Genomic DNA, 288,358 nt, shown 5'->3' on the forward strand with positions numbered 1-288,358 from the left:
GGTATCAGAAGAATATAATGTGCGAGGAGATCGAAGGTTAAAATAAAATTTTAGTGAGGTTTGTTAGCGTGCTAGTTAGGTTAGCTCCGAAATCTGGTATCAGGAGAATATAATGTGCGAGGAGATCGAAGGTTAAAATAAAATTTAAGTGAGGTTAGGTTAGCGTGCTAGTTAGGTTAGCTCAGAAATCTGGTATCAGGAGAATATAATGTGCGAGGAGATCGAAGGTTAAAATAAAATTTAAGTGAGGTTAGGTTAGCGTGCTAGTTAGGTTAGCTCAGAAATCTGGTATCAGGAGAATATAATGTGCGAGGAGATCGAAGGTTAAAATAAAATTTAAGTGAGGTTAGGTTAGCGTGCTAGTTAGGTTTAGCTCAGCTCTCGAAATATGGTATCAGGAGAATATAATGTGCGAGGAGATCGAAGGTTAAAATAAAATTTAAGTGAGGTTAGGTTAGGGTGCTAGTTAGGTTAGCTCAGAAATATGGTATCAGGAGAATATAATGTGCGAGGAGATCGAAGGTTAAAATAAAATTTAAGTGAGGTTAGGTTAGCGTGCTAGTTAGGTTAGGTCAAAAATCTGGTATCAGGATAATATAATGTGCGAGGAGATCGAAGGTTAAAATAAAATTGTAGTGAGGTTAGGTTAGCGTGCTAGTTAGGTTAGGTCAAAAATCTGGTGTCAGGAGAATATAATGTGCGAGGAGATCGAAGGTTAAAATAAAATTGTAGTGAGGTTAGGTTAGCGTGCTAATTGTGTTAGCTCAGAAATCTGGTATCAGGAGAATATAATGTGCGAGGAGATCGAACGTTAAAATAAAATTTAAGTGAGGTTAGGTTAGCGTCTATAGTTAGCTCAGAAATCTGCGTACCAGGAGAAGTATAATGTGCGAGAGATCGAAAGTTAAAAAAAATTTAAGGGAGGTTATAGTAGCGTGCTAGTTAGGTAGGTCAAAAATCTGGTATCAGGAGAATATAATGTGCGAGGAGATCGAAGGTTAAAATAAAATTTTAGTGAGGTTAGGTTAGCGTGCTAGTTAGGTTAGCTCAGAAATCTGGTACCAGGAGAATATAATGTGCGAGGAGATCGAAAGTTAAAATAAAATTTAAGTGAGGTTAGGTTAGAGTGCTAGTTAGGTTAGGTCAAAAATCTTGTATCATGATAATGTTCAAGGAGTTGATTGAAGGTTAGGTTAGAGTGGTAGTTAGGTTAGGTCAGATTAGTTTGGGCGTTTTAAATTTTTACAAATCGTGTATCTAACCTAACTCACATGAAACTTAACTCTCAAGTCTTTAAAATGATCATCGATTTAAAATTCTTATTTATTGCGGCGTACTCTTATGGCGATTTAACTTGTGTATGGCGCACAGATACTTTATTAAAATCGTCAAAAATCTATGTATAGGTATACCAAAGAGGTATACGGACGGCTGTCCGTTTACCCGCCCTGTCCTTTGGCATTCCAAAAACGATATGACGCAAAGGAATAGGCTATACAGGAGCGAAATAATTTTCGAGGTTCGTGGTTTACTCCTTTGACAGCGAAAGGCACAAATCCCAAAATGTTTATAGCCTTGCCTGAGTTTTTGGTTAATATTAAAATAATCAAAGCAGAATACATTGTGCTGACATCTGTCTTTATTATTGGGGACTAACATTTTATCGATAAATGCAGGACACTTTATTACCGCCATTATTTTAGTTGGAACGTACACCTCAAAGATGTCGCCACACTAAATTTGTAATGTACTTTATGTAATTAACGTTAGATGTCAGAGCGAAGTTTTAAAAACCATAGATATATGAAATTTTAACCTCAAATGCATAATAAATGATTGTTTATTTTATAGTCAAAAATTAAACTTTGTTATCATTCGTTTCTCGCTTACAGGTTTAAATTAGGGAACTGGCTACTGGGAGTGACAGGAAAGCGGCAGACTCAACCTTTGCGGAATATGATACTGTTCGCTCTGGGTTGTGCAATCGAAGACATGTAGTTCTCGATGGATGAGAAACGTTAGCATTGAATTCAGACAACACAAATTGAAAAGGGAAATGCTTTGTAACCAAAACAGGAGGACACCATGGAGAGCTCGCAGAAAACCCATTCTAATGCAATTCCAACTTCTCAAGGTTAAAATCGGAACGATTACATGATTGCAGCAGCTGGCTATGGTGCGAAGCTATTCTTTAAAGAATTGAGCCTAGAGTTTATTTGATAGAACTACGGTTATAGAAACGGTAGTGAAATTGGCAGCGAAATAAGGCAAAAGTGTTAAGTAGGCAGTTTGCAATCACGAAAAAATGTGTTGTTTGTGCGATCTTCGTGTGAAAGTTGTTGTAAAACGGTTCAGTTTAATGTACCTGTTATTGAAATTGTTCTTCCAAGGGCTTTAAATAAACTCCTATGCATAAGAAGTTACGAATTGCAAAAATAATGTTTTCTGTTCATTGAGCATGATGTGTTGCCTACAAACCAGGCTACACAAATATCGAGTGCCCATATTCAAATTAGGGATTTGCTTGAATCTCCCCAATCTGCCGTTTTTATTGAGGGTAAGGAAGGCCTCCACAAAGGAATGGCCCAGGGCCCCGGAAAACTTAAAAATGGCACTGCATGTAAGGAATAATAAGTGCAACGTTGCTATTAATCGCATAAATTCAAATACAATTTTTAAAGAAGGTGCGTACGTGGCGACATCTCAACTAGACTTCTAAAACTATAATTGATAGAAAGTGTATCGATTGCCATGAAGATGGCGCACTAGTACTTATTGTATTTAATCTATCTATTCAAAAACCGGGCCTTTAAACTACAATTGCTCTACAGATCTTGCAAGATTCCGTTCATTTTGAACTGCCATTTAAGGAATAATAAGTGCAACGTTGCTATTAATCGCATAAATTCAAATGAAATTTTAAAAGAAGTTGCGTACGTGGCGACATCTCAACTAGACTTCTAAAACTATAATTGATAGAAAGTGTATCGATTGCCATGGAGATGGCGCACTAGTACTTATTGTATTTAATCTATATATTCAAAAACCGGGCCTTTAAACTACAATTGCTCCACAGATCTTGCAAGACTCCGTACATTTTGAACTGCCATTTATTCAGACTTCTCAATCAAAAGTTATAGACTAGAAACCAATTTCGAAAGGAAATTCAAAGGGCTGTAACTTTTGAACTAGTAGCCCAATCTTGGAACTGTTTGAAATTATGGATTCTACAGGCCACATTCTATAAGTAAATTTGTTTCCGGATCGATCTGAGAATTTTTTCTTCGGGGCTCAAAAAAAGGCAGTGTATTACCTTTCTTTTTTACCAAAAATCGACTACACCAAAAATTCTCAGGAAAACATTTTTTCTTATTAATTTTGGTGCGTAGAATCCAAATCAATTTGTACTTTTTCGATCAGACTTCTCAATCAAAAGTTATAGGCTAGAAACCAATTTCGAAACACAAAGTTCTTTCATGTCCCCAATAGGCGCAGAAAAAAACACATTTCAATAACTAGTCGATTCGGCATCAAACTTTTTCAAATAGCAACGCCAAAGTTAAAAAACTAAAATTTTGTCAGTGTACATTAGGCATAAAGGATGCAAAAAAACGTTTTTTTTAAAATATCTTTTTTCATTCTAAAATATCTGCCGCATTACCGACCGTCTACTGTGTTGGGACCACAACTCACATACTTTGAACTATCAAAATCAATATATAGCAGTAAAATTTAAAGAAATATTGAAGTCTTGTTAGAAGAGACACATTTTAAATAAATATATACAATAAAAGGTTCTAAGTACTTTAATATAATAAATATTATATATAATTTACAGACATAAAACACAATTCTTCTATTAAAATATACCAAGATCAAAATTCTTTAATATAGGCAACTTTTTTTCCATTTTGGCGCGCAAGAACTATTTATACAAAGCCAGCACTCGATCAGTCTCATTTAAGATACTTAACAAGCCATTTAATAATTTGGACAAGAAATGGATACTAGCTCTTTTTTTACTTCTTTGGAATGTTCATATTTACCTACGTCCTAGACTTTAGTAATACGTATGAACGAGAATCTAAACTAGCTTACACTAACAGACACATTTCCACCAAGCAGTTTTTATGGTAAAAAAGAAGAATGCACCAGTTTTTAACAGGATTTACTGAAAATGAAACTAAATAATCTGAATTGAAAAGGGAAAATAGTTTCAGCTGTAGTTGGTCTTGCACAGAATTAGTGCATCAAGCTTTCTAGTCCAAATAATGTCACTCAACCTTGGACCGCTTTTCTAATCAGTCAGAAATATGAAGATGCAGGACTTGGTGGATTTTGACTGTTCACAAATAAAACTAAAAACATCACAAATACTTCACTTTAAAGTTTAAATCAAATCTAAGAAAGTAGAAGGAACGAAATCACTTTGTTAAGCTACGAGTTACCAAACAAGTAAAGCTACATTTTATAATGCTCCAATAACATTGCATTCAGAATGCAAGGAGTGAAATTTGTTATTTTTAAATAGAAAATAAATACACTTTCTGATAGGTGAAATTATTTATTCCCCTTCAAAAGTGGCAACAGTGAAATTGCAATTTTTATTCTGATTTTTCCAGCGTTGCAGTTGTTTTTTTTTGTTGTTGAATTATTTACTACCTTTTGAACAATACAAAGCGAGGATGGATTTATCAACAATTAAAACTGCAATAATTTCTATTTAAAAGCTATTTTAGCACATTTTTTGATTTTAAAATCAGCAAAAGCACAAACTACAAAATAATTTATAAGGAATTACAATGGAAGGAGTCACTTTTAAAGGGATCAATATTAAAACACAAGAGAAACAAAAAGCTTTAAAATCTCAGATTTCTAAGAAGTATTGACAACTTTTCAAAATACTGTGTCACTTAGACCGTCTTCCTTTATCTACACAGTAATCTTGGACTAGGTATATACATTACAACTACTTAGGTTTGTGATGCAAGAGCAATTAGTTTACCACAATTCATTATAATAAGTTATTAACAATTACAGACTGTTATTGTAGTAATTATTGTTCATTTTAGTAATAGTTATAATAGTACGTATAATACTACCTCTCAGAAAATGTGACAATTTCTATAAGTTCAATAAATATGACTATCTACATATTTACGTAAGTGTGAGTATTCAACTATAATCAACATTTATTAACAAATTCTTGTTAGGCTTAGGCGTGTCCTCCTTTCCGTTAAAACGATTTAACTACTCGTTTGTAAAGGTGGCAAATTGTCTAGATCGAGGATTTCCTTTATCCTTTGAATACATAGTTTAGATCCTTGCTCTGCTTCTTTGGATACCTAAAAAAATACATTCTCTAACTGTACAGAACCAACCACCAAACTGTACAGGCTAAAGCACTAGTCAAGTGCGCGTTGAGCGGCAAATTCAAATATACCCAATGGTAGCGTTATTGGTAACATTTCTAGCCAATAGTGATTGAAAAACATGTAGACGACGATGCTGCGCGCTAGTGCTTTAGCCTGTATTTATAATTTGGTGGAAACAAACACATTATTATTATTATTATTATACTGGAACGCGCACTGGCGGTCTCCTGCCATAGAAACGTAAATATGGCAGTCTCTCCCTGATCGGATTGGGGGACGGAGCGCGCGTTCCAGTTCAGTCTAACTATCTACTCACCATAGAAAAATTTAGAAAGCCGTGTGGCAAACCTGGTAATACATCAAGGGTAACATCTTTGTTTAATTTCTTTAACTTATTTGCAAATATTACATTATCATCAAGAAATGGATCTAAATGAGTAGTCTGAAAAATATGTTTGTACCATTTGAAGATTGTGGTAGTTTTCTTACCACCAATTTGACTAACGGAAACCTACTAAGCATATCATTCGTTGCATGATACGGGCTTGCAAAAGCGTCAGTATTAAATTTATGACTACATTCTTCTAATATATCGTACGGTTTGCTAGTGTCGAGAAATATTTCTTCGCCATTTTGTTTTGTAGATACCCAACTGCCGAAGCGATGCCTCAAGTTTGAAACAACAGAGGCGAGTCTTTGGTGCATTGAGTGTTCATACTGTTGCGTTGTAGTTTCCTGTTTTAAAACTGCTATTCTGTTACCATCGGTGTCTGTGTCAGAATCTAAAAACAAAAAGTGTTTCTTCCGTCTTTCAGCTCAGATGCTGAAGATTTACCTAACACGTATCTCTCAAGAAAATCGGATGGGTTAACGGTCTGGGTGGTACTTTCGGAAACAAAGTCAATTTCGCTAATGTCAACTGGTTTAATGGTGTCTTTGGTTTCTGCTGTCGGTGAACTAAGGGAACCACAGGTAATCGATTCGGAGGCATCTGAAACAGGCGACTTATGCGCTTGGAGCTCCACAAGATCTGACTGTGAAATTTCCTCAAAACTCTCGGTATCTGAATCACTTTTTGGCGGATCTTTGCTGATGGCAGGCACGAGATAAGCTAAAACAATCCGTTGTTTGCTAAGGGTACGAGAAAAACACCTTACCTTTTATTAGACGTGTGGCAAAACCGATAGGTATGAGCGGATCCATTAGCAGCATAAACCGTGAGGGTGAAAGGCCAAACGAGGAAAGCCACGTAGGCGCATAGATTGGCACAATTCCTTGGGGTAACGGCAGATTTAATGCCAAACATTTAAGGGTTAGTCCGAGAAGGAGATTGCCGCCAGCGGAATCACCAACAAAAACAACTCGTTCGGCTGTCAAAATCATTAGAGACATCGCCAATTTGATCAGAAAGTTCATATCCGTACCTGTTGTTCCCAATAAGTGCGCGTTCTGGAGAGCCCAAGTGTAAGCGAAAACGACTTCTTCAAGTGCGCGAGGATAGGGGGCTTCAGGTGCCAGACTATAATCCACACTTAAGATAGGAATGTTTAACTGCTTCGCCCATTCTCGCAAGTAGCATTCGTGAGATTGCGAAGATTGCGCCGCAAACCCGCCACCGTGACAATGTATCATTAACCCTAAAATGGACAATTACTCTCATTTATTGCACATAATGGTTTAATTAATTAATAGACTACATGACGCTCAAGCTTGCGGCATGTTCAAATCGTCAGTCTTTTGCATGGGAGCTTCTTTGGAGTTCACTTCCAAAATTCCAAAATTTGCTTCAAAACTGTGCTGATGAAATATTATTCGTATAAAAATGGTACGAAAACTCAAAAATTTCATAATCATTATTGTGTTTTAATGTCAGATAATAAACCTTCTTATAAAAAAAATTAAAAGCTCTATACGGAACAACTCATACCTTACGTTCTGAATTCCATAATCTCGAATTGGGTAACACAAGATAGTTGATCCGCAACGAAGATGAGCATATACACTGTGTCCAAGATAAGGATGTCTATCATGGGGATTTCCGAAACCATAGAAGGTATGACGATAGTCTAATTGAGGAAAAGAACCACCGTACTTTAAAGAAAACCAAAAAATTCCGATGTCAGAAAAACAGAAATTTCCCGATTTCGTTTTTATTTTTTTCTGGTGGCATTTGAATAGATACAAAAAAATAACAAACACTTTCTCATTTCCACCTTTTGTGCCCTATAAAGAGACCGTTGAGAGATTTTCAAGACGTCTCGTTTGGGAGAAATAATCATCAACTTTATTTTTTAAGTGACCCGTAAAAAAGTACACACTGTATTGAGTAGCATTGTTGAGAATATATTTTTTAGCCCCCCCCACGAATTATTTCCGGAGATGCTGTTTTTAAAAGTAAAACGTGCATAACTTTTACATACGACAATCAATTGGTCTCAGATTTTGTTGTTGTGCACAATTTATACTTGTTTGTATCTGTTCAAATAACATAAAAAAAAATGAAAACGAAATCTGGAAATTTGGGTTTGTCCGGCATATCTTCGGAACCGGAAGTAATAGGAATTTTCTGGTTTTCTTTAGAGCATGATAAATACCTACCTGGTTAATTGTGCAACTTTTCCTCAAATTGACTATCGGCATACCTTCCTTTTTACCGCGCCATAATTCGGAAACAAAAGCGAATTTTTGAATTCTGTTTTCGGAAACAGTTAGCTAAGGGCTACAGTTTGTCGACATTAAACAGACAAATCGGTTAGCTCATATCAAAGCCAGCGCGTACGCTCAGGCTACACGTACGATACTTATATGGAGGTTTATTACCACCCGCACGTTAGTGAGGGAGGTATTGCATTGGGATAAAAAAACTACCTCTACTTTTTTGACGGAAATACACCAGCAATCCCAATAAAAAAAAATCTCAATGATGTCGGTCTGTATTCCCATTTCCGACTAAGCGGCTGAACTGATTGGAACCAATTTTTGTACACATATTCTTATAGACCTAAAAGAAACGACTAAACAGCTTTTGGCCATAACGCGCATGCGGAGGTGTGCGGGTGGTGCCTGTGCTAGCCACAGAAAATTTCATCTAAAACACTATTAATAAAGTGGCTTTTAAAACATAGTAGGTATCTGTTTTTACAAGTTGCTATACAATTTTTATGACTGTTTAGGAAATACTCGAAACTCTAAACATGGTCACCAATATTTTGTTCTTGAAATACTAAAAAGCATCTTTCTTTTTTTGTTCTTAGGTATCACAAAATCTCATTACAGAACGGTTTGTAATGATTAAGGAACTCCGGTTCCGGTTGGAACTTCAACATTTCACCAGAAAAATGTCTCTATTTTGAGTTCCAAAAGTAACTTTTATTGTTACTAATAAAAGTACCTCATACACCCTCAACGGTAAGATGAAAAACCGGCGTTTAATCTTTTAATTGTAAGGTTCAGAGCCAATTAATTTATTAGACAGATAAGTAGCCAAGCTATTGTATCAACATCATGGAATGTATCCAGAATAGACACGTGATTGGGGCGTAAAAAGACTTGAAATTTGAATTACGCAAAATAAAGTTGTAAAACAAAAAAAATTAACAAGGTAATTCAGATACAAAAGAATCTTCTACAGCTTTCTTATTATAACGTGTCAACTAAATCGCTACTAGTTTTCCTGTTATAAATTGCCTATCAAAACAATTTTAGGCATTTACATTTAAGTGCAGTTTACGTTATGTGATTTTGCTTAGGATTTCTCTTGCGAGTTGTAATGTTTTCGGGTCCCATTATACATATTCGTAATTGTTGGTAGCAAATCCGATAATGTAAACAGAAAACCACCAAAACAACCACTAACAAAACTCGAAAGAATAATCGTAAGCAAAATCACATAAAGTAAACTGCACTTTAGATTTGATATTTTCAAAGTTATTAAAGGAGTATCCCAAACTCTAAACAGAACTACAAAATTTCTCTAAAAAATAGGCCCAAAAACCTACTTCCTGTGGTCGCTCTTGGAAGTTGGAGTTGACAACTATTTTTTCTTGTAAAGATTGAGATCTTTGCCTGTTTTGGAGAACGCCACAATCGTTCTAAAACTGTTCGTATCAAGATTTGTCTTTTCCTTTGCTCAGTGGCAGAGTGTTGGGCTTATACAGTCGGAGGTCGGGTGTATGAATTTCCTTAGATCAGTTTAGAGTATTCTGCCGGCTACTCCGAATTAGGTTTTCCTGCAGTTTTGCGAATTCATAAGGTCGGGAACATATATAATAAGAAAACTATGAAAAATTTTTGCTTTTGAAACTGAGGAATGGGTACGAAAAAAATCCTTATGTAGAGACGTATAGTTCACGTAGAATTTAAGTTCTGTGTAAAATGTGGGGTGTCCCTTCAATGGCACTAAAGTTTTTTGTGATAAAGATTTGCAACTATCTTTAAAATAGGGAAATGGCTATTTTAAGAACTTTTTCGGTAGTTTTGTTCTGAGCAGAGTGCAGGATCGCAGGCAATTCAATAGTAATTTCTTCATTTCTGATTATTGACTTCCTTAATTCTTTTAGAGATAAAGTCTATTTAGATTTTTTGTAGAGAAAAAAATTACGAATCCATGCATACTATGGCTTTTTTGAACTTTAAAACCAAAAAATTGGATAACTAAAAACTGGCGCTTTTAAGCAAATCAGTGGTGCCATGGTAGTTTGCGATCAAACAAAGCCCACTAATGGGAAATGCAAACGCTTTTGTTTGATTTCATAATTTCATGGCATTACAGACTTTATAAACGCGTCAGTTTTTAATTTTTAAGTTTTTACTGTTTTTGAATTGCATATTTGGAAATTCCCTTTGTATTAATTTTTGAGGGAGCTAATTTAATGATTAATAAGACTGTAGGATTAGTGATGATATTCAGAAGAAGTTCACCTTTGGCACAATGAGAACCGCCCTGGAACCACCTAAAGAAGACCCTCCTCAAAAAACTCGTTCTAAGGTTTTTTTTAGAACTTTGTGGGACGCATCCATAACTCGAAATAAAATTGTAAAGTTCAGATGAGCCTACAGCTATTAAATTGTTCGCACATTGTAAATTAAATAACACAGGAATGAATTTTTTTTGCGTGCGTTCATCACGTCTTCAGAAAAATTCTGTATTATTGTTTCACTAATAATGAGTAGGTACCTAAATTACATTCCGCATTCTGCGAATTTCCAACAACGTGACTACCTAGACCCTCGCCTAGACCTAGTACATATCATAAATCTAGATGATTATGCCACGTGTAGAACTATAAATTATTTATTGCTTACTTCTAAACGTTCGTATATTCGGGGGAAAAATATAAATACATGCGCGCAAAAATACGAATTTGGTGCCAGTGAACTTTTAAACGTAGTTTTACTATAAGTATTTAAGTAGGTACCTAACATTTGAAATATTAAGGAGGTTATCTAAACGAGGTCTGTAGAATGTGATGACGCAGTTGACATACTCGAGAATGTAATAACAAAGGAGCATTATTGTCGGGATGTTTGCATGGATTAATTTGCCTCTTTATTTTTCTTACGCATTAAAATGAGGTAAAAGTAGGTTAATATTCCCTCTGTAAATTCGCTTTGCAAAACGCGCCATCTATTCTCGTGTAGCGCCAAAGTGGCAATTTATTGTTAAGAGTTTGTAACCTCGGTTACTTTTAAAATCCACGACTTCTGCGCCCCCCTTTCAGACTGTCGCGTCCAGAACTAAAAAATCTCGATGTCCAAATTGGTTACCTTTTTTTTCCGTAAGGTTGTTTCACTATTCTATTCTTACACTATGGTTTGCCTGAGGCTTCTGAAACCGACCCGCCAAACCACTTGTAACTTGTCAAAATCGTGGTATCCTTGAAACGAGGAGCACAATAGACCAAAAGGTTGCAGTGCAAGAACCGACTAAGACCACCTCTGGTACAATAATAATAATAATAAATTCCCTTCAGAAACGGTAATCTAAAATTACTTATCTCCCAAATCTCAATAAATTATTGACTTGAAAGGCTTAAATTATTGTATAATTTGATAGCTTATCAAGTTATCATGTGATAAATGATTATGTTATCACAATAGAATGGTAATTTATGATTACCCATTTTCTGCAAAAAAAAGGAATAAAACTATAAACATATGGTGTTTCTTGCACATCCGAAAAAAGCAACAAGATAAAAGCTGAAAATAAAACATAATTAATTCAAAATGATCAATTAAAAATAACACATAACATTTTAACAATTAATAAATCAATGCTCAAAGGTGAAATTATTATGAAAATATTATCTACTTATACACGTAATAGTGGACAGTAGTGATATAACCTCTTGACTTTTCATCAAAAATTAAAAATCATAGTCCAAATTTTACATGCTCATTTCAAAATTGAAAACCACCTTGACATAAGTACGAGTATAGGTATATATAAAACCTAGATCCGCAAACACTTCATTACCGATATACAGGGTTCACTTACACTTTACAATGGGCTTAACCCGTAATTAATAAACATATGCAAACACAAAATTTCAAATGCGCAACAAATACATACCTCTACTAGCAGGGTGCAACTTGTTCTTGGTACCAACTTCTCCAATCATACCTTCTCTTGCTTCAAATGAAATTAATCGAACCTGCACTGGCCGTTTACCTGAAAACGTCTAACACTAAAAAATGTGTGTTGAGCAAAACGAAACACTACCTATATACGAGTAAGGAACTGGCACAGAGATGTCTCCATCGCCTGTATTTAACACTAGAGGCTGAGGCGGTATCTGTATTAACTTCGACACCGCAACAGAGTGCCCGATAACCAACGGCATTTGCTTCATTAATTCGCTTTCCGACAAAAACCAAAATGATTTGCAAAAATCCACCGGGGCGTACTGAAAGATCTTGATGACTCGCTTCGATCGTTCTTCCGGATCTAATATGTATTTGGCCGTCGTCGTTACAGAATTTTTTGCTTTCGAGAACATCGATCCTAAAAATTTCGTAATAATAAGACCTATTAAAGGAAATTGAAAGATTACCGTGACTGTAGAAGGCTTCTGAAAAGATGGCCATTGACAGCATGACAAATCTCAGCATAGGTCGTACGGATTCACAAAACTAAGGGAGATTGGATCCCAATTAATTTTAAAATAATTAATTACCGCCTATAATTTGGAGCTGTGGGGGGTTCAAAAAAACAAAACAGCCTTGAAAGTCAAAATATCAAAATTTGCAGTTGTAATTCATAGTTCTCTAAAATCAGATTTAAAAAAAAATAGTGATACCTAATCCCAATTAAACACTAATATTATACAATACTTGTAATCAGGAAATATGGGAATAGTCGAAACTACTAATAAAAATATACAGGGTGTCGCAGTAAAGATATTGAAAACGTATTTTGTTGGACACTCCCTGTATATTGAATTCAATCAGTTACTGCATTTTCAGACGGTACAGTTGAAACTTTTTTGTGTTCCCAAAATGAATAAAAACAAGTAAGTAGGGGTCAAAATTTACTGAGACACCCTTTATTCTTTAAAAATCGGTTAAGATGACCTAAAACGTCGACATTTGATGAAACTTTGACATGTCCAAAAAACGGTGATGGCAATAACTACCTAAGTACCTAGGAAACAAAAAGGCGAAAATAAATTTATATGGGAAACTATGTATAGGACTTATTTTGGTCTGCATTTAGTAACCTTTATTCTCGTCTTCAGTAATACAACTGTTTGGAATAAGAATAATGGCCAAAAAATAAGTACTTTCCTTTTCTTATCAACCCATATCTTGATAGCAATCAGCACAAATATATGTATCTTTACGTATATCTGTACTATCAGTACGACAATAATTTATCAACATTATCCTTGACATTATATAGATAGATCAATGAATTATATTGAAGCGTAAAAAGGTTACCTTTAGTAGAAGTACTTAGGAAAGTGGCCTATGTACAGGATAGCAGTTAAACTGCAAACTTCAATTGTAATTCAAGTTCACTTTGTAAATTCATAATGATTACTATTTTTTAAAGTAGAGAAATGACCAAATTACAGGGGTTGTGTAATTTTTCGCCAATCTCTTTTGTAAAATAATTTTATAATGGTACACCCTGTGTACCTACTTTATTAAAATTGTCTAGTGAAGTAAATATGTAATGGCATAGAATTACAATGTCAAGGCTAAAAACGTTAGTACCACAGAAAAATAGTATTTAAATAAAATGAATCTTATTTTAATGACCTCATAGGACATGATAACATCCTTGAAATGTTGGAGTACTTTGTATAATCATGTTGTAATCAAACTATAAAGCTATGTATTACAAAAAGAACTAGCAATTTACATGATTTTATATAAGAATAATTCATGAGTAAATTAGTACTTGAAGAATTGAAGGTCATGTTTTACAAAAAAAAATCATTAATTATTAGTTTTTAGTGGAAAAATTTCTCTTACATTGGCCGTTTTTCCTCCCAAAGCAAATTTACATACCTGAAACCCGAGATTTCTCCCATAGAAAGTGTGCTGATCGATCTCTTTACTTTTGGCAATCAGATCTTCGGGTAAATTGTCGAGAATTAAACAACCGTCTTTCTCGGCTAGTCTCAGTAGCTTTAGACCCTCTCCAAAAGTAACTAAATTTTTTAATAAACTTACGTACGACTCCATCTCTCTAAGAACAAGCAATTAGCGAAAATCTATGAAATATAGTACTCACTTTGCGTACGAAGATTTCCGAAATAAAATATTATGACGCTTTAAACACACTTTCCTATGAAATTGTACTAGATGGGAAATGGTGCCCTCCACCATTAATATGTAACTATAATAGCCGTTCGCCGGATAATTTTCCTCAAAGTTGTACTTTAGTGAAATGTTATATAGGTCGATAATTATAGGCCGAACGTTCTCAACTGCTTCTTTGATAGCCACGAATGACTGATGTAGTCGTTGTCCATTAGGGGTGTTGTCGTTGACGAAATAGTTGATATTATTTTCGCAAAGATCTTGCAGTGTTTGGTACTGCACGTCAGACGGTTCCCCGTTCTGTGTTTCTTGAATCTCGTCGCTTTCCTGTGCGATTTTTTCATTTTCGAGCATCATCGTTGCGACACAGTTATATCACCGAAATTCAATAAAGGAGTGAGACCGTTATCACATCAAATTTATCATAGTTATCTTATTTTATTGTTTTAGAACAAAGGATAAGGCTGCACTACTGTCAGTGAAACCTTGGACGTTGTCAAAGATATAATAACCTAACATAACATTTTTAAGATAGGAAAGGTTTCTTTGACTGAATAATGGACTACTAAAATTTAACAAATTCCATGTAGGTCACCGCAATTTATGAAAACATCGGTATCTGCAGTGATGTTTGGTTTATTTTGATGGGCCACGTGAATATGACATAAAAAGAGTTTGATTTGACAGTTCAGTTGAAATGCGGCTGTGTATACCATGACATCACTCGGCAGCCTTGGCTGAAACCCCGCCCACTCAAAAATAAAGTCTTACGTAGGAAACGTTATTGGTTAGGCAACACCCTTAACACAAAACACTTGGATCTATTTATGTATAATACTGTTACACAGGGACATTTTTTGATTTCATTGCAAATTGTGAGCATTTTGAGTGCCTTTGTATAGACAACATAACTAATTATGATCGCCTTCCACCTTTTATAAATAAGATTTTATCAAAATGTATGACATTGTGTGACAATGTGATGTATGACAAATGATACTGTATAAAAAAAGATTTGTTTACATTTTGGCCATAATAATTTTATTATAACCTCACAATCCTCAGATTATTTCCACCACCTCTAAACAGAAAAAGCTAATAATGACCACATTACGCCCTTTTACCTGTAATGATATGTACAAATTTAATAACGTGTAAGTATAAAAGGACATTACGTAGTGAATAACTGACATCCATTTATCCACTAGTAATCTGGATCCTCTGACCGAGACCTACGGTTTATCCTTTTACATGCAATATTTGGCCCATTGGCCAGAGTATTTTCAAGTTGCGGAATCTCCAAGTGGAGAGATAATGGGCTACAGTGAGTACGGGTAACCTGAAACTTATAATTTTGTAAATTCACATTGCAGTTATGGGTAAAGCTGAAGGGCACGGTGAGAATTGGCATGGCCACGTAACTGCCTTAACTGTATCACCGGAATATCGACGGTTGGGTGTAGCCGCTACGTTGATGAACTTTCTCGAAGATGTATCTGAAAAGTAACCATCATCCCATGATTTAAGTAAATTAAAAGTTGCTTGCAGGAAAAGAGCGTACTTTGTTGATTTGTTTGTGAGAGTGAGCAACAAAGTTGCTATTAATATGTACACCAATTTGGGATATATTGTATACCGTACGGTTTTAGAATATTACTCGGGTGATCCAGATGAGGATGCTTATGGTAACCGTGTTCCTACAATGATTTCAATTATAAAGTTTGATTATAGATATGCGAAAAGCTTGCTCAAGGGATGTTAAGCAAAAATCGGTCATTCCTTTAAAAAATCCAGTTAGACCAGAGGATGTTGAGTAGACAAAATCATATCTAGATAGAATTTTAATCTAGTGACAAGTAATGATTGTGTCTTTGTAACTAACAATGTAATTTAAGAATCAACATCTTGAAAAACAAAATATGGCGTTATTTTTCTTTGTTGTGTAATAGAGGAATGACATTAAAATAATAGAGCTGGGATTGACTGCAATGTAATACCCATATTACACATCTGTAGGTACTTATAGAAAGTGATGATTGTCATCAAGCTCATTCTCCTACTCCATTTTGAACTGTAGATATATCTCTAAATTTATTTAGCTAATGTAGGTTCACTCAAGACCCAATAATGCAATTTAATAAAACAAACGGAGGGATCCTACTTTCCTTAGCAAATTTTTAAACGGACTTTAGATTGTTCATAAAAGCCATTGGAATACTTTTGAAAGCATAAAGAGTTTTATTTATTTATTTATTGAAGCGGTGCGACACTATCCTATCTAATAGATAGAATTTCAAATACAAATGGTCGTATACCATTTATATATACATGGAAATAAGGATTAATCAATCAGCATGATGATTGTTTCAAATTCTAATCAATCAAATGATTGTTAGTGATTAAAAGCCAGGTAAATTTTTATCAGCGATTAAAAGCAAGGTAGCTTATTATAATCAGCGATAAAAATGCGTGGAGGAGTGCGTGAAAAGTGTTTGTGAAAGTTTTCTCTAGTGCATCTAGCAAAATAGCACTAGACAACGCCCATTAAATGTTCTTTAGGCCCGTTTTACAACTTCACATGTCTAGAAAATGTAACGTTCATTTCAGTAATTTTTTCTAAAACTCTTAATAACCTTCTGTGCACTCCCTCGAACCATTTAAGCCTTGAAAGCTTCGGAGAGACTCTCGACAGAAGATATAGAATGCCCTATAGGAAAGTCTTCTAGAGGGATTGCCAATGTCGTTATCATAGTTTCAGACTACCAGTTTGTTTTCTCATATAGATAGGTACCTACTTATGTCATGTTTTTTGTTGAGTAGGATTTAGGTAGATTATTTTGTTATTTGTTTGCTTTAATTTGTTCCTACGTGTAGGGTTTTGTTTGTCTCAGGTCCACCTTTTAAAGGTTTTAGAAATCCCTTAAAAGATTATAAGTAGAAAGCCTCAAAATGACTCTATAATAGTGTTTTCCATCAGGGCCTTATAGTTCATGAAATCTCCAGGAAATATCAACTTTTAGCGTTTTCCACTGTTTTTTTTATATTATTTACGGGCTCTCTGTGGTTACTTAAATTGGCCATTGAGAGTCCTAGAAAGCGCCTAAAGGGAATTTATTCGCCTCTGTGCAGAAGTGTAAAAGAGACATACAAGTTTTGTTTAAGTTTCAGATCTAATCTATACCCAGAAAAATGTGTAGATTACAGTTATACATCTATAAATTAATTTAAAAAAACGGAGTATGGCTCTTTTTGACTTCCAGCTGTCGAACTGAAGAAGGAATGCCTCAAATTAAAAAACACATAGGTATCTATTTTAAGTAACAATCGAAGGTCGAAAATAGTCTATCGCATTAAAACTTTCAGTATGTATTTGATTTCCTCAAAAAGGGTAAGATAGGTACTCATCATTTCTAATCAACTGAAGGGATTAAGACCTTGGAATGTTAGGGAACTCTAAAATTAGACGCACAAATCTAAGTGGAAGATCTTATCAAAGGTAGTGTTGGCTAATAAAGTGTGTCTTATCTATTGATAAAAGATTTCATTTACGAGTAAGTGCTAGTAATACTGTTTTGTTCATGTTCCATAAATTATAGAAGCAATAGCGCCGTTTTAAAAATTTGAATATTTCAGTTGGGGAAATTTGTTTATTTCTTTTTTGTTTTGGTAGGTTGGTATTTCAATATTTAATCAATGGAGGCAAAAATTGTGGACGGGAGTTGGCGTCGATCGGCTGATAACGACTTCAAAATTAATTGAGTTCGCGATGCCCAAATCCCCAAATTACCATCGCGAGTTTAACGTGCCGAATTATCATTTGGTGCCGTTTCAGTTTTGGAATTAGAAGAAAAGCCCTGGTGTATTTAAATGTAGTGTGTCAGGACTTTCTTTACCAGATTTCTAATAACAGGTAATTAAGTTACCGATCAACAAGTACTAGTTTTGCCAATAACCTTAAAATTTGATTTAATTAAAATCTAACTTTTAGAATACAGAAATGGCAGAAGCCAGTGACGATGTGGGCTTTTTGTCCCTACCACATATCGAAACAAGCGAGGACCATAACAGGGGCATCCAAAAAGTTATTCTAAACCCCAACGAAGATTTGGGTCTCCCCAACCCCAATGAGCTAATGGAGATACACAACATGGATGATCCCATTGAAGAAGATAAAGTAGTCGAAGAGAAGCAGGAGGACGACACGGCCGATGTCGAAAGTCCGACAACCGGCGATTCATTCATCTTTAAGTGTAGTTTCTGTGATCGCATATTAACGGCATCCGATGATCCAAAACTTTTAGAATGTCTGCACAACGCGTGCGGAAGTTGTGTAAATAATAAAATTTACGAGCAATCCGTCACTAATCCAAATTGTAAAGGTGAGAAGTGTGTTGATTCGGTACCTTGTTAGATTCTTACTGGTGCTTTTAGCTCATATTGAATGTGCGGCTTGCGGTTTAATGTGCGATCCTGATAAGCTGATCGACAATCAATTTCTTCTCGAGCTCGCTTCGAGCGAAGATTCCCATTCCACGAAGGCAACTGAAATAAAATGCAGTAGCTGCAGTGATGATGCGATTGCAGTTAGCTTTTGTATCGATTGCTCTGAGTACATATGTGACAGTTGCGTTCAAGCGCATCAAAGGTAAGGTTAATTTTAAGTTGGCATTGAGCTTAATTGACTAATAAATGAAATAGTTCTTGTTTAATTTTTTAATAAATTTGTGTTTTACAATGTTCGCAATCTGATGCTGATTTGCAATAGGGGTTGAAATTTAAAAAATGGAAGAATTTTTGATTTAAATAGGAAAAAAGGACCATGCAAACTTGGTTCTCATTATGCTCTTTAAAACTCTAGTAATAGTGAAGGTACACCCCAAAAACTGAAAGATGTCATTTTCGAGAATGTGCTGACCGAGGGGTATTTCACTGGGCAAACTTTTGTACATGTACTGCCGAAATTAGCAGCACTTGGTGTACTCCCCCTGTCCTGCCAGTAATTCTGTGTACTGCCGGGTACTACTAGATCCTGTTTCCATACTGCCATGACCCACTGAGATCTCACGAAGACTAAGAACCATTTTATCGACATTTTTTTAAATTAATGCCATAAAAAATGTTGCAATGATCAGTACTTTATTTACAACACTAAAAGGTATTATATGATTAAAGGAACATTTAATTGTTTTATATATTTGTTATTTACTTATACAGGGTCCTGCAATAGTGCGTCGGGTTTTCCTAGCTCTTATGTCGCGAAAAAAATATTAAACAAGTATAAATTGTGCACAACTCTTGTGCAGATAATGCGCATTTTTTTAAACCGAAATAGCTTACTAATTGATTGTGTTATAAGGTAGTAGCATGCTATCGATGTTTACTTTCTTGGTAGATGATTAATAATAATAATAATAATAATTTTTATTCGTCCCTTGAACTAAAGCGTTGTGGGATATGTCATTACAACTCAAAATACAACAAGTAAAAACAATTAACAAAGAATTTAACATACATATGCGAATTTCTTTATAATACGTCCTCTAAATATTCCTTTAGGGAATAATAACTTTTCGCAATTAGTAACTTTCTCACTGCATTTTTAAAGTGAGAGGCAGATAAAATGCTTTTAATAACACTGGGCAATTTGTTGTATACTCTTATAGGCATAATATAACAGTTTTTTGCTGACAAGGTATATTTATGGGCCGGTAGCGGTATATGGTCATTCCCTCTTAGTTCATATTTGTCCTGCTTCTTGTTGGAGAGGTGAATTTTATGTTTACGAACATAGATGGCGCACTGTAAAATATAAACGGAGGGCGCTGTAAGCACATGCAAGTCTTTGAACAACTGCCTACATGAATAGCTGTAAGATTTGTAACACATTGTTCGTAGCATTCGCTTCTGTATGATAAGGATGCTGTTGAGCTTAGAGTTATTTCCCCAAAGTACCACACCATAGGAAACTAGAGAGTGTACGTGGGCATAATAATAATTAAGTAATATTTTCAGACTGACAGAGGCGCCAAAGCACGTAACATTTTTTGGACAAAACATTACACAAATACTCGATATGTGAGTGCCACGAGAAATTAGAGTCAATAAATATACCCAGAAACTTCAGGGTTTGATGTTGGGGGGTACATTTGTTTTCGAGTCTGACTAAAAGACTGTAATTAGGCATTTGAGTGGAAAAGGTCATTAAGTTAGTTTTTGTACTGTTTAATATTAGTCCATTTCAGTTACAGTAGTCCTTCATGTTTAACGCGCACTTATTTGCATCTTCACTTGACGCTCGTACCGTATCAGCAGTAATTAATGCTGAAGTGTCGTCCGCAAATAAAGTCAAATGTTCAGTCTTGTTATTAAAAGCGTCTATCAAAGTATTTAAGAAAATTACAAAAAGTAAGGGACCTAAAGTACTTCCTTGAGGAACACCAATGCACACTTCCTTCTGTGACGAATTGTACTGTTTGCCGTCAGCCATTATAGAAACAAGCTGTGATCGTCCGGTTAAATAAGATACTATCCATTCGTAGGCAATACCTCGGATTCCGTAGTGTTGTAGTTTGTATAGAAGGAGATCATGATCTACCACATCAAATGCTTTGGAATAATAAAAAAAAAGTCCAGTGACTTTTTTCCCTAATTCTAGATTTCTGAAGATACAACTTACAGATGAGAGGACTGCATCTTCGGTGGATAATCCTCTTCGGAAACCAAATTGGTGCGGATCCAGGATCTTGTGGTGTAGTAGGAAGTTCATTAATCTTTCATAAATATATAATAATAAAAATAAAATAAAAAAAAATAAATAATAATAATAAAAATAAACAATGGGGAGGAGGCTCTTTAAACATAAACATTTAAAGGCCGCTTGGCATACATTCAAAATCTTCAGACACTCCATTCTGCAGATATTTTCACTGAAAGCTTTGACATTCCACTTGCCTTTTATGAGTACCCTCATCCGACCTTTCGTTGTCAAAGTATTTCCTTCGACTTCACCAATAGATATGTGTCGTCCAGTCGATTCATTGTGCCTTTGACTGTACTTTCCTCCGACAAACCGTTTTCGAGATAATCGCTCTTAAAGTTTTGACATCACCAAATATATTCCTTCCAGACGTCCCAATCGCTCAATCTATATGATATGTGTTGCCTTTCGGAGTAAGGATCAAGTATGGAATACAAATAAAACAAGTATGTGCTTTAAAAACGGAAATTTAATCCAAATAATTCGCATTGCAAGATTAAATTTAGAAAATGGTAGTTCACCGAGTACAAATATAACAATAGGTTGGGGAAAAAAAAACTGACCAAGAAAAAACCAGCCAACAAATTAATATTGAACTTTATAGCAAAATTAGTTGTCTGTATTGACATGAATGCATATTATGATGATTGTCAAGTAAATTAATATAATGTCGAATCACAGACTCCACTGGGATTCCTAAAGAGTAAAGAAATAACATTTGACACACATAACAAAAAAAAGTCATTGAAACATTACAATAAATTGACATAATAAGTTTGGATATTGGATGGCCAGTCCAAATCCCACACCGAGTAGTCTTTAGTTGCTCTGGTCATGACATGCAGCATTGTATGAAAACATTAGGAGTTGGCCTCTCAGAAGAGCATTTCACACGAAAAGGATACCCCAATGGATATAAAAAAACGAAGGGCACAATGAGAACACGCCGCCCGCTTTTAGCAGAGCTGCCATTTTAAAAATGGCTGCCAGAAAAAACTGGCTTATAACATTTTTTCAAATAGTGGTTTGTGATTGCCTTTGTGATAGGGAACCGATGACTTGAAAACCAGGAAAATAAAAAATGTTCAGCAACTCTGCCTGGGCGATTTGAAATTGATTGGCCCCATGATAAACAATTTCATTTATTAAAAAGATTTCATAAAATTTTTTAATATGTTCCTTTTTTCAGGTTAAAAATCACAAAGGATCACACAATTAAATCAAAAGAGGAAGGTTATACAGACAATCAGAATGGTGCGAGTAATGCAAATTCAACTCTTCATTGCACAGTCCATCCTCACGAAAAGTTATCCCTTTTCTGTGAAAATTGTGATAAACTAACATGTCGAGATTGTCAGCTTATCGAACACCGTGATCACAAGTACAAATTCACGCATGAAATAGCCTCGGATACCCGTAAATATGTGGCATCGATGCTTAAAGACGTGAGGTATGGTCTTAACCGAGGTTTGGTAATTTCTGTTCTTTAATATTGTAATTCTAGTTACAAGCGTGTACTGTTAAATAGTGCTATGAAAGTGATTGATGATCGCCAAGCGCTTATTTCCGATAAAAAGCAGGCGCTGGTTAAAGAAATAACTCAATTGGTAGTAAAGTAAGTGTAAAATTGCACTTTTGTTCTTTACTCAGGTTTAACCGTTTTAGACTTACGAATACAATTAACGTGAGAGGGAAGCAATTAATTGGAAGATTGACCGAGGTATGCGAACAAAAACAAAAAACCTTGCAAGAGAAAAAAGTTGCTTTGGATCAACTTTCGAAAATGACTGATCATTGTATAGACTTCACTCAGCACGCCCTTGACAATGGAAGCGATATGGCCTTACTTTATAGTAAGCGTCAAGTAACGATGCATTTACAAAGGGTTAAGTGTAAAAGAGCCGACATTCCTAATCCCGAAATACCTGTTCGTATTCATTTGGCGTTGGATAAAGTTCCTGATCTCATTAAAGGTTTGTTGAAGTTCATAAATTGTTAACAAAGGTAGTTACATAATTGCACTTTTTTATCGCTTTCTTAGGACTTTCGTCAGGTAATTATTAATTGATAGTCCAGGCTAAATAGCTCTAAAATGATTTATTTTCAAAAAAAAATTGGTTACCGGGCGAAACCGGGTTTTTCAGGCAGGTGAAATGAATAGAAATTGGGAAAAAATAATTAAAACAGCTGAATTTTTCCGCCGGTGAAATCATGAGGGTTGAAAGGGGTGGAAAGTGGTCTTTTACAAATTGAGGCAAAACTATTGATTTTAGACGAAAATGTTAAATGTAAAAGGTATAGAGATTTAAAAAATGAGCAACTTTTGTATCTGCACTATTTTCACATAACCTCCAATTTTCCTAGAAAAACCGGAAAAACTGTTTTTTTCGTTTTTTATTCTTATTTTTGCGAAAAAATGTCGCAGGGGTTTGAAATTTGGAGGTAACATAACCTGTTTTATGATAAAACCTCGGATAAAACAGAAGATAATTGTTTGGTCCCATAAAGTTGAACCGTTTCCAAGATCTCACGATTTCTGTAAAAAATCACCTCTTTTTCAAGGGGATGAAAAATCTATTTTTTCATCGTACAGAGGTGCGCAGGGTAGCAAAATTTTCGTAACGACTTACATTTGAATAATCAAAAATAAAAAATATTATTCCAATAGAAAAATTTCAAGAAAGCGGCAAAAACGGGGGGAACCGTTTTTGACAGTAGGTAAATAGCGAGGTAAATAGGTTTTTTTGCAAATAAATTAACGCGCTAATAAAAAGTTTTGGAAATCTGTCTTCTCTCTCATCTTTAATGTTGCTAAAATATTTTCTTTTGTTTCCCAGTGCCCAACTGCCTTAATTAAAACATCTTTATTATTACGCATTTTTACTGCAATAAAAGCAATTCGAAGTAAAATCGAATTCTTTTGCTTCCTGAACAATATGTTTTTGTTCACTTTCTCTCTTCCTGCCTGTTTTACATCTGATGGGATTAAGCTTGGCCTGTTGATCGTTAATTTACAGGAATTATGAATAAAATCCTCATAAAGTTTATTCCTGCAGGTTTGACACCTCAAATCATTTGCTTTTGGCCGGTAAAACCAACGTTCTTATTGCAGATTTTGCAAGTTTATCAACAGGCCCAACGCAATTGCATCAGCTATAAAACAAGCAGGAAGAAGAATCAGTGAACAAAAATAAATTGTTCAAGAATCAGGAAGCAAGATACATAATTCGATTTTATTTCGAATTGCTTTTATTGCGGTAAAAATGCAGAAAAAAGAAATAATAAAGATGTTTTAACTAAAACAGTTGAGCATAAGATAACAAAAGAGAATATTTAGGCAAACATTAAAGAGAAGGAAGAAGACAGATTTCGAAAAAATCTTTATTAATATCCAACATGATTTATCATGTCAAAAACCGTGTATATCTATCTGTTTTTACGGTTTTTGGCGATTTTCTCGAATTTTTGCTATAGGAATAATATTTTTTTATTTTTGTTTATTAAAATATGTCTTCCCGAAAATCGCACCTCTGTACGATGAAAAAAATAGATTTTTCATCCCCTTGAAAAAGAGGTGGTTTTTTTTCAGAAATCGTGAGATCTTGGAAACGGTTCAACTTTATGGGCCCAAACAATATCTTCTGTTTTATCATAAAACAGGCTATGTTACCTCCGAATTTCAAACCCCTACGACATTTTTTGCAAAAATAAGAATAAAAAACGAAAAAATCAGTTTTTCCGATTTTTCTAGGAAAATTGGAGGTTATGTGAAAATAGTGCAGATACAAAAGTTGCTCATTTTTTTAATCTCTATAACTTTTACATTACCACAATTTGCAAAATACCACTTTCCACCCCTTTCAACCCCCGTGATTTCACCCGCGGAAAAATTCAGCTGTTTTAATTATTTTTTCCCAAATTCTATTCATTCCACCTGCCTGAAAAACCCGGTTTCGCCCGTTAACTAATTTTTTTCATACAAAAATATATAGCCTGGACTATGAACACAATTAGTAGCATTAAGTTACTAAACGGTCTTTTTTCGGCAGTTATTCAAACAATTGGGCAAATTGTTGTCGATGGACGTGTATATCCGACATCATCAACATCCCCAGCAGCAATGCTATCACCGCATGGTTCACCTAGTCCGGGTCATTCAAGACCGCCACAGCAACAATCGCCGTTAAATCAGCAAGTTCCACAGTTAAACCAGCAGCAGCAGCAACCACAATCAATTCACCATTCCCCGCAGCAACAGCAGCAGCAAGCACATCATCAATCAAACCAACAGCAACTTCAACCACATCAGCAACCGCCTCAATCCGGTTTTCAGCAACCGAGGATGCCCCCACCATATTCTCAATTTACTCAAAGCGTACCAAACCTTAATATGCAATCGAACCCCAACATTCAACAAAGTCCTAACATGCAAATCATGGGTAAGATGTACTTATCGCGTCTAATAAATTTATCATATTTTATTAGGACAAAGACCATCACAGATTGCTCCAAATGTAGCGCTATTACCTTCAGTTCCTATCTCACTTGCACAACATCTGCAGCAGAATATTCAAAAATTACCTTTACCACAAAGGCCTTCTATGAGTCGCGCTTTAATGCCAATGAATCGTATGCCAAATACCGGACTTAATCACCACCAGCAGCAACAAGTAAGTATTTAACGCTCGTGTAAATGTTATGTACTCATTCCACACTTCCAAATAGCAAGTGTCATCCTCTACACATCCTCAAGGCTTAATGCACGAACGTGGAAACTTACGCGGTTTATTGCAACCGAATGCCAGTACGGTTTATGTTCAAACCGGTCCAAGTCAATATCAGGCAGTACAACCGGCCCAATTCGCCCAACAGTTTCAAAACAGATTTGGCTCATCCCAACAGTTACAGCAATTTCGACAGCAACAACCGAACAACGTAGGCAACGTAATGCCCCCAAGTCCGACCTACAGAATGCCAACGCAAAGACTTAACACGAATGTGGCTGCACCACCGGTGCCAGTCCCCAGCGCCAAATGGCACATACCCCAGCATAACATCGCGTCGGAAAACATCGGAAGTCACCTAAACAACATGACAGTTAACCGTGTTCAAATCCTGCCGGGTTTGAACGATAACTTTAAGATCACCCTAAAATCTCACAATCAGGCCGATTTGAAACCGGCGGCCGTCTCATCGACCATTCCGAAAACGCCCAGTCCGAATCACATTCAAGGGAAGTCGGACACGGAGAGAAATTTGGACAAATACTGCCAGGATTCCGTCAATGATCTGATGGCTACGATTGCAAAGCTGGATTCGAACGGCGTTCAGGTGCTGGCCGAGGGTAGATCGAAGACCGGCGGATCACCGCACGTCGATAGTTCGACCGACGACGGACAAACGAAGACTGATTCCCACGAGACGGGGAAGGACGATCCCAATGAAGATTGGTGCGCCGTTTGTATGGATGGTGGGGAGTTGGTGTGCTGCGACAAATGTCCGAAAGTGTTTCATCAATTTTGTCATATACCCAACTTAAGTGTGGAGTACGTATTAGTTTATTTACCTGGTGTGATCCTGTCTTTATTGTTACATTCTCTATGTACCCTCAGTTACTATACCAGATTTTTGAAATTGGTATTATAGATTGCTTTATTCCAAAGGCTCGAAGCCCTTGCAAAAGGAATTACGGATGGCACGCTAAAAATCATCTAATAGAGAACTGACATGTTTTCTGCTACTTTACTTACATAAGTCACAAAAAAAGACAATAGTCATTATTCCCATCATCGCTGTATTTTTGCTGGTTTTTATTTTTAGCGTAGGTACTCATATTTCAATAATCGGAGCACAGTAAAGTCCCTATGGTGTCCATGTTGCATGTTTGATCCTACACATTAAAGAATACATTGCAAATCTGGTTATGATAGTAAAACCAGGGCGTAAAACGGTCTTTGTATAAGAGCATTACAGTGGTTGTGTACACAAGCATACTGTGGTCGGTCAACTGAAAGTGGGAACAGGTCCGCCACCGAATCTGTCATAACTGCCAAGATAATTAAATGAATTTACTAAGGCTTAAAATTGTTATACAAATATTATATTATCTATAAACGAAAGTTATGATAACCAGTCACCAAAATGTGGAGGCAGAGTTGGTCAGTCGGCTGCTGTGTCCTATATTGGTTAAGACTGCAGTGTATCTCTGCTCTTTTTAAAGTTAGAGACTTGCGGTTTTCGCGACCTTTTGCTACTTTTTTGTGATCCTTTTAATACCACAAACAGAATAAATCTAACTACGTTCGTTTCTGAGATACAAGGTGAAAACGAAAAGTTTGACCTTTGGGGATGTTAAAAATGTAAAATAGGTTTTTGCCTTAATGCAAGTAACTGTAGCGTACTTTCCATTAATTGATCAGTACTTCCCAAAAGGTCATGTAATGGTAATGTAAGAAGTTGACATTGCTCAGTTTCACATCTCATTTTTACAATATGTGATACGCTTGTCTTTACTAGAAATCTATAATTAAATAAGTTGACATCTGCGCACATTGTCAAGATTTCTTAGTTGAGGTGCTAGAGCTATGACCTACTGAATGCAAAAAAAACCAACTAAATATTGAAAACTGTAGTAGTTAAGGCCTCGGACAGACGGAGAACGTGGCCATAATAGTGCCTTCCAACATGAGGTGGAAAATGCGTTAAAAAAGTAAAACTGCCTATTTTAGATACTTTTACGTAGAAGTGGCGTAGTAAAAAAATTTTTTTTAAATTATATTTTCGCGTCCAGGCCAAATATCATTTTGTAACACTCTGTAGATGTTGAAACAATAGACATAAAACAGTTTTGTTGAATGATCCTCAAGAGTGTAGTATCAAAAAGTATAAAAAGCAAGCATAAATTCTTATCAGCATCACTCCAAAGGGGGGCACCAATCCAACTCAAGTACAACTAGTGTAAACCGGTCTTAATTCTGATACTATGCGATCAAAAATGAGTTACTGCGAGTCAGTTTTTACGGCAGAGTCTAGTAACTTGAAATTGCTGTACTTTATCAACGAAATGGTTTGGATTCTTTAACTTATTGCCAAAGCTAGCAAAGTAACCAGTTTTTGAGATAATTGATTTAGATTGTCATCAGGGGTACTTGAGCACCTGTTGGGATCCCATGTAGCTAGGCCTTTGTGGTCTAATTCTAGAGATCCTATTCAAAAAACGTTTTGAGGTTAGGATCCATATCTACATATTTCCTGTAGTTTAGTATAAAGAGGATTTTACTACTTTACTTTCCTATAGAGAAAAATTTTGTCCCTCACAGAATTCCCACTAAAGTTTTAGTGTTGTATTATATTGTTTAACTGAGGAATCAGCTGAAGAACTGGAGAATTGTTCGGTATTCGGAAAGCCTCCCTCGATACTTCCAGGATAAGGTTTGCTGATAATGTGTGGTGGTGTCCGTTGAATGGACTGAACAAAAGTTTACACCTAGGTCTTAAAAAGAGAAGTTCGCCTACAGTCAATTTCACAAGGAGTGGGTACCAGGGCTGAGCCAGGCATTAAAGCGTATAATTATTAGTGTCGTAGGAGTAATTTGTCTTTTTCATACTGAACTCAACAACATATTGCAAAACTAATAAATAAACACGACTTAAGGAAACCAAGACATTACAGTAACATGTCATTAAATGAGGTGACATAAGTAAATAATTTGAAAGTTTGCCACAAAATGGCTGCCGCATACCACATGATTCAACAACCAATCAAAAATAAGACATCTATTGTCGCCACTGTCTTGTATAGAGCCACTGTAATTTCCAGAGTTTTAATTTAGTATTTAGCATGTTCGAATATCTTCGTGTATAACCACCTGTATTTTACGTCTGGGCAGACTGAGACAAGAATGCCAATGAACAGAAATTTTACGTACAGTCTGAGTTGTGTGCTTTTGAAGAGAGTCAATCCAAGAGGCGATTGTTTCCCGCTTTTCCGTTGGCAATTCTACTGACATTCTTATAGAATGAAACAAAGTTCAAGATACTTACAAAATGTGTTAGGCGCAAGAACGCTCTTTTCGAGGTTGATAAAAAAACCTAAGGATTCTAACAACTGTATTGTCATTAGTGTATTCTGGGAACACTCCTCCCTAGGTCTACCCAATAGTAGAAAATGGTCCAGGTATCTTACTCTTCGTATACCATTGTTACGTAAGTTTTGTATGATTAGCTTCGTAAAAGTATTTGGAGCGGAAGCTAGGCCAAATGGTACTGTCTATGATCCCTGTGCACCGGAAGTAGAAAAAATGCCTCTTTCAGGTCTAGAGTAGCCAAATAATAGCCGTCTTGAATTAATCTTCTTCCAGTTTGAGCATTCTCCATTTTGAAATAGGGAGCAGGGATAAATAAATTAATTTTTTGAGATTGAGAATGAAGCTTTTTTTACCATTGCGTTTATCCACTAAGAATATTTTGGAAATAATTGGTCCGGGAAAGAGTCACATCTCTCCATCGCACCTAAATCCAATAGGTGAGCATTTTTTTTTCCTAAAAATGCTTATTTGTCGTCCTTGAAGAACAGAAAAAGGGTGGTTGTGATTGAACAGGATAAATTGTGAGCACACTCGCAACTAATCTAAAAGAATTGCATTCCTTGTTAGATCTGGCCACTTCTCGTAAAATTGACCGAGACGTCCAGCGAACTGCTTTCTCAGCGATATTAATCCCTCCTATGTGATGACGTACTCCCTTGGAAGGCTGTCCCTTGTGTGGTCTTGTCTCGCCCCATTGACGGGACCAGGCCTTGCGAGTTATAATTCTGGCTGGCAGGTAAATTAGTGCGTCTAACCATGTTCAGGTCTTTACTGACGCTTCCTAAACTCGTAGCCAATTTTATTGTTTTCCTAAGATCATCTCCACAGAGAAAAAAACGATGGTGGACAATTTTCCACTAGCTTGTTCTTCGAGCTTCTTTGTGAAGTTGGGGTAAATCAGATTTCTGCTTGTCACAAACTCGCTGTGAAATAAACTTGTCAATATCAGGGTTCGCAAATGGTCTCTTTTTTCAATGCTGGTCTCTAAAAGTCTCTGTTTTTCATAGTTGGTCTCTAAAGTCTCTAAATTTTGCATGTTAAAAAAGTATAATTCATAATTGATAAACCGCAGAAATTTTACTGTACATTTTTAGCGCATTTTTTAAGAATTAAAAAAAATGTGCTATTGTTTGCGTGTTGTCCGTCCGTCCGCCCGGACCCACTCCTGCTGTTTCGAACTACTTCTAGGGGAATGGTCCTACAGTCCTGGAATTTTTTGCAGTAGGTAGCCTATACCTTCTAAATTGCTGCGGCCAAGGCCGTAGCTAGAAAAAAAATTTGGGGGGGTTAAAGAATATTTTATTATAATACTAAATTTATCCGCTTATCGGCTTATCTACTCGACTCTCGACTACGGACAACATCGATATTTCGGGTGGGGTTTGATCCCCTGTGATCCTCCCCCTGGCTACGGCCTTGGCTGCGGCAATAAGTATTTTAAGAATGTATCCATTTTATGCTGTTTTGTTGTTTAAATTGTTATTAAAATTGCAACGTTTATGCAGTTACGTTGTAATGGTTACTCTTTTTTTTTAGAGATATTGCCGTTTATGTAAATTACAAATTAAATATTTTCTGCTTAATTTCGAATGGAAATTGGTTCTCCAAGGTCTCTAAATGGTCTCTATTTTTAAACATGTAAATAGAGACCAAGTCTCTATTTTTTTTGCTAAAATCAGTTGCGAACCCTGCAATATGTACCCTACGGCTACTAAATAATAATAATAATAATAATTGTACTTTATTGACTGAATATATGTAGAATACAAAAAAAAAGACGTATATATAGTGTGTAACTAAACAATCTCAGCCAAAAAGATCAATTCGCCTAAATGCAGAAAGGTCTGCATCAAGCGTTCTATCATTGACCTTGACAAACGAAAAAAAAACAACAAAAACTCGATACACTCGAAAGTAAAGGAAAGATAAAGAAACAAGAAAAAAAAAAGAAACTGTTGACAGTAATTAATCTGTAATCTGCGCGAACTTGATGTGAGAGAGATCACCGATCACGCTCGCTGAGTTGACATTCCTAGTATTTCACTGGCGTGTGGCGTATTATTTCCTTAGAACATAAAGGGGTTTAGGTTGCTGTCGTTCATGAAATTATTGCTGGTCCTGTCCAAATGTGTTTTAAAATTTGATTTGTACTTGGTGAAAAAATCACACGGGTCACATTTTAAATCTATGCAGGGTCCATGTTTTAGACAAATTTATAGGTTAAGCTGTTCTTTAAGGCTGGATTTATGCTTGGTGACAAAAGCGCACAGGGCACACTAAATCCCCGATCTAGTAGGTTAATAAATGTGTTTTGTATTGTTTGAATATTAGGAAACTATTCTAATTCAGGGAAGATAGAATAGGTAGGTACCGTAATTAAATGATTTATTTCATATAAAAAGAAATATTGCTAAAATTGTCTTCTTTCCCGTCCTCATACAGGTGAGAGAAAATGTTTCTCCGTGTATAAGATAACAAAATTTTTGTTTCGGCAAAACCGTTATTTTGATTTTTTTAAATTTTGGTAGTGCACATTTGGCATAATTTAGGATGTAAAACTGTCATACAACTGTTTTTTTAAATAGTAATCTCCATTTTTATTCATAAATGAATTATTAGTAATAAACACAAACAAAAGTAAAAAAAAGCGCGTGGACTCGCAATAGCGTGGAACCCGGGGTATTTATGAGAGAACGTAGCATAAAAAAATTATTGACTGTCGGGTTCTAATTAGAATTATTAATTTAATAAAGGGTACACTTCATCTTTGGCTGAGTATAACAATGGAATTTGGAACAGATGGAAAATAAATAGCAGGTTATAAAATATATCAGTTTCAAGGGACGATTTATTGGGGTTTAGCTGCACCTTCATAAGCGAGACGAATTGATGTGTAGCGGTCATTTCTTTTGTGAGTTGCAGTAAAGTTTGTAAACTTTTGTAATTTTAATTTGAACGTCACTTAACTCATTTAAATACAGTATGTCCCATTTGTCTTGAGACAGTTGATTATTCCGGAACCTAGCGCGGATATCAAAAAATGATTTATGTAACATTGTAGAGCAACTAATTTTTTTCGGAAAGTAATGAACTATCACCCTACACTTGCCATTTTTCTTCTCTTCTTTTACTTCTGCAAGATTTTTGGCTTCAGTTACAAAGCTGTTCTGTCAAGAATTTGGCACATTGGGATCTTTATAAATATTAATTGGTTCACATAGTTTTTAAGAATCCTCACATTACACATAATTTGCATAAGATAAGCATGGTTGCATAATATATTTACGTAATTCTTTTCCATGTTTGAATTATTATGAGTGAAATATAACCAATAAAAGTTAAGTAATTTTGAAAGTAGTTTAAAGAATAATTAACCACAGTGAACATGCATATTAGGGAAGAGTGGTATATCCTCTTTTTGTATTACCCATGGAGTTGATACATTCCCTAAAATATTACTGTGCTCCACTAAAACAGGATATTGTGTTCTATTTTGTTATTCTCTATAAATTATAAGCACACTGTTGTCTTGTTTTTATAGTAAAGTATTACAACTGTCCACTTTATTTTAGAGAAAGCGATACATGGCAGTGTTTGCTCTGTATAAACTTCGCCGATATTCCAGAAGTACCAGCAAATCAAAGGAAAGAAGGCGAATTAACGCCTCGTGAACGTAAGATAGCCGAACGTCTTGTACTTGAACTATACTGTCAATACGAGCAGAGCTTACCATTTAGAGAAATTATAGGATTAGATGTATGTAAGACTGTCGTCGCCCACAGTAATAACTAATCATCTCTGTCTTAGAATACAGAATACCACAATATTATTAAAAAGCCCATTGCTCTGGATTCCATTAGACACAAACTGGATTGGACATCGGTGGGTTGTTACACGCACATTGAAGAGCTAATCCAAGATGTACGCCTTATGTTTAGAAACGCCTACAACTACAACGAGGTAACCCTTCTCTTCGTACTGCGAGTTTTGTGATCACTGATTATTTTAGGAAGACACGCAAGTGTACCTTGACGCGAAGACATTAGAGAAATTTTTTGACGAACAATTGGAAAAATTTTTGCCACAGTTTGCATATGAAAACTTCGAAAGTGACGACGCGCAACCACCCGCAAAGAAATACAAACGGATCATAAGTGACTGACGTCCATACGACTACGGAGTGCCCGTAAAAGTAGAAGAAGAACTCACACTCACCGAGCTATTAAAATAACTAACTAATTATTATTTTGTTAATTGTGCAAAAATCTCGCGTCATAATGAGTGATGTAAATTCAGGGTTACTACTTACACACACTTTGAAATAGACAAAATTGCTTATTATGTGCTAATTGGGCATTCAACATTGTTGTAAACAAATGTGAGAAGTGACACATTTCAATTTGCGTGTATATTTTATTGAAGTTGGTTATTTCATAATACAGAAATTTAAATCATTCTTGTTGGTCAATTTTTTGATAATCTTAAGCAGCTAATTGTAGTTGAATTATTACCTTCATCTGACAAAATGAGGTAATAGGTGACACCAATTAATTTCTCACCAATCTCTCTAAAGTAGGTAGTAATATTTGTATTGGAAGAATATTTATTTCATTTTTATGTACTCGTATGTTGGTAGTTTTAGGAAAGTGTATTGGCACAGCCCGTTCAGATTTGAATATCATTTCATGAGGATGTATATTATTCCAAGCATTATGTAGAGTATTAATTAATCTTATAGGAAACCATACGAATATAGTATGTATGTAATGTTTAGTTTTGAATTTTGTTAGAAATTTGGGCATAGTTGTACTTGTAGCTTATTAGAAGCTTTCATTTAAACTGTGCAGCATGCGTTATGGGTTAAACAATCAAAAACTGAGATTATTTGATGCTATACAACATTAGGCTTCATCTCTGTTATTTAATTCATATTCATCTGAAATGTTTTGTTAATGGAGTTAGATTCTCGTTGTTATGTCTTTGTACGATTAAAAAAATACTTGCGTTACCAATATTTGGTTCTAATTACACTTTTATAGTGCATATCACAAAAGTATACAATGTTTAGATGGAAAAATTACGTTTTGGTGTGTAGGAATATTCCCGAAATACCTGATACAGGATTTTACCTTTTTTTTAAATAAAAGCACTCGCTCTATCACAAACTTTAATATTTAATGTTGAACAAATAACGTACTGAATATATAATACCTATTTTTAGAATGCATAGATTATGGATGCACTCTTTGTTAGCTCTATTTGTGTTAGTGTGAATGGTGTAGAATGAATAGTATATAATAAATATTTTACGTAAATAATAAAAAATTTATTGATTGGCTCGACTTTTTGTTAGTGCTCAAATTTGGATTAAAAGTTGTATTGAGTGGTACCCTCTGCCTGTGACGAATCCTATTCATCTCCTTCCACTGGTTTAGGGCCGCTCTTATGTGGCTTTTGTGCAGTCCAGAGAAGGGCATGGCCTTTTTGGTATTAGAGAGAGGCACCACCCTCCTTCTATTTGGGACACATTGTACAGTGGCGTATTTACGGGGGGATGAAGGGGATATATCCCCCCCCCCCCAGAAGAATTGAGTTATCATCATAGCTATTAGGTATTTAGGTAATACTCCGCTATCCGCTCCGCCCACTTTAAAATAAAGGCAATAATATATAGGTATATATAGAGAGCAATTTTGGTTTTGGTTAAAGTCTAAAGTCACTAAAATCTAAATATTCTGTAGTATTCAGTATTCACTATTCAGTGAGTGATCAGTGTTGGCAGTCAACGATTTGGCTATTCGGTATCGATCGGCAATTCGCTACATTGATGCCCAAAATAACAAATAGGTATCAGGTACTTAGTACTGCTACTGAGGTGAGGTACCTGCGTCCTGCCTTTCACGAAATGACGAAAATAAGAATTTTAAATTTTAAAAACAGGAATTTTTTTGCCCATAACTTTTGATGGAGACGTCTAATCGAAAAAGTACGAATCGTTTTGGATTCTACGCACCCAAATTAATAAGAAAAAGTTTTTTCCCGAGAAATTTTGGTGCAGTCGATTTTTGGTAAAAAAGGAAGGTAATAACTGCCTTTTTTTTTGCCCAGAAAAAAAATTGTCTCAGATCGACCGGAAACAAATATTTTCTTATAGAATGTGGCCTGTAGAATCCATAATTCCAAACAGTTCCAGATCGGACTACTAGATCAAAAGTTACAGCCCTTTGAATTTTTTGTCGAAATTGGTTTTTTGCCCATAAATAAATACTATTATTCAAAGTTTTCGTTGACTAATTAAAGCAAAAGCAATAAAGGGGCCTGTCAGCAGTAAGAAATAAAATACCGTCCTAATCTAATCTTTTTCGCCTATGCAAACCAATTTCTATTTCTTCCCCCCCAACCCCCCGCCCTTCTAGTACGCACTTGGTGGCTGTATGTGCCACGAACTTGTTTAATCCCCCCCAGAATAAATTTCTACGTACGCCACTGACATTGTATAGTTCAATGCATAACCACAGTGGCATAACCTCTGACTGAAAAGTGACAGTGACATACATAACCTTAAAAATTTATAAAAAGAAGAGAACAGAATGCCGAAAAAGAAAACAGGGCAACGGAAAAAAGCGGAAAAGCAAAAATTAAGGCAGAAGGAGATCCGTACCTCGAGGGATAACATAGGCTTAGCCCAACACCCTTGTAATGCCGTTATGGAATGCGAAAAGTGCAACAGGTTTTTACCACATTATCAACATATTTGATACTATTTCAGCTTTAATTCCAGAAAGCAGAAAAATCGTGCCTTTTGCTATTTTTGCCAAAACCTACAGAGACTTCCAATGTGCGCACAATGCGGCAAGACCAAGTGCATGGCGAAAGCGGGAGATTGCGTTATACGTCATCCCGGAATATTTACAACTGGCTTAAATATGATTGTACGTCGTTTATTAAAGATCATGTGTATCGATTGTGTTGTAGGGAGCGATTTGTGATTTTTGTGAGGCATGGGTTTGTCATGGACGACGCTGTTTACAGTCGCATGCTTGCACGTGTCCTTTGCAAGACTCTGTATGTGTTGAATGCGAACGAGGGGTTTGGGATCACGGCGGTCGCATTTTCAAATGCTCATTTTGTGAAAATTTGCTTTGCGAGGACGATCAATTTGAACATCAGGCCTCTTGTCAGGTTTTAGAGTCTGAGAATTACAAGTGTAAGTTAACGATAATTTGTCTTTTTTGATTTTGACTATCCCTTGTAGGCCAATCTTGTAACAAATTGGGTCAGTACTCGTGTTTGAGATGCAAAACGTGCTATTGTGAAGATCACGTACGCAGGAAAGGGTTCAAGTATGAAAAAAATAAAGCACTGCCATGCCCAAAGTGTGGGTACGATACATCGCAAACAAAAGATCTCAGCATGTCAAGTAAATATTACACTTATATCTTGCGTTTATAATGTTGCGACTAATTCTAGCGCGAAGCCATAAGTTTGGGCGACAAGGGCAGGCTACTTTGGAAGACTACGGCGGTAGCAGTGGAGATTATGATTATCAACCTGATGATAGTTACGATACTGGGGACAACGAAGAGTATGATGATTATGAAGATGATGAGGATGATGAAGAGGAAGAAAGTAGTAACGAATCGTCAGAGGAGCAATGAATTTGTAGACATGCTAATTCTATAAGTAGTAGCATCTGAAATTTTTTAATTTTGCAATTGTTTCTGTATGTTGTTTATTAAAATTAATAATTATTGATTGATTTACCCTTCAAGACATATCATTAAGCGATTGTTTTTTAGAAGAGTGCTTTTATCCACATTTTGTCCTGGTGCTTTTAATGCCCGGTTTGACAAACGATCATTAATGTTAATTAATGATTAAACATATTAGAATGTTAGCCACCTTTGATTATACGCTCATTTGTTTCCCATTCTAATATTTTTAATCACTGATTAACCTTAATCATTTGTGAAACGGCATAACTCTTTTAAATAATGTAAGACACTGGTTTTATGCTTTTTATTGTAAAATAGCGTTGTTTTATAGACAGCCAATTAGAAAAGATTTTAGATATGCATGTTGGTTTGGTTGCAATATTTTTGACCACCATCAATTCTGTTGGTGTTAATTGTTTAGACAAATTTTGTAGGTAATAATTTAAAAGCCTGGGATATGTTTTTAACTCGATAAAGATTTGTTGGGAAATGAGATCTTTTAAGGTACAGTTCTACATTGAGAATTTTGTTGATGAAGCACTTAAAGTAACTGGTATCTACAAGACCTGCATTCTCTAGCTGATTCTTGTTCCAAATGATCGTGAAAAAGGAAAAGAACAGTACAGTTCTCCTTAAAAAAAATCTCTCGTCTCTCTCTCTCTCTTTCTTTCTCTACCTTCTCCTTTTAATTCATTGAATATTCCATCTTTATTATTAACATTCTCTTTCAGTTAGAATTAGACATCTTTGCACTTTTTGTAAAAGAATTTAGAATGCCGGATTACTGAAAGTTCATAAATAAAAACACTTAAAATGCACAAACAGGTTTTTTTATTGTACCAAAACAACTAATAAGAGGTATCATTGAATTTGATAGTTATAAATTCAATGTAGGTATTATAGGTCGAAAAATGAAAAACAAAAATAGCTTCAATAATCTGCCTCAACTTGAATCCCCACCAATGCCTACAACGGTTTTTCGCAGATATCTCCAAAACTACACTTTTTTAAAAACAAAGGAAGAGCAAAATCAGAGTATCAAATTTCCTACAAAAAAAGTAGTTAGCATATTATATAAAGGCGATTTTCCGAAATCTGATGTGTATTAGTAGGGTTCCCCAAAACTGTTTAGCCATTTGTGAGTACCCTCCTCTGACAATCTGTTCTTGATATTTAAGGATTATACCCGACCACGATAAGGGGTAATTAAGACAATTTGATGGCCGTCTGGCAAACCTTCAAGGTATAGGGCTACCTATTAAATAAATTCCAGGACTCTAGGACCATTCTCCTGAAAGTAGTTCAACACGGCAGAAGTGGATCCAGATGGACTAAACGCAGAGCAAATTTTTTGTTATAAAAAAAAATCGCTAAAAAGCTGCAAACCAATAATTAATTCGAAATAATCTTTAGTTTTAGTTTCTTTTTCTACATATGATTTGAATAATTTTTTTGTAGTTTTTCTAAATGTTGTTATGTTGCGTTACAGCTGTTATGGGGGTGAATGCCCACTTAAAATTAAATATGAGAAGGAATCTTAGTTTAATTTAATTGAGGGAGTAATTTTCCATAAGTTGTTGGTTGTATGTACAGGGTGTCCCATTAATAATGGTCACAGGCCATATGGAACCGTTAATTGCACAGCTTCGGGAAAAAAATGTTGTTAACAAAAGGGGCCAAGAGAAATCGCTGGAAATTATTTTCAAGTTTCTAGCTTCGCCGCCAGAGGGCGTACGATTCGTGGTTAAGTAGAAAAATTACTTTTTTCTAAAATATTCCCAACAAACATGCATAGCAATCTTGTATCAATTTTGCATAATTTTGATGCAGCACATATTGCTCTACCTCATAAAATATGAGGGTTAGGGGAAGGAGAACATCTATTAAAGGAATCGAATATAGCTTCGGTTTAGGTTAACCGATTTTCACATAATAGGCCTTGTTGGAAAGAACTGTCTTCGTGGAATCAGATTTTACATTAATAGTCTTTTTAGTAAATGTGATGAGTGGTAGAGGGCGCCATGTGACATTAACATACACTTTCTAGGGTATTTTGCAAATTTCAAATGGAACGATATAATTATTATACTTATGATATTATCAAATAAGATGAAAAAGTGAAAATATCAGGGAAAACCGCATTTTGATATCTGTTTCCTAAGCATCAGAGATATTGCGAAAATACGAACATTCACAAATGTTAATTGCAATATTTATGCTAATCCAACTTGGCTTTGAAACAAAAGAAACACTATACCACGTAAAAAACTGTCAAAGTTTATCACAACCTGTGGTGTCTGGTTCGGCATAGTCAAAGGGGAAATTATTGGTCCCATTATATTTAATGAAACCCTTAATCATGAGATGTGTGTGAATTTTCTGAGGGATGAATTACCGACTCTCCTTGAAGAGGTAACATTGAAAACCAGGCGAACTATGTATTTTCAACACAGTGGGTGCCCGGCACATTTCTCGGTAAATGTGCGAGAGTACTTGAATTTGCATTATCCTGGCAAATGGATAGGAAGAGGAAGTATTTTTCCATGGTCAGCTAGGGCACCCGACGTAACTTCCTTAGACTTCTATTTGTGGGGAAGGATAAAAGACCTAGTCTTTCAAACAAGGCCAACTACAAGAGATGACATGGTGGAGAAAAATAGACATGCAATTCATAGCATATCTATGGCTGAAATTGAAGCGGCTGTTTTCTCTACTCAGCAGAAACTTCGTCTTTATAGCAAAAATGATGGCAGACAGTTTGGACATCTACGTTAATTATAATTACTATTTCTTTTATTATTTAATTCGTATTTGACATAATTAATTATGTGTTGCTATGTGTTCATTTGTTTCAAAACCAACTTGGATGAATATAAATATTGCGATTCAAATTTGTGAATGTTCGTATTTTCGCCATATCTCTGTTTAGGAAACAGATATCAAAATGCGGTTTTCACTGATATTTTCAATTTTTCATCTTACTTGATAATATCATATAATTATATCGTTCCATTTGAAATTTGCAAAATACCCTGCAAAGTGTATGTTAATGTCACATGGCGCCCTCTACCACTCATCACATTTACTAAAAAAACTATTAATGTAAAATCTGATTCCACGAAGACAGTTCTTTCCAACAAGACCTATTATGTGAAAATCGGTTAACCTAAACCGAAGTTACATTCGATTCCTTAAATAGATGTTCTCCTTCCTCTACCCCTCATATTTTATGAGCTAGAGCAATATGTGCTGCATCAAAATTATGCAAAATTGATACAAGATTGCTATGCATGTATTTATTATGCATGTTTGTTGGGAATATTTTAGAAAAAAGTAATTTTTCTACTTAACCATGAATCGTACGCCGTCTGGCGGCGAAGCTAGAAACTTGAAAATAATTTCCAGCGATTTCTCTTGGCCCCTTTTGTTAACAAAATTTTTTTCCTGAAGCTGTGCACATAACAGTTCCAGAGATATCGCCTGTGCCCATTATTAATGGGACACCCTGTACAAGTGTAAACACAAAATCTACAAGTGAAAAATAAAAGGATAGAACTTTGCATTAAAAGGGCACGAGACGTAAATGGATAAAAAAGAAATTATGAGAGTGGGGGGAAACGCGTCGTCATTGGCAGTGGCGTAATAAACAAAACGGGCATCGGCTTCTGTTTTATGGCAGGTCAAGTCGACAGAACTGACCAGCGCAAAGGAAGTAATATGATGGCCGCTTCCGTCGCGTTCTATGCTATTTCCCACCACCGTTAGATTCTCTCCTTATTTTTGAGTCGTAGAAAAAAATCTCCTACATAATTACATTACCGCTCCCAACTACTGTAAGGCCAAATAAAATTTCTTTACCTTTCCCTTCAGATAAGAAAAGAAACACAAACTCAAAGGAGGAGAAACCCCTCAATTGTAAGTAAAGATTAATTTATTATTATTTTTGATAAACTACAATAACAAACTGATGTAATACATTGCTATGTTATTTAATATGAACAAGTAGTCTATGAAACTTTTGCTTAACATTGTCTCAATTTAGATCTTACAAAAATTTTAAAAACGGAATTGATAAGTACACTAAACGTAAGATTAAGACGTACAAAATACAAACTTTCAATAAATTAATACAAAAATTACATATCAAACAATAAATACTAATCGTAAGCGGCGAGGAGTTTTCGTTGAAAAATAGCTGGACATGATTTATGAACATAAAAGACAAAAAATATTAATTTTGCCTACCAGAAATTCTTACAAAAATAACTTTAGTCGAGGGTCATTATTCGTTTGTTTTCTACCTACTATAAACAGTACATTTTTAAACAATTTATTCAGTTGAGGTACCCTTTTCCGTTGGTTCCTCCCACAGTTTATTCCACATTTGTAATTTATCTTTCCAATAATCTGGGCCTCGACTGTCGTCAGTGGCTACATTTACCGCATCACCGCCAGACAATGATGACGCGCTTTTCTCAAAAACTGCAATCAGTTTAATTAGAACCGAGAGCCATTGCAGGATAGTGATACACTACCGTCATTACTTAGACTTCGCGAGTTTTCGATCGATTTCAGTCCGTTACTAATGTAATCTTGAAAAACGTGGCTGGATTTATGGAGAAACTGATCTAAATCTGCGTCGGGGTTCTGATGAAGAAAATCATAGAGGAGATTGAATCCCTCTTTGGCTTCTTCTTTCTTGCCGATCTTTTGAAATATCTCAGTCATGCGAGTGTGAAAATGACGCGATAACGTTTTCTTTGGTTCAGTCTTTTCAGTTTTAAGTGGCACCTGCTTAATCTCTTCCAGTTTCATGGACTATAAATAAAATGAGTACATCTTGATTTTTTTCCTCTCTCTGAACTTACCTTCAGCAATCGAAGAATGTAAGTTTCTAGTTCGGAATCATTTGTATTAGGGATTTTGCCCAAATGAAGCATGAGTTGTCCGCCTTTCACTTTAACCATAGAATGTAAAATAGTTTTAACAGTCCGCAAGGGAGTATCCATTGGTTTACTCTTCCACCAAATGCTAGGAAAATCTTTTAAGAACATATGAACTTCGTATAGGACACTGTCGTAGTCTATTTCATCTCCCCAACTTGGCATCAGCTTAATTACTCGCCATAAACATTTCATGATTAAATCGACTAATCTGGGTGGCGCTTCTGTTTCTACCGAATCGTGAAGTAACTTGACCAGCGCACTAAACAGGTCAAAGTCAAAATATACATTTCTGAAAATATCACCTTACCATATGGTGTTCGTATGATCGGATCTCTCGATAATTTTTACACACTGCAAGTTAACTACTCTAACGTACATATCACCATTTACGCAGGCCTCCAATTTAGCATCGACCAATAACATTATCAACTGGTTTAGGACATTCTGTAATACGTCCATACTAACCTTTCGCCCTAATAACTTATTTACATAAAACTACAACGAAAATATCGTTTAAACGAGCTTAATTACGTGACAGGTATACATACAGTATCAATAACGGTTAAAATTGACCTATAGATCCTTAAAATTTCCTCATTTGTTTTGGGATCTTCCGTTTGCAGAATTGACAGCTGCGAAATTATTGCCGACATAAACTGGTTTTCATAATCTATCATTGAGCTGCCTTTATTGGATTGAAGAATTTCTTGCATTTGTTCAATCGACTAAAATGATAATCAATGAGAAATACAAAAGGGATGACAGACAAAGATTATTATTGTGATGTACAGGGTGGTCCAAACTGGACACTTTCTTTACTTAATGCTCCATAACTTGCTTATTATTAAAGATAATTGATTTTGTCAAAATTTTTCTTAGAGCACTATTTTATGTAGGACCCACTGCCATACACAGTTTTTATACAGGGTGTCTGGTTTTTCTTAGACGACCCTAAACTATATTTTTTCATATGGACCACCCTATATATTTGGAGTTTTTGAAAAGAGCGTAAAATTTTAATGTATTATATTTATATTAAATATTATTTGCAATATTGCATTTTATACTTTAAAATGTTTTTATTGCAGGCATCTAGGCTTCCATGGTGAACAAAAGATGGAATTGTTTAAAACTTCAATTGGTTACCTGTATTATTTATTTATATATTATATGACTTATTTGTTTTATTCACATGTGTTTTTACGTTCTTAGTTTTTTTTGTGTGTTATTTGAAATTAAAAATATTTGGACACTAATAAACATTTCCAAATAACCAAGAAATTGTCTTTTTACACAATCCAGCCATCTTTGGTTCGCCATGGAAACCTAGATGTGTGCAATAAAAATATTTTGATGTATAAAATGCAATACTGCATAGGCCTACTCCTCCCTGGCTAACCGATCAATCCCGTTTCCTATCCATAAAGAATCACTACAAGTTTCAACTCTGTCTTATGTAATAGCCCATTACCAGGGGCGGACTGGGTACTTACGGGCCAGGTGGAATTGCATAGGTTACGGGCCATTAAAGTATTAGTGTAGTAATGAAGGTGGCGGGGGGGGGGGGGCCTGGTTACACTGTCTTTTTTTGAGCCCCAAAAAAAAATTCTCAGATCGACCCGGAAAAAAATTTTCTTATAGAATGTGGCCTGTAGAATCCATAATTTCAAACAGTTCCAAGATACTAGTTCAAAAGTTACAGCCCTTTGAATTTTTTTTCGAAATTGGTTTCTAGTCTATAACTTTTAATTGAGAAGTCTGATCGAAAAAGTACGAATTGATTTGGATTCTACGCACCCAAATTAATAAGAAAAAGTGTTTTCCCGAGAAATTTTGGTCTAGTCGATTTTTGGTAAAAAAGGAAGGTTATACACTGCCTTTTTTTGAGCCTCGAAGAAAAATTGTCTCAGATCGACCAGGAAAAAAAAATTCTTATAGAATGTAGCCTGTAGAATCCATAATTTCAAACAGTTCCAAGATTGGGCTACAAAATTTTTTAACAACCTAACATCAACCCCAATTAGAGAAACGTGTTAATAATTTATTAATAGTGCAAGAAACTAAATACAGCACATACTTATAAATTTCCAACTGGCCATTATGATCTACAGGCCAGGTGGCAATCGCCACCCGCCCCCTCGGGCCAGTCCGCCCCTGCACATTACAGTTTTTAGTTTTGACGCAGTCTTACCTTAAAAGCTAAATTATGATCAGATGATCCCATGTTATCAATGGTTTTTTCTAACAGTGCATCTTTGACAGGTCGAGGACTAAACTGCAGATGACCTATGGACGATCTCGAAAATGTTTCATTGGGAAGTATGGGCTTAGGCGGTGATACAGGCATTGCCCTAAAATATTTCCAAATTAATTCTTCACTAAGGTACTAAGGAGTTTACTTCGCTCTCGCGTCTGATAATGATGGCACACTGAGTTCCTCCTTAAGAAAGTCTAAATCAAATTCTTGTAACTGAACTTGAGTAATGGGAGCTTTGCAGCTATCTAACTCTCTCATAATTTCTGGGTCTAACTGGAACGGACCCGTACACTCGGGCATGTCTTGTTGAACCTTTTTTTCCATTGTACTACAATTTAGCATGTCACACACTATCATAGTTTAACTTAACTTACGGTATAACAGGGATATCATCTTCGTCATCTTCCTCCAAAGTGCCGTTTTCTTCCACATCTTTGACAGGAGATTCCATACTTGCACGCTGCGGAGACTTATTAACATATTCCATTTGGGGCTCAGTTCGATCGGCTTTAGGCGAAGGTCTTTTTGCACGTTTAATACGTTCTTCTAACAATGACATATCCTTATCTGAAATCTAAATGCCCCTACAATGAGGTGCAAATTATAGGAGGCGTTACTAACCTGACCCACCATTTTCAAGACTTTTTCGCCAACAATAAAGTAGGCCTGAACAATGCAGTTTAAAGCCGCATTCCGAACGGCATTATCTCTATCTGAAATTTGCTTTGCAACTTCTTTAAGACACACTGCGGGTGACGGCAGACACACTCCAAGCCCTACACATGATATGTATTAATTATGAAGTATGCGACCGATGGTTACCGTAATTTTCAATGAGTGACCCCATTATATCTAAACACTCAGTACGTTGACGCGCATTTTTTGATTTTATTCCTTCCATCACATAAAAGAACAGCCGACTAACTGTAAATATTAATGCCAATTGCCTAAAAATTCCTTTAACGTTATTTCTAACTGTATCCTTAGGATCGCCAGCCTTCAAATCTCGCAATGAATGGTTTGCATAATGGTACACAATACTCACTTTTAAAACCAAGTAGGGAATAAAGGCAGAACCTTCATTTTCTAACATGTGATATTTGCTTTCAATCAAAAATTTGAATACAATAAACAAATACTCCAACCCTTTTAATATCACTGCCGGATTTGTATCAAAAAATCTTAACGTTAACCATTTAAGAATCAAATCCAAATTCGATATTAGAGCCGGTCCATTTCCTGGGAGATCTTCTATCAAAGATTCTAGAGCTTTTATGTGAAACCTAAAAGTAATGTGAGCATTCAAAGCATTTCTTTTATTCGAGTATTACCTAAAATCGATATGAAACATGTTCGAGATCAGGGTCCTATTTATATTGGCGGCAAGCATCTGTTCTTTCAGGAGTTCAACAAATTCTTCTCTCGGGGTCGTAAAATTCCACTTTAAAACCTTAAGCTTGTTCTCGTCAATTGTACGCTGATGCTTCAAATTGTTTATTGTCATCAGAGGGGACGTATCGATATCGTCGTCCTTTTTACGAGCCGATGACGGTTTTATTACAGTCGCCACGCCCTGAGGTAAGTTGCAATGTTATTACTAATAATAGCTTCATTCGCATACTTTTGGTTTTACCGCATTTTTGGAGTTTGCCACCGGTTTGGTACCTCTAACCGCTTTGTCTTCGGGAGAGGATTGTTTTGGTTTCGGCAACGGTTTCGCCGGTAGGTTCGGGCGCGCTTTGTCCAAAGCTGCTACAACCACAGTTTTTGAGCCCGGCTGAAGAAAAAATGTTAAATTTAGTGGTTGATGCTTTCACTATCAAAGAAAAAGTGTTGCTCCCTCATTTTAATATGGCACGCATTATACACTTATTACTGTCAATATAAATACAGGTTAATACAAAGCATCAGGTGGCATCTATATTTGTTATTTGTTAATAACAACCACTATTTTTTATTACATATGCTTAAAACGCATGTAGAAACGTAAAAAATTTAGAATATCATTATTTGTATTACATGTTTCTTTCTTTAACAACTCAATTAAATACAGATGCACGTCATTGTTCATAGTTTTTAAGTTTGTTGCAAATTTTTAATAATTTTTGCTTTTGCTTTGACAAAACTAACAAAAGACTAACGATTTTTTGACGCAAACTAGTAAAGTTGGGCAACAAGCAACTGGACAGTCCAGAGCTTTCTTAACAGGGCCCCTTGGTAAGCTCTTTTATTTTCTAAAACTGAATAGAAGCGAGATTAGGAAGATCACTAGTGTTCTCATGGGGCACTGGACCTGACCAACATTGGGATTGTAGGAGAGTCCACATGTAGATTCTATGGTGAGGCAGATGAAACTATCGAGCACGGCAGAGGGAGAAATAGACATCAGCTCCTTGGCTAGAGTTATCTGGAACCGAGGAGGTTGAAGCAACTTAGACTAAACAGGGTCCTATCTTTATTGAGAGAAGAGAGCTCTGAACCTAGTGGTAAAAGAAGAGGGGCAGGTACAATGGGTCTTTTATGTGCCTAAGTGTAGCCTGGTCTAGCTCCCGTTATGAATAGGTTCCCAATAAAATCCCGTTCACGGTAAGTTCCATTTTTTCTCATTCCCGTTAGATTTTCAGGAAGTTTTACAATATCAGAATCCTTTGCATCTAACCACTCCCCAAAATTTCATCGGAATCGGAACGGTTCAGCAAACAACATACATTCATATTTATTTATTAATCTACGATGGTGTCCTTATTAGAGATTCATCATGGCCAATTGGATGTTATTACAGCTTTTACAAAAGTACTAGTGTTCTTATGAACATTTAGGTATTTCAAAAAGCACATAAAATGTATTTGGACTATTGCAGATTAAATTTTGAATGATACACATGAATCACATCATTAATGAAAGTTGTGTAACTAAAACCACTCGGCTATGCCTCATGATTTTAATGTTACATGCATTTCATTGTTCATATCGAACTTGTATCATAATAACTGACGCCATCTATTAGTTATATTGAGATTTAAAGTGATGGAAAAGAGAAAAATTGTTCCGTACAATTTTTTGTAAATTATTTATTATAGTATTTGTCCCTTTAAACCCGCTGCAGTGTAATAATTTATAAAAAGCCTTATAATATCAGGTTCCCTTCCACGAATTACAGGAAAATAGATCGGTAACTAACATGTCCTTGTGGACACAGGTATCGTTTTTGTCTACTAAGGAAAACAATGGATCAAATCATGGGTGATTCACGAGATGATTTTTAAATATTTATTCGAGTTGTGAAAAACACAATTATCCGAGGTAATTACATGTTCAACCTAGGTCATTCAAACCACCGGTTAAATCATCATTCGGTGAAGAAAGCACTTACAAAGTTTAAAAGCGTGTAAAAGCATGTTACTGCAGAAGGACCGCCTATAAGTTGTCGATGTAACACAAACATTATGACTGTAATAAAAAGTGGCGCCATCTATACTTCACTGTAATTTTTTAGAGACATATCCCAGTACAAGCGTTAACTTTAAACAGAAACGTATAAGAAATCATGGCAAAGCGGCTCTATTTTATAAGAAGGGTTGAAAATGACTCCATTTACTAATTCACAATGATTGTTAATAAAAAATGTTTAACATTGAGTCAACCATCAAAATAAGTAATAATATACAGGGTGTTCCAATTAAAAAAATACAACTATCATTCTCTACAAGTGTGTGAGCGACCTTATACATTATTTCAATTTATCACAGATATGTAAATTTTTAACAGTCCTATAACTTTTATATAAGACATTTTTTTTCCTAACCCTGTATGTATATTTTGTAAATAAATCATTGTTAAGGTGACCCAATAAATGAAAAAAAAAATAAGAACACCAGCGCAACACCAAAAGACAGCTATTTTCCTTCATTTGAGATTTTCTCTTAAATTTGATTACATCCTAAGTGTTTTGAGCGCTATATTCAAAAAAGTGTCCTTTAATCGTACCAACATGGTACCAACTTAGGTCGCAGAATTCATAATTCTACAAGTCAAGCATTGCGGGTGGTGCACGGTAAGTAGGAACATAGTAATTTAACATGGGAAATTAGTTTTATGCAATATCCTGCCCTCCTGTACATTTTACAGAAAAAACTGTAGAGTTTCAGTTGTTCAGAATTAAAAGGTGCATACAAAACTGTTTTTATTTTATTAAGCTTTTGGTATACCCGCAAATTTAAAGATAAATTTCAACATTTTTGTTATTAGTAGCAATAGCCATGACTTTTGTTGTTTTATGAATAGTTATTAATAACAGAGATGTTGAAATTCATTTTTAAATTTGCGGGTATACCAAAAGCTTAATAAAACATGTAAAAACAGTTTATATACTGAAATTGACGCCATTGGTACCGCCACCAGAGCCACTAAATCCCTTGGTTACCGGAAATGAGCCAGATTCTATATTTTTTTTACTCATATTCAGAAATACAATAATTGCATTCAAATGACGGCATTTGGCGCAACAAAAAAAAGGTACATTGCTAGCTCTGAATCGACAAAAGCAACTAGAAGTGAGTGCGTTTATTTTTTATTATTTTGGGGAGAGATTGGGGAGATTTTGGGGCAAGTGTGTAAAAATCTCTTTTCCGGCTAAATGGTTGAACCGATTTAAACCAAATTTGCTACACATATTCTTAGACATAAAAAGGCAAAATCGCCCATGCACAGGTGGGGCGGGTGGTACCTGTGCTAGCCACAGCAAATTTTTTGAAATAATTTTTTGTTATTGTTTATTCCAGTCCGAATTGAATAGGTATTCATAGCTAAGAAAGAGGAACACGTCCGTCGGGTCAGCTAGTATGTAATGAAAACGATAGTAGTTGCCATTAAAAAAATATGTTTGCCATCCACCATGCAGAAGTGCGCCACTAACAACAAATTAGATTGTTGCAAACTTTTTATAACCGTGGATACCATAAAAATTTCTTTGCAAAAATTGTAGTTTTGAAGATATTCCGTGTTCCAGACAAAATTTCCACACTGTATACAAAGGCTACTTTAAACAAAAAAAAAACATGCAATGAATTTGTTGAATTACAAATTATGATTTAAAATTCTATTTTTGATAATAGAGCATAGTATTAGCACTTCACTTCACTAAGCGTGCATTATCTGCTGCTCAATAGAGGGCGCTTTTAAGTATACCTAAATGCGTTTCCCATAAAATGCATAAGGTTAGCAATCTGTTGTATGTGTAGATCTGTGGTATTAGCTAACGTAGAATAAATTCTCACAGACGCCTACATACATTTTTTGCTTTGACTATTAAATGTAATTTGATCTACGAAAATAAGTAAAGGGATGTTCACCAGGTCATGGAAGAGATCATATAATTTAAATTATACTATACAGAAACCAACTGAATAATCGCATAGTACCACAATTCGACACGATGTGGGGGCACTTATCAGGTAGAACCCCTATAATGAATAAACAATGGTAGTAGTTTCTTTAAAGTAAAACAAAACATGAAGTCTTTACAAGCAGAGAAGGGAAAAGTTCAGAACTATGGTGGAGCATGAACATAAGCTTCAATTGTGGCACTTTGATTCGTCATGTGTTTGCAAATGAAACCTATCATCATTTAATTAAAGGAGGAAAGGGACACTGATTGGCTAATGATTATCTTCCTATCTTCTGTTAAATAACCTCGATAATAAAATCTCATGGTAGTGGTAGAGACAACAACAAATTTGATAGTTTCATGAATGAAAAATTATTTACAAAAGACATTCTAATAAATGAGGGGCTTTTAAAATGAAGTAAGTAATAAAAATGCAGTATAAGAGACTAAACATATTTAAAATGAGGGATTAAGTTGTTTTCAAGACAGCAGGGTTTACCTTTAACTTTTCAGTTTGTTTATTCATACTCTCATAGCTCAGATGAATCATCAAGCCCAATACCGCGTCCTGAGCATTCTTACGAACATCTGCGTTTCGATCTTCTAAATTGGAATACAAATGCGGAATACACGCTACGAGTTCTTCTTTGGGAACAGTTTTAACTAAAATATCCGTAAGACCCTCCACTTTTATCGACAGATCACTTACTTTGAGGCAACTTCTCGGCCAACCACGTCCAAAGTTCACTTCTGAGAGTAGGCGACCCGGCTTTCAATGCGTCTGCAATCATTTCCCCATCGAAAAATTCCTTATAAGCGCACAAATCGCCCCACGAGTTTAAACAAGCGACGGAAGCCGTACGGATCCACACTTTACTATCGCCGAGACATTGCAGAAAGCCGGGGAGCAAAACCCGTACGTATTGTCTACAGGGGGCGCCCATCGCAGTGGCAATATTTTCGCAAATGTTGAGCGCAGTTTGTGAAATTTTACCGTTACTATCGACAAGGCGTAATGCTAAGGCTTGCGGCAGGTCGCCGATGTTAGGCTTAATAAATTTCGCCTCGGAGATAATCGTGGTGACTTTGGTTAGTGCCTCATTTCGTACTTTCCAATTTTTATCGGCCATTTGTTCAATTAGCGGCTCACTAATTTGTGAACTAATGTCGGTTCTCGGTAACAAATCCTGAATATTAACCTCTTCCGCTTGTACCGGTTCCTCCTCTTGGTCGGAAACATCTGTTTTCTCTCTTTTCAGACCTCGAACGGGTAACGGTGGTTTTTCATTTGTGTACTTATCAAATTCTGCATTTATTTGTTCTCTCAAAGCCGGCTTTTCGTTTTCAAAGAACACGTGCAATGTAGGGCCCATGTACAGGTAGAGAGTGCCAACTAAGGAAATTGCGGCAGTCCGAACGGCCGGGTTGGACGATGCCAACGCTTTCTTCGCGTTTTCTATAAGCGACTTGGCATTCATATTCCTAAAGATTACGCAATAGTAGGCATTTTTAAAAAATTGTAACGTACGAAAATCCAAACTCTTTCATTGCATTCGACAGCCAGAAGAGAGACTCTTGTAAAACCTTCGGGCTTTTCTGAACTAAAGCAAAATCCATTACCAGACTGGCTACAAAATCAAATTTCGTAGCCTCTGCAATGGAGAGCAGTACGTCTCCTGCTAAGGAACCATTTTTCGCATCTCCCAATTTTTCCGTAATATCATTGACGCATATTTCGGCTGAGGTTCTAAAAGTAATAATAGAATTTTTTGTTTTAGCATAAACAAAAGACTTACGTGGAAAAAGAGCAATTTTCGGCAATGTGCTTCAGGGTGTCTAGGCGTGCTTTCAACACCTGAAAATTTGTATCTTTCAATCCTGGTTTCTTATTGAGCACTTTCACTAGAGCTTGAGTTGGCGCACTACTGGCGTCAATTGCTTGAACTTGTTGCAAGAAGTCCTCCACCGCCGCTAATCTAAGACCTCCTTCAGTAACGGTACACAATTCAATCGATGTTTTACCTGTTTTTCCAGTTACTATCAGCAAGACCGCTCAACGTTTCCGGTTTAAGTATATCAGCTACCAATTCAACAGCTTCTTCTTCACCCAACTCTCTCTCCCTTGTTTTTTCAATTATGGCCTTATTAGACTTACACTTAACAATCGTGGCGGACCCTGATGATATTGGGGCAGCTGGTTTCTTCCTTTGTGCGCCAGTAGCTGTTGAAACATTTATTTTAAAATGAATGACTTTCAAATGTAATAAAAAACTTAAACACTGACACTAGCATAAATTATTTCCTCACGTATGTAAAGTGTGATAAAAACCAGGTGCCAGAACAGCTTCCTAGCTCAAACCAGATATTAAAATAGGAGGGGAGCTCAGTAGGGGATTTTGACTATTTTGAGATTTACTTGAGCGCGTCAGATAAAAGTAAGGTGGGTTACCTACATGTTGAAAAGTCTGCATTTCAATCAAAGCTCACGATTTGATCGTGACCCAGGTGACAAACTTCCATAAAAAACAAACGATACCTTAATATTCTCGAACGCGTTGGATTTTCAAGAAAACAATTCAAGAATAACTGAAAAAATACAAGCTGTCGATTTCCAAAAATTGTCAATAAAGTTTAAGCAGGTGAAGGTCAGCTGACTGAAATCATGTAGACGAGGTGTTCGTGTCATAAATTATACATACAACACACTTAAATAAATCCAGTTTTCCACCCTTCCCCAACAGATTAAGATACCTCCAATGCCAGAGACACGTGGGAATATATACCATCAATATCTGACGCACTCGAATATTTTCATGTGACTACATTACTAAAAACCTGCAATAGACACCCCCCCCCTCACCCTGGTGAAGGGATGTACTTACTTTTTTTCTTTCTACCATCTAATCTACAAAGTTCAATTGGTCCCTACGAACCTGAAGTAAATTTACATTTAGCATCATGGGCTCCCCTACTTTAAAGCACGCGCAACGACGGAGTGCCTTTATGCATTGAAAGTGCTTTAACGACCAATTATCCATGTGTTTCCTATAGTATTTTCTGCAAAATAATTTAAATAAGGGAAATAAAAATCATAACGGGCTGTCAATTCGTAATCCCATTATCATGGAAATGTCACTTGACGTTTGCGTATAAAAATCACAGTCTTTGTAAATAAAATGACTTCGGTTGAAAAAGATAATGTAATTCAATGGATTGTTGCAAAAGCAAAAGAGTTGGTAGATGCCTATTATAGAGAATCTGCAAATGTTTTCGCGGACGAATAGGAAGCTTATGAACAAAGTCTTAAATGCATCGTTAATGGTAGCATTGGAGGAAATGTCAAAGGTACTTAAATCTTCTATTGATTGGTGCATTAATTCAAAACTTCAAAAGTTACCGCGATTAAGAAACGGAACAGGTTTGGCAGAATACCCTAAATTTACATTTACATAAAGCGACGCAAGATTTTTTATTTCAGCCCCAGGTGACAGTTTCATAATAATAGTTTTGGGGGAAAATTTTTTTTAGTTTTTTAACTTGGAAATTTTTTTCTCCGTTTTTTTTTTGTAATAAAACCTGGCACAATTTTTGCAGGTTGTACACATAATTTCATACAAACTTTGAGTTTTTTGAAAAAAAAAAGGTTCAATGTCGTGCCGGCACTCCAAAATGATTTTTTTTCCAAAAACCGACCCATTATTTTTCGATTTTCGTTTCAGTGTGCCTAATATATCCCAAAGTCGAACAAAATCCGTCGAGTTGTTATCTCGGACATATGTATGTACGGAAGGATCGCCACAGGAATCTTCATAAATTTGCGAGATACAGGTTAAATGGGGACAAAGTTGTCCCTTTTTGAGACTAAAGAAACGCATTTGAAAATCTTTCCATTTTCCCTAATTTAAACGGTCGGAAATGAACAGTTTCATTGGCACCTTCTATGGTCACTTTTTTTTCAATGAATCTGAATCTGTTAACAGCATTTACATAACACGCTAAACGTAGAAGCTACAGGGTGCTACTTTCCAAATTTGTATGGGCGCCATATTGAATTTTTAGAGAATGAGCACTTTGTAGGACAAAAAAAGAAAAATAATGACTCATTTCTCAACAAAACATATATACATGGGCAACTAGATTTTGCTGAATCAACATAGCTATGATGGCGATGCATTCAAGTGAATTTTTTCATTCCGTAAAAATTCAATATGGCGGCTATAAGAAATAAGGAATAGCCTGTAGGTCTTACATCTAGTGTGTTATGGAAATTCTGTTACCGAATTCAGATTCAATTAAAAAAAGTGCCTACCCCGTTCATTTCCGAAAATAAAAATTAAAACGAAATTTGACATTTTTAGTTTTTTTGTGATATATTAGCCATTTTCGAAGATTTTTAAAAAAAATTTTAGTCACAAAAAAGGGACAACTTTGGCTCCATTTGACCTACCCCAAATCTCTCACCGTTAGGTCCGTGTGGTACAGTTCAGTTCAAACTGGACTGTGGTGCTAACGGTCCCCGGTTCGAATCCGGGTTCGGGTATGGATATAATAATAATAATGGTCATTTATTGAAGGATAACACTGTACATACTAATAAACAGAATTCATGACTATTAAATAGGAAATAAAAAACTAACGTCAGAGTCACCTTCAATAGGGCGAAGTTCAGATTTATGAATAGGAAGTTTCATAATGTGATTTAACCCTAATACTTAACAATAATTTTTATTGAAAGAAAGAATACGTCCCGAGTACAAAATTGAAATTATATTAATTAATTTAATATGAATTAGTTGGTTGTTTAACTGATTAGTGGCGTGCCATTTGCAATAAAGGGCAATAATAATTTATAGATAAAGAAGAGAGGAAGTTGATTAATAAAAAAAGAGAAAAATATCAAGATAAATAAAAAAACAAAAAAAGAAATTTTAAGTACTATTTGTAAATGTATAGTGGGTTGGGTTGGTAGAGCAGCCTTGGCTGAAACCCCGCCCACTCAAAAATAAAGGCAAATAAATATTCCCACTGGTACGTTCAAATAACAAACAAGACCATCTTGAACCTTGAGCAATCCTATTGTTTAAATAAAAAGGAGATGTGCAGTACCATGTAGTATACTAATTCCTTAACAAAATTTAGTTGAATGGAAAAACCAAAAGAACAACTCCTTCTTAGGACCTTGTGACCATAAAATCAAAACCACAAGACAGACGGGTCTGACTGTCCATTAAGCTCAGTAAAACTAAAAGAAACCGAAAAACCATCGTATAAAATAATATATGGTGTATAGACTTTTCAGACTCTCTTTAGCACAAAATGAATTCAGTCTATGATCAATGCAATGCAAGAAAGAGAGAAAATTTCAGCTCATATCACACTTTCACTAGTGGAGTCTTATGGAGTTTGCTGACAAAAACCTTGTAATGCGTAGTCACTTGGCCGTTTTCAAAAATTTGGTTCTGAATTTGTATTTTGGTCAACACAGGGAAACTTCCACACGTACCGCTTCATAGCGAACGTGAACGAAAGTATGTCAGGCGATAACAAGAAACGGTTTCCACGATCTCTTCAAACCTAAAAGTTTCTTTCCTCTCTGTTTAAAGCCGAGCACGTGGAAAAAATACAGGTTTACTATTAATTGAAAAGAAAAATGGAATTCGAATAAAACCAGAGCATTAGATCTTCAATTTCAGATTTTAAGAGGAGATAGGATCAAACTTCCACAGGGTAAGGGCTATGAGAACATTTTTTATTACAGAGCTACCCGTGAGTTTATAAATTGTCATATTAAATGCCAGTGCCATAGAAGTTTAATTTTATTTCATGCAAGAAAGGTTTTCAGCCCATTTATTTTTTCCACACGAAAACGCAATGGCTTGCCTACCGTAAACCATTTATTGTTTATAACTAGTTACGAAATGTACTGTTTTTTCTGGACCTTCTATACTGCATAACGTTCTCATGTAGTCTCCAAAACTGAAAAGAATATTTTGAACAGGGGCGGCTACTACTAAGGGCCGCATGGCCGCGCGCCCCTCCTGAAAAAATCACAGAAAACAGAAAAAAGAATTTGTTTTTTGTTTATCATTGTCTTAACTTCGCAAGAATTAATTCAATGTCCTATACTTAATTATAATCATAATGTAATAATAATCGTAGACTTATTGCGGATCGTAACAAATTCTACGAAAACTAAAATAAACTGGATTGAAGATTTCTTATTTGTTATTTGAATGCACACAATGACCAGCGACAGCCACACGCCCTCGCTGTCATTCAAGGGCACACGGCGCGCGTGCTCGGCCGCGAAGGCGTTGCCATGACAACAGACAGTAGCATGCGCACTGCACTACTTTCAGTCTGTTCATTTAGATTAGCCTTTGGCCGCACATCTTTAGCGGCTGGAACTCGGCAGTGTCCGGTGTTACGTTGATTTGTATCGAGTTTTCACACGAACGAGATTGAGATTGCCGTTATATGGAAAAAATTCGTATTATGAACGTCTATATTTTTGTATAAAATAATTTTTAATTGAAATTCAGAAGTGCCAGGAAAACGCGTGACCTTGAAAATTTTTAAAAATTTTCCCTGCGGCGCAAAGTGGTCTCAACCCCCTCCTTTTGCCATCGCCGCATTTGATAATGTATACAAATACATCTTCGCCCCCCCCCCCCCATACTCAAAGTCCACGGGCCGCCACTGATTTTGAAATACCAAAATCTACCAGAAAAGCCATTGAATACTAGAGAATTGTGAGAATATCACCCATGTGCATAAAAGAATAGCACAGTACCAACCCCCAGACTGTAAAACAGATAACAAATGTAGATCAACATTTAAAGACCTAAACACCAATTAATTTCCTTACCACACTGATTTCTCGCAGATGTGTTAAATAATTATTTATTAACAAATTTTAACAAAGAGGAAACAGCTTTTAGTAGGCCTTTTGTGATGGATGCCTACCTGTACCTGGCCGTTTAGGCTTGGCAGCATTTGTGGTTTTTTCCGGAATGGGTTCCTTGGCTTTCGGTTGAGGTGGCGCACTCTTCTCAGACGCTGCCTTCTTACCGGATGCCACTTTAACACTAATGACGGCTTTTTCACAACACTCCTTAATTTTGGTCATTTTAAGGTTATCTTTTTCGATCTCTGTAATAAACGGTCCGATCGCCTTTTCTCCTACCAGCTTCATTAAGGTACCAAGTGCCTCCGAAGAACAATCTCGTACTGTCGGATCTTAAAAATGGAACAAGAGTAACGAGTAATAAAAAAAATGGAATCTACCTGGCTCGTTAATATTCTTAATCAGTGCTGCCGAATACGTTTTGAGTAATTTTTTGTTTAAGGATGTAGGTGAAGTTTTTGCAAAAGCTCGTGATAAGAATGACGCTGTTTCGGCTTTAACTGAAGGATTTTTACTATTTAAAGCTTCTACCACATCCTCCAATATCACCTCGACAGTTATCTAATACAAAAACCAAGAAATGTAATTGGGAACATTCAGTGGTCGAAGTGGCAAATATTTTTTACCGGTATGGCTGAACTGATAAAATTTTAGTATTGTATGTATGCGTATATTATCATGAAAAAACTTTATCCATTATGCCTATGTGGATAAATTTATTACCGGTATGTTTCACAAAAACCAAAAATCTATCGGTATGCCATACCGATTGCCTCTCGTATAGCTAGTACAACATTCTGCTTTTTTTCTTTGAACTTTTCTAAGAGCGTCGGGACACAAAAAGCGGCGTACTGTTGAAAACGCTTCTTTAAACCGTTGGCTAAACAGGCCAGGTTTTTCGCAGCTAACGCTATTACTACCACATTTGTGTCCTTTTGGATTATCTGTATATAGAATTTAATGGGATTAGTAATTTTACTATGACATGTTGGGTTCTTGGGGCCGGACTTTCATCTTTCAGTTAAATTTATCTGATAGATAATATCTATATTGATAAGTTGCCATGGAAATTAACTCAAAAGTGCTACCAGGAAACATCGCAACAAGAATATTGTAAACATCAACACATCTACCAGTTAATTTTGATTAATTCTTGTGAAATTGATTTATTTTTAAAATGGCAGAAATAAAATAAATTTGGTTTTGAGTTTGTATTTTGTTAAACAGGAAAACCTACACATCTACCGCTTCATAATGAAGGTGAACAAAAGTATGTCCGGCCAAAACAAGGTAAGTATTGGAGAAAGCAAGCGAGGTTTGCCACAACCACGAGGTTTCTGTTGGTTGTTAAGCCACACCCCTTGAGTTCAAATTCAAGATTTGTATTAATCAGCTATTCTTTTCTATTTAAACAACCTACTTTTTTTAAAGCTCGAATCAAGTCACCATAGTCTCCATTTTCTAACTTGGGTGTTTTTATTAACTTCTCCAATAACTCCAAAGCCTCCTTCCTTTCCTGCCACTTCTTGGCTTCCAATTGCTCATAAAAATTTTTCGGCAGCTTCGAGAGAATATCGACGGGATCTGCAATATCATAAGGATCCAATGTTGGAGTGCTATAACCCTCCTCTTCCACATCTTCGTCACCTGCGCGAACAAAATACAAAAACTGTCTCCACATTAACGATTTACCTTCAGCTTCTTCGGTTTCTGCGGCTAACTTTGCCTGCTTCTCTTGCTGTGACCGAATGTAGCGAGTTGGCGTTACCTTTTGGCCTTCCACCTTTGCAAATTCTGCTTCCAGCTCCGTTACTTGAACAGGTTGCAGGTTATTCAGTTGAGATCTACAAAAACAAAAATTACTCCACCAAAAAAAAAAGTTCAGTCCACCTTAAAGCGGGTCCAATCCACTTAAACATTTCGACCACCATTAAACGAGCTTCATCCCTTACACTCTTGTCTCTGTCCGCAAATAGTGTCTGTATTTTCTTAATTAACGGCTTGGGATTAACAATTTTTGACCCAAACTCCTTTAAAGCAGCCGTTACGGCGGTAATACAAGCTGCTACAATTTTGGGATTCTTCTGATCCATTCCCTTGATAAGTTCCTCTTGGACGGCCTCGTATTTTTCTATTTCGACATACATTAAAGTGATCTGCATTGCCAATTCACGCGTTTTTGTCTTCGGTGCCGCAATACATTTAGTTACTATTCCCGACATGACATCGTTAACTGTTTTGCCGGCGTGTGCGTAATTTTCTACATATGCGAGTGCCGCCTCGAGCCCCTTCTCTTGACCCACCGCGTTACTGTCGCTTACGAATTTCTTAATTAAACCTAAGTATCTGGAAAATTCTGGAGATTTCTCGTCATCGATTTGTTTAAAAAGTTTCGCCGCATCTTCGTATCCGCTTACTCTGGCCTTCCATTGTTTGTGAACGCAACGATCTTCTGTTGATAATTTCTTCCATTCCTCGTCTTCTGTGGCCATTTTTATTCTGCAAACAAAGTGGTGCTTACTGAAAGCGGGTTACAGTTTTACATACATGCAAGTGCAAGGTCAATTCTTCCACAGATGAGTTCACAAAACTGGAACAACCTACAAGATGAATCACACCTGTCTGGGAAACAATTAATAAAACTCCCCAATTATTTCAAAGAAAGAACAACAAATAATAGCGTACTCACCAAACAATTAATAAACAAGTCTTGTACAACAAATTTTTCTACTATTCAAATACGACAAAGCAATGACAGTTTTTTCTTTGAATTCTAATCAAAATGTCCGATTCAAAATGTAACCCCACTACTCCAATATAAAACAACAACAAAAATTTGAGACGTTTGTTAACAATAAATAAAATTATCAATCTAAATGCGTTAAACGGTACAATAAATTATTCAAGCATTGTTAAATTGTTACATTTTCAACAATTAACGTTCATTTTACTTAAACTAGCTGTCAAAACTGAGGATCGATTTAAAACTAATCACCAATAGAAACACAAGGATAGCGAACACTGATTTTGATTGGTTGCTCTTCGATTAAGCAAAATATTACCAGTGGCGTTTCGTGTATCACTGAATAGATGAATTCATACCCGAAAATATTTTTAATTAAGTTTATGGGGCAGGGGTAGTATGGAAAACCACCCAGCGCAGGGGCGGACTGGCCCGAGGGGGTGGGTGGCGATTGCCACCTGGCCTGTAGATCATAATGGCCAGTTGGAAATTTATAAGTATGTGCTGTATTTAGTTTCTTGCACTATTAATAAATTATTAACACGTTTCTCTAATTGGGGTTGATGTTAGGTTGTTAAAAAATTTTGTAGCCCAATCTTGGAACTGTTTGAAATTATGGATTCTACAGGCTACAATTCTATAAGAAAAATTTTTTTCCGGGTCGATCTGAGACAATTTTTTTTTCGAGGCTCAAAAAAAGGCAGTGTATAACCTTCCTTTTTTACCAAAGTTCGACTAGACCAAAATTTCTCGGGAAAACACTGTTTCTTATTAATTTGGGTGCGTAGAATGCAAATCAATTCGTACTTTTTCGATCAGACTTCTCAATCAAAAGTTATAGACTAGGTAGAAACCAATTTCGAAAAAAAATTCAAAGGGCTGTAACTTTTGAACTAGTAGACCAATCTTGGAACTGTTCGAGATTATGGATTCTACAGGCCACATTCTATAAGAAAATTTTTTTCCCCGGTCGATGTGAGGCAAGTTTTTTTCAGGGCTCAAAAAAAGGCAATGTATAACCTTCCTTTTCTACCAAAAATCGACTACACCAAAATTTCTCGGGAAAACACTTTTTTTTATTAATTTGGGTGCGTAGAATCCAAATCAATTCGTACTTTTTCGATCAGACTGCTCAATCAAAAGTTATAGACTAGAAACCAATTTCGAAAAATAATTCAAAGGGCTGTAACTTTTGAACTAGTAGCCCAGTCTTGGAACTGTTTGAAATTATGGATTCTAGAGGCCACATTCTATAAGAAAATTTTTGTCCGGGTCGATCTGGGACAATTTTTTTTTCGGGGCTCAAAAAAAGGCAGTGTATATCGACTACACCAAAATTTCTGGGGAAAATACTTTTTCTTATTAATTTGGGTGCGTAGAATCCAAATCAATTTGTACTTTTTCGATCAGACATCTCAAGCAAAAGTTATAGACTAGAAACCAATTTCGAAAAAAAATTCAAAGGGCTGTAACTTTTGAACTAGTAGCCCAATCTTGGAATTGTTTGAAATTATGGATTCTACAGGCCACATTCTATAAGAAAATTTTTTTCCGGGTCGATCTGAGACAATTTTTTTTTCGGGGCTCACCTGGCCTGTAGATCGTAATGGCCGGTTGGAAATTTATAAGTATGTGCTGTATTTAGTTTCTTGCACTATTAATAAATTATTAACACGTTTCTCTAATTGGGGTTGATGTTAGGTTGTTAAAAAATTCTGTTTTAATTGAAGTGTTTTACAATGAATTTATCATTTTTTGTCGTAGCATGAAGTGCTGAAATACAATGATAGGCGGCGCACCTCGGATTGTATATTTTGTTACTTTTAATTATCAGCTGCAATTTAAAAAAAAACTGTATGGTAATTGATTTTCGAGAAAGGAGTACTTTAAAATGTTTTTGTGGTGCACCTCAGAGCCCCCCCCCCCCCCGCCTGTAGCCTATGCAATTCCACCTGGCCCGTAAGTACCCAGTCCGCCCCTGACCCAGCGCAAAACGAGTCGATTACCTTTTCCAGAAAACTACCATTTCAGTTGCTTTTGGGAAACTCTTTCGTGATCCCATACCATGACCCAAAATGTTTAAATCAATTGGCATAGCTCATAACACTTTTCCTTATGGGTGACATATTCTACGCACGCGAGTTCTAAACTCTGAATGTGTCAGGGGAGGGGAGAATGTGGCGCCGAAGGGTATCCATACTCCCCGGACCACCAAGTTTCAGGAGGAATCGATTTCCTTTCCTTGGAATGCTCCCACTGGCCCTTTTTTGAACTTTATTTGAACTGCACAGTACTAGGCAAGCCTATGCATGTATATACTGGAATGGTTCTATAATTCTACCTAGAAAATAACTGTATGGTTTTAGCTTTTAGACAGGGGTCTGAGACGCTTATTACAGAAGGTTTAGAAAAGTCAATCAATGACCCAGAATACCTTGTAAACGAGTTAAAGTGCTCTGGGAGCCAGATAGATTGCTCTATCAAGCACATATAAAGCTCCGGAAATTACTTTAGGTGTTTTAAAAAAGTGAAAGAAATTTCTCTAACGCTTTGCAAAAGTCCAAGGGGGTCCTTTGCATATCGCAGGCGTTTCTACGTGATTGGAACGCGTACGCCACTGGAATTTTTGTAGTGTGGAGGCGCTGCAATCGCTCGGCCACGTAGGATTGACAGTGACAAGCTGACAACCAAGAAAATGCCCTTGTCGCAAATTAAATATAAAATGTGTACTTTTTGATGACTGTTGAAAATTCTATTAAAACATATTTGTGATAATACATTTAGGTATGGTGAAATTTTCGTATTTTACATACAACCCCTTTTAAACTAGAACTTTACAAAAGAGTAACCATTAATTTGCTTCTTACATTAATTGAGATCAAAGGTTGGTAAAATTAACGCAATTTTCCCTGAATTGTTCAGTAGAACTTGCTTTAATTGTATATTTCTTTTAGGTAAAATGATGAACACGCAAGCTAATATTCCCGAACAATCTTTACCGAATGGTTTGCCCCCACAGTTTGGAAGATCGAACACAATTCCCACCGTACTGCCATTCAATGGAGTTGATTCTTCTCATTCTTCAAGAACAAGCTCGCCAGCTGATCGTTTGCAACAGATTCCTGCATCACAATTGCCACCATCGAGATCAGCTATTCCTATGTCTCAATTGCCGCCAAGCGTTGCGAAATCTGGAAGTAATATCGGCCAAATTACACAAAATTATGCTAATTTGAATATTTCACATATGACGCCCAATACAAGTCCGAAAATTCAACCCTCTGGCACATCTACACCTCTGGTAAATGCGAGTAAACCTGAAATTTCTTCTGAAGGAATATCCCCGATTCGTGTTCAGAACACTTTTATGCATTCTAGACCAAATAATTTTGAAAATGCACATGCACATGCAAGAAATGCTAGTTATACAAATGGCCAACCTCCACCTATTGTGAATCAATCTCAAACTGCACCGTTGAAACCAAATGAAAGCAATAATTTATATACTCAAAAACCGGTAGCAAATGGCCCACCTGAAATTCCACCATTTAACAATCCATCAGTTTTGAGACCGCAGCCGGCTCCAGTAATGTATCAGTCTGTTGCATTACCCGCTCCACAATTGAATAGTGTTCGTCCAAACAACAGGGTGACGGCAGTACGACCCAGTTATCCACCAATGGGGCCCCAAGTTTCCCAGCCACCGCAAATTCCTCTGCAACCATCAATCCCACCACAACAACAAACTTCAGTTCCTCCAAAAACAAACCGATATCCCCAACCAGCTCCTCAATTTCAAACCAATCTACCAACACAATATCAAAATTTTGGTGGTACAATGCAGCAAAACTTCCAGAATCAAAGGATGCCGCCGCCAGCAAATATTGTCCAATCCGGATTTAACAAAATGTGGGGACAGGAGAATTTCGACTTGCTGCAATGTCCGAACATTTTACCGCCGAACAAGGTGGAAGCGCCACGCATACATTTGGGCCAAGACTATTTAGACGCCGCCAATTGCAGTTCGGACATTTTTCGTTGTACCATGACGAAAATACCCGAAACGAGTTCGCTACTACAAAAATCCCGCCTTCCTTTGGGAATTTTGATACATCCTTTCAAAGATCTGGATCACCTACCCGTCATTCAATGCTCTACGATAGTGAGATGTCGGGCGTGCCGCACGTATATCAATCCGTTTGTGTTTTTCGTCGATATGAAACGTTGGAAGTGTAATTTGTGCTATCGAGTGAACGAGCTACCCGAGGAGTTTCAGTTTGATCCGGTTACAAAAACTTACGGTGATCCGTCGAGGAGGCCGGAGATTAAGTCGAGTACCATCGAGTATATCGCACCGTCGGAGTACATGCTGAGACCGCCGCAGCCCGCGGTGTATTTGTTTCTTCTGGATGTGTCCCATGCAGCTATCGAAAGCGGTTATTTACATACGTTTTGCAATGTGTTGACAACGTGCCTGTCGGATATGCCGGGCGATGCGAGGACGCAGGTCGGATTTATCGCGTATAATTCTGCTTTACACTTTTATTGTCTTGCCGAAGGTCTGAGTCAACCGCATGAGATGATAGTTTTAGACGTAGACGATGTGTTTTTGCCTTGTCCGGACAATTTAGTTGTTAATTTGTCGGAACGTAAGGAATTGGTTACGGATCTGCTAGCTCAGTTGCCTACAAGATTTCTGAGCAGTCACGATACCGGTTCAGCGTTAGGTGCCGCGTTGCAGGCCGCACACAAGCTGATCAGTTGCACCGGGGGTCGGATCACCGTGTTTCAAGCTACACTACCGACGATTGGACCCGGTGCTTTGACTGTTAGAGAAGATCCCAATCAACGTGCCGGGATTGAAGTGCACAACTTAAATCCGGCCAATGATTTTTATAAGAGATTGGCTTTGGAATGCAGCGGGCAACAAATTGCCGTAGATCTGTTTATTTTGAACTCTCAGTACGTGGATTTGGCCACAATATCCGGCATAAGTCGATTTAGCGGGGGCTGTATGTATCATTTTCCTCTTTTCAAGGCATCGCGTACTCTTCAAGCGGAACACTTAGAAAGAAGCTTGAAACGATACTTAACCAGAAAAATTGGCTTCGAAGCCGTGATGAGAATTCGATGCACCAGAGGATTATCGATTCATACGTTCCACGGCAACTTTTTTGTTAGATCTACCGACTTATTATCATTGCCCAATGTTAATCCGGAAGCCGGCTTTGGTATGCAGGTGTCGATAGACGAAAGCTTGTCGGATTTACACACGGTCTGTTTCCAAGTCGCACTTCTGTACACGTCAAGCAAGGGAGAACGACGAATCAGAGTGCACACATTATGTATTCCTGTCGCATCCACACTATCCGATATACTTGCATCGGCAGATCAACAATGTATAGTTGGACTTCTAGCAAAAATGGCCGTGGACCGATCAATGCAATCTAGTCTAGCAGACGCCCGAGAGGCTTTTCTCAATGTTGCCATAGACATCCTCTCCAGTTACAAATTGTCATTAAATATGGGAACCGGCGAAGGCAGCGGTTTACAGGTGTCGAACAGTCTCCGACTTTTACCGTTGTATATATCCGCCCTATTGAAATTTGTCGCTTTCCGAACGGGAACCTCGACACGCCTGGATGACCGGGTTAAGGCAATGTGCGACATGAAAACCTTACCCCTATATCTACTGATACAGCAAATCTATCCGGACTTATACCCCATTCACAATTTACCAGAACAAAACACAATCTCCAAAGACGGCGAATTAATTCCCCAACCGCCTCAACTACAACTGTCTGCGAGATCTCTAGATTCAAAAGGGGCATTTCTTATGGACGCGGGCGAGCACATGATTATCTTGGTCGGACCGTCCGTTTCGGATATTTTCCTTAACGAGGCGTTGGGTGTCCCGAATTACAACGCGATTACCGATCAAATGTACGACTTGCCAATTTTAGACACGCTTCATAATCAGAGACTGAACAGTTTTATTAATTCTTTAAATGAGGAGAAGCCGTTCGTCGCCACTCTTCAAATTATTAAGGAAAATAGTCCGAATAGAAGCTTATTTATCGAACGTCTAATTGAGGATCGAATAGAAACTGCATTATCTTACCACGAATTTTTACAACATTTAAAAACACAAGTGAAGTAACAATATATTCAGTTTGTACGCCCTTTATTGTGTTACATTAACAATAAGTTTATCGCAAACTTTTTTTTTTACTCTTGCAATCGTTTTCACATTCCGCCATGACTCCGGATTAATTTTGCCTTCATTGCAAGTCCCTCCTTACATGATTATTCTGTTGATCGCCGCACAGATCAATGGTGAGTTATCTCAATTATTGTAATTGGTTTTAAACTTGGTGATTTAAGTGTATTTCTAGTTATCAATTTTGTTGTCTTAGAAGATAAAGGCTATAACATATTGTTATTTGGAAATTATTCACATTGTAACGTTTTATTTATTGTTTTAATATACATATGTACATATTCTTCAATGAAAGTTGTCATTCCAGAACTCCTCTTCATACAGTGACTTGAATAAACTATTGTTCACCGAAATAGAACTAGAGGGACAATAAATAAATAAATAATAAAACAATGTAACAATAGCTCATCAGTTTCTATCAACTACTGAGATCACTCATGTAACAATCATGGCCTCGATACTATTATTTTTTCAAGTGACCATAATGGAATGTGATGTATAGTCAAACGGTCTTTAAAATTTGAAACAAATATTGGAATATCTTAACTTCCAAACCCTGAAACGCCAACATGTCACAATTGCAGATTTCACTGTAATATGAAAAAAGAGGACTTTTGTGTCCTTGAATCGTCGTACTTCACCCCTAGGTTGTACCCTAACTTCACACTACAAGAACAGGGAAATAAAGTCACCTCGTTTAAAAATGGCCCCCTCCAAAACTAAACAGATCCCAAGGTTATTTTATTTCAAAGGTTACCTGGTAACTGTGTGGACGAAAGCGGGAGGGACGGAATGTATACGTCATCGAGAATTCAGACATTGACGTTCAACGTTGTTTGTAGTCGCGCGGGTGCTTATTTTTCTTGAGTTATAGTTTATTTGTTTAAAATTTGTTGATTTTTGAAGTGCATAAGGACATGTTAGCTGTAGATACCTGTTTGGTGCAATATAAAGACATTTAGTTTGTAAATTTTTTGGGTTTTCATAGCCGTGATTGAAAGGTTAGTTCATCAATGTACTTTTGTACCTTTATAATTAAGTATTTTTTTAGATGAGTGGCGGTAACACTAAAATTCCTCATCCTGGTGTAAATAAAATCTCGGTTTTTACGTTTCCCAAAGACCCTACCGTTCTTAAAGAATGGGTAAGAAAATGTTTCACATCCTGCAGCAAACTAAAATGTGCTGCGCCCTCATTGGTCAAAACGGCCAACCAATGAAAGCGTAGCTAGCGTCCCTGGCCGCAAACGTTTAAAAGCAGAGGCACGAACTCTGCAAAGTGCAACGCAATTTCTGCTTTGACTGCACTTCATGAAACAAAAAGCTCTCCACCTGCAGAACCAGGTCGCCTTGCCAGCTCAACCTCGCGCCACACTCCATCAGTCAGAAGACCTGTATCTGGGCTCACCCCAACGACAGAGCTCGCCGTGTGCACCTCGGTTGCCATTTTGTACATACTATAAATAGACATATTCCATAAAACGCAACAGCATTTTATTTGGCGTCATCCGCTAAAGAATGTTTAGAGTTTTAATTCCCAAAGCCTAGGTATTAATACATAGGGGTGGTTCTTATTTTGTAGATCGCGGAATTTTATCCATTTCCACCTCTAAAATTAATTTGATTACATTTTCACAAGTGCTCGTGTAATGTAAAACAGCTTACACACCACACTCATTTTTTCAATACTTTATTTGATTGCTTTCAAAGGTGGACATCGATAAACTTCCAAGATTTCCAATATAAGATCCACCCTTATATACATATACCCATATAAATAAAAAATATACAGCAAAAACTATATTTTTTACCCCTTTTATATTAGCATTGTAACATATGAGCAATTTTAAATGTGTATTCTGGATGACGTTTTCCCGCCTTCAAAATGCAAGCATTCTATTGGTTTAGAGTTACCAGACAACCTTTCTAATAAAACAACCTTGAACAGATCCCGCTTAAATTTGAAATCGAAAAGTGGCACGTGATCAGACATCTAAAGCAGGGCCCCCTGATGTTAGTTGTAAACAACGCTATGACCTGAAGTACAGTAGGGAAGGAACGTAAAATAAAATACTGAAATTGTGAAGAGTTTGTTTAATAATTATTATTATGAAGATTGTGAAAATTCGGAAATTGTGTCGAAATAAATTACATTGCGAATGAATCTTGGAAATGGTATTTTGCAGTGCATTGTAGAATTTCTTAGATCTTCTTTTATGAATCATTAACTCAGCTTGTGCTGCTCGTTTTTCAGCCTCTCCTAGGCTAGGGCTTTTTAATTTTAAATTTAGTTTTTAACATTCAATGCAAGTATCTACTTGCGGGCGTCCAAAATGCAATGTATATTGTTCACAAAATAAAAATACGCTGGGGAAAAAAAAGAACTTCTAAGAAAAAAAAACAGTAGACAAATTATTATTAAATTGTGTAGCAAAATTAATTGTTACTAATAATGTAAAATGCATAACATAAAATTATAACGACACTATTAACAAAATATATAGCATATACCCAGTGGTGTAGTGCCAAATTTAGTAGTGCCGGAGTCCTTAAAATGCAGGCAACCAAGGGTATCGAATACACCCCCCCCCCCAAGCAAAATTGGGGTCCAGGAATTTAAAAATTTGCAGTAAAATAAATGGGTTTGCAAACAGTTTCAGTTCATAGATTTTTGAATAAATTATTGCTCTAAAGGTGTAAAAAATAATAAAAATTCAAGTTTGTTTTTACGGTTGGCTTTTTATTTGTTTATTAAACGTTATGAACAAACACCATATTACAGACTTTAGTTTACGTTGTTAACCAAAGTCACTATAATTCTATCTAAGTCGCAAATATCATTAGTTATCATCACTTATCTTATCTCCGTCTCCTATCCTGTGCCAGAGCGCCGCTCCCCTCTCACAAGCAGTGCCGGAGAAGCGCTCCGGCTCCACTATAGACAGGGAGACATTTCTGCGAAAAAGGCTCTCTAAATCATGTTTAACGGCGTTTTGTGCAACAAACTGGCAACAGGCGGTTCTAGACTAATTTGCCCCCGCTGAAAACGATGCGCCCTGTTGCCAGACCCGATTTTGGCATTTAAGCCCTTAAATTCAAGATGGCGGCCAAAATGGCCGTTTTTCGGTTATTTCGAGCCCACAAAGGCACGCCACTGAACGTTTTTGGTAGTTTAAGGGTAGAATAACATCTAGTACACACGACGACACCGTTTAGGTACACTTTCGTATTCATATTAGGGGCCTAAATGCCAGAACTCCGCTTAGAAACGTCAAAAAAGCAAAAATTCGTAATTTTTTTTTCTGATCGGTTCTCGGCGTCCAATATGTATTCATATTTTAATATATTTCCCCTCAAATTATGCCGCTAAACCAACTTCTGCCTCTTGGTTCCATAGTTAAAGTTTATAGGAGACGAGTCCCCACTTCCGCAGTTAAGCCCTTCAGTTGTGTAACATCCAGAATGATATTCGCAATTCGCATATTATTGCTAGAGGCCATCGAAATGGGGAATGTGTGGCCAGTGTAGTAAAAATACTGGAAAAAGAACGACTTTTTCACTGTTTTTGGACTTTCCAGGCCCCATCTTGATATTTAGGCCCCAGGCATATGGCGCTGCAGGAGGTCCCCACATACTTAAATGTTAACTTGACCATATGAATACATATTGGACCCCGAAAACCGGCCAGAAAAAAAAGACGAATGTTTGCATTTTTGACATTTTTAAGCGGAGTTTTGGCATTTAGGCCCCTATTATGAATACGAAAGTGTGCCTAAACGGTGTCGTCGTGCGTACTAGATGTTATTCTACCCTTAAACTACCCAAAACTTTCAGTGGCGTGCCTTGGTGAGGCTCAACATAACCGAAAAACGGCCGCCATCGTGGATTTAAGGGCTTAAATGCCAAAATCGGGTCTGGCAACAGGGTGCATCGTTTTCAGCGGGGGCAAATTAGCCGCCTGTTGCCAGTTTGTAGCACAAAACGCCGTTAGACATGCACTTTTCAGAAATGTCTCCCTGACTACTACACCACTACGTATACCTATAGGTTTCGAGAGGTGATATATACTTGCACCAACTTAACAAAAGGTTGCCACAAAACCAATACCTACCAACCAAGGGTTAAGTAAAAAAATCGATTAGCAATAGGGTATCACCAAGGTGGCACTTTTATGGGACACATAAAAACAAATCCACACACAAATATACGTCAGGTGGCTTATTTGGACTTTTACCCTCGATGCACAAGTTGAGATTTCAATATCACATATTCGAAATAACTCGCCCTGCTTAGTATTAAAATTCATTATTATCCAATTCAAATAGTCCAAGGAGCATGACGTTAATTACACTTTACAGCAAAACAAAATATTAGTGCAAAGTGAAATTGATACAATGTCAAGTGCAATTATTCAACAATCTTGTGATTACGTTGAGAAATAAATTAATTAAAAAAACAAACTAGGATTTTTATTATGGTTTCTATGGGCGATCATAACAAACAAACTATTATCATTGTCTATTATGGAGAACTTAATACTACGAATCAACAATCTTGATCTTTGATTAATATACTTACATCCAAATTATTGTTTGCAGTCAGAATTAATAAAAGTTGTACAGGATGTAACTGATGATCTTTGGTCTGATGGTTCTATTAAGAGCAAAACGGAAAATTACATGGCTTTGTATGGCAAATTCAATGTTAGGTACAACAAAATATTGGAAATCAGTGATTTGCAACTATTCGGGATAGGGAATAACTGTTTGCAAAGCCATATTTAGAAAACTTATGAAATCTAGAGCATGCCATTCCCATGACAAATTTAATCCTACCAAATCCTATTATTAACTTTTTTTGAGATGCAAAATTAAGTGCAGGAGTTTTTTTATCAGATCAGCTCACTTCATTTGACTAAACAAAAAACCCAAACCATACCCAAATTGCTTGCCTTTTCCAAGACTTTCTCTTAGTTTGTTGTTCTGGAATTCTTGCCACAATTATCATAACAAAATTAGTAACCAAGTTGCCTGCCATAAAAGATCAGAAACGCATTGTTTTTATTATTATCATATCTTCTATAACATTGTTCTTATTCTAAGTGAAGATGATCTTCGTAGCTTCGTTACTATTCCTGCCTATCAGCTAACAATTGTGTCGCGCCTAATCTAGAAGGGTCTTGACTAGGATAATGCACAGTTGGTTTTCCGCTAACGTCCCCGTTACTTGCGGTACTACTACTAGCCGTACTAAGACTACTTGACACTGGTGGAACGAATGGAGATGCTTGTGTTGGCGTAAAAAAGAAAGGAGGCATCGGTGGCGGTGCAAACATGGGAGGTACCATTAATGATGACGGTGGCGGCATGTTAGGTAGCGGTATGTGTCCGGGTTCTAAATTGAAAAAGTTGTTGCTCAACTCTGGAAGAGTTCCTGGAAGGCCGGGTACTGGTTCAAATAGTTCTGCTGTGGGATTGCCAATTGTGGGTCCCTGTCTACCTTGCGAACGACCCCACTTAATTGTTAGTCTTCTACCGCCCAGGATTAATTTATTAAATGTTTTTTCTGCCGCATTTTCTGCTGCTGATCTTGTAGTGTATTGTACGAACGCGCACTGCTGTTTTGGTACCAGACTGATTGAACGTATTTCACCATATTGATAGAAATGATCCCTGAACAAAACATTAAAATACAGCGATAAATGCACGTCATAACACGTACCTTATGTCTTGCTCATTTAACGTTCCCAAATTACCAATATACAATGTGGTAATAGTTTTATCTTCCGGAGGCGGTAAAGCGGGCATGGCAGCTGCCCGTTTGAGAAGTTTATCCGCTACAGGATCATTGATGCCATAATAACGATCTTTAATGTTCTGATCTGCCAATGGGTCATCCGGATCGGTAGGCTTCTCGTGGCGATAGGGGCATTCTTCTCCTCGTCGACATTCACCTTTAACCCAAAAGGAACAGACGTGCGGCCTATTTCTTTTATAATAAGGCGCAGTTCTCGCCAATCGCATCAATAAATCGTTGGGCTCCCCAGTACGTGTACCGATAACAGCACCAGATTCCGCCCTGGCCAACTAAAGAATAATGTAGCGAGACACTTCGACATGTAATAACTTACTTCTCGTTCCATATTTTGGATATAGTATTCCTTATTGACATCACTTTTAGGTAAATCGTCACGCATCTTCAAAGCAGAATCCCGCACTTGAATTGGCAGACCATACTCCAAGTCTAATAAGCAAGTTTGACACACGTTCTTCAACTTGCTACACGTTTGACATATTTCAGTTTTCTTAAATCTCATTCTCGCACCGGGACACCAACGAAACACTGTAAACGGTCTCGCACAAATTTTACATTCCTTGCCGTATTTTTCTTTTGTCTACAAATCAACTTAATTACAAAGGAAAAGGGGCGCAAAAAGGCGTACAAACCATTCTAATATACGGATTGTCTCCTAAACATGTTTGGCAAAGTATGGGGAAGTCCTAAAAAGTGAGGTTAGTTAATTTAAGTATTTATTACCCATTCTACTTACGGCATCCTCCCAATTTTGTCTGTTGTACGTATTTGTTGTCTTTGACATTGCCATTTTGATATGGATTGTAAATCACCTAAAAATTACAAATAATTCAACAGAAGGGTAAATAAATAGACGTCAAATAAGGCAAATGATTGAGGCCTGCCAACATAATAACTTTAAAATAGGGCAATGAAAATCGGAATGCCAACATCAATTTAACTGTAAACTGACTGTATACACCAGAGGTGGCACCACTTGTTTCATCTAATCTTTAATATAGCGATTTCGCGATAAGTATTTCATATTTTTTCACATATCCAGAGAAATAAGCATGTCTAAACGGCATATTATTGAGCACTTGAAATTTAGAGACTTATACTTCGAGGTTGGAACCTCTTCCTTTTACAAACTACATTGCTATAGGTCTTTTGGACTAGACCAGTGGTTCCCAACCTTTTACTAACAACGAACCCCCTCTTTAGATTTTTTTTCTGGCGAACCCCCAACTTATTCTTGTTCATAATTTAACATTGTCATACTTCCTCTTCTTTGTTTTCATCTCACTATACGCGCATTTCTTTTTACTAGATTGGGGAAGTGCTACCGCTACGTCACTACTATCCTTTTGTGTTACTTCATGATCCGTAACTGATGATGACGCAGAAACGTCATTCGGTACTTTATTTATCTCCTTACTTTGTCTATGGATCCTAATAATACTCCCTGCCTTCAGACACTGTTCTATAGTTTGCCTTTGAAGTGGTTTTCCTAATCACGCATGAAGTCAAGTGAATCTAGCACTGTTGCAGAGTTGAGAAGTGAAAGAAATATATTGTAGCATTTGTAGCGCGTTTTTCATTCGTTTATACTCCCATTGAATGCTGCAATCATGCGCAAACGATTTTAATGGATTTACTCATTAGGGCTATACATGATTGAAATATCGAAATTTAGCTTAAGTAAATTAATTCCGCCGTTTTTTGTTCTGCGAACCCCTTGAAAGCGCGGGCGAACCCCCGGGGGTTCGCGAACCACCGGTTGGGAAACGCTGGACTAGACCCATTGAGGGGGATCTGTTTCTATGCAGCAAGTTCTTCCCTTATGTGAAACATAAAAGTACATTTTTAAATTATCTGAAAAGTGGAGGACACTTCTGCATTTTTGGTTAAAGTTCCTCTCCAAATTGTAATCTAAAAAAAATTAAAAATTCCAAACCCAGTCATATAGTAGTTCGATCTGTGTCTAATCTTAATTTTTTCCTTAAAAATTACACAGGATAATGATCTATGAAGATTTGGTGGAATGTCTAAAAGCTTATAATATAATATAATAATAATAATTGGGCACGTTTGCTTAATAAAATGAGTCTGTGGACTCACCTCAGCTTCCTTGCTTGTGGTATACGCGAACAGGGTCTCTCTTATTCGTTTGATTTTACCTTCAATTGGGAAAAGAATAAATAAAATGATATTCCTCTTAAACCCTTTGATGTTGGGTACTTCTAAAAGTAGGTACCTATCCCACAATTCAATAAATAATTTATTAAAGTTGACTGCAATCTACGTATAAAGATTTTGTACCTTTTTACGATTATCTGAAACACTACGTATGATGTATTATATTTCCAAATCTAAGATAAGCCAAATATACACACAAGCAGGAATAGGTACCTATTTCATACATCTTCAACACCCTCATCATTGCGCTACCACAAAGAATCATGTTGTAAATGATACAGTGTGTAAAGCGATGGGGTATACAAGAGATTTCTATAAATAAATTTTAGATTATCGAAACGTTATTGGTACTTTCAAAGCAAGCAAAAAATATCATGAAGAATAAATTTTTTTCATAAATCAATATTTAAAACAAATTCCTTCTTGTATACCCTATCGCTTTACACACAGTATGATGTTATTTATTTATAATTAAATTAATAAACCTCTTGGTAATTAGGCTATGCTTAGAAAAATCGGCGCATAACTCAAAACACACAAAATTGGCGACGGTACCCAGCAGCTGATAATATTTGCCGCAAGTTCAATGTAATGTAATTATTACTATGCATTGTTTAAATGTAACAAAATAAAGATAAGAACAGGCAATTTTTGCATAAGGCGCTCAAAATTTCAAAAATAAAATCGTAATTGACATCTAACGGTAATTTGTGTCACCATTACATGTAGAAAGCTAATTAGTTGTGTAATACTTTCACAGAGGACGCCACTACATTTATATTCAGCACTCAATTCACTTTATTTACGACAGATGTCCCAACGATGCTTTTTATGATTATATTATAATTTTGAATTAAAAAAAATGGCGGGGGTAAATACACAATGCTTGATTTTATCATTTTTACATGAAAGTTTTGTTGCAACGGAAAAAAAAACTAGGGATCAAAAGCGTGATAAAATCCCGACAGCTTCAGCTGGAGCGATTTTTTTTATCATTGAATAAATTTTTATGCAATGATCTTATGCTTTTGATCGAGAGTTCTTTTCCAGGAGGCAACAAAATTTGAGTGAACTAAAAATAAAGTCATCCTGATTTAAAACCAAGATCGAGTGTATTTTAGGGAGATTAATAAATACAGTAGATTTTACAACCACAAAACAATTCGTACTTTTTCGATTAGACTTCTCAATCAAAAGTTATGGACTAGAAACCAATTTCGAAAGAAAATTCAAAGGGCTGTAACTTTTGAACTAGTAGCCCAATCTTGAAACTGTTTGAAATTATGGATTCTACAGGCCACATTGTATAAGAACATTTTTTTTCCAGGTCGATCTGAGACAATTTTTTTTTCGAGTCGCAAAAAAAGGCAGTGTATAAACCTTCCTTTTTTACCAAAAATCGACTGCACCAAAATTTCTCGGGAAAACACTTTTTCTTATTAATTTTCTGCGTAGAATCCAAAACAATTCGTACTTTTTCGATCAGACTTCTCAATCAAAAGTTATAGACTAGAAACCAATTTCGAAAGAAAATTCAAAGGGCTGTAACTTTTGAACTAGTAGCCCAATCTTGGAACTGTTTGAAATTATGGATTCTACAGGCCACATTCTATAAGAAAATTTTTTTCCGGGTCGATCTGAGACAATTTTTTTTTCGGGGCTCAAAAAAAGGCAGTGTATAACCTTCCTTTTTTACCAAAAATCGACTACACCAAAATTTCTCGGAGAAACACTTTTTCTTATTAATTTGGGTGCGTAGAATCCAAATCAATTCGTACTTTTTCGATCAGACTTCTCAATCAAAAGTTATAGACTAGAAACCAATTTCGAAAAAAATTCAAAGGGCTGTAACTTTTGAACTAGTAGCCCAATCTTGGAACTGTTTGAAATTATGGATTCTACAGGCCACATTCTATAAGAAAATTTTTTTTCCGGGTCGATCTGAGACAATTTTTTTTCGGGGCTCAAAAAAAGGCAGTGTATAACCTTCCTTTTTTACCAAAAATCGACTGCACCAAAATTTCTCGGGAAAACACTTTTTCTTATTAATTTTGGTGCGTAGAATCCAAAACAATTCGTACTTTTTCGATCAGACTTCTCAATCAAAAGTTATAGACTAGAAACCAATTTCGAAAGAAAATTCAAAGGGCTGTAACTTTTGAACTAGTACCGCAATCTTGGAACTGTTTGAAATTATGGATTCTACAGGCCCCATTCTATAAGAAATATTTTTTTCCGGGTCGATCTGAGACAATTTTTTTTCCGAGTCTCAAAAACAGGCAGTGTATAACCTTCCTTTTTTGTCAAGAATCGACTGCACCAAAATTTCTTTTCGGGACTTTTAACTACATTCAGTACTTACCTTGTAACAAAAGCTCTTATGCTTTCTTGTTTTAAATATCTTTCGAGATGATGTCCTCATTCATCAGTCATCATAAATGGAATAATCAACTGATTTGATATGATCTTTTATATCTCTGTTTCTCTGGGATACATACTTACCCATCCATACCTTACGTCTTCCACACACAGAGGAACTAGGTATTGTATTATTAACGATGATGACAACTGATACAGATAAAATGTGGATTAACGTTTATTACAGGTATTTGAAGAGAGGTTGCCTTATTCCACGTGTATCCTCTGCAATTGTCAACACAGAGCAACATTCTTGGGTATGACAATGAAACCCTGTCAGCACTTTTACTGGATAATCATATTGTTGCAGATATTCACCAGCACCACTTCGAATTCGGCGTTGTCATCGTCATCATTCCGGTCCAGCCGTCCCTAAGGCAGCTACTAGTCAACCAAAGTAAATGCTTGAAGGCGTTTAACTAGTAATTTAAATCCTACCAATTTAAACGGGTGTAAAAAAACAAAATTGGGAGCAAAATATACGAACGTTATTTATTTTTCAATTTACCACTGTCAAAGAAGATACAAAAAAGAAACATCTTTGGAATAATATTGTACACTGCACTTTGATGGCACTCAGTTCATCGTATCTGCAGATGATCTGCAGCAAAAAAACAACTGAGAATTGTGAAAGTAAAATGGGTTTTACGTTGACCCATCTTGCAAACCACATTTCTTGCTACCCAGATACATGTACGTGTGCTGTACTCAAAGCGCGAGACGGGGTCTTGTACTTTCCAGTTTTGTTTAATTTCGCTGTTCGTAAGACAGGAGGACGCTAGAACAATAAAAATATGCTACATTATTAATTGCGTGTAAAGATGTATTTTTGTGAATAAATGTACTCACCACCAGAACTGAATTTATTCGATGCATAGCGGTGTTTCTAAAGTAGTTTGTCCATCTCCATTTTAAATTAGGAAAAATCCAGAAAGTGATACGTCTGGGTTCTCCAACAAATCATTGGCAATGGAAGTGAATTACTTTAAAAAATGCGTTAGAATCAATAAAAGTGTAAGTATTTAATAATAATAATAATAATAGTATTTTATTCCATAGACAAACTAGTTTGTGTGGAAATTGTCAACAAATATTTAAATTACGAGTAGGTACATTAAGTATTATATAGGTAAAAAACAAATTAGACATTAAATAGCGACAAACAAGTTACATTAAACAGTAAAATATTCACTTATATCATAGTGACATTTGTCAACTAGAAACAAATATAATTTTTCTTTAAAGATTGATAATTGCCTACAGTTGCGTATTATGTGAGGTAAATGGTTATAGATCTTAATTCCCAGATTGGAGGGTGAATTGATTCCAATTTTTGTCTTAGTGAAATGTGGTCGAAGATTATCATTACCTCGGATATTGTATTGATGTATATCCGGGCTCAGACGACTCGTGTACTTGGCGAATACACAATTATTTGCGTACTTGGGAAGTATACGAGCTTGGCGAGTTGCGATGGCAAGCAGGACACTCACACGACGTGTACATTGTACAAGTACGCGAGGGCGAATATTTGGGGCGAACATTTGTAACACTTGTATCCTTTTCCAGGCATCATTAACTGCATTTCGATTTTTATGGTCTTTGTGTTTAGCCATCCAAATGACCGGCTCATTTTCATAAAAAACAAGAAATTCCAACACAATCTCATTTGTCCACTCCATTTCAATAAAAAAAGAAAAAAAAACAAAAAAAAAACGTCTGTACGCTTCCGTCTTTAACTGAAAACTAAATTAATAATCGCACTAAAGGCAAATTATTTGTGCATTCCGTTTGAGCGCCTCTACAAGTATAGATAAGTATGTACTTGGCAAGTGTGCGAATAATCGTGATCCCTTTGACTCGGACCAATTTTACCGACAAGAAATGGAAAACTAACGAGTGACAATTAATTGTACAAGTAACCCACTCACACGACATGCCAAGTATACGAAAGTAACGATTATTCGCCAAGTACACGAGTCGTCTGAGCCCGGCTTTACTTTTAACCATCTTGTTAGAGTTGACATAAATATATTGACAGATTTCAAATATATACAATCCTGTTAGAGTGAGAATTTTATGTTTTTTGAAGAATCCTCGACAAGAATCAAATTTGCGAATATTTGCAAGTGTTCGGATAATTCTCTTTTGAGAGAGAAAGACGCAACGAGAATAAGGGGATGGTCCCCATAAACAAATTCCGTAACGAATGATAGAAGCTACTGATGCGTGGTAGATCGGAATTAATTGTGGTAGTGTAAATATAGTACATAAGTTTCTAAATAAATAATTAGTTCTATTTAACTTATTGACTATATTAGTACAATGTACTTGCCAATTCAAATGTGCATCTATATGTAAACCTAGAAATTTTGTGCTGGTCGCTTCCTGTAATTTAAATTGATTAAAAGTTAAAGTTATGTTTTGTACATTAGATTGGAGGTGACGGAACCTGATAAAATTACTCTTCTTCTCACTTAGAGTGAGCGAATTAGATGAAAACCAATCATATAGCTGAGATAAATTTTTGTTACATATGTTTTCTAAAGATTTATCCCATTCGTCAGAAATTAATAAGGATGTGTCATCTGCGTACAGAATGCAATGTGCCTCTTCGTCCAGGTGAAGGTGGATATCGTTCATATAGAAAAGGAATAGAACTGGCCCTAGCACGGATCCTTGCGGTACACCTATATCAACAACTGCCTCTTGTGATGAATACGATTCACGAACTCCGTTGTTACAATAATCTATTACCACTTTCTGTTTACGATTTTTGAGAAATGATTCAAGCCACTTGTGTGCTTAACCCACCCGTGTATTCTGTTCCAAAGTGATATTGGCTAACTCCATTTTAAATTAGGAACCCCCAATGAAAACGTAGTAATTTTTTCTAAAGTAGTATATACTGGTATATGAACTGCAATGTTGATAAACAGAAATAGATTCCTGCCGCTTGTCCACATGCCTAGATAATTGTTTTTACCAGATTGCGCATCACTCAATACAAATGCAAGTACCTACCTAATTTAAAATTTTTACCTCTTTGCAATCGCAGTAGTCGCCGACCTCAGGCGGATGAAGCTTTTGTTGCTTCGATTCGAATTTTCACCGTTCTGCTCTCTGGTAGGCTGCACGTAGTAGTTTTTTTACCTTGGGATGTCTATACTGCTTTCCCTCAATTTTGCTGAATATCTTCAGTGGGTCCTTAATCCGGCTGGTTAGCAAAATCCTATTTTGATTGGGCTTTTCCCAATGTAAGACTTAAAATAATGCCACCAATTACCCGCTATACAACATGCGGGTCAATGTGCCCCAAAAAACCATAGGTCACTGAGTTAATACAAACGAATTAAGGGGGTGATTTTGCGGATATCCCGCCCATTGGGGACTTGGGGACCTTTATTACGTTATGAGTGACAAAAAGCGCTTCAAAGTTCCACAGAATTCAGCCTTATGTGATTTATTTTTAACTGCTCTGGCCATTCCTGTAAATTTGCAACAAATTTGAAAATGCTCGTCTTTCCTGTAAAAAGTAAAGGGGTGTGCTCATAGAAAATTAATTCATGTTAATTACACGTTTTTATAAATTAAAAAATGATAAAACTATAACAAATAAATTTACAAATTGAAGTAAAACTAGGAGAATAACAAAATACTTATTTTTGGCTCTTTTTCGTGGCGTTCTAGAAAGAGCCGGTAAAACTAAATCTTGGTATGAAAATGACTACAAAATTACACTAACTAAAAAGTCATTATAACACTCACACATTTTTTTCTCAGTTTCGTATCACTGGGCGGTACCTCCACAACATTCATTCCACATCTTTGTACCGCTCACTATTTCATTTATTAAGTTTCGAGTTGGGCAGGTAATAAGAACAAAAACTATGGCAAACATCACTGCTGTATTTCGCAAACGAAGAACGTTTCGAAAGAGCAAGGCGAATCGTTCCACTTCAGTCCTTTGCCGTCTCTGTTCCAAAGCTCCAAGCAGTTTTCCTCCTCGCCGTTTTCGTAGACGAAATTGTTAGGCTCGCCGGCGTTCCAGTTCGTAAACGTCAGCGGTCTGCCGTTCGACATCCAGAAGAATTTACCTTCGTCGGCCAGGTCGGTGCCCGATGTCCAGAAGTGCTCGTTTCCCAAACCTACAAGAAAACATCCAGAATTAGATACTTTGCGCCTCACTACCGTCTCAAAGCTGCTCTTGTTGTTGCAGAACCGATATTTTAGAATCTACCCGTTTTCGAGGAGGTTTGCTAACAACATTTCACCACGACGAAAGCTGCAAATATTTTTTTGGGGTGGTTTTTGGAAAATTACTTTTCTACTTAAAACATGTCATACAGATTGTTGCTGGTTCATATGTTGGTTAAAATTTGGGTCACTTTCTTAGGAGCTGGGAAACATTTTGCGTTCCCCACCGTATTCTAGTTAAAAATTTTTTTCTTTTTTTTCAATACAACATCTTTGCCATCTTACTTTATTTAAATATTTAAATGAATCGTCTGGACGAGACATATTTATTGGTGAGGTTAAAACAAATATCTCGAGAAGGATGTAAAAACTTTAAGTGCAAATATATCCAGAGCGCAACGAGGAGGGTACTCTCAAAGGGCATTGATGATGTGACAACTTAAATATCTCGAAAATGGAGTGTCGGAAGAAGGGAGCAACATTTCTCTAAGAGCTTTTTGTTCTTGCTTTATATAGCATAACTTATTTGTGTCAGTCATCCTTTAAACGTTTATTGATATACCGAGACCCTAAAGCCTTTATAACCTGACACATTAAAAAGCTACTTACGAAAATGCGTGCTGGTGAGAAAACAATTAAATGGGGCGTGATTGGAGTGCATTTCTTCAGAGTAATCTTGTTGTAGGGTTAATCTTATGGATTCCAAAATGAAAAATGTGTTCGAACGACCATTAATCTGAATGATAATAAAACAGGTATGGCTATAGCTTGGCATTGCGTATTATTTGGCTAAAGCTATGGTAATTTTGAATTTACTGCAATTCGGTTCATAACTAACGGAGATATCAAAAAGGCCGGGCTACATTTCCATTTCGCGAAGTCCGATCTACAAATTTGGTAAAGAATCCACCTGCAAAATTTCATCGTAATCGATCTATTCGTTTTTGAAATATCGTGCTAATGGACAGACGGACAGACACCGCTGAATCAAAATGATGCAACATTCATACAAGATTGCGATTCATGTATTTTTTATGCACTTTTGTTGGGTATATTTTATGAAAAAATCTGTTTTCTACTTAACCGTGAATCGTACGCCCTCTAGCAGCAAACCTAGAAACTTAAAAATAATTTCCAGCGAATCTCTTACCTCTTTTGTTAACAAAACCTTTTTCCCCAAACTGTGCAATTAACGGTTTTATAGATATGGCCTGTGACCTTTATTAATAGGACATCCTGTAATAATGGACGTACGTAGGGTCGTAATGTTAACGTTTAAGGGTTGAAAGTAGTATTAATTACGTTAAAATATTAACATTAATTATCATAAACTTTATTCGAACTTTATTTTCATCCCTGATAAGCTTTAATTTATATTTTTATAAGTTTTGGCGATAATGAGTAGTTTTCACCATTAAAATTAATAAGTACTGAAGTGATCCACTTGTTAATTAATAATTAAGCAGTAAGAATCTTTAACTTTAGCTGGAACTGGATATTTAACTTGCAAAGAAAGCGCTCGGGGGTTAGTGCACCCGTTTATAGGGGAAAGATGTAAAAATGTGCATTCGTTAAGAAGATTTTGTGTGGATTGTAAATGAAAAATAGTTTATTTCCAAAATGTTACTTAAGGAATATACCTAATTATCTCTTATCATGTCTTCAATTTACCTTGTCTCTGTGCTACATAAAATAAAAGAACGTGCAGACGACCACCTCTGAAATTGTAACTTAACATACCACACAACGTAAAATATAGGGTCCTAACCGAGGTCCTAACACTGCTAACACTATCATCTAGGACAGGGGTCGGCAATCTATTGAAACAGAAGAGCCAAAAATTACAACTTATAAAATTTCCCAGTTTTGAAAGAGCCACAAAAAAAATTTTGATTTAATATTATAGTATTTGGCTATATACAGGGTCCTGCAACAATGCGTCGGTTTTTCCTACATAGCTGATACCTAATAAAAAATATTGGTGGTTGCGGATCTACATAAATTATTTTTGCATGTACAGGGTGTCCCATTTTTACGATGTCAATAAATAACTGATCTTTTTAAATAGAACATCCTGCATATTTTTACTTGTTTCAATGCCATTTGTTCAAACTGCTATAACTATTCTTTTTCAAATGGAACTACTACTGTTTTATTTCGCTATTCGATTGCCTTTTGCGTTCTCTTCAATGTTTATAAGGGGTGCCCTGTGCTTAAACCCCGCAGTTTTTATGTTATTCAATATTTTTCACAAAAGTACCTACTCATTAATTAATTACGTGTTTATACATCGGAGTAGGCTGCTATAATAAAAAAAAACAAAAGAATACAAGAAAGTAAAGGTAAACAGGTGTCACAAATTAGATAATTATTTGCTGCAAGTGTACTTTTGATTTGGTAAACAAATAAGATTAATTAAAAAGGCGAATTTCGAACAAATGAAGTAATTTCTTTAGATAAATACGGAGAGCCGCAACTTTATATCAAAAGAGCCGCATGCGGCTCGCGAGCCGCAGATTGCCGACCCCTGATCTAGGAGGTCTGGATCTGGGAGAAGGTGAGTGGTATAATAAGCAAGTGTAATTATCCCTGTCTCACTGCAGTACCGATTCAGCCTTGTGTGTATTACTAACGTTAAACTTAACGTGTAGGTTAACGTTATTTTGCCCATACGCAAAATATCGTTTTTTGGCAGATAACCTGCACGTTAAGTTTGAGGTTTCTAATACATCACAGGGTTCATTGGCAAATGGCTCATTTTATTCTGAAGTAATTGCACTCAATTTTAAATTTTTTTAATCTGTCTACTCAACAAATTGGGAGATTTATTACATTTTTTACCATAATATCCTGCACTGCTTGACACATTACTACGTAAAAATCAACCCCTTGTCAGCCACCCCCTAACGACAACAACTCCCATTAATTTCAAATGGGAATAATAGTCGAGTGACATCTTATTTGACAGGTCTTTCAATTCTGTATCCAAACTGATTTTAACTTACAACGACAAGCAACGTAAAAACTTCAGTTTGAAACTGGGAGGCCCACCCCTTGAAATGTTTGACATTTGGGGAGGGATTGGTTGGTAAGGGTTAGTCTTAGTAATATTTTGGTAAAAACAACTCTTGGGGCGCTATGGAAATGGGTGGAAAAGGGTAACGTGAGAGTATACTGCAAACCTGATGCATCGCCTTTATAGATGCTATTAAAGTGAAGAGACGCGGAAAACTGATGCGAGGTGTCTTGCTCCACGACAATGCACCAGGGCACAAGTCCAGATTTTCAAAAGTTGGCTTTGAAGAAATTAAACATCCGCCTTATATATAGTCCAGATCTAGCATGCATTTTTTAAATCCGGAATCTTAAAAAAAACACCAAGGGAGAGAAAATTTAGGGAGAGTGACGAACTTATAGCAGCTGTTGAGGGCCATTTTGCGGAAAAGCCGAATGGATATTTTTATTCAAAAGCACGGCAATAAAAGTTTGTTGTTGATCTATTCTTTTGTTTTCATGCCTAATCCGCCAATATAAAAACTATCCCTCGTGGATGGATAATTTCGCTACTACAAAGAACCATTGTTGAAACTGCTGTGCAAACGTTTATTGGCGTGAACTCTCCGAAAGGCCTGAACTCATTCAATTCGCCGTTGTAAAAACATATGAATTTCCGCATCAGAACAAACCAATAAGAAATCCTAAAGTGCAAATTATTACTTAGTGAAGATTTAAAGTGTGTCCAATAGTTGGTCAAAAAAATTCACCTAAAAGAGTTGTATTAGGTAATTGAAATGGTGGTTTGCTTGCAACTTATAAAATACAAGGATATACCAGAAAACACAATTACGTGCGATTACCTTTGCCCTTATTCGCTTATCCTCAAAAGTAAAAGTTTATCTGACTGGAGGTGAAAGACCGCCTGAACACCTATTTTGAGAAGTTCTAGAAAAAACACTGTGATCGCGGGATTGAAAATACACTGAGGTTGGAGGGACTACGTCGAAAAATAAGATATATTTTGACTCGATATCATTGCTATTTATTTCACTTATCCGATGACCCTCGTATATTTTTTTGTTACTACTTCGATTGAGCAACCAAGCTGTCTGGATAAATGCTTTACTAATGCGCAAGAAGGAAATTTAGTAAAAATGCGGTGATTTAGAAAATGAATACGTAAGTATACAGGGTGTAGCATCTAAGGCCTCTTGGATCATAATTCGTTTACCATAAAAGATAACCGAAGAAATCCAAACTACCGTCGTCATGTTTCATTTTTGATCACTAGAGGCGTACTGTATTTCAGTGGCGTATCAAACTTGAGTTTTTTAAAATGGAACACCCCATTTTTTATTGCAGATTTGGAAAGTACTTGAAAAGTACTTATTTTTTATGTAACACGTTACGCCCTTATCTTTTAAGATTTCGCATAACCTTTTTTTCTCAAAATTTTACACTTTTTCGATTTATTAACGCACATATTTAAACTTCATTGTCTTAAGGCTACACCTCAAAAATATCTTCAACGAAATTGCAGTTGCATTTTGTTAAAACAGAACCCCCTGTATATTATTGCGTATTTTGATTCCTTGGTAAATTTTAGTGAGACTTTATCTATCTAAAATGAGTCGTTTATCCCCAATTCGTCATTTTTTCGAAAGTTGATGTCCATGAAAAATCAAAAAAACTTAAAAAACCGTGACTCTGTCTCTTACTAATCATGAAATGTACTAAATTACTCCCAGCAATGACAGTTAAACTTTTTTTATTGTGTTAAAAAAAATCACTCGACCAATTTTCAGAATTTCAATCAAAGGTAACTTGATTTTTTTGAATGGAACTACAAGTTTTTTTGTAGCCTTAAGAGCTCTTTAACATGGTCCGACAATGAATTTTTAATCCATCTTCCACCCACTCACTAATGGCCCACCCTGTATAATAGGGACTGGGTGAGAATCTCCACTTGGTATATTCAATTTGATTTGTAAACGGAAAACGGAAAAGTTTCTACTGATTTTCCGGGGAAATTGAAATTTTAATTAAACGTTCTTCTGCACTTTGGGAAAGGGAAATTCCGCCACAAAAAAATTGAATAGCTACTACCCCAACATCCTTGAACTGACACGGTTCTTTGTCAAGAACGCATGGTACAATCTCGTTTTAAATACCAACACTTGCCTTTGTTTAAATGTTGTAAAGAAGTGTAGGTACTCACCAAAGTCCTTAATATATTTCTCTAGCTTATCGTTTTCTTCCTGCGACGATATACTCGCCAAGTGCATCCCGTGAAATCTGCAAAACTGCGTCGCCCGAAAATAGTTGGCCTGCAACAAGAAAGAAGTTTCCTTTTAAAAACGGCGCATCAAGGTCCTAGATAAATAAACAATTTATACTCAAGGATAGCGAGGAGTTCATTCCACTGTCAAATTTGGACAAAATACGCGTACAGAAAATACACACCGGTTTCAAATTTGGCAAGCGGGGTAATTTAATAGAACTAAACTGGGCAAGGTTAAGAGATTTGTAATTTAAAACGTATAAATAATTGAGTAAAAGGTCACCGCTTGTGAGGTATTTTGTGTCTCGGATTACCTAAATGTAGGCATGTAAATGGCGGAAGGTGTCGGCATCCGGAAAAAGAACAGTATCATTTTCCGTTTGGCCATATCCCTGGAGCCCAAGACGCCCTTTTACTTATTATTTGCCAGAAATTTCTTTGAATAGTTAGAATTGCTATATTAGGGTATAAAGAATAACAATAAAGGGGTTCATCTTCATATACCGTTTATTTATTACAACTTTTGTGGGGAGTTTGGTGTTATTTGTCCGAAGTTTCGTTAAGCACCCCATTTGGAGCTATGGATCGTCACAATTTTAACGTATGCCATATTTTATGGATTTAGAGTCAATGGTAAGGGGTAATCAATCAATAAGGGATTTTTTTATATTATTTTTTAGTTTGACAGTTTTATTACCCAATCAGGTGAACCATTGGTCAAATATCACCTTGTTATTGGATAAGAAAAAACAACAACAATGTTTCACCAATTGTCTTTTTATTTTATTGTCTGTTTTTGCTATCGATTTCGGCAACTTTTCGATTTTTATTTGGAGTACAGGCAACGTACGTAACGAGCCCCTTTTTTACCTTAGCTATAAGTAGTTAAAAATGAGGTTTTGAAATTGAAAAATTATGAAAAATTCAGTAAATGTGCTTATATTTTTTATTTATTTTATTTATTTTATTGCCTATATTCGTCTATGTCAAGCGGAACTACCTACCCTTTTTTGATAAATTGTATGTTTTCACTAACTAAACCCTCACATGAATCGAAAGTGTCTAGTTCTATTAGCTCTAAAGTTGTGGAAGAGTTTTAGTGGTTTTGTTTATTATTTGTCTTACTTGTAACGAAGCATCCATTGTGAGATCTATCGGCTTTGATGACCACCCGGTACATGAACGCACGGTGTCAAAATGTGATATACATTTGGGCTACTTCGTTACGAGATATTGTAGTTCCGGACCTACGATTTTTTATAGGAGTTGGCAAATGTAATGACTTTAATTTGTAGCGCCGTTTTAGACGCCGATAAGGAAATACAGATACTGTAACTAACTTGGAGCTGTTCCCGTAGATATATTTCCCTTCATTTATTAATAACAGATTTTAGTTTCTCAATGTTAAGCGAAAACGAGCATTAAAAGTGCAAGGTTGTGCAGTTTATTTTATTATCGCGGGACTTTTATGATTGACCCGAAATTCCATGCGCTTTACTGGGGACTATCGAATTTTGGAATTTGCACCAAACCTCGTCTGATTAGATTGTGTCTAGGGTCAAATGAAGCGGGCTTAATTAACATGATATTCAAGATTGGTCCCCGATTTTTAGGAAGTCGAGTCCGATAATGATATTGAAATAGATATTTTGGCATATTTTGAAGCAAATAGTGTAGGAAGAGTACAGTTTTCAAAAGGAATAAATACAGAGCGTTTAAACTAAAAAAAATCCAAAACTTTCAGCTTAGAGTTTTGTTATTTGTTGTTAAACGATGGACTTTAATTTATTATATGGACAGATGAATCAAATTTTTCAAATAATGGAACGTTTAATGCAAGATTTTAAGAAAATTTAGTGCCATTTTCTGTGCCATTTTGACCGATAAAATATTTTTTCATATTATGAAGGTACTCTCACAGGTTAGAATACATTGACCAAAATATAATGGTTGGCATAAGCTGTCCGTCCTACTTGGCACTGAAAAGGTTGACTGCAGATCGGGAAGGATGGAGAACTGCCACAGGCCAATTCTAAGGGTTCTTCCCAAAATTTCGAATATGTAATTTCATTCAAAAACCTGTCGATTTTGGTTTTGACTCCAAATTGTCTGTAGATTTGAAGAATGAATAGAAATATGGCATCGGATTTAAAATAACGGTGTGTAACCGGAATCACAATTTTCCCAGGTATCACAACTATAAATTACAAACATTGCATGAAGATATGGATCTATTCATAACAACAAAAATCGCATTAGTTTGTTAAACCCTTTATCTGTGATAAATTCCATTCGAGGCCAAATAAGTAGACAAGTAAAATTAATGGATGGATTACAGTCGATGAAGATTGTCCATCGTTAAATGTTATCATAATAAGTTAATTTTCAACATTTATATGGTGGATTGACGATGGTTAATTTCATAGGGAATTGTAAGCTTATACGGGGTGTTACATATGTGTTGTGCCAAAAGTATCGGTTGATAGAGGGCAAAAAATGATTCTTGCTTTCTTTTTAATTTTTCCTCTAAAACCATAAGAAGCACGAAGAAAACTGGCAGGTCTTGCAGCGAACCCCGAGAAGGAAAAGGGAATTGCGCCATTCGCGTGAAGATGCTTAGATAATTAATTTAAACAAGTTTAGCGTGATGACTCTGGAATTTCCAATATATCAAAATATTTCCCAAAAATTAGAACTTGTCATTTCAACGACAAAAGCAAAAGTGATATTTTTCTCAATACCAATGGTCCCAAATACTCCAATTTTTTTAAATTACTGATCTACTCCCTCCTGATCCTGGTTGTCAGAGGTTAAAGATCTTTGACGTGCCAAGCACCATTGTTATTATCTCGCAACTCATAAACTAAATTAGAAATGATCTTAGTAACGATACAGGGAATGTATTTTGGAGCTAAATTAAATAAGCTCTTCGAGACACGACAGCTTTAGAAACGACAGGAGTTGGACTAGGTTTAGAGACGGCATTTTTTTAAAGACACTAGAGATAGTTTGTTCGATGCGCGATGTGAATTCTTTAATTCCTTTACACAAGCTACTCAACTGTTCGATAGAAGATGCATAGCTTTGATAAAATAAGGTTGCAAGTCAAAAAGCACATTCTCGAGACGAGTGTTTTCATCAGGATAAATGAAGTCTCCCAAATATCTGCATACCTGCTATACAGGGTATTTTAAATTGAGTAGGATAACATGGCTCTCTTTGTTATTATTAACGAGCTCCTAGCGATATAATTTTGCGGTGTCTGTCCGCCCGTCCGTCCGTTAGCACGATAAATCATAAACGAATTTCGAATTTGGTTTTGTGTGGGATGTGCAGTGCCAACTTTCTTATTTATGGAAGCAATTAAATGAAATTTCATACATATACACTTTAAATAAAAGCAAAACTAACATCCGGTTTAAAATTTGGTTTTGCACATGCTATAGCCATACCCAGGAGCTCGTTTGCAATATTTGTTTAATTTATTATACTTACAGATTCGGTTAAATTGCCGAAGTTGTGTAGTTTGTGATGGTGATGGATATTCCGTGCGATATTTTGAAAAAAGAAATCGTTTCGTAGAAAATTGGAAAAAAGGAAAATCGCCATTTTTATAGAGTTTAAACATTTTAGTAACAAAGAGAGCTACCGAAAACGGTTGCAAGATTCGATGGGATAAATTCAATGGGTGTAGAAAAACATTTTTCAAAATGGTGGTTTTCGAAGTAACTGTTGACATCAATTTCCCTAATTTTAATTGAACGCCATCTTGGATTTTTACTCAGTTTGATACAGTTTTTTTTCTCTTTCCAATCATGTACATCAAATTATCATTCAATTAATAAACATGGGTTAAATTACAATTTTCATTTTTTCGTCATAGTTGGTCATGGAAACAAAACCAGCATAGAGGCCTAATTATCATTTTACAATGTTACATTTGTTTCATAGGAATGCATTGGGAAAGGTAAAACTGCTGTAGTAGCTAAACTGGTGGCTAATGTGCTTAGTGGAATGCGTTTTGAACATTTGCTATAACTTCAAAATTCCTTTATTCCGGCCAGATAATTGTAACATTGCAAAATGTCAATTGTTTGCTGTTTCCATGGCCAACTATGAAGAAATAATGAAAATTGTCATTTTACCCATGTTTATTATTTGAATGAATACATGTACATCAAACTGAGTAAAAATCCAATATGGCGCGTCTATTTAAAATAAGGAAGGTGATGTCAATATCTCGAACACCGCCATTTTGAAAATGTTCTTTCTGCATCCATTGAATTTATCCCATCGAATCTTGCAACTTTTATTTGAAACTTTCCACTTGTACACAGGAATACAACGCGAAGTAGAAGGTAAGGAAGGTGCCATCTCTAGAGACAACGGGGGGACGATGTATACATAGAAGTACCACCTTCTTTATGAATGCGTTCAATAAAGTCAACCTCTAGTAATAAGGCATCTACGATTATGTGATTCTTGATTCAGAAGTGCTGTGACAATTTTACGTTTTTGATTAACATCACCTTCAGGAGTAAGACCTCCGATTCCAATTTCATAATCTAACTCAAAACCTTTTAAATGATTTGGGTCCATTATCTCTTCAATGCCAAGACAAGGAAATTCGAGACCTCACGTTTATACAGTCAAATTTATGAAGCAAATCTCGAGAAGGAAAAGGGAATTGGCCACGTCCCGTTCGCGTAGATATATAAGATAGTTAATTTAAACAATTTTAGCGTGAAGACTCTGGAATTTCTCAATATATCAATCTCGTTCGTAAAAGTGAGAACTTGGCATTTCAACGACAAAAGCAAAAGTGATATTTTTCTCAATACCAATGGTACCAACCACTCCTAACACACTAAGAGCGCATTCAGTCAATCACTCAAACCAACGGCACGTTAAAGTCTTTGAGGTTAAGAAATTTTGTTTGATTTTGAAGAAAGTTAACATGGACCTGCAACTAATTTTTAAAAGATTCTGTTCAAAGACGTTCCATTTTGTTTGATTTCGGTCGCACAGGATCTTTAGCACACCCCTAATTATTACATTATTTTAAAAAGGTGCATACAAAAGAATTGCTAAACCCTCCTGAATTGCTACATACCTCAGAATCTTTGCATAAAAAAATCTATGGTTGGATTTTCACTATTCTGAAAAACGTCATTTATTATTGTAGTGGTTGTCTCTGTCCATTTTTTGTGTACCTACTTTTAGACGATACTTTCACCCCTTAATTGCCTATTACACTTCCAATTCAATTACAATACCATTTCCAAATAGAATATTATGCTCCAATGTCTTTTGTCAATTGCTCAAAGCCCAGGACCCGTTTAGTGCCCCAAAATGTCGCTGGAACTATTCACACAGTAGTTTAAATCAAAACAAGTGCACGAAATTTACGTAGTAAACAACTTTCATTGCTCCATTACAAATCAAAACAGGTTGCTTACGTATTTTGTTCACCTTCAAAATCTATACACTTAATTAATAAACCCCATATCTTTCATCGTTAAGCTAAATTCCCAGACTACATTTTTACAATTACCTACCTCGCTGTTTACTCATTTTTGACCTTTTTGGAATAATTGCAACAAAAATCTGATTTAGTGCAGTCCTACTTTTTCGCATACCTGCTTTATGTTAATGTGGAAATTACTAATTGTATGCCTGAAAAGTATAATTAATCACAGACGAGATTTATTAATAGTTGCATCTTTTGTAATAACTTTATTACGTTGTGCATTTTTCTTTGTTATTTGCTCGCCAGCGAGTGTGTGGTTAATCAATTAAGTTGAAGAAATATGACAGCACTTTAGATCCTCCCAGTATGTGATGCTTTCTAAATTTTTACCTTTGATTCGACACAAAAGTGTGTCCACTTTATTGATAAAATGTAAAAGTTAGGCTTTTCGGGTTACAATTTCATTTTTCAAAAAAACACAGCTTGAAAAATGAAATGGGCCATTCTGTTAAACCCAGGGCTAAACCTTAATGTTGCAAATTTGCAACTTGTGATAGGCACAGGCTCATAGCCAGAATGAAGTAGCAGGGGTGGCTGGTATTTTTCTAGGATGGGCTTAAGAAGCTTTTGATAAAGACTTCTGTAATTTTTGTAAAGGAACCATCAACCGTAACTCCCAGTGGGGGCAAACCACGTTCTAGATCGGGCTCGGCCACCTCCTAGCCACGGGCCTGGATTTTTAAAAATTATATGATCAAATCCACAAAAGAGATTGCACCCGCAAATTCACCGGCTTTATGGCTCAGTGGTAGAGCATTGGGTTATAAATCCGGAGGTCGGGTGTTCGAACCTGGGTTGAGGTGAATTTTTCATCTGTGGCGGAGATGGAAATTACCTTAGACCAGTTCCGAGCATTCTACCGGCTACTCCGAATTAGGTTTTCATGCAGTTTTCCTAATTCGTAAGGTAAATACCGGAGTAGTATAGACCAACTTAAAACCTTCTGCAGAGGCACCTCTAAATAGCATTATGCGGGTCACTCTGTAATTGAGCGATGCCTGTTGAGGGCCCAAAACAAGAGAGAGATAATAAATAAATAAATAAATAAATAAATTCATGAAAGGGCGACCACAACGATGTGCCCACTGTCCTGGGGGTTAACATTTTAGTGGTGAGGTCACATCGACAAGGGATAAAGAAACGAAAGAAAGTCGTTACGATTTTAATACTATGTTTTCTAATAATAACCATGCTAGTCGTAGAGACATTACTTTTTTTGGGACAGTGAGTAATTGAATTTTTTGAATACCTTTGAATACTGTCAGAAATGTGAGTCAAATTTCAATTGTAGGTCAGTGTTAAAAATCTCAAAAAGACACAGGGTACTCACAATTAATTAATAATTAGAACCCACTGCGGACACGGACACGGCGTGTAACATTCCCCTTTCACGATGATATATGAAGTGTCCTAATGCGAACGTACCACTGTCTTATATACATTCACTTTCACTCTTAAACACCGAAAAACCGTACGCCGCAGATTGCATGTAAACGTACGATAAGGTTCATTATGTAACCGTCGCGGTAAATTAATAATCTTCCGAATAATTGACATTTCTTGTTTTTTTTTCTTCTAATTATCAGTTTAGAATTAAACGTACATGAAACAAATGGTTTTTTAAATTGTTGTTTCATATTGAAAGAATGCATTAAAGTTCTCTAAACTAAAAAAGCTAAAAGCTACTACTACCAATCTACGTACTTTAAATTTGTGGCCAGTGGCGTACTTCTGCATGGTCAAGGGGGGTATATTTTCTAATGGCAACTACTAGTTTTTATTACATATTATTAAAGAGTATACTTTTTTGAAAAGGTGCATAAAATTATTACAATACATAACCAAATTGAAGAAAAAAACTCAATTTAATTTTCTAATTTTGGGAGTTTGGGCATGTTTTTGGTGTTTTCATATTAAAAAAGGTTCATTTTGTAATAAGACCTCATGAAAAATAGTGCTTGCTATTAATAAGGTTACCCTCTTAGTTCTGTAGACGCACGCCACTGTAAATCATTTTTAAGCATATAGATTTACCTTTACATTTTTGATGGTTTGCGATACAATAACTAACAAAAGAATAATGCTTTGTTTCAACGCAAACTAGTGAAATAAAATCAATTAACACAACTGTTTTCCTTAATTTGATTTTTTTTCTTAAATTGCATTATGTAATATAATAAGTTTTTTATATTGCTATATCCAAAAAAGTGTACTCTTTAAGAATATGTAACGAAAACTAGTACTTGCCCTCTTCACCATGCGGAAGTACGCCACTGACCCCAAATTTAAAGTACGTAGATTGGTAGCAAAATTTTTATAATTTTGGATACCATAAAAAGTTTCTTAAAACAATCTTGTTTTAAAGATATACCCAGTGTTTCAGATAAAATGGTCACCCTGTATAGTGAACATACTGTGTGTTTTTATTTATGAGGTCTTTTGCATTAATTTTTCAAAAAACTATTTTTTCTCCAACCACCTGAATAAGACGCTATTTTGTGACAGTATTCGGTACGTAAAACTGACGTTTTGCGGATTAATCGCTTTCACCATGGCAACTGTACAAAAAGTGGATACTTTTGGTCCTAGTACCAAAAAGAAATTGACCTTGAAAGTTGGCCAATTCAAAAATTACAATCACGGAGATATGTCACATTGACATCGTTTTACATTGCAGGTTGTAAGATATTTCTATACATACAAATCAAATATTTTTGCATATTCAATGGAAATAATTATGGTACCTATACGTATGTACATGTATTGAAAATGGTTTACGCTCGCTATTTTTATTTAAACCATGTGTAACGTAATTTACATATTCGATGAGCGTAATTTTAATACGTATACAACCCGCCGTCGCGCGTAACGCCATCTACTTCAGACCCATTGCACTATTATCTGTCATTTTGAATTCAAAATTTGAAAAAGTTAATTGCAATTAATTTTAATTAAAAAACTGTATGGTAAGTTTTTTATTTCAATACAAATATAACAATATTAATTGTGTATGCATTAGAAATGACTGAAACTGATAGCGACATGGATTGCACTCCGCCAGAGATTATAGAAACGGCAGAACATGCTACCTCAAGATTTGCTCCCTACAAAGTCGCGAGAGGTGAGAAGTAAGAAGTAAGAACGAAAGGTTATAAGTTAACTTAAAAACTAGAGTGGCATGACACGTGAGGACAAGAAAGCAGAAGTTCTTATACTAGTAGTGAAACTGTGACTGAATCTAAATTCGAATATAATTTGAAGTAAAGGGGGTTGGAGAAAAAATTTTATGTTTTATTCGTACAAAAAAATGCGTTTTCGGGACTCGGAAGGTTGCTGGACTCCGCTAACGCGTCGTCCAGCAACTATCTTCCTCGTCCCGAAAACTGACATTTTTTGTACTAATGAAACAAATAACTATTAGTGACTTATAAGGATCTTTTCAGATTTCTAAAAAAAGTTCACATTTCACCCCGCATTTCACAGAATAGGTACTGTGTGTCGCGCTGTTGGAACCACTCCCAATGAATGAACGAAGAGTTTATATGCGCATAGAGGTTTATAAATTGAATGTTCCACTGTACAATGCATTGAATCTACTGATTCTGTGAACCACTGCCCATTTCAACCCCTAATACCAGTCCGCGTTCTCGTAGTTAATAGGGGCCTGAGTACTGTCATTTGTGCGTTCGCTCGTTGGGTCAACGAAAAGATGCACTCTCCTCCTGGCTCCAAACATCGGGAAAAACAACATGGCATTATTATTAAAATCTGAATTCAAATAAAAGAACCGACAGACGTCAACCTATTGAATTGTAACTTAAAATCCTACAAGCACGACGTAAATCTTGAGTCCTAACACTACCATTTAGGTCTAAGTCTGGGAGAAGGTGAGTGGAATAATAAGCAAGTGTAATTATCCCTGTCTCACTGCGTATTTAAATTCTATAGCTTGTTTACCTCATAATGAGTTCCCGCAATCTAGGCGACAGAACAAAAAAATTGACTTTATTTGCTTCAGAATAAGAAAATAAGGATTAGGTCATCTCTATATTATGGGAATACAGAGATGGTCACTTATTACTAGAGTGCGGATTTATAGCATTTTGCCTACACGTTAATGTTGAATGCAGAACCTAATGGTTTTGGATATACACGTTTCATGAAAAAAGAAAGCGTTTGAGGCAATTTTTATTTTGCCTTTTTTTGCTTTTTTTTAACAATGGTGCTTTAAATGCCTTTAAACGCTTTTTCTTGCTTTTTTTACATTTCTACACTGAGATTAGAATAATATCTCGCATATTAACTTAATGTGGGCAATAATGTTGGGATTTGCATTTTTTTAATAAAGAATTAGAATCTCAAAATTTGCCACATGACGAATCAATTAAAATCGTAGATTTTCAAAGAGACACAAATAAGATAAACGGTCCCATAGCCGATATAGTTCACAAAAAATTCTGGTTTTCATATTTTTTCGAAAATCTCCAAAAGTCTATAAAAATATTTTATCGGACCGAAGGCAAAATTTTTAATTGCAAGTTTGGAGAAATACATAATTGTTAATTGTTTTTCCGATAATTAGAGTTAGTTTAATCATAATCATGTTTTATTGAGAAAACCAGGTTTTTTTTGTGTGGATGGTTGATTGTGCATTTGTTTGCTTACTTTGCCTTTTTTAAGCTTTTTTGCCCGTTTTGATGCATATAATAAGCGCTTATTTTATAAAAATAAATGCATATTTATCCGCACTCTACTTATTACCTTAGCTTAGCATTTAATTCGTAGGGCAGGAACAAAAGAAACGAATCGGAGAATAAAGATGGCCGTTTTCATTAAAAAGGCGCCACTTTGTAGGTGTTAACGAATCAGTACGGATTGGAGGGATGATTTCGGAGAGAGTTCTTCGAAGGCATTCGGGTTGTAGTTGGAGTAGAACTCGCGTTTGAATTGAGTTTAGATCACCCCAGGAAGTTTCAGTAATTTTTCCAACGTAGTCATTTTGCAGTCAATGTGACTTTCATGTAGATTTCACGGAAGAAATGTGACTTTCATGTAGATTTCACGGAAGAAATAAAAATTCGTGATTTGAAAAGTTATAAGATATCCGCTAGGGTTTTAGCGGAGCAATTCATCAGCAGCAAAATTTTACACGCGTATTTATTAAACGAAATTCGGGGCACGTAAATAGCGAAGCGCTGGCAATTAGAGGCTTTACGCAATGAATTAATTTCACGCTATAAGACATTCGATAACCACTGAAATTTTCGAGTGTTTTAACAGATAGCGTAAAAAGGTATTATGTGTAAAAAAGATCTCTGTACGTTTGATGATGAACTACCTATTGAAGCTCAATTAATTAATTAACAATAAATTTATAACAGTCTTGAAATGCATTCCTTTATAACAGTAAAATATTATTGATCACTCACGAATACACAATTAATACCTTAGTATTTCGGCGTCGAAAGAGGAACTGTCATGTAACGCAATCCGATTTGCTTCTATAATAAAGTCGACTGTTCCCGAGCGGTCGTGACTATTCTAGAAAAAATACGTCATATTTCCCGGAAAGATTACGTCACATTCGCGTTTGTCCTTTATCGCCGATGACTAATCGTTCATGGCGTCTCGATAATTCTGGAATGTTCGCTGCAGTTCGTTTAGAATGAAACTTTTCCTTTTTTGAAAGTCACAAGTTTGTGGAGTGACCAATTAGCCTAGATTATGCCATAAATAAGTTACAAAACGCAACAAAATGCTTTCTGGTAATCTCTATACAGTGATATTTAATAAGGAGAAGACATAGGGACATGTCTACTTTTAAATGACAAAATCTCTTTTGAAGGGCACCCAATTTTATGCAACCAAAATAACTTTTTAAAATAAATAGAGATCTAGCTATCATATTAATTAGTTTGAATATTTTTCCTCTGACTTCCGTAGTTTCATTTTCGTTAGTGTGCGATGTATTCAATTGACGAAAAAGTTAATATTGTCAATTGGTATAGTGCCGGTAACAGTTTAAGGAGCGTAAGACATTTATTTTCTGTGAAGCCAAAGTAAAGGCATTCATTTAATTAATATGACAGCCAGAGCTTTATTTTTGATTCATAAAATTAGGCAGCTTTCAGAAGAGTTTTTTTCATTTAAAAGTAGACATAGGGAAAAACAATCCACGTAAATCTTGACTACTTTTTAATAAATGTTACTGAATATTAAATGAATACCTATTTCCTTGGCCACGCCATAACTTTAGAACGAATGTATCTATTTCATCAACCTTTTTTAAAAGTTTTCTAATACTATGCAGAAGGTTCTTACGGAAAGAAAAACTGGAAAATTGCAGAAAACTTAACAAAGATCTAAACTTTGTCGGTTCGTGCCTTTGACAGTTCGTGCACCGCAAATGTTTAATTTAATTTACTCATTTCTTGGATCGGGAACCATTATGTTGCGGCACATAAACCAGCCAGGCCATTACAATGTTTTCAAATTTGTTCTTATTATTTATACCAATTAGAATTTAATATTTATAGCTAAAGACCATGGCGAATTAATAACCGAAAAATTCCATTACGCATCCATTTAATGTTTAGATCAAATTTATTCTATTTGTTCAATACACTTGTTGACGTTGTGGAATCTTTAGTGTTTGTTAACCAAGAAATCAGAAATCAAACTTCAAAAAAACTGAGTTTGAAGTAAAAAAAAAGGGAATTTAACAGCTTTTCAGTAGCACTGCTATCAGATACCAAAGCTTCTTCCATACAGCTAGTCGTGAACAACTATTCTTTTCTTTGTAAAAGACCATGAGTATTTTTTGATTGAGGAATTTTCAAAAAACGGTTTCTGCAAGTAGGTACGCTAGTTAATTTAACACTGTTACAAGTGAAATAGAAGCTATTTTAAATTCAAGACCTCTTTGTCCTGTACTGACGCTAATGATTTGAATAGTCTCACCAGTTACCCCTAGTCATTTTTTGACACTGATGGAACCTTTGTCGGCCCCCCTGACTCTGATCTTTCGCATCTGCCGACCTCGCATCTCTAACCTTCGAAAATTCCTCGAACACGTCAATTTTGTATTCGAGGGAGACAACTTTTGGAATACAAATCACGAACCCAAGTCTTCACCCCTCTACGTAGGGAGCTTAACCCCTAAAATTTTAAATGGAATCCTATGGCAAATGGCACGTTATTTGAAAGCCAATTTAATCGTGATTATTAATCTGCTTTGCTTTTTAAATTCTATTGATTCGTTCCGGAGATATTTGCATTTGAAATGTTTTTTTCTAAAAAAACCAAAACAAATGCGATCTAAGTCACCTTGTATTAAAAAAAGTTTAAATTGTGCAAAAAATAACAAATAACTTTAAACACACAACATTTATTTCAATAAATGCTCGAATTGCCTTCCGCCTGCTTCCATGCAATAATAAAGATTTGCTTCAAAACGCTGCCGTACATGTTGCAAGATTTCAGGGGTAATCGCTCGAAATTGTTGAGTTATACCATTCTATTCTTTCACTATGGTTATACGTGCTCGCAACCCTTGTAATGTTCCGGGCGGAGTAGCATAAACTTTATTCTTTAAATATCCCCACAAGAAGTAATCTAAAGGACTTAAATCAGGGGAAAAAAACCATTTCAAATGCGAATATCTCCGAAAGGAATCAATAGAATTTAAAAAGCAAACCAGATTAGTAATCACGATTAAATTGGCTTTCAAATAATGTGCCATTTGCCATAGGATTCCATTTAAAATTTTAGGGCTTAAACTCCCTACGTAGAGGGGTGAAGACTTGGGTTCGTGATTTGTATTCCAAAAGTTGTCCCCCTCGAATATAAAATTGACGTGTTCGATGATTTTTCGAAATTTCTAAATTTAATACCCTAAAAGCCCTCTGTATACTTCTCGTTGGGCCACTCTGTATATCTTGTATCAAAAAAGCTTATTGGGCTCTACATAGAAAACTCTTACCGGCCGATATAGGCACGCCTTTTCTAAAATGGAGCCTTGGTCACATCCAACAATTGCACCCCGGTAACTTCGGCGTCATTAAGCATCCGCTAGTTAAATTGAGCGCTTTGCTAATTTAGAATTTGCTTTGATATTATTAATTACTTAGCGTGTAGTATAGAAATTCTTTGATAGAATTTGGTGGGGGGGGGTGCATCCCGTTGTAATTTGATTTTAACTGAGTTTACCCTGACTACAGTGCCCCTATCCGTGACCACCCAATTTGTATGGAAAGCATAGGGCTAATAGCAGTCCATGTACTGTATGGTCTAAGGATTTCCCATGTAAGCAAAAATCCCAAAGGTAACTCATTTTTGACCGCAGAGTATTAATTATTTGTCCTAAATTTTACAGTGAGCCGCTCTTACCGTTACACCCAATAGTTTATATAGCTTTACCATTGGCATTATATTATTTGTACATAATTAATAATCAGTTGTTTGCGTGCATTTCTCTTCAATTTCCTCTTTAGAAAAGGCACGAGAAAGATTTCCGTTTCATCACACAGTCCACTTAATCGTTTGTTAATTACCAGCGCGTGACACACAACCTGCCCAGTTTACAATTAAATCATATCTCTAGAAGCAAAGACTTCTTTTTCAAAGACTAGAAAAGATTACACACTTCACTCCATTTGCGAAAACAATGCAGTGACAAAAATTATTCAAAACTGAAATCGCCTCATTAAAAAAATAATTAAACGAGTGCCCTAATTTCCGGTATTAAAACAACACTAGGAAGTTGCGGAAAACTTAATTTGCATTAAAACTTTACCTAATTCAGGTGCGTAACATTAATTAGCGTTTCAAGACCGGTGGCGATTTTCCATGTTTAAAAGAAAACGGTTGCCACGAATCGACAGGTTTACATTTCGAGTAAAATTTCTTTTGCACGACCTTGCGAAGCGTTAATTAAGAACCCTTGAAAGTGAGGCTCTAGTTACCGCTCGTGAGGGTTTGACCTTTGCTTACGAAATTTTAGTCATCACGAAGGAATCGCCGCCGTTAATGGCATCAGGAATGTTATAAGTTATAACATTCCGATTGCCCCAGGAAAAATTTTTTCTAATTAAATTTCACTTTTCATTACACGCATTCGCGATTTACGTTTCCTGTACAAAAAGAGCCCTTACCTTAAAGAAAATTCCTAAATAGTAACGTTTATCGCCCAGTTTTAACAGAGGCATCGTCCACCGTGTGGAGGCGGGCGACGTCGAGTCGTCGATGCAATTTGGGCAATCTGCAAAAAAATTCTTCTTTTAGTAAAGTCACTCGCTGGCACTTTTCAGTTTAAAAATAAAAATTCACTCGCCATCGTTTATCGCGTTCTTGTATACGTGCGATTGGGTGGCGGAATTGATGCCGCCGAGCAGTAAAAACGAGTGAAAAAACAGCACATTCCACAAAAGCAACATTGTTAAGGAAACGCGACCGTAAACTAAAAAGAAGTATACTTCCTCGGAGGCTGATGAGCGCCGCGGCCTTGCCTAGTGGAGAAAGTGGTTTTTAGTGGTGTACTTTTAACGATAATGGCGCTCCCGTTTCGTCTTTTACCGAATTTGTATAAGTTTGCGACCAAACTGGTCAAGTTAAAAGGGCACGTGAGAACATGACAAGAGCGGACCAACCATTACGAAAAACATTTTTTTACAATAAGTACTTAATTAGCAACAAAAAAAAAGTTGCGATACACCGAAGTTCTTTGTAATTTCCCATGTTCCATATTTCACCTACCCTACGCCATTTCCAAGTGGTCTTCCGTTTCGGCTATAAAAAAAACAATATAACAGCCATGGCGAAATTTGCGCATAAACCAACTATGCGTCGATTGCAATGATTTTGTAACCAATTATTTACATTTATTCATTACGGCAATAAAGTAATTAGCAATGAAAATACAACACTCTTTATACTTGTTAAGAAATTAGGTACGCGTCCAACGATGAAGAGATGTGTTAACAAATCTTTGGACACGCCAATAATAATTATATTACTTCCTACTCAATCTTCCGTTCTTTCGCTAGATCGGAATGTTGTTTTCATTCCATTGTTTTTAACATTGCAATAATTGTCGCTAATTTGTCGTGCATCAAAAAATTGGTTCTTGATTTAATGTATGGTAATATGCAACCCTGTAAACGTTAACATTACCGCCCGTGGAAAAATGCCCCTTTCCTTTATAGTTACAAAAATGGTGCTAGGCGCCAATTCATTGTTGTATTTTTTTTGTAAAATTGTTCTGCCAAAAAAAGAAATCACAATAAATAAAATATTTTGATAAAACACTTTTTGCAAAACCTATTTTTTATTTATAAATATTTCTACGACACGAAGAAACAAAACAGGATATAGTAGAAAAATAAAACCACACCAATAAGTGGAATAGGTATTACAAAAACCATTTGACCCCAACCACAAGATGGACCACGACAGTTTAAAAAAAATTAAAATCAGGTACCAAATTCTTGACATCACAGCTTCTTAGTTCAAACAAGATATTAAAAACAAGGTTTTTGACATTTCACTAAAAGCCAATATCAATGCTGCATATTTTTTCAAACATTTTTGAAAAAATACTTCATATGATCAAATAGCATTTTGAATTTAACAAGTTAATGAACAATACGGGTTCAGGAAACGGCGAAGCACAATCCAACCTTTGAGCAAATTCGTAAATAACACCCTCGCTTGTTTTGAAGAAGGTCTTTGTTCACTTGCAATATTGTTAGATCTATCAAAAGCATTTGATAGTGTCTCACATAGCACATTACTTAGTAAACTGGAACGGATTTATAATTTCGACCAAAATACTTTAAAACTTATATCTCTCAGTAAGTTATTAGTGAAAACATCCTATCCGATAGCTAAATACCAAACGAGGGGTTCCTCAGGGATCCATGTTAGGACCGTTGCCCGTTTCTAATTTATTTCAACGCTTTTACCCAATATATGAATCTATATGCCGACTGTATTCTCCATGCTATGCAGATGACTCCAATATTTTCTCGAAACAAGAGAGCTTGGATGCAGTTTTAGCGAGCAAAAATGAACTGGCCTTTACATGGTGTATAGCCAATGACCTAATCTTAAATTTAAAGGTAAAGCAGAAGTGTTGCTAACTACGTTATAGGGCTAGTCATTGATGAAAAGCTAAGGCTAGCGGCACATACTAATTGTATATGTAAAAAAATTAGTTCCAACATGCAGTGTTATTCATTTAGAAGTAGACATAGCGATTTCCTATGTCTACTTTAAAATGACAAAAACAGGTTATAATAAACTATTCAATTCGGTCGCTATTTCCCTTAAGTTTCTTATGGGATTTTCATGAAATTTGGTGGTTACAGGTTCGGGATGTGTTTAAGAACAATACTGTTCTTTCATTCCACATTTTAAAATGAAGTTACGCTCCTTTTTATAATAAGTTAGGCCGGCAGTGTCGCAGTGTTAGCAGTTCATTGAATTTTAGAGTGACGTAGGATGCTTATCATCACAGATTTAAATTTAAAAATCTGTGCTATCATGGAGATCTGCGAAACCCTAGAAGATACGACGATTTTTTTTGGAGAAAAGAACGATAAGTATTTTCGCACGATTGTGCGCGGGTGCACCATCCTGTTGAAATTAACAATTTCTAACTTATTTTTTGCGTATGTCGTATATCGTTGTATTATTAATAAAAATGTTACTCAATACAGTGTGTACGTTTTTACAAGCCATATAAATAAAGTTGCCGATTTCTAGGAGCACAAAAAGTGGCAATAGGAAAGCGTTTTTTTAATTTTTTTTTGTACCCGTTCAAATAACAGCAGAAAATAATTAAAACGAAATCGGCAAATTTTGGTTGTTGTGGTATATCTTCGCAAGTAATCGGAATTTTCTAGTTTGCTTTACAGCCTGATAATAAGTCTCTAATTGCACAACTTTTCCCTAATTTGACCATCGTTGTATCTTCTACAGTTGCAGAGATAGATATGATAGACATTCTTATCACGGACACAGTGTATATGTTATGGTGAAAGCAATTAATGTGGCGATTATTCATAATCACCGGTCAATGTGTTTCCTTATAAAAATTCAGGGGAAGGGAAACTACTGACACTTATGAAACTAAGAAAATAGTGAATTGAAAAAAATCAAATATTTCCTTGCCTCAATTATCCACTGCCTATTATGAATAATCGCCTCATTCATTACTTTTACCATAGCGCATATATAGTGGGTTTTTTTTAAAAGACTGGCCATAGGATTTTACATGTTAATTTTTCAACCCCTCATTACCTTTTATCTTTGTGAAAATTACAAAGCCTAGCACTGTTATTTTATTCAACATTAACGTTTTCTGGTTATTTACATTATTTTGTGGAGTAATACTCTGTATAAAATAAATTCTTCTGGAGACATAAGTTAATAGGGGGTTAAAGTAGTTTTCGAAGAGCCAGAAATCACTGGAGGGCACTTCCCAAACGAAACAAAACCGTGCAATAGTAAAAAAAATAAAAACTGTAATATAATGTAATATTTTTGTTTTTTAAATTTTTGTTTCGTATTTTTCAGTATTTTTGGGTGTTCCTTCCCATGAAACCAAACTGTTTTGTCGTTTTTTCAACGAAATGTGTAAATAAATGACGATTTTGATTTACCAACTTAATTTCGACTTTAACCAAAAGAAATGGCTCAAAATTAGTTCTTCATGAAATTAAAGTGCAGTTTTCTGACGAAATTTGTAAACAAATGAATATTTTTCTCTACCAATTTAATCTTGACATTAACCAAAGAGAGATGGAATAAAATTTAGTTCATCCCGGTTCATTGCGGTTTTTCTGCAAATAAATGAATATTTTGATCTACCTTACGTCATTCTGCATTCATTGCTGAGTTCCCATTTAATCCTCTTACATGCTACGTTGCAATTTTCCGATATACTTCCTTTCTTTTCCGTTCGTCGATGTTGTTGCTTGTTTTAATACATCCTCTACTATCAATTTCTGACAATTTTCCTCCTCGTTTTTCAAACAATGATCTCGCATCAGATGCCCATAAATGCATTTTTACCACCCACAGGGAGGTTCAAAAGAAAAAGGCGTGGTAGATATTTGCGTAAAAATAAAGCAGTAAAAGACGTTTGAAAGGTTTAAATAGATACAAAACGAAAACCGAGTGGAATTAAAATAAATGGTAAAATTAGAAAAAAAATGTGACAAATTACAGGGCCTTTCGTCGCTTTCCAGAACTTCTTATGGATTGCTTAGGTCCTTTATAACTATTTGAGAACTGTTAACAAAGCACTTGTTTTCGTACAGGAATTATATCATAATTAATGAACGCACCGTACATTGAAGGAAGCTACCAGCTTTATTGAACACCCGGTACTTCGACGGCGCTTTCTTACAAGAAATTCTAGATTATTTTCTAGCAGTGAGTAAAACTAATGTTTCAATTTATAGACCAGTTTTAACCGCTGATAAGGAAACCAGCTGCCGAAGACAATTGCGAAGTTTTTAATTGTTCCCGTAGATATATGTAAATCATTTGAAGCGAGGGAAACATTAATATTTTATGATTTCAGTTCACTTCATTCATTAATAACAGATACCATTAAAACTGCAAGGTCGTGCAGTTTATTTAATTATTGCACACCTTTTGCGTTTGACCCGGAAAATTTCAACAATGGGCATTGCTGGGGATTACCGAATTTGGACATTTCAGTCCGGCCATTTGAGCGAGCTTGAATACCGGTAGCTAATCAGATGTGTTGCAGCCAACCTCGTCTGATTACGTTGTGTCAAATAGTATGAAATGAAGCGCGCTTAATTAACGTGAATTTTAAGATTTGTCCCAGTTAGTTATAATGACCAGAACCCGAGAAATGAAATAAAGAAGCTTCGTGTTTGGGAAGTGATTTAGAGGGGATCTTTTGCATTTTTCGCTTTGCTCGCGTTTTAGGCCGATTCCGTTTTTTTTTAATTTTACGACACGCACCGTTCAAGTTCAAGGGTTGATATTTTTCTTTCCGTTAATAATAAAGGGGGTTTGTTTTCGTTGTTTCGTTTTCCTGTAGCTAACATATACCGCTAGTTAATTTGTGCTTCCGTTACCGGTTTGGGAAATCGTTACCGTTTCAGTATTCAAAGGTTATAGCAAAAAAACAATATGCCTTTTTCGAGAATGCACCGGCGTTCAGTTATTTTCAAAAATATCAACAAATAATTTTAACAAACCCTGCTACGATTCCGATCTTAGCAGTAGCGACCAAGCAGCCGCGACCCACGGCCAAAAATGATTTAACAGCGAGTGAAACACCTTGTATATAGATAATAAGGATAAGTCGATAGAGTCCATCTACATTCTGTTTGATTGTGTGTGCAAAATGATTTCTTATATAAAAAATCACTTCATTTGAATCACTGATTCAAATATTCTTAACTCTGCTGGTAAACTTAAGAAATTGAATACGATCTTGAATGGAACTGGGGGAGGGTCAACCTCGGAGCAGAACTTCAGAGGAACTTGAAAAATATAAGAACTTGAAAGGAACATGAGGAGGCCTTGCGATGAACTTTAACCGAAGGACTTGAGAATATCTTAAAAAATTATAGAAAGTACAGCTGGAAACGGAATTTAGAAGAAGGAAAATTTGGAGAACGTGGAAGGGAAAACTTGACAAAAACTTTATAAGAGCTAACTCTTGAAGAGAATTAAAGAAGAAAGTCAAGAAAATTTCAAGAGAATTTAATGAGGACGTCAAGAAAGTTTGAGAGGAACTTGGAGATACTTAAAAAGAAATTACGAGAAGTTTTTCGGAACAGGAAATTTGAGGAAATCACTAAGGAAGAAGAAAACGACACCAAAGATGCTTTTTTTTTTAAATAAGTTGCAGGATCGTATTTGTTAATTAATAGCCAATAGTGTTAATACATTAATATTTTTTATTTTTTTTAGCAGGTAATTGGATATTATAAAAATAACTTAAAAAATAAATGTAAATATAATAGGTACATTAATATTACCAAAATGATGAGCTCAAGGTGTTGGTTATAGCCTAGGGCTCGGTGTTCGGTTAATTCGCCTACGTTTATAATTTTTTAATGCATCTTTGGTAAGAAAATTTAGTCACCCATTTGAGAATGTGCTCTTGTGGTGTGTATAAAACAAATAATTTTGTATTTTTAACTCTCCCTCCTATCTAATATTGTTATTATAAAACAGTTGTAATGCGTTGGACAGAAATAAAATATCCAGTTGTTCGAGATCTCAATACTGAGAAGTCACACAGAGCTCCTTAATGTGTAATTTAATAGAATAGTGTCGCCAGAAATCATTTTTCCAAAGTACTTTGGGAAGACCTCCAAACTCTTCTAAAATCTAAATTTCTACAACAATTTTGTTAGGAAAACGACCAAACGCATTGCCTGTGCAAATCAAACAAACAGAATCAAATCCGATATCCTGCCGAATTGAGTAAACACAGAGTGTAGCAGTCCCTACGTTTCTCACCGATAACGTTAAATTAATTAAATAGACATCCACGTTTACATGTTAAACTTACCCTAAAAAAAGGAAATGAAGTGCATAAACGAGAACGGACCGCTCAAGCGACGCACTTGATACATAATGAAGTTTATGTTCGACTCGATCATAATACGCTGAGTTATGACACTGTTTAGAGTCCATAATTTGCTAGTTTATTGGACTAGTCCATAATGATAAAGTAATTTGGACTCCTGTCACTGTCAATTTCTTTGGAAAATGCATTTTAAAATTACGATCCGTTTTAAAGAAGAAGTACACGGAACAGAATGCTATAATTTTAAGAACACATATCTTATTTTATTATATTATTTATTTCAATAATTATACTAAATTAATGTTAATAACACAGTTGTTATTGTTGGTAATGTTAATTCCCGATGTACCTTTTTGATGCAATATTTCGGTGGTCTCTACGGCTTTTAAATGTATGAACGAAGAATTTGCCACAACGGTTTCCGTTCCCAAAATTCTGCTGGCAACACTCATTTTAGAATTGTCAGATCTCTGTCAGAATCTCCTTTTCTTTTGAGGTAAGGAATTAGGCTGGGAAATTTGCTTATATCCACTCCCTCATTTAAATTAATTGTCGATCGTAACATCGAGTACTTACTCCATAAAGAAGAACTTTTATAGGGAACCAACTCACTATTAAAGTACGCCAATATACAGTCTTCCGTGGTGTAATTGATTTTCTTCCCTAAGCACCACCTCTTCTGTATTCCCTGTATGCCGCCTCGTATACAGTTTTTGATTTGCTTGGTAAAAGCATCTCTCTGGCATTGCAGGCTAATTGTTGTATACTGTTGTACCCATCAATTTCTTCTGGACTCATCTTGGGATTCATAATTAGGTACAGAGAATTAGTTAATACCCAACGAAATTGACACTACACATCAACAGATTTTTTTCCAAACAACACGTATCTATGACAACACAAAAGGCACCCTATGTTATTTCTGGTTATTAAATAGTGAAATCTATACCAAATTTCAGCAAATTTTCAATACATACATGAATTACATTTTCCGAGTCGAACATAAAGCTAAGTATGTTACTCGTACATAATCAGACTTTATTATCTCGTCTTTTTTATTGGCCTCGCGCGCAAGCGCGCTCTGCCAATAAATTCGACTCGTCCAATAAAGTCATAGATTATGTACTTGTAACATAAATAGCTATTTTGATGCGGCGGCGGGCAAGGACGGACTGAACAGGATTGTATTTTCTCCCGTTTCTTGTACCTACTAGAAATTACATATTTATACAATAAGATTGAACACAAAGTGTAATTTGTTAAATTGTCTCAAGACCACGAAAACAACCCAATCTATTTCAATAGCCCATCTGTAAAGATCATAATATCAAGAGAAGTCGACTTCTTGATTTTTTGCAATGTTAATTACAAAGCTTTGATTTAATGTCAAATGGTATTCTAATCTATAAGAGTCTGAACTAAGAATCATCTGAAAAACCAATTTTTCCAGTACTAAATAGCTCCCCAGATGAATCTGCAGGCATTTTTCAAATCTGTCGAAATAACATTTTTTTAAAATTTAGTAATAGCCAAATCAGAATATTCCAAAATTTAATACAAACATATATGTACATTATACAGGGTGGGTTATTAGTGCGTGGGTCGGGCATGTTGAAGGACCTACAACTTAAAAATCTTTTCAGTGAAATTGGAAATGTTATACAGGGCGATTTAAATCAAAGCATAGAACTCCCTGTAAATTATTGCATATTTCGATTCCTTGATCATAGTGTGACTTTATGTATTACACATGACATCTAACATGAGTCGTCCAGTAAAAATTGAATATCTGTTTAAACTTTTTATTTTGGATTTTGTGGTTTTTGTTTTGTTTGGGGTAAATGTTTTATAATTTGAAATGATGCTTATAATTTGTAACTGCCTACTATTACTTAGTAAAAAACACTGTGAAATATTAGAAATTGTTGAATAAAAAAAAATGTAAAAGATAAATACTGACAGGCTTATAACGTGAGAAAGGTGGTCAAATCCTATAAATTTGATGCAATAAAAATACCAGGTATGTAGTTCCATTTAAAAAATCAAGTTACCTTTGAATGAAATTTTGAAAATTCACAGAAAAAGTTTAACTTTGACCATTCGGCGTATGTTAGCACGTTTCATGATCAGTAACACTGTAAAGTCACTAAGTTTTATGATAACTGCGATATTCAATTTTTACTGGATGCCTACTTTTTGAAAAACTGACGAATTGTGACTAAACGACTCATTTTAGATATGTGTATAATCACACTAAAATTAACCAAGAAATCGAAATATGCAATAATATACAGGAGGTTTTTTTTATTGAAAAAATGCAACTTTGATATAAATCACCTTGTGTAACAATTGCAATTTCGACAATCAGTTTTAAATATGTGCGTTAATAAACGCACAATCTTCCACCCAGGCACTAATGTCTCACCCTGTATTGTATTCTGTTTGTTCCGATGGAATGGATATAAATTGCGGGGTACCACCGCTATTTTTATGTGGTTTATCGGTTCAAAGCCAAAAACCCTAAAGTTCCAAGATTTGGTAACTGACATCTCGATCTAACAAGAGACTTGTGATAAGTACTGAAATGTAAATTTCGGCGAAAGGTAGCTCCGTATCTGCATCTTGACAGTGACAATTGTATTCACTATTATAGACTTTTTCGGATCAAATCCTCAATTTTGAAATACTCCTTTTCCTGACAGGATCGCCAAAGAACTTTAGTTGCTACATTTATAAGACTCGAAAGCAATTACCAATGTCTGCCTTAGGAAATCTATAGAATATTGTTCTACGCGGAACTATACCTACTACTTTGCTACGATTGAACGCTATCAAAAATATAAGTAAACCATACATTAACCTGGTTGGTCAAGCGGCAACTATTATACTTACAAAGGAGTAATATATGTTTTAGCAGACTACTTCCAGAGGAAAGCTGCACCGCAATTTGTTAATTGTAAATTCGTATATTCTAATAAGGCTCACTGAAAGTGATAATAATATAGGTACCGTTTTGTCTAAAAATTTCGGTTTTCATTTAGAGAAATTAATAGAAAGTCTTTAATATTATAATTGAATTCGGATTGGATATTGTATTCAAATTGTAACTTCTATTTTTTCTACAGTTAGACCGCCTACAATTTCATTCTTCGAGCTCTACATCATCCGGGCTGACCTTTACAACAGTACCTAACTATTTGCGATACGGTTCTATAACTCAGATGTTATCGACATTTTGGTTAATTAAACTAGTAATATTTTTCGATTTTTTCTGCAGAGGATGATAGAAAAGATCACGATCATTACTAATTGTTAAAAACACTAGACGTTTTGTAATGTACTCGTTGAAACAATTTCCGATTTTTGAATGTGGTGCAATTTCTAAAATCTAAGCAAAAAACTACGGGTCATTTAGCCAACAGAAAAGATCGTGACTTCCTGGCTACAATGAATTCCACAACATGGTTGCCACCTTTATTTTTCCTGACGATTCAATTAACGATATTTATATAATAGTTAATTAAGCACTAAATTTTCTTTGTTCTTTGAGATATTTCTAAATTCGAATGTTTCACCGGTAAAGTGAGGCGGATTTAACCTTTTGTACAAGGTTTGGAAATCATAGCTTGCTTCTCTGAGGAGTATTTCATACGCTACCGAATCGTCTTTTTCTAAAACTGACATGTGATAAACGTTTTTGGAGAAGAACGTTGTACCATGGGGCTGGGAGTATTACGAAGATTCGATTACCTTAATATTACGAAAACTTGATACTGTTGTTTACCTGTTAATCCTAGCATCTCATGGTGGTCTTCGGAAAAGGGTGGTAAAAGGGATTCTTGATGTGTGTACTGGGGGGGGGGGATGGAATACCCTGGTGGTACATTCTCTCCCAATGCATACAGTCCTTAAAACCCTAGACGTAGTTTCTTCAGTAGCAGTGCTTTCCTTTGCGAAAATGTTCATGTGTGTGCTAGGCATTTTTGTGGATGGTAATCTAATCGTCGTTCCCAAGATTTTTGAAGATTCTAAGATCCTCTGAAGAAAATAAAGTTGCTCAGACGGTTTTAAGTTCGCTTAACGAATATTGTGAGAAAGGATGAATGGATTTGTAAGTATATATCTAATTTGGTCAAAATTGTAATTCCCCCAAGCTAACCTAATCGCCAGGATCAGTTATGAGTTTTCCTCTCTAAAGACGATGGTGAATAACCCTGTCGAAATGCAAACTGCAACAAGCAAATTTGGTAGTCTCATTTTTGTTCTTTTCGCAGGTCCACAAAGTATGCCAACTTTGTTGTTCCAACTAAGAGTTGACCACAAATTGTTTCAAACTGTTCATAAACTACCCCTCTGTGTAAAAAAAATAAATCAATCAGATATGATTAGTGTAATAACCAGGAAATGTTGCTCTATGGGTGCGTGACAAAACTCTTGCGCCAGACAGCCACATTTTCTGTTTTCTGCTGGCTCTGGGGCCATTTTAATTATAAAAGCTGTGATAACGGTGAAAAAGCACTCCGTTTTTAAACTAGTAGTTGGTTTTGGTTCTACCAAAAGAGAGTTCCAAGGATTAATAGAAGAAGCTAGATAACAATAAAGCTTGATGGAGAAAGTGAAAACCTAGAAATACGATTTTGACCTTATTCATTGCCACGAGATCTGCGAATTAGCGGAACGTAATATTGTAATTAGGCATAATAACGTCTTATTCATGGAAGACATGATATGTGGATTAATCAATCACTATTAATACACGTCAGTCATCGCGCAGAATCAATTGTTCTCAAGTTTAAGCTACATATATTTAAAAGTTTTTGCTTATGCCTCATGTAACACATGTCAATTTCAACCTTAGTGATATTAAAACCAAAGTAGAAAAATTAGCTTTAGTTACCGAATAATATTGCCCAGGGAAAGTTTAATTAGCCAAGCTATTTTGCGCGTTATTTGTTTTTGTACAAACTGATTTGAACAAAAGAGTGGATGACCAAAGACGAAACTCAATTTAACGATCGGCTTTAATTACCAAACAATTTGTTGATATAGTATATTAAGAGACAAGTATATAATCAAGCTTTCACTTGCAATATAATTTAAAAATAAGGGAAATAAAATAAAATCATATTGAGGTTATACTCGAATACATATTATCTAATTAAGTGGGCTGTTTATTCTTAATTCCACGATTGTCATGGAAACGCCACAAATTAAATAAATGAATAAAATGACTTCGGTTGAAAAAAAATAATACTTCGTCCATTAAATGGCTTGTTGCAAAAGCGGAAGAAAAACTGGTAGGCGCAAAATCCAAATTCAGTAAATCCTATTATAAAGAATTTGAAAAGTTCTTTTCGTGGATGAATATGAAGCATCTCACGTATAAAGCTTTAAATACATCACTAATGCTGAGACATATGAAGGAAATTTGGCAGCATTTCGTCCTCACATTACGTATTTAAAGTAACATTACTTAGCAACCTGTTTTTCTTTTAAATGCCCGATTTCGCACGCATTTGCGAATTTAAAACGAAGATAGTGATTCAGGTATAATAAGAAATAACGTATGATCTTTATAAAACACTCTGAAAATAACTTGTGCAACTTCCTTTAAGGAGTGTCCACTAAAAACATTTATTTTCTAGCTAGAGAACCTTTTTTTTGTATTAGGTCTATTGGGGATACTACAACAAAGAAAACGCACCACTTTCCGTACCTCAAGTTGGTGTGGAAATCAGTACTCTTTAAATTTACAAAATGTGTTCCTATAAAGATACTTAGAAACCCTCATCGTTCTCGAAAAATCTGCTAAAGACCTTTTTAAATTCTTATCCTGATTTCAAAATTCCTTTGGAAACCTTTTTTTGAAATATTCTTCGTATTTTGCTCTCTTAATAATATAATGTAGTGGAGTGTAAATTTGACCATGGTACTATGAGTGTCCCTGGTTGGAACCAGGATGTGTATAGTGGATTGAGTTAAAAGGGCATACTTAGTATATACTTTTGTAAAAATAAAGGCAAAATAAAGCAGGTAAAAGCCTTTCTCCCAAACTTTCATAGAAATATAGCTGTGAACCTTCTTTTTTTCAAATTGCTCTAGCCACTTTCAGACATCTTACAGGTAAGCGAAATAGCAGAGTGCGACATCAACGAAAAACGAGGTTTTTAAAAAACGGTACGTACAACAATGAGGCTTACAGGTGACGCCCATCAGATTCTAATGTTTCACTTTCCATTGTGGTTTTGGTGGTAGTTATTCTTATAACCCTCTCCATTTATTCGGGCTCGGAGTTTTTTAATATTTAAGGATCATTACCCTCTTTAAAAATGCATTTCGTCGACTTTAGTGGTTCTCCATGAAAACGTTCAATTCACATATCAATGATCAGTGGATAATTAAATTGTAAGAGCCTGCACGACTTGAGGCCGTTAGCCAGTTGTAATTACGATAGGTACCCTTCAACCTTCAACAAGAACAAGACTTTGATCACAGATTATAGTGTACAAACTTCTGCAAATACTTTAAAGTAGGAAATTACACTACTTTCGCGTTGGAATGAATTATTGCCCTTTTACGATTAGACGCGCGGTAATTAGCAAATCGCTTACTCTCGATTTCACTTCAAATTTAGGAATTGCACAACGTAAAGCACTCGAGCTTGATTTATAATCTCCCGAAGCGCACGTTTATCTGATTATCTTCAATCTTGTAAACGTTGAATGGAAATTGAAAGACTTTTTATTGTTGAGTAGATACATGTCGACATGTGGCTGACATAAACTGAGTGTAAAAGTAACAACGCATTCCTTTAATTGCGAAAGAAGCGAACGAGGCACGACGTTGTTCATTTTTAGTGGTGCAGACCAATAAATAAGTCAGGCCCCGTGGTCTAACATTCTCGTTTGAAGCTGAATCTATCTTTACTACTGCTAACATGAAGGCACCCTTATTGACACGTTGAGCTGCAAAAATTTTCCACGAGTCTGTGACTGTGGAAAATGTTGGAAAAACTTAATTTCAAACTATTGTCACTTCTGACTAGTTGAAAACAACACCCCTTATCGCAAAATGGTTCATTGGCCAGAGCTGAGCTGGGCAGAATACTTTCAAAAAGTATTTGAATACTAAATTCTTTTACGTCCAGCACAAGCGAATACTATGATACAGATATATTGAAAAGTATTCAAATACTTAAAAAAATAAGTATTCAAATTACTTTAGAATGTACCTACCTTTAAAAGTATTCGAATAAGTATTCGAATACTTTCAAAAGTATTCTAATACTATCAAAGGTATTCGAATACTATAAAAAGTATTCGAATACTTTGAAAAGTATTTCATTATCTTACTTTGAAAAGTATTCGAATACAGTAAAAAGTATTCAAATACATTAAAAATTTAAAATAGTATACTAGATAAAAGGCTTAATACTACTTAAAAAATCAAGTTATACTTTGTATGGGGTTAGCTTTTTTTTATATTTCTATTGTTATATACAAATTTAAGGGGAGTAAAAGCGTAATATTATTATTATATTATTATATAGGAGGTACCTACCAGGACCTTTCTTATACCAGTTATATCCTTAAGAATACGTGTACCAGTTTTTAAAGCGTCGTGCACATGATACGTACGCCTTTCTGAAATTAATCCTAGCGATTTTGGAACAGATCCATTTTTGACCATCCGTTTGTCCGTGTGCATGATAACTTGTTTAGAAACGTGCGATCGCTTTGAAAATTGGTACACATGGTCTTAAGGATATAAGAAAGGTCCCTATTGTTTTTAAGTTACGTAGACTATCGAGTTCGGTATTCAGATGTATCGGATTTTTATATTTGATTTTGTGACAATGGAAACTTTCCCTACACATTTCTAAATTGTTCTCAAATATTTGAATAACTTAAAAGTACTGCCTTTTTTTGAGGCCGGGAAAAAAAATTGTCTGAGATCGAGACCGATCGAGAGTCCATAATTTCAAACAGTTTGAAGATTGGGCTACTCAAAAGTTACAGCTTTTTTTTCGAAATTTGTTTTTTGTCCATAACTTTTTATTGAGAGGTCAAATCGAAAAAGTACGAATTGTTTTGGATTCTACGCACCAAAATTAATAAGAAAAAGTGTTTTCCCGAGAAATTTTGGTGTAGTCGATTTTTGGTAAAAAGGAAGGTTAAACCCTGTCTTTTTTTGAGGCCCGCAAAAAAAATTGTCTCAGATCGACCCGGAAAAAAAATTTTCTTATAGAATGTGGCCTGTAGAATCCATAATTTCAAACAGTTCCAAGATTGGGCTACTAGTTCAAAAGTTACAGTCCTTTGAATTTTCTTTCGAAATTGGTTTCTAGTCTATAACTTTTGATTGAGCAGTCTGATCGAAAAAGGACGAATTGTTTTGGATTCTACGCACCAAAATTAATAAAAAAAGTGTTTTCCCGAGAAATTTTGGAGTAGTCGATTTTTGGTAAAAAAAGGAAGGTTAAGTATTCAAATACTATGCGAAGTATTCGAATACTAAATATTTGTGAAAGTATTTGAGTTACAAAAACAAATACTGCTTCCATAAAAGTATTTAATTACAAAGTATTTGAATACTAAAAAGTATTTACAAAATCGAATACTTCCCAGCTCTGTTCATTGCCTTGTAGTCTTTTCACAAACGAGGATCAGAGGTCGATAAAGTTGGCACTCCTCACTTTGCCTAAATCAAGTAAAAAATAGCCATAATTTAAGACTAATTTGTACTCACAAAATTAGAATTTGTAGCCGCCTAGTTCTGTCGGAAAACCAATTTTTAAAGTGGGAGTTCTGCAGTTAACGTTGCAAAAAGCAACCCTTTCAAGAGAAAGGGGATGTTGAAAAGTAAGGAGCAGTCTTTTAGCTCCCAGGAAAACAGTAATACTAAATGCAAATACTGTGGTATGAAAGAAGAAAGAAAGAAAGTTTTCCAAAGCACAAAAAAAACAGAAAGAAAGAAATCAAAGTAATACATTCAAATTGACAAGAATTTTTAATAAAATTAGACTTAAAGTGCGCTATGGCTAGGTACCTCCTTATATTGTTGTATAGAAGTTACCCTTAGAAATTATATGGAATGTAGTGATGGTGAACACGACCCCATATTAAAAGGTGTACTTTATGCAATAGCAATAAAAAATTAAAAATTGTACTTGTTGCCGGATAATGTACAGCAGATAATTAATAACAATGATGATATTTGAAGCCGAAAAATGTTTAATATATATATTTAAATAAAATTTCAATGTTTTCTAAGGTAAAGAGCCACGATTTTAATTTTTTTTAGAAAAAAACGAGTGTTTTTGGGGGTCACTTCAACCGGGAGTAGGTTGTAAAATTTTGGTGCACAATATATAAAAAATATTTTATATGCTTGTAATTTTGGAATACCTACGTATTCCAACACGGTTACGAGATTTAAGCCTACTCGAATATACTGTAGCACTACCTCTTAAGTGTCCTCTCATGAAAAATGTTCCCAAAGGATTATAAAAACCGGATAAATCGTGGAATAATTTCAAAAACAAAGATGGCGTGGGGCGATCAATTGTTTTTGCAATAACCTGCTTTAACTTCTTAACGGTTTGACCGATTTTAACGAATTTGGTATGGTTGAAAGGAGCATTCCTTGATAAAATATAGTTAATTTAGTTGAATCCTTCTCCACCAGGGGGCTAGTTTTGACCCCATGTCCCAAAATCCTCAAAAAATCAAAAAAATCAAATGAAATGATATGACTTTTTCTTTATGAAAAGGTAGACAAATAACATCCAAAGCGGCCAGTTCAAAATCTCGTTTCTAACCTCAAATATTGGGAAAATGAGATTAATGGATCTTTGAAGACCACGGATCGCGCGGTAAATTTCCTAAAACTACTAAAAATTTAGCTACAAAATGAATAAGATGTTAAAGAGGCACTTGTGAGTCTAATTAGAAGATTTTTTAAACTAAATATAGTTTTATTTTGTTTTTGCTGCGAGAAGAGAATGAAACTATATTTAGTTAAAAAAAATCTTTGCATCTATTAAATAATATAAATATAAATAAACATTTATGTTTTCATATAGTTTTACTTACCCTAAAATTACGCCCGCAAACCAACTTTTGCCTCTTGGTCCCATAGTTAACATCCGCCCTTCAGGTGTGTAACGTAGTCGAATATGGGCCACCGAAATGGGGAATGAGTGGCCAGTGTAGTAAAAATACGCCAAAAAGAACGACTTTTTCACTGTTTTTGCACTTTCCAGGCGCCATATTAGTAGGTAATTAGGCCCCAGGCATATGGTGCTGTGGGAGGATCCCACATGATTAAATGTTAACTTTACCATAGAAATAAATTTTGGACGCCGACAATAGGCCAGAAAAAAAGGAGAAAAAATTACAAATTTTGTGTTTTTGACGTTTTTAAGCCGAATTTTGGCATTTAGGTCCCTAATATGAATACGAAAGTGTGCCTAAACGATGTCGTCGCTACCAGTAAAAGCGATCAGCGGGGTGCCTTGGGAGCTCGAAATAACCGAAAAACGACAATTTCGACCGCGGCAAATTATCTGAAAATGTGCAAATGGGCTCCTCTAAATACAGAATATTTTACATATCCCCGCTAGTTTCCCCAATAATCGACTGTTTCAAGATAAATGAGACACGCTGATATAAATTAATTAAGTGACATGATAACGGAAGTGGTAGTCACAAACTTTACCACAACTCATAAAAGAAATGCCAATAAATCATCCTCTAAAACTGGTACCCTTTGTAGGCACCATGTCTTTGTTATACTTGGACAAAAACGAAATTTACCCCTTTATAATTTACGCGTGTTCAATTGGGCACGGGTTAATATGCAACAGTCGCCTTCTCCACTATCCGTGTCGTAACATGTTCGTTGTTACGTTACGGGTCATTTGTTACAACCCTGTTTAAGAATGTGTGTACCAAATTTGCTTCCAATCGGTTAAGCCGTTTAGCCGCAAATAAGAGTACCGACGGATAGACTGACAGACCGACATGATCAAGATTTAGTTTGATTCGAATTCCTGGTGTTTCAAAACGTGCATTTCCGTAAAAAAAGCGGGGGTTATTTTTACCCCAATGCTGTACCTCCCTTACTAACCGTGCGGGTGGTATAAAGTTTTTGACTGTTTCACATCCGTTATGCGTAATGTACACTACCAAGCTTTAACGAAATCAAAATAGCCGTCTTGCCAACAAAAAATATAGTTTTTTAATTTTGAAGTTTTTTTTTGGTATTTTTGAAATAAAACCTGGCACAATTCAGTTCGTGGCCACGATTTGCTACGAATTATCCTTAATTTGCATTTAAAAAGAATACAATATACAGAACGCACAATTTACCTTATAAATAGTCATGATGGATCCATGAATTTGGGAGATTTTCTACCTTGAACTTGAAACGAGTTCATAAACGATAAAAGTACTAGCAAAATAAACTGAAAATGTGTCTAACGGACATCAAAGATTCTATTTTTTTCTTTAACTCATTCATAAATTATGGCGATCTTTCATATAGATATCTCATGCGTTGACATAATAAATAAATAAATAAATTTATAAGATCTTAAGAAAGCATCTGGAAAACTTTTGGAAATTTTTTAGTTTTTAAATTAAAAAAGAAACACTGTCAAGTCATTAACAGTACCAGTCAGTAGTCGGTTTTTTTTCCTAGAAAGTTCGTGATTTTTTTAAATATTTTGTTAAGAACTATTATCAACGTTTTCATTTAGTGTATAACTTATTTTCTTAAAAAAAATCATTTCGAATTGGTACCGCCAAGAGTCTGCAGAGCAGAAGGTTGATTTTAGCATACTCGGGCCAAAGTGGAACTCCATCGGTTAAAATTTTAATAACTCTCTCTACTCTCCCCTACTAAAATTACTTGGCAAGAGAAAAGAAGGATTACACTATGCTTGCTTTTAAAAAGACTAAATTCACCCCGATAAGCACTGAGGGTGAGCCCTCCTCATCCAAGTCACTTTCGTAATTAGTCACCGCAACATGGACATTCCGATTACATAGAATTAATTTAAAGCATGCTAATTTTACAGATGGTCGACTGGGAAAGTAGCCTTGACCCTTCACCGAAAGCAATTAATTGTAAAAATTAGACCGTGCCTTCCTCGCCGCCTTCAAAATCCAGAGTATTCTCGATCCAATTCTCCTCCTTGTCATAGACCGATGTGACCCTCTCCGACTCGACACTCTGCAGGGTCTCCGCCTCCCTTCGCCTGGTCGCGTTGAGCAACAGCTCGATTTTATCATAATTAAACCTCTTCTTCTGCCTCGCCAGAATCTCGTCGGGGGACGGTACGCGCGACAACGGCGGACGTTTCAGTTGCGGAAAGAGCTTCCTCTCCAAATAGTACTGGAGTATCTGCTGCGTTATTCGGTTTTGTCTCGCGACCTCCCAGTCGACCTCCGGTTCTGCAAAGAGATCAAGAATGTAGTCGGCCGGCGAGGTGATCCGCGAGGGACGCTCTGGACCTATACGAGTTCCTCCACACCAAAATTTAGAGAGTCGAGTTCCGCCAGGTAGCGGCAGCGCGTGGAGGAACTCGACGGTGCAAAGCCTCAACGGGTGCCTGTTAGTAAGTTAGTTAGTATAATTGTTTGATTGCTGTATCTAATACGTTAATGATGATGATTTTGTGCAGAAGTAACGAAATAAAAAGAAAAATATGGTTAGATGAAGATGGAGTATTGCGATAAAAAATAAGCATAAAAATATGAGTCGTAGTCCAAAAAGCCAATTATGTTTATTTCACATAAAAATTGAGGAAATTTGAGTCAATCTGGGGAATTATATGACGCTTTTGTCGAAATTAGTGCATATTTTAAGAAAATGCGAAGGAGTTTTAGAGAAAAAATTTTGGAAAATAGTAAGTCAATTTGTAAGGTTACTTATATCCTGTAGAAATTGTAAGGCAACACAAGCAGTTCTGGTGAAACTAAAGGAAATTCTTCACATTAGACATGGAAAATTTTTTACAACATGTAGGAAATTTTGGATGGATTAAAAGCAGCTTAGAATTTTGAGAGAATGGAATAGAATTTTGGAGCAACAAATTACTAAGGAAATGCGAAAATAAGAGAATATGCTAAGGAAATACGAAGAAATTTCTGGAAAGAATTGTTAGGAACTTTGGGAAAATGGAAAACAAGTTGTACTTCTTTTATAAAGTAGGATTTTTCTTAGTTTGCGCGCACGTCATCATTCTGTTTTTGGGGAATATTATTGTAATACCAACGTATTAAACAAATTAAAAGAAATCATTTCAGGCCACAATAAACGTTGGAATTACGTGAGATGTAAAATGTAAAACCAAACACCATAAGTAAAATAGGTTTTTTTTTTGTTTTCACGCTACCTTAAATACCTGTCAATCGAAAGTGTGGTAGTTGACGTTTACATTGCGACACGTCAAATTTATCAACCGTTTACTGCCGTTTTCATTATTTTATCCCGTTTTGCTACATTAGCCGATAAAATAGTATATTATATACCGCGGGACTGAAGTAGTACTTTTAATCCCGAAGGTAAAGTTTATGGCCCGACCGAAGGGAGGGCCATAATTTACCTGAGGGATTAAGAACCACTACTTCAGTCGCAAGGTATATACGATATTTTTCGTACTTCCGAAACTGAAACACTTAATATGTATGGAGTTAGAGAACGCGTTCTTTCAAAAAATCGCTGCTCAACAAGTTACCATAGGAACTGTCATTGCTAGTGTCATAATTTTGGTGTGGGTGACAAAGGTGTATTTGATATTGATAAAAAGCAGCCAAAGTAGGTAAAGAATTGATACCACCGAAATCCAAAAAACTATATGAACAGCAGTACGATGCGTTTAAGAAATAGTACCGCATGCAAAATGTGGAACAACCTACTGAAATTGCTTTGTTAGTAATTTCATCCTTCCGGGATTTTCGTAAAATTTAATCCCGGCGGGACAAAAAGTGACACTTCAGTACTTGTCATAATGGAGTGAAGTTGTCACTTTAGTCTCGGAAGTACGAAAAATCCGTTAGTTTCATAACGAACAATTATAGAAGAAGCATAACTTCCGTAAGTCTCACTGCGATATTCTGCGCCAAAAGTTGTATAATCCTAAAATGCCATCGGGTTTACCAAGAAAAAGTAAGCAACTTATTTCTAATCCTATTCGTTATTTTGAACGAGAAAAGCGGGAAGGCAAACTACTAGAAAGAAACCCGTTGGCGATGTTGATGGTTTAACACATGTAGCGATTCGGAACTCTATCTACGACATGATAGGTTAGTATAACACGCTCGAGGCTGAAACCCAGATCTCGACGACTCCACATCATGTAGACCCGTCCCTAAAGTTGTTAATTACAAAACCCCATTAGGTACTCGTACATTCCTCGTCTTTCGACAAGGGTTCTTATACGGACTCGCATTTGCTGCCAGCCAGCCAGCCAGCCGTCCCGACTATTTCGAATAAGTACTTCAATGATTGTGAATTTTATCTGCGCAAATCAACATGAACACCTACTTGATAGCAAATTTTCTTCTCTACAATTTTTCTCTCTTGGCATTTTTTCTTAAAATGCTTAGTTTTAGGTTAAAGGTAGATTTTATCCCATTTAAGAGGTGGTTTTGGGGTGATGGGCTAAACGCCTTGACGCTGGGGTTTCAGATGGTGTTTAGATCCTTAAAACAAAATACCATGCCAAATTTCAGCTTGTCTCTAATCTGTTGAACCTTACCCATATAAATGGATAGGCCCTGTGGTATACGCAGACATACGCTAAAATACTGTAACCGGTATTGTAACGAAGCGTCTGGAGTTTCTGATTTGAGTCTGTCGTTTGCGAGGACCATCCTATATAGTAACGTTTGACTTGGGCTTCGTTACATACAAAAACCGTAACTTCGAGAACTATCCGCGGTACCATGGAGACAAGGAGATACCGTAATATTATTAATTAGTCCGCCTACGACCATTCATGTTGGAATTTTGGAATTATTTTTGTAACCACCGAAGGCTCTCGTAATATTTTTTGGTTTCAGCGCCGTTAATTGTTTATAGACTGTTTTAGCCATAGTAAGTAAAAGCTAGGGTAGAACAAGTTCCGAAACTAGTTATTTTGCTCGTTATCAGTTAGATAATCGCCAGCTGGTTCTGTATCCGAAAACTTGCAATTAACATAAAGTTAATTAATCTAACGGGTTCATGAGCGCCCATTCAGCCTTTTGAGTGTGTATAATTAATATTCACTAATTAAATGAGTTACAGTTAAGGAGCGCCGATCGAAGAGATTTTGGTGTCAAATTTTGCGCGCTTAATTAACGAAGCGATTGCGATTGCCACGAAATTAATTAAAAATCGAATTAATGTGCACAGCATCCAGAGCGAAGACAGCGAGAATCTGGAAATTCCCTGTTCCACTTCTACCAAATTGTAGTATAATATCATAATATACAGATGACGTACGCGCAAACTAAGGAATATCCTATTATATAGAAATAGGAGAAGTTTAACTTAGTGCCAAAACTCTGCGGAATGAAAAAATTCTCTTGAAAGCACACGATGTCTAGAGGAATAAATGTAAATTGTGGGTTCTCGAGAATTATAAGGGTACTTTGACAAAATAGGATGACGCTCTGGAGAAATTGGGAAAATTAAAACGATACTTCGGGAAAGTTTTAGGGAATTGTAAATACTTCGTATAATATTGGAGATTATTAAGTAAATTTAGAAAAATTAAAAGTACATACTGGGGATATAAGAGTAACTAATAGGAATAAGCGGAAATTTTGGCAACATAGAAAAGAATTCTGGTAAAACATGGAGGAAGATTGGGAAAATAAAAATTGATCTCTAAACTAAAACTGTTACTCGTTTTGTTAAAAATTGGGGAATTTAAAGTAATGCAAGAGCGATTCTAAAAGAAATATAATGAGATTTAGGGGGAACACAAGGACCTGTGACAAAGAAATTCTCGGGATATATGTATATAACGAAATGAGGGGAAATTCTGAGGAAATGAATTGGAAACTATGAAAATAAAGGGTAATTACTTTTACGTTGCCTAGAAATTGAGGTAATTTGTGTCCATGTAAGAAATGAGAAAATTATGGAGGAGGAATAAAAACACGGGATTGAAGAAATTTGTACGAAAAAGTGGGGAAATAGAAGAAAATTCTTAAATAACTTCAAAAAAATTCTGGAGGAAGTTTTAGGCAATGGAAACAAATGAAATTAAACTTCCCATTAGAGTTACCCTCGTTGGCCGATTCAATTGTCCCATAAAATGATTCTACTGCAAATCCAAAATTATAAACCAATCAAAAAAGCAAATTTTTCGGATTTAAAGAATTGATACTTCGGAACATCGATTCAAGATCGATATCACTAGAGTAACAAACGATAGGTAAACCCGGATTTCTTCTATCGCATTTCCTTTTGGTTTCATTTGAGCATTGTATATTTATTATATACAATGACTTTACTTAGGTACTTTTATAATGCAAAACAGTATAGAATATTGAAGAACATTACAAATTAAAATAACACAACACGAAATCTGAAAATACCTCTCTAATATAGTTCTCACCTGTGTGATGTAGTTATTTCATTAGCCCAAATGTTTTAAGGTAATTAACATAAATCTGGCTTCATGCATATATTAATTTTTAATTTAGATTAATTACATAAACACCTACTACTTCTAACCGCTTTTGCGATGTGTAAATTTAGCTGTTGTGTACATAGCAACGTAAAGAAAAAGTAATATAGTAGTTTATGATTTAACGTTTGGGAAATTATTACAGCAACGTCTTTTCTTGAAAAGTCTGTAAAGAAAATCACATACTGATAATTGGCCCACTTTGGAACCCTTGCAGCTACTGTAAGTTATTGATTAAACAAACCGTGTGATCGATGGCATTATTCAATTACTAATGAAAGATGACTTGAAGTCGAAGCTTTGCATAACAATGAAACATTTTACTATCAGTGCAGAAAGTTTTTAGACTCGAGCACTTAGTTCCCCAATTCAATCACGTGAACCAGAAACATTTGGGCTGCATACTATGACCAAAATGGGAGATCAACCAAGGGCCTATGTACCTACTAATTTATTCAAAATAACGAAATGGCAACAGGGTAAAATAGCATTCTTCTTCCAGTCAGGAAGATAAATTATTTCATTTGTTTCTTAGACTCTTAAGGTAAAGACCTAATACAATTCATTTTGAGACCACACAAGCAGAATTAGCCTGCTGGAATCTTCATTAAAATTACATTCCAAAAATATTGCTTACTATGACGGTTTTTTGCTCCAGACTTTTTAATATGAGTGGATTTTTACAGAAGTTAGGAGCAAATATCAAAGTTTACCTCTACAATGTACCACCTCATCCCGTGGGTAAAAATTTTTGTCTGAAAAAGAGGTAAGGCAGAAATTTTCTTTAATATAGTTTCGTCGAACAGTCAATATTTTTTGAGTGAATGAAGGTATCTATCATCGAAAAAACGTTTATTAAAATTGGTTTTCGTAAATAACTAACCTCCATTTTATAAAACTACGACCCCACCAGTGGGTAAAAACATCCCTTTTTAATTTGTAATCATCCCCGTTTATAACTTCCTAGTGCAGAATGAATTTTAAATTTTATTTGTCTGACCATCATTTATGATCGCTCTGTAGAATCGTTCCAATTTTTTTTAAATTTTAGATCATTTTCTGTGGCCACACATTTCATATTTTACAATTAAATTCATGAATATAACAATAATCGCTTGAAATATATGATTTCAATCAGTTTTTAAATATGGTAGATAATTTCCCGCGGGATTATTTTATGTTGCACCCCTTCATTTTAACAGTAATGGTTTCCTTTCGTGTCTGTGTCATATAAGTGGCCAAATTTTAGTTTAAAAAGTTAAACCGGCTTGGAATTTTTGTTTTGAACAAAGAGCATTTTCGGAATTTCTCAAAACTTTTTCTTTTTTTTTAATAATTCCAAAATTAACGCAAAAGTACTAAAATGTAGTTTTTTCACTGAAAATTTTGATTCTTTTTTACTTCTGAATGCCAAAAATAAATGAGACATGGCCGTTTAAAGTCTGAATTTGCATATCAATGGTACCTCCTTCAACGCCCTTCAGTTCAGACTTTTTTAAAACGCGGGGTTCAATGGAAATTTAATTCATCCGATCTTGAATTTCCTTACAACATATTTTTTTGTGTGGCTCCACTACCTTATAAACTGAGGGACGTATATAGATAAATAAATAATATAGATATAACATTAAAATAGTTAAAAAGAGGCCGGTAAATATTTTGTCGGGTTAGTCATAATAGGAGCTAACTTTAAATGCTAAAAACTTATAAAGAGTAACAAAAATTTTCAGAAAATCACATTGTTTGAAATTTGGTTACAATCTGTTAGAAGTTTTAATTTACGGTATTGACAATATGGGGTAGTTTTGGACACTACAAAATAATAAGCAGCTATCGGAATGGGGTAGCCTATAATATTTCTAAAGGTTGCAATGCTATTATGACTGATGTGAACTGATAGAATATATAGTAGCGTGTCATGGAATAGAGCGTACCTATAGATCCGGGGTTGGGACCCATATGAAATATAGGTTCCAGTTCCGCATTATTTAGGTAGAATTAATATTCTATTTTGTAACTTCAATCATTTTCGGTTCCAGTTTTTTATCGGTTTTTAAGTGCACCGGAAGGGGTACTTCGGTTGCAAATAAATGATTACAATTTCGTCTGTGAAATTGCAACCAGAAAACTGTATCATAAAAATTGTCAACAAATTGCCTGCGACTCGCTCTTCGGTTAAATTTCTATCTGTCATAAATTTGAATAGTTAGAATCTAAGTCGAAGTGGTCATCTCTTTTTCTAACTCAAAATTGATTAATGACTTTAATTAGAATCGCTAATATTTTACAGAAATACCTTTATTTTCAAACGCAACCTAGTTTTTTATTTTACGTTGACAAATCAAATTAGGGATGACTTCTGAACTTTGCTTCCTTACAGTGAATTTTAATTGAATCCCTCGCTTAAAGTTTAATCGTTATGGCATAATAGATCAAAATGTTCCCTTTTTACAACGGATCGTAAAACTGTCGATTGAAATTTACCAAAGAATACAAAAATTATAACTAACCTTTTATTTACAATTCTTTCCTCGATGTGGAACTCTGGGATTCTTACAGTTAACTTAGAATCAGCGCTCTGGAATCTGGGGTAGTTATCAGTTGACTTCAACTTGATGCATGCTTAAAAACGGCGACTTTGAATGGCTTCTAACAACGGCTCTTTGGAGTGGAATTTTTGTTTATAGCCGATAGTGAAATACAGGCTGGTTCCGAATGTTAATTCGTGGTTGCCAGTACATTTCTTAAAATGAGCATTGGCATATACTTCATTTACGTGAATTGTTATAAAGACAGATGGGTTTCATATTTAGGAAATCTCTTAAGTAAACTTTTCACTGGTTGCCTTTACTTTACCGCCACAAATCATGAACTCGAATATTAACTGCGTTTTACTAACAGTTTTCTAGTCGTAAAATTTAATTTCATATATGAAATTAAATGAACTTCCTGGTTGGTTTTGTGATTCATCGAGCCCAAATTATGACCCAGTTAAGAGTTTTCAAGTTAAATTTGTGTACTTTCGTACCCAGAATTACATCAGGTGTTCATTCAAAATTGGTTAATTCATTCTTTGGTATTTTGTTGAGGTTGCTGAATTTCTCAAATTAATAAAAGTTGTATCAAGATTTTTCGCAAGGCATAATTATGGGCCGGATTTTTGAAAAAAGATTTTGGAGCGCCTCAACAACACCGAACTTTTTTTTACAAATATAGAAACGTATAAATTTTAATTAAATTATTCGCAAGACCTTATTTTTCTGTGTATAACGTAATGAAAAATTATGCGAGGTTTTATTACAAAAACCGTAAGAAAAAATATCGAAGCTGAAAAACTAAAAATTTTTTTCGAAAAAGGCTTATTTTGATTTCTTTAAAATTTGGGCAGTGTACATTAGCCATAAAGAATGTAAGAATATCACTATCTGGATTAAGCTAGGAAGCTATTCTGACACCTGGTTTTATATGGATCTGAAAAGCGACAACTTCTTGAGCAGTCAATGAAACCCATCCACATAAGAATATCACACCGTTTTTGGGACTCCACTGGACGACAATGGGAACATGCTGTTAAACAAAGAGAATTGTAGTACCTTCAGCAAGATGGGGCTGTTCCATATTATGCCTTTATTCCCGTTAGGAAGCGGCTCAGTCAACCGTCTCCTCGTAAGTGGATTGGCAGGGGAGATACATTTTGTTTTTTTAAAAATGACAAATTACAATCGGTCGTTCGTTTTGAAATGAAAGCTCTGTATGACCGTTTGCTTCAGGACTATTTCAGCGAAAGTGATCTGCAATGTTTGAAGTGCATTGGTATTGATACGCTTTCTTGACAAACCGGACCTGTTTATATGAAATTAAGTCCCAGTTATCAAATCAATATGTGTACTTTTGCCAATCATTCAAATTAATTCCATCCAAATTGACTAAATTAATATATCAGTCAATTGCTTATTACATATTCAGAATGCCAAGTCGATTGGTCCACCATTTTTATGACATAACGCATGTATCCCAATATCAGCTTGTTAATTATTCATATTGACTGAAAAGTTCCGGAAAATTATAAAAATATGAGCCTTTCAATTCGCAAATTCTCCGGTTTTAAGCAAATTAATTTCGAAAAGGAAAGGCAATATCAATTCTTCTATCGAAGGAAGTTGTGCAACAATATTGTTGCTAAAAAACAATTCGGGACGCTAGCCGTAAATGGTCAATGTAAAAGTTGTTGTCTGTTACTAATTATAAGTTCAATTAAAGTTGTGACATGTTACCCTAATTTTTTTGTGTAAGATAATGGCGCTCATTGTTACACTTTATATGGATTGTTATACAAATTACGTTCCAGAACTGTGATTTAAAGAGATCGCATGTCGCGGAATGAAAGTAATCCTTTTTAATGTAAAATTATATTACTTACACTTAGTTGCATAATTAATTATATACCTGGCACTCGGTGCTTTCGATGTGTCAATTCCCCATCCTGTATAACGATACCGCGTGTTTACGCACTATTAAATATGGACATCATTAAATGGACTGATGGTTTTACATATCATTAAATCGGAGAAAACTTGGCCTCTGGTCGTTAACCCAATCAAAGAAATTGCAGTGATCCAGATTATCGGGTGAAAAAAGACGCTTTATGCAAATTGATGGTGAAATACACTTACACTAAAAATCGATTAGCCAGTATAATTATTATTGGAAGTAAATTCTACAAATGTAATTGACCTTCATTTTTGTATACTTTGAACCTTCCGCAATTGATTTACCTTTCACCTTGAATTGTTGTATTAACCGGCATGTGTAAACAATCGAATACCATTGCCATTAGTAACAAATTTGGAAAATGATCCAATACTGAACTGTTACCTTTGATTTAAAGGGAAGTATCATTGTTCTGTATTTTAATGATGCCCTTTTAAACTTTTAGCCCTGTATAACTTAAAAGAATGTTTCCTGTTCGTAGTTCAATTCAAGAATTATCAAGAGCTTCAAAATGGAATTCTCTATAGAAATGGACTAGTAGTTTCGGGGACGTTTTCGTTAGTCAAGTGCAAGAAGTAGTGACCTTTATCTACGAAATACAAATTTTCATTCGTTATTAAAATAATAATTAAGACAGAATTTCGTATAAAATTTCGTAATTCCAAAATAGCGTGACGGGGCACCCTCTTTAATCATCAACTGCAGAAACAAAAATAGGTTATCAATTATACCTTACCAAACGGATAATTAGAAAAGTGAATTTCCTTAAAATTGGAGGGTTTCTTGAAGACCCTTTAACCATAATTGAGCACAGAAACAAATTGGTTGACGTACTACAAAAGTTACACCTCTCCAAGCAGATATGAAAATAACTCGAAAATTGAACTTTTTAAGAAAAATGTCATGATTCTAAAATAGTGAGGGGTGCGATTTGTGTGTGCATTTAAAGGGTTGCTTGAAGACCCTTTAAATATAATCGAGCAATAAAACAAAAATAGTTGATGCATCCAAAAGTTACACCTCTCCCAACGTATACGAAAATAATGAGAAAATTGAACTTTCTAAAAAAATCTCGTAATTCTAAAATAGTGAGGGGTGCAATTTGTGTGGGCATTTAGAGGGTTGCTTAAAGACTCTTTAAACATAATCGAGCAATAAAACAAAAATAGTTGACGCACTTCAAAAGTTACACCCCTCCAAGCGCATCTGAAAATAATGAGAAAATTGAACTTGACCTAAAAATTTCGTATTTCAAAATTAGTGAGGGGCGGAATTTTTGTGTGCGTTTAAAGTGTGGCTTGAAGACTCTTTAAACATAATCGAGGAATGAAATAAAAATAATTGACTCACTCCAAAAGTTACACCTCTCCAAGGGTATATGAAAATAATGAGAAAATTGAACTTGACTTAAAAATTTCGTATTTCAAAAATACTGAGGGGTGCAATTTTTGTGTGCATTTAGAGGGGTGCTTGAAGACTCTTTAAACATAATCGAGCAATGAAACAAAAATAATTGACGCACTCCAAAAGTTACACCTCTCCAAGTGTATATGAAAATAATGAGAAAATTTAACTTCCCTTAAAAATTTCGTATTTCAAAAATAGTAAGGGGTGCAATTTGTGTGTGCATTTAGAGGGTTGCTTAAAGGCCCTTCAAACATAATCGAGCAATAAAACAAAAATAGTTGATGCACTCCAAAAGTTACACCTCTCCAAGCGTATATGAAAATAATGAGAAAATTTAACTTCCCTTAAAAATTTCTTATTTAAAAAATAGTGAGGGGTGCAATTTGTGTGTGCATTTAGAGGGTTGCTTAAAGACCCTTTAAACATAATCGAGCAATAAAACAAAAATAGTTGATGCACTCCAAAAGTTACACCTCTCCCAACGTATATGAAAATAATGAGAAAATTGAACTTTCTAAAAAAATCTCGTAATTCTAAAATAGTGAGGGGTGCAATTTGTGTGGGCATTTAGAGGGTTGCTTAAAGACCCTTTAAACATAATCGAGCAATAAAACAAGAATAGTTGATGCACTCCAAAAGTTACACCTCTCCTAACCTATACGAAAATAATGAGAAAATTGAACTTTATAAAAAAATCTCGTAATTCTAGAATAGTGAGGGGTGCAATTTGTGTGGGCATTTAGAGGGTTGCGTGAAGACCCTTACAACATATTCGAGTAATGAAACGGAAATAGTTAACGCACTTCCAAAGTTACACCTCTCCCAATGTATATGAAAATAATGAGAAAATTGAACTTCCCTTAAAAATAGTGAGGGGCGCAACTTGTGTGTGCATTTAGAGAGTTGCTTAAAGGCCCTTCAAACATAATCGAGCAATGAAACAAAAATACTTGACACCTCTTTTACACCTATTTTACACCTCTCCAAACGGATATGAAAATAATGAGAAAATTAAACTTCCCTTAAAAATTTCGTATTTCAAAAATAGTGAGAGTGCAATTTGTGTGTGCATTTAGAGGGTTGCTTTAAGACTCTTTAAACATAATCGAGCAATGAAACAAAAATAATTGACGCACTCCAAAAGTTACACCTCTCCAAGGGTATATGAAAATAATGAGAAAATTGAACTTGACTTAAAAATTTCGTATTTCAAAAATAGAGAGGGGTGCAATTTTTGTGAGCGTTTAGAGGGTTGCTTGAAGACTCTTTAAACATAATCGAGCAATGAAACAAAAATAATTGACGCACTCCAAAAGTTACACCTCTCCAAGGGTATATGAAAATAATGAGAAAATTGAACTTGACTTAAAAATTTCGTATTTCAAAAATAGAGAGGGGTGCAATTTTTGTGAGCGTTTAGAGGGTTGCTTGAAGACTCTTTAAACATAATCGAGCAATGAAACAAAAATAATTGACGCACTCCAAAAGTTACACCTCTCCAAGGGTATATGAAAATAATGAGAAAATTGAACTTGACTTAAAAATTTCGTGTTTCAAAAATAGTGAGGGGTGCAATTTGTGTGGGCATTTAAAGGATTGCTTGAGGACTCTTCAACCATAATCGAGCAATGAAACAAAAATAATGGACCCACTCCCAAAGTTATACCTCTTCCAACGTATATGAAAATAACGAGAAAATTGCACTTTCTAAAAAAATTTCGTGTTTCAAAAATAGTGAGGGGTGCAATTTGTGTGGGCATTTAGAGGGTTGCGTGAAAGCTCTTTCAACATAGTCGAGTAGTGAAACAGAAATAGTTAACGCACTTCCAAAGTTACACCTCTCCCAACGTATATGAAAATAATGAGAAAATTGAACTTTCTAAAAAAATCTCGTAATTCTAAAATAGTGAGGGGTGCAATTTGTGTGGGAATTTAGAGGGTTGCTTGAAGACCCTTTAAATATAATCGAGCAATAAAACAAAAATAGTTGACGCACTGCAAAAGTTACACCTCTCCTAACGAATACGAAAATAATAAAATTGAACTTTCTAAAAAAATCTCGAAATTCTAAAATAGTGAGGGGTGCAATGTGTGTGCATTTAGAGGGTTGCTTGAAGACCCTTTAAAATAATCGAGCAATAAAACAAAAATAGTTGATGCACTCCAAAAGTTACACCTCTCCAAACGTATACGAAAATAATGAGAAAATTGAACTTTCTAAAAAATTTCGTGTTTCAAAAATAGTGAGGGGTGCAATTTCTGTGGGCATTTAGAGGGTTGCGTGAAGACCCTTTCAACATATTCGAGTAATGAAACAGTAATAGTTAACGCACTTCCAAAGTTACACCCCTCCCAACGTATATGAAAATAATGAGAAAATTGAACTTTCTTCAAAAATCTCGTAATTCTAAAATAGTAAGAGGTGCAATTTGTGTGTGCATTTAGAGGATTGCTTTGCAACCCTTTAAACATAATCGAGCAATGAAACAAAAATAATTGACGCACTCCAAAAGTTACACCTCCCCAAACGGATACGAAAATAATGAGAAAATTGAACTTTCTAAACAATTCTAAAATAGTGAGGGGTGCAATTTGTGTGTGCATTTAGAGGGTTGCTTGAAGACTCTTTACACATAATCGAACAATAAAACAAAAAATGTTAATGCACTGCAAAAGTTACACCTCTCCCAACGTATATGAAAATAATGGGAAAATTAAACTTTTTAAAAAAATGTCGTAATTCTAAAATAGTGAGGGGTGCAATTTTTTTGTGCATTTCGAAGTTTGCTTGAAGACCATTTACACATAATCCAGCAAAGAAACAAAAGTAAAAAAGATTTTCTGAGAGATACCCCGGAAAGAATCTTTGAAGAACCTTTGAGGAATCTGTTTATTATCCTTTAGTTTTTGAAAAATACTAACTAGTCAGAATAAAAAGAAAACGCATCGGTATTCTATTACGACTTTCTGATTAAGCTTTGGAAATTAGATGTGGAGGCTTCAGAATAGTTTCATCTGTCTGTGGTTAATTGACTAACCAAATGACCACATTGAGTTGGGGTGTGGGCGGGGCGAGCGGAATCCTTAGGTTCAGGCATTTCGCACAACCTAAACAGTAAATTAATTGTAACTTGTTCTTTTAATGGAGTTTCTATTTATCATCTCCCAAACTGGAGTCTGCTGCTGACGGATCTCGAGTCCGCGGGGTAGATACCCTTCAATAGCATTCCACCACGTGACTGATTGGTAATGAACGTGGGGTCGTCACGTCCTCACGCCTTTTGCAGCACAATCTGGCAATTTCGCACCTAAACTTCCATTTTCAATATTATCTAACTATCTAACACTAACTGAAGAAGGTGGCTCACAGCTACCTACAAGCTAAAGATTTTTGAACTTTACGCATTTTCCCACACTAATAATAACCGGCAACAGATTCGGAGCGCCTTGACATTCAAATTTTGAACGTACCATGTTATTATAAAATGATATACGTTTGCAATAAATGCTGTAAGCATAAAATGGACATTTTCATTACTTTTAGAGCAATTTAATATAATTTTAAGTAATTTCGTACGTCATGGTTTATATACCACCTGAACTGTTTAGTTCGCAACTGAAATCATCGATCGAATGGATATTAATTATCTTGGAAGGTTATGCCGTAAAATTTTGGCCTGCTGTCATGTATAATTTTTATCGAAATATGACATCATTGTGAGGTATGTTGTAAAATGCGTAACGTTAACGAACAGATAACGTCTAAGTTGCCATTTAACATACGTTAAATGTTAAACCATATGATTTATCACAGAACTGTCAACCGATTTAGAGACCTTGATCCATTAGGAGGTGAATTATGGAATTTCACTATGTTTTGTGAAGAAATTTTGGTTTTTTATTGGCGTAGGGTCATGATAAAAGCAAATTGATTCCCTTAACTTCAAATTTTGAATCCGTTTCCTTTTTTTCTATCAGGTCTTACAGGATTAAGGTTTTCCCTATGGGAGTACAAGCTGTCTTGTTTAGAGTCTTTGAGTATAAGGATGAAGTTGGAAGTGCCATTCTAAAGATTTATGGGGCAGAAACTGCGTACTGCATTGTTGTATATTCAGAAATATTGATATCTTTCTCCAATTACACGGACCATCTATGCTCCTATATGAAGAAAAATTGCAATTTTGGCTGCACTACACTCCGCTGGCCGAACCATTCCCACCCCTATTCAAGCTTCCTCCATTTTTAAAGTGTTTATTTTAACATACCCTTAATTAATTTTAATGTTGCTCGATCAATTTCAACCAAGAGTTTACCAAACCAACTCACTCGCACCAAAATCTCTTCCATCAGACCATCATTAGCTAATAGGTGTTTAAGCATTCATAAATTATATCTAAAAATCTTTTAAAAGTAGGTAATTAAATTCACATGAAACGCATTAATTTCTCTATTTGCTTATAGTGAAATGAACCCCTTTTCGCATTACCCATATAAGGCATCTGAAGCTGAGATCACATATTACAAAATTATGCTAATCTAAATCAATATTTAAAAAAAAATATCTCAACCAATTTTGAAAGAGATCAATGCAAACATTAAGATCATAAACATTACGTAAATGAAAAAAATGAATATTTATATTAATCTCCGCAATCTCGGCGTGAAGAAATTTTAATTATATACCAAGGTTACTATTTGTATCTATTATTTAGATACGAATAGCGTTTGTCCAATTAAATCCATTGCACTTAGAGGATATTGCAACAGATCCATCTAAATGTGAATGCCAAAGATGAGCAAATGAGGATAATCGCTTATTAATTTAATTATACTTTTAAAGTTAACGCGCCTAAATTTAATAATATAGCCATAAGCGATTGTGTAAAAATGTAGAATAGACACGGAATTTCTTCCAGTTGAGATAATGTGGCTGATACCTCCCTGTCTTTTGTGTGTAACTGCGAACAGATGTCTTGTACGGACCTTGGAAGAGATTAATGCTATTGTGGGAGTGCGTCTGACCACTAGAAAAGAATGTCACTTTCTATAAGGCTAACTCAAAAAGGTATGTTTTTCGAAAAAATCGCTCAACTGTATCGCCATTTACCACACTTTCGCCGATCATTCTGCACACATCAACGCAGGTGATACAAATTGTTATGCAATGGAGTTGTGCCATAACTTTCTAGATCGAAGAAATTAGTTTAATAAAAATTGGGCAAAAATTTCGGCGGCAAAAGCAGTGAAGAAGAACTGCTTGCCGAGGATGATGCTTTCACTCTTCATGCCGAATGTTAAAGTAACGGTCAGTTGTTCTAAACAATTAAATTGCGCTTTATTACACGGTATGTTTTATTGGCCGATGTACTGGAACGTGTTATGCAAATTTGAAGGGTGATCTACGTACCGGTCAATTGTTTATATGCGGATGTTTAAGGTAGTTGATACTCATTACGGTGAAAGGGTGCAGCAGTGTTGAGATTTGTTTGTCTGGCGATGACATTTCGATGGGCATTTACTTCGGAAACCTGATCCAGGTCGTAATTATTGTTGTTCTCGTATTGGTACAGAATGTTTCTTTGTCTGTCTGCAAAGGAGCGCAGTTATAAGAGTTACCTACCACGTGATGGTGTTTAACGAAAGTTCTTGATCAAGTTATCAGTGTACCTCATTACGTCGTTGATACTTGAGATGTGCCTGTTCCTATACAGAGCTATTTCAAAACGAACCTCAAAAAATGCAAGGAAACGATAGTGAGGTAGTCATTTGAGGCCGACTGGAATAAAGTCAACTTTAGGAGTCCAAAATAGCGCCAAATTTAAGAGCTTTTCTGCTTTTGGCCATATGTACGCGATCCAGGTGTCTGTTACTATATTTTCGGGGGCGTAGAGCACGATTAAGCACTTAAAAATAAATTTGGTGCACTGAAGCACCATTACAAGGCCATATTTTGACGAAAATTCTCCAAAAATTGAAAAACTAGGTCTGACCCTTCCGAACTCTAATTTTCAAATAATTTTTTCGCTTTTCACAAAATATAAAATTTTCAGGAATTGCTTGTAACTGAATTTTGGTGTTCACAGTTCATCTATTCGCTAGTTGTAAAGCACTATTTAATTGTTACTACAGATTCAATGTTAAAAAGTAAGCGTAAACGATTTACAAAAAGCGCATTTCCACTTGCATTCATTTCGCATTTGTAAGATGCAGCTTCTGTTAAAATCGTAAAAAGCCCCAAATATGAAAACATAAACATAAAACATTATAACATTCTCAAGTTTCTCAGGAATGACAATCCTTTTTTCCCTTTTCCTACCAACGAAACGAAGTAACAACTCGCTCTCTACTATAAAGTTATTAACATCCTTTCCGTCCTTTAAACGGGATCGGATGAGTCTACAATAATCATCGGATTGTTGATGTTTCTGAATTGATATAAATGATTCGGGAATCTCTACTAAAGAGTTAACAAAAAGTCTAGATAACCCATCGGCCGCACTATTTAATGATCCAGGAATGTGCTCTATTCTGAAATTAAATTTGGAAAGCTTAAGAAGCCATCGGCCAAATTTAGAAAGTTGTGAGGGATGGTTCGCTAGCCATTGCGTCGCAATCCACCTGTAAAATAAAGTGACTATCCGTAACATAATCTTTAAATTTCTTTAAATTAAAGATTACTGCAGGGATTCCTTCTCATAGAGTACTTTCTTTCCGCATAAGATAATTTACGAGAGGCGAAAGCGATAGGGTGAATACCATCCTCGAATTGTTGCAAGAGAACACCAGAAATTGCATTTTTAAGTTTGTCAATGGCATCAATACCTATGTATTTGGGTGATTTGAAATTTTACGTTCTTTTAATTCATTTAATGGAGCAACTATTTCGGAAAAATTCTCAATAAACCCAGCACAAAAGGCAACTACACCAATAAACTGCTGAACCTGTTTCACATTTTTGGGAATGGGCAATTTTAAAATTGCTTCGAAGCGCTGAGCATCTATCTGAACGCCGCCCGAAGACACCACATGACCTAAAATTCGAAATTTCGACATCGCAAATTTTGCTTTGTCAGGATTAATAGTAATTCTGCAGGACCGCAATCATTGGAGAATCATTTTCAAATGCTCCATATGCTTCCAAGGATCTTTCGAAAATATGATGAAATCATCGAAATAGTTTATGAACAATTTAAACTGTATGTCGGAAAACCCCTGCGCTATCAACCGATTCAACCCTGTAGGGCTTATTTTTAACCCGAAAGGTAAGTACCTAGTTATATTCTAAGTGTTTTGTCATGGTAACAAAAGCTGTATATTTTTTGGATTCTTCGGCTAACGGAATTTGATGGAATGCAGAATTCATATCCAACAAGGTAAATATTTTCGCACCCTGCCAAATAGGTAAAAATTGATTTTTGATTTGCAGGACGTGGAAATGGATCATACTGTACAACTTTATTTATAGCCCTATAATCAACAACAAGCCTTTTGTCATCTACACCTTTGCGTACAAAAATATCGGACTCGCATAAGGCGAACTACTATACCGCACAATACCCTCATCTAATAACTTTTCCATATAGTCATCGAGTTCCTTTTGCCTCAATAAAAAGGATTTTTATATATCGGAACATCAGAATTTACATTAATTTTGTACCGGAAGTCTTTAACAACTCACCTTTCCTTCGTTAATACATCCGAAAATTCCTGTAACAAATCTTGCAGAACAAGATTTTGATGACCAGAGAGTTCGTATTTCATCTCACAAATTGAATTTAAGTTACACGCGTTAAATGAATTTTTTTAAATATCTGGGCCCTGAAAATGAACTTTAATATCCTGGTTAAAGCAAAATGAGATATACTTATCTGAAAAATTTAGCATAATTTTCATTTTATTTAAGGAAGGAGACCCAATAATGAGATCAAAATTTAATTTAGGTAAAATCCAAAAGCTAATTGGCCACGAAAGGTTAGAAATTTTGACGAATACACGTATCGGCTTATTAATTTTAACTACCGAGGAATTCGGAAGCATAGCTACAGTCGAAACATCGCTTAATTCTCCTGCACTGGACTTCCAAGACTAGTTCCAAGATTGGGCTACTAGTTCAAAAGTTACAGCCCTTATAATTTTTTTCTAGTCATAACTTTTGATTGAGAAGTCTGATCGAAAAAGTACACATTGATTTGGATTCTACGCACCCAAATTAATAAGAAAAAGTGTTTTCTCGAGAAATTTTGGTGCAGTCGATTTTTGGTAAAAAAGGAAGGTGCCTTTTTTTTGCCCCGAAAAAAAAATTGTCTCAGATCGACCGGGAAAAAAAATTTTCTTATAGAATGTGGCCTGTAGAACCCATAACTTCAAACAGTTCCAAGATTGGGCTACTAGTTCAAAAGTTACAGCCCTTTGAATTTTCTTTCGAAATTGGTTTCTACACCTTTTCCACTTTTATTCGAGAAACTATCAAGTTAATTTGAGAAAGTATCAATTGTATTTGAGAATAGTAAAATGTATTTGAGAAAACAACAAATGTAGTTCAGAATAGTGATTTGTATTTGAGAAGGCATCAAATGAATTTGAGAGTAGTAAATTGTATTCAAGAAATGGTAAAATTAAGTATTTGAGAATCAATAACAAAATCACATGTATAACATAGCCTGATGCTGCTGCTGCTGTTGCGGGACTACATACAGTAGCGGAATTATAAAAATTTGATTCTTAATTATAATTCATTAGGAATAATATTACATTCTGAAATACAATAAAATTAAATGATACTTTCTCAAATACAATTGACTATTCTCAAATACATTTGATGTTTTCTCAAATCCAACTGACTATTCTCATCTACTTTGACGTTTTCTCAAATACAAGTAACAATTCTCAAATACAATTTACAACTTCTCGAATAAAAGTGGAAAAGGTGTAGTCTATAACTTTTGATTGAGAAGTCTGATCGAAAAAGTACGAATTGTTTTGGATTCTACGCACCAAAATTAATAAGAAAAAGTGTTTTCCCGAGAAATTTTGGTGTAGTCGATTTTTGGTAAAAAAGGAAGGTTATACACTGCCTTTTTTGAGCCCCGAAAAAAAAATTGTCTCAGATCGACCCGGAAAAAAAATTTTCTTATAGAATGTGGCCTGTAGAATCGATAACTTCAAACAGTTCCAAGATTGGGCTACTAGTTCAAAAGTTACAGCCCTTTGAATTTTCTTTCGAAATTGGTTTCTAGTCTATAAATTTTGATTGAGAAGTCTGATCGAAAAAGTACGAATTGTTTTGGATTCTACGCACCAAAATTAATAAGAAAAAGTGTTTTCTCGAGAAATTTTGGTGCAGTCGATTTTTGGTAAAGAAGGAAGGTAATAAACTGCCTTTTTTTGAGCCCCGAAAAAAAAATTGTCTCAGATCGATCCGGAAAAAATTTTTTCTGATAGAATGTGGCCTGTAGAATCCATAACTTCAAACAGTTCCAAGATTGGGCTACTAGTTCAAAAGTTACAGCCCTTTGAATTTTTTTTCGAAATTGGTTTCTAGTCTATAACTTTTGATTGAGAAGTCTGATCGAAAAAGTACAAATTGATTTGGATTCTACGCACCCAAATTAATAAGAAAAAGTGTTTTCTCGAGAAATTTTGGTGCAGTCGATTTTTGGTAAAAAAGGAAGGTTAATCACTGCCTTTTTTTGAGCCCCGAAGAAAAAATTGTCTCGGATCGACCCGGAAAAAAATTTTCTTATAGAATGTGGCCTGTAGAATCCATAACTTCAAACAGTTCCAAGATTGGGCTACTAGTTCAAAAGTTACAGCCCTTATAATTTTTTTCTAGTCTATAACTTTTGATTGAGAAGTCTGATCGAAAAAGTAGAAATTGATTTGGATTCTACGCACCCAAATTAATAAGAAAAAGTGTTTTCTCGAGAAATTTTGGTGCAGTCGATTTTTGGTAAAAAAGGAAGGTATCACTGCCTTTTTTTGAGCCCCGAAGAAAAAATTGTCTCGGATCGACCCGGAAACAAAATTTTCTTATAGAATGTGGCCTGTAGAATCCATAATTTCAAACAGTTCCAAGATTGGGCTACTAGTTCAAAAGTTACAGCCCTTTGAATTTTTTTCGAAATTGGTTTCTAGCCCATAACTGCCCTGTTTTGAGCCCCGAAGAAAAAATTGTCTCGGATCGACCCGGGAAACAAAATTTTCTTATAGAATGTGGCCTGTAGAATCCATAATTTCAAACAGTTCCAAGATTGGGCTACTAGTTCAAAAGTTACAGCCCTTTGAATTTTCTTTCGAAATTGGTTTCTAGTCTATAACTTTTGATTGAGAAGTCTGATCGAAAAAGTACGAATTGTTTTGGATTCTACGCACCAAAATTAATAAGAAAAAGTGTTTTCCCGAGAAATTTTGGTGCAGTCGATTTTTGGTAAAAAAGGAAGGTTATACACTGCCTTTTTTTGAGCCCCGAAGAAAAAATTGTCTCAGATCGACCCGGAAAAAAAATTTTCTTATAGAATGTGGCCTGTAGAATCCATAACTTCAAACAGTTCCAAGATTGGGCTACTAGTTCAAAAGTTACAGCCCTTATAATTTTTTTCTAGTCTATAACTTTTGATTGAGAAGTCTGATCGAAAAAGTAGAAATTGATTTGGATTCTACGCACCCAAATTAATAAGAAAAAGTGTTTTCTCGAGAAATTTTGGTGCAGTCGATTTTAAAGTAGAAATTGATTTGGATTCTACGCACCCAAATTAATAAGAAAAAGTGTTTTCTCGAGAAATTTTGGTGCAGTCGATTTTTGGCCCTTATAATTTTTTTCTAGTCTATAACTTTTGATTGAGAAGTCTGATCGAAAAAGTAGAAATTGATTTGGATTCTACGCACCCAAATTAATAAGAAAAAGTGTTTTCTCGAGAAATTTTGGTGCAGTCGATTTTTGGTAAAAAAGGAAGGTATCACTGCCTTTTTTTGAGCCCCGAAGAAAAAATTGTCTCGGATCGACCCGGAAAAAAAATTTTCTTATAGAATGTGGCCTGTAGAATCCATAACTTCAAACAGTTCCAAGATTGGGCTACTAGTTCAAAAGTTACAGCCCTTATAATTTTTTTCTAGTCTATAACTTTTGATTGAGAAGTCTGATCGAAAAAGTAGAAATTGATTTGGATTCTACGCACCCAAATTAATAAGAAAAAGTGTTTTCTCGAGAAATTTTGGTGCAGTCGATTTTTGGCCCTTATAATTTTTTTCTAGTCTATAACTTTTGATTGAGAAGTCTGATCGAAAAAGTAGAAATTGATTTGGATTCTACGCACCCAAATTAATAAGAAAAAGTGTTTTCTCGAGAAATTTTGGTGCAGTCGATTTTTGGTAAAAAAGGAAGGTATCACTGCCTTTTTTTGAGCCCCGAAGAAAAAATTGTCTCGGATCGACCCGGAAAAAAAATTTTCTTATAGAATGTGGCCTGTAGAATCCATAACTTCAAACAGTTCCAAGATTGGGCTACTAGTTCAAAAGTTACAGCCCTTTGAATTTTCTTTCGAAATTGGTTTCTAGTCTATAACTTTTGATTGAGAAGTCTAATCGAAAAAGTACGAATTGTTTTGGATTCTACGCACCAAAATTAATAAGAAAAAGTGTTTTCCCGAGAAATTTTGGTGTAGTCGATTTTTGGTAAAAAAGGAAGGTTAATCACTGCCTTTTTTTGAGCCCCGAAGAAAAAATTGTCTCAGATCGACCCGGAAAAAAATTTTTCTTATAGAATGTGGCCTGTAGAATCCATAATTTCAAACAGTTCCAAGATTGGGCTACTAGTTCAAAAGTTACAGCCCTTTAAATTTTCTTTCGAAATTGGTTTCTAGTCCATAACTTTTGATTGAGAAGTCCGATCGAAAAAGTACGAATTGTTTTGGATTCTACGCACCAAAATTAATAAGAAAAAGTGTTTTCCCGAGAAATTTTGGTGCAGTCGATTTTTGGTAAAAAAGGAAGGTTATACACTGCCTTTTTTTGAGCCCCGAAAAAAAAATTGTCTCAGATCGACCCGGAAAAAAATTTTCTTATAGAATGTGGCCTGTAGAATCCATAATTTCAAACAGTTCCAAGATTGGGCTACTAGTTCAAAAGTTACAGCCCTTTGAATTTTTTTCGAAATTGGTTTCTAGAGAAGTCTAATCGAAAAAGTACGAATTGTTTTGGATTCTACGCACCAAAATTATTAAGAAAAAGTGTTTTCCCGAGAAATTTTGGTGTAGTCATTTTTGATTATACACTGCCTTTTTTTTGGCCCAAGAAAAAAATTGTCCAGATCGAGAAAAAAATATTTTCTTATAGAATGTGGCCTGTAGAATCCATAATTTCAAACAGTTCCAAGATTGGGCTACTAGTTCAAAAGTTACAGCCCTTAGAATTTTTTTTCGAAATTGGTTTCTAGTCTATAACTTTTGATTGAGAAGTCTGATCGAAAAAGTACGAATTGTTTTGGATTCTACGCACCAAAATTAATAAGAAAAGTGTTTTCCCGAGAAATTTTGGTGTAGTCGATTTTTGGTAAAAAAGGAAGGTTATACACTGCCTTTTTTTGAGCCCCGAAAAAAAATTGTCTCAGATCGACCCGGAAACAAAATTTTCTTATAGAATGTGGCCTGTAGAATCCATAATTTCAAACAGTTCCAAGATTGGGCTACTATTTCAAAAGTTACAGCCCTTTGAATTTTTTTCGAAATTGGTTTCTAGCCCATAACTGCCCTGTTTTGAGCCCCGAAGAAAAAATTGTCTCAGATCGACCCGGAAAAAAAGTTTTCTTATAGAATGTGGCCTGTAGAATCCATAATTTCAAACAGTTCGAAGATTGGGCTACTAGTTAATTAATTTTGTCGCTAATTGAGAAGATATGAAATTACCACCGGCACCAGAATCTAACAACTCTAATATCCTAAAATTAGAAATATGTACAAAAATAATTGGAACACAATTTCAAGTGTCAAGTCTGCAAATAAAGGAGCAAATTAGTTTTTTGGATAGCTAGAGTTTTTCATTTGCCGCTTCCCACAATCACCAATTAGATGCCCATAATTGCGACAATATCGACAAAAATTATTGTTGCGAGATGGAGGGTTGGAGTTCACCTGCTTTGGATTCGAATGAAGATCATGACTAGTTATAGAAACTCTATTTTCATACGGTTGATTGCGCCTAATTACCGCTTCGATTTTCTGAATAAGCTGATCTAACTCTAAGTAAGTTGAGGGTTGTTGATAAATTTTAATAATATCAAAGGTTTCTTTATTGCCGTGAGCATAAATAATAGAAATTAAGTGATCTTCAGAGTAATCAAGGTTTAAAGCAGTAGCTTTCTGAAACAAAATCATTAAACTTCTCGCTAACCCCCTGTAGACTATTAATAAATTTGTCACAAAGAAAGACTGTATCAGCTTTATTGATATATTTTTGACGCATAATGTCCTTAATTCGAGGCCATTGTAGGTTAATACATTCAGACCACCATTGCGAAATGTGACCGTCTAATTTAGACATTAAGGTTGTGAAGAAACTAATAATATCTAAATTATTAGAAAGTTTGAGTACATTTTCCACCTCGACAATGAAAAGAATTATTGATTCAGGACTAGTGTGATCACACACAGGAATACTTCCCATTAACTTATTGGTATCCAATTTAAACTTTTTGGAATCCGAAACTCGCTCCGATAATTCTAACATTGATTTATTTAATCTCAAAATCGTCTCCTGATTCTGATGGGTTACTTTTAAATCGCTCATTACCGCACTTAGGACGGAACCGCGAGATTTACCATTATGCCTTGACTTGGGCTTAAACGAAAGCCCTGCCCCGTTGCAGCATCATGTCGCGGGACTTCAGTGATGGCTGAAATGGAAGATCAATCATCGCCAAAAGAGCGCTGATCGAAAAGAATGGATATAAAGTCATTGTTTATAACATTGGAAGCACCAGCAACCATTTAAGACAAACACAATCAAACATAACGTAGACTAAATTATATTGTTACGCAATACGAAGATGATTCAAGCAGCGCTATTGGTACAATCGGTTAGTATAATTGGACGACCACATTATAACAATAAGAATTTCATTTCAATGCTTTCCTAAATAAGAAAGTTGGAACTGCGCATGCGCAAACCTAAATTTTGAAACTGACGTTCGATTTTCCCTTGTTCCAAGCGCATATGTATCAAATTTCGTTTAAATACTTTTATAAATAAAAAAAGTTTGCAATTCGGTTCATAAATGATCGAGATGCGAAAAGGGCACTGTGAATTTTGAATCGATTCGACTCAACTTTTGGCGTTGCGTATTATATGGCTAAAGCTATGCCCATATTGAATTTCATGCAATTCAGTTAATTAACTAACGGAGATGTAAAAGCGATCGGACACTTCTAAACAAAGTTATCGTTCACACGGACAGATAGAGGGACAGACAGACAAAGGAACAGACGGACAGACCAACAGACAGACGACAGACAGCAATACAAAATTATAAACGATCTCTAGGATTGTTAATAAACGGCAAAAGTGTAAAATTATGGAACATGTAAAAAACGGTTTGTTGGTTTTTTTACAATAACTTTTTTTGTAAGCGGTACAGAAAAAATTCCTTCCTCGGTGCAAGACTCGACATCATAACGAACCAAATAGCGGAAAAAGTAGAACAATAGCTTTTAAGATAAAGAACTAGTAGCGTGTCACTGAACGAGCGGACGGACGGACAAAGTGGCCACAATAGCGCTTTTAATTTTATTTTTGTGGAAATACGCTAAAAATGTTTATAACTCGTCTAGTGTAAACGTAATATTTCCTTCCCGAATGAGTGCATTAATTTACTCGAGGTTTCCCGTAACCTGGGGTTCTTTCTTAAAATTGAACACTTTACTTTTCCGGCGTGGCAAAATTCCAAATTAGAATATGAATTTCACCAAACTTTTTAATTGCACACCCTTGGCACCCATATCGCGATCCCCGAAATGGGTATATTTTGCCCGCTTTTTTGAAAAGTAACTATATTTTTTACCACAGAGGTTGAGGCTTCCGTAACTCAAAACTAAATCATGATTCGGTTTCTGGCTAACGAAAAAATTTCAAAGATTTCTCGAATTAATGCAAAAAATCTTCCAGAATGCCGGCCCATCCTCCTCGAACTTACTACTGAATAATGAGCACCTACAAAATAGCTTCTTATTAATAAAATCTTTAATCTTTAATCGTTGATTTGTTGTCTTGAATTTGCACCACAAATTAAATAAAAGCTAAGGTAATAAATCAATTCCTACGTACTTCTCAAATATGCCGATTCCGTATTTCTCCCACTACTGAATGACCTCACGCTTATTCGGAGGTTTGGGGAATAGCCTCAACAAATTGACGACTACTAGCAAAATTTTTAATCCATAAAAGATGCACTAACATTGGCTTTATTCTATATAAACAATTATTTATATGGAAATAATAAAGACTAATAGAAAAAATCAAAAATCTAATCCCATCAGAATTTCATTATTGATTTATGGATAAATGGACTTATGATTTACGACTCTGTCACTCAAAACACTTTAGATTAGCGGATTTGGTTATTAAAATTTCTTAGGCAGTAAATTCCCATTATGCAGATATCCTGTTTATTCGCGTTCTTTGAAATTTTTATCCCACAGATAATATGTTTATTGTCTTTGATCAGCATATATTTTAAAATATGCAAATTGTTTCCTGCAATATTACAAGGGTTTCTTTCTTTACTTATCGCATTGAAATTTAAGGATGATAAAACTTTTTTCCCCAATACTTGAAACAATAACTTGTGAATGGGTAAACCAATTTTTGGATAGATATTAATTTATATTTTCGTTCCGTGTGTTGTAATTAAAGAGAGCACTATTGGTAACTTTCTTACTATTGTAGCTGCAAAGTCAATTATAATATCATTTTCTATTCAGCACCAAGTTATCGAGATATTCAACAATCTTTTAAATAGAACACTCTGTATATTTTTACATATTTGGAAACAAAATAAAATTCTGACAACAATAACAACCCTCAAATAATGACAAATCTCTAAAGGATTCTGTTGAGAATGCATTAATTTACAATGATTAATGCTTTCTGACGCTGTTATTAATTAACTTAAATATATCCTTTTACTTAGAATTTCATTTTCTCTGATAATAACTATAAATACAGGGTGTCTCAGAGTTTTGCACCTTCTTTCAAATTTTTCTCAACCTATCGCCAGTTTTACCAATTTAAAAATACACTTGTTGGAAATACGTGTACGAAAAATCATATCATCTAGTCTGCCAGTCTGCTGTTGACACTCAAGCGAAAGACTTTACAAAAAAATTAGAGTTCCAACTAGTTTTGAATCTAGGGATAAAATAAAAACGCAAAACTGCCCGAGACACCTTATACAGTACAGTGAGACTAAGAGTTTCTTAAAAGTCAACGTACAACGCGATTATCCCTATATTCACTTATAAATGTCACTCAATTGGACTGGTGGGAGAGCACCGTTCCTCTTATTAGGCTTATTAATTAAGCCGTTCTTTAACCGTAAGGAGAGATAAAATGATCACTGTAACTATAGGGTAGATAAAGTGAAACAAATGATTGTGCATTCTAATGACATCGCTGTCATTCTTATTTCAAATGCACGGTATAAAATATGACAATTCAGTTTCTATGGAAACAATCCCGACGGCTGAACCTAAGCTTGCTATTTTTGACATCTCTAAATAAAATTCAGAATTGTCAGAAGCTTTACCACTTTACAACTTATACACGACGATAAAGGGAAACTAATCGTCTCGTGAAAGTTAAATCACTCAATGGTTAAAATATCCCTTTATCGTCTTGTATAATAAATAACCATTTTGCCAGACATTTGCATCCCTGCTCCCAACTGTTGACAGAATAACGATATAAATATTTACTCTGATATATTTATATTCTAGACCACTTGTAAAAATGCCACTATCCAAGAAACGACCATCTTTGTGTAGTCTCTAACTTTTGTGGGATATTGTACGCCTATTACAACTTCATTGTCCTCGAAAAGAGCCCAAATTTGAACAATTTAGTTCGCAACAACAAAAACCCGTTTAATTTAAAATTATACGATCGTTCTTCCATTCGATCAACAATAAAATTATCATTCCAACCCATTATTACGGCACACCCGATTTGCTTATTCTTTCCCCGAATAGGTACCGTTTTCCTCTTTCCTTTCCGTGACCTTACATCCTGTACTAATTCACCTCCGAACATCTATTTCCTGTTTAATTAAAAACTGGCGAATCATTATTGCGCCGCAATTAAATAATAAGTAATTTTTTTATAATTTAATCTCGATAATGAAGGCAATGAATCGATTAGGTGATGTAATAACGATATTTAAAAGTGAAACGATCTTACTGTATTTTTCTGCAATACACCCGAGGTTATATGTAAACTAGACCATGGCAGTGCCAAGGTCTTAGTGAGAAGAATTTGAATTATGGCAAGAACCCGTTTGGAAGTTTTGACTTTTTGAACCTTTAAAATGGTTTATTTTGCTTCACACCAGATTTTTTTGGTTAAAGATAAATGTCAAAGTTTTTGTAGCATTTATCAATGAATAAATTCATTGGTATTTATACAGAGTTTGCAAATATAATGAGACCTCACGACTTTTCCTAATATCTGATTTAATTAAAATTAAAGTGAAGCGAAAAGTGATATGTTTAGTACCTCTATAAAAAAGGAGAAATTTTCTTAAAATGTCACATTCGTTTGGTTTATTCAACACTTATCAAATAATAAAGTAGCCGGATTGAGTCGAATCCATAAAAAAATTATCTTTGCGATGTGTAGTGTCATTTTTTAATAACATTTTGTCCACTATTGGTCTACCACAAGAGTTAATTTACCTAAAGTTCCTGGCATCTTAAACAGAAAACCTGATGCTGTTTGCTATAACGATTACCTACCTAAATTAAAATGTATCAAGGAAATTTTTTGTAATTGTAAATATTCCACCTGAACAACCCATACTGAATCTTGATTTCAAAAACGACTAAAAACATCCCCTAAATAAATAAACAAACGCTCCAAATAACTTTTAATTAGTCACACCTACCCATGTAATATAGGAATGGTTTCTGTTAAGTTTAACTGACAGACAACTTTCATGGATGCGATTACCAAAATTTCCATGGATGATAACTGCCTATTTTAAACTTAATAATTAAGTAGACGATTGTCGATTGATAGTAGTACTTGTGACTGTTAGCTCTCTCCTTATGCGTATTATGTATCTGAATTTAGTGTTAATTAGATTATTTCGCCGTTTATATTATAGTAAAAAATAAAGAATGCTGTTTCTTGAAGGCCGCTTAAGACATCTGCATTTCAAATCTGGAAACTGCAGCCAATATCTTAAATTAGATGTTAAATATTTACTTCAAGAGCAGAGAAAGGTTTTGGTTAATATTCAAGGGAGGTATTCGACTAATCTGAGATGTTTTCGGTCTTTCATTTCTTACGGCTCCACAAGGCATCGATTGAACTGAACATAGGATGCACCTTGTTCTTTTTCGTGGTTCTAGTTGTAACGGGTCGCATTTGATGGGATTTTTTTTCCGCAGAAATATGTAAATTAGAATTTTTAAGCTGTGAAGAATGTCATAGTTCTAGAGTGTTTTCCCAGACAAATATTGATCACGTTGGTTTTGGTTTTGATTTGGTTGATCGGAGTCTAGCAAGGGTTTTTGCGTATGTTTATGATAAATTAACTTGGTCCACGTCAGGAAGTCTGCTTTTTGTAACAAGTCAGATCCGTTTTAACGAGCCTCTAACCTTTTACCTAAGCATGAGATAAATTCGTAGCGTGAAATATGTTAAGTAAACGGTTTTTTTTAATTGTGTGGTATGGGTCGGCAAATGAGCTTTAACCAATGAAAATTAATGAATGGCTACTTTTATTATACTCCGACATTTTGGGGTGGGTTTAATTATCTAAAGATTGAGTGGGAAGGAGTCTTTGGAGAGACTAAGGGATTCTGGACTTGGCGTTGAAAGAGGACAGTAAGATCCCGAATAAAAAATAACTTTGCGAGTATCAAAAGCGAACAATTTGTCCCCTTAAAAAATGATCTTCTAACTACAAACTACATTTTTTCAAATGGACCATCCTACGTACACATACACATTTAAGAGAAAGACGCAGATTAAGGAAAATAGTATGTTAATTAATTTCATAATTTTACTAGCCTGATCATGTTTTTTATGTTGTCATATTAATTTTTTAATCATATCTAGCTAAAAAGAGAGCTTTCCATTACATTAGTTCTGTAGACGCGTAGACGTTTTAAGCATGAAGATTTACTCAATTTTTTTAGTGATTTTTGATACAATAAATTGCTTTCATATAACTAATAAAATAATAACGTTGTTTTTTAGCGCAAACTAGTGAATTATTAAATTAATTAACACAAACATTAATTTGAGTTCTTCTCTTAAATTTCATTATGTAATATAATAAGATTTTTTTGCTGTTGCTGTGTTGCCATTAAAAAATAAGTAGATTGATAGAAATCGTTTTATAATTTTGGATATTTTCCAGATAAAACTTTCACCCTGTATGTGATGTAGGGTCGATACAGGCAATGTATATCAATGAAAAATGCGAAATATACGGATATTTTCGTTCCTATTGAACTAAGAATTAAAATTCAAAATGTACTACAAGAGTAGGTACGTGATGCTAAAGAGAATGGCGTGATCTTGCGCAAATTTTTACTTTCAAGAAATTAATAATTTTAAACACAAGTGGCGAAGAGACACTATCCTTGGAAATTCATCTAATATTCAAATAGCCTTGTAAGTTGTTGGCTTGTCCTTGTAGTTTCTCACCTTTTGGAGCAAATCTCGATTCCGTATTAAGTTGAAGAAAAAGTGTCATTCCTAAGTCATTAATTAATTAGTTATTTACATACAACAAAAAGTTCTTGTAATTACCATTATTGTAACTTGAATTTGCATGTTGTTTACGGGTGACAGTAGACTACATGAAATTTTCTTTGTTCAGTTGCAGGATGTTCATGGTATAATTTAGATTTTAAAAGACCTCACAGGGGAAAAAGGGTAAAATTGTTGGATAAGATAGTAAGACTATCACGTAAGAATAATCGATTTGATTCACTTTCAGTTAAAAAAAAGACAACTTTTTCAGATATCGCTTGTGCTACTATACAATTTAAAGTTGTCGAGGACAAAGTTAGTGAGCGAGGAAGGTATCTACCAAAAAGACCCTTTAACCCTTTGCAATTTGCATTTAATTGATTGCTGTAGGTACTATCCAGTGTCCATCCCTAACTGCGCATGTTGAAATGACTTTTGACTGCGAATAGTATAAAGAAAAACAAATATTTAAAAGAATAACATAAACATCGAGCCCGTCCTTAACAATTTTTACGTTTTGTTGACTGTTGTGGTATCAGTAATGGGAGAAAGAAGTAATGGTAACAGTGAGGAAAACACATACAAAGTGTAATTGGTGAGTAATAAGTTAATAACATAAAAATTGGGCGAAATTTAAGAACATCAGAATAAAAATTACGCTTTTGTTTTTCGATTTTGTACGAACTTGTACTCCCTTACGAAAAAATTAGGCGAAACTAAATTTGCTATCATTTTTTTAAAAATCGACAGTAATTTTCGGGCGACATCGAATCGAAAATGGTACTTCAATCCTATATTTAAACTAAAGGCGCGATTGCCCAAAAAATCAGAAAAAGTATATCCAGAAACTTTGACTTTGCCTCGCAATTTGGGACCCGTTACAACTTTTATATACCAGGAACGCATTGTTGATGGCAATACAGCATGGGCCATTTGTAATTATGTATGTGTTAGTAAGTATATACTGTATCGAATCTATATTCAATAATTATTCAAGATCTCTTGGTCTTTAATATTGAAGGATTTAATCCTTTGGTCCTCTTGGGTGAAGTTTTGGTGCCGCTCTTAATAAAAAATATGAGGGGCGACGCCAAACGTGCTTCAAAAAATTTTTTTGCTCTAAATGCGCATACAAATATGCATTTTACAAAATTCAATAAGCGTGTACCTGAAACCATAAAACATTTTTTTGGACAGTAAAAGTTTATTTAAAAATAGAGGCTGATTAGCAAAAAAAATAATGAACATGTGCGGTTTTAAAGGTTTATTCAAAACGATATGATTGTGGCGGGCTCTGTGACGTAATAAGCCCGACCAATCAGCTCCTAGAACCATTCAGATGACATAACGACTTGGCAATATTGCAGGAGAATGGCATTTATAACTTGCGTCATCTGTCACAGGCACTTGTCACTTTCGTGCTAGATGCAGTTAAACATCCCTCTCAAAACGTCAAATGTGACAAACGTCAGACCCTCGCGTAAGGTTGCCAGCTCACTTCTACGTGATTGGTTGTAGGTTTGTGACGTATTTAGTCTGAAGCGTTTCAAATTCGGACTAAAAACACAGCTTTTCAATAATTTATTTTGGGTTTATTTTACTCGCAAATAAAAATTGAGGACACACGGGTCTTTTTATTTTTAATGTACTTTGTGGATCAGAAATAAAAAATGAAGGCGGGATGACCCCCTTACGGAATTTTTAAGGAAGCTTATTAAGATTTATTATTTTTATTTTCATATTTGGGGAGGTGCTATTTTTGAATTATAAAATTTTAATATGTTTAAAGGGTCTACAAGCAACCCTCTTAATGTGCCTACAATTTTTAAGAACATTAAATTTTCTAATTATTTCGATATCCCTTTGGAGAAATGTAACTGTTGACGTAGTTTAACTATTTTTGTTCGTAGATACAAATTAGTTCCCAACGTCCTTCACGCCCTTATGGTCGTCTGTCTTACTCACGTGGAGTGAATGTGCCTATTTTTACAAGTAGCCTAGATATGTGGAAAATCAATTTCTAAACAAAATATAAAAATCACAAAGGGGACCACTGCAATTTATGCTGCACAGCGCTTCACTAGCTCCAGTTAATTAATCTTTAAAACATAAGAGATTGAACTAACGATTTTCCCTATGTTTAGGTGTATCCTTTCAATTTTGCAAAAAAATAAACAACATAATTTTTGGTTAAAAAAAACATAATAGAAGTTTGGAAAAATAGTTAGACGTATCACGGTAACTCTAAATTTGGACTTATTTTTTCGAATTTTATAGAGATAGGTAGATTTCTTTAAGGTTTGAACAGTTTACAGGCATTACATATCATAGGAAGTCTACAGGGTGAAAAAATTAGAGGGTCAAATTTCCCAATAAATGTTATTTCGTGGAACTGTGAAAGTCTGTACGTAGGTGATAAAATTAGTGGTTGTTTTTGTTATACATATATCATAGTGTAAAAAATTGGGTGGTAGAGAGGATCAAAATAAGCACTTTTTCCAAATAAACCGAGGGTCCAACGTGTTTCATTTGGGAGCCACCCTAAAAAAAGTGGTGAAATTCTTTTTTCTCAGTAGATAGCCATAAGAGTCACAAAGGCTGGAACGTCTTTGCATGGGTTTTGGGGTATGCCCTTTTCGATTTTTTAAAATTCCTACCACGAAAGGGCGCAACTCCTAAATGAAGCTGAGAAAAAAGTTCTAATTCCGACGACATTTCGTACCTATCTAGGGGTTTTTGAACCTGAATATCTCGAGTAGTAGTAGTAGTATTCACGTCGATAATTATGATACTTGGAATGGTGATTATTTATTGATATGGAACATTTTCAAAGATCCCACCACCTGCAGCCCCGCACTATCTACACTATCTTGGTAGACTTAAATCGTTAATTTTCTGTAATTTGTGACTCTTTCAACTAACTACATGCGAAATTAGGTGACTCACTAGTAGGTGGAACACACTTTCTGATCCGAAGGACCAATTCTCACATGAGTGAAACTTTTGTTTGAAAAGTGATTTTCAAAAACTGTTCGACGTTTGTTCCTTAACTCACATTTCTCTCCATTTTCGTTGCCCAGCCAAGAATTGTAGTGGAATTTTGTTTTCGAATTTATAAAAATTAAGTTCAGATTCATGATTTCATGTTCAAAAACCTCCACAACACCCTGTATACGCAGCGACTAGATTCGGAAATCGGTGTCTCCCGTCTGTCCGTAGAGATTCGGTTAGCTTAATTGGGGATATGATATTCAAAATGCAGACTAAGCACGAGGTCATTGCGGTGTCGTGAGAGATTGATTCCTTAACCAGAAACGAAGAAAATGAACCAACGAATACATATGGCCATGTTTCAAGAATAAGAATTCATTTTGTGGGTGGTAGTAAATCAGAAAAGACAAAAGGATAGTAGATAACATTACGGGGAGATTTGTCAGGCATTCCTTCTTGGGCTACGAGATAGTTCAGTACGTAGTCCAAGATATTAGTTTATTTCGAGCACTAAACGCCAGATTAATTCGTTTTTGGGCTGCGGAATCATTAACAGTATACATCTAAAAGTAATTTTGTTATTACGGGTTGAGCGGCCAGAAAGAAAGCTCGTGACAATCTTGCGGGTAATTAACACTGAAGTTATTTCGACCCTTCAATTTCGAGAAAGTTAACCACACCGTTCATCGCGAGAAATCTAGGCAAAAAGTGCCCCGAAAACAAATTGTACCTGTCGTGTTATGGATTCATCAAATTAGTAAACAACGTTAGTAGAAAATCTACTCCTGATTGGGGAACTTAAAAGTACTAAGCTCCAAATTTCGATTAGTTGCAGGAATCTCATTTTTCTTACAGTTGAATTTATCAGATACATCTTTTTTATTTCTTGCACTCAGATAACTAAAAAAAGGAACAAAGATGTTTAATTTTGAAATCCAGGAGGAAAGGGAGAAGGAATGTTTTTTTGCATACTCTAATCAAGTTAAAATTTAAAGCTAGCTGTAGCACAGATATCTAACTGTTTTACAGAAGAGAACATCCATTTTAAAAAACTGAAAGTTTCGATTATTTAGACAAAGAAAAAGATGATCAACCCCTTACTATGCAACCCCATATGATGTTAACATTCTAATTCTAACAAGAACCTAATATGCTAAGAGTATTAACAGAAAAGTCTAAGTATGTTCTAAATGCTTTATGATTCAATACAGAATACAACAGATTCTAAGCAAATTCGGAAAGGATTCTAATAACAGTTCAAGAAAATACCAAAGGGATTTAAAGGATTCTGCGAAGGCTCCAGAAGATTCTAGTGAGATTCTGAGGAAATTCGAAGCGGATTTTTAAACGATTTTAATTATACTCTTGGAGGATTCCATCGGTTCTGAAGATCCTAAATATTTCATGAAGACTGTGAGAAGATTCTAAGGATATTAAATGTGTTGAAGGTTCTAGAAGCTTAAAAGATCCCCAGAAGGTTCTATAAAAACAACCAAAAAAGAAGACTAGAATGAGGCCCTAAGAAGATTCAAAAAGTTTTAAAATCCTAATATGATTTTATTTTTTAAGAAGATTCTACGAAGCCGTAGAGAAGGAATTATGTCAAGAAGTTCATTTTATACGGCACATAATAAAATCTTACAAGTGTTTCTTTTTATTAGATTTAACTGGATTATTTCAAATATTACATATGGAGTAATTGTATTTTTTGAAATGGAAAATTGGGGCCTAGGTATTTTATTCCTGTTGACCAATGTAAAAGATCAACAAATCCGTGTGGGTGTGACTCAAATTCTCGAACTCATCTGAACTATACCGACAGGCAGACCACCTTTTATCCATTCTAGAATTATCGTGTTGACAATTCGAAAACACAGACAAAATCTGCGATTGGTGGTTTATTCGAATTATTCAAAATTGGTGTAGCAGATGAGAGTCATCAGAGCAACGATCCTATTAATTTTAAGTCGTTGAGGGAGCGAGCGTCTAACCTTTCAGCAGATTTGTTTACAACCATTTCATAAACAAATTATGACTGTAAAAACTAAAACTGATGACCTTAAAAAATCATAAAGTGGAGAAGGAAGGATGGTGGCACTTAGGGTTTTCACATATGACCCGGAATTTACTCTTAAAACACAATAAATGGCCTCAACTGCCATTTCTTTTTAACGTTCTTGTCAATTGAAGCATTTTCGTGCCCTCAATGTCACGAGCTTTAAAGATTATGGAGGAGATCAGCTCATCTCATTTGCATTACCAAAAAAATTGTGCAGATTAAGTACAATAATTCATGTTTTTGTCTTGTACTTGTCTTACCGCTTCACAAAAACCTGCAAGTACTTGGGCGTTTTGGCCCAAATTTACTTTGAAATGATTCGTGTCATATTTCACGTCACGTACATTTGAAATCTTAATCATATTTATCTTTAGAGAATCAATAATCTTAACTAATAGGTAACTGTAAATCGCATCCTTCCACTGATATTAAGTGGCACAAGTGCAAGCCGCTGCACTTATTAGACACAAAAAAAATGTTAATTTGTATAGAAAGTACCTAATGGAAAATTGAGTTACTTAATATTGCTTTTGAATTTTATCCTCTACATCGGAATGGTCGTTTGAATTAATGGCGTAACGCTAATGACAAAAATACTTACATAATTGTCATTACAGCGCGTAGATATTTCGAAAACCTAAATTGCGCCAATTAACAGTGTGAATTAATTACACTCACCCGCGTGCTCTCGGTTACCATTTTTGCTCGACTGGGCCCAAACCAGGGCGGCGGCGAAGAACGCAAACGTAAAAATGTTCATAATTTGTAAATGCATGATTTACGTTATTATTATTTACGCGGTGGAAAGCGCACTTATGTAGGTACACACGCGGACAAATCTGACGATTAACTGTACGCGGATAACTACCTGGTGTAAGAAGAAACTGAAAGTTGCGATATGAAAGTAGTTTTTGATTGCCATTCCGGTTCTCGATTATCAGACAAATTATACTATCTGCTGTTTACAATAATAGATGACGTGTGTTTGTTGCACTTGCTCATCATCTCACCTTTTTGTTTCACCAAAAATGATTTTTATGGGCGAGGTGAATCAGCAATGCAAAATTTCAATTAATTTAGATAAAAATTTATCTTGCTCTGATCGCCTACAGAACCCATTTTTCGGGAGATAATCCCCCAAACATCTTTATATACCCCTTTTGAACAATTTTCACAATGATAAAATAAAAGGACCTGTAGTCGGAAAATTTTTGATCAAAAGCGGATGGGTATACCCAAAAAGTTTGACCATTTAAGAAATAATCGCGTTATATAGCTTTACTTTCAAGAAGCAAGAGAGGGCATTTTTCATGGTTGTCACACGTATCAGGCACCATCACTTTGACCGAAAGCACGCCTTCGCATGACCTTGCGAGGAAATGTCTTGGTCATTTTTTTAGCAAGCGTTAAAATGATTTTTTCACAATTTAGATTCAGCGGATTTTTCCGATAAAAGTATAGAAACTGAAAAGTGGGATGCATTATGCGTTTCCGTTAAGAAAAGCCTGCCTAAAATGGGGATTTCACAATCCTATAACAAAATTTGACCTTTTAAACCCTTATACAGGGTGTTGTTACTCCAAGATGGCTCTCCCCGAAACGGAGGTATGTCCAAAAACCAGCAACGATGCGTTTGGCGGGTCCGTTAAGTTGGTCCCCCACATAGTGACCTGATAGTCCTATTATTGTAAAGTAATGCGCTCTTTATGCGCCCACATGCGCCACCGATAATCCCTCTGCAGCATTATCGTTTTTTAGCAGCCCGAAGATCCATTTCGGAGGGGTCAGGTATACGTAGCCCCCAACTACGTAACTACATCTGGTTATGCGCTAAATTGCGACACTTGAATTAAAGCTAGCGCCATGATAGTTAAGCCTTAAAAAAATTTTGAAAAAACGTTTTCAAAAGTTACTTTTTTAATGTTTTATGCCCTACATCGTACCTTTCATCGTGCGCTCAAATGCGTCGTAAAAAGAAATGTTTGCGCCGTTATGGTCTTTTAGGATCTCTCTACAATATACACTGTATCCAAGATAACGATCGTGGGGATCCCCGAAATCATAGAAGATACGACGATGGTTGAATAAGGGAAAATTGCGTAACATGCTTTAAAGAAAAACGGAACATTCTGATTACTTCCGAAATATGCCACAAAAACTGAAATTTCGCGATTTCGTTTTTATGTTTCTGATGTTATTAAGTGGTGCCAAGTAAAATTTTTGAAAATGGAGATGGGGGTGGCGGAGGATGAACATACGTTCTACCCTTCATGGTATTCGAATGAAAGGCCTCACCGATTTGAATTGGTTTCTACATACAAACTATAACTTTCCTGCGCAAATTTTGGTTTTTCGCTTTTTGACCATCGTCGTATCTTTTATGGTTTCCGAGATTCCCATGATAGACATCCTTATCTTGGGAAAAAAACCGAACAAGAATGTAGACCAAGTTATCTGAAAAATTAGGGCCGTTGCTAGCTCCTTGCTAAGTTTTCACTGCATGGGTGCAATACACCGCGGCGAGGGCGTTAGGAAAAAATAGACCAATCGCGCTAATAGAAAACAATGAAGCATCCCAGCAACTTTTTTCATCTTTGTGTGAATTATCCGATATTGATGACAGTGCCAAAGTTAAGAAATTGCAAGAATTCACATCATTAACTATACAACCAAAAATGTAGCGATGTGAATGCAGCGAAATCAACGATTTTCCGTAAGATTTTTTCAAAAAAATCAGACGATTCGTGCACGATTCTGTCGTGTTTTAAATCTTGAAGGAGAAGATTCTCAAGACCAATTTTTGTGACAAGAATATGGAAACATCCGGATAAATGTGGCTGGGTTATGAAGGAAATTTTGGAACCTTTTTGGTTCGAGGGAAATCCTACTCCTTTAGTGTAAATGATATTTGAAAGGTTGGAAAAAGTACCCGATCATGTAGAAGATGACTTAGAGAATACTCTCCAGACAGTTCCGATTACGATTCTGATTGAATGTTTGTGATAATAATATAACCATCAATGTACGAGTATATGCGCTAATAATATAATGTGTTAATAAAGTCTTTATTAATTATAATTCCCTTATATAAGACTCGATTATATCATCCAGTGACGACACTTTTTCTGGGAAAATCAAAGATTTTCTTGGTATATTGTTCAAGAATATTTTCTTCTCGACTTTTTTAATACTACTCGTCAACAATGTCTTTTTCGTCCGACAGAAAAAGGTTGATCCCGCCCCTATTGTCGGCGGAGTGCCAAGGGTTGCGGCAAAATGCCACCCGACATTGTGACTTTTTCTACATGTATTTTTTGACCGACCGGCACGAAAAAGTAAATTTCGAATATCCCCCCGTTGGTGTAGGCTCGTCACCACTCCGAATTATTTTCAAGGATTGTTGGACTGACTCACTTATTGAATTATTTAATTCCACCCTTAAAAGGACAAATATACATAAACGTTTAGGTGCCTATAAGTCTAATTTAATTCTCTTACACTCCTCTGTTCACCATTGTTCATATCAAATTAAATTTTGCTCATATTTAGAGTTCTACGAAGCTTTGGAACCACACTATTAAAAGGAACAGCTAAGTATATTTCGACGTAGTTGCTCCAATGATTACCTTCATCATTTAGAATAAATTACATAAGAATAACTGCCTTCTGAGTCAAAATTTTTGGTTAAAATAATATTCATTCAAATATACAGTGCGATTCGTTTAGAAGTAGACATAGGGATTTCCTATGTCAACTTTTAAATGACAAAAATTCTTCTAAAAGACGCCTAATTTTATGCTGTGGCGCACGCATTTTGCATTGTCATTCTGGATTTTAATAAAAACGACAGTAAATAATGTTTATTTATTGTCCCGCTCTTGTTCTGGGCCTTCAACAGGCTTTCGCCCAATTGTTATGGGATTCTCTTCCACGAAAATTAAAACATTCAGTTTTATATAAAGTGATCAACACGGATAATAAGTCTCTTACGCTCCATAACTATTACCGGTACTATACCAATCAACAAGATAAACTTTTTCTTCACTTGACATAGGAAATCCCTATGTCTTCTTCTAAGTGAATATCACTGTATACCTACTGTTACTGTTACGACATTTGCATGAAACAAAAATTATTTAGCTAATTCCTGCACCCTCGCCATTATTTAAGAAATAAGATCTCAAAAAATTTCCATATATAATATACAGGGTGAGTTTTTTTTTCATTTTTAACATTAGGATCTCGGAAACCGTAAGACATAGAGATTCGGTTCAATGAGGAAAGAGTTGTAGTTTTAAGAGCTTATTCAAGATATGCTTTTGTTTTTAAAAAAAAATCCACAGTTTACTTGATATGAGCGAAAAACAGATTTAGTGATTTTTCATTTAAATATGTTGTAGAATCGTTAGTATTAGAAATACAGAAATATGCAAAGAACAAACATCGTAGATTTTTTTCCGCTTAATAAGATACATTTATTAATATTTATTCTTCTTTTATAATTTTCGAATTAATCCCTATGTCTACTTCTCAACTTACATTTTTTTAAATGGTAATCTTAGTTGGCTGTGACATTTTTAAAAAGTGCATTTTTTTCTGTTTACAACGATATAAGGTTCATTTTACTTACTTTGACAAATAAACATCATACAGAACTGTTTGTATTATTAAAAGAGTAGTAAAAACAGATTTTGCTATGGGAAACATTTTTGTTCTCTTAATTACTGTCTATTATAATGTTTAACTTGCAGTTTACATTTAGCAAGCCTTATATCGTTGTAAAGAGAAAAATTTGTCCTTTTTAAAAATGTCGAAGCCAACTATGACCACTATTTAAAAAAAATTAAAGTTTGTTTTATAACTCAAAAATTGTAAGATCTAAAAATAAATTAGTATGTTGATCATGTTAAGCATTAAAATATCTAAAACTTTTATTCGTGTCATTTTGTTGTATTTCTAATAATAACTATTCTACAACAGTTAAATGAAAAATCACTAAATCTGTTTTTGGTTCATATCTAGTGAACTGTGGATTTTTTTCAAAAAACAAAAGCACATCTTAAATAAGCTCTTAAAACGACAACTCTTTCCTCATTTAACCGAATCTCTATGTCTTACGGTTTCCGAGATCCCCATGCTTAAAAATGAAAAAAAAAGCTCACCCTGTAGGTATACCTATTTTTTCCATGATTTACAGCTCACTAATTAATTGCTCTTATTCACATACAATTGTAATTTTTAGCCTCAGGCCTCACAATTTAAGGTTCAAGAAGTTTCGAGGTACCTACTACAAAGTTTAACAAAAATAAGGTTTATGGTTTTATATTCAATTAATAAGCCTTGAAGATTGAAACTGCAACATTTCAAGTTTCAAATTTCAAGATGATCCAAAACTTTGAATAATATTCAGTTTTAAAAGTAATTTCAAATGAGCATGAGAAAAGTTTAAAAACGAATACGAATGGGATGTTGATAAAATTTGAGCAGAACCTAATTTAAGGGAAAGTTAAAGCAACATGGTGGATAACTTAAAGACGGATTTGAGAAAAACAACTTTATATCGTAGAAAAATTTGAGTCAGATTTAAAAAGACGAACTCAGTGGAAACTTGACGCGACAGGATGAGAGTGTAGAGGAGAAGAACCTCAGAAGAACCTAAGGAATTTAGTAAAAGGGAGGTTGAGGTAATTCAGAGGTACTCGAAGATGTCTTGACATAAATCTGAAAGAGACATACGAAATTGGGCGTGGGAACGTATGGAAAATTTAAAGAGAACTTTAAAGAAAGAACTTTAGGGAGGTTTAACGAACTTGAGAGAAAGTTGAGTGAGGATATTTTGTCGATCGAAATGACTCCTTTTGGAGATCAGTGGCTGACGTGGGGAAAGAGGTAAATGGTATTCTAATTAAAAGTATCAACAAAGGAACTGTTCTCTACCAAATACCGCCCTTCTTTCTTACCCCTTATCAAAATAACGGGGTAGGAGGAGAGTGCTTTTATCCTTCATGGTATTATAATGACAGTTTTCAATTAAAGCAGTTAATTTCTATCAACTATAGTCCTTCTCCTGGACCCCTTATCGTGATAGGTTATAATTCCTTACGTCTAAAGAGCGGATTGTCGAAGGACGGTACTCTCAAAGAGCGGAAAGATGGTCTAAACGAGACATATCTCCTGGTGATGTGAATACTGAATTGTGTTTGAGGAAACTGCATTTATTTGAAAATCTCCATGGAGGAAATTATTTGTGTTTTATTCAGTACTGTATTAAGCACATATCTTTAGGTACGCAGTCGATCTTTAAACCCTATTAGACCTGCACACTACTTCAAATGTGGTAAATGTGGGAAAAGTTTAGTGCCCTCTGTATATACCCAATCATACCAGTTCGGCTACGGCCAGCGAAAGTGCAGTTGTTTAGTCGCCTCTTACGACACGCAGTGCACTCTGCGGTAGGAGTATTCTTTCCCGCCCCTACACGGGTAAAATAAAATTCGAGGGCGACTTATATGAATAAAAATAAAGATAATACTGCTACACATTAGACAATACCTACATTTTTCAGAAACATATTTGAGGCACCTGACCAAATGCTCAATCGCAGTGCTTTTTATGATTTTACAAAATTATGAAAGAACATTTCCTTAGTTTTGGAACTATGTATTTACCATCATCAACATTCTATTTCGAATTTGTTACTGTGAAATGATAATTTGGAATCGCTTTACAATTTGATTTTGATTTATTATTATGTTTATTTATCTTGGTGATTTAGATATAATGGAAGAACTATATAAACTATATAAATTCAACTACCTATTTAATATTATCATTGAGATAAGAATAATCTTTTTTTTAAATTTATCTGCAGCTATTTTCTGATAAAGAAAATGAAGTTTGAACTTTATCTTTGGTAATCGCCGTATAGGTTATTAGAGATTTTTAAAAGATTCCAGACTTCTAAAGCGTGTCGATTTTACCTCAAATTTTTGGACGATTTATGAACAGACAATAGCGGGAAAATGGTTAACCCTATCTATTACTTTTTGAAATGCATGAAAACTATATATCCTATTTTTTCTATTCAAACCACACGATTTTACAATCGCGCGGTTACCGCATGTCTGAATGGACCCTAAAAAGGAAACCCTTTTCCATTAATTACGATTACGTTTGAGTCCATCTGCGGTGGACATACTTGTACCCCTTTAAATGCTGTTTTATGTTACAGATGAACAATTTCATACACCCAATACGAGTCCTCGATCTACAATCCTTTGATTTTGCTACCCCCATGCAGAAAAATGTTAAAAAAATACATCAACAAACTTTATTATACCTACAATTGCCAAGTAAACCACCTTATTTATTAACAGCACCACACCACTGCACTATAAATGCTATAATATTAGAAACATTAGATTCTGGTGATATTTTTGCCGCCATATTCAACTTAGACCAAACGTCTTTGTTGACTCTAAACGCCGAGCTTTGAAAGGTCAGCGCTTGCTCACCAATCGGATAACCAGATACAATGCAAGGTAACTCACTAATTTGAAGGCTGGACTCGTACAGCTCTCTATCGTCCAAAGGCAGGTTCTACAAGTACAACACCTAATAGCCGTTCTTTTACAAAATTCTGATACCTGCTCCACATTTTGATCCATGCTGACTGTCAAAACCCACTCGCGGATATTCTCATGAACCTGCAACTCATCCCTCAAGTATAGATCGCTGGGCAAGGGGACGTTGGATGGAAAATCTGTCTGCATCAGGTCAGAGTGGTCGACCAGTTGGCTGTCACCTTCCTCAATTGCCTCGCAAATGTCCAGGTAGTGATTTAAGAACACAAATGCCTCGGACAATCGACCGTCGTCTCGCATGTCCACTCCTGAAACAGCTCCGGAGCATGGCTCTCAGCACAAATTAAGCGCACTTACCAGCTTCATAATACGCCTTATCGGCCGGAATAAAGTCGGTGTATCTCAACAGCGCGATCGAGATCTTCAAAGCGAGCTGCTTCAGCGTGGAAACTTGGCGACAGGCGGTCCTTGTCGCGTAGAAATGGGCTATCAGTAGCAAATTTTGGAAATGTGCCCGACTTTCGGCAGGTATATCGCTTGTTTTTTGCAAGTTGTTGTTCTAAAATGTTGGTGAGCAATGTAAGCAATAATGCGCTAACCTACCAGATCGAAGAGCATCTGTCGTAAATTGACCCAAATCTCAAAACTACCAAAATCGGACATGCCCGGCTGGGAGAATACATCAACGGCAATTTTCGTGTAAATATTAAAGTTTTGCACAATAGCCGGCGTACCGTGGCTGTGGTAAAGTGCGAGTGCGTCGCTGGTGAGACCGTTCTTGAGCAGATACGAGGCGTACAAGGCGACGTACTTGTGAAGGACGGGCTCGCTGTGATTCTTCGCCTTTTCGATGCATCGCATCCACTGTCCCTGCTCCGCCAGTAAATCCAACGCGCCGATAATATCGATGTCTGCCAACTGCTCCACGTTGCCTTCCTTCAGCAGTCTGTCTTTGTACTTACTTTCGACGTAATTCTCGTAAGCCGGATCTAACTGTTTGGCCAGCTTCTTCGCCTTCGCCCAATCCTCGGCCTGCACGAAGCAGTCGAGAGCCTCCTTCATCAGGTCGAGGTGCATGTATAGTTGAGCTGCTGCGTCGTACTCTCCAATTTCGATTAGGCGAGGCCCGATCAGCTTGGCCATTACCAACGCCTCTTGGTCGTACAGAAATTTATTTAGCATATCAGCGGCGCGAAGAAGTGCTCGTTTGATGATCGGAGGGTCTGCGTTGCTCGCGTTCACCTGTAAAAGGCAGTCGATCGCTTGCCGATGCTGACCAGCAACCGCCCAGTCGTTTGCTTGCGTTAGAAGCGACTCCAGCGAAACATCCGATGACTTTCCGTAGCTGGAGTTCATGTACTCCGCTTGAAGCGAAGATAGAAGCGAGGGAACGTGATCCTTGCAGATACGCATGGCGTCGGTCCACATCTCTAAAAGCTTACGTTAAGGGTTGCGAAGAACACCAATGCTATTACCTTCATTTTTGTATTTCTGCACGATCACCTCTGGCACTTGCGCTTTGAGGAGCAAAGATTCGAACTCCGCAAATTGCTTGTCTTCGAAGCACTGCGCTGCTTGGGCCTGGAGCACCTCGACAACGGAACTTGGATCGTGAATTTCCGCAACTCTGAGCGCGTTTATCCAATTCTGCGCATGCGTGTACATTAGAATGGCTTCTTTGGGTTTACCAGCAAGAACAAACTCGGCTTCGGCTTCGGGAAATTTTCCGTCGTCTTCAAGCGCTATGGCGTACTTGTAGTGAACATCAATCGTCTAAAATTGCGACTGAATGGGGTTCCTGGACGCTTACCAAAGATAATTCTACACTAGATAGACATCGCTTGTATACATTTGAAACGCTCAATTTTGTCCGCAGATTCAATGTTTTTGTTACAATAGTATCGATTATTAAGCGGCAGAGTAAAGCGATGCAATCTTTATAGGGGAGTCGATGGTGTCCGTCTGTCCGTGAACACGATAACTGTCAAACGCTTGGATTGATTTAATTCAAACTTTGCACAGTTGGCCTATATGCCATATGTAATAAGCCAATTGAAAATGGGTCAAATCCAATGACTGGGTCACACCGAGGTGCTCTGCCGCTTTTTTAAGCGCTCTTTATGGGTTTATTTGACCTTCACCTGAAAATATATAGGAGTACATACAAACTACACCTGTTATTTGTCGAGACACGTAAAAGGTGTCGTGCTACTAGGAGAACATAATGTACGAAGAGGTCTTTTTCTAGCTCTGTCAGAATTATTTCAAAGTTTTCACTGGATTTAAAAATTTGCCGTTCTGTATCAGGATCATATGATGTGCGAGGAGGTGTTTTTTTTCCTAATACTACACCTGTTACTTGTCGACAAACTTATGTAAAGGGTGTCGTGCTACTAGGAGAACATAATGTACGAAAATGTCTTTTTCTAGCTCTGTCAGAATTATTTCAAAGCTTTCATTCGATTTAAAAATTTGCCAATACTGTATCAGGATCATATGAGTGCGAGGAGGTGTTTCTTTTCCTAATACTACACGACTATAACTTTTGATTGAGTAGTCTGATCGAAAAAGTACGAATTGATTTGGATTCTACGCACCAAAATTAATAAGAAAAAGTGTTTTCCCGAGAAATTTTGGTGTAGTCGATTTTTGGTAAAAAAGGAAGGTTATACACTGCCTTTTTTGAGCCCGAAAAAAATTGTCTCAGATCGACCCGGAAAAAATTTTTTCTTATAGAATGTGGCCTGTAGAATCCATAATTTCAAACAGTTCCAAGATTGGGCTACTAGTTCAAAAGTTACAGCCCTTTGAATTTTTTTTCGAAATTGGTTTCTAGTCTATAACTTTTGATTGAGAAGTCTGATCGAAAAAGTACGAATTGATTTGGATTCTACGCACCCAAATTAATAAGAAAAAGTGTTTTCCCGAGAAATTTTGGTGTAGTCGATTTTTAAAAAAAAGGTACACTGCCTTTTTTTTGGCCCGAAAAAAAAATTGTCTCAGATCGACCCGGAAAAAAATTTCTTGTAGAATGTGGCCTGTAGAATCCGTAATTTCAAACAGTTCCAAGATTGGGCTACTAGTTCAAAAGTTACAGCCCTTCGAATTTTTTTTCGAAATTGGTTTCTAGTCTATATATAGGGAGTGCAATCCCGCAGCAAAATATCAATCCCGGTATTTGCGGGATCGTTAGATGTTAATCCCGCGGGATCCCGGTATTTGCGGGATCCCGCAAAATCTTAAATAAATTGGCAAATAAGCAATTTTGTGCCGTTGACTTCTGTGTTAAAATAAATCGCTAATTATCACAATATTCAACAAAAAAGTACCTTCAGCCTAACTTAGAACTCAAAAAAATCACCTGTAAAGCACAAAAAGGTGCCTCAAAAATCATAGTACATTTTTAACGAAAAAAGTTTAACAATTATTTTAAAAATAATTTCTTCGTTATGCGTTTCATTAATAAAGCAAACAGAGTCATCCCCTTGGTCGACAAATTCCTCACGGCCAGTTGCACAAAAAAGATAATCCAGGATTATTATTTTTAATCCGGTATTAACTATTAAGACATTTGATTGGCTTTATACTGCAGTATGCAGCCAATCATATGTCAAAATTCTTGTTTAATCTCAGATTTGGGAAATAATCTAGGATTTTGATTATAATTCACTTTCCTGCAATCGGCCGTCAGTCCCGCAAATCTCGCGGGATCCAGGTGCGGGATTAATTCCGCAAAAATGCTCCGGGATCCCGGTGTTTCGGGATTCCGCAATCCCGGTATTGCATTCCCTACATACAACATACTTTTTTTGCTACTTTGTTCCATATATCGTCTATATAGAGCAAAATAACAGGCCCTTCTGTACTCAAACGGGCTTCTAGTGGGGAAGTTGCGGGGTAGTTTTGATTTCTTTGATTTCATATGTTTTTTGGGGTGCTGAATCCGAATCTGAGGTTTGCAAACAAAATTTGATGACACAACATTGAGAAAAAAGGTGAAAAATATTGTTTTTTATTTAGTTTATTATTAGTAAAGTTTAAAATGATCGATCTCGCGAGTAATGTAACTGAAAATAGACTTGTGCCTGCACATCTACACTATAGCAGAAAGCTCGGCAGAAAGCTTTTAGTGAACATTTCTCTCTAGCTATTGTAATTGCTGAGATCTCAACCGAACAACCAGCCCGACAGCCGGCCATAACTCCGAACCGGACTGGTGGCAGGAATTTACTGAAATTGGTTAAGCATGCACAATCTTTATGTATTTAGGGAAGTATATGCAGACTAGCAGTTTTTTTAGTATATGGGATATGGCCTGTTTATGTGGATCTCGGTAAATATTAAAGTAATTTTCTAATCATATGTTTTGAGCGTTGGAACAGATTGGAATCTTACGATTTTTCATTGTTGCGATTGAAAAATATAGTGTTTTAGCTGTTATTTTCATGTTTAGATTCCCGAGTATACAAAATAGCTTTTATTTATCCCAATTTGTTAATATTCCACCATACCACTTTGCGCACCCTGACCATATGCGCTGCTTTATTCAAAGTTGTAAGGGCTGTTGATGTTAAAACACTTGTTGCTGGCGAATTGAGATTTTAATATACCAATTTCTTTATGTTTGCAGTGCACATTTAATTAAAGATATGTAATATTTTTGGAAAAAATATAGCTACATGTAAACTAATTATTTTATACTTTCTTAAATCTTATTTATAGTTTTTATTAAGTTTGATAGGGGGGAGGGGGCCCAGTTACCTCGTTAAAATGTGCACATTTGAAAACTGGGTCTACAGTGTCAGGGGAACTGAGACCACAGGCTCCCAGTTTCCCTAATGTTCAATTATCACAAGTTTTTTAAAATAATAAATTTGATATAGATGAGGTGAATATACCATCTGTGCTAATTTGTGGTTCTGCGTCAGTCCTAATAATATTTAAGGGCAAGAACATAATTGAAACCTATATAAGCAAAAATTTGGAAAACCAAATTAGCGTTGCTGTTTCAAAACGCGGGTGGATGAAGAGCGAACTTTTCTGCAATTGGTTTTTGAAATTCTTCATACTTACCAAACTTACCAGAAGGCAGACCTTTTGTACTTATTTTTGATTTGCAAAGATTGCCGAAGAAAATAATATTATCTTTTAAATTACCTCCGCACACAACCCACATTTTGTAAACACTCGACGTTGCATTTTTTAAAGCCTTTAAGACAGCATGGGATATACGAAAATATAGAAAAAAAAAGAAAAGTTATTCCAAAGAGTGTTTTTTTAGACATCTTAAGCGAAACATAGAACGGTCTATCCGAAAATAATTTAATAATGGGTAACCTACCCCAAACATAGTTTAAAATCGGTCTTCCACTAGCATAAAGTCTTTTAAAAATATTTTGCTAGATTTTGTCGAAGAAAGTAAGCAAAAGATCGTCCAGCCAACAAAAAGACGGGGACACCAAAGAGGGACTAGAAGAATTACAAAAGCCCGAAGAAGAGGAGTGAATAAAGAAAGCTATAAAAGAAGAAAGGCTTAAATCCAAATCAATTTCTACTTTCTGTTCAAGATGTTTCATTCTTGTTCAAAATCGAGAAGACATATATCCAGGACAGATCACTAACATTGACTTTCCATTATATAGAGTTCAACACGTGGAGTGAAGTGACTATGAAAGTCATGCTATAATAGAAAAATTGATCCAAGTTAACAAACGAGGAATGTTTAAAATTCCAGATTTTGCATAGTTTTTCTAGAATTTACTTCTACCAACACAAGAATTCAGTTTTTTTTTCTTTTTTGTTCATTTATGTAATAAAACTTAATTTGATTTAAACATAGTTTGTGTGTTTTATTTACAAGTGCCGTTTCTCCTACAATAGTTTTGTTTTAAAAATGCCAAAATTTGGCACAAACATCTATGGATACCAGTAAAGGGCCCAGTTCCTTCAATCATGACCTATTCGTTACGCAAACTAAACATCACAGACCCAGTTGTCCCGAAATTAGGGTAACAAAATTGATGTTTTTTTGAATTGTGTTACTTTTACAGAAAATTAATTATGCCATGCTTGAGTCAATACATTCAGGTATACAATACTCTATTAAATTTTCAAAAAATTGCAATAATTACGTGAAGAAATATACGGTTACAAACTTTGAAAATGGTAAAACTAGGTTCCAGTTACCCAACTTGACCTTACTTAAAGGAAATGAAAATTTTAGGAAGGGCGTAACTCCCAAATCTATGTGAAAACAAATGTGTGTTGTGGCCCCTCTATCACGCATTTTTTACATATTTAGGTACCAAAAAGAAGCTTGCGAAACGGATGCGCGAGCAACCATACAAGGTGTAGCATTCCTAAGACCCTCTCGAATCGTGATTCTTTTGCCATAAAATATCGAAAAAATGTAGGAGCAAAATTGAATTCAATTACTGTCGTCATGTTTTAAAATATTTTTGGTCACCAATGGCGCGCTGTATTCCAGTGGCATATTTTATTGAAACATTAGGCAGCACTTTGGATACCGGTTAAGTGTTGTATTGAGGCACAGGCTAACGCCTCTTCCCTTTCACTTAATTTTGTTGTCTTTTAATGAAAAAAGAAATGTTTGATTAACTTTCGGTAAATGGCATATTTCAAATACACCAATCCCCCACCCCCATCCATAAACAAATTATAGCTTTGGATCGCCGAGAATACGAAATTTCCACTATACAAAAAGTATGAAAAACGCCGAACCAAGTCTGCTATTTTTAAAACCAGGTATCAAATTCTGGACAGAACAGCTTCCTAGCTCACGCGCTTTTTGTACATTTGTTTGTGGCACGTCGTTGGAACCTGGAATATAAAAAAAAGTTTTTCGCCGTGTTACATTTTTAATGCCTAAGGCCTAATACCCGTTTTGGCGAAAAAAATATTTTAGTTTTTTAAAGTAGTTAGAGCGCCTAGGTAAAAGTAACAAGAAGTTGGTGAAAATTTGGTCACTTATTCTCTGAGAGACGCACTTTCTAATGGTCAAAAGAAAAAAGTGTTCCTATGTGCCGTTTCTGAGATATGTGACAGTAAAAACAGGGAATTTTAACATGGGCTCTTATGGACACAGACTTAAATGCGATGGGTCTCATTAGAAGCGAAATTTTGTGACAAATCTAAATATGCACGGAAAAGCACATGTTCATGATGAAATAAGGAAGATATTTACCGCCGAAGCGGCGTCTGCTCTGACGCGGCGGCACGCTATGCAGCACGCGTTTAAATGTGATGACTTTTCCACTAGGTCTAGTATATAGCTGAGCTAGGACAATCTTTTCCTTCTTCTGCTGAGCACTTTTCTTCACAAAAGGCATGTTGTCTTTCAGAAAGAACACCAAAACCAGCGATATTTATAAAGGCCTGCACACGTTTTGTTGACACACTGATCGGATCGAGATCAAGATAGCGGTTGGGGATCTCTGATGCCAACATCGAAAAACCAAATCCACTACACCGACTTCACGTAAAACGCCAAATTGTTTAGTTTCCCGGCTTTTACATACGTCTCGCATACGTTTTGATTAAAAATAAATATATTCGTTTAGGATTTACCGCTTACACTGTGAATATTTAGTCGCGGTGTGTCGTCAACATTTAGTGTGCAAAGGTTTGAAACAGGGTCGAAAAGTAGGGAGACTAGTCAAGTTGACTACTGTATATACCTTTTTAAAATTCATGTAAGACGTTTGCATTGTGCTGAGGTACAAAATACCACTCATACCGTATTTCTAATTATGTTTCCTTCATAACAACATTTTTTTGGGGACGTTTACCGTAAGTAATAGATAGGCCGAGTACATGACTTGACTTCAGCCGAACGCGCTCTAACTACTTTAACCTTGACACTTTTTTCTCAGGTTTTCTGTCATAAAACCTACCACAATAGTTGTAGGTTGTACACAGAAAAATAAGGTCTTTACAATAATTAATAGAAATTTTGAATTATTTGAAAAAAAAGTTCACCACACCAACATTTTTTTTCAAAAATTATTTATTTTTCGTTACCGTATTCCTAATATACAATATATCCAAAATTTAAACGAAATCTGTCGAGCAGTTATCTCTGGATACGTACGTACGTACATACAGACGGACAAAAATTTATTCTTTAATGGTTTGTTAAAATGTCGACATTTGATAACATTTTGACAATGTCCAACAAAGCCAGGAAGTTAAAAATAGAAAAAAATATGGTTAACATGTTGTTTTTAAAAAACTGTTGGGTAGATGTACAACTACTAAAATGAAAATGATACACGAAAAAAGAGGTTAGCAAATCTAGAAACTTAAAATAATCATGTGAAATACCTTTTATTTATTCTTTTATTACTGTTTTAAAAATTTACCATTGTTCATGAATAATTTTATTGTTGGGTTATTACTTGCAAGTGTCACAGTATTTGTTTATTTCATTGTATGTATAAGTGTATATTGGTTAATTAGATGCTATGTGCCAATAACATGTCGAAGCCAAGGGTAATACGCAAAGCAGAATCAGATAACAGAACCAAATACCACACACTTTAAAAAAAACAATCATTTCTTCACTATTGGACTGGAGTCAAAGGGGTGTGTGGGGACAGGAAACAGTGACCTTCACCAAAAAATTAGGAAAACGAATACAATAGATCAGTGGAGACCCAAGATCTACCACCTTCTTACGCCAGAAGATAGCCCTCGAGGTTCAAAGAGGGAAATTATACTACGAAGTATACATGACAGTTAACTATAAAATATTATAGTCAAATGATGCAATAATTATAAAAATCAATAAACGAAATTACTATAAAAAAAATTAAAATTGAATTTTCCAACCTTTAGAAAAATATGGCAAAAAGTGAAAATCGGCTACTATTTTCCAAGATGGCGGCCGTAGCACAGCATGCACAAGTATTTTCGTATTTTGTTACGGGGTGCTAGTACTACGCTTATCCAAAGTTTCCCCTGTTAGGAAATTATTTCTAGGCGGCGGAGTATTTTTGCCTAATACCTATGACTGGCCTATACGCACGTGAAAGGGAAGAGGCCTGTGCTTCAGTTCAAAATTTAAGCGCCGGAGTTAGTTTCTCTGGAAAATAAATTCGAAACAACGGTCAAATTTTGAGGAGAAAACAAGGGTATACTATATGTTGTACAAAAAATAAGTATTTTTCAATTCCTCAATAAAATATGGGGTGTTCAATTTAAAAAAAACGCAAGAAATATTCTATAGAAACATTTTTGCTCCTACATTTTTCCCGATATCTTTAAAGGAACTATGATCCGAGGGGGATGCTACACTCTGTATAAAGTATGTATAAGGGCTACTTGTTTACAATACTTACAACGTACCAGAAAAAAACATGCATTGTATTTGTTGAATTAACGTAATTACGTTTTACCATTCTATCTCCGAGAATAGAGCGCAACGTATCGTAAATTCGCCTATACACTTTTTCCCTTTCTTTTAATTGTAATTTAATTTATGAAAATAATTAAAGGAATGTTGAGTAGGTCATGGAAAAGATAATGTAACGCGTCTCGTGTGACGAATACGTACGATTACGGATTCCGAGTATGGGCTTCATGGCAAACGCCCCCTGTATCTTCTTTACGGAACTAAATAAGCGGTTAACAACTTGTCCATTTACGCTGTCTATCTCGTGTGGTATTATGTTTGCGCTTACCTTAGACGTTAAACTTTTACACAATTGAAACGCAAAATCGAACTGGTAGGTTTCGCACGCGTAATCCACGCAGCTTTCCAATAAGCCAAACTTGTTCAACAACTTAATGGCGGACTCGATGGAAAGTGTGCGCGCCCAGAGGAATGCGACTTGGTTCGCCGCCGCAGCGCCTCCACTCTGCTTGGCAACGCGATATGCCTCCTCCCACATTGACAAGCCCCTATACATGTTCATTGCCGATTTCCAATCACCCGCCGCCAAATAGTGCACCTCGGCTGCCCGGTGCTTTCCTTGCGTCTCCAACTGCTGCCCCAAATGCAAATGGGTGGTTTGGAGCAGGTCGGGGTGGAATTTCTCCACGAGCCGGACCTAATCAAAAACAAAAAGTTTAGATACAGTCGCACCATGGTGCGACTTCACCATGTTGTCGTACTGATCCGCCCGCTTATACATGGCGATGGCCAAATCGGGCGCGTCAACCGATAAGTAAAGCTTCTCGGCGTCGCGATACTTCCCGGCATTTTCAAGCTGCTCGGCCTGCTTCAGATACATCTCCGACACCTCGCTCCGATCCAAAAACCGCGACGCTAAACTGTAGGCCTTCTCCCACTGCCCCGCCTCGTTGTACATCTCGGCGGCCTCCTTGTACAAACCGGCGTTTACGTACATCTTTTCGGCGGTGGAGTAGTCCTAGAATAGTGAAAGTGAGGACTGCGGCGGAAGAGGGGTTATTACCCGGGCGCTTGCGAAATGATTGCCGATCGTCTGGTAGTACTTCTCCGTTGACTCGGACTCGTCCAGGACTTGCACGATGTGCACGGCCTTCTTCCACTGGCGCGCGCCGATAGCGGCGTCTAGAGCTTTACGCGTGCGACCCGCCTCGATGTAATGGTTGATGGCGGCGTCCATTTGCTTGTTTTCGTACAGATGGTCGCCCCACTCCTCTTCCAGTTGTACAACCTTCTCGGGCTCCACGCTGCGAGCCAAAGCGATCGCCTTGCTCCACACCTTTCCTGATTTTACAATTAGGAATTTGCCGTAACCGTGCAAACTAACCTTTTTGGTAGCACTCCATTGCCAGGGACGATTTTTGGAGTTTCTCGTAAATTTCGGCGCAGCTCTCGTAGAGTTCGTGCTTGAGAAGGATCTTGAGCACGTTGGCTACCAGACCGCTGTCATTTAGTAATTCTTTGTGCTGGATCAGGAGAGAAGAGGCGCGCACGAAGCAGTTCGATTTGAGATAGAGAGTCATCGCCTTCTCATAGTTGCCTTGTTTCTCGAACACTTGGCCAGCCTTCTCGTTTTGCCCGGTGCGTAGTAGGAGAGACATGTAATCTTCTTTCAATTGGGCCAGTTTACTATATCCCCGTTGTTCTGCCAATCTACGACAAATGGCCTGTAGAATCCCTAATTTCAAACAGTTCCAAGATTGGGCTACTAGTTCAAAAGTTATAGCCCTTTGAATTTTTTTTCAAATTGGTTTCTAGTCTATAACTTTTGATTGAGAAGTCTGATCGAAAAAGTACGAATTGTATTGGATTCTACGCACCAAAATTAATAAGAAAAAGTGTTTTCCCGAGAAATTTTGGTGTAGTCGATTTTTGGTAAAAAAGGAAGGTTATACACTGCCTTTTTTTGAGCCCCGAAAAAAAAATTGTCTCAGATCGACCCGGAAAAAAATTTTCTTATAGAATGTGGCCTGTAGAATCCATAATTTCAAACAGTTCCAAGATTGGGCTACTAGTTCAAAAGTTACAGCCCTTTGAATTTTCTTTCGAAATTGGTTTCTAGTCTATAACTTTTGATTGAGAAGTCTGATCGAAAAAGTACGAATTGTTTTGGATTCTACGCACCAAAATTAATAAGAAAAAGTGTTTTCCCGAGAAATTTTGGTGCAGTCGATTTTTGGTAAAAAAGGAAGGTTATACACTGCCTTTTTTTGAGGCCCGAAAAAAAAATTGTCTCAGATCGACCCGGAAAAAAAATTTTCTTATAGAATGTGGCCTGTAGAATCCATAATTTCAAACAGTTCCAAGATTGGGCTACTAGTTCAAAAATTACAGCCCTTTGAATTTTCTTTCGAAATTGGTTTCTAGTCTATAACTTTTGATTGAGAGGTCCAATCGAAAAAGTACGAATTGTTTTGGATTCTACGCACCAAAATTAATAAGAAAAAGTGTTTTCCCGAGAAATTTTGGTGCAGTCGATTTTTGGTAAAAAAGGAAGGTTATACACTGCCTTTTTTTGAGTCCCGAAAAAAAAATTGTCTCAGATCGACCCGGAAAAAAAATTTTCTTATAGAATGTGGCCTGTAGAATCCATAATTTCAAACAGTTCCAAGATTGGGCTACTAGTTCAAAAGTTACAGCCCTTTGAATTTTCTTTCGAAATTGGTTTCTAGTCCATAACTTTTGATTGAGAAGTCCGATCGAAAAAGTACGAATTGTTTTGTATTCTTACGCACCAAAATTAATAAGAAAAAGCGTTTTCGCGAGAAATTTTGGTGCAGTCGATTTTTGGTAAAAAAGGAAGGTTATAACCTGCCTTTTTTTGAAGCCCGAAGAAAAAATTGTCTCAGATCGACCCGGAAAAAAAATTTTCTTATAGAATGTGGCCTGTAGAATCCATAATTTTTGGTAAAAAAGGAAGGTTATACACTGCCTTTTTTTTGAGCGTCTATAGAAACGGTTGTAGCCTCAAATTGTAAACAATTTAACAATCTACTTTCAAAGCGTATTCATTAGTTATTTTCGACAAACTGGTCCTTCAGGGTTAAAATCGTTAAAATCTAAAAAGAAAACGAAAATTCCTCGGTTTTTAGTATATTTGACTATGTTGCGTTCGCCGCTCGAAGTCGAAAACTTGAAATTATACATTGGGTTAACAACATAAGCAATCCCAAAAAAAATCAGAACTACCGGATTTGACGCTTGGTACCCCCCATTTTTAGGAACAAAGTTACTGGACTATTAAGGGCACGATTAAGACGTGGTCATACCTGACAGCCTCGTCCCATTTGTATAAGGATTTGTACATCTCCAACGCACCCTCGATATTGCCTTGTTCTAAATAAATATTTTCAGCGGTGTCCAGATCTCCATTCAGAATGGATAGTCGCACCCACACCTCCGAACAGTTACTAATCGAATCGTTTTGCTTCTTTGTAAATTCCTCACCGATTTGCGTAGTTTTTTGTAAGTAGAAGGCAGATGCAGCATCCCCTAAAGCTGCATAGCAACGTTCGGCCAAAACTAAGTTTTGCTGTTTAAGTGCTATCTTAGAAAGGTTATGCCACATAGCCTCAGCTTCCCCAGTATTTTCGATGGTCTCCAAGAAGAGGACAGCTCGACCATAGTCAGTGTCGTGAATTGCTGTACCTAAACCGGGGCATGAATTATGTAGTTGTTTCCGCGCGCTTACCAAACTCCACGAGACTTTCATCCAATTCTACGGTGTGATTATTTTGACCGTCTACAACAATGGCCTCCGTTTTGCCATTGGCGCGTACGATATCAACAACATCGCCTTGTACGTTGAGAATGGTAGGATGATCGGGCACATCGATGTTGTACCAGACAGCCAAACAGCCACCTGCTTGGGCCACGACAACATCGCTATCCTCGACCCACTGCACGAAACTAACTCCGCTGTATATACATCTTTTCTCGGACTTATTCACGTCTACCAACAGTAACCTGAAACATTAAAGTTACTAAAGGGCTAGTATACCCGAAGGTACCTCTGCTTCTTATCCCTAAACAATAATCGGTGGCCCGTCTCGCTCAGTTCTAGCCAGTCAATCTTGGAGTCATGACTGATTTGTGTAACTGGCGCGCCGTTTTGCAAATTTAAAACGCAAATCGTTTTCAAATCCAATAGATACGCCATCTTCTTATTCTGAGTGGACTGTTGGCGTTCGTTCAGGCGCACGCTGATAACGTGAGGGTTGACAAATTCAGTTCGCACCGAGCACAAGACCTCATGACTGCCGTACTCTATCAAAGACAACTCCCCGGCGTTGAACACCAAGCAAACGTTGGGATTTTCGAAGTAGTACTTCTCATGTTGTCCCGTATCGCTCCACGCCACCTCGCTAACCTTATTATTGTCCAAATCGGCCACCAGCAAAGTTTCATCGGTACGCGCGACTGCGTACCCATCCTTCCCCATGATTCTCACGTCTTCGATTTCGCGCCCCGAACTCGACTGCAAGATCACTCCTCCCCCTTCCGCGTTTAGAGGCTTAATTAGGACCTGATTGGGGCCGACGTAGGTTACCTCAAACTTATCCTTCCACACGCTCCTTTTGAGCACGGTTTCGAATAGGTAAAGGGCCCCGCAGAGTGTTCCGCACGCAACCCGAGAACCGTCCCGTTTCCAAGCGAGCGCGGTTACGGAGTACATATTTTCGATCGCTTTCGAAGTGGATTCGTCCCAGATGGATTTACGGGAATTCCAGGAGAACACTCGAATTTTATCGAAGCTGCCCACGACAACCGCCTAAAATGATGGATTAATGTTAACGGACGTGCACCCTATACAACTCATTTTATGAAAGAGGGGGTGGGGCTTAAGGGCACCCCTTCAAGGTAAATTATTATGCTCTTGGGCAAGTAGTTGCAAGTAGTTTAAAACCGGTGGAGTGAATCCGGACGGATGGACCGACGATTAATTAAAAAAGAGCGTTAAAACTAAGCAACTATTATAAGAAAGCGCTGCAGGTGAGATAGAAAGACGTAAACAAAACATGAAAAGTGGGATGAAGGGAACGTATGGGAAAAACTTGAGAACTAAGTGCAGAAGACGGGATTGAGGCGTGAAGAAAGAAGTAGTACAAAACAATAAAAGTAGATGTAAAGTAAGTACGTTCTCAGACGTGAAGCAAGAATGGAGTGTGAACAAGGCGTAAAGAAGGCCTGAAGAGGAAGATGAGGAACCAAAATGAAAAAAGGATAAAGACAATGGAGGAAGGATGCGTGAAAGAAATATTTCGGAAAAGATGAATAAAAAACAGTGCATGATGGAGGCACTGGGTGTAAATGAAAGAGGTGCAAAGCAGAGAGTAAAAATAAAAGAAGTAGACGTATGTCGACAAAAGTAATGTGAAAGAAAGATGCGTGAACGAATAAGAAAGCCGGACGTCATGAACGAAATATGACTGGTGTGTGAAATAGAATACCTAGGGCCTAAAGAAAGCAAGCAGTAGGCGCCAATGAATTGTAGGTGCAATATCAGAAGGATTTAGGGCAAGCAAAAAGACAAGAAAAAAACCGTAAGGAGGAAGAAGGTTTAAAGGGAAAGAGGCTCGATGAAGGATGCGTGCAGATAAGTATAAAGTGTAAAGTAGTCGGGAGGAATGGTATTAAGGCGCATTAAGGAGCAGCGTGTTGAGGAAATATGCGAAGGATTTAACATAAACAGGGGAAGGAACGAATTTAAAAAGCTGGGAAACGAAAAAATTAAAAATTTTATTGAAAAATATAGAAAGAAAGTTGATAAATTTGAGCCATTAGGTATAGGGGCGAGTTATTCTTTATACCTACTCGTACTACCACAACCTTCCGAATTAAGACCATTTGTGATCAAACGGGTCTCTAGAGGGAAAGTTGTGGGGCAGTTTTGATTTCTTTGATTTTACATGTTTTTTGGGCTGCAGAATCCGAATCACTTTTTATGGATACCCTGACGACGTCGGTAAGAGCACCAAGCGCATAGAAGGACTGAGAAAAGCGCAAAGAAAACAATCCCGTAGGAGAGTTTCCTTGCAAAAATTGTTTCACAGTAAGCTGTGGCGGATGCTGATATCTTAGTTGTCAGAACAGCTCTTTTGTTGGCCCCTTCAAATGAATATGTGAAAGTGGTGGAGGAAGATATCGATCTTTTAGTAATTTTGATTGGCCCTTGTAGCTGTGAAGTAAACAATGTATTCTTTTTGAAACCAGGAAAAGCAAAGGCAAAATCCTCTACAATCCTCATCTTGCCGCAGACCAATATTCTACTTTGTTTAATCAGGGAAATCTGAAATTTGGAAAAGCTCTGGAGGACGATATAACCGAAGCTGGAAACGTGTTTCTCATAACTCTGGATGCGAAAAGACATGAGACTAGCCTGAATGATACAGGAAATATACAGGGTGTAGAAAGTTTACGCACAATAGGGATGTCAATGCTAATTTGTGCGTCTGCTAATAGTAGGGGAGCTCAGTAGAAGATTTTGGGATATACTGGAGAGCGTCAGATTAAAGTAAGGTGGGCTGACTACGTGTTGAAAAGGGTGCATTTCAATAATCTGACAATTTTAAGAAAAAAACGTTACCTTCACATTCTCGAGCGCGTTGGGTTTTTTTTTATTTCGAAGGAAATTATTCAAGAATAACAAAAGTAATATAATCTGCCGCCACACGCCAAAGTGGAACAAATTGCCAATAAAATTCAGTCCGTTGAGCAGTTGAAGCATGTCGGTTGACTGAGACCATAGGCGGACGTGGCATAAATTGTACGTACAAATCTCGAAATATCTGCCGTTTTATACCCTTCCGTAGAGCCCCGTCAGCGTCAACTCTCATGTTTCATTGCTCCATTACGTTTAAAGGGTCTTCAAGAAACCCTTTAAATGCACACAAAAATTGCACCCCTCTCTGTTTTACAATTACGACATTTTTCTTTAAGTTCAATTTTCTCATTATTTTCATATCCGTGTGAAGAGGTGTAACTTTGGGAGTGCATTAATTATTTTTGTTTCTTTGCTTGATTATGTTTAAAGAGTCTTCAAGCAACCCTCTATATGCCTATCCACCCTCCACTATTTTTGAATTACGAAATTTTTAAGGGAGTTCAATTTTCTAATTATTGTTATATACGTTTGGAGAGGTGTAACTTTGGGAGTGCGTTAACTATTTCTGTTTCATTTGCTCGATTACGTTTAAAGGGTCTTCTAGAAACCCTCAAAATGCGTATACAAATGTCATCCCTCTTTATTTTTGAATTACGAAATTTTTCAGGGAGTTCAATTTTCGAATTATTGTCATATACGTTTAAAGAGGTGTAACTTTGGAAGTGCGTCAACTATTTTTGTTTCATTGCTTGAATACGTTTAATGGATCTTCAAGCAACCCTCTAAATGCGTATACAAATATCACCCTCCACTATTTTTGAAGTACGAAATTTTTAAGGGAGCTCAATTTTTGAATTATTTTCATATACGTTGGAGAGGTGTAACTTTGGGAGTGCGTCAACTATTTCTGTTTCATTGCTCGATTACGTTTAAGGTATCTTCAAGCAACCCTCTAAATGCGTATACAAATATCCCCCCCCCCCCCCTATTTTTGAAGTACGAAATTTTTAAGAGGTGTAACTTTGGGAGTGCGACAACTATTTCTGTTTCATTGTTCGATTACGTTTAAAGGGCCTTCAAGCAACCCTCTAAATCCGTATACAAATGTCACCCCTCACTATTTCTTAAGTACGAAATTTTTAAGAGAGTTCAATTTTCGAATTATTTTCATATACGTTTGAAGAGATGTAATTTTGGAAGTGCATCAACTATTTTTGTTTCTTTGATCGATTACGTTTAAAGGATCTTCAAGCAACCCTCTAAATGCGTATACAAATGTCACCCCTCACTATTTTTGAATTACGAAATTTTTAAGGGAGTTAGTTCAATTTTAATTATTTTCATATACGTTTGGAGAGGTGTAGCTTTGGGAGTGCGTCCACTATTTCTGTTTCATTGCTCGATTACGTTTAAAGGATCTTCAAGCAACCATCTAAATGCGTATACAAATATCACCCCCACTATTTTTGAATGATAACATTTTTAAGGGAGTTTGTTCAATTTTAATTATTTTTATATACGTTTGGAGGGGTGTAACTTTGGGAGTGCGTCAACTATTTCTGTTTCATTGCTCGAGCTTGAGAAAAGTAACCGATGATGACAGTTCGGATTACAATTCTGATTGTACAGTTTGCCATAATTCTGTATATCTATAGGGTGTCGACAATTTTTTTTTCTTAACTCATGAAGTATGTAAACAACAAATTTCATGGGAATTCTCTCCATTTTTATTGTCCGGCCAAGAATTGCATTTCGGCATAGGTACCCCAAAACCCATTCAAAGACGTGTCAGCACTCTTTTTAACTCCTATGGCTGCTGAGAAAAAAATTGAAGAGGAATTGCAAATTTCAACACTTTTTTGAGGGGGGTTCCCAAACGAAAAACGTTGGACCATCGATTTATTTAGAAAACGTGCTTGTTTTGATCTCCTCTACCACCCAATTTTTTTGTATCTATACTTATATGTAACTCCCGGTATATGCGCTAATAATGTCCAAAACTAAAATAGAAACTCTTCTGATGACAAACCTATTTCATGGCTCCTAAAAAACACTTGGTTTAATTAGAAAGATGCTTGATTGAATTACTTCGACCACTAATATATTTTTGGACATATAGAGAAGTGGCGAAAGTGCCTAAGAACTGAAGAACGTAGGTACACTCAGCTTCCCCTTACCTGGACCAAAGATAATACTACACTATCTTTGACTGGACTAAGTCAACAATTTCTCAAAAAGTAACGTTAAGAAGGAGCACTTTTGATCTAGTGACGACCTTCGTGGGGCGAATTTTAGGGTTTAGGGCGTGAAATATTCCAACCACGGATTTTGGGGAAGCAAAAAGATAACATACGGATAATACGGAGGCAATTTTGCGAAGGACGCACTCTCGACCCGCTACTACCAGTACGTTATATTCTTTTTTGAAACGAAGAGGCCCCAAAAACTAATTTTTAATAGCTTAAGAAACATTACCTGACCACTAGGACTGCATGTAGCTGTCGTAAACTCATGCTCAGAGACATCCTTCGAGTAATCGAACTGCTTCAGCATTTTCGCCTGATTATTATACACAACAATCCGTTTATCGCAACCTCCAGCAATAATTTGACCAAGCGTCCAAACCAAAGCGAATGGCGGTACGGAGTGTGTGAGGACTCGACCGCTCGTCTCTCGCTCGCCATGCTCGCTACTTACGAAGTACCGAATTATGTTACCGTCAACGTGGCCCGATAAAAATCCGGTGCCACGCAAATTTGGCGCTAGTGAGACCACCAAACTGTCGGATGAGTATAAAGTTTGAGATTTGTTGGACTTGACATTGAGGGCGCGCACCTTCCCATCCGCCAACCCGCACACCAAGACACCAGCGACCAACCACGTCGCGCAAATGACGGGGCAGTCTTGCAGAAACTTGTTCGTGATTGCCTGCAAGTCAAAATTGAATTCTTCTTAAATACAACCACCACCGACCTTCTTTTCCCCCCATTTTTCCCCAATCTTGTACACGTAAACAATACAATCACTTTGTGCAACCGCAAGCTTACAAGAATCGGGACTAAAGCAAATATCTTTGATAAGGTACGATCTCTTTCCCGCCTCAGACTCTGCTGGTTTTGTTGTGAATTTGTCCCTCTTCTTTCCGGATTCATCGTACAAGAAAATTTGGCGGTCAGTTGTGGCGACCGCCAATTTTATACCGTTGGGCGACCACGCGAGCGCAACTACCCTCGACTCGCTTTGCTAAAAAAGCTCCACTAGCAGAATCTGCAACAATTAATTGCTCACCTGTGCTTCAATAACGGTCTGAATGTATTTCAGCTGCATTGTTAACTGAAAGGTGACGTTTGTTATTATGTACCTACACCGTTACTATGGTTACAATTAATCAATAGAATGAGCGCGGCAATCAAACAACCCCTTGTGGTAATTAAAAATATTTTATTTAGTCTTTTATTACTATCCTTTTTATAGAACTAGAGTATTTCTTTTTTTTAAATAGCAGCCCACTAACACATTAGTACAATATGTATAAGATAAAATATCACAAAATGCAACCTAAGCACAAACAACAAACACAACTACAAGGAAAAGAACTTGAGAAACGCCGACGGCGGTACCGGACTGGGCGGTAGGAGGCCGCCCGCTTCTTGCACCCTCGCTCGAAATTCGGGACACTGGTCGGCAATGCAAGGGTGACCCAGCGAACGCCAAAATAAGCAGCGGCAGTGACGGCATAATGATAATGTTTCCGCGTATTGTCTGTCTTCGCGTAAACCAAATGTTCTGGAAAAAAGTAAATATGCTCGTCTCCAGTTTTTTTAGCTTAAACAAATGCTTTGGCAGGCAACACATTATACAATCAAGAGTAGGCAAGATTCAGATTCAAAAACCTTGTTAGTTCACATCCTGGCTCACTTGAAAAGCAAAGGAGAAACTGTGGATTTGAGAGCAGGTCAACCAGAAGCTCACAAATGCCTTCTATTCATTATGATTACTGAGAAAAAAATTAAGAAACCCAAAGTTTGTGACATTTGGAGGCGTAGATCCCAAATGAAACATTTTGAACTCTTGGTTTACCTGAAAAACATGTTTTCGTTGTTTCTCTCTGCTGCCCAATTTTTCTTTGACATGCTTGCCTGTTTTATTACTATCTTCAGCTTACCTGTTCGGCTCCACTCGCTTTGCTTCCTCGCCTCTTGCTCAACTTATTCTATCAGATTCTTCGATTGCGTCAGCTTCTTCGACGTTCTTGTTTTCCTTGTCATTTTTGACATCTTCACGTTCTTGGATTAATACGGCTTTTACAACATATTCGCGTTCTTCCGCTTTCTCAGTTTATTCATATTTTCTGCTTTTCCAACTCTTGCAATCGCTTTGGTCCTTTGGCTCCCCAAGCTTGCCCGTTTTGCTATCCCTCCGTCATTATCTCAAATTCTTATGCACTGTCGCATTTTTCACCATCTTCGACATTTTTTTCTTTAGCTTCCCTGACGCCTCAAACTTCCTAGAATTCTTAGTTTTCCTATTCTCCCTCAGTTCCTTCAGACACTCTTCAAGCATGTTAAACTTCTTCGCTTTCCTGAGCATCCACTTCTTCATCATCTTTGTTTTTTCGAATTTTTGTTCCGTCTTTAGTCTCTTTCTCTTTAGACTCGCCGCGTTTCCATTTCTTTAGATTTTGCGGATTCTTCGGTTGCTTCGTCCATCTAATATTGTACTCGAAGTTTCTAAAACCTTTAAATTCTTTTGCTATTGCGTTCTTCCGATTTTATTTCGAAAGTTTCATGACTTCCTCCAGTTTTTTCTTCTTTTTTCTAGTTTGCTTCGGCCCTTTCGAGATCTTCAGCTTGCTCGGTTTCATTGACCTTTTTGCCATCTTCGTTGTTTGACCTCTCTAGACTCCACGACTCCACAAACTTTTCAAGGTTTACGGCACCCTTGGCATTTCAAACTTCCTCGACCAGGAAGGCTCTCGATTGCTTCCGTTTCAAAACAAGGTCCACCTTAATACAAATTACTGGAACCGTTTGACGCTTTTGCTTCTTTAACTCTTTAAGTTCATTTGATTCCACGATTTTCGTAGCGCTCTTTTTCCGTTGGAATTCTCTCTTGCCTTCAGCTTTCTTTACTACTTTTTATTTTGGCTTCCTTGCCTTGTTTGATTTCTCTGACTTGGTCAATGTGCTTGCATCCTTAACTTAACTCCCTTGACTCCTTTGCATTTAGGTCATTTCGCAACTTCTTCGCCTTTCCCAGTTTCAGGAGCATTTTGACCGTTCACTCCTCGTTTTCCTAAACTTGCTTGCTTGATTATTGCGACTTGCTCGGCATTGTTTCATACATCTTCTTCTTTGACAGTTTCCGTCATTCCTCTTGCATCCTTTGTTGGTCCTTTTGTGTTATTTTGACTTCCTTTGATTTCTTGTAGTCCTCCGGTATTCCGTCTTCTTCTGCTTTTTCGATTTCAACGGTTTTCATCAAGTCACCAATGCTTTTGGGACTTGGGATCCATTTAATTCGGCTTAGTCTTAGAGGCGGCCAATAACTTCAGCCGACTTTCCGTTCACCTTAATGTCTCTGCTTCCCTATAAATAGCTTTAGTTCATTTGAATCTTTAGATTCTTCAGCATCTTTGTTTCTTCTTTGAGTTCTTTGTCATTTTTTATCTCACCTACCTTAGCTTCCAGAATTTCCTTGGAAACAACCACCTTTTCATTGTCTTCGGGACTTCCGATTCTTGCAGATTCTTCGCCCTTTTTACTGCTTCAGCTTACTTACTTGCCTATATCTTCATTGATTATTCCGTTTTCCTCAGCATTATCGAAGTCCTAATTTTCTTCGCGCCATTTTTTTCTTATTTTTCGGTTTACAATGGCATATTCCATTACTTTTCTCGCCTTCTTTGGGTTTCTCACACCCCTTAACAACAATTAATTTTTGATTTGATTTTTCCCTTGGCTCTTTTAAATGCTTTCCAAGCTTCTTCAACTTCCTCGATCTCCTGGACTTCATCATCATCTTTTGCCGTTTCAATACATTGAGCTGCAATACATTAAGTATCCTTATATGATATCTAAGTTTTCATTTGCTATTGACCTCGCATAATAAATCATAGAAATACATTTTGAGTCATCTAGTAAATGAATATCGCAAACGTTTGACTTTGAACAGCGACCGACCTTTGGACTTTGAACGGGAAGCAAACTTTGGACTTTGAACAGCCACCAACCCTTAGACTTTGAACGGTGAGCAACCGTTGAACCTTACACTGCCTTAATTTCGAAGATCACCACACCACAAGCAATCTTTGATCCACTTTCCAAGGTTACGAATGCGGTGGGTGACCTTTGATCTTTACCTTTACCTACCTTCCAAGGTGACAGTCAGTTGGTGAGCGACCTTGAACGATCCAGGTACGACCCTTATGATTCTTCGGATTCGACAGTTTCTTTAGTTATTGTGCTTCAGCTGCTTCATTTTCTTCCAAGAGTGTAAAGAGATCAAAACAAACCATCAAATTGTTTGCCTTGGCCTCCGTCATTCAAGCTACTCGTTTAACTTCACAGATATTGATGCAATTTTTTATATTTGATTCTGTATTCGTCTGTGACCTCGTCTTGACCTCCTTCAACTTTTTCTACCATTTTTATGTATGTCTAAAACATGGGATTTACCTAAAATCTGAAAGTGAAAATAGCTCAAAGGGCACAAAAACTCCGAATTTCTTACAAATTTAGACTAACTTTATTGCCACACCCCGCGGAACAATCCCAATTGACTTGCACAGGTTCATTGTATGATGCACTGCCTACCGTTGTAAGTCAAGAGGTTAGACTAATAGGATTTGAAACAGGAATCCGGACAAACCAATTATACTGAAGGGATTTAGTATACCTTTTTAGAACTACTCACCAATCGTTAAATGTTATAATTACCCACTTTTGCAAATAATAATTACCTTTTCAAAGAGTGATAGCTTTGCTTCCAATCAATTTTTTTCTCCGGATCAACAACCATATCCATCTGTTGATTAGTAAAATGAAACCTACAAAGCTCCCTCCAAACGCGTTGCTCATCGACGAGCACCGCCAACTGATTTGACGCTTGCGAGCTGGCGGTCAAGTCTCGATGGTCCGACAGTCTCAAGATGACCTCTCGAAGGCATTCTTCCGGAAGCTGCAATAATTTGGGGTTCATTTCGGGGCTCGGCTCGCGAATTTGCATGTTAGCTGCCATCGATAGTATACGTTCGATTGTGGCCGCGTGCTGATGCCAGAGTAGCTGCGAGCCCAGAGGCCCTCCCCAGCACGCAGCCCTTTCGGCGGACCTCAACGCGCGAAGGTTCGCTATCAGTTTTCGTAAACCGCGCGGATTGTGTTGTATTGCGATCGCGTGAGCTGCCACCTCTTCTAACATCGAAAGTAGGGCCTTTTGGGCACAGCCTGATAAAGTTATCATTTGTTGACCGACTAGTAACTCTAGGAAAGCGCATATGTAATTAAATCTACGAACGTCGTGTACCGCACTTCGAAAGTCTAATTGTTTCACTGCCTCGTCCAATTCGTTAAAGCCTGCAATCTGATTTCGCGCGGATGTTAGCTTTCTCACTCTCACAAGTGAACATTAAACTTACCTCTCTAGTGCACTTTATTGTAATTTGGCAGTGTGGCTGTACCGATGAGTCTCCGTCATCAGTCTCTTCAATTGATCCTTGTTCCCTAAAATGGAGAAACTTGCATGAGAAATGGCAGGAATCTATTTTTGCAGAGATTTTGTTCATATCTTTAATTTATGTAATTCACGTGGACGTTACTTTGATGTCAGCACCTTTAATAAGGTTGGGCCACCGTGTATGTAAATGTTTTACCTTGTTTTTTTACGAATAAACAGAGTTGGTTTGTTTTACTTAAATTTGTATTTCCGGATTTGGCTTTCCTTTTAGAAATGTTTTCGTTTTAATGTTAAAAATAAGACTACGTCAATTGAGATAGCGCGTGGTCAATGCAATGTCATAGTTGTCAGAGCACAGTAGCAGTGCTTTAATTAAATCAGCTGCCGCACCCTTAAATAAAGTCTTGAGGTATTAAAGTTTATGAATGGATGAAATCGAACTGTTTGCATTTATTATGCATTCAAATGAATTTCTAAACCCCAATTTTCATACGAGCCGTCAAATTCAGCAATGCGTAATCGCTTTATTTCAAGAAATGGACCCGTCAATTGGTCGAATCGTTAGTGCGATTTGACACATTTGGATTATTTTATTTGGGGGTTTTTTGGAGGCATAGTCTACGCCAATAAACCAGCTACGCGTTTGGATGTAAAGACATTGGAATAGTTTTATGTGGATATGCCATTCAAAAACCCAAAACTTGCATAATGACAGACAAACAGCAACTTTGTTTCAATTTTGTGGCATTACTTGAACGTATAAAGAATCCGGGCGGACGGACGAAGAAGCGACAGTTTCGTTTAATGGGCGAATGAGTGGGTTGCATTTCTAGGGAACAGTTAAAAACAAAGCAACGTACCTACTTATTCTATTTTTAAAGATTAATTAACATAGCTACACACACAAATTTGGTAAATTTTTAGAAAAACGAGACGTTATTGCCCGTACATTAACAAAAAAAAGAACAAATATTTTTAGTAAATATGCGCAATACTTTCGTCGAACTCGGAAAATTTCCCCTAGTTCTATTTTTGTCCGCACAACAAAATTAACTCCAAGTAATGCACCGAATTAGAATTAAGACGTACACTAATGATGGAAAACTTACTCTATGCAAGAAAATGACTTATTTACTGATACAATGTAGTAATGAATACACCCAGTAGAAAAGTAGAATGGGTTAGAATAAAGACATAATTAGTTCAACCCGACTGGTTCTGTCTAAATGCTTTTTTATAATCTGTTACTTTGTTGATGGGCACTCACCGGAAAATTAACAAGTTAAAATTCTACTAAATAACTGAAATTTTTGAGCAACCCCTTGAACACACAAATGCGGCTTTGCATTCAGCCCAGCTTTACTGACGAAATCCCAAGCCTTCTGTGAACAAAGAGCTAGGGTTGTTGTGGTCCTGTAAATGAAAAATAAATTTCAGGGAATATTTTACCTAAACGAGGCAAATAATGTAACAATTACACCAGAATAATTGGTGTTGTTTCCATCCATCTATTGGTCAAAAAGGTCTCCTTGTGACAGATTAGGCTTGCTCATTTTCAAGACTGAGAACTTTGCAGCACCCTGTATAACTTTTTTGACCATTTGTTGCCTAGTAGCAGAAATTGGATGTTTTTATTCCCATCCTGAAAAGAATTAGTCTCTATCTTCATCAAATTTAGTGCGTTTCGCATAGTGTGTAGATAAAAAGCCTGGAAGCCGGCCTCCCTCATTACAGACCTCTTTTATTGCAGAAGAGACATTTTGAGAACCGAAGGTCACATTAGGTTCAATGAATGCCGCCCGCGATATCTCGATTAGCGTCGAGTTGTTATAATACAGGCGCTAGTTATCGTTCTGCATTTCTTTCTAAGTCCACTCATTTCCAGAGTCAATTTTAAGGGGTACAAGATTTTTTAGGTTACCACGCTTGAAAATGGCCAGTCCCTTTTTTTAGCCCTTTTAAATGGTAAACATGCAAGGTGTTAATTAATTGAGCGCCGATAATGCAGGGTGTGAATCTTTGGGTGATTTTAAGGGGAAAAGTTTATATCAACATAAGTATATCCTAAACCTCTTAGTTTTTGAGCTACAGCGTGTTATCAAAAAAGAGTGTTTTTATCATCATTTTTTATCTTAGATATTTTTATGAAATTTTGTGCGTTAAGGAGCATTTTTTGACGTAAAAGATTTGTTTAAATTTTCACCAGTGACGTCCGTACACGGTTTGAACAGACAATTTTTGAAGAAAAAAATGGTACGCCACTGATTTTTATGAAACCAAAACTATTTTTGAAATCCCCGTTTATTTTGGAGTAAATATGGTATTCCTTCACTTACAGCAATTACCCCTGAAATTCAGAAAAATTCTCCTGGAGATATTCCATCGGAAATTCACCCCTAGAATATTATCTCCCGGAACATTCGCTTCTCATTTTTTAAAAAGTGACATTTTGTTATTACCTGTCAACAGAGATAAAATGTCAATATCTCCAAGAGAATTTGTGAAGGAATTTGTTTAAAAATAACGTAATTGGCTCCCAAAAACTCGCTTTCGGAATATGGATCCTAGCATATCCTAAGAAAACATACCCTAAATAAATTTGCTCACGTGAAAACCCGATGACACGGAAAATTGGCCACCTGCGGCATTTTCCGTCTCAAGGTTCATTCGAAGAATCAATTATTCTGGATCGTGTATAAAAAGTGCACCTGCATTGTGAAAATCCTATGATTTCCCTGAGAACGATTTCTATGACTAAAAGTGATTCAAAATTTGGATTACGCTTCAGGAGACTGAGCATCGAGCTTTAGCCGTCTGCGGGATTTCGCGCCTCCAGGGAGTCTTTTATCTTTACCTTGGTGGTGAATATTCCAGAAACTTGATATTCTAGAATGGAAATAAGCCTAGAGAAATTTATAGGAATGAATTTTAGAAGAGAAAATTTCCGTGGCTGTGAAGTGGCACTATAATACTAATATTCTATAAAATGTAAGGATGATATTATTGTCCCTATGACCGTCGGTTTACCCTATATAAGAATATCCGGGGTAGAAACAAGTAGGACTACGTAACTCGTTGCCCAATGCAGAATCACGTTCCTACTTGGGTTAGTTACAGCACTTGCCAATTAAAATTTTTTAATTATATGTACTGCGATTCACTGAAAATCCCCATTTCGTCGTGTGTCATTCAAGGAAATTACGCTGAATTACTCTAATTACGAGCAAATTGTGTAATTACAGGCAAACAATGTCGCTACAATCTTCTTGTGCAATATTAAGATTATACAATCGCATTAGAAAAGTTGAGCAGACGTCCATAAAACCAAAGTGAATGAAACTATGATTGCCAAATAGAAGTAATACTTGAGGTGTATCTGTATAATTAGGAGCAGTTTCAAATACCTACCAGAATAGTGGTAATTGTAGGTCTAGAAAGATTGAAAGATGATTTTTATTAAGTGAATCAATAAAACTACACGCGATTTGGTTAATTTCTTCTCAATATTTTTTTTAAATTAGAACGTTTACCCAAAATCGTCCTGAAACCTTCATTTTCGTGCCTACTTTATGTCCGGAAATTTTAGTTTCCATGACAGTGGCAGAACAGACTACGTTTCCTACCGCTTGTCACTTTACTGGCCGCACCTGTCACTTTACCGGCCGCACCGTCACTTTACCGGCTGCATCTGTGACATTACTGTCTATAATCACTCCCGTAATCACTAACAGATTGACATTAATCAAAAGTTCTATATAAAAATTGAAATTTTATATTAACAGACAATTTCCGGTAAAATTTAATACAAAACTCGTCAGTAAAATGACATTGCTTGACTCGGAAATTAAAGTACTCGGCCCCAAAGGCCTCGCATTTCAATGTTTCCTCGACAGTAATGTGTCATTTTCCGGACTTTTGTGTAAATAACTATTGTGTCGGTACCGTAATGTTTATTATTAAAACAAGCGTTAAAATTTAGGATAGAGATAAAAAAATAAATATTTTAAATATTTTTCCAAGTAACACCTATTTCCAGTATAACCGAAAGTCATACAAGACGGAAAATTTTTATATCCCATAAAAGGTATCACAAAGTACTAGAAACCGTTTCGATAGTTTGCAGGGTGAGTTAAATGAACAAGTATGGCGCCACCCCCAACATTTGCAAATGTGCGGAAAGTTTTGGACATCGTTTGGATATGTTCCAGGAAACATGTACATGTACACTTATGTGGCAAATTTATTTTTCATGGTAAAAATGGGTTACCATAAATACAACCGCTTTCAAGTAATCAATTTTCAAGGTACCGTCTGCATCCGCCATTTTTTTCCTTAAAGTAATAACTAATAAATAACTGAAAAACCATAAATTGTAGATATCGACATGGGGGAATCAAAAGAACTGAAATTTCACGTAGAATCCAAAAATGCAATTCATAACAAAACTGAAGCATAAAATGTGTTTGCTTTAAGAAACCTCGATCCATCGCACAAAAAACATTGGACCTGGATGCTAGCAAATAGCAAAGTGTAATTCTATTCTTACACTGTGCCAGTAGCTGTGAGAATAAAGTTTTATATTCTTCAAGCGACCGGCGAGCAAGATGGATGTGGAAAATATACAGAGTGGCTAAGAAAGATGAAATCAGAGCACTGGTGTGAAACGGTTGGAGATATCGGTTTGAATGTTTTACGACTTAAATAAGATGTGTTTGTGCATATTCTATCATGAAAAGACACGGCCACCATTTGTTTTTTTCTAAATGGCAACATAGGCCTTGCGAGACATCGATTAAAAGCTTATTTTACCATCATTACGAATATGCAATAGGAAAAATTCAACTAAATTTTAATAAAATATGAAAAACAGTCTCAAGAAAAATTTTTGATTTGTTATTTTTTACGCGAAAACTGTACGTCGTACGAAAGTAAGTCGAGGGACCATATTTGCTCCAAAATAAATGAGGATTTCAAAAATAGTTTCGGTTTCATAAAAATCAGTGGCGTACCATTTTTTTCTTCAAAAATTGTCAGTTCTTTTACGTCAAAAAATGCTCCTTAATGCACAAAATTTCATAAAAATATCTAAGGGTGATAAAAAATTATGATAAAAAACACTCTTTTTTGATAACACCCTGTAGCTCAAAAACTAAGGGGTTTAGGATATACTTATGTTTGATATAAACTTTCCCCTTAAAATCACCCGAAGATTCACACCCTGCATTATCGGCGCTCAATTAATTAGCACCCTGCATGTTTACGACTTAAAAGGGCTAAAAAAGGGACTGGCCTTTTTCAAGCGTGGTAACCTAAAAAATCTTGCATCGTACCCCTTAAAATTGACTCTGCAAATGAGTGGACCTAGAAAGAAATACAGAACGATAACTAGCGCATGTGTTACAAAAACTCTACGCTAATCAAGATATCGGTTCTCAAGATGTCTCTTCTGCAATAAAAGAGGTCTGTAATGAGGGAGGCCGGCTTCCAGGCTTTTTATTTACACACTTTGCGAAACGCAAAGAATTTGATGAAGATAGAGACTAGTTATTTTCAGGATGGGAATAAAAACACCTCAATTTTTGCTAATAGGCAACAAATGTTCGAAAAAGTTATATAGGGTGTTGCAAAGTTCTCAGTCTTGAAAATGAGAAAGCTTAGTCTATCACAAGGAAACCTTTTTGACCAATGCATGGATGGAAACAACACTAATTATTCTGGTGAATTGTTACATTATTTGCCTCGTTTAGGTAAAATATTCCCTGAACATTTTTTTTGATTTACAGAACCACAACAACCCTAGCTCTTTGTTCACAGAAGGCTTTGGATTTCGTCAGTAAAGCTGGGCTGAATGCAAAGCCGCATTTCTGTGTTCAAGGGGCTGCTCAAAAATTTCGTTTATTTAGTAGAATTTTATCTTGTTAATTATCCGGATGGCGCCCATCAACAAAGTAACAGATTATAAAAAAGCATTTAGACATAACCAGTCGGGTTGAACTAATTATTTCTTTATTCTAACTCATTCTACTTTTCTACTGGGTGTATTCATTATTACATTCTATCAGTAAATAAGTCATTTTCTAGCATAGAGTAAGTTTTCCACCATTAGTGTACTTCTAAATTTATATTGCACTAAATAAAAGTGTTTGTCCTATTACCCTCTTATAGGGATCTATGAGTCTTAATTCTAATTCGGTGCATTACTTGCAGTTCATTTTGTTGTGCGTACAAAAATAGAACTAAGGAACCCCTATATTATTATCTCTCGGAACATTCGCTTCTGATTTTATATTATAAATTATATTACTTTCACCGATTATTTTCGTAACTTTGATATCGATCTGTTGGCAATTTCTGAGACGTGGTTAGGAAAACATATTCCTGATAGTTCAGTCTTATTTTCAGATACCTACAACATTGTTCGAAATGATAGGAATTCGAGAGGGGGAGGAGTTTTTGGTAGTTTATCGGTCACCTTCACTTCACAACTACTCGGGATTTGTAAACGATTTTGAACTTCTGTACTCGGATTTGCTATTGATTTCTGATAAAATTGTTTGTGGAGGAGATTTTAACTTTGATCTGATGAATTTAAGTAAACCTGGAGTGCAACAATATGTTGATATGCTATATAGTTTTGGTATCACCCAAGTTATCAATATGCCAACGAGGATTTCTAGTTCAAGTAGCACCCTTATAGATCATGTACTATAACATCGGACACTAATTTAATCAAATCTTCTTCTGTGGATCTTAATCATTCTATCTCTGATCATGGTATCATTTTTATTCAGTTAAATTTAATGTCCTCTTTCAGAAAACGTACCTTTTTAAAGTATAGATCTTTCAGGTCAATCAATACAGAAATGTTCACACATGATTTGGTAAGCATTAATTGGCATCACTTATACAGCATTTATAACTTAAATGATAAGATTTTATATTTTAACAATAGTAGGTATACTTCTTTTATTTGATAAACACGCTCCCTTGCGGGAATGCCGGGTAACGAAACCAAAAGCTCCGTGGTTAACCAATAATGTACGATTGCTGATATAAGATTGCGTGACAATGCCTTTAGGAAGTTTTGTGCATCAAAATTGGATAGTCATTGGAATTACTATAAAATCTTGAGAAATTATGCCAACAACGCAATTTTAAGGGAAAACGTGCGTTCATGGAGCATAGTGTTAAATACCAATCTAATAGCAGTAAATAAAAAATTGTCGGATCTTGGTGTAGGTCACAATAGCTTTCGAAACAAATTACCTTCTCATTCAACAGACGCTAATGCTGTTAATCAGTATTTTGCCTCTAATTTGTCTTTAAGTAAATCTACTAGTTCGAATTTAATACAGTTTTATGAATCTAACTTCTTTGTACACGAGATCCAAAATTTTACCTTTCGTACGATCGACACCAAAGACGTCGTTGAAATTATTACCCAATTTCAATCAAACTCATGCGGGATTGATCATATTTCACTACAAATGATTAAGTTATGTTGTCCAAGTATTATACCTGTTGTCACACATTTAGTAAATGTTTGCATTGAACGTTGCGATTATCCAGATCTATGGAAAACGTCAATAGTGCGCCCGATTCCAAAAATTTCCTCTCCTAAAGCGTATTCAGATTTAAGACCCATCAGTATTTTACCCTTAGTCTCTAAGGTGCTTGAAAAAGTGTTATTTAATCAAATTCAGAATTTCCTAGAATTATCACGTATTCTTCCCGAACATCAATCTGGCTTTAGAAGGGGATACAGTTGCGAAACGGCATTACTTAAAGTTCATGACGACATTTTGTCTGCTGTCAACGAGTACAAGTTTGTAGTCTTAATATTATTGGACTTCTCCAAAGCGTTTGATACGATTGATCATGATATTTTGTTGGCAATACTACATTATATTGGCTTTGGCCCGAATTCTATTACACTTCTCCTTCATTATTTAAAAAACAGGAGCCAATTAGTTGACATTAATGGGAAGACTTCAACAATGATTAATTTGCGATGTGGCGTTCCCCAGGGTTCTATTTTAGGGCCTCTGCTTTTTTCAATATATACTGCTAATATTATAAACAAATTAAAATATTGCAATTACCACCTGTACGCTGATGATACGCAGTTATATTATGCATTTTCTAAAACTGAAGTTGAGAAGGCAAACGGTGAAATAAACGAAGATTTAAATACTTTCCTAAATTACGCTGAACAACATTCATTACATATTAACCCCAGTAAATGTAAGTTGCTATTATTTGGTGCATCACACAACACAGCTACTCGTGCCGAAGTTTCCTCACTCTTAGATATAAGAATCGGAAATAAAAAATTTTTGTTCAGGAAGCCAAAAATCTCGGGCTAAGCTTAAACGTCAATTTCAATTATCAAACGCATATCAAAAATTGTTCACAACGGGCGTTTGCTAGCCTTAGATATATACATCGAATTAAAGGCTTACTTTCTCGCTCTTCAAAAATTATGCTCTGTCGATCACTCGTGCTATCCCATTTTTCATTTTGTAGCGCAGTGTATGGCCCTTGTCTTTCTAAATTTCTTGAAAGAAGAATACAGATTATTCAAAATTCATGTGTTCGTTTAATTTACGGAATTAGGAGGTTTGAAAGGGTTTCTCACAAGTTAAAGTGTATGCCATGGCTAAACATGGAAAAAAATCGACTTCTCTACTCTGCCACTGCATTTCACAAAATTATCTTGTTTAAATCACCACCTTATTTATATAATAAAATTACATTTCGAACAGATGTTCATAATATTAATGTTCGTCGGAAAGATTTGATTACCATTCCTAACCATACAACTATTTAAAAAATCATTTTCATACAATATAGCCAAGATCTATAACTCACTTTCGTCGAACGTTAAACAATTAACACCATCTAAATTTAAACAAAAAGTTTACCACGATTTTTTAACATCTTAGTTACTAATCTACTTTCAAGTTACTCTGTTTCTAAATTTTATTTGTGTATTTTTTTTCTTGTTAATTTAGACCATCAAAATTTTTTTATTAATTTTAGTTTGCTATTAAACGGGTTAAGTGGAAGAGCACGAAGGGCTGCATGCCTCTTAGTGAACTTCGCCTTTTGGACGCCAAGTTGTATGTGTAATATTGGTATTGTTTATATATTTGTCATAGTGTGTCCAAATAAAGTCATTATTATTATTATTTTATAAAAAGTGACATTTTATTACCTATCAACAGAGATAAAATGTCAAAAAGTTTTTCCCGTCACAGAAAAAATATTTTTGCGGCACAACGGTTATTTTAATTTCGTTAAGACGTTAAACATAAAGGATGTAAGACTGTCAAACACGTTTTTTTTTAATCTCTGGTTTGAGCCAGGAAGCTGTTCTGTCAAGAATTGGGGGCACCCGGTTTTTTGTAAAATCCTACCTTTACATAGGTTTCGTATATTGAGAGTCCATCAAATACTTTTTATTTTTGTTTCCTTGTTTATTTACAATCTGTACAATATTACATTTTCAAGATATAATCGCGAGCCTTTCATCCGAGCTTTCATCATTCCAATTCGTACCAAAAACAAGAAATATCCAACTGCTTGCATCATTATAAAAAAAAAGATAGAAACCAGTAGACAAGTAGAATTTCTCCAATTCTGCCTACTTCGAGCAAGAAAAGAACTCCTTGTTTTGTAAGCTCACGCTCCAATTACCGTGCATGTAATTGAGAAAATCCTATAATTTCCCCTGTATCTTAGCGATATATGTATTGCAGCATTACGTCCAAAATTGGGTCAGATTGAGTCCCAATTTAAACTTTTGATTTACATTTACTGCGTGAGAACTCGTTCAATGTACTCTAATTACACTTTCGCAAGATTTTTTGCGTAATATACAATGAAAAACGTTTTGGGCAGACGTTCATAAAACAATGTGAATGAAACTGAGTGCCATATATTACAAAACAATAGTACCTAATAGTAGGACAGGTACTTTTGAGATGGATCGAGCAGTTTCGTTATCGGTGACGCTCTGATGAGTACTTTTATTAACCCAAATAGTAAAATTGCGCGCAATTTGGTTATTTTTGTTACCGAAAATGAAGGTCGCGTTATGATTGATAACATGTGTACTTGTGCCGCTACACATTTCCGGCAGGTTTCAAAATTAGTAGCAATCTAAATTTATATTATCTGAAGTTGCTTGTAGTAATTAAATCTATTTTTAAAGAGTATATTGAACTTTCACGAAGGAGGAAGCCGCATATGTACACTAGGACTAGCACTAGACAATGCAGCTACTTGCGTAATCCTGTAATGTTAGTAAACAGACTGTGTATTTTGCAACGCGATTGCGAAAAAAACCGACGGGCACCGCAGATGAAAGGCTGAAAGTAAAATTTACGCAAGTCAAGAACAAAGAAGCGCACGGGCTTCATCGATCGCATTTATGAATTTCCCGTTTTCCGCTTACCGTATTGCTTTACACTTTTCGAGCACCTTCTTCTTCTCCCATCCCTCTTGCGTTTTAACCCATGCTTCGCCCGGAGATCTCCAATCTTTCGAAATAAATGGCATTGCACCAACACCACGAAAACAAATCAAGCAATAACAATAACAGCTGAGTTTGACAACATCAACACAACTACGTCTAGTACCAGCTGATGTAGATTTTGACGTTTGCGACGCACGCGCGCCTTCGACCGGCGACGTTTATTTTCAAATCCGGCGCATCTCGCCTCTCCTCATTTCGCACTAAAAAGAAAGTTTAATAGCGTAACGAACTTCCGCCTCATTAAAATGAAATTATTTTCGACGTGACTCACAGCCGACCATTTTCCCAAATCTACCCGAAGCGAATGCTCGCAATTTAGAGTGAAAGTTTAAACAAAACTGTTTTGTATTAATTTTGATTTCTTCAAGGCTGTTTCGTAATTATTATTCTAATTTATACTAAGCGGATTCGTTTTAGTTTCAATAAGAAAAATGTAGCGTGGGTTAAATTCGACACGATTAAACCGTGTAACAGTTCTGTAATTGCGGTAGTTCTTCTATTGCAACAAAACAAGTAGAAACTGTACAACAATGGCCATTTTTTCAATCGAGACAAAAAAACGTGAAAGCAGGAACAGGCGCCAGATTGGCAAGTCATCTAATGAAAGCGTATTGTTGACCCTTGAGGCCTTGATCCTAATCGAATAAGGAACACCAACCCTCATTGAGCGCAAAAAACATTCCGACATATAAGTCATAAATCCAAAAAATACCAAGCAATTATTAATCACGCAGTGGGTGAATTTAAGCTTTACGATGATTCCGTTCAAAAAATAGCCCCAAGAACCTTTCCTTTGTATCAAGGATATCTAACAGCAGAATCTATATTATATCTAAACTAAGCCGAGCTTATCGACCAACCCATTAATCGACACCCTACTATCATTGTAGCTGGCAAAAACCTTGCTAGTCGTAGACTATTATCACCAACCAAACGAGTCATCAACATTAGTCCATCTGTAAGCAAACAGGACACGTAGCTAAGAAATTCACCAAATATCTTCTACAAGTCAAAAAATTAACCTCCCAACTACATCGGGTATCCAACAACGCAGCTCTCCTCCTTCAACGAAAATCAATAAATAATCATAATAATAATGTTTATTTATCCTGTTTCGACATAGAGATGTATAGGACAGAGTCAAACATGAGTAAGTACAAACATACAATAAAACAATGAAACAAACACATAAATACAATTAACGGTTTGATACGTACCGAGATGCACCAGGATCATTTAAGAGTTCTTCAACGTTATAGAACATCTTGTCTAAAAGGAAACTGACTAGATTACGTTTGAACGTATGGAAGTTGTTGGTCGTTTTAATGGAAATGGCAGGCTATTGAAAATTTTAGCTCCTATAATATAGGGACTGGACTGATTGACATTAGTTCTTCCTCGTGGTACTCTGAGGTCATTAGTATTTCTTGTGTGGTATTTGTGTATGTCACAATTATGTGGAAGTTGATGTTTATTTTTAAATATAATTTTACACACTTCCAGGATATATAAGTAGGGTAGTGGGAGTATACGGAGCTTGGTAAAGATCGGTCTGCAGGGTTGTGTATAGTTTGCACCACATGTGCATCTAACGATTCTCTTCTGTGTGACAAAAACTTGATTGAAGGTGGATGACCGACCCCAAAGGCACAAACCATACCTGAGCCGCGATTCAATGCAGGCAAAGTAGAACATCCGAAGCTGTTTCACATCTAGATAGTACCTAAGGTAGCGTACTCGATAACATTCAGTATTTAATTGTTTAATTAAGTTTTCGTTGTGGGATATCCAGCTTAGAGTGTCATCGAGTACGACGCCCAGAAACTTTACTGTCGTTGATTTTTCTAAATTAGCATCATTAACAGAAATATTAATGTCGAGAGTATTAGTATTTTGATAATTGTGAAATTGCAAAAATTTCGTTTTGCTATGATTTAAGAATAATAGATTATTCTCAAACCATCTAGATAAATTTTCAATTGTTAATATACATGTTGCTCGTGATTTATTTTCATCCGGGTGTGAAACAACCACGGCCGTGTCGTCCGCATATAGTGAAAGAGTTGCATCAACCGGGATGCAGCTCAGAACATCGTTTGTAAATAGTGCAAAGAGGATCGGTGCTAAAATGCTCCCTTGGGGTGTACCCACGTTTAGCTTTATGATGTCTGAATTAACGTTAGTGGTGTATCCCTTATTACTATGTCGCAATGAGACATACTGCGTTCGATTTTTTAGAAACTTTTCTATCCAATTCAGGGTAGTGCCTCTGACGCCCTAGCGAGACAATTTCTGTAACAATAGATTATGGTTGGCACAGTCAAATGCTTTAGTGATATCGCAGTATATCCCAATAGGCAGTTCTTTTTTCCCTATCGACTGAAGCACTGTATCGTAGAAGAAAAGAATTGCATCAGTTGTGGATTTATTAGGTCTAAAGCCAAACTGGTTAGGTATTAATATTTTACATTTTTCAATAAATCTTTCTAGTCTATCCAAAAAGCAATACTCAAAAATTTTTGAGAAGACGGATGTTATAGAGATAGGTCTAAAATTGTTTGGAGTGTATTTATTCCCCTTTTTGTGAACTGGGATAATTTTTGCCAGTTTAAGGGCTTCTGGAAACGCGCCAGTTAAAAAGGATAAATTAATTAAATATGTTAAGGGCCTCACAATTACGTGAGAGATTATACGAACCAAAAAACAAGGAGAGTCGTCAGGTCCTGCCGATCTTTTGCTTTTTATTTTGTTATTGATTAACTGGATTAGTTCCTGTTCACAGAAAGGGTATAGATACATTGTTCTCTGGTTAGTATTAGTGCTTAAAGTGCTAGGGTTGTTATTTTTTATTGAGTGTATCGTGTCCAGGGGAGCGTTTCTGAAATGGTTATTAAAAAGATTGGCTACCTCCAGGGGATCATCAATGTACCGCGATTTTCCATTAGTTTATAGTTTTGAGTGTCTTTTTGGACCTTATTGTTGTTAATAAACGACCACGTACTTTTGCCGATATTATCTGAGCTTAGAATTTTGTGCTGTATGTTAGTTTTACGTGTAGTAGAGACAAGAGACAAATGTTCTTTCTTTTTCTTTAAGTAGAATGTTTAATATGGGATTTTTTTTTGTAACGCGTATAGGGATTTCAAATTAGCAGCAGAAACTCTCACCTCATTGGTCACCCACCCTTTTTTACTGTTAGTCCCCTGATAATATAAAGTGGCTCTTTTGATCGAACAAACTATTTAACACAGCATTTAGTTTAAAATAGAATTCGTTAAAATCGCCAGTGGGCGACCTGTAACATGATAGAATAATAATTTTGGTGTTTCCGTTTACGCCAGTCTTTGTATTCCATACAATACCACATATTTCGAATGTTTTTTCGATGCAGTACGAATGTAGGTTTATGGGGGTTATGTCGACATTTTCACGGCACCAAATTCTCACGCCACCGCCTTTATGGGTTGATCTGGAGTAGTGTGATGCTTTTTTGAAACCAGGGAAATACACATTTCCGACGTTATCGTTGTTGCACCAGGTTTCTGTAAGACACAGAAAGTTTAGATGATATTGGTCGCATATGTATTCATATGCAATGTAATTGACTTTATCCTCCGACAGTGATCGACAGTTCATTGATACATCACACACATCAACTAGTTCACAGTTTTCACCTGTTTTTTGATGGCTTCCACAGAATTTACGCGATAGCCTAAACTTGTCAAACTTTGATAGGTATATTTTGTGTTATGGAACAGTTGGGGGTGGCGTACGCCGAAGAAAAAAACGACTAACTCTGCTTCCATATGGCCATTGCTCCACAGACATTGCTTTTTCTAAATTTTGAAAGTCAATTGTAACTTTAAAAGACGCGTAATGCGTTTCATAGGTTTTTTACTGGCTCGCAGATGACCTCCGGGAATTGATTTATAAGATAATTTTGCAGATTTTCCCTGGTTGTGTCCGTATGCAATCTAGACACAAACAGATATGCTTTCTTCGGGGCAACCCTTATGGTAGGATTTCCATCGGTTGGACATTGCTTCGTGCCGAAGATGAAGTTTTTGTCCTGTTGCCTAGGTTTTTTGGACTTTTTCACTACTGTGGACCAGGTAGTTAACGGTTCGCTTTGGTCAGAGCCTTCTGAGGTAGCAGGATGGGCCGGAAGAGCTGGACGCTCAGTTGTCCCCTTCTGCTGTGAATTTCCAGTGGTTGATTTCTTATTTCTCGAGGATGCAGCGGCATTTTCTGACGAAGGAGGCGATTTTGTTATGCTGTCCGGAGCGGCGATTGACGTTATCGGGACATTGTTAGATACAGATTGACCTGCATTATTACGTTTGTTCAAACATTTCTCCTCAAGTAACTTAATTTGGTCATTTAATATGCCAATTATTGTATTTTTGTCATTGATAATAGGTTTTAGGTACTCTACCTCACTTACAGATTTTTTCGGCAAGATGTTGACACCAGTTGCACTGACACAACACTTTATGTTATCGGCATCAATCACTGATACATTCTTTAATTTGCTTTTTGCGCAGCTATCAATGGTAAACGTTTTCACAATTTATGCACCTGACCCTTTTTTTGGTTGCATTTTTATTACGGACCGAACAAATAGCAGGGGCGTTTACGCACTCGATTACACCGTCCGCCATGACGGACTTATCGAAGCATATACTGAAGCACATACTAGTAGGTACCAAAAAACCACCTAGTGACCAATCCAGCGGCAGAAGTGAGGAATCAACGCATAAATCACAAAATAACCCTGATCTGACCCCCAGCACACTGATAAATGTCACACATTTGTACTTAGAGAACTTACTTGCATTGTTGGAGAATAGCTTTAGTAATAATGATCCTTATTCTGAAGCACTAATATTAACGGCAGACAACTTGTTTCCAACGTCGTCCTAGACTCGATGACAAATCTATTAAAAACTATTAAGAAGATCCGAGCATTCGTTGTTGAGATACTTCCAATACTTCTCATAAATAATTACTGCTTGTCATATGTACGTGACAAGGAGGCTGAATTTTTGGGACCCGCTTTGTCGGCTCTTGAAAATTGCTTAATATCACACTTATAAATGTGTCATTTCTTGGCATCGAACATTGAGCAATTGAGTTTGGTCTTTCTACCAAGAAAATTGGTGCATACTTGCCCAAAAATATGTTGGTAGCGAAAAATACACATACCTAGACCACTTCTTGGGCATTGAGTAGTAGAGTTTCTCAAGAAAATTCATGCATACATAACGATTCCGAGATCCTTTGGGTAAAAATAATTAGGTCACCAAAGATATACATTTCGTGGTCATCGAGCAAAACATAAGCGCTCCACTTTCGTGGGTAGCGCTAAAAACCAATTTCTTCAGCTAGTGGTATCTGCGCGTTACACAGAAAATGATTAATAGTTCGCCCGCTCGCTCGGTAGATTTATTTGCCCGCTCTTAGTAACTAATCTGGCTAACTGGTTATCTGAGAAATATGAGCCATTAATAACAGCGTTGCAGAATTTAGATAAAGTAACATTCGGTATAGTTAAGGAGGAAACCCGTTTTGCTAAGCGTCAGGAGGAGGAGCCGCAACAAAAAAACACCGTTTGCAGAAAAGACGAAGCGCTTCAAACGTTTTCAAAAGAATACTAAATTCCATGGAAAGTGTTAAATTCAATAAAATTGGTCATAAAGCTATGGGTTGCAGAGTAAGCAAAGCGAGGGGAATTATCCTAACAACGTCGCACGGGAAAGTTACAGTTTGTACAAACAAATTTATTTCGATGAGATCTTTCATTAGGGTAGAACATGTGTTTACCCCCCCCCTCCATTTTCAAAAGTTTAACTGGGCACCACTAAAGACATGTGTAGGTATACAAAATCTGATCTGAGACCAAGTAGTTGTCGTATGTAAAAGTGATGCACGTTTTACTTTCAAAAACAGCATTTTAGGAAATAATTCGTGGGGGGGGGGGTTAGACAGCGAAATTCGATGACCGTTTGGCACACCTTCAAGGTATAGGCTGCCTACTGCAAAAAATTCCAGGACTCTAGAACCATTCCCCTAGAAGTACTTCGAAACGGCAGAAGTGGGTCCGGACAGACGGACGGACAGACAAACGCAAACAATAGCACATTTTTTTAATTCTTAAAACATGAGCTAAAAATAGGGAAAAGCTGAATTTTTGCAAGAAGCATCCTTTTGTGGTTGAAAACAACATCCAAAAAGTTACGTGATGTTAAAGGTCAAGATTAACGGTTTTTCGTAAAAATCTCACTAAGGATATTTCCGCATTCCTGTCTAGGAGTTAAAAGAACAATTTCGTAATCCTCACTAATTCGGTTAGTTAAGAAGACAGTACCAAAACGCTATTCGGCAGATTCCATAAAAAAACTTTACCGCGTATCGACGCAGTTCCACAAAGTAAACAGACAGTTAATTTATGTTCATGTTTAAAACGAAGTTGCGACAAAGAAAACTGTTAGTAAAACTATACAATATTCGAGCTCGTGATTTGTGCCGCTACAGTAGGACCAAATAGTGAAAAGTTTACTTACGGGATTTCCTAAGTTTCCTAAAAGTGTTCGGCCAGTCTGTATTTCACCATCCCAAAATTCGACTCCAAAGCGCAATTTGTTAGAAGCTAGTCCACGTAAACTATTGTGTTGTTTATGTGAATTATGACAAAAAGGACGTCCTGATTTGTTGTCCATTGTAAATAAGAATTTCTCTTTCGCAGTCGAAACGGATTCCATTAAAATTCGCTGTAAGGAAACCAAGTTCAAAGGTCGTCCTTCATTTGATTTGTCAACGTACAAAACAAAACTAGGTTGCGTTTGAATGTAAATTGGTAACGATTATATTTCAAATCCTTAATCGATTTAGTGCTAGTAAAAGAGATGGCCACCTCGATTTAGATTTTAACTAGCCAAATTTATGACCTGTAGAAGTTTAGTAAGTAGACGAGACCTATGTTGCCATTAAAAAAATTCAAGATTATCACACTCAAACACCAAATTTTTTTAACCTCAACATTTGTGAAATAATTTGAAATGCAAGCGTTCTAATTTTCACCTCAAACGGTTTAGGAATGAGTTTTGGTTCCATCTTTAATAGCGACCATGAATAGTAAAATTGCGTCGCATCAAATTATCCCAGTTTTACGAAAAAAATTGTGAGCATTGATAATTTTGAAAATTGCTCAACTTTGATTCCCCAAACGTGAATGAAAAGGAAAAAGAAAAATTTGAAAAGATTCTGAGTGTCACGACGAGCAAACATCTTTTTCTTTGATGGAAATGATTGAAGGCTATTAGTCTTTTTTACAGTATTTTTCAAGAAAGATTCTGATAAGGCCCGCGAATTCGGCCCGCTCTTCCATCCGGCGGTTTTAAATGTCAACACTCAGGTCACGTAGAAATCGCACCAAGACAAAATTTAAACTGTAAACCTTAAATGTCCTACATAATTTGGGTTACTAGTCGAACCGCTGTTGATTAGTCGCCTCTTACGACATGCAGTGCCACTGCAGTAGGGGTATTCTTCTCCGCCCCTACACGGGAATCGAAAAATACGTAGAATACAGACTAATTCATAAACAAAGTTAACCCAATCTTATCCGGACATCGCTTTATGGAAGAATAAAAATTTTATTTTTCCGGCTCCAAAAATTGACTCGAACGAAATTGAAAGGCAGCATAATATTTCTGTTAATAATCAATTGAAGTTCTCTGTGATTTTTTTGATTTTGAAAGAACCTAAAAAAATAAGAGGGTTCCATTTCTGTAGGAATAACGGTTTCGGTTTGGTTTTCGGTCCTGAAAAAAATACTGGTTTCGGTCCGGTTGTCGGTTCTTTTTCGGTCCGATCCAGAGAGGTCCAGAGTACATACTTGTTTGTTAAAATGAGCTGTTGACTTCGTTCAGTTTTTATGGTTATTAGAGGAGACTAAATTACGAATTTAATGTGCCATTAAAATATATTTAAGTCCTTAGTTATATATGAATAAATATAAACACCCGTGGTAAAAGCTATTAATAATCTTTGGCCCTCATGCCGGCAGGTATAAGGGGATTTTCTATATCCCCAGAGTGTATAATATTGCCGTTGAGATCTTCAATCTTGTACACTACCGAAGTGGGTCGTGTAGATAGACCGGCCGAGTCGTCGTAGTTGAGTTTGAGTGAGAATACTCGGTCCCCTTTCTTGTCGACCTCGTCGAACACCAACTTCTCGATGCCCTTCCAGTCGCCCTGGTTGAGGAGGGCTGTCTGGGGGTAGATGTTGTTGGGCTGGTCACCCGGACCGCCGAGGTTCTTGGCGATGATATGACCAGCGTCATCATTGGCGAATCTCGGGTCATTGTTGCCCATTAGCTTGGTGAAGTCCCTGGTGGCCTGGTTGGTTCCGGTGCCCTTCCTCAGATTGTTCTTGGTGATATGGGCCTGGACATATTCGACCCGATTGTTGGCGTTCGGGTTCACCTGAACTTGTCTCAACGCCTGTCTGCCGGTCGGGTCGCGGTGTGTGACCAATGCTAGACCTGGGGATGGCCTGACCTGAGCCGCATTGAACATCTGGACATTGTTCATGTTATGTCTGTTCGGTATGTTATTGAATGTGTTGTCCCACTGACACCCCCCGGACGCCTGACGCCTCCTTCTACATAGTATGCGACCCCCTTTTCCACCTTCACCACCCTTTCCAGCTGGTTTTTTTCCTCCAACAAGTCCCTTACCACCGAGTCCGCTCAGACCGTCACCAACCACTCCAGCCAAGGTGTCAAACAGTTCTCCTGGTGAAGCTTCCCCTTTGAACACCTTGGGAATGGAGTCCAATGAGCCATACGCCGTGTACTTCCCCTTTACCGCGCTGTCTATACCAGTGACCAGACCATCATAGGCGGCACCGGCTGCTACACCACCGGCCACAGCGCCAGCCGGCCCGCCGGCCACAGCTCCAGCAATTCCTCCCCCGACCACAGCCAATGGTCTAGTGGCATCCTTCAGTACCTGTTCACCCTTCTCCTTATCACCCAAACCCAGGTGAATTCCACCCTTTATGTGTCCCAATACGGGAGTGCCGTCCACCTGTTCCTCGAGATGCTTGAGGAACATCATTTGAGTTTTCTTGGCCTCCTCGGGATTGCCTCCAACAGTTTGCACGAGCGAGGTCACCTGGGATATGATAGGTGCTGTACGAACAAAGTTTTCCTGGGTCTCCTTGGCACACTTGCTATCGCCACTGGCCGCCTGGAACAGTGATTTTAACTGGGACAGTATGGGAACGCTATCGATGCCGGACTTGGGACACTTCTTCTCTTCTTCTTTGGGCTTCTCTGGCTCGAGATATTGGTCGATCGGATTGTTCATTGTCTCGACGATGGTTTTCATTAGTGGGTTCTTTCCCTCTCCGCACTCATCGTTGAAGTCGTCGGACTCCATGGACCAGACCATGGCACCGGCCAAACCAAGCTTTTGTGCGTATATAGCCTGGTTAAAAAATCTCTTAGATAAGTGGTTAGTCCGGTCCGACTTACCTTGTACTTTAAGCTGGCCGTGTTGTCGTAGGTGATCCACTGGTCTCCCTTTGTCATGTAGGGAACAATGGAGGTCGAGTCCCACCTGATATCCCAGTCCTTGTCATTCTTGGTCATCTCGCATATCTCCCTATAGTAGATAGCCCCTGGCTCACCGCTGTACTTTCCCGGTTCACCAGGTCCCCGCACAGCCGCTCCGACGCCATTATTGCCGTCCTTTAGAGTGATAGCCCTGCCATAGAGGGGGAATCCCATGACAAGCTTGGAAGCCGGTGCTCCCTTGGCCAGCCAGAAGCGCACGCCATAGTTAACGTTGAAGGTTTTGTCCTCGTCGTCCGGTCGGCCGAACAGCGGGGCGTTGTGACCGGTGATGTCGTCGAAAGCCCCATGGTAGTCGTAGCTCATGATGGATATGAAATCGACCAAGCTAGATATGGTGGGCACGTCGTAGCCGGTCTCCACTGTCCGCGGGTTGGCCGACACGGCCACCGATAAGGAGAAACCATGCGGGCGTATAGTGGTCGAAAGGGCCGAAAGGAGCTTGCTAAATGTCGACTGATCTTGGGGCTGACCTCCCCGCGTGCTCGGGAACTCCCAGTCGATGTCGATTCCGTCAAAGCCATGCTTCTGTAAGAACTTCAGAACTGATCTAGCAAACTCCATACGACTAGCTGCGGTAGATGCCATCAGGGAATATTTTTCAGAACCTTCATTCCACCCTCCTATAGCCACTATGGTTTTTACCCCGGATTTCTTCAACTTATTGAATCTAGCATATGCATCTGCAAAGTGGACAAGGTTATTATTATTCATCATAAGTTGTCGCTACTCACCTAGTCCACCACCAGTCTCATTCTTTGACAAGTCTAACCAAGGATCAAATGCTGCGATTTCAAACTTTTCCAACTTGGCAAATCCATAAACAAGGTGAGTGCATAGGCTGGCGTCTATATCTTCGATTGTCTGGAAATTGTCAAGTTAATATTACGATAACCACGATCAGTTACTTACGAATTTACCCTTATCCGGCTTGTAATTTGCCCATGTTCCAATGTAGCACACCATAAGTGATTCTAGCAAGTTAATTTTGAAAGAAGGTAAAATTCAACTTGAAACTTACTTTGCTTAGATGATCTTTTGGTTCTGGTCAGTGATTTGGTTGTAGTTGTAGAGTACGAACGAGGTGTTTTATTAGGAAAACAAGCTCCATATGACCATGTTGGGTCCTTATAGCACCACCCAGAGCAGCACTCCGTGTCCTTGAGGCAATACTCGTACCAGTCCTCGAAACAAACTTTGGTCTCTTTGGCGGAATCGTTGAACAGTCTGTAGGAATGTGGTCGACAAACGCCTGCCTTCCAGTCACCGTCGGGTCCGCGGTCGCAGTAGGCCTCGCCCTCGGCGCAACAGTCTTTGTCAAGTGAACACCCGGTCGTGTACAGTGGGAAACACCTTGCAGTCTGGTCAATGTTACCAGCAGCATTTGGTTTATCATCAAGGGATATTATGAAATAGAATTCGTTAGTCTTGCACACACCCTGGCCAGTTGTGTTCTTGGTGCTCGTGTCGCAAATACCAGTGCAACAATCTAAATTGCCCATGCAACTATCACCTTCATGTTTATTGCACGTGGTACTTTTGTTGGTCTCCAGTTGGTAGTGAACTATCATTTGGATATTCTTGCAAAGACCAAACTGCCAATCACCTTTCTCCCCTTTGTAACAGTACCCCGAACAACAATCGACATTATTCTGGCACTTGTTGGCCCACAACGGCATACATTGGGCACTATCGCCATCTAGGAAAAATTGTGTGATCTGTGCGACATTTTATCTAAATCACCTTTAGCCAATTTAATCTTGTCCTTATGAAGATCGGGCCATTTGCACACACCATACTCCCAATTGGTATTCTCGCCAAAGTAGCAGTGACCGGAACAGCACCTTGTTGAATTTGTACACCCATTGTACCAGAGCTTATGGCAGGTACCGTTGCCTGAAAATGAACTTGCTTATTCCAAATTTATCCAGGAAAATGTTTACCTGATAAATTATTAAATTGGCTAGTTTTATTTTTGCAAACGCCCAACTTCCAGTCCTGCCTTGGCCCTTTGTCGCAATACTGGGAACAACATTCGGAATCTTCGTAACATTCGTTGTAGTAAAGTGGCTTGCAGATTTCATTTCCTGGAATATGAGTATAAAAAAGCACATTTTATAATTTCACATACCAGTCTTGTCCCTTTGGATACCGGTAGAATTTGGCTTGCACACTCCAAACTCAAATTTATCAGGCTTATCGCAATACTTCGAGCAGCACGTTGAATTAGCTTGGCACTTATTATACCAGTCATTATGGCATTCTAATTAAAACAGAGAATTATTAATTGGGTAAGCTTGTCTTATAATTTTTACCTGGTTCTTTACAAACCCCAAATTCCCACGATTCTGGTCTCTCGCAGAACTCGGAACAACAATCTAGGTCGATCTGGCATTTATTAAAATAGTTACCATGGCAACTCTGATTAAGCTGCGTTTTGCTCTCATTGGGCTTGCATACACCGAATTCAAAGGTGGCAGGTTTATCACAGAAATCCGAGCAACAGGCGGAATTATCCTTGCATTTATTATACCAATCTTCATGGCACGTGTTAGTAACAGCTTTATCTGGATAAAATATCACAAGGTTACAGCTATAATGTACGGATTTTCCATTATATCCTTTGTGACAGGAACAAGGTCATCTGAATATAGAGAACCACGGTGAATTTGGATAGACTAGAAGAAGAACAGAATAGTGCGTTGTGTATAGATGTTTCCAGAATATCAGAATGACACTGGTGAAGACCATCTGATAGCATCGACGACCCGAGCGAGTCCGAAGAAGGAAATAATGCAGATATCAACAGAAACGATCGCCTTCTAGGATTAAATAAACAGGATTAAGGATTAAAGAACAAATGTCTATTGCAAAAACGAAAACCTGGATTCTTGTAAAAGCTGAAGAAGCGAAAGGCAGAAAGATTTTGAGTAGCAAATGGGTATTCGATAAAAAAAATGGAACTGGAAGACGAAACATACATGCAAATTCCGGAATGTTACCCAAGGAAGTAAGGAATAATATGTAAGCTGGAGAGAAGTTATTATTGTGGAATGAAACTTTAACGGAGAGGCTCAACACAATTGGATTGAAAGCACCAATAGTTTCTTGCTGTATACGTGAACCAGGGGATAATCTGCAAAGGGTAAATGAAATTTTGAACAATATAAAAAAATGCTCAAAATTACAATAAACAGTCATCGGAGTGGAAATTTGAAAAGTTTGTGAACAATTGAGAAATATGGTTTGGGTCCTGCAAAGGAGAGAAAAAAATGAGCGAAATTTAAAAGGTATTTTCCCATATCGCGAAGCAGAGGAAGTCTGCTTTATCTCAGTTCAAAAACAGGTCCGGACATTCGTTTTGCTGTTGGAAAGGAATCTGGATACCTTGAAAATTCATTAGATCCGGATGTAAAGAACGTACAATAACATATTTGAAAGGAACCATTAACGTTTGGGTTTGTCCTTAAAAAAGAATGGACATTTGAATGAAATGGTAGTGTACACGGATAGCGATTATGCTAACGATGTAGAAAGTAGACGTAACTCGATACGCATGTTTCCCTAATGGTTCATCAACAGAAGCCGAATTCATCTCTGGTTTTTGAAAGCCTTAATTGAAGATTTAATAGGCTGACTAAGAAAAAGTATCAAGTAGAATGTAGTAGATTTTGTAAAGGTAAATAAACTTGTCAATCATTCAAGATATAATTTAATAATTTTTGGAAGAAATTAACAGCAAAAAGCGGATACATTTACCTTATAAGTATATATTTGTGTTAAAAAAAGAGAGATTCACAATACAATGTCACAATAAGTAAAACAATTAATATTTTCAATATAATGCTTATACTTTGAATCGATTGACCATGAAAAATCAACATAGATAGGTATAATGGAAAATCTCAACGCAAGTTATCTAGATTTATATACCTGGCAATTTCACTTTACAAACACCAAACTCCCACGACTCTGGTTTGTCACAGAATCCGGAACAACAATCCTGGTTAATCTTGCATTTATTAAAATTAATATCTTGGCAACTCTTCTCGCCCCCTGTGCTGACCGAAGGCTGTTTGGGCTTGCAAACACCAAATTCAAATTTATTGGGATTATCACAAAAACCCGAGCAACAGGAGGAGTCATCTTGGCACTTGTTATACCAATCATCATGGCACGTAGCTTTACCTAGATCAAAAAAGGTTAAAGCTATAATGTACAGATTCTCCATTCCTTGCTGATAAAATCAACATAGATATAATGGAGAATTTGTACGCAAATTATCTTATTTGTCATACCTGCTAATTGCTCCTTACAAACACCAAACTCCCACGATTCTGGTCGATCACAGAATCCGGAACAGCAATCTTCGCCTTTTACACATTTATTAGACCATAGGTCTTGGCATGGTGATATTGTCTTGAACAAAGCAACTAAAATTATTACCTTGTTCATTTTAGCAAACAGACTGAGACGCAAACGAAACGAGTTTTACTCATTTATTTACTTATATAGCCATATAGATACGAGATTATTCACAGGAAATTACATTGCTTGAGGTTGGGGATAAACCAGGTTTTCCGTGGATGTCACAAATTTACGTTAGAATCAAGATCAAAGTTTGGTTTTCAAAACACAAACAGTATACCTCGTAGATAATTAAAATGACCTTGATAAAGTCGGCTAGAACATTGTCAGTGTATTATATTTGCAATTCATTGCCAGGGTATGTTCAATGACCCTTAACAAGGCTACAACCCAAATACATTTTTAATGAAATTGCAATTGTGACCTATACCTACAGGGCTATTTATATCACAGTTGCATTTTTTTAATGGAATCCCCTGTATATTATTGCATATTTATTGGGAGGCCCTGCTCAATTTTAGTGTGGCTTTATACAGATATCTAAAATGAATGGTTTAGCCGCAATTCATCATTTCCTCAAAAAATAGATGTCCATTAAACTGAAATGGCGCAGTTATCATAAAACATAGAAGGCTGTAATTATGCATTAATGAAATGTACTAACAGGTCGAACGGTCAAAGTCAAACTCTTTTTGAGATTTTGAATATATAAAATAATTATGTTAGTGTAAAAACTCGTGTATTGCTAATCTTAAATTTTAGGATTTACCAACATGATTTATAAGGAAGAGACAATTTTTTCGGGATTTCACGATACATGGTAGGTTTTACCAGTGACAGTTGATAAATGTTATTTATCGTGGGAATAAAACAAGGAGAACCTTTTAACTTGATGAAATTGGTTGGTATAGCTCACAATGGGGTAGCTTGATCAGGAATTGTAAAACACTAAATCTCCCCACGCATCCAAAATTTAATGACAATTTAAAGTTGACAGGTAGTTTTTGATGAAAAACACATGTTTCGGAACGAACCTCGTTCCATTATCAAGTGTTACAAAAAATTTTTATCATTACCTGGGTGATAGCTAAAAACATTAAAATTAGAACTTAACTCAATCATGAGTGAAACTGACCAAGAGGAAAAAGTGATGTAAAAAATTAATTAAGTTTAAGGCGCCACATTTAAATTTCAAACATTTTTCAGGTTGTTGTGTCTGAAGGACAACAAACAAAACCTTTTTATAACATAATTAAATTAAAAGGGAGGCCCCAAAGCGGACCACAGCTTAACAGGAAGAAACGTCTAACAACGTGGTGTTTTTTTGTAAGACAGGTTGCAATGTAGTGTTGTAGTGTAATTTTCAAATTTTCACTATAACCTGTCTTACAAAAAAACACCACGTTGTTAGACGTTTCTTCCTGTTAAGCTGTGGTCCGCTTTGGGGCCTCCATTTTAATTTAATTATGTTATAAAAAGGTTTTGTTTGTTGTCCTTCAGATACAACCGAGGACACAACAACCTGAAAAATGTTTGAAATTTAAATGTGTCGCCTTAAAAACTGAATTAATTTTTTACATCACTTTTTCCTCTTGGTCAGTTTCACTCATGATTGAGTTAAGTTCTAATTTTAATGTTTTTTAGCTATCAGTCATGTAATGATAAAAATTTTTTGTAACACTTGATAATGGAACGAGGTTCGTTCCGAAACATGTCGTGTTTTTCATCAAAAACTACCTGTCAACTTTAAAATGTCATTAAATTTTGGATGCGTGGGGAGATTTAGTGTTTTACAATTCTTGAGCACTTTTTAATCATTTATTTTAATTATTTATCAGTCAAAACCGTACGTACATAACCCTATAAAATACTTCTTGAATAGTAAAAAATAACACAACTCTTCTCACGATCATAACGCTTACATTGGTTAATCTACCTGAATCGGTATGCATCTTCTGGGTTACAGTAATTTTATATGACATTGTCTAAATATTAAACTCCTACCTGATATTCTGAATAATTACATTCTAGGCAGAGTTGGCCATCTCTTCGATTAATATTAATTCGTGCAAATATTTTAACTATAGGATTGTTCCCAAATTACACTTTAACCCGAGCTTTAACCGCAACCTTGACAAAAAAATTGTGAAATACATCTGAATCTGATTCCCTTATTCTAAACTTTAAATGGAACTCGATTTTGAATTCCGCAAGATTAATAAATGTGAAAAGACTGGTCACAAACCCAGGGGTTGAAAATAAATCGACAAACCGATAATTTAACTTAAGTTTCAACAACTTTATGATCTCTCATTCACAGTTTAATGGTAATAGTAATAGTTCATTTTCTTTATTCAATCGATTTTAAAGCCGTAATATATATAAGAGCATGCAACAAATTTTCTGCGTGATTTTTCATGAATGTGGCAACCTGGATTTCTTACAGTTACGGGGTTGGTTCAAGACATAGGGGTCGGGATGCCCGACGGCCTGAATAAATCCAGTAGTAGCGCTTGGAATGATGATAATTAAATTGCAGATTTTGATTGTTGAATTTCCTGGTCTGTACAAATTTTGGGCGTGCCAATTTACACGATCACTAGCATAAACTCGATTTTACGGGGTTGCTCTTGAAATTTTGAGTTTAATATTTTGGAAATCCCTAATGACTTTTAACTATAGCGCCTCAAATATGAACGTAAATATTATCTGGCTTTGCCGACCGTTTTCTTTATCGCAATTTCACTTTTACACTGGATTTTAAAGATTATATAATCATAATATAATTTGTGGCACCGCGTAGAGCGCGGTAAAATGTTTGTGGAATTTGCTGAATAGCACGTGGATTATAAATATGGACAGTGTCTTGATCTGATTTACGCTTACGAGCTTTTACCCTTCTACGCGGTGATGTGACAATATTCCTTGAACGTATAATTTTGTATTACGTTAATCCTTACTGAGATAGCACTTTTTCGCAAATTAACGGCCGCGAAAATACGCGTGTAAGTTGCACTAAAGGTAGTGAAAAATAAAACGCCCTCTTCCACAAATATCCAAAATGTGAAACTGGACCGAACTGGACTTTCTGCAATTTCTCCATAGTGGATAAACGATAAATTTCAGAGAAGTACCTACTGAATACAATGGACATTGATTGTCGCTTGGATCTGGATTAACTTTTTCGTCAAAACTGGGTTTTTCCGAACGCCAAATGGAATTACTTAGTCTCTAAAAGCCGCTTTACAAAAACACCGTACTGAACAAAACACTAAGCTTTCGTATAGACCCTTTGGATGCCAAAACGAGACTCTCTCTGGTTGGCGAATTCTTTATTTCGTGCAAAGCTCACCTCCTCTCGCTATACTAAGTTAACATGATGGAAAGCAATGGCGGCGATCCTTCGATAATGTCCATTGGTTTGCAAACTCTAAGTTGGTCTCCAAAAATCGCTGATGTAACAGAAATGTACTTATCACTTTCCCAAGGAAGCTTAATTTGCAAGGTCAGAAATGAAAGCATTATATTACCTCCCTTTATCACGTAAGAGATACAAAATCTCGTCAATGGGGCGCCAAATACAATTGGGAACAAAGGAGTTAATGCTAAACCTGACTCAGATGACAAATAAACCCCTAAAGCAGATCTAAAAAAGCGGCAGCGCACCTCGGTGTGACCCTAAGGGGTCATTGGATTTGACCCATTGTCAATACGTTTGTTACATGTGATGTGGCATATACGTCAACTGTGCAAAGTTTGAACCGAATCGGTCCAAGCGTTTGACGGTTGACGTCTATAAACTTGAAAACTTTTCCTTCCGCACTTTTCAGCGGAATAAATCGCAAAAAATTTACGTAAAATACACTCTCATTACAATAGTGGTACCTTTCAAGCAGTAGGGAGCATAGATAAAAATAAGAAAAAACGAAAACCGTTTTGGATGACAGAGGAGGGTTAGGCATGTATCAAATTTCATATTTTCTTGAACTGCAAAAATCTGACCTTATTTTTATTCAATCTTGTCGTGTGAATCGGTTTTGCTCTTCCACCAATCCACAATCGTTTCCTTAAAGAAATCCCGTTAAATCACTCGTATTGTTTTCCACCAAACCGGCTCGAAGGACCACTGTGTAACTTAGCAAGCGAAAGTTGGTGTAGGTTGGAAACAGAAACGACGTCGTTTTTCCCCTTTATTATCACCTATTTATTATGTTAAGTGGAACCAACAGTGTTTACTGAATTAACTTAAGTCTGGAAAAATGAATATGAAAAGCAAGGCGGTTAGTCTTTTACCCAAAATGTCGGAAATTGCCGCTCGTTAATCTTGGCTCTTCTAATCGTACCTACCTACCGTATAGTAAGTACGCTCTCTAACAGGTATTTAAAAAACAAATTGGAAAAGGAGAATGAATCAATTGTTATTTATTATTAGGTAGTAAATAGTTACTTGTACAACTTACTAGTTTTGAAAGTGATACGTTTTTTCATGATTTTGCAACAAATTCATGAAACAAAGTCACTTTGTGTTGCACAAGAAATTTTTCCTTAATAACCCATAATTGAATAATATTATTGACATTCAGTCAAAAATTTAGCTATTGTTGATAGACAGGACTAAATGCCATGGAAACGCATAGTAAAAATATTTTAAAAAAAGTACCACTTTCCATACGATCTTTTGACAAAAAAAGTCCGGTAATTTGAGAACTATGCAAAAATAGTAATAATTGTTTGTACCGTGATCAAATTACCGGACCTTTTTTGCCAAAAAATCGCATTGAAAGTGCTATTTTTTTTTCACGATTTTTACCTATTTAAGGATATGTTAATTATGCATTTATTTCACTGCCCAATTTTAGTCAAAAGATGATAGGATTTTAGAAAGTTATTAACTTGGTGGGATTGAAAATTAACAGGAAATATCAGATGGCAACCACTTAGTATTGATTTTATACAAGTCTTTAGTTTCCATTAAGTGCCTTACATGTCTTTTTGTAGGTTATAGCAAAAATCTGAAATAACCTACCTAATACTGACTCATATCGTATTGCATAACACCATCGCCACAATTTTATAACCAAATAAAGTGTGCAATTCATTCATTTTAATCAAACATTTATAAATATTTCATTACAAATACTTATTAATGTATAAATTAGTACTTAACTAGTCTAAAATCACACAATAAATTCTTCACATACACACATATTTACTCAACGAAATTGTCAAATAAAGAACTTTATGCCTAAAAGTTTACTTTAAAGACAAATTTTATTTATTTATAATATATACACAACAAGCAGATACATTCTTTCATTTCATCAATTAAACCATTCGTAATGTCCCAAGTCTGTCCTTGTTCGCCATGCAAATGAGAAAACCGTTAACAATAACAGTGAAAAGTTAATGGAACACCCTGTACACCAACCAACTCAATCATGAAACCAAAAATGTTTTGACTCACCGACACGTATTTAAATTTTAGAGCGAAATTTATGACACTTGAATTTGCTTATGATTAAAAAGGGAACATGACACTTAAATGATGCGCATATCTACATGGATGGAATGATTTTATTAAAGAGCATTTTTTGAGTTTATCCATTCTCAGTAAGCGATTGAAGTAAATTACTGTACTCGTCCATGGACAGTAATTCCTCGTTTATGCTAAAACCAGCCAATGAGCTTCGTTGATCATGGATCACCTCGACTCACCTAGACTCAATACTTCGTTTTCTTCTCTTTTCAGCTATTTCGCTCGTCGCTTCAATACATAACATAACTAAGCGTGCGTCGCACGAAACGGGGGTCTGATCCAAGAGTTTCGCCCCCTTCAGCGATCCAGCTAATCCGACCTTATCTTTGGCGTTTGAGTGCCACGCGTCGCAAGACGAATCCAACGCTCGCTCGCCGCTCGGAAGAGCGCCGTGCCAGACCGACTTATGCGGCCACGTCACGTCCGACATGACGTTCTTACCATTGAACGAGAAAACTCGCGGGAAATTAGTGAAGACGGCCCCGCCACCGTTGAAAATTTCCCCCCAGGAGTTGAAGAGAATCTCACCGCGCGAGTTGGTCACCGGCAGTTTGCGATCGGCCGGGCGAACAATTGCGTCGACATCCTGCACTCTCGACGAAAGGAAAGCTCTGAAAGTGCCACGTAAGCCGGCCCTTCGAGATTCTCGGTAGCAGGAGTAATCGGCGCCTCTAACTCCGTGTATATCGCCGGTGAAAGGCTCATTTAGTGCGATCATGCGGAGCTGAAAGAGATCGATTGTTACGTTAGTCACAGACGATTTGTTGAAAATGAGGTAGGGCTTACCATCTTCGGGTGCCACTAGAAGAATTAAAGCAAAGTTATATGCGTGATTAGTAATGGGTACGTAGAATGATTAGGGATTGACTTACTTGAGCAACATCCGCTGAAAGAGGTACGTGGTTCACCAAATTGCTGGCTTCAAACAGAGGCTTCGATGGAGTGGGGGTGGGTGTTGGAGTTATAGGTTGGGTGGTTATTGGAATTATGTTTCCCAACTAAAATATCGGGTGAGTGTGGTCAAACGCTAGGAACGAGCTTACCGCAATGTACTGCCACCCATGATTGACGCGTACAAGTAGAGCTTCTTCCTCAATTAGATAACCTATGGTGCCTACTGGACTGATCGACGACATCTTCGTCATTACTTCACGCGTTTGGAAAGTAACGGCACCGGGTACAATTCTAGGTAGTGATGGATCTATGTCACTTGTTTGAGGTAGTGTTGCTTCCGTTGGTCGACCTATAGAAAAAAACCAAAAAAACATCGCATTGTCAAATCAGTACCTGCATGAAAAGGTGTTGGGAATTTTTAAAACTTTGACCTTCGATTTACAGTTACTCTGATTATTGTAGAAGAGTGGTAAAAATTGAATCACTCGCTGAGGGTTGTGAGGAAGTACAATACACTAATAATACAATTATTATCATTAGTTCACTATCATCAGATCATTACTGAATAGCCAATAGAAGCAGAAAAATTAAAATTTGCGCTGTTTTCAAGTTACGTAATTTCTTAGAAATAGTAGGGGAGACCAATAGGAAATGTTTTACTCGAGCGCGTCAGATTAAAGTAAGATGGGTTGACTACGTGTTGAAAAGTGTGCATTTCAATCATGACGATTTGGGCGTGATGTGAGGGAGTGGTAAGGTGGCAGTTGAAGCGTGTCAGTTGACTGAGATCATGGACGGTCGTTTCATAAATTATACCCTTCCGTACAACCTCCCCCACCATGCAAACATGCAGATTTGCAGTTTTTTCGCCCTTCCAAAATGATCGGAGTAACCTTAAGAATTACTTTAGGTCGCATGGCATTTCTCACATAATTACCTGCTGAAAATTTCAGTTCTTTTAGCTCTCTGAGGGCTTTCAGCTCCTCAAGGCTACTTTTTAGTCCTTGTATTGCATGTCAAAAATGTTAAGTGAGAAAGACAAAGGGTGATTAAAGACAGACTCACCAGGTCGCGTATTCCACGTCGGTTCTCCATAGTTACCACTTGGTGAACCAGGAATGCCAGGCGGTCCAGGTGGTCCGGGTGGACCGGGATGGCCGGGTACTGGAATGTATTTAATTGACACGTCTTCTGAGGGACCTCCCGCCGGACCTGGAGGACCGGGCGCTCCATCTCGACCGGGTACGCCATCATTGCCGCGCTCTCCTTTTTCCCCCTTGCCCTACACAGTTCATGTACATCCACTAGTGGTATAGAAAACACACTTACATGTGAGTATCCTCCACCTCCCGGATCGCCTTTCTCTCCTTTTGGGCCTGGATGACCAGGAGATCCTGGGCGACCCTGCAATGATGCACATTAGAAAATAGTTGTTATGACTATACTAGGTATGCGCATATTTAGATAGTCTTACCTTTGAACCGTTCTGATTTGCAACAACATAAACAAAATGATTTACCGCAAACAAATGGTGTACCAACTTACCGTCCAACCTGGAAAACCAATTTCTCCAGTCGGGCCTGGTTTACCGGGAGGGCCGACGGGACCTGTACCTCCCGGTTTACCCCTTCGACCGCGTCTGCCCATTTCTCCTTTTTCGCCCTAAACAGAGTCGTAAATTTTATAGTAGGAGCAACAAGAGGAGTTACCTTAACGGTCATAACGTGAGCGGTACTGTTGGCCACAAACATAGGGCCGGGAGGTCCTCGTTCGCCGCGCTCCCCCTTTGTTCCGGGAGGTCCCATAGGTCCGATCGCTCCTAAACTACCAGGCTCGCCTTTCTCTCCGGGAGCACCGATAGCACCGTTAACACCGGGCATACCAGGCAAACCAGTTTCACCGCGCTCTCCTTTTTCGCCTTTCACACCCGATTCACCTTTTGATCCAGGCAACGTTTGCACGTTCAAGTTCGAGGTTTCACTTTGTACGTTTGCGGGCACTCCCGGCGGACCCGGTCGGCCAGGTTCACCCTTTTCGCCCTTTTCGGCATTTTTCCCATTCGCTCCTGGAGATCCTGGCAACCCGTCAATACCCGGCGATCCCGGTTCGCCTTTAGAACCTTGCGTACCCTTTTCGCCTTGATAGCCTCTTTCGCCCTTATCGCCTCTGGCACCAGAATCACCCCTATCACCTTTGCTACCTAAGATTCTTTAATCACAATCGATTCAAGTGACAATAACGTACCGGGCAGTCCTCGTTCGCCTCGTGGTCCGCTTGGACCTTCCGGTCCGGGATCGCCCTTACTGCCGTGAATACCCGGTCGTGTACCTCCGACGGATTCCTAAAGACGCACATGTTAATTTATTACCCAAACATTTTACAAACTAAGTTATAAGACACCTTAAAGATACCTCGGGGTTTCCAGCTTGGCTAAATGAGAAATGTGTTAGATTACTCGTTATAAAAATTAAACAGGCTACTATTACTTACATCAGCATTCTCAAATTCAATAGGTCCGGGAGGACCGGGAGGCCCAGGCGGTCCCATCGGACCCGTATTTCCATCTCGTCCCGGTACACCTTTAGTCCCCTGTATTCCTTCGGGACCGGTAGGTCCTCTTTCACCTCTGTCGCCCTTATCACCGCGCGGACCGGGAGCACCACGCTCGCCCGGAGGACCTGACAAACCGGTCATACCGGGAGGACCCGCCTTACCCTCCGCGCCCGGTACTCCAGGAGGACCTGGTAGCATCATAGGTAACATCAACGAATCAATAATGGCGGATGCGTTGCAAGAGCATCGCCCGGACGCTTCGCCCTAAAACAACGGTCAGTTGGGGGGTCTGTCCGGTTAGATTTACCTCGGGTTTCGTGCCCGGCTGCCCTTGAGGACCTGGTGGGCCTGGAGGTCCCCGAATTGATTCACCCGGCGAACCCTACAAACGGAATTAAAAGTGCGTCAAGTCGCGCCTCACTTACTCTAGGGCCTCTGTCTCCTTTCTCTCCCTTTAGCCAATTAGAGCCTTGCGTGTCGGACAAAATATAATTACAACAATTGGGTTGACCACATGAACATTCCTTACCATCGGGAGATGGTGGCGGAGGAGGAATGGCCGGCGGGTTGGTCTCTTCGTTTTCGTTGCCGTCCCACAACGTTTCTGGGTCGCGTTCAATCTGCAAAGGTGAAACGTCCGATCAGAATCCGTCCTCAAATAAAATCAAGCTCTTAATGTTAAATAGCGTTGTTAGTCGAGGCGCAGGTAATTATCAATTGTTAGCTTAGATGTTTAGCCAACGAAAAATTGAACCTACTTACATTGTTGCTATCTAAATCTTCCGGTAACGGATCTTCACCTGATGCAAAACCCTAGTTTATAAAAATATAATAACCAAACGTCTGTATGACTGAGTAATTTTGTTAGTCCGAATAGAAATTGTGTATTTACTACAGTGTTATAGCCTCGAATCGAAACGAACCTGAAAATCGGTTTCGCATTGTGTGGTAGCCATCGCAGCGTCTTCGTACAGCTTCAGTTGGTCCATTGCACCCTTAAAAAGATTAAGTAACGGAACTTGTGTTATGAGTTATTGTTGCGTACAATAATTTAAACACTGTTTACAGATATCTTTATTTACTTGAAAAACCTCTCACAGATTAAAGGCGAAAATATACATTTCTACAGAATATTCTTTACGTCAGTCACATCGCGTATTAAAAGAACTCAAATCGTCTCTTTTTAATATTTCAGACAGAGTTATTCCACGTACTACAAAAGTTGCACAGTTAATCTCCGAATTAATTACTTTGACAGTAACATATTGTTGTGTAAACAACGTCATGACATGTAGATATTATTACGATCCAAACACCAGACATAATGACGGGACACCCTGTAAATATTTAAATTTATTATGTCTAGGGGATTATATACGAATATGCACAAATTTCGTTTATTGTGGTTGAATTCGTGCCTCAGTGTTATTTTTCCTTTTAGAAGTGTTGAAATTGCGTAATTCTTATTTAAATTTTATGGCTTTTGTAACTTGTTTATTTAGATTTATGAATTTAATTGTAAATTGCGTGTTAAAATGTAGCCACATCTGGGCGTTTTCGATAAGAAGTTATCGGATTAAGTTTAATTAACGCACGTGTTCGAATCACTATTAGGCGGTCGCCTTCGGCTTAGAAAATTTTGGGGATCAGGGTGCGCTCCTAGCTGATGAACAGTTCGATATGCTCTTTCTCACCCAGAACTTATCTAGGAGTCCGTGGGTTGGGATGGTAGAGCCGAGTTATCTTTGAGAAGCGTTTCTTCCCACGAGATAATTGTTTCTGTCACATCTTGCCTGCTTGCAGGAGCATCGCCAGCCTTTTGATGGCGTTGTCCTCGGCGACGAACTCGTTCACATCTTCTGCGTCTCCCTTGAACTTGGCAGAGCACTTTGAGAACGATCCCCTCTGTGCCTTCGTCGTAGTTTCCTTCAGCTGCTCGATCAAGACTTGGAGCTACGGTGAGGGTGATTGGTGCTTGGGGTTTGGCCATTTTGGTTCGCGTCTGTGATCTTGTGAGTGATGCAATCTTGAGGCCTTCTAGTTGCGCCAGCTTCTACTGCTTGATGTTTTTTACTGAGGCTTGTGTTCTTCATTTAGTTTCCTTGTTGCAGCGCGCTCCTGAGCCGTTTCTTCTTAGTTTGTTGCGTTCCGTCTGGAGGAAAGGATGCCTTAAAGGGCCCACGTCAGAATTGTCCGGCTTATCGTATGTGTTCTGATAAGCTGGGAATCTTCAGTGTCTGCCGGATATCTTGGTCCCTTATCGAACCGATAGTCTCTAGACGATTAGACCTGGCACCCTCACCTTGTCGAAGGTCTTCTCGTTACCGAATGATGCTGCGACGGTGGGTTTGGCAGGTTGTAGCTTTCTGCCGCTGCGTTCACGAACCCTATGACTTGGAGTGTGGTGGAATGTTCTTTCCGGAACTCGAACTGCTCCGGCCGAAAATCGAGGAGAGGTTGCTGGCGGGCATGGAGCACTCTCTCATATCTGGCCTAGGGCAGGCAGGAACGAGATGAGACGGGAGTTGTGGGACTTTTCGATGGATAGTGCCGCTGAGTTAAAAATCCGTGTGCTTTAGGCCAGCATTACTCTGGTTACATATTGTCGTATCCAGCTGCCTCCTGGGCGTATTCGTACTTTTTCGATCAGACTTCTCATAAGAAGTTATAGACTAGAAACCAATTTCGAAAGAAAATTCAAAGGGCTGTAACTTTTGAACTAGTAGCCCAATCTTGGAACTGTTTGAAATTGTGGATTTTACAGGCCACATTCTATAAGAAAATTTTTTTTCCGGGTCGATCCGAGACAATTTTTTCTCCGGTTCTCAAAAAAAGGCAGTGTATAACCTTCCTTTTTTTACCAAAAATCGACTGCACCAAAATTTCTCGGGAAAACACTTTTTCTTATTAATTTTAGTGCGTAGAATCCAAAACAATTCGTACTTTTTCGATCAGACTTCTCAATAAAAAGTTATAGACTAGAAACCAATTTCGAAAGAAAATTCAAAGGGCCGTAACTTTTGAACTAGTAGCCTAATCTTCGCCTACCCTTACGGTAAAGAAGCGGTCGGTCAGGTAGTAGTTAATTATTTGAACGAGGGTGACAGGAACGTTAGGCAATCTTGACGATTAGACCTGGCACCCTCACCTTGTCGAAGGTCTTCTCGTTCTGCTCAGGCCGAAAATCGAGGAGAGGTTGCTGGCGGGCATGGAGCACTCTCTCAAATATCTGGTCTAGGGCAGGCAGCAACGAGATGGAGCGGTAGCTGTGGGACTTTTCCCTTTTTGGGCAGCGTGATCATCACTTCCCGCTTCCATACCGATGGATAGTGCCGCTGAGTTAAAAATCCGTGTGCTTTAGGCCAGCATTACTCTGGTTACATATTGTCGTATCCAGCTGCCTCCTGGGCGTGTTGCCTTATAATATAATTCCCTTAACTTCCACCGGGGACACTAGCGGAATATTCTGCTCTGCTGGAAATTCCATAATTCTCAGGTATTCTGCTTTGATTTCACGGTGGGTGTCCGTTGTGGGAAACGGGGTGAAGTTTTCGCCTCTTTTTTATCTACTATTTTTCCTTGTAGGGTGTTCCCTGGTGGACGCGGCCTTCGCATTTTGGAGCGTATCCATAGATTCTACGCATTATCGCCAGATACATAAAGTACTGAAAGCCTCCAAAAGAATCTTCTTAAAATTTGTTATAAAGACTCCTTGAGACATAAAATGTTTTTTGAAAAACTACTTAAGAATTCAGATTTAGGTCTCGTCAGCAACCTTTTTGTAAATAGTCGTGGGGATTTTCTTTACTGTCACAATGTGGTAGCCCTACCATTGGCAGGGCCTATTACTTATGAAATATCAGTGGCGGTCCAATGCGTAATAACTTTGTTGGCAGTATCGTATCTGGGCAGTGCAAAGTAATCCCCGAGAGACACTTTTTGTCCTCCACCACTTACAAATTGGTCACCGTGCATGCTGAATATTAAAATTAAAAAAGACGAGTGTTAATTTCAACTTCAGTCGAATTATTAATGCTTTTCTTTTATATAAAAAATGTATTTAGTGATAGAGACATGACGCTGACATAATCCAAGAATTGTCCACACGATTGACTGCATCCCCATTATCCACTTTTTATTCATTCAAGTGGTAAGTAGGAATTTATATTAAATATTCTGGGTCTACAACGATGATGCCAAATTATGACGCCATCCTATACCCTTGTTATATTGATCTTTATTAAAAATGTAAAAGGAGCAACCCACTTCTTCACTTGAAAATGTCAATCTCAATGGTAAAATAAAACGAAATTAATTTTTATGACATACACCGCTCCGTTGTCTTTCCTGAGTTTTCGTTATGCTAGTAACAATAAAATATCCTCGGAGATATTACAGGACGATCGTTTCTGGGAATCATCGTACAAACTGTCTTTTAAATAATGCAAGGACGTTACCTGTGCAACCGAACTGATCGAAGCAATAAAATGCAATGAACATTGCATCTCAGAAATGCCAGTTACTTTAAAAATGCACTCTCAATGTCTATCATACAGATATATACACATACTCCAATTAGAATTTAAATAATTTATAACCCATTATACATGCAGCGCAATTTCTGTAAACTGCAATTTTTACTAAAGCTCTACACGTTTTCAATTTGAAAAGGTAAGTAGGTGCACTTCACAAGAGAAAACTACATCATCCCACGCCTGTATTATAATAATTACTTGCGTTATGGTAAGTTAAATTTATTTCATCCCCTTACGTCCTTTTTTTGACAATTTGTAAGCATGTTCTACATTCTGAATTGGTAATAAAACGTCGCGGCACTCGAATAAAATTCGATTGAACTGCATAAGCCTCCAGCTATGTTAGATAAATCTATATTTATATTAACATAAAAGCACGGGAATATCGCCCCATCTTCCTGCGACATGGAGCAGATTGCTTCTCCACGGTATATACCATTTTGATTTGAAATGAACCAATCCTGATTTGCTTTGATAACGCGGATTTTTCTTTAAAATAAATGCGTACGCCGTCCCAGCACATATTTACATTTAAATAAGTGGATTCTCTCGACATTCCTGATAACTAATCATAGATAGGGAAATCCTATCCAAATTTCATCCTATTAATTTTTCAGGCGAATCGAGTACGTGGAAATTTCGGCCAGCTTTTAAATAAACTTGTTGTTTCCTGCACTGTAAAATGTAAACCAAATGACTACACATTTTTAAAGGGTAACGTATACTTAATACAGACTTTTTCAACTGGGGTTGGGATGCTGTACACAAGCAATCACATTGAAAAACTGGCTTGAAACGTGCCCATTTATTTTTACGCAAACGTATTACAACTGATCCAGCGGAGAGGAAATAATGGCTTTAATTCCATTCGGCCATTAAAACATTTAAAAATTGTTGGAGTAATGTCAGGTATATTCTGTTCGTATGGTTTTTTAATAGGAAAATTTCATTTGTCCTGATAGTATTAAATACGGTAATATAAAGGTAGTATCTTGTAAATATGATTGCGGAAAGGGCTTTATTGCAAAACGTGTATGAACGTTTTTCAATAATCCTTTCCGCAAGAATGATTACATACCGGGTTTTCGAAGATTTAGAGATGATCCCAAAAACAAGAACTTAAAGCTGGGTTTCATGAAGAAGGTGAGAACGACAAAAAAATTTTTGTGCACTCCAACGGAGGTCGATTTTGCCTGAACGAAAAATGTACGACAAAGAATGAAAAAAAGTTCCTTAGTTGGTGTTGAACCCGCTCACTTTAAAGAATCATCCTAAAAGCTGAAACTATCGACACTATGGACATTTTCATGTATGCCAAGTTACAGTCTCTCCTGAAACGTAAATGTGTAGGTCACAAGCCGAAGAAATCACAGATTCTGTAAAATGAGGAATCTGCAAACATTACTTTTGGAGGAGGTTGCGAAAGGATTGCAGAAGCCATTTGATTAGTGTCATATTGGAAGTAGTATTAGAACTTAATGTCCATATTTCTTTAAAATTTGTACTCCGCCTGTGAGTTTGTTTTCCCAGCAAAGGCGGGAAGCTTATTTAATTGCATTCATTTTAGTCAATGCAGGAGTGAGATAATTAATCTGTTCTAAGTGAAATATGGAAAATCGTTTCGCCCTGATAATTCAGTAAGGGGTAAAACACGAACAAAAATGTGTACCTACACCAGAATTCTCCAAGTGCAAAAAATTCCAGAATTTAAAAACTTCCAAAAGTGCAAAAATGATGCCATTGAATTCAAAAAAATCCATTGACTTCCAAAGAATTCCAATTAATTGAAAAACTTCATCTTTAAGAGCGATTCTCCACCTCGTGGAAGTTGCGCCCTACGTCCTTCTCAGATGCTATTTTGTCTTAAGTAACACGAACTTACGTAAAGAATGCTTCAACAATTTCATCAAAATTGTTTTTTTAAGAAATTAAAAGTGAAAATTGAGAACTTGCCCCATTTTCTTCTTTCAGAGCGGATGCCTTCGGCAATATTGTATGAATTCCAGGTAATAATAGAAGAATCAATAAAAAGAAAGTCACAATATGAAACATAGCTTGTCAAAAGACAGAATTCCATGAATTCCAAAACAATTTCATGAATTCTGTAAGAATTCCAGGAATTCCCAAACAATCCAGAAATTCCAAAAGAATTCCAGGAATTACTCGAAGAAAATGACAAACGTCAAGTGTTCAAAACAGCATCGCATCTTTAGATCAATTTCATTTTTGGATTTTAAGCACATGATTTAGTAAAGAACCAAGTTTTTGTCAACTGTATTATCGAACCGGATAACCGGAGAGAGTTCGGACATTTTTTTTTATTGGTGTCATGTTGGATTTTTGGCAATTACTCGCTCCTTAAAGACCCAAATCGTACAACAGGTCAGAACCGATTCCATTTTTGGGTCCTATGCACCCAAGTTATTAAAAAAATAAGATTTTGCAAATTACGAAAAATAGTAAATCGGGTGCGTAGAATCCAAAAACGTGCACAGATTTCGGGCCCACCATGGAATTTAAAAAAACGAACATTAATAACTTTCTCATTTTTTGATATATATCAATTTTGAAGGGATAAGAGAGTGTAATAAAAAATATCAGCTACTACCTAAGGTGGAATTATAAAGCTTATTGCAACGACCAGATGTGTCTTACTTTATCTAAATTTTAAATAAATTACAAAAGTGATCAACTTCAAAACGAAAAATTACACATCTAACAAAATTTCTAACCGCAAAAACAACACCGCGATACAAATTCAAATAGAACAAGCCAAATTTGTGTTTCTTTCGTAAACAATTCCCCAGATTCACTAAATAAATTTAAATATTCTCATATACAGCATGTTCCGTCATTATTTTTGGTGTTTAAACCGAAATAACGACCACCAATCGGTGGCAAGTTTGGAGCTAAAACTCTGAAAAAAAGTTTGCCGTCGCTAGCACAGATATCACCCGCATACCTGCGCATGCGCGATTCTGCCTTTTTATGTCTAAGACTATGTGTACCAAATTTGGTTTCAATCGGTTTAGTCGTTTGGCCGGAAATCAGAGTATAGACAGACAGAAGACCGATCGACATTATCGAGATTTTGTTTGATTCCCGTTCCTGGTGCTTGAAAACGTGTATTTCCGTAAAAAAAGTGGGGGGTCATTTATCCCAATGCAATCCCTTACTAACGTGGGGGTGGTAATAATCAAACAAATATAGAAATCGGCTAGTTAACGCCTGAATGTATAGGAAACTCTTTCTCATATGGGCTTACTTGTTCGCCAGTGGCCAACCCCAAATATTTTGAACGTGTTTTCACAATCGTGGAACTTAGTGGAGTCGAAAAAATGGCCCAGTCATTAGTAATTAACGTTTGCGTAGCCAACCCCCCCTAACGGGGGTTCCAGGTGTGAGTGAGTGTGGTGTTATGTCGGGACTTTAAGAGGAAGGGTCAAAGACCATATGTGCCAATTTTCATAGCTTTCCTCAAAAGTGCGAACTTTTTGCCTAATGTTCCAGACTAGCATGGTTGTTCCGGAACCGGACGTGGCAAATGACCCAAAGGAACTGCACGTTCCAACTCTTCCCCTGTCCAAAGAACGCGTCGATATCTCAACAAATAGGGGAGTTGCTAGCGAATTTTTCGCCCCTCCGCACAAAACCGATTTCGTTTTTGAATTCCCTGACACCCAAGTTAGTAAAAAAACCAGTTTTTTGAAAATTTCCATTTTTCCGAGATAATAGAACAGTACTAGGGCGTTTTAAAGAAAAAGTGACAATTCAAACGTTTTTTTAGAATCACACATAAATTACTTTGGATAGCCAATCGGATGCTTAGAATCCCCATTTAGAAAACCATAACTTCCTCACCTATCGAAATATCCATTTGTGTTTTTTTTTCCGTTCGGCAGAGGAGGGATGAGAGCTATCTGCCTCCGGTTCCTGGAAAAAGTAACCTCAACTTTGAGGTGGGGCTTAAGAACCCAAAATGACCCCACAGCATTTTTATTTTTGAATTCTACGCACTCAAGTTAGTAACAAAAGCCAGTTTTTGCCAATTTGAACAATTCGTAGATGTTTCATTCAATTTAGAAGCTAAAAAATAATACTAAAACTCAATTTCGATATTATCAAATTTTATGCCACCTTCAAGTAGGTACTAAATATACTCCACCTCTAAAAAATTTCATTTCATCCACTAAAAACGGCGTATAATCTGTTCCTAATTACTCATTGGTTCATATACCCGGCTAACGTTAACTTAATTACCGACATTTTTAACAAAGTGCGAAGAAGAAGCGCATTCATACTACCCTCTTTAAAGCGATGAGTGGCATTTAGACCACATACGCCGTATGCTCATCTATTCCCGAAATAAACAGAATGAGACCTCATTTATTTTGTTTGCATGTATGTCTCTTAGTACTCAACTCACCTCAATGGTTGAGCTCAAGACTAATGCAGCCTGTGGGTAGACCGTAATTAAAATCTGAGAGACAAGCACATAAAAATGAGACACGTGCACACTCATCCGCAAATTTCGGATACATTTCGCATGTAAATATTACAGGAATTGCAAAAAAGCTCAAAAATTTGCGGATTAAATTGTTTACTTCATAAACTAAACATTATCCGCTTGCCTTTATTATTTAACTTTCCTGAAAGGAGATTGAAAAAGAGAGTTACTTAAAGGCCGCGTTTCCTTTAATTCCCTTTGACCTTTGGAAACGTTTTAAATTTAATCAATGTTGTTAGCCGGGATCTTGGAATACATACGGGACGGCATGGGAAACTTCTTTAATATATACATAGTATTTACGAATGCGGGATCTTATCCTTATCTCACATAAATTGAAAAATATGATTGTGTACAAGCGAAGTAGGACGTTGAGGAAGTTTCGTAAAGTTTTTAGCTGAAAAAACTTCAGCCAAAGTATAAATTACAAAATGTAGTTTCACCTCGCGTAACTAACTTCAAGCAACTTGTTTTCCTCGTATTGAGCTTTTTTTTGGAGTCCTTCGTCGGTGATTGAAATGCATTTAGTGTTGTCAAACAAATATGTGAGTTTGCCAACTTTTAGGCCGGAGACAACCGAAATCCACTTTCGGTTTGCGCCCTTCCGCCAATTTATTACTTTAAACTAAAAAAAGTAGTTGGACCACCGGCTTCGAATTTTAAGTACATTTAAATGATTAAAAGTTTTTCGGGGAAATATCTTGAAATTTAAGGGAGAAAGGCGCGGCTAAGCGATATAAATAGGGTTGAACGTTTCGGTATTTAGTAGACGCAATTTTCCGGCGAATGGAAACAGCTGCGGAACGAAAACGACTGCCGTATCAACTGCACGAAGTAGTGTCGAACAACTTTTTTTACACAAATTTGGAGGCAGATTTAATTCTAATTTCAAGACGGTTCGATTAATTCAATATGGCCGTAAATTAGTTATTATTCCAATCTCTCCCCTTCTAGTTTTAAGGGTTGATACATTCAGGGTGATTCACGAGAACCAGCAATCGCCTTAAAACGTTGTATGTCATTATCAATATGAGGACTATACCGGAAGTCAACATCATTTTTTTTTATTTCAATCTAATGCCCGGAAGACTGCCTTCCTAGGCTCTGTAAGGCAGCCATCTGGGTCCCGGTAGAACCTGACGACCCGGTGGCGGCCAAGCGGCACTTAGAAGGTGCAGAATTCTTGGACCAAGGTAGGCAGCTGGTGCCTCCTCCACACAGCCGTGGAGAATCAACCTCAAGGGAGGCTGATAGTATTCAACATGCCAATCAACAAGCGGCACAGATCGCGGTCATTTGGTTGAGTATAATTAATCGTAGTTAATTAATTGTGTTGCAGCAAACCTCGTCTGATTAGAATGTGTCTAGTGTCAAATGAAGCGGGCTTAATTAACTTGAATTTTAAGATTGGTCCCAGTTTTTTTAAGATGTTAGGATTTTTCCGCAGTTCGTCGCAGTTGGTGCTGAATTAGGCCGCCATAGTAGAAGCTTCACAATCCAACAAGGTGTGTCAGCGACAAGTTTACAGAAAAAAACGACTGGCCTTCAATTTTTTTCCGTCAATGTAGATGTTTCTGATATGCGGGGAAACAGTTTAATACAGGTGATATAAATATTCAGTCCACAAATAATTGTGCGCTTTAAAATTATGTATGCTGTTTTTTAGTCGCCTCTTACGACAAGACAAGACTACTGGAAAATTCTAATACCCGTTCCAGTACGGGGAAAAAAGCAGGATAGCACTGTAGCAACTTGTCGACAAATCGCCTCACTTGCTGAGAACCAAAAATTACAGAAGTTCATTTTTAGGTATCTTCAAAAATCCTAAATCAGCTTGGGAATTATAAGAAATATTGTGGATCTGTGTTGACTATAAGGATTATAAGGGTGCCTCGGAAGCTTTATTGACCTTACAGATCTTAGGGGCTGGGCAATCTTAAACCTGAAGAGGCTTTGGATCCTTCAAATCAACCATACGAATCCCACAAATCCGTTCTAGAAACTCATATTTATTGAAGGCACCCAAATTGGGAATTAACCAAGGTTAGGATGTAAGTATAATAATGGTAGAAAATCAAGAGTGGTTGCAAAGAGCGGAGGAAACCTCATGAATATCTAGGGAGTATAGGGCATCTTAGAGACACCAACAGTCCGAGTCTGAGGGTCAGTGTTTATTTATAGGAGGTTAGGGATTCCTCACCACCGTCCATATAAAAACCTCCCAGAGAACAACATTTTTTTTTGTGGAAGTTGAAGGGAAAGTCGTTTATAGATTCCCTCAGTAGAGGGTGTGTGGGACTGGGCTGTTTCCGTTTTACCCACTAAAGCAATATTCCTCCTGGCCGCCCCTTGGCTGTCCCAGGCCCTTTAGGCATAACCCTTAGAACAGCTGCTTCTGTATCTGCTGTTGGCTTCCTCCTTCTGGCGTCAGATTATCTGGTGATAGCCGCGATCCTAGCTGTCAGGGACGAGCCTTGTGAACGGGAAATTTTGATAGGAGTGAAGGAGGATTCGCTACCTTTCCTACCCATTCATCGCCTTCTACGATCTCCAGGATGGGAGTGACCCACTATCCTCGAACCCACAGGGGATAAACTTAAAAAAAGAGCTGAACTTTAATTTGTCAGTACGAACGACCATTATAAATTTAAATGGCATTTGAGTACCTTAAAAATCTGTGGATACATTATCATTTTCAAAAATATGAGGAGGATGTTATTGCATATTCAATCCACTACAAGACGAAAATCCTAATACAAGAAATTCTCGGTATCACTGAAGCCATATGAAAGACTTCGTTTTTGACAGTGTGGTCACTAATTACATCACAAATCGAAGAGAGAATGCGAATGGAGACTCTTTGTACATGGTAAAGATGGAGATCACTAATGTAACGAGAGTGTTTAGGTTTAAATTTAAATTTTTCGATTTTTCCCGCAGAAAATGTCAAGGTTCTGCAGTGGTTTCCCAAACAACTTTCGGTTGAGATGAAAGAATTTAGCTAGTTGGTTGTGGTCAACACAATATGTCACATCTACGTTTAATCTGCCATTGTGGGGGTTCAAATTTTACTAAGTAATGAAGAGGGGGATTGTTTTTGGAGAACTTCTCAGCATTTGCGTTTTGTGATTAAGTGCGACCATTTGGTCCCGATAATAGAGCATTGGCTTTGGTCGTTGGAGCTAACGCAGCGTAGTAACCTTGTATTAAAAACGGGAATCATAATTTCCAAAATTTACGGAAATTTCAAAACTCGTGGGGGAAGTTAGTGTGCTATTCGGTGGAAGTGCGCCAAATATAACCTTTTAATCTATAAATAAAAGTTTCACCTTTGGTGTTACAAGCTCGTAGTGCAATTTGGTTGAATTCGTGTACTAAATGAGAAATTTTTGACATACTATTTTAAATCAATGAAAACTCGTGCGGTAAAAAGGACAATAATTCAGTATTGAACGTGCGTTCAATTGCGGTAGAGAATTTCAAGGCGAAATTAAATGTAAACTTATCATATTTCACCAAGGAACACTTTTGCATTATTTGCAATTAAGTTATACTACATAGGATCGGAACTTTTCCTTTTAGTAAAAGATCGATGATGAAATGTATGACTGTATTCACTAATTCTGTGCTGGATAAAAAGTGTACCAGTAAAGGACTTTCCTGGCCATTAAGAACAATAACAACCCCCTACGTTTCGTTACCTTCAGAATTATACCCGGAGTCTTCAATTCCAAGGCGATTTGAAAACAGCCACCATTCTCAACATCAATCCAACCTATGCCTGGCACTCCATTGTACATCAAAACCGAGTTTTTACCGGTCCGTCGGCAAACGATTATCCGTAGAGATAATTGTGGCCTGATGCGTATCCGCTACCATGTGGTCCACCACAAACGGAACGGAACAGGTTTTATTTCAGTAATTGATTTAATTCCATTTCATGCTAGCTGAGCATTATTTGACAAAAATTAATTCATAAAATTCATATAAGCAAATGGAAGGCAAGGTAGGTAAGAAACAAACTAAGAGTTTCAACTCCATCAAATAGGAAAGCCTATTTCACTAACAAAGAATCTAATATGAGTTACTACCTCTCATATTTTTGTGTAAACTAAAAAAATCTCGAAACCATTAAAGCATCCAAAGTTTTCTGGCAGGGAGATCTAGAAACGCCACATTTCAAGATAAACAGCTAATAGATTTTTAAAAATCATAGATAAATAAAGTTCAGACAACATCACTCAATAGGGAATGTGTCGATTACCTAATCTGACCAGTGAGCCCTTCATTAATTTACCGTACTTTCTGGAAAATTGAAAATGCGACCACATCATAGAAGCAAACTTATCCGATAATTAAATTGTACGCAACTGAGTTCTGGAAATCTTTCTCCCAAAGGACCTGACAAACAAAAATAAGCAAAATGGAATTGTTTTGTAGCATAAGGGTGCATTAGCCTTAAAGTAAAATCTCGTATCAAGAAAAAAACCACATTGAAAATTTAAAACCAATTTCGCAACAAATAATGTGCCATTAAAGTAATTCGTTTTTGACAAAAATAGGATCCCGAAAGATAATAAAATGCAAAATTTAATAAACGACAAGGCAAGAAAGATATTAGAAAAGTACTTTTGAGTAAACGCGTATGTTACCTTAAAGGGCAAAAAGTGTTTTTTACGTATCAACGAACCGCAAAAAGCTTACAATTAAACTGCTTCGAAATGGAAAATAATCTTCTGGTTAGACATGCGAATTGTGGCAGTTGTAGCAACTTACTTTTTCTAATGCCAGTCTCGCGTTTACTTGCTAAAGTTCCCGTCAGTTAAACGTACGGTAATTGTACACAATTGCTCCCTGCTATGATCTAGGCGCAGCATGCGGCATATCTAATTAGCTGCCACAATACACCTCCGAGAACCTTATTACGAGCGTTTGCCTGCCGATACTCGCAGCATTTGATAATTATTGAGAACCTCAAATGGGATCCCGCCTGCGAAATTTCCAAAGATTAACATTTGAAAGGTCGCAATCGACTCATTTATGGGTTTAAAGTAAACCATTTGCCGAGTTATGTTACAATTATGGAGTTCTACCCGATCTTGGCGTAACAACAATTTTACCGAGAGAAGCGATGTTGGCGATAATTACATTCTGCAACTTCGAAATCTTGTTAGACATGTTTAATTACTCAGATCACTATCGGAATCACTTTCGGGCACAACAAATGTAATAATCAGGGGATGGGGTTAAGGAGTTACTTAATTTAATGCAAGTTGTAACTGTTAAGGGCTTTAAATGGAAATTAACAATAAAGATTTCAGGTGTGGAATGATATAAATGAAATAATTTACTCTAAAAATCGGTACTGGAAAACTTGAACATTTTTTTAAAAAATGGTATCAGATTTTCCAAACCATGTGGAGTTTTTTCGGGTGTGAGAATATAATACCAATTGAAAAAGTTTCATTTTTCCGTACGAATGTTATCAAACCTCCAAATTGCTATTGACAAGTGTGGGGTACGCGAAAGCATCCTTTTACGACGCCACAATAACGAATAATGGACTAAATATAGACAATAAGATTTGTGCGTATTTTAACAAAATAATAAAGAAGTGGAAATGGATATGAAGGAATGAGACATCACGATCTATCCTATGTAATATTTAAATTTGCGATATTACTTCCGGTTAAACCGGCCCGGTTTTTCTAGCACAATGGCTATGTTTTTTTAAATTTTTAAAAAGGGCAATAAATTAGTTATACGACAACATAAAATATGCATATGGTTCGAAAATTGATAAATTCATTCAATATTTAGAAAAATAATGAAATTTAGCATACCGTGTGCTGTCATGATGCAGGGTGTCTGTTGTGTTACATGGCGGGATCGTATCGCGGAAGTTAATTTAGGCCTTTTCTAACACAACAGACACCGCGCATCATGACAGCACACATTAATTTTTCGTATTTCGCCAAATAAAAAAGATATTTAGGTGACCCTCTTATCTCGAACCCACTGTATTCTGGGTAACATTCTACGTCAACATTCAAATAAAACGTTCAGGGGTTGTCCACCCTTAAATGTAACGGACGTTACACTACCAAAGAGAGCCAAGCCGTTATCCTGTGGGGAAAGTCATTCCTACGATGAGGATATTTTTTTTCTAGGAAAGTGCAGAAACACAATTGTTTTTGTAGGTAAATTGATTGTGAAAATAGGTCTTTGAAACACTAGTGCGGCAATAGTTATTTTTCTATTTCGATGTGGAAACAATACCGAAACCGTACTTGATTGGCCCAGTTTGCGTGCGTTTCTAGACAGAAATGATGCCGAAAGAAATAGAAACGTATTATTTTTTTTATTTTGTTGGATTGGTACCCCTCGCTTTTTTGCCGTCAACGATATCCGTCAAATCAAAACTAAACATAACCTGTAAAGTGTAAATAACGTACGAGGAACTTGACCGATTGTATTAATTCCGATTAATTTTGAATATATACTCCAAAGGGTAGAACTTTTTTTATTTTTACTTAGCGTAGTAAAATATGCCAGCAGTACATTCTTGCTTACTTTTTGAACTCCCTTCTCGGCCAGCTAGTTTTCAAAAATTGTGTACTTTCGGTTTTACAGGCAGTAAATTTAACGTCGCTTCATTGGCAATCTCTTGGATCTCTGGTGGGGTACAAGAGACGTGTTTGTCATCCGTATTTATCATAACTGCCGCAAAATGGAATTATGATCAAATAATTAAAAGTTTGAAGTTTGAAAATACAGGAATCAGGCTAGCCAACGTTAAAATAAATGAACTGTGTCTATTACCAACATACACTGAATGATAGTTTAAAATTACCTAACAACGCCTAAAGGCAATATTTATAATTTGTATAATTTATTATTTAAAATAAAAGTCGAAATAGAAAAAATAGTATAAAGCACACGTGTCATTTGTCTTCGTCAAATGACACTTGTACTTTATTAATATACTATTGTACAACTAGTTTTGAAAGTGATACTTTTTTTCATAAATTTGCAGTTTGATTAATGAGGGCGAAGCCCGAGTTAATCAAGCAAATTCATGGAAAAAAGACACTTTCAACACGTGTTGTACACGAAATTTTTTTGCATAGTGATCCATAATAACCCCACAATTGAATAATGTGGTTGACATTCGCTATTTACTGTCACTCAAAAGTGGATGCTATTGTTCATAGACAAGACTAAACTCCATGGAAACGCATAATAAAAATCGTGAAAAAAAAGTACCACTTTCCATACGATTTTTCGTTAAAAAAAGTTCGATAATTTCATCACTATGTAAAAAAAATACTTTCTACACGCATTTTCTACACGCTAATAAACATTTGCGAAGTAACTCTTTGTAATTGTACTGCTTTATTCACAGTTTCTTTATATAAGACAATCGTAGAAAAATTGGATCAGTAATCAGTGATACTTTTCATCAGCAGTTGCGAAATATTTTACTTTTTTTACATGGTTGTGAAAAGTAAGGCATTTGACATGGTCAATGAGTTTTAGAAACTGTCACTTTAAATGTCAAAATTAGAAAAATTACCTACATTCCCAAATGTCTGGATTAGCCAATGGGAACCGTAACTGAGACGCTAAAAGGAAAGAACGGTCACGTTAGAACTGTTCGAGTGAAGAAAACCAGAGGAGAGAATCTATGGTTCAACGGTTCTATAAACTGTAGTTGAATCGTTGAGTGAACATATTTAATTACTCAATGGTTGAATCGTTGAGTGAAGGATTACTCAACGGTTGAAAGAAGAGGATCACTCCTCTCCGTGATTTATCGAGGAATGATGGCGGGAGGATGTTGGAGATTTGATATAATTGTGTTGTTATACTTATAATTCTTGTCATATAAAAAGTCACATATAAAAATCCATTATTAAGAAAATTTAAGAATTTAACACGTTTACTAATTTGAATAATAAAAAGTTGAGCAAATAGAATCGGTTAGATCTATATTTCCAACGGAATGACAACTTCTAAAACTCTTTGGAGTCGTGTTTTGCAAAATTACTACAAGAATTTTTTTCGAAAGGATAGTGTCCTTACAAAATCGTTGGAATCGTGTGTAAAAGGGTCTTACGTTTTTCCTCATTCTATTATTCGTAGCTACGTATAGATAACGTGTATTAAAATTGTCCTTACAGCCATACCCAAGAAATCGCAGTTAATTCTGCGCATTATCAAGAAACTATTTACCAGTCAGTACTTGTATTCCTGATAGTTTTTGTAAAAAGAAAGTTCATTATTAATCAAAAACTGCAAGTAGAAAAACGAAGTTCAATTACATTAGCCGCATCGCTTAAGACAACGTGTAATTACTAATTAAAGTCAACTGTTCCTTTTTTTCATTTATCAGTCCGCAATAATTCCAACGTAAAGAACTCGAAATTATTCCAATTTGAAGGAATTCTTCCATTTCCGTACATTTCAATTTGCATTTAAAGTTGGAAATTAACTCAAACTAAGCTAACAACATCATAGTTCAATGAAAATCGCGTAATTCTTATTTTTCAATTAGGACGAGCAGATGTCCAATCCTTGATTAAATTTTTCATCCCCGAAATGAATACCGTCGTAAGGTAATGGAAACATAATGTGATTAGGATCGTACTGTGCTTATAACAATCGGCCGTAGATTAATGTTTGTCTAAATATACACCGAGGGTGTGTTTCTAAATTAAACGGGAAACCTTAGATAATGTCAGTTAATTTTAGTTGAGGTTTGCATGTTTCGGGATCTAACCTCATATCTGTCGAAATGTGTTTTATTCTCTAATCTAACGCAACAAAACTCTTAAAGATTGATGGTCCTCCAGCTTTTCGCGCTGCACGAATCCGATACGGTTACTTGTAATTAAAGGGTGTCATTTTTTGTACTGGATGGGGAGCGACGCAAAACATTCGGCGGAAATTTATCTCGCAAAAAAGGGCGAACGTTAATATCACCAATCGTCGGCCGTTGATATGGACACTTGGTGTGCAAATTACGCGAAGGGGTTTCTTAGATTCACTTTTACTATAATAGCACTTAGGTAGACGAAGTGAAACGAACGTGGGGGAGCGATATTTCATTTACTTCAGAATGAAAGAACTACTTTGAAACAAATTTATTTCCCAATGTTGTTTTCTTTTTAGCTACCCACGTTTGAAAAACTCTCATGGAATTGTTTTCTAATATCCTTTACGTTATATTGAAAAGGCGAACTGGGGGCTTGGAAACTTCACTGTATCAGAAAGCTCGGAAACGATCTTAATCACCGCCGATAGGCTATATCCTTTCACTTTGTGACCTTTAGAAATATAATGTCAACCACAGGTGCAGATTTCCCATAATATGTTTTCCGTTTTGTTTATGCATCGGCAGTGTGATAAACGCTGTAACGCGTTTTGTGCTGAAAATCTGAAAATTATACGTCTGTACCTATATAAACCACTTATGTACCTACTATAAGAATCTTTATTGCATGTTCTAGTTTTTAAAATTCATTACGGTCTAAGTAGCTGGTTCGTCTGTTAGTACAGATCTGCCTCATAAAAGCATGCAATTTAAAATAGTAACATATATTTGGGGCAAAGTTAATGGGTTGCTTATATTCACTTTGCTCCAAAGATATTATTTGTGCAAAAAAAAACTAAAAGAAAAAATATGGGAGCGTTATTTATTTGAAAATAAATAAGATTGATAATTTTCATTGTTATAGGTCAATTTTTGAGGGTGCTTCAAAATACGATATTCTCAGCTACTTAGTTGACGCAAAGGAGAGAGGGATTGTACCGGAGGATAGTTACAATTTCGGCAACTCGGATGTGGTAATTGAGGAGGATGGGAAGGACGTCTCGGAGCAGTACCGAGTGTCGCATATAAGTACCGTTAGTGACTCGAGCGAGGATAGCTCTTTGGTCGTGACCAATTCTGAACTATCCTTCCAAAAATCTGCGGAAGTCGAACGAAATGATTCCGGTGTCGGTTCTGAAACGAGCAAGAGCTGGCTCAGCCGGTAGCGGACAAAGTCGGAACCGTCGCTTACTTGCGAAGATTGTGAAATTCCAGTGGAGTCCCCGACAGATAACGAACCTCTGCTCTGCCGAAAATGCCTGAAGAAACGATCCGAGAGAAAGGAAATTATAACTGAGATAGTCGATACTGAAGAAAAATACAGCAGAGACCTGCAGATTATTTTATTTTAAGAGAATTTTACCATCCAATGCTCGTCGCTGGTTTACTGACCCCCGATCAGCTTTCCGCGATCTTCTTAAACGCAGAGGAATTTCTCGAGAACAGCTAAGCGCCTAAGGGATGCCGTTGAAATAGCAACGGAGCAAGGAGATGAAGATTTACTAACCGTTAACATCGGGAAACTATTTCTGGAGGCGGCTCCTATGCTGCACGGTTTTGAAACGTATACTGTATACGCCAAGGAAATGCCAGTCTTCTATTAGCGAGCTTAGAAAAGGAAAAAGAACTGTTGCGCATATTCTTAAGGGTCTCACAAATGGAAAATACCATGCTCAGGCGGATGAATCTGAATTCATTTCTTATGGTGCCGGTACAACGAGTAACCAAGTATCCGTTGCTGCTCAGTCGACTGTGCAAAGCCACGCCAGGTCACCACGAGAATCGCGACCAATTAAAAGAGGCCCAACACAAGATCGAACTGCACCTAAACCACATGAACTCAGAAACTGAAGACGTCCCGAGCAAGCTGTGGAGACGAATCGGGAACGGTTCGAGACGAAGGGCCAGTTCGGAAATGGTTTTAGTCAGTATCAAACTGCGTAAAATAGCGGTTGAGGTCTTGGAGTGAAATCACGAGGAAGCGAAATTTGCATTGGAAGGTAAGCTAAGATTTACACAGCCAACTGACAATAACTGGAGAAAGGGACGTACGATAAAGTTGGCCCCTATCAACGCCCTGCTTGTGACAAATGGAAAGGTAAGTTACGCATTTTCCTGAATCGAAAATTTTCATGAAGTCATCCTCTTCAGCAAATGATGGGTAATAAAGTGGAGGAGGACGGGTTAACTTTTCCCAAGAATGGAATACGGGAGGCCGCCCTTCTGTTGGTAAGAGACAAAAATGGCAGGTACTCATTGCTAAGGGAGCCTCTCTACTTGGATCGGTGCATAATTGCAACCGATCCGGCTTGGAACAGCTACTTTGAGGTACAGGAAGTTATCGGAAAGGACACCTTCATTTTTAAGGTTGTTGTCTTGAAACGCTCCAAGAAGCTAACATCGGTTGTTTTAGGCCGAAGATGATGGCCTAACGAGGCAGTGGTATCGCCAGCTGCAGTTTCACGCCCAAGGCTTGGGCGGATGGAGAAAACGTAGAAACGCTTTGGCTAACATCATGATTAACGGAATGGGCCTGCGTTCATGATTAAAATGTAATTAATTAGCGTCCTTCCCAAAGCTTCCTCTCTGAGAAACTAAACAAAAACGATCTGATTAATTAAAAATGTTTTTATATTGCATTTATGTGTACATAACAAGTAAAGAAATTGTTAGCAATTTAGCTGTGATATTTTTTGGAAGCGGTTTTTGGGAAATGCAATTTTATAATTTAACAAATTGAGTATTTAAAATAATTGTGGCACTAGTTTAACTTACCTATATTAGCAATTATTATCTTTATTGTACGATATATAATTAATTAAATAAATCAATACCTTTCTTGTGTTCTATAGACAACATTATAACTTCGTTGGGCGATCCCTTGGAATAATCCAACACTACATTTAGTTTCTTTCGTTTCTTTCCCTAATATGCCACTCCAGTGCCTTATAACTGGCTAAATAAGATCCTTCGATTAAGCCTTAACCTGAATTTACCGCAGACCGTTCAAAATTTTATCGTCCGATATATAGCTATCCTTACTTTAAGCGGTTCAGCTATTGTAGTTTTTTTTAGATTTTCAGTGCTCCAGAATCCCATTTATTCAATATGATAAAATTCTATTTAATTTTTTATAAACATTACGTTGATAATATCTTTGGAGGCAAGAGAACCACCTTAAATGATTGTTTTAATATCCTTAACACTCCTGAAAATTAGTTCCTATAGAAAACCTCCCACTACTGACCATGTCTTTTTAGATTCCTTCCATCGCCCAACACAGAAGTTTTCCACAGACTTGTTAACCTCCCCTTTCACCCTCAATTATTCTGGCCTCCAAGATCTCAGGATACCACCTTCTGTGATTTTTTCTTGTGGGGATATATCAAAGATAAAGTGTATACCTACACCACCATTAGCAGGAAGCATACCTGAGATCCAGTAACCGATTACCACCCCATCGAAACAATCGATCAAGACTGTAGTAATGAATTAATATCGCGAAAGTTCTCCTTTTAGAAACTTGTTTTGGAGTAGGTATTAATACTGCCCTGAACATCACATAGGTAAAGTCAGTTCGTCCCTTTTTGAAGACCACTTCCACAGTTTTCCATTGCGTTAATAGTTACCGTTTTACCATCAAAAGCCACAATGCGTCCGGTGTGTAGGTGGCCTTCGTATGAAAACACTACAAAACGTCACACTTCTCGAAGTACACTTTGAAAATGAGTATGATTGTTTTCTTTGCCCTCTACAAAATGTACAAATTCATTTTCAACTTCATTCTCCCTGGCAAGCTTTTCAAAGTCGACATCGCCCGAGGAATTGTCATCAAATACCATCTCTTTATTAGCTCTAAAGCGAATATTTGGTTCCTCATCAGAAGTTTCGTCAGTAATTATTTATTGGTTGCTCAGAAATTTCATAAGTATTCATGAGAGAAGTATTTTAACGTGACCTTTGGCTTTTGGCAGTTTGTGAAATGTCGAGTTTTTGCCCGCGCCATATTTAAGTTTTCAGATCTACCTGAGGTCAAGTGTTAAATTAATTACAGCTGTATAAAAGAAAGTTTGTTGACAAGGAATTGTTAGTAGAGTTCGAGTTTAAAATAAGTTAAGTGGGTGAGTAATAAAGAAGAGAACCTTTCCAAGTGACAGCAGTTTGTTCTTGTGATAGTAATTTGTGCGTTTTTGGTTTTTCAAATTTCGTTGTGAAGTTGACTTTGAGGTTGCATATCATAGAAATTCTATGGGGTGTCAAAATTTAGGGGGTCAATTTTCCATTTCGTTAATTGGTAGTGGAATTGTAAGAATAAATAAGCGCGCATAATTATCCTTTCTTCGCCGTTTAATTTCTGTGGAGCATTGTTTTATTTAATCCATGACGCAGTTCGGATCGGTGCGTTTACAAAATATGGTTGATTTACATAACTGACGTATTCCTTGGGGCAGTTGGTTTTGTTGTTCTTTTCCTGGTGTGCGATTATTCCCGGCCGTAAGTTGGATATTAGTATCTATAGATATAGTATCTCATATATCTCACCTGAAGAACGAGATTCTTTGGTTGGCATTTTATAATGCAGTTTTCGAACTATTCATTATAAGATTTTGCTGTGCTTGAGTCAATATGGGAACTGTCCCAGATTTATCAAAGAACAATTGCAAAATTTTACAAATAATTTTGATTTTCTATTAATTAATGCATTCATGTATTTTTTATTTTCTCATCCAAATTACAATAAACGACGTGACGTGGGAAACAATTTATTTCTTCCTGTCAAGTTCGTGCGCTTATCCGCAATCCTCATTTAATTCGCACAAATGGATTACGTTTTATACCTTTTATTCCAAGTACATGGGCATTAATGTACCAATTAGAAAGTACAAACAAGAATAACTACGCAAAATATTAAATTACACGAAAATTGTTATGAAAACGTTTGCGAGAGCATTAACGCCCGAAAAACGGCAAATAAAAAAGTAAGTATGGCTAAGCAAAATTATCGCTTACAATTTCGCGCAAAAATATTGAATTCGAGCATGCGACGTCCCGCGGGAGCATCGTGAAAGTATACCTTCAAATACCCAGGGCGATATTTGTAGGTAATTTATGGTTTAAGGAAAATTAGTAGTCACCTGAACCAATCGCAATTTTATTACGGAGGCATACGTTATAAACTCGGAAACGGGGTAGGAAATTTAATTAGTAAGTAAAGTTTTACTTTTAACGTAATTTACGTTAAAAAATCCGTGTAACTGAACATTTTTGTCCGAATGTGTGTAATTAGAGGGGTAACAAAGTTTGGATGTTTCATATCTACGTAGTCTTTCTGTTTAAAAAACGCCCGTTTTGTTCATTACGTTTTTAACATAGTTTACGAATAAAAGTTTTGAAATTACTTCCAACCCTTCAGGTGCAGTGACTTTTCTCCAATTATCTTATTGTAATTTGTTACGTTTTATGTCACGAGAAAGATTAAGGGCTGTGTCGGTGTTTGTTTTTCATTAATTTCGTCATCACGAAGTATAATTAAATTTATTTCAATCTGCGAAGAAATAAAATTTGGTTTCGTAAAATTGCGGTTTTTATTAATTGAATGGTCGCTCTTTTACGAAACCGATTTAATAGAGGGAAGAATGTCTCAGTCTTGAAGGGCAAAGTTTTCATTTCGCACTGGTCAACGCAAAATAATGGAAATGAATAGGACTTTAAAATATAGCAAATTTTTTGAAATAAAAAAAGGAAATCCTAATAGTTTCCAATAGATCATGTCCGAAAAAAAATTAAACATGATTTTTTTTCTCTTTTGACAAACGGTAATAGCTGCTAGGGCTATGTAAACAATGCCAATGTGGCGTTGGTCTTTGGTCCAGACGAGTCAGTTGCTAGTCAAGTTTTCTTTTCAAATTATTTAGGTGTTCTGTTGGGTTTACGTTGAAACAAAAGTGGTTTGTTATTCCTAAAAAAGTTAAATGTAGGGGAATTTGTTGTTTATTTGGTTATCAATTTTGCTATGTTAAATCATTTAAGTGACCGTTCTCTTTTAATTTGAGACTTGGATTACTTTTGTTAAAAGGTTGAGGTAATTTATTAGCGATAATAATGCGTTTTAATGGACAAAAACTGTGTGTTTTTCATGAGATACGAGAATTCCGCATAAAAAATTGGATACGTGACGTTAAGGAGGAACAAAGGACGTAGGCGGGATTGGTTGTCCGTCAATTGGATGAAGATTTAAAAATTTTGGAATTGGGACTTTGGATTTGGACTTTTGTCAATTTCGAAAGTAAGTAAAGTTCATAACGCTTTAGGCAAGAAGTCAGTCGAGTTCAACTGAAAGTTTTGACAAGAAAGGAGAGAAGAGAAGTTGTTTCGAACAGCCATCGTTTCATAGGTCGTGTGTTTGGCTAGCCAGTCCAATTCAATGCAGAAAAATGACGCTTCCTTGGTTCTGGAAGGTGAGATAAGAATTTTTTGATTAATTTACAATGGTACAATGTTTTTTGCTCTACACCAGAGTAGTCACTGCTTCCTCACAGACGAAAACGTCTTCCAGGTGGAGTCCCTCCAAGCAGATGTAATGAGGTTTGTTTCACGTTTACTAAAATCATTCCTTCGACACTTATCTGGGGACTACCTTCTGGAACACTCCATCGTTCGAAGATGCACTCCGTCGGTGAAGGCTTCAGATGCCATTCCGCGGGGTTCTGGTTCCTCTTGACTCTGTTCGCAATGCAATTATACATTCCGGGTACGTAATATGGCACTTGTCGAATCTGATAGCTCCAGCTGTCAGCTCCAGAATCTTCCTGGTCATGGTCAGTAAAATTTTGGATCGAGTTTCCCTTTGTTTTCGGAGGCAAGCTACAACAGTCTTGTTGTCCGCTTGGAGCATCACTCCTTCGCTGTTGAGGGAGGAACCAAATTCCCCACAAGGCTATTTATTGGAATATGATGGTAAGCCTGAGATAGTGTCCGCCTTTTAAGAACCGAGGAACTGATCTTAAGATTAACAGGCGGAAGGTACTCGTTCGTACAAATGTATTAAGCCTTTGAAGGTATAGGATTTGGCAAGATGATCCGTCGGGTTTTGATGTGGAGAACATTATCGATGGAGCCTGTATTAAAATCTTTGCCTTTTTAAGTTTTTCTATTTCGATTGACATTGTAAGCGAGGGCTTGTTGTGTTGAACGGAATTGATAAGGGTGAAGTTGCCAAAGGGGTCTGATCCCCTTCAAGTGCAGTGTTAGGACACCTAGGAGATTCCACTGTTGCAGAAAATCTCCCAACGGCTCTCTCTAGAACTGAGAGTCATTGTCGTGTGGACTGCTTTGAAGAACTTACGTATTGAAGTAGATCATCCGATATGTCCTCCAAAGTGCCATTGCAATATTGCAATCTGCCCAGGTGTCTTTATTTCTTTTAGAGTTTCGTCCAACTTTTTCCTCCCCATTAGGGAGAAACATTCGCAAGCTCTTCCCTTGAATTTGAAAAAGATTTTCCATAGGAATTCGGCAAACTGATCGTTTACTTTTAGCGCACTAAATACAGGGAATGCTTTAAATCTTGTTTGAGCCCTCTTATAATGAATGTTTTTCCAACCAGACGATGAACAGAAATTCCTTCTCCCCTGAAACACTCAATTTAAGCGCCTGGTTCATCATAGGATTTCGATTTTCTTGTTCTATTTGATGACTTTCGTCCCCCACTTCCTCAAAATCCACTTCCTCTTCTTTTTCCTCCGATTTTAAGGATTCGATGTCTGTCGAGCGGGTCTGGCTTCCCAACATTTACCTCTTTTTCCTGTTTAGATAACTTCTCATCTTGCGAGGGTCGTTTTGAGGGTCTCGCCTGGACCTCGATGGCATCGATATCACAGACGTTGTCATCGTATAATGACAAAGCCCGTTTTGGAGTCCTCGATCGTCTGCTCCCTCGAGAGCAACTACCCCTTTGCAGCCAGATTGGATCCAGATCTCGCTGCTCTCTTCGGCTAACTCCACGTTTCGTTGTCGCCAATCCACAACTGGCGCAGATAAAGATACCGGTGGCGATGTTTGGATGCCCCTCCCAGAATCCTAGGGGCAAACTACTGACTCTAGATCAGCAATGTGGAATACTTTTTCCGAAAAGTTGCCGAAATCGCCATAAATACCCTTTCTCAGGGACCACACGCATTTTTAGGTAAGGTAACCAGCTAGGGTCCGCGTGTTCACAAAGCACGTAGAGTATTATTACTCCCCCTTGAGTGAGCGTTAACGGCTCACTGACGCCTATCCATTCATCCTCTCAGCACGCTCTCACCTTAGGATTTCGGGAAAATTGGGAGACGATGAAAAGGTGTTCAGGATGGAAGGATGTTTGGTGGGAATGCAAGACCCATTGATCGCCTCTTACGATCCCCAGGACGGGAGTGGGCCAATTCTAACCCCGAACCCACAGGGGAAGCCTAATATTAATATAGGTACATTCAGGGGTACGTTATTATTATCAAAATTGCTAAATATCGAATATGGATTATTCGCCTCCGCGTTTTGTCGTTACATTATTCTGACCTTAGGTCCTTGACCAATCACTGTGAGAGCACTAGGGAATCTAATTCTTTTTCATTTCACTCAAGCATATCGTATATTTCAATACAGCCAACATCCAAGCTTGATTTAAACCAGAAACCCCTTGTTCGTAACCCAGCATCTAATTAAAGATTCTTCTTAAAAAATTCTCCAAAATCGCTTATGAATCTTCAAAGATCTCGCAAAACCCCTAAAAAGTGTACCGACCTTTAAGAATTTTTGAATAATCTTTAATAATCTTTCTTTCCGCCATTTTGTTCCAATATGGCGGAATAGGCTGATTCACGAACTTAACCGAGATATTTATGCGTTACACCAACCCTTAAAGTTTGATCGAAATCGGTTCATAAATACGAAAATGAGTGTTTCTTGGAAGTGATATGTATAAACCTATATATAATAATATATAATCGGATTTATGGCTCAGTGGTAAGAGCATTGGGTTATAAATCCGGAGGTCGGGTGTTCGAACCTGGGTTGAGGTGAATTTTTCATCTGTGGCGGAGATGGAAATTACCTTAGACCAGTTCCGAGCATTCTACCGGCTACTCCGAATTAGGTTTTCCTGCAGTTTTCCTAATTCGTAAGGTAAATACCGGAGTAGTATAGACCATCTTAAGACCTTCTGCAGAGGCACCTCTAAATAGCATTATGCGGGTCACTCTGTAATTGGGCGCATCCCTGTTGAGGGCCCAAAACAAGAGAGGGATAATAAAATAAAATAAAATCTACTGCTACCATTATGTTTGCTGAGAAGTTATGAAAAACATTTTAATCTTTGAAGAGAGCCCTGCAGAATCATTAGTGAGTATTTCGGAGGGTTTTTTTTCCCATTTTTAAGAATCCAAAAATATTTGGGTGTTACGACGAAGTAAAAGCGTTTGATTCCAATTTGAAATTAATCCATATCTACGGCGCACGACGAAAAGAGGAAGAGAATTAAATCGGCAATAGTGTCCAAAGGAAGGGAAAAGCACCACTGATATTTTCGCCGACTTAAATTTATAAACAGAGAATTTGCGAACCGACCTTTCTTTCAAAAGGATAAATCGATCGGCTTAGTTCCTTTGACATCAATCAAAACGCGACTGATGTCATATATTTATAATCTGTATTTACAGAGGTTTAATCGGTTGTAGTCTAATTAAGGATCTTTAATCTACCGCGACGTACACGAATTCGTCACAGGCAACTTAACTACATTAAGTGGATTATTTCGTCTTCTGGTTTGATGGTGTATCAATAAGGAGCGAGATTCTCGAAGGATGTACGGAAGGAGCAGCTTTAACAATGTGCTTTCAAGTTCGATAATAGGGTAAAGGGAGCAACAGGAACTTGACTGTTGTCAATTAAAAGTATTTCGATTCAATACTGGTTTATGGTTCAGCAAACTTTCATCTTTAGTTATTTAAGTAAACTTGCTGCCGGAAAATATTATTCAGCAATTTCCGTTACTAATGGCACTTAGTAATGGACTCCTAGGGCTACTTGGTCATTTCATTACAATGAACGTTACATCGTAAAAATTCACACTACATCTCGAAACTGCCATCAGCGGAAAAAAAAGTTCAATTATTACGGTACTGGTTTATACAATTGCATTTAAAATTTTAAACGGTTAAAGTTACATTCGACTGCTGCAGGTTGCCTCAAGGGAGATTCGGAAATGCGGTTGCTCCAATTGACAACGCGTGTAACAATTTTATTGGCGGTTTGATGAACGTAGACTAAGACTCAAGACCAATCAGATAATAATTGCTATCTGCCTACTCCTAAATTAGGCTTCCATACTCTCATATTAAGAACAAGTTAAAAACGCGACCGACGAAAGCGCATTTTTCTCGCACAGAATCAGTAATAACTCGGGAAGGAAATCCAAATAAACGTTTGTCGTTCTGGTCTCTGGGATGTACTACATCGTATAAGAGAGAAACTACAACGAAAAAACCTTAAACTGGTGGTACAGACGGAATGGCAGACGGACAAAGTGCGGACAATAACATTCATTTTCCAAATGCGCTAAAAACGATTACGCTTAAAAAGTTACATTAGAATTGAAAATGCGCGTATCAATTTTATTGGTAGGTATTAAGAGTTGGTAAGTGTAGAATAACAGAGCAATTATTGCTCAACCACCGCTAAATTAGACTTTAATACACTCATAACTTCTGCCCAGGTGTGTAACCTTCCTTTTTTACCAAAAATGGACTGCACCAAAATTTCTCGGGAAAACACTTTTTCTTATTAATTTTGGTGCGTAGAATCCAAAACAATTCGTACTTTTTCGATCAGACTTCTCAAAAAAAAGTTATAGACTAGAAACCAATTTCGAAAGAAAATTCAAAGGGCTGTAACTTTTGAACTAGTAGCCCAATCTTGGAACTGTTTGAAATTATGGATTCTACAGGCCCCATTCTATAAGAAAATTTTTTTTCGGGCCGATCTGAGACAATTTTTTTTTCGGGCCAAAAAAAGGCAGTGTATTAACCTTCCTTTTTTACCAAAAATCGACTGCACCAAAATTTCTCGGGAAAACACTTTTTCTTATTAATTTTGGTGCGTAGAATCCAAAACAATTCGTACTTTTTCGATCAGACTTCTCAATCAAAAGTTATAGACTAGAAACCAATTTCGAAAAAAAATTCAAAGGGCTGTAACTTTTGAACTAGTAGCCCAATCTGGGAACTGTTTGAAATTATGGATTCTACAGGCCACATTCTATAAGAAAATTTTTTCCCGGGTCAATCTGAGCCAACTTTTTTTTCCAGGCTCAAAAAAAGGCAGTGTATAACCTTCCTTTTTAACCAAAAATCGACTACACCAAAATTTCTCGGGAAAACACTTTTTCTTATTAATTTTGGTGCGTAGAATCCAAAACAATTCGTACTTTTTCGATCAGACTTCCCAATCAAAAGTTATAGACTAGAAACCAATTTCGAAAGAAAATTCAAAGGGCCGTAACTTTTGAACTAGTAGCCCAATCTTGGAACTGTTTGAAATTATGGATTCTACAGGCCACATTCTATAAGAAAATTTTTTTTTCGGGTCGATCTGAGACAATTTTTTTTCGGGGCTCAAAAAAAGGCAGTGTATAACCTTCCTTTTTTACCAAAAATCGACTGCACCAAAATTTCTCGGGAAAACACTTTTTCTTATTAATTTTGGTGCGTAGAATCCAAAACAATTGGTACTTTTTCGATCAGACTTCTCAATAAAAAGTTATAGACTAGAAACCAATTTCGAAAGAAAATTCAAAGGGCTGTAACTTTTGAACTAGTAGCCCAATCTGGGAACTGTTTGAAATTATGGTTTCTACAGGCCCCATTCTATATGGAAATTTTTTTTCGGGGTCGATCTGAGACAATTTTTTTTCCGAGCTTCAAAAAAGGCAGTGTTTAACCTTCCTTTTTTACCAAAAATCGACTGCACCAAAATTTCTCGGGAAAACACTTTTTCTTATTAATTTTGGTGCGTAGAATCCAAAACAATTGGTACTTTATCGATCAGACTTCTCAATAAAAAGTTATAGACTAGAAACCAATTTCGAAAGAAAATTCAAAGGGCTGTAACTTTTGAACTAGTAGCCCAATCTTGGGACTGTTTGAAATTATGGATTCTACAGGCCACATTCTATAAGAAAATTTTTTTTCCGGGTCGATCTGAGACAATTTTTTTTTCGGGGCTCAAAAAAAGGCAGTGTATAACCTTCCTTTTTTACCAAAAATCGACTGCACCAAAATTTCTCGGGAAAACACTTTTTCTTATTAATTTTGGTGCGTAGAATCCAAAACAATTCGTACTTTTTCGATTCAGACTTCTCAATCAAAAGTTATAGACTAGAAACCAATTTCGAAAGAAAATTCAAAGGGCTGTAACTTTTGAACTAGTAGCCCAATCTTGGGAACTGTTTGAAATTATGGATTCTACAGGCCACATTCTATAAGAAAATTTTTTTTCCGGGTCGATCTGAGACAATTTTTTTTTTCGGGACTCAAAAAAAGGCAGTGTATAACCTTCCTTTTTTACCAAAAATCGACTGCACCAAAATTTCTCGGGAAAACACTTTCTTATTAATTTTGGTGCGTAGAATCCAAAACAATTCGTACTTTTTCGATCAGACTTCTCAATCAAAAGTTATAGACTAAAAACCAATTTCGAAAGAAAATTCAAAGGGCTGTAACTTTTGAACTAGTAGCCCAATCTTGGAACTGTTTGAAATTATGGATTCTACAGGCCACATTCTATAAGAAATTTTTTTTCCGGGTTGATCTGAGACAATTTTTTTTTCGGGGCTCAAAAAAAGGCAGTGTATAACCTTCCTTTTTTACCAAAAATCGACTACACCAAAATTTCTCGGGAAAACACTTTTTCTTATTAATTTTGGTGCGTAGAATCCAAAACAATTCGTACTTTTTCGATCAGACTTCTCAATCAAAAGTTATAGACTAGAAAACAATTTCGAAAGAAAATTCAAAGGGCTGTAACTTTTGAACTAGTAGCCCAATCTTGGAACTGTTTGAAATTATGGATTCTACAGGCCACATTCTATTAGAAAATTGTTTTTCCGGGTCGATCTGAGACAATTTCTTTTTCGGGGCTCAAAAAAAGGCAGTGTATAATCTTCCTTTTTTACCAAAAATCGACTACACCAAAATTTCTCGGGAAAACACTTTTTCTTATTAATTTGGGTGCGTAGAATCCAAATCAATTCGTAGTTTTTCGATCAGACTTCTCAATTAAAAGTTAAAGACTAGAAACCAATTTCAAAAAAAAATTCAAAGGGCTATAACTTTTGAACTAGTAGCCCAATCTTGGAACTGTTTGAAATTATGGATTCTACAGGCCACATTCTATAAGAAAATTTTTTTTTCCGGGTCGATCTGAGACAATTTTTTTTTCGGGGCTCAAAAAAAGGCAGTGTATAACCTTCCTTTTTTACCAAAAATCGACTACATCAAAATTTCTCGGGAAAACACTTTTTCTTATTAATTTGGGTGCGTAGAATCCAAATCAATTCGTACTTTTTCGATCAGACTTCTCAATCAAAAGTTATAGACTAATAACCAATTTCGAAAGAAAATTCAAAGGGCTGTAACTTTTGAACTAGTAGCCCAATCTTGGAACTGTTTGAAATTATGGATTCTACAGGCCACATTCTATAAGAAAATTTCTTTTCCGGGTCGATCTGAGACAATTTTTTTTTCGGGACTCAAAAGGAGGCAGTGTATTTACTTACAAGGACTTGATTTCAGAGATCACCACATCGTTAAAGTTTAAAGCCCCTATTTAGTTTTGACCCGGGGATCCACAGAAAATGAGGTCGTTGACGTTTGAGGACCTTGAAAATTTAATATAACACCTCAAAAATGGAGGTCATTGAACTTTGATACTCGTGAGACATTGGAAATAAAATATGACATTATAAAAATGGGATTAATGACTTTGAATGACCTTGGAAAAATGGAGTGGTTGACCTTTGGAAAACTTGAAAGTGAAAAGCACAAAAAATGATGTCATTAACCTCTGATGACCGTATGCCCTTGGCCTAATATGATTGCGCAAAAGATTTAGAAACGGCGAATCTCTGGAAGGGTATTGAGAAGACTTCGGGAGATTAAGGGGTATGAAGATTTCGTAAAAGGAGGAGAGACCTACAGATTACAGATAAAGTTAAGATCTATGGCACATTTCCATTCTTAAGTGTTATTCCTAAACCACAAGCGGCAACCTCAAATCGTCACTTCCAACCTCAGCTCGAACCCTAAAGTAAACCAAAACGTCAATCGCAACTCTTCTGGCCACAGTTCTGGCAGGGAAGCACACTAGAAGAATTAAATTTAATTAAACGAGACAGGACCAAATTATCGAACAGTGCAACAGGCGGCCGCTTTCGCGTTTCAAAAATTTGGGTTTTTTGTTCAACATAGCAAAATTTATATATCATATACCGCTTCGTAGCGAACGTGAACTAAGGTATGCGTATGTCTGTAAATAAAAGAAACAACGCCGGGCGTATTTTTTAGATAAAACCTTGCATTTGACCTGCAACAAAGTCTAGTAAATAAATTGAGCAAAATTAATATCAACACAGCGGAACACTGGCATTTTATTCCTGTGCGTCATCACAATCTCGAGTATTAGTTCTGATAATTTGTCCCCGGTTTGCTTGGGTTCGCGATTAATACGAACTTTTCTTCCGCTGCTACCGCGGCGTGCAGAAAATCAAAGTGATCTGTTTCCATATTTCTACAGTATGCGGAATTTTCCAAGGAGAAATTAGATTGATTGTCACCAGAGGAGAGTATTGCCCAAGAAACTGTAAGTTTGTATACAAGTGGTGGTCGATTATTTTTACGAATTTGCATATCATTTTTGTTTGTGGTAATTTTAATATTCCTAAAGGAATCGACCTGTGCGAATTACATGCATGAAACAGATTTTGTATTGTATTTATTGATAGGAATCGAATCCGAACAAAGGATTTTGCTTAGTTTGTTACATTGATGGGAGAATTGCATTTAATTTCAGTGATACCACTCCTTTGGTTGGATTAAAATGTCGTTTAGCATTCTGTGGTGTGAAATGGGTAAATTTCGAACATCAGAATGCATCAGTAATTTATTATGTGGTAAAGATGAATTTTAGATTAGAAGGGCGACAGAGAGGGAGACACAATTAAGATATATGGGGCAATGAGGGAGAAATTAGATAGAAAACAAAAAGCAGGGAATAGCAGAGAAGAAATTAAAAAATGATAACAAATTCAAATGGAGATAAAGAGTAAGGAACTTATACCGATAAAGGAAATGATGGTACTAAAAGAAAAAGAGAAGAGAAGATAGTTAAGGTGGGGAAAGAGCAGTAAATTGAGGCTACGACAAATCAAAATGGGAGCAAAATGGTACATAAGATTACTAGTTGTTTTTTGAGGAAAGAAAGAAAAAAGTAACTAAAAATCTTTAGGAGAATTTGGAGAGATTCCTTCACGCATTTATACGAATGCTCATGGTTCTAATGCTTGTAGAGAAAGGGCCATTGAATTTTCCTTTTACTGAAGAGTATGGAAGAGGTGAGTTGAGGATACGAGATATCTGAATGAGAGCAAAATGGTACATGAGTTGATTTTTGAGGAAAGGAAAACGAAAGTGAGTAAAAAAAATTGGTGAGAGGATTAGGAGGAAAAGAGGGGCGGATTTGAAAGGAATGCAGAGAAAAACGAGAGGGAATGGGGGACAAACGGTTTTCAAACAAAATTTGATATTTAAGATTTTGATTTAATACCGGTTTCGCCATCTGTATATTTCCCCTCTAAGCTGGTATAAGTTAGATCAATTTATTTTTCTTTTCTTTTGAAAATATATATTATATTATTATATTAATTTTTCGGTGTTATCTCGTAGTTTCTTATTCTACCGATAGAGGTCATGCAAATTTCTTATTTTAAATTAGTCTCTTCTTAACGCAAAAGCTAGTTAGTTGTAAAAAGGCATACATACCTGACATTTTGTCTCTTTTTGAAAGGGATTTAATTTAGTTGTGTATTACTCTTCAAGGAAGTTCTCTTCGTGTCGCATTTAGCAGATGTATATTAAACCAAAGTGCCGTCTTTAGGATTTCGGGAGATATTCAAAGAACCATCAAACATTTTAGAGGCTCGAAAAAAGATTTAAACATTCTTCGAGAACGTTAAGGAATTTCAAGGTTATTCCAAAAGAGATGCTATTTCAGGAAACCTTAAGAAAGAACCCTAGATCTTTTTGGGGCATTTTTAAAAAATTGAGGGTAGATTTCAATGCAATCTAATAATTTTTCTGAAACTTTGCAGGTGTTTTGGAATAGAATTGCAAAAGATTTTTTTAAGAACCTTTTAGAACACCCCCGTTTTTAACATGCTACAACTACTATATTTGGATTTCAGGTTCCAAAAAGATTGTCTACCGCTGAGATCATACGGTATTGGCGAAATTGATGAAATAGTGAGACCCTCACCCACGCGACAGGTAACTGCCCCCTCGTTAGGAAAACAAGAGTATATGTGTTAAATTCTGTAGTACCGTAACGGTTTCCTTTGTTTGAACGAACTACTTCTGAATACTAATAAAAAAAATAACGCTATTTACAGAGATAACAATACACTGGTTCGCCCTTAGCTGCATTAATAGCTATTTAAAGTCAGCTCAAATCATCTGAGGGTGAAATGTATAATAAGTGTTTTCTGTTTTCCGAAAGTAAATAATGTGGCGTTTCCTCATCTATATTTATTATATGGCAGTCTAGCGAAATTGGCAGATCTCCAACAGATTCGTTATTCTTTTAGCATACCATATTTATTTCCACCCTCCTCGGCCACTCCATCATCCGCAAGCTTGCCCACCACATAGCGCACCCTTCCCCGAATTCCGTCTAATTACGAAGCGGAAAAACTGCGTGCCTCGCAAAGCGCGGATTTAATAACAAAAGGAAATCAATTCCGTTTTGTAAACAAGGAGATCTCGCAAATTTGGTCTGATAAAGCCGACCGGAATATTGGTAAGGATATAAAAAATGTTTATGGCGAATTTTCCTTTTTATCAGTTGGTATCCCGGCACCGCGAGAATGGCCGTAAATAGAGTGTAAATGTCCCGCGCACAAAATACTTTTTCGGGCGGTTAATAAAATGTTCGCACTTGAATAAGCAGATTCTACGCTTATTTTAAATTATACTTTTATGTACATATTTGCTTCGATCTTTTACCGCGGTTGGGGATTTACGAGCGCCATATCAAAGCAACCTGTTGTAACTCGCTAAAATAATGCCGTATTTAAACGTAATTGTAATGTAATCTACAAACAAACAAAAGCTGCACCACCTGTGATTTTACAGAGTCTTATTTTCAGAACGAGGGGCCAGTCACCCGTCAGTGGGGTCAGTTTCTACCAACAGTAGAAACAGCTAGCGGATTGAACAAGGAAATCACCAAAATTGGAAGCACATTACAGCTACTATGAAATGGTCTAGATATTCTACCGAAATATACTCAATTTTAATGTCTTTTACGTGACCAAAGCAGCTAAATCAGGATTAACCATGATATGGAATGGCGAACTACGCGATCTGTAAATCGGGTGGCTTTTGATAGATTGCCTTTATAATAAGTTAATGAAACAAATACGATTGGTTAATGATAAAAGATTAGCACCATTTTGTAGGCGAGATTTGTAAACTTATAAAAAAGTAGGGACGCGTCCAAAAGAGATAGCGGTAGGGCATTCAATTTGGAACCATCAAAGAGTCAAGCGCATGGTTCGTAATGATACATAGCTTTTTTGGGAATTGGAATGTGAAGGCGTCAGCGGATAAATCAGTAATCACGTTTAATAAATTCACGTTTGAGCCTTGGTGGAGGCCAATTCGTCCGTCAATCCGAAATCGATGATTTGTAAATAACGTTACTTTTTTTCCTACAGGATATTCCCAACTCGGCGGTTCTACATTCTTCCCCGACACATTTAGTGCTTTTGGCACTTGTAGCGTGAATTTTAAAAATGGGCGATCGAGCAAATTATAAAAGAAAGATAGAATGCGTGCAGAGAAATATAAAAGTGGTGACAAAAGGGACCAGAGAAGATACATTAAAGAGGGTAGGAGAAGATGGAGAATAAGGAACAATATCCAGGGAAAGGAAGTGGTGATGCAACTAGGGAAAGAGAATGGAATTACCCATAGCCACCGATGACGTCAAAGTGTCGGGTTCAGCATGTAAGATGATGAGTCCAATATGTTGGTCCCAGCATCTTAGAAGCACCCCAGGTTAACTGCCAAAATTTGACCCGGGCCACGGTCCCCAGAATTTTCCCAGACTCAAGTGTCCCCGGATTTGAAGAGAGTAACGAGGAAAACCAAAGGGGGGGAAGATGAGAGGAGAAAAAAGAAGATGAGATAAAAATGGGAGGAGAGCAAGCAGTCAATATTCGACGTCCTAAGTTTAGAGCCGCAGACAATGGGACAAGGTTCAGGCCTCAAAAACCAAGACCTAAAAAATCTCAGCTTTGGCTCCCGACAAAGTTTAAAGTTCTTGATCCAAGGCTTGCAAATTGAAGAATCTCAAGACCACACTGCCAGTGAGCAGCGCCTGGGTTTCAGAGAGGTTGAGGGGTGGGTGGGGAGGTGTCTTTATGGTCTTTAGTGTCTTTAGTGCCTTTAGTGTCTTAAGTGTCTCTAGTGTCTCTAGTGTCTCTAGTGTCTCTAGTGTCTCTAGTGTCTCTAGTGTCTCTAGTGTCTCTAGTGTCTCTAGTGTCTCTAGTGTCTCTAGTGTCTCTAGTGTCTCTAGTGTCTCTAGTGTCTCTAGTGTCTCTAGTGTCCTTAGTGTCTCTAGTGTCTCTAGTGTCTCTAGTGTCTCTAGTGTCTCTAGTGTCTCTAGTGTCTCTAGTGTCTCAGTGTCTCTAGTGGTCTCTAGTCTCTAGTGTCTCTAGTGTCTCTAGTGTCTCTAGTGTCTCTAGTGTCTCTAGTGTTCCTAGTGTCTCTAGTGTCTCTAGTGGTCTCTAGTGTCTCTAGTGTCTCTAGTGTCTCTAGTGTCTCTAGTGTCTCTAGTGTCTCTAGTGTCTCTAGTGTCTCTAGTGTCTCTAGTGTCTCTAGTGTCTCTAGTGTCTCTAGTGTCTCTAGTGTCTCTAGTGTCTCTAGTGTCTCTAGTGTCTCTAGTGTCTCTAGTGTCTTTAGTGCCCTTAGAGTGTTCTTAGAGTGTTCTTAGAGTGTTCTTAGAGTGTTCTTAGAGTGTTCTTAGAGTGTTCTTAGAGTGTTCTGAGAGTGTCTGTGTAGTGTCCGTATATTGTCTGTATATTGTCTGTAGAGTGTCTGTAGAGTGTGTTTAGGGTGTCTTTAGGGTGTCTTTAGGGTGTGTTTAGGGTGTCTTTAGGGTGTCTTTAGGGAGTCTTTGGGGTGACTTTAGGGTGTCTTTAGGGTGTCTGTAGGGAGTCTTTAGGGTGTCTTTAGAGTGTCTTGAGATTGACTTTAGTGTCTTTTGGGGTTCCTAGCGTCTTTAGCGTCTTTAGGATGAGAATACAATGTGCATGGAGTATTTCTTCTCCTAAGCACAGCAGTTTTTTAATTCTTGTTTAATTGCCCAAAAAATACATCAGGAGGTTTTCCTATTGCAAATGTTTTTGCAGCTCTATAGAATTCACGCCAATTTTTGTGTTTTTTTTCAATTTCTTTCTTTGAAAATCTTGGTTCGTTCTTTCTATTTGTTTGGTCTACCCAATTTCTTCACATGTTCAAGCATTCCTCAGGTTCTTCCTCGATTTTTCATTTTTTTGGGATTTCTTGTGTTTCTTATTTTCTTCGATTTTGTGCACTTACCTTTTCGGTTTCATTGCTTTCGTCGTCTTTTTCGATTTCGTCGTTGTCTTAAGTTTCTTCGTTCCCCTTGTCTTTCTTCGTTTCTTCGTCTTGCTTCTCATTTTGTCATTGCTTTCTTCTGCTTATCTTAAGGACACGCTTTGCGATGTCTGGCAAACTTGTAGTCTTTAGTGTCTTTAGGTATGATAGGCATCCCGTGTAGTGCAAGTTGCCTATCCTGATCTGAGGAGACTTTCAAGTTAAATGACGTAAATGTTGGGCACTCGTGATTGGTCAACAATTCGCGAAGCGATAATTTTAATCGAATCGATATCGTTCTGTTTTTTTCTGTTTTCTTCTCAGAATCCATATCAAGTTACGAACGACCGTATATAAAGCGAGCACATTTCGTCAAGACCAACCCCTAATAATGCCTACAATTGCATTTGTGTATGCTCGACAAAAGGACTCTAATTACGACGACGGCGAACGTAAGCCACCCGCATTTAAACTGAGGGCCGGCAACACAGAGAGAATCAGTTTGTCCAAACCGTATTATTTGCAGACGTGCCAGCCGTTCTACCTCGATTTATGTATCTCTCGATATACCTAAATAGCGGAGAAAAGGAAAATTGTCCTTGTTCGATATTTTGCGGAGACAAATGCGGAAACCCGGCACTGTGAGGGGTCGTAATCGTGATTGCCTATCCAGACTTTTTCGATAAGGTCGTGGTCGGGTTTCCACGTTCCTTTTGCTTAAAAAGCGAAGTCGTCATTTTTAAGCATGATGAATCCCAATACAGTTTGCATATTATTCTGTCTAGCACTCAACACAAACCTAGAACATCTTGAGCCATGATCCTTAAATGTACTCGAACTCGAACTTAATCCTTGCGCATGAATGACACAAACCCAAAAAAAAACACAGCGTGTAAGAAAACAATGAGAGAAAGACGCGGAAAAAAGGAGACATCCCATTGAATATATTCCTTGCAGGAGTTTCAATCGCCCTTTGTGAGTACCTCTTCCGACAATCCGTTCTTGAGGTATAAGGGAATATACCCGATCACGATAAGAGGTCGAGGAGGGGGGCTATGGTTGGTAGAAATTAATTCCTTTCCTTGATACCTTTCATTAGAGTACCATGAAGGATAAAACTAGTTCCACTCCCCCCCCACCCCCACCCCCACTTCTCCTCCACCCCGTACTTTGATAAGAGGACACGAAGGAGTGCAGTGGTTGGTAGAAAACTGTTCCTTTCGTTGAGACCTTTAATTAGAATGCAATGAGAGATAAAATTAATGTTGACCCCCCCCCCCCCTCCACCCTCGGGCCCCGTCGCTCACTGATCTCGAAAATTAGTCGCACGGGAAAGTAATAGTTTGTACAAGTTAATTTATTTCGATGAGACCTTTCATTAGAATACCATGAAGGATAGAACAGGTGTTGCCCCCCCTCCCCCCATTTGCTACAGTTTTGGCACCACTAAAGGCATGCGTGTGCAAAGTCTGAGACCAATTGGTTGTCGTATGTAAAAGTTGTGCACGTTTTACTTTCAAAAACAGCATCTCAGGAAATAATTCGTGGGGGGAGGGGGGCCCCCTTTTAGACAGCGAAATTTGATGGCCGTCTGGCACACCTTCAAGGTATAGGCTACTTACTGCAAAAAAATCCAGGACTCTAGGGCCATTCCCCTAGAAGTAGTTCAAAACGGCAGAAGTGGGTCCGGACGGACGGACGGACAAAACGCAAACAATAACACATTTTTTTAATTATTAAAAAATGCGCTAAAAAATGGGCATCAGAACCCTCATGCAGTAAAAGTATTGGGAACCCATTTCGCTCTAAACACAGTATACTCTAAGTCTAGGGGGTTCTAAAAATTGGAAAGGCAGCCCCGTATGCGGTGAAAGAAGGATCTCCGTAAAAAAGCTTTTTGAAATTCAAAATTAATGAACACCCGGTACGTGGATAAACGCAACCGGGCACTTCTTTACTAAAAACCATAACTACCGGAAATATTTATTTATCTTCTAGGAGACGGGAGTAGGAGGTAAACTTATACGATGATACGAAAACAAAATTATTAGTTTTGTAACCGTTCCCGTAAAAATATTCAAATAACCTTTCCCGCATCCGAAAGCTGCTTTCGATAGGAAGAGTAGGAAAAATTAATATTGAAGAATTTCAGCCCCGTTAAGTAATTACGAGCCGCTTTTAGTTTCCCAATCTTAAGTGAAAACGAGTATTAAGGCACGCAAAACCCGTACAGTTTACGTAGAGAACGTGGATTTATGCGATTGACATAAACATTCCAATTAACAGTGGGCCTTACTGGACTACCGAATTAATTATAATCCGGCCAATTAAGTGAGTATAATTAATCGTTATTAATTATCAATATGGATCGTGTTTGGTGTTAAATGAAGCGCGCTTAATTAACATGAATTTTAAGATTAGTCCCAGAACTTTATCACATCAGCCATTAATTAACGAAGTTTTAATTTTTGAACCAGAGTACGTCCTGCCGACTAGGGAAACTACCGGGGCCTTCTACAAATTTTCGAGTTCTATAACAAATCATTCGGCGTCAGCGTGTAAATTTTTGCAATTTACCCTACCGTTTAATTTTAAGGTAAGCGTTTGATGCGTTTCGGGCTTTTGGGTTAGATCTTGTGTCCTAGTAGGTAGACACTGTTAATGATTTGTGCTTCCCTTTTTGCTTAGGGATATTACTGCCGTTTCCGTGCGTCGTAATTTTCTTTTAGCTTCTTCGCAAGTGATGAACCTTCGGAACGCTGGAAATGACCGTGTGTCCCCAGCTGATTTGCCCGTGCTTTCCGAATTCCTTGACAAGGGGCAATGATAGACAAACTCCTGGTGGCGCTCGAGAACCGGTACAGGTCCGCCAAAGCTACCGCACTGATCCGTCTGCCGACTATTGCAGTTAATTTGTAATATAAAGCCTAATTACATCGTAAACACTTTATGTTGCCAAAGGAAACTTTTCCAGCTTTAAACCAAATTTCCGCTTTCAGAATACAATTTATTAATAGCTCACTGGAAGACCCAACCAAAACTTAGCTAAGTTGTTTCTTGAAACTTTCACCTTCGCAGTAGATTTTTGAATGATAAAAACTGTCATTCTAAACTACTCATTTATTTCTCGAAAAAGTCCGCTCGTACCTTTATAAATTTTCCATACTTCTAAACACGAAGTCGTCCGCATGCTGGTTTTACCAAAAGAGCTATATTGCATTTCCACGATAATCCCTTATGAATGGGTTCAAGAAACCTCCGGTTAATTTACGTTTGACATTGAACATGGACAGTCCTTTTTCGCATTCGGTTATTTACAACTCTTCGATTTCGAATTGACGGACGGCCTTTTACTTGACCTCCAGTAAGGCTCCAACGTGAATGTAATAAAAGTGATTTACCCGATAACGCCTCGTTGACCTACCGCCGTTTCCTCTGGACGCGTCCCTACTTTTTGTAAGTTTACAAAACACGCCTACAAAATGTTGCTAATACATTCTTCCTCAAGACGTTCAGCCGTAAGGACTTTCGGTAAGTTTTCGGTAAGGGCAATCGAATGTTTCTTTCCTAAAGAGGGTCGATGGTCTCATTCTAAAAATTATGATACAAGTGCCATAAGCACATGTAGAACGAGAGGGATAACTACTTTTCGAGATGACTCTCCATTCTCTCTCCAAGTCTCGCCCACGGCGTGAAATTTCCACCACTCCTTCCTTTCTTTCCAAGTGTCCGTAGCGAGGGGTTGCGAGTGGTAGGTGGTAAGGTTAGGTGCTTTTATCCCTCATAGTACTCTAATGAAAGGTTTCGAGTTGACTTTTTCGAAATAATTTGAAAGTGAAACTAGTAAATAATAAATAAGTTACCATTTGCGCTAGATGGGACTTTAATTCAGGCTGTAATTGAATTTTCCCGTTTCTCCAAAGAGAATTTGCACTAAAATCAGGCGAGCGATGTTGACTTAATCGAATTGCAATCGCCGTTAATTACGTCTCTCGTCTATCGCGCAAAAAATGGCTCGCTAAAGCGTAATATAAAAATTCCGCTTCGGCTTACTTTATGAGTTACATTATGTCAGCGAGGGAAGTTAAGCTACTCATTGCTCGGAGAAGATAAAATCCCAATTTTTAAATGAAAATGGTGCAAATATTGAAATGCTTTATTATTATGCGAAATTCGCGCGCATCGATTTTGGAACGGTAGCATTATGCCAACAACGCTTGGGGCGTACCTGGCGCCCGGTGCGGACCGCACTGAATCCCAAAGACTCCGACCGCCTTTATTTCAGATAAACTTGAATAAATGAATGTTTGTTCCGTTTTAATGTAAATCCCGAAATTTATGGCGGATTTTTTAAAAAGTTTCCCGCTTTATTGTCTACGCAAACACAGACTCACCGCCCATTACAATCAATTCGCCATTAAGTGTCAACGCGCTCCGGTTTCAAACGTAAAATCGTCAAACGTTATTGGCAGTAAACGCGGCAATTGCGCCTTCATAAATAATATGGCAGTAAAGAAGTAAAACCCCCCAACGGCCGTTATATACACGATATTTATTTTAATTGGCGAATTGAAGGGGACACTCTCGACGTTTCTGGCACCATTAGAGGATTTGTGTTTTTAGAGATTATATGCATTATTTATAAAGCACAACACGTCGCCGCGTGTGCCGAGAAGGTGAAATGGGAAAACGTATTGAATGATTTATAAATCTTATAAAAGGTTCCTTAACAGTAATTTTATTTTCATAACGTCGCGCATTAAATATGGATCGAGTTATACATTTTAAATTTGCACGCTATTTGAACGCGATTGTTCGTACTCTTTGCATTTCCAATGTACACGTTAATAACTATGTTCGGTATAATATTAGCGTGCGCCATATGAATTGGTAACGTCAGAGTATCACATTGAACATAGCCGAGCCGTATAAGTTTATTTGGACTGTCATTTTCGGTTTTGAATTTCAAAACTGCTTTTTTTCCAAAGCCAAAGCCTTTTCTCTCTCGCGCTGTAAATATTACAAGGCCAAAACTGGCTCAGTCGCTCGCCACCATGCGGTGACCTTGGGAAGTAGGCCAAGGTGAAACAGTGATCCATTCAAAGTTCAAAGTTCAAAGTTTGGTCGCCGTTCAAGGCCAGTGTAACCCGTAAAATCCGTAGACTACCATTTAAATATAAACCAACCCATTGCTCAGCGATCGTTGTGGTGTAGCGGACAGTCAAGTCTGAAATTAAAGGGTTGCTCAATATGCAACTTAATGTTCGGGTTTGCGTTTGCGTTCACATTTTGGGTTCGAATAGCGTGACTGCGATCATTCTTGGAGAAAATAAAAAGTTTCAAGGTTACCGCCAAGTTGCAAACGACCTTCACCTTGACCCATGCGCACCGCAAAAAAAGGCGTCGTTGACCTTTGGTAACCTTGAAAATGAAATGTGATAACACAAACAATAAGGTCATCGATATCCGATGACCTTGAAAAAAGAATACCCTTGAGCTGCACTTAAACCTACCACCGCCACGTGACACGCGACCTTTAAACCTCTCCCTGAGCTATTGTCCAGGATCATCGAAAAGTGTCCAGCGACCTTGAACTGAGCCAGGCTCGGTCTGGTAAACGTTGGACTTCGAACGGCAGCTAACCTAACTTTATACTAAGTTAAAGAAGATCACCACCACGTTAATCTTTGACACTTCTGTCTGGTTTTAGAGGTCTACGTCAGGAGAAGAGTCGTCTTTAAATGGCATTGACACTATAAAATCGCTTTATTGGATTCTGCATGGATCAGTCCCATATGGCTCACCGAAATTGAGTATTTCCCTTGAAAATAAAATTTTAAAACCACAAAAACGGCGCTAATGACTCCAAAAATGAAGTATGACACTGCAAGAAATAAGGTTATTGAAAATTTTTTGAGACCGTTGGCGTTTCGTAACCTTAAAAATGAAATATAACACCAAAAAATGGGGTCTTGAATGGCAATCAACCTTTGCAATTTGAACGGCGACCAAACTTTGAACTTTGACTGTCAATCAACCTTTGAACTTTGAACGGTGACCAATCCTCCCTTTCGGGTTCACGTTCGGGTATACTGATATGGAATCGATCATGCTTGAAGCAAGGGTAAGGTTTCAAGGTCACCACCAAGTGCCAAAATTAATAAGAAAAAGTTTTTTCCCGAGAAATTTTGGTGTAGTCGATTTTTGAGCCCCGAAAAAAAATTCTCTCAGATCGGCCGGAAATATTTTCTTATAGAACGTGCCCTGTAGAATCCATAATTTCAAACAGTTTGAAGATTGGGCTACCAGTTCAAAAGTTACAGCCCTTTGAATTTTCTTTCGAATTTGGTTTCTAGTCTACAACTTTTGATTGAGAAGTCTAATCGAAAAAGTACGAATTGTTTTGGATTCTACGCCCCAAAATTAATAAGAAAAAGTGTATTCCCGGGAAATTTTGGTGTAGTCGATTTTTGGTAAAAAAGGAAGGTTATACACTGCCTTTTTTTGAGCTCGAAAAAAAAATTGTCTCGGATCGAGCAGGAAAAAAATTTTCTTATAGAATGTGCCCTGTAGAATCCATAATTTCAAACAGTTTGAAAATTGGGCTACCGGTTCAAAAGTTACAGCCCTTTGAATTTTCCTTCGAAATTGGTTTCTAGTCTATAACCTTTGATTGAGAAGTCTAATCGAAAAAGTACGAATTGTTTTGGATTCTACGCCCCAAAATTAATAAGAAAAAGTGTATTCCCGGGAAATTTTGGTGTAGTCGATTTTTGGTAAAAAAGGAAGGTTATAGACTGCCTTTTTTTGAGGCCCGAAGAAAAAATTGTGTCAGATCTACCGGGAAAAAATATTCTCTTATAGAATGTGCCCTGTAGAATCCATAATTTCAAACAGTTTGAAGATTGGGCTACCAGTTCAAAAGTTACAGCCCTTTGAATTTTCTTTCGAATTTGGTATCTAGTCTATAACTTTTGATTGAGAGGTCTAATCGAAAAAGTACGAATTGTTTTGGAATCTACGCCCCAAAATTAATAAGAAAAAGTGTTTTCCCGAGAAATTTTGGTGTAGTCAATTTTTGATAAAAAAGGAAGGTTATATACACTGCCTTTTTTTTGAGGCCCGAAGAAAAAATTGTGTCAGATCCACCGGGAAACCCAAAACGCGAACGCGAACCCGAATGTTTATTCCTCTTTTCAATGTTATTTATTTATTATTCAACGTTATTTATTTATTTTTTAATTATTCATTGCTCTTCTCTTGTTCTGGGCCCTCAACAGCCTTTCGCCCAATTACAGAGTGACCCGCATAATATTGTAAACCTTTTTCTGCAAAATAATATTATTATTATTATTGTTGTTATACTTCGTAGGGTTGAAAATAAGCATAGAAGCTAGGTGCCTTAAGTTTTCGTGGGGGGGATTTCGGGTTCACGTTCGGGTATGCTGATATGGATTCGATCATGCTTGAAGCAAGGGAAAGGTTTCAAAGTCCCCGCCAAGTGCCGACCAACCTTTGAACTTCACCTTGACCTATGTGGCATCGGACAAAATGGGGTCGATGGCATTTGGTAACCTTGAAAATGAAATATCACAACACAAATATCGACCTTCGATGACCTTGAAAGCGAATACCCTTGAGGTTCACTCTGACCTACTTTACAAGTTCACCGCTACGTGGCCCGCGGCCTTTAAATCTCATATTGACCTACCTTGCAAGGTCACCGGGACTGGAGACCTTTAACTGAGCCGGGTTCGGCTCGACAAGGAAGGGACGGCTCCAACGCAGGGCCTTATTCAAGGACCTCGTGGTGGGCCAGCTCCGGTTCGCAAAAAAAGAGTAGGAAGCTCCTGTTCGAGGGTAAAACTTCGGGTCCTGCGTCAAAGCCTAAAGCTGTGTCTGGGCTCAGGAGGAGATAAAATGGGGCCTTGAACGGCGATCAACCTTTGCACTTTGAACGGCGACCAAACTTTGGACTTTGATTGTCGACCAATCTTTGAACTTTGAACGGCGACCAATCCTACCGAAACGCGAATCGAACCCAAAACGTGAACGCGAACCGGAACGTTTTATTCTTCTTTTCAATGTTGTTTATTTAGTTAGATTTAGTTTAATTCGGTTTCTCGCATTTGGTGGCGACGACGCCTTCTATTGGACACGGGTATTTTTAAATGTTTGAAAATTTTCTTGAAATTCTCCTGGAATTCTCCAGGAATTTTTGCAGCATCCCTACAAGATTCTTCCGATATCTTCTGTAATTGGAAACTGATAACATGCTTTCGAAAATCCTTTGACGTGTTCTCTCAGAAAACCTCAAATAAGCTAAAAAGCCTATGAAGTGTTCATTGTTTCAAATCAGTCTTTAAGTTTGACTAACTATCAATGTACCACAATAAGGCGCGTAATAAATGAGAATAAACAACTTATTCCGTATGCCTTTATGTAAATTTCAACAAAAATAGTTGAAGGCTGTGAATTATACAATTAAATTGATTGTCCTGGAAATAACAATGTTATTATCATTGTGAAGGGAATTATTTTAGCTTCCGACATCCCAAAAATGTATTATCGAAAAAAATGCTAACAATAGGAGAGTTTGGGAATGTAAATCCTTTTTTTGTGTATGCGTATAGACTAAGTTCTTATGATCCAATTATAACAAGATTGGATTTTCGGTACAATAGAAAAGACCTGCTGCTTTCGAAACGCACCTTTGAATATACGATGTATTGAGAACAATGTGCTGCGGCATTTCTGTATTAATTATTACTTTAATTAGTTTCAAGTGTATTTCAATGGACTTTCGAAGGAGGCCTAATTTAATTTTCCAAATAACGTAAAAATGATTAGGGTTTGAGGGAGATACGGGTGAGTTTCCGGAAAGTTTCAAGAAACTCTCAAGCGAGATTTTCAAGAAAGCTTTAAAAGTACTTCGCAAATGTTTAAAACAAGTTTCAACACCGATTTCCCAGTTTTCCGAAGAGCTTGACGAAAGTTCGAAAGTTCCTAGGAACTACAGTAGCAGAATCTGAAGAGTTGGATTCCGGATCATTAAGTTTTAAGAACCACAAAAGAGTTTTACCGGAATGTCAATGCTTCTCATGGAGAAAGTTGAGAAAAACAGAAGCCTTCGAAGGAACTTTAAGGGCGGTTCAAGGATGTTTAAGAGACGTTTCGTGAAACAGTCGATGGAGCTTTCCAAAGAATGCCCAACGACAATTTCGACAGTGTCTCACCATTTTATATAAACGGTTTAGTACTCTTTCCTGGACCAGTCCATACTCTTTTTCAAATTTCTAACACGCCTTCCAAATAGGCGCTAATGGGTTAAAGCGGCCATCTTTGATCGTTTATCAACCGAAAAATAGGTCCTCGAAATGGCGAGAACCCGAAAATAGATGAAAAAGGAAAGGAGGAAACCAAAACTGAATAAAAAAGATAAGAGGAAAAAAATGGAAGGTTCCTTGGTTTTAGATTATCTCCAGATACTCCAAAATCTTCCTGAAGTTTCTTGTAAAACTCTCGAAGTACAAGGCCGAATGTGGCTCACTTCAAGGTCGATTGCGGTAACCTTGAAAAGTAGGTCAAGGTGAAGTTTAAAGAAAGAAAGTTTCAGATGCCTTTATACATATTTTCGAGGGAAGAATTCCAATATAACTTTAAGAAAATTTTAATGGAGGGCCAAGGAGATTTTACAAAGGGTCCATAAATAAACATCATAAGAGTCACAAAAGGACTTGCACAACCTTGAAGAAACCTTCAATACCTTAAAGAGACCTTGCATAACCTGAAATTAGGAATTAGCGTCGTTTTGAAAGACCTTTAAAGCCAATTAAGGCCTTATTCGGGTGCTTTAAAGACACTGTAAAGGTATTTAAAGAGTAGACATAAATATATCATGGGTAAATACGTAAATGTTAGTTGCTGCAGCTTTTTTATTCAGGAACATTTACAGGGTTGCCGAATAAACTAAAAACTTTAACCATGACTGAGCCAAACGACCTGGACACTAATCTTCAGCGATCGCGTTCATTCCACAAATGGTGATCAAGTACGCCTTTTTACAGAGATCCTCTTCTTTAACGGCGCAACTGTCAACAATTTCATTCGTAAAGAAGTGGACCGTATCCACCACCGTCGACTTATCCAGTTCTCCATCGGGCGTCAAAAAATTCACTTCCCTAAATATACACCTTATATCGGGCGATCAAAAATGATTGGCTGTCGAGTCGCCTTAGGAAGTTCAAGTTAAATAGGATTTCCCATGTAAACAAAAATTCCAAAGGCGACTAGACAGCCAATCATTTTTGATCGCATTGTATAACAATGCATCGGCCGTATGTCGGGCGCCTCAAATCTTGTTATTATGCCCCTTGCGACTTCCACGTCGAGATTGTTCTCGGCAGCGCACCCATCCTGGAAGCGACCCGCAAGGTCGACCCACATTTTTTGAAATGCGACGGGCAACTGCAAGAAAAATACGTAAAAACAGCTGGAGAAAACTAGTAAGTACCTTTTTGGTTTTTGCAATAGAAAACAGAAGACACAGAACCAGGAGATGCTTCAACGTGACCATTTTACTGTATCGCCAAGTGAGTTTGACGTTAGAATGTTGAAATGTTGTTTTTATACCACGCAGTGCGAGTTTTTTACTTTATGAAATTAATTCGCATAAGAACCACTTGCAAATACAGGTAATGTAATGTTTCAGTAATTATGCACGTCCATTTCTATCCGTACTTTCGACCCGCACCCTGACTCGGACATGGTTGGTTATTTTTTTATACTTACGTGTATATCGCAACTATAATCGACGTTAATAAAATAAAAATAAAAATAAAATAAAATAAATAAATAAATAATCGACGTTAATCGTGGCTTGTTTGGTTTGGTGAACGTTTAAAACGTAGCCGTTTGTTGTGTTGTGTGTGTTTTTCCGTTATCGAAACTTTTTCAATGGACAGTCAGTCTTGTTTAATTGTAAAGTTTGGTGGAAGAAGGTTAAAGAGATTTAAATCCTCGTGCTAAAAGTGTGTTTTAAGTCGAATTAAACAAGGGAATGGGTGGTTGTGTCCCAGTATCCGCTAAAGGGAGTTTTAATATCATCAAAACGCTAACTTTAACATCAGTAATTACAAATCGATGTTGTAAACGTGAAGTTTCGTAGAAATATCACTTTATGTTTTCGCAATATAATTAATATTTCTTTAAACAATTGTTTCTATCGATCGCTTGTTGCGTGGAGTTTCTGTTCTGGCCCTGGGTGCCTATATTTCTTTCAGATTATTTGAATGATTGATGCCCAATCCATTTGTTTCATCTGTAAATGGTTAGCTTTGTGTTTAGTCGAGCCCAAATTACGACCTAGATTGGAGTTTTCAGGTGTTAAATTTTTTATGTCGCACCCAGAATTTAATCAGGTGTTAATTTAAATTCTTTGACGTTTTGGAGGAGATTAAAGCTGCTGAGTTTCTCAGGTTAATAAAATTTACGTCAATATCCAGGTTTTCGTGGTGGCGGAGGCTCGACGCGCCCTAGATGAATTATAATTGTTTCTTCTTTATTAGTACCTGTGTTAAAATGAGTCATAAAAGGGATCGCCATGCTTCTACATGGTACCCCCGCAACCTGGTGGCAAGAAATCAAGGGTACAGTCACCACGTGAGAAGAAGCCCCACCCTACTCAGGGAGAACTGTAGGCCCTCCATTCCCACAAGTCAGATTCTGCGAAAGATCTTCTCCATTGAGTAAGAGGAGAGGGAGGCCACAGAGTTATGCATTTGCCAGAAGCATGCGCTCATCGCGAAAAGACCTGCAGACCAAGTGAGCATGGTTTACGGCCTACTCCACACCTGCATTCGGAAAACCGCCCCGAAGACAAAAGTAACAACGTTCAAAGAACCGATCACAAACATCCGCAAGATACAAGAATGAGCCCGGACGGCCGAGGTACCTCCGCCATACCTAGAGAGAAGAGACCCCCATGCAAGAAGAGTCCCGCAAAAAGAAAAGGGACGATACCGCTAAAGGTCTAACAACCACCGTTACCGCAAGGATCAAAGCAGCCCCTGCAGTCAGCCACTCCACCACGTTTTCCTGCTATGGATGTGGGGAACCCGGAGTGATCCGCAGCAATTGCTCAATTGCACGGGCGCCCCTGCCTCATACACTACACCAGTTCGATGGACGGCCTCCTGCTCGCCGCCAAAGTACAGGTCATCAGCACGCTCGATCTACACGCCGTCCGCCTGGTGGACCGAGATAAAGCATAATTCATGACGCCCTTTGGATTGTACCGCTTTAAGCGGATGCCGTTCGGGCTCAGAAACGCGCTTTGAACCGCCAGATGACTTCTTCACGGCGTGCGTGCTTGACAATTTGAATTTTTTGACTCCAGAGGGAGACTTTGATACACCGGTGGTTATGGATCAGGTTCACTTCTTCACGAACGGAATTGTCGACGGTTGAGCCAACGAGGATGAAGACCGAGAAGGGCGTACGTGTCTGCGATGTGTGTAATGAACGCGATCGCAGAAGACTAAGAAACAAAATAAACAGATTTACACTAACTATTGTCGAAAAATATCTTCCCAAAATTCTCATTTTATTCAGATCCCTCTAGGAAACTCGTTTGGTTTCGCGTTAACGTTTTGGGTTAAATTCGCGTTTTCCCAGGTCTGGTCACCGTTCAAAGTCCAAAGGTTGATCGACATTCAAAGTCCAAAGTTTGTTTGCCGTTCAAAGTCTAAAGGACGGTCGCCGTTCAAAGTCCAAACGTTCATATTTCACTTTTCAAGGTTATCAAAGTTCAACTACTTTACTTCACTTTGAGCAAAAGCAATAAAATTACCTTGAGATAAGCACACTCTAAGCTCAGGCTAGTAGAGGTGAGTCGGGGTGAATATTCGGAGTTCTTATCGCCTTATCAAAAACCCCATTGCCAGTCAACATTCCCTGAGAAATTTCCTGCTATCCTTTCGTTTAGATTTTCATAAGAATATGATGGGAATCTTCAGACAAGCTTCAAGTGGGTCCCAAAAATTTTTGGGAGATTGAAGAGATCTACGACAATTTCAGAAAAACCATAGAAGAATTTGGGGATATTGATAATGTAATGGACTGTATAATGAGACAATTTTTTCTTCGGGTCTCAAAAAAAGGCAGTGTATTACCTTCCTTTTTTACCAAAAATCGACTACACCAAAAATTCTCGGGAAAACACTTTTTCTTATTAATTTGGGTGCGTAGAATCCAAATCAATTTGTACTTTTTCGATCAGACTTCTCAATCAAAAGTTATAGACCAGAAAAAAATTCAAAGGGCTGACACTTTTGAACTAGTTGCCCAATCCTGGAACTGTTTGAAATTACGGATTCTACAGGCCTTTGTATAAGAGAGATGAAAGAACATCGCAATCTTTTGTTTGTTCTCTTATTTAAATTCGAAATTTACTTTTACTTGATATTTGTACGCCATCTAGGTGTTTACTTTGTAATCCACTAGTCCAGATCTAAGTTAATTTATGTAGTGTAAATTATTCTTGTTGTAGTAGAGTTGTTTTACCTACTTCTTTATTTTGCCGTTAGAGGTTCTTTTTACTCACTTCTTTGTCTTGTTAGAGTGCACACTTTGTACCCTTTCTGCACTTCATTCTATCCCCTTTTTTCTCTCTGCTTGCACGCAGTTCTCTTCCTCTTCAATAAAGTTTCTGCCTACAAATTGATTACTCAATTGTCTCTTGGTAACCATTACTTTCTTGACTCGCGTCGCCCTGTATAAGGACCAGTGTTTTGGCTTTACCATATTTATCTTTGGAGTGGTTGTCTCTTTCTCTTTGATGGATAGGTGGCTCCATTGAAACGTTTTTACGGATCTGTTTTTAGGGCCTCCTCTAGGAATCTCGTATGGGGTCGCGTTAACGTTTTGGGTAAAATTCGCATTTTTCCCAGATTTAGTCACCGTTCAAAGTTCAAAGGTTGATCGATATTCAAAGTTTGTTCGCCGTTCAAAGTCTGAAGGATGGTCGCCGTTCAAAGTTCAGCGTTCATATTTCATTTTCAAAGTTGTCAAAGTTCAACTACTTTATTTCACTTCGGGCAAAGCAGTAAAATTACCTTGGGATGCGCACACCGTAAGCTCAGGCTAAGTAGAGGTGAGTCGGGGTGAATATTCGGAGTGCTTATACACAAACAAAAAAGGGAAATATAGTAAAGTGAATCTCAAGCAAAATTAGAATTCAATTGTATCGAAAACCAATATGTAATCAAACGTTAAATCAGGGAATCGAAGAAAATAACAAAATTTACCATTGACTTGAATGCAATCTTTTGAGCCCAGAAGAGTGCGTTCTGCAAATCTTTAACGGATAATAACACAACAACAAACAACTAAAAGGGTTAGTGAATCGCGCTGCACATAATATTGCGAAATAGCAATGCTAACTCCTGACATGGTGGTTAATCGTATAAGTACAAAAACTGTAATTAATACCCAAAAAGAACCAATAATTCGCGTGACTTTACACTAGTAAAAGTGAAGCTGATCGTCTGCGAGTACAATAGGGTATATCGGAGCAATTTACAAGATCTTTAACTTCTTAGATTCCGTAATTTAATTGCGGTTTACAACTCAGGCACAAATATCGAAGTCTCCAAGTTCAAATCTCGAAGTAGGTGCTAATATTGGTAGAATGAAGTAGATTCACATGGTTAATGTCGTTAGAATTTCATAATTCGGTAATGTAGATACACCCCTGCGTCGTTCGTCACACCTGCTAAAATGGCGGGTCAAAATAAAAATGCTACATCATCTACGTACTGCGTAGAAAATGGATAATATCCAAGTAGGTCAACGTAAAAGGTAATCCCAAAGAAATAACGACACAAAACAATTAAAGCCCTACAAAAATAACATAGATAGATTGAAGTGCACAAAGGGTACAAAGTGTGCACTCTAACAACAAGACAAAGAAGTAAGTAAAAGGAACCTCTAACGGCAAAATAAAGAACTAGGTAAAGGAACTTTACTACAACAAGAATAATTTACACTACAGAAATTAACTTAGATCTGGAGTAGTAGATTACAAAGTAAACACCTAGATGGCGTAAAAATATCAAGTAAATTTCGAATTTAAATAAGAGCGCAAATTAAAAATAGCGAGAAATGGAAATCGAGCATTTGTACACCATGAAGCCGTCATGGAAACGGATCCCTGCCCAAAGGCATATTTGAGAGCGATGTGTGTTTTGGACCCGATCGCCGTGAGCTAGTAATTACCTGTAATTGCGTCCTAATTAATACATTATTAACCATTAGACATTGATGTGTTTTTTTAAGCAATTCCCACGCCAATTAGTCACGCGAACCGGTACATAAACATCGCATCAAAAATTCTCCTCCGTTAGTGTTCCATAATTTTGGACAGCACAGAATGAAGCAAATCTTGATCGCGTGCCTCCTGCTTTCGACGGCAACGTCGCAAAAGGTAAGAATTTCGCGCCAATTTCTCTCCAAGCCAGTTGTCTTGTAGTTGCCGGATGGATTTCTCCAAATGTGGCGCGGTCTCGCCGGTAGGTTCCAGCCGGGGTGCGCGGAACAGAATGGCGTCGAGTTGGAGGAGACGAGGAAAATAATCGAACGACTCGAAGCGCCTGACGAGGGTCCCATCCACTGCTACATCACGTGCGTGCTCGACAATTTGAATTTTTTGACGCCAGAGGGAGATTTTGATACGTCAGTGGTTGTGGATCGGGTTCACTTCTTCTCGAGCGAAGTTGTCGACGGTTGCGTCTACGACGATGAAGATCGCTGCCGAAGGGTGTACATGTCAACTATGTGCGCCCTGTACGCGATCGCCGAAGAGTAATCACCTTCTTGTTTAAACAGTAGTAATACACAACCTCATTATCTCCATGGTTGTGCATGCACATAATTAAATGCCAGCACGCTTCCAATGTTAATCCAAAAGAAGTAAAATAAACAGCCTACAAATAATGAAAAGTATTGTAAACAAAGGAAATATGGAAAATATGCTTGTTTAGATTAAGTTTAGCAAAACCCCATTCACGTTAAGACGTTTAGATGAATAATTTCGGTAATTTTAATTTGATCCCTCAGACGAAGGCAGACAGACCGACACAGACATACGCTCGACATTCGTAGACGCAAATTTTTTTGTCATTTGATGGAAGTTTGTACCAAATAAATCGGGCTTTCTATTTACCTATGTGCTTTGATGGGGAAATTGGGAAAGGCGGGGGCGCTAAACACACACGTTCTACCCTCCACGGTACTCATCGAAAGAATTGGTGTCTACAAACTACACCTGTCTTCTACGACTCATTTTTGAGATCAGCGACTGGATCGATGAGATTTTAATGTCTAATGGGTCAGAGATGGGAACAAATCGCCACGATACCTTAAGGACGCACCCAGACTTCCAAATGAGATTTGATAGACTTATGAAACTGATCCGGAACACACGAACCGAACTGGGTAGGGAACGTTCCAAAAAATGATGCAATTTTAAAAAGACGAGGATTCCCCAGCTCTGGGACGACATTCAAGAAGCACAAGATGATATTATGGTAAGGCAGCGAAGTACCCGATATTTTGGAGGCCCAACAAGGAACTACAAAATACCTGTGTGTAAATGGACAAATAGAAACCTCCAGGTTAATGGCCAAACCTAAAGTGGCCCGAAGAAGTTTTTCGGATAGAGCTAGAGCTTGGTCGAGCGCTCTAATTGTCTAAAAATGCTCGCGAGCATCGAGCTGTTTTGCAAAGCCGCTTGCGAATTCCGTGGAACCCTAAAAGCGTTAGCGGACGGGGAAAGAGCTCGCGAACAAAAAAAGAGCTTGCAAGCGGAAAAAACGCTCATGGAGGGAAAAACCGCTCGCGGGCAGAAAAAAGCGCTCGAGCGCCGAGCACTTTAAGTAAACGCTTGAGTATCGAGCACCAAGCGGCCGCTCCGAAAAGAGCTCGCGAGCTAAAAAAGAGCTAGCAAGCGGAAAAAACGCTCATGAGTGGAAAAACCGCTCGCGAGCAGAAAAAAGCGCTCGAGCGCCGTGCACTTTAAGTAAACGCTCGAGTATCGAGCACCATGCGGCCGCTCCGAAAAGAACGAGCGAGCGAAAAAAGAGCTAGCAAGCGGAAAAAACGCGCATGAGCGGAAAAACCGCACGCGGGCAGAGAAAAGCGCTCGAGCGCCGGGCACTTTAAGTAAACGCTCGAGTATTGAGCACCAAGCGGCCGCTCCGAAAAGAGCTCGCGAGCGAAAAAAGAGCTAGCAAGCGGAAAAAACGCTCATGAGCGGAAAATCCGCTCGCGGGCAGAAAAAAGCGCTCGGGCGCCGAGCACTTTAAGTAAACGCTCGAGTATCGAGCACCAAGCGGCCCCTCCGAAAAGAGCTCGCGAGCGAAAAAAGAGCTTGCAAGCGGAAAAAACGCTCATGAGCGGAAAAACCGCACACGTGCAGAGAAAAGCGCTCGAGCGCCGAGCACTTTAAGTAAACGCTCGAGTATCGAACACCATGGCCGCTCCGAAAAGAGCTCGCGAGCGAAAATAGAGCTTGCAAGCGGAAAAAACGCTCATGAGCGGAAAAACCGCCACGCGGGCAGAGAAAAGCGCTCGGGCGCCGAGCACTTTAAGTAAACGCTCGAGTATCGAGCACCATGCGGCCGCTCCGAAAAGAGCTCGCGAGCGAAAAAAGAGCTAGCAAGCGGAAAAAACGCTCATGAGCGGAAAATCCGCTCGCGGGCAGAAAAAAGCGCTCGAGCGCCGAGCACTTTAAGTAAAAGCTCGAGTATCGAGCACCAAGCGGCCGCTCCGAAAAGAACTCGCGAGCGAAAAAAGAGCTAGCAAGCGGAAAAAACGCTCATGAGCGGAAAATCCGCTCGCGGGCAGAAAAAAGCGCTCGGGCGCCGAGCACTTTAAGTAAACGCTCGAGTATCGAACACCATGGCCGCTCCGAAAAGAGCTCGCGAGCGAAAATAGAGCTTGCAAGCGGAAAAAACGCTCATGAGCGGAAAAACCCCACGCGGGCAGAGAAAAGCGCTCGAGCGCCGAGCACTTTAAGTAAACATTCGAGTATTGAGCACCAAGCGGCCGTTCCGAAAAGAGCTCTCGAGCGAAAAAAGAGCTAGCAAGCGGAAAAAACGCTCATGAGCGGAAAATCCGCTCGCGGGAAGAAAAAAAGCGCTCGAGCGCCGAACACTTTAAGTAAACGCTCGAGTATCGAACACCATGCGGCCGCTCCGAAAAGAGCTCTCGAGCGAAAAAAGAGCTAGCAAGCGGAAAAAACGCTCATGAGCGGAAAAACCGCTCGCGAGCAGAAAAAAGGGCTCGAGCGCCGAGCACTTTAAGTAAACGCTCGAGTATCGAGCACCATGCGGCCGCTCCGAAAAGAGCTCGCGAGCGAAAAAAGAGCTTGCAAGCGGAAAAAACGCTCTTGATCGGAAAATCCGCTCGCGGGCAGAAAAAAGCGCTCGAGCGCCGAGCACTTTAAGTAAAAGCTCGAGTATCGAGCACCAAGCGGCCGCTCCGAAAAGAACTCGCGAGCGAAAAAAGAGCTAGCAAGCGGAAAAAACGCTCATGAGCGGAAAATCCGCTCGCGGGCAGAAAAAAGCGCTCGGGCGCCGAGCACTTTAAGTAAACGCTCGAGTATCGAGCACCAAGCGGCCCCTCCGAAAAGAGCTCGCGAGCGAAAAAAGAGCTTGCAAGCGGAAAAAACGCTCATGAGCGGAAAAACCGCACACGTGCAGAGAAAAGCGCTCGAGCGCCGAGCACTTTAAGTAAACGCTCGAGTATCGAACACCATGGCCGCTCCGAAAAGAGCTCGCGAGCGAAAATAGAGCTTGCAAGCGGAAAAAACGCTCATGAGCGGAAAAACCGCACGCGGGCAGAGAAAAACGCTCGAGCGCCGAGCACTTTAAGTAAACATTCGAGTATTGAGCACCAAGCGGCCGCTCCGAAAAGAGCTCGCGAGCGAAAAAAGAGCTTGCAAGCGGAAAAACCTCTCGCGGGCAAAAAAGCGCTCGAGCGCCGAGCACTGTAAGTAAACGCTTGAAGCTTATTAAAAAAACAGGGGGATCAAAACCGAACAAAAAAAGCACAGAAAGGACCCAAAAGACCTAAACACCTTAAGAATACTCAAAAACTCAAAGAATCCTCAAACAACCAAGAACTTAAGAACTCTCTAGAAGTTTATGTAAGGCTTCATCAATGACACCTAGGAAACCTCAAATGTACATCAAGGAACCATACCAGACCCTTAAAGGTTTCCTCAAACTCTGCAAATGGCCTTAACTTGTCAGTTTGAAAATTTGGACCTTCAACCCTTGGGATCATCGAGTGATTGGAATTCTGGAGGTTTGGGGAATTTGAAATTTGGCAGTTCGGATGATTTGGAAATTTGAAATTCAGGTAATAGGGAATTTTCCAACCTATTAATAGATATAAATGACAAATTTGTAAACTTGGAACAGTTAAAGGCCTAAGTGTTCAAAGGAACCTTAAAAGATTAAAGGCTTAACGGCCCTAAGGCCTAAGGCCAAAGGTTCATATGACTAAGGGAGCAGATGCCTAAAGCTTCAAAGATAAAATGGCTCACGGGTTCAAGGATCCAACGACTAAGCGACTCTAAGATTATACGATTCGGATTTCTAAAGATTCGAGGAGCCTAAGATTCGAGTAGCCGAAGATTTAAAGACAAAGAATCAGATAGATTCAAAAATTCGAAAATTCTTAAATTTAAAAATTCTAAGACTCAAAGATTTGCTAAGATTCTAAAATTAATAGATTTGAATATCCGGACATTCGTATATCCGGAGATTCAAAAATTTAAAAATTCGAAGATTCTGAGATCTAAAAATCGAATATCCGGATTATCAGAATCCGAAGATTCGAGAATTCGATGATGAATGATAATGATGGCATGAAGCTCTTGAAACCCATCCGACATACACCGGCAGATCTAATGCAACTTTATGGAAACCCTGGGGACCTGGGGATGTCATTGAAACTCTGGAAATTACCAAAACCTTGTGGAATCTCTTTCTTTACTCGATTGAAGCTTTTGAAGTTCTGGTAAAGTGTACTCGAGACTGAGATTGAGATTTTTTTATGGAAACCCGCTTCCATGAAAGCCCCACAGAACTTATAAATCTGATGAAACTCAATTAAACTCCTCTGAAATTTCATGGATACAGAAACACTTTGAAGCTTTCTTGAAAACTTGAAACTCAATTGAATTCGTCTGTCACTTCAATGCCTTTATAATGATATTTGAAGGAAGTTCCAATATAGTTTTAAGAAAATTTTAATGGATTGGAATTTTCCAAAGAGTCCTGAAAGAAAAATTACAAAAGTTTCAAAAGGACATGTACAACCTTGAAGAAACCTTCAAGCAGACCTTGCATAACCTGAAACATAGTTTCCTCCTTTTAAATTATCGTCGTATAGTCGCGTTAAATGACCTCAAGAACCTTTACTCTTTCCAAGGTCACCGCCCACGTGGCAGACGACTTACGCATTGACTTAATTTCCTAGGTCATTGCCAAGTAGCGCGCTACTATGACATACTTTCCAAGGTCTCCACATGCCCTCATCTTTTGTAGTGTCTAATTACACATTTTTTGCAGCGTCATTAGATTTTCAAGGTCATCCAAGGTCAATAGTCCCATCTTTTGTTGCGTGTAATTACATTATCAAGATCACCCAAGGACATTAAACTCTGTGTCAAATTAAATTTTCAAGGTCATAGAAGAGAAATTGCTTTTTGTGTTTAATTACATTATTGAGTTCATCCGAGGTCAATGAACCCATTTTTTTTGCCGTCAAATTATATTTTCAAGGGTTGTCTTTAAAATACATGCTCGAGGTCAACCAAAGTCAATGACTTTTATGTGCGTTATCAAATTACATTTTCAATGACCTCGATTTTTATGGCGTCAATGACCTCTGACGACTTTGGAAATGCAATTCAACACCAAAAAAGAGGGTCAATAACCTCGGATGAGCTTAACAATTTGTGTGGTCAATTACCTCCGATGTCATTAAAATGTAATTTGACACACCAATAAATCGAGTCAATGACCTCGGACCACAAAATGACCTCGGGTAACCTTGAAAATGTATGGGGTCAACGAAGAAGTGCAATTATGGACTTTGTATGCCGTTATAAATGTAATTCTAGAACACAACCATGCATTAACCTTGGATGACATCAAAAACTAATTCTGAAGCCACAGAATTGGGGTCATTAACTTGGGATGACCTTGTAAATGTAATTTTGCCCCCAAAAAGGAAATACGATTGCTTGCCATTTGAAGTTTACAGCGACCTACTTCCGTAGGTCACCTCCCAGTTCCCACGCACTTCGCGTCTATCACCTTGACCTAATTTTCAAGGTTACTGCCAAGTGGCACGCCACCTTGGCCTACTTTCCAAGGTCACCACATGCCCTCAGCTTTTGTAGTGTCTAATTCCGCGGATGACGTCATCAAAGATCGATGAAACATTTTTGCAGTGTCAACAGATATTTTCAAGTTCATACAAGTTCAATAGCATCATTTTTATGGTGCATCTAATTAGATTCTCAAGGTCATCTGAGGACAATTAACCTTTTTTGTGTCAAATTAACTTTGCAGGGTCATGATCTCATATTTAAGTGATGTTTAATTACATTCTTGAGCTCATCCAAGGTCAGTGCGCCCATTTTTGTTTTATCAGGTTACATTTTCAATGACCTCGATTGAGCTTGAAAGTTTATTGGGGCAATGACCTCGGATGACCTTGATAATGAAGAAATGCAGTGTGAACATGTAATTTGAGTGCACAAAAAAGAGGCCTATGACATTAGATGACATTAAAAATGAATTGACACCATAATTGGGGTCATTGGCCGAATATATAAATTAACACCATGGGGCCAATGACCTTGTTTAACCTTGTAAATGTAATTTGACTTACAAAATGGGATACGATAACTAAAGCTTGCTCTTTGTGGTTTACAGCGACCTACTTACCAAGGTCACCGCACACGTGGCAGACGACTTTCTCCTTGGCCTCCCACGCGCCACGTTCTATTCACTTTGACCTCATTTCCAAGGTCACTGCCAAGTGGCACGGCACCTTGACCCACTTTCCATGGTCACCACGTCTTCATCTTTTGCAGCTTCTAATTACGCTGACGAGGTCATCAAAGGTCAATGAACACATTTTTGCGGTGTCAAGATTTTCAAGGCCATTCAAGGACAATAGCATCGTTTTTATGTTGCGTCTAGTTAGATTCTCAAGGTCATCCAAGGACAATGAACGCTTTCTTGTGCCAAATTAAATTTCAAGGGCATAGAAGGCCAATGATCTCATTTTTAAGTGATGTTTAATTACATTCTTGAGGTCATCCAAGGTCAATAAACCCATTATTTGCCCTTTGAAATTATATTTTCAAGGACATACAAGGTCAATTTATTGTCTTTATTATCACATGTTCGAGGTCAAACCAAAGTCAACAACCTAATTTTTATGTGGTGTCTAATTACAAACTCAAGGTTAATCAAGGCCAATGAACCCCTTATTGCGATTACATTTTCAATGACCTCGGACGAGCTTGAAAATTTATTGGTCCAATGAGCTCGGATGACCATAAAAATGCTCACGTGGTAGGTGACTTTCACCTTGACCTAATTTACAAGGTCACCGCCCACACGACTTTCACCTTGACATAATTTCCAAGGTCGCTACCAAGTCGCACACCACTTTGACGTGGCCACCCCCAGGTGGCGAACGACCTTGAACGGTCCAGGTTCGTCGCTATATAGCTACTTGCGCCTGATGGAGAAGTCGGGATGAGGTCATTAGATACTGTGAACTCGAGACAAAACCAAAAAAAGGGTCACCAAGCGGAGATCTCCAGGTATCTGAGGGGCACGGATATCGACAATGCATCCCAGTCCTCGGCACGATCGCTAAAATTGGAGGTGTTCTTGGAATAGGAGGGGAGTTCGAAGACCCTCGGCTTTTTTTGTTGCGAAGAGAACAAGCTGTGATGGCTCCGGGAAAGTGGTTGTCTGTCAGTACCTCGGTTGTCTCTATGGAAGCCCGTCCTCTGGCCTGAGGCTAGGCTATAGTACGAACCTTTTGTTAGAATTTATTTAGGCGGGATGCCGAGGGAGTAGATTCTATAGAAGAAACCTTCTCAATCCACCTTCTCCCTTAAAGTGGAAAAAGTGCGCAAAATTGTTGTGACGGTTATTCTAAATATTAGAAGTAAAAATACGCCTTCCCACATTCTGGAGGATTTTATGAAACTACAGTCTAGGCCTTTTGGGTTCGTGGTACTCTAAACTAAAAATAAAGCCCTTTTTGGTCCAAAGAAGGTAATGATAGCCATTTTGCAATTCATGTACGACTTTACGTAATTACTGGACCACGAATCTTCATAATTTACATTTGAATTAGTTCTCATCAGAATCATTTCGTAACCTTCTCAAGCAATAAACATCTGTGAGGTATAAAAACAACATTTTGCAGTTGCTCACGTAAAAGTTACTTGGTGAAATAGCAAAATGGTCACGAGGAAGCACCTCCTGGTTCTGTGCCTTCTGTTTTCCATTGCAACAACCAAACAGGTGCATACTCGTTTTTTATGTATTTTATTTGCAGTTTTATTTGCAGTTACCCGCCGCTTTTCAAACAATGTGGGGCGAACTTGCGAGTGGTTTCGAGGAGGGGTGCGCATCGGAGGGCAACATCGACCTGGAAGTCGCAAGGGGCATAATAACAAGATTTGAGGCGCCAGACGTAGGGCCGATTCATTGCTATGTGAGATGTGTGGTTGGGAAAATGAATTTTTTACGCCCAATGGAGAAATGGCTAAGTCGATTATGATGGATACGTTTCCCATATTAACGAACGAAATTCTTGACAGTTGCGTCGTTAAAGAAGAGGATGGTTGCAAAAAGGCGTACTTGTTGACGCTTTGTGTGCTGAACGGGATCGCTGAAGACTAATATCCAGGTCGTTTGGCTTTGGTAGTCGTGGTTAAAGCTTTTAGTTTCTTTTCTAACACTGTAAATATTCCTGAATAAAGGTACTAGTGCCTGAAGTAACTAACAACAAAATTTATTGTTGTTCTCCTACGAGCTTTTCGATTATGTGGCATTAAATAAACGGCATTATGATCTAAGATGCCGTCTTGTTACTCATAATGTGGGTAACAAGGTCTATCGAATTTTTCCTAATCGGATGCAAACGAAACAGTTCTCGGCTAAGTTAGCACCAAAATATATCGGACCCTTTGTTTTGTTATGGTTGTTGACATGGCTTTTGGCTTATGAGTACGTTGTCCCTTGTGTTTGTTTTCGTCGAAATTTAGTTAATCTAGGATTTGGCTTGCGAATGGTTGTCACTATTTGGTAAGGGTGGGAACTTAAGTGTAGCAATTTGCATTTTTGCTCGTAGTATGAATATTGAGGTAGTTGTCTTCGATAGCATTCGGAAATTGCACGATTCGAGATCTTTCTGGTAGAGGCAAAGATGGCGAAAATTGTAATTACACTTACCTAAAGTTGTTGCGTAATGGAAAATTGGTCTGAATCGGTTTTCGGTAAGGATTATTCCGAATTTGTTCAATGTTTAATGGGTTTAGATAACAATTAGTGGAATTTTCAAGAGATTTACTCTCAAGAGAGATTTTGAAACTTTGGTCGGATTTAAGGGTTCTGAAACACTATGAATATCATCGAATTTTCCAAATCCTGAAGCTGTTAACTGTAAAGAAAAGGCTGTGAAAGCTGATCACAGTGATAACTATTGGAAACCTGAACGCTTATCATAATTCGGGGTAAGTACTAAACAAAAGTAAATTAAATGTGGATTCGATAGCGTACTAAAAGAAATGAAGGTCCATAGGTGATCTGATCACCTTTTACAGCTAACCTGACTTGAAATTTCATAAGTCATCATACACTATTAAATTAGTAAACTTAAATGGGAACGAATTCACAAACTGAAGCTCTTGTATAACGATAAATAAACAGTCCAATTCACTCAAAAAATTAAGGAACCATTCAGAGATCAAGATATGAAACTTGCTTTTCTACTGGAAATTCACAGACAAATTCACAATAATAATTTACGGTTTTTTGACTGAGAACCAATACAAAAGCTAAATTCACAATACCTCTTAGTCCGCATTAGTTGAAAACGTAAACAAAATCCACAGATGTCTGGGCGAGAGAAAAATTACCCTAGGGTAAGGTCTGTGCTTTTTGGTAGTTGCAGCTATCACAATCTTGGTCCAAGATCTAGATACACCTCGCGATGTTGATAAGCGTTTATAAAAGGATGCGCGGTATTTCGAATACCCTACGCGTTTAATTTCACACTTTGCGAATCTTGATTCGTCCTTGCAGAACACACGCCAAGCACAACCAGCGTTCCCTCTTAACCAATCACCAGCAAAGTTCTTGCGACACGATCCTACCTCGGTCGTATTCAAGGACCTAGTAGTGGGCCAGCTCGTATTCGCAAAAAGAATAGGAATGAAACACAGAAGGTGATGATTAGGAAATGCCTTTAGTGTCTTTAGTATCCTTAGTGCCTAGTGTCCCCAGTGTCCTCAGTGTCCTTCTCCCTAGTGTCCTTAGTGCCTTTAGTGTCCTTAGTATCTTTAGTGTCTTTAGTGTCTTTAGTGTCTTTAGTGTCTTTAGTGTCTTTAGCGTCTTTAGCGTCTTTAGCGTCTTTAGCGTCTTTAGCGTCTTTAGCGTCTTTAGCGTCTTTAGCGTCTTTAGCGTCTTTAGCGTCTTTAGCGTCTTTTGTCTTTAGTGTCTTTAGTGTCTTTAGTGTCTTTTAGAGTCTCTTTAGAGTCTCTTTAGAGTCTCTTTAGAGTCTCTTTAGAGTCTCTTTAGAGTCTCTTTAGAGTCTCTTTAGAGTCTCTTAAGAGTCTCTTAAGAGTCTCTTTAGAGTCTCTTTAGAGTCTCTTTAGAGTCTCTTTAGAGTCTCTTTAGAGTCTCTTTAGAGTCTCTTTAGAGTCTCTTTAGTCTCTTTAGTCTCTTTAGAGTCTCTTTAGTCTCTTTAGTGTCTTTAGAGTCTCTTTAGAGTCTTTAGAGTCTCTTTAGAGTCTCTTAGTCTCTTTAGAGTCTCTTTAGAGTCTCTTTAGAGTCTCTTTAGAGTCTCTTTAGTCTCTTTAGAGTCTCTTTAGAGTCTCTTTAGAGTCTCTTTAGAGTCTCTTTAGAGTCTCTTTAGAGTCTCTTTAGAGTCTCTTTAGAGTCTCTTTAGTGTCTTTAGTGTCTTTATTTTCTTTAGCGTCTTTAGCGTCTTTAGCGTCTTTAGCGTCTTTAGCGTCTATAGCGTCTTTAGCGTCTTTAGCGTCTTTAGTCTTTAGTGTCTTTAGTGTCTTTAGTGTCTTTAGTGTCTTTAGTATCTCTAGTGCCTTTAGTATCTTTAATGTCTTTAGTGTCTTTGAGGGTCTTTAAGTGTCTTTAGTGTCTTTGGGATCTCGCGTCTCCGAAGGTGCAGAGGAACACGCCTAGGGTATCAAAGGTGATGACTGATTATACGAGCTTCCTCCAGAGGCAAAATTCTGGTTTCAGGACAAGCCTATGGAGGACGTTCTTTCGCAGGGACGAGCCCGGTAGGGTGCTCCTCGCGTTTGGTGTCGACGAGGCGTCCTATCTGGCACTCCAGCAACAGCGGCAAAACCAAAGCACGCAGGGGTTTAGCACGCATGACTTGCACTTATGTCGACAGACGAATAAAGCCTTATCTAATGACTGACGTCTATTTAAGGGATCTTGTAGCTCTAAGGCTTCAGGTGAAAGATGAGAGAGAACGGAGCAAGCACTTGGTGGTCTACTCAGCGTATCTCCCGTACGACTCGAAAAAGGCTCCACCTACCAGGGTTGATAGAATACGCCCAGATAGCACAAAATTGTACTATGGACGTCCACTGGACGAATGATGATATTGAGCCAGTATACATACATTGAATGTCCACATTTGGAACTAGTTTTGCCCAAATTTGGTCTATATGTCAACAAATTGGATGTCATACTTCCGCCCAATAATGAACGTAATACCTCGCTTATTAAAATACCAATTTATGATAAACACTTAAAAAAAGTTACTATCTGTACCAACGGAAGGTACTGAAATAATAACACTCTTTTCAAGGCGATAGAGGAGGGATTTATTATTAATTGAAAAAATATTGTACCAAATATGGACGTACATGTGACGTATTTACATGAACGCCCATAGGATGTCCCATACTTACGTACATAGGACGTTATTTGTTTGTCCAAGGACGAATGTACAAATAGTGGACCATAAACGTACGTACATTAAACATACGGTGCTATCTGGGTAATGTGGAAATAGTGGAGGAGTCGTGGGTCGTGAAGGCAGTGGTGGGGTCTTCGTCGGTCCGAGCCTACCTTACTAATTACTCCCTCCGTTGCTCCATTGTCCAGGATTCAAGACTGGGTGACGGGTGTAAGGGGAAAGAAACGTAAAGCAATCTTGAAAGAACCGTGAAGGACGAAAGTCTGAAAACAACGAGAGGGGATCTCCGCGTGAAGAGAATAAATGTAAACGAGAGGAGTATAAAAACGGTGGAGAAGTGAAGGGTTCTACCAGATGAATCACTGTAAATTTCTTGTTTGCTGTTACACTTGCCTTATTTATTTAAGAGTATATACAGAGGGTTCCAGAAGAAAGTAAAAGCTTTAACCACGACTACCTTGGCTAAACGACTAGTCTTCAGCGATCCCGTTTAGCACACAAAGCGACACCAAGTACGCCTTTCTGCAGCTATTCTCTTCTTGGATGACGCAACTGTCAACAAGTTCGTTCGTGAAGAGATGAACCGTATCCACCACCATCGCCTTATCCATTTTTCCATCGGGAGTCATAAATTTCATTTTCTCAACCATGCATTTCACATAACAATGCACCGGCGCAATGTCGGGCGCCTCAAATCTTGTTATTATGCCACTTGCGGCCTCCATGTCGAGGTTGTTCTCTGCAGCGCACCCCGCTTGAAAACCGCCCGCAAGCTCGCCCCACATTTTTTGAAAAGCGACGGGTAACTGCGAAAGAAATACATAGAAAACGCCTGGAGAAAACTAAAGTACGTACCTTTTTTGGTGCTGCAATGGAAATCAAAAGACAGAGTACCAGAAGGGGCTTCATCGTGACCAAGTTGCTTTTTAGCCAAGTGACTTTGACGTGAGAAACTGTGAAACGTCGTTTATATACATGGCATCGCATGTTTATTGCTTTAGGAAGTTACGAAATTAATTAACATGAGAAACACTGGGAAAAACAGGCCAATTAAAAGTGAAGATTTGTGTTCCAGTAATTATGCACGTCAACTGTTACTGTCAGTACTTTAGATCAAGAAGGGCCTAGGGTACCACGAACCCAGTCACGTTGAACCTTTAATTATGTATTACCCTTCATTTTAAATTCTCTTGTGCCTTCAATTGCTTTATTGAACCGAAAGTCTTGAATTTTGAACCCTGAAGCATTTTGAGATTTGATTAACCTTCATTCTGATAAGCCTGGTATCAATAATCAATATTTGGAATCTGAAATACTGTCATCTTAAGGCAAGCGCAAACTTAAGCGGTCGTGGAGTCGGCGACATCTGGGCGCCATCCCCGAGTGTGTGGTGATTATTCATTTTTTTTTCGTATCTTCTTCTACAATTTTGATACGATTGTTTTCAAATTGGTGTCTTCGGAAAGATATAAACGCGCACAACTCCTGCGTGACGGAATTGTGTTTTTTTTTCCTAGAGGCGAAATTAACCACCTTTTGCAAGGGCGGAGCTTCGAGGGGTAGTCGATTTTGAGTGCCCATAAGTTTCTTAGAGTTCGATCCGCGGTCTCTCTGTTTCTAGTCGCCAATAGACGATCGAGACGCTACGAGAAGTGCCCAAAAAATCGAATACTATTTTTTTGAAGGGTTTTTAGCGAAATCAACCAACGTACGAATTGCGGGCGAACGGAACGTCGGGAGAGGGTGTCGACAAAGGGCATGACATAGCCTTCGACAAGATATTATTCATGGAGTCACTTTAGTATCTTCCACGCCGTCCGCGTCTTTAGCGTCTTTAGTGTCTAGTGTCTTTTTAGACTCTTCTTAGTGTCTTTTAGTGTCCTTTTAGTGTCCTTCTAGTGTCTTTTTAGTGTCTTTTTAGGTCTTTCTAGTATCTAGTGTCTTTTTAGTGTCTTTCTGGTGTCTTTTTATTGTCTGTTAGTGTCCTTTTAGTGCCCTTTCAGTGTCTTTTGAGTCTTTTAGTGCCTTTTTAGTGTCTTCTAAGTATCTTTTTTAGTGTCCTTTTAGTGCCTTTTTAGTGACTTTTAATGTCTTTTTAGTGTCTTTTTTAGTGTCTTTTTTAGTGTCATTTTAGTGACTTTTTAGTGTCTTTTTAGTGCCTTTAGTGCCTTTTTAGTGTCTTATAAGTGTCTTTTTTAGTGTCCTTTTATTGCCCTTTTAGTGACTTTTTAGTGTCTTTTTAGTGCCTTTAGTGTCTTTTTAGTGTTTTCTTAGTGTATTTTGTAGTGTCCTTTTAGTCACCTTTTGGTGTCTTTTTAGTGCACTTTTAGTGTCTTTTTAGTGTTTTTTTGGTGTCTTTTTGGTGTCTTTTTAGTGTTTTTTTTTTGTATCTTTTTCGTGCCTTTTTGGTGCCTTTAGTGTCTTTTGAGTGTTTTGTGGTGTCTTTTTAAAGTTTTTTTGTGTCTTTTGAGTTTTTTGTGTCTTTTTAGTCTTTTTTGGTGTCTTTTTAGTGTCTTTTTAGTGTCTTTTTAGTGTCTTCTAAGTGTCTTCTAAGTGTCTTCTAAGTGTCTTTGTTAGTGTCCTTTTAGTTTTCTTTTAGTGACTTGTTAGTGTCTTTTTGATGCCTTTAGGGTCTTTTTAGTGCCTTTAGTGTCTTTTTAGTCACCTTTAAGTGTCTTTTTAGTGTATTTTTAGTGTCCTTTTAGTGCCCTTTTAGTGACTTTGTAGTGTCTTTTTAGTGCCTTTAGTGTCTTTTTAGTGTTTTCTTAGTGTATTTTGTAGTGTCCTTTTAGTGTCTTTTTAGTGCACTGTTAGTGTCTTTTTAGTGTTTTTTTGGTGTCTTTTTAGTGTTTTTTTCGTATCTTTTTCGTGCCTTTTTGGTGCCTTTAGTGTCTTTTGAGTGTTTTGTGGTGTCTTTTTAGTGTCTTTTTAGTGTTTTTTCGTGTCTTTAGTGTCTTTTCAGTTTTTTGTGTCTTTTTAGTCTTTTTTGGTGTCTTTTTAGTGTCTTTTTAGTGTCTTCTAAGTGTCTTTGTTAGTGTACTTTTAGTTTCCTTTTAGTGACTTGTTAGTGTCTTTTTTGATGCCTTTAGGGTCTTTTTAGTGCCTTTAGTGTCTTTTTAGTCACCTTTTAGTGTCTTTTTAGTGTATTTTTAGTGCCTTTTAGTTGTCTTTTTGGTGCCTTTGTAGTGTCTTTTTAGTGCCTTTTTAGTGTCCTTTTAGTGTACTTTTAGTTTTTTTTAGTCTTTTAAGTGTCTTGTAGGTGTGTTTTTAATGTCTTTGTAGTGTCTTTTTAGTGCCTTTTTAGTGTCTTTTTAGTATCCTTTTAGTGTATTTTTAGTGCCTTTTAGGTGTCTTTTTAGTGTCTTTGTAGTGTATTTTTAGTGCCTTTTTAGGTGTCCTTTTTAGTGTCTTTGTAGTGTCTTTTTAGTGCCTTTTTAGTGTCCTTTTAGTGTACGTTTAGTTTCTTTTTAGTGTCTTTTATGTGCGTTTTTAATGTCTTTTTAGTGTATTTTTAGTGCCTTTTTAGTGTCTTTTTAGTGTCTTTGTAGTGTCTTTTTAGTGCCTTTTTAGTGTCTTTTAAATGTCTTTTTAGTGTCTTTTTCGTGTCTTTTTAGTGTCCTTTTAGTGTCCTTTTAGTGTACTTTTAGTGTACTTTTAGTTCCTTTTTAGTCTTTTTGGTGTCTTTTTCGTGTCTTTGTAGTGTCTTTTTAGTGCCTTTTTAGTGTCTTTTAAATGTCTTTTTAGTGTCTTTTTAGTGTCGTTTTAGTGTACTTTTAGTGTACTTTTAGTTCCTTTTTAGTCTTTTTAGTGTCTCTCTGGTGTCTTTTTAGTGTCCTTTTGGTGTCCGTTCAGTGTACGTTTAGTGTCCTTTAGTGCCTTTTAGTGTCTTTTTAGTGTCTTTTTAGTGTCTTTGAATGTCTTTGAGTGTCTTTGAGTGTCTTTGAGTGTCTTTGAGTGTCTTTGAGTGTCTTTGAGTGTTTTTGATTGTCTTTGAGCGTCTTTGAGTGTCTTTGAGTGTGTTTGAGTGTCTTTGAGTGTCTTTGAGTGTCTTTGAGCGTCTTTGAGCGTATTTGAGCATCTTTGAATGTCTTTGAGTGTCTTTCAGCGTCTTTGAGCGCCTTTGAGCGTCTTTGAGCGTCTTTTACTGTCTTTGTTCGACGTTTTCGGCGTATTTTAGGCCCTCTGTACCTCCGGCGGCTTCAAGGTCATTGAGATTTTCGGAATCATCAGTGTCTCTAGTGTTTTTAGAGTTTCAAAAGCTTTAAGGGTCTCCAGATCCTTTCGGTTGTTTGAGAGTGTAGCGTATATTTGGTCCTTGAGTGTATTTGAGTGTCTTTGGGTGTCTTTGAGTGTCTTTGAGTATCTTTGAGTGTCTTTGGGTGTCTTTGAGTGTCTTTTTGTGTCTTTGAATGTCTTTGAGTGTCTTTGAGTATCTTTTGAGTGTCTTTGAGTGTCTTTGAGTGTCTTTGAGGGTCTTCGAGCATCTTTGAGCGTCTTTGAGCGTTTTTGAGCATCTTTGAGCGTTTGTGAGCGTCGTTGAGTGTCTTTGTTCCATGTTTTCGGCGTATTTTAGGCCCTCTGTACCTCCGGCGGCTTCAATGTCATTGAGATTTTCGGAATCATCAGTGTCTCTAG

At 37.0% G+C, this 288,358-nt stretch overlaps 14 protein-coding genes, 2 long non-coding RNA genes and 1 pseudogene across 28 annotated transcripts in view; 7 read left to right on the forward strand and 10 right to left on the reverse strand.

The window, feature by feature from the left end:
• Positions 1-4,846: 4,846 nt before the first annotated feature.
• LOC116182824 (hormone-sensitive lipase) lies at positions 4,847-14,820 on the reverse strand. Its single transcript, XM_031503368.1, has 11 exons — positions 14,116-14,820; positions 13,890-14,070; positions 12,428-12,506; positions 12,097-12,378; positions 11,947-12,045; positions 6,800-7,012; positions 6,533-6,745; positions 6,211-6,486; positions 5,865-6,157; positions 5,692-5,817; positions 4,847-5,345 (listed from the first exon to the last, which is right to left on the reverse strand). The coding sequence occupies exons 1-11, from the start codon at positions 14,499-14,501 to the stop codon at positions 5,247-5,249; spliced, it is 2,247 nt and encodes a 748-aa protein (XP_031359228.1). The 5' UTR covers positions 14,502-14,820; the 3' UTR covers positions 4,847-5,246.
• Positions 14,821-15,145: 325 nt separating this feature from the next.
• LOC116182830 (N-alpha-acetyltransferase 20) lies at positions 15,146-16,123 on the forward strand. Its single transcript, XM_031503385.1, has 5 exons — positions 15,146-15,298; positions 15,353-15,468; positions 15,518-15,647; positions 15,693-15,829; positions 15,876-16,123. The coding sequence occupies exons 1-5, from the start codon at positions 15,246-15,248 to the stop codon at positions 15,959-15,961; spliced, it is 522 nt and encodes a 173-aa protein (XP_031359245.1). The 5' UTR covers positions 15,146-15,245; the 3' UTR covers positions 15,962-16,123.
• Positions 16,124-17,751: 1,628 nt separating this feature from the next.
• LOC116182823 (E3 ubiquitin-protein ligase TRIM33-like) lies at positions 17,752-34,185 on the forward strand. 2 transcript variants are annotated; one of them, XM_031503366.1, is made up of 13 exons: positions 17,752-18,054; positions 18,133-18,523; positions 18,576-18,789; positions 22,091-22,351; positions 22,406-22,516; positions 22,567-22,874; positions 22,943-22,954; positions 24,951-25,340; positions 25,387-25,571; positions 25,627-26,447; positions 32,561-32,744; positions 32,796-32,948; positions 32,998-34,185. In XM_031503366.1, the coding sequence occupies exons 2-13, from the start codon at positions 18,142-18,144 to the stop codon at positions 33,148-33,150; spliced, it is 3,174 nt and encodes a 1,057-aa protein (XP_031359226.1). In that variant the 5' UTR covers positions 17,752-18,054; positions 18,133-18,141; the 3' UTR covers positions 33,151-34,185. The 2 variants fall into 2 exon arrangements, with proteins under 2 accessions (XP_031359226.1, XP_031359227.1); XM_031503367.1 differs by lacking the exon at positions 22,943-22,954 and having other exon boundaries at positions 17,756-18,054.
• Positions 34,186-35,510: 1,325 nt separating this feature from the next.
• On the forward strand, positions 35,511-36,751 carry LOC116182838 (zinc finger protein 330 homolog). Its single transcript, XM_031503392.1, has 5 exons — positions 35,511-35,718; positions 35,770-35,920; positions 35,964-36,195; positions 36,244-36,408; positions 36,459-36,751. The coding sequence occupies exons 1-5, from the start codon at positions 35,579-35,581 to the stop codon at positions 36,644-36,646; spliced, it is 876 nt and encodes a 291-aa protein (XP_031359252.1). The 5' UTR covers positions 35,511-35,578; the 3' UTR covers positions 36,647-36,751.
• Positions 36,752-40,996: 4,245 nt separating this feature from the next.
• Positions 40,997-59,161, reverse strand: LOC116182839 (protein mini spindles). The gene is made up of 25 exons (XM_031503393.1): positions 58,889-59,161; positions 58,747-58,821; positions 58,090-58,698; positions 57,620-58,043; positions 56,961-57,143; positions 56,580-56,760; positions 56,259-56,531; positions 51,315-51,513; positions 51,089-51,268; positions 50,821-51,039; positions 50,002-50,774; positions 49,792-49,955; positions 45,528-45,683; positions 45,238-45,479; positions 44,952-45,189; positions 44,729-44,903; positions 44,528-44,682; positions 44,281-44,480; positions 44,049-44,234; positions 43,841-44,000; positions 42,198-42,374; positions 41,957-42,144; positions 41,572-41,908; positions 41,239-41,521; positions 40,997-41,185 (listed from the first exon to the last, which is right to left on the reverse strand). Exons 3-25 carry the CDS (start codon positions 58,689-58,691, stop codon positions 41,034-41,036), a joined length of 5,847 nt encoding a protein of 1,948 aa, XP_031359253.1. The 5' UTR covers positions 58,692-58,698; positions 58,747-58,821; positions 58,889-59,161; the 3' UTR covers positions 40,997-41,033.
• A 2,427-nt stretch (positions 59,162-61,588) lies between these two features.
• LOC116182826 (protein transport protein Sec24A) lies at positions 61,589-65,451 on the forward strand. 2 transcript variants are annotated; one of them, XM_031503370.1, is made up of 2 exons: positions 61,589-61,726; positions 61,897-65,451. In XM_031503370.1, the coding sequence occupies exon 2, from the start codon at positions 61,902-61,904 to the stop codon at positions 65,100-65,102; it is 3,201 nt and encodes a 1,066-aa protein (XP_031359230.1). In that variant the 5' UTR covers positions 61,589-61,726; positions 61,897-61,901; the 3' UTR covers positions 65,103-65,451. The 2 variants fall into 2 exon arrangements, with proteins under 2 accessions (XP_031359230.1, XP_031359231.1); XM_031503371.1 differs by having other exon boundaries at positions 61,600-61,826.
• Positions 65,452-70,192: 4,741 nt separating this feature from the next.
• On the reverse strand, positions 70,193-71,873 carry LOC116182832 (pre-mRNA-splicing factor RBM22-like). Its single transcript, XM_031503387.1, has 5 exons — positions 71,712-71,873; positions 71,608-71,661; positions 71,292-71,555; positions 70,883-71,247; positions 70,193-70,833 (listed from the first exon to the last, which is right to left on the reverse strand). The coding sequence occupies exons 1-5, from the start codon at positions 71,763-71,765 to the stop codon at positions 70,290-70,292; spliced, it is 1,281 nt and encodes a 426-aa protein (XP_031359247.1). The 5' UTR covers positions 71,766-71,873; the 3' UTR covers positions 70,193-70,289.
• Positions 71,874-79,140: 7,267 nt separating this feature from the next.
• On the reverse strand, positions 79,141-154,621 carry LOC116182845 (C-type lectin domain family 4 member A-like). Its single transcript, XM_031503397.1, has 5 exons — positions 154,447-154,621; positions 118,312-118,620; positions 99,729-99,835; positions 84,984-85,092; positions 79,141-79,719 (listed from the first exon to the last, which is right to left on the reverse strand). Exons 1-5 carry the CDS (start codon positions 154,541-154,543, stop codon positions 79,472-79,474), a joined length of 870 nt encoding a protein of 289 aa, XP_031359257.1. The 5' UTR covers positions 154,544-154,621; the 3' UTR covers positions 79,141-79,471.
• A 6,475-nt stretch (positions 154,622-161,096) lies between these two features.
• Positions 161,097-180,737, reverse strand: LOC116182843 (intraflagellar transport protein 172 homolog). Its single transcript, XM_031503395.1, has 15 exons — positions 180,674-180,737; positions 180,359-180,628; positions 179,861-180,313; positions 174,792-175,552; positions 174,473-174,747; positions 174,051-174,429; positions 172,109-172,434; positions 171,788-172,065; positions 171,473-171,742; positions 171,053-171,421; positions 162,827-163,124; positions 161,955-162,781; positions 161,709-161,910; positions 161,415-161,659; positions 161,097-161,367 (listed from the first exon to the last, which is right to left on the reverse strand). Exons 1-15 carry the CDS (start codon positions 180,710-180,712, stop codon positions 161,131-161,133), a joined length of 5,229 nt encoding a protein of 1,742 aa, XP_031359255.1. The 5' UTR covers positions 180,713-180,737; the 3' UTR covers positions 161,097-161,130.
• A 69-nt stretch (positions 180,738-180,806) lies between these two features.
• LOC116182844 (F-box only protein 25) lies at positions 180,807-195,799 on the reverse strand. Its single transcript, XM_031503396.1, has 4 exons — positions 195,519-195,799; positions 185,022-185,106; positions 184,347-184,966; positions 180,807-181,171 (listed from the first exon to the last, which is right to left on the reverse strand). The coding sequence occupies exons 1-4, from the start codon at positions 195,620-195,622 to the stop codon at positions 180,967-180,969; spliced, it is 1,014 nt and encodes a 337-aa protein (XP_031359256.1). The 5' UTR covers positions 195,623-195,799; the 3' UTR covers positions 180,807-180,966.
• Positions 195,800-197,243: 1,444 nt separating this feature from the next.
• On the reverse strand, positions 197,244-203,149 carry LOC116182846. The gene is made up of 2 exons (XR_004147627.1): positions 198,957-203,149; positions 197,244-198,894 (listed from the first exon to the last, which is right to left on the reverse strand). It is a non-coding gene; the product is annotated as an uncharacterized LOC116182846 (long non-coding RNA).
• Positions 203,150-203,564: 415 nt separating this feature from the next.
• Positions 203,565-209,861, reverse strand: LOC116182825. Its single transcript, XM_031503369.1, has 11 exons — positions 209,541-209,861; positions 209,176-209,430; positions 207,558-207,809; positions 207,374-207,505; positions 207,186-207,329; positions 206,986-207,138; positions 206,264-206,941; positions 206,155-206,216; positions 205,977-206,106; positions 205,144-205,925; positions 203,565-205,096 (listed from the first exon to the last, which is right to left on the reverse strand). Exons 1-11 carry the CDS (start codon positions 209,695-209,697, stop codon positions 203,639-203,641), a joined length of 4,203 nt encoding a protein of 1,400 aa, XP_031359229.1. The 5' UTR covers positions 209,698-209,861; the 3' UTR covers positions 203,565-203,638.
• Positions 209,862-214,699: 4,838 nt separating this feature from the next.
• On the reverse strand, positions 214,700-221,280 carry LOC116182828 (collagen alpha-1(XVIII) chain-like). Of its 11 annotated transcripts, XM_031503379.1 has the most exons (19): positions 219,517-221,280; positions 219,356-219,406; positions 219,123-219,213; positions 219,019-219,062; positions 218,901-218,975; positions 218,531-218,857; positions 218,441-218,470; positions 218,285-218,381; positions 217,750-218,240; positions 217,586-217,702; positions 217,515-217,526; positions 217,370-217,444; positions 217,106-217,322; positions 216,978-217,043; positions 216,190-216,389; positions 216,019-216,144; positions 215,933-215,947; positions 215,326-215,870; positions 214,700-215,277 (listed from the first exon to the last, which is right to left on the reverse strand). In XM_031503379.1, exons 1-19 carry the CDS (start codon positions 219,580-219,582, stop codon positions 215,208-215,210), a joined length of 2,715 nt encoding a protein of 904 aa, XP_031359239.1. In that variant the 5' UTR covers positions 219,583-221,280; the 3' UTR covers positions 214,700-215,207. The 11 variants fall into 11 exon arrangements, with proteins under 11 accessions (XP_031359239.1, XP_031359241.1, XP_031359232.1 ...); XM_031503381.1 differs by lacking the exon at positions 219,356-219,406; XM_031503372.1 differs by having other exon boundaries at positions 219,019-219,213.
• Positions 221,281-237,319: 16,039 nt separating this feature from the next.
• On the forward strand, positions 237,320-239,265 carry LOC116182827 (annotated as a pseudogene).
• A 32,537-nt stretch (positions 239,266-271,802) lies between these two features.
• Positions 271,803-272,432, forward strand: LOC116182833. Its single transcript, XM_031503388.1, has 2 exons — positions 271,803-271,922; positions 271,968-272,432. Exons 1-2 carry the CDS (start codon positions 271,869-271,871, stop codon positions 272,301-272,303), a joined length of 390 nt encoding a protein of 129 aa, XP_031359248.1. The 5' UTR covers positions 271,803-271,868; the 3' UTR covers positions 272,304-272,432.
• A 7,531-nt stretch (positions 272,433-279,963) lies between these two features.
• LOC116182840 lies at positions 279,964-280,544 on the forward strand. Its single transcript, XR_004147626.1, has 2 exons — positions 279,964-280,068; positions 280,115-280,544. It is a non-coding gene; the product is annotated as an uncharacterized LOC116182840 (long non-coding RNA).
• A 3,537-nt stretch (positions 280,545-284,081) lies between these two features.
• Positions 284,082-288,358, reverse strand: part of LOC116182831 — a 7,127-nt gene continuing 2,850 nt past the window's right edge. Inside the window, exons 2-3 of the mRNA XM_031503386.1 lie at positions 284,579-284,676; positions 284,082-284,529 (exon numbers count right to left, since the gene is read on the reverse strand). Coding sequence (XP_031359246.1) covers positions 284,194-284,529; positions 284,579-284,632 — 390 coding nt within the window. The 5' untranslated portion in view covers positions 284,633-284,676 and the 3' untranslated portion in view covers positions 284,082-284,193. The remainder of the gene's footprint in view (positions 284,530-284,578; positions 284,677-288,358) is intronic.

Source organism: Photinus pyralis, unplaced genomic scaffold, assembly GCF_008802855.1.
Source record: "Photinus pyralis isolate 1611_PpyrPB1 unplaced genomic scaffold, Ppyr1.3 Ppyr1.4_unclustered_Scaffold778, whole genome shotgun sequence".
In the NCBI taxonomy this organism is placed as follows: domain Eukaryota; kingdom Metazoa; phylum Arthropoda; class Insecta; order Coleoptera; family Lampyridae; genus Photinus; species Photinus pyralis.

What these genes read in the sequence shown, in the direction of transcription:
- LOC116182824 (XM_031503368.1), bottom strand. Translation starts at nt 14,501, where the DNA reads ATGATGCTCGAAAATGAAAAAATCGCACAGGAAAGCGACGAGATTCAA. An exon ending in GGAGAAATCTCGGGTTTCAG is followed by an intron (nt 12,507 to 13,889) that starts GTATGTAAATTT and finishes AATCTCCCTTAG; the next exon opens with TTTTGTGAATCCGTACGACC. An exon ending in TTCCGTTAGTCAAATTGGTG is followed by an intron (nt 5,818 to 5,864) that starts GTAAGAAAACTA and finishes CATATTTTTCAG; the next exon opens with ACTACTCATTTAGATCCATT.
- LOC116182830 (XM_031503385.1), top strand. Translation starts at nt 15,246, where the DNA reads ATGACCACATTACGCCCTTTTACCTGTAATGATATGTACAAATTTAAT. An exon ending in CTCGAAGATGTATCTGAAAA is followed by an intron (nt 15,648 to 15,692) that starts GTAACCATCATC and finishes AGTTGCTTGCAG; the next exon opens with GAAAAGAGCGTACTTTGTTG. An exon ending in TCCAGATGAGGATGCTTATG is followed by an intron (nt 15,830 to 15,875) that starts GTAACCGTGTTC and finishes GTTTGATTATAG; the next exon opens with ATATGCGAAAAGCTTGCTCA.
- LOC116182823 (XM_031503366.1), top strand. Translation starts at nt 18,142, where the DNA reads ATGGCAGAAGCCAGTGACGATGTGGGCTTTTTGTCCCTACCACATATC. An exon ending in TGCGTTCAAGCGCATCAAAG is followed by an intron (nt 18,790 to 22,090) that starts GTAAGGTTAATT and finishes TCCTTTTTTCAG; the next exon opens with GTTAAAAATCACAAAGGATC. An exon ending in ATAACTCAATTGGTAGTAAA is followed by an intron (nt 22,517 to 22,566) that starts GTAAGTGTAAAA and finishes TAACCGTTTTAG; the next exon opens with ACTTACGAATACAATTAACG.
- LOC116182838 (XM_031503392.1), top strand. Translation starts at nt 35,579, where the DNA reads ATGCCGAAAAAGAAAACAGGGCAACGGAAAAAAGCGGAAAAGCAAAAA. An exon ending in GAATGCGAAAAGTGCAACAG is followed by an intron (nt 35,719 to 35,769) that starts GTTTTTACCACA and finishes CTTTAATTCCAG; the next exon opens with AAAGCAGAAAAATCGTGCCT. An exon ending in CAACTGGCTTAAATATGATT is followed by an intron (nt 35,921 to 35,963) that starts GTACGTCGTTTA and finishes ATTGTGTTGTAG; the next exon opens with GGAGCGATTTGTGATTTTTG.
- LOC116182839 (XM_031503393.1), bottom strand. Translation starts at nt 58,691, where the DNA reads ATGGCCACAGAAGACGAGGAATGGAAGAAATTATCAACAGAAGATCGT. An exon ending in GCCTAAACGGCCAGGTACAG is followed by an intron (nt 51,514 to 56,258) that starts GTAGGCATCCAT and finishes ATGTTTCAACAG; the next exon opens with CTACTGGCGCACAAAGGAAG. An exon ending in ATGAAAGAGTTTGGATTTTC is followed by an intron (nt 50,775 to 50,820) that starts GTACGTTACAAT and finishes CGTAATCTTTAG; the next exon opens with GAATATGAATGCCAAGTCGC.
- LOC116182826 (XM_031503370.1), top strand. Translation starts at nt 61,902, where the DNA reads ATGATGAACACGCAAGCTAATATTCCCGAACAATCTTTACCGAATGGT.
- LOC116182832 (XM_031503387.1), bottom strand. Translation starts at nt 71,765, where the DNA reads ATGGCAATGTCAAAGACAACAAATACGTACAACAGACAAAATTGGGAG. An exon ending in ACAATCCGTATATTAGAATG is followed by an intron (nt 71,556 to 71,607) that starts GTTTGTACGCCT and finishes GTTGATTTGTAG; the next exon opens with ACAAAAGAAAAATACGGCAA. An exon ending in TTAAATGAGCAAGACATAAG is followed by an intron (nt 70,834 to 70,882) that starts GTACGTGTTATG and finishes TGTTTTGTTCAG; the next exon opens with GGATCATTTCTATCAATATG.
- LOC116182845 (XM_031503397.1), bottom strand. Translation starts at nt 154,543, where the DNA reads ATGCATTTACAAATTATGAACATTTTTACGTTTGCGTTCTTCGCCGCC. An exon ending in TTTTGAAGGCGGCGAGGAAG is followed by an intron (nt 99,836 to 118,311) that starts GCACGGTCTAAT and finishes ATTTTTTTGCAG; the next exon opens with ATTGCCCAAATTGCATCGAC. An exon ending in ATTTAGGAATTTTCTTTAAG is followed by an intron (nt 85,093 to 99,728) that starts GTAAGGGCTCTT and finishes TTCTTGTTGCAG; the next exon opens with GCCAACTATTTTCGGGCGAC.
- LOC116182843 (XM_031503395.1), bottom strand. Translation starts at nt 180,712, where the DNA reads ATGCAGCTGAAATACATTCAGACCGTTATTGAAGCACAG. An exon ending in CATGCAGTCCTAGTGGTCAG is followed by an intron (nt 175,553 to 179,860) that starts GTAATGTTTCTT and finishes CCATCATTTTAG; the next exon opens with GCGGTTGTCGTGGGCAGCTT. An exon ending in TAAGGCGTATTATGAAGCTG is followed by an intron (nt 161,660 to 161,708) that starts GTAAGTGCGCTT and finishes GAGCTGTTTCAG; the next exon opens with GAGTGGACATGCGAGACGAC.
- LOC116182844 (XM_031503396.1), bottom strand. Translation starts at nt 195,622, where the DNA reads ATGCCATTTATTTCGAAAGATTGGAGATCTCCGGGCGAAGCATGGGTT. An exon ending in GAAAAGTGTAAAGCAATACG is followed by an intron (nt 185,107 to 195,518) that starts GTAAGCGGAAAA and finishes TCTCCATTTTAG; the next exon opens with GGAACAAGGATCAATTGAAG. An exon ending in AGCTATCACTCTTTGAAAAG is followed by an intron (nt 181,172 to 184,346) that starts GTAATTATTATT and finishes ACTTTTTTCCAG; the next exon opens with AACATTTGGTTTACGCGAAG.
- LOC116182825 (XM_031503369.1), bottom strand. Translation starts at nt 209,697, where the DNA reads ATGAACAAGGTAATAATTTTAGTTGCTTTGTTCAAGACAATATCACCA. An exon ending in TGGGGTTTGTAAAGAACCAG is followed by an intron (nt 207,506 to 207,557) that starts GTAAAAATTATA and finishes TGTTTTAATTAG; the next exon opens with AATGCCATAATGACTGGTAT. An exon ending in CCAATTTAATAATTTATCAG is followed by an intron (nt 207,139 to 207,185) that starts GTAAACATTTTC and finishes GTTCATTTTCAG; the next exon opens with GCAACGGTACCTGCCATAAG.
- LOC116182828 (XM_031503372.1), bottom strand. Translation starts at nt 219,582, where the DNA reads ATGGACCAACTGAAGCTGTACGAAGACGCTGCGATGGCTACCACACAA. An exon ending in AGCCGGGCACGAAACCCGAG is followed by an intron (nt 218,858 to 218,900) that starts GTAAATCTAACC and finishes CCGTTGTTTTAG; the next exon opens with GGCGAAGCGTCCGGGCGATG. An exon ending in GACGTGGAATACGCGACCTG is followed by an intron (nt 217,044 to 217,105) that starts GTGAGTCTGTCT and finishes ATGCAATACAAG; the next exon opens with GACTAAAAAGTAGCCTTGAG.
- LOC116182833 (XM_031503388.1), top strand. Translation starts at nt 271,869, where the DNA reads ATGAAGCAAATCTTGATCGCGTGCCTCCTGCTTTCGACGGCAACGTCG. An exon ending in CGACGGCAACGTCGCAAAAG is followed by an intron (nt 271,923 to 271,967) that starts GTAAGAATTTCG and finishes GTTGTCTTGTAG; the next exon opens with TTGCCGGATGGATTTCTCCA.